The 288,358-nt window shown below is 39.3% G+C and overlaps 1 long non-coding RNA gene across 1 annotated transcript; it reads left to right on the top strand.

The window, feature by feature from the left end:
• Positions 1-54,763: 54,763 nt before the first annotated feature.
• On the top strand, positions 54,764-265,956 carry LOC145524784 (uncharacterized). Its single transcript, XR_014067837.1, has 3 exons — positions 54,764-55,027; positions 215,342-215,432; positions 264,198-265,956. It is a non-coding gene; the product is annotated as an uncharacterized LOC145524784 (long non-coding RNA).
• Positions 265,957-288,358: the final 22,402 nt, after the last annotated feature.

The following is a 288,358-nucleotide window of genomic DNA, read 5'->3' as shown; positions in this document are numbered from 1 at the left end:
GAATAAACACAAAGACAGTGCACGTCAGCATATCCTAGTAAAGCTGCTAAATACCAAAGACTAAGAGAAAATGTTAAGGGAAGCCAAAAGAAAAAAAAAATTACCCTTGCAGAAGAAACAGCAAGCTGGGTTCTCCTCAAAAATGGTAAAAACCAGGACTTCCCTGACGGTCCAGTAGTTGAGACTCCATGCTTTCACTGCAGGGAATGCAGTTTCCATCCCCTGTTGGGAAACTAAGAACCCATAAGCCATGTGGAATAGCCTAAAAATAAAGGAAAAAAAAAAAAAGAAATGGCAAAAGCCAGAAACAATGTAATAACACCTTCTAAGTCCTAAAAGAAGTAGATGCCAATCTAGACTAATATATTCAATGAAGGAGTCTTTCAAAAATGAAGCAAAATAAATATATTTGCATATAAAGAGAATTTTGCCATTAACACTAGACTCACACTAAAAGAAACATCTAAAGTGAGTTTTCAGAGAGAGGTGAGGATGGAACTGCAAAAGGAATCAAAGAGTAATGGAAAGGCTAAATCCATGGGTAAATCTAAATAGTTTGTTATAACACTTAAGAATAATGTTTTATGTGCTTAAAATTGGAAGAATGGAAATATGTGATAATTATAGCATGGAAGACAGGAACATGAATAATGGAATCATAGTGTTATAAGATTCTTGAACTATCTGGGAATGGGAACTGACAAAAGTGAGAAGTCAGTGATGCCTGTTATAATCTCTAATAACTAAAATAACGACTGAGCGACTTCACTTTCACTTTTCACTGTCATGCACTGGAGGAGGAAATGGCAACCCACTCCAGTATTCTTGCCTGGAGAATCCCAGGGACGGGGGAGCCTGCAGGGCTGCCGTGTATGGGGTCGCACAGAGTCGGACACGACTGACGCGACTAAGCAGCAGCAGCAGCAGCAGCAGCAGCAGCAAGCTAACACAGGGGGGATAATGATAAATGATAAAAATAGTTGAGTGATAGAAAGGAAAGCAAAAAAGGGAAGAAAAGGTAACATGAAACAAGTAAGCCAAATGGAAAGAAAAAGATAAGGTGTTAGATGCAAACCCAAATACACATATTATATAATACATTAAATATAAATGGAATTCAATGAAAAGTCAAGGATTATCAGACTAGATTAAAACATAAAACACTACATTCAAGAAATACACCTTATGTATGAAAAAAATGAATGAAAATAAGTGGATGAAAAGATATGCATGCGAATGTTAACCAAAAATAAAGAGGGGTTCAGTTCAGTCCAGTTCAGTCACTCAGTCATGTCCGACACTTTGCGACCCCATGAACTGCAGCACAACAGGCCTCCCTGCTGCTGCTGCTGCTGCTAAGTCACTTCACTCGTGTCCAACTCTGTGCGACCCTATAGAGGGCAGGCCACCAGGCTACCCCGTCCCTGGGATTCTCCAGGCAAGACCACCATCACCAACTCCCGGAGTCTACCCAAACCCATGTCCATCGAGTCGGTGATGCCATCCAGGCATCTCATCCTCTGTCGTCCCCTTCTCCTCCTGCCCCCAATCCTTCCCGGCATCAGGGTCTTTTCCAATGAGTCACCTCTTCGCATGAGGTGGCCAAAGTATTGGAGTTTCAGCTTCAACATCAGTCCTTCCAATGAACACCCACGACTGATCTCCTTTAGGATGGACTGGTTGGATCTCCTTGCAGTCCAAGGGACTCTCAACAGTCTTCTCCAATACCACAGTTCAAAAGCGTCAATTCTTCGGTGCTCAGTTTTCTTCACCATCCAACTCTCACATCCATACATGACTACTGGAAAAACCATAGCCTTGACTAGACGGACCTTTGTTGGCAAAGTAATGTCTCTGCTTTTTAATATGCTATCTAGGTTGGTCATAACTTTCCTTCCAAGGAGTAAGCGTCTTTTAATTTCATGGCTGCAATCACCATCTGCAGTGATTTTGGAGCCCCAAAAAATAAAGTCTGCCACTGTTTCCACTGTTTCCCCATCTATTTCCTATCAAGTGATGGGACCGGATGCCATGATCTTAGTTTTCTGAATGTTGACCTTTAAGCCAACTTTTTCACTCTCCTCTTTCACTTTTATCAAGAGACTCTTTAGTTCTTCTTTGCTTTCTGCCATAAGGGTGATGTCATCTGCATATCTGAGGTTATAGATATTTCTCCTGGCAATCTTGATTCCAGTTTGTGTTTCTTCCAGCTCAGCGTTTCTCATGATGTACTCTGCATATAAGTTAAATAAGCAGGGTGACAATATACAGCCTTGACGTATTCCTTTTCCTATTTGGAACCAGTCTGTTGTTCCATGTCCAGTTCTAACTGTTGCTTCCTGACCTGCATACAGGTTTCTCAAGAGGCAGGTCAGATGGTCTGGTATTCCCATCTCTTTCAGAATTTTCCACAGTTTACTGTGATCCACACAGTCAAAGGCTTTGGCATAGTCAATAAAGCAGAAATAGATGTTCTTCTGGAACTCTCTGGCTTTTTCGATGATCCAGCGGATGTTGGCAATTTGATCTCTGGTTCCTCTGCCTTTTCTAAAACCAGCTTGAACATCTGGAAGTTCACAGTTCACATATTGCTGAAGCCTGCCTTGGAGAATTTTGAGCATTACTTTACTAGAGTGTGAGATGAATGCAATTGTGTGGTAGTTTGAGCATTCTTTGGCATTGCCTTTCTTTGGGATTGGAACGAAAACTGACCTTTTCCAGTCCTATGGCCATTGCTCAGTTTTCCAAATTTGCTGGCATATTGAGAGCAGCACTTTCACAGCATCATCTTTGAGGATTTGAAATAGCTCAACTGGAATTCCATCACCTCCACTAGCTTTGTTCATAGTGATGGTTTCTAAGGCCCACTTGACTTCACATTCCAGGATGTCTGGCTCTAGGTGAGTGATCACACCATCGTGATTGTCTGGGTTGTGAAGATCTTCTTTGTACAGTTCTTCTGTGTATTCTTGCCATCTCTTCTTAATATCTTCTGCTTCTGTTAGGTCCATACCATTTCTGTCATTTATCGAGCCCATCATTGCATGAATTGTTCCCTTGGTATTTCTAATTTTCTTGAAGAGATCTCTAGTCTTTCCCAATCTGTTGTTTTCCTCTATTGCTTTGCATTGATCGCTGAGGAAGGCTTTCTTATCTCTCCTTGCAATTCTTTGGAACTCTGCATTCAGATGGGAATATCTTTCCTTTTCTTCTTTGCTTTTCACTTCTCGTCTTTTCTCAGCTATTTGTAAGGCCTCCTCAGACAGCCATTTTGCTTTTTTGCATTTCTTTTCCATGGGGATTGTCTTGATCCCTGTCTCCTGTACAATGTCACGAAACTTTGTCCATAGTTCATCAGGCACTCTATCAGATCTAGTCCCTTGAATCTATTTGTCACTTTCACTGTATAATCATAAGGGATCTGATTTAGGTCATACCTGAATGGTCTAGTGGTTTTCCCTACTTTCTTCAATTTCAGTCTGAATTTGGCAATAAGGAGTTCATGATCTGAGCCACAGTCCGCTCCCGATCTTGTTTTTGCTGACTGTATAGAGCTTCTCCATCTTTGGCTGCAAAGAATATAATCAGTCTGATTTCAGTGTTGACCATCTCCTGATGTCCATGTGTAGAGTCTTCTCCTGTGTTGTTGGAAGAGGGTGTTTGCTATGACCAGTGTGTTCTCTTGGCAAAACTCTATTAGCCTTTGCCCTGCTTCATTCTGTACTCCAAGGCCAAATTTTCCTGTTACTCCAGATGTTTCCTGACTTCCTACTTTTGCATTCCAGTCCCCCTAATGAAAAGGACATCTTTTTTGGGTGTTAGTTCTAAAAGAGGGGTTAGTGTAGCTATACTTGCATCAGATAAGCTTATCTCCCGAAGCGTCTTTACTTTTAGTAAAGAGATAGAGAGGGACACCTCCTAATGAGAAAGGATCAGTACATCAGGAAGTTGTATATTTTTTTGTTTGTATGAATCTACTAAGATAGTCTCAGCTTCAAAATATATAAAACCAACTTGACAGGATAAATGACAAAAGTAGACAAATCTATAGTTATGGTGGGGGAATGTAACATACCTCTCTCAGTAACTAATAGAACAAATGTGCAAAATAAACCCTTAGTCACAGGATATCTGAATAATGAAATTTTCAAATTTGACCAAATAATATATGGGCATAGTTTTAGATGTGATAATGGAATGTTGATTGTATTGTGTTTTTTAAAATGAGTTTATCAGTAAGAGAAACATACTGAAATATTTAAAAGTGAAAAAAGAAAGAAGTCTGAGGACCATAATCTTAGAAAAGTGAGGGGAACAGAAACTGGACTGGAAAAGTAAATGGAAGCACAAATAGAAAAGTTGTCTGGTCTGAACTCTATCCACAATATTGGAGTAACACTGGAAAAGAATAAGTCACACAAAGAAATAATTTCAAAATATAATTTTCACAACTTATATGGCTTATCATTATGCTCCAAAAAATAAAATTTATTGAAGTATATTTGATTTACAGTGTTGTGTTAGTTACTAGTGTACAGTAAAGTGACTCAGTTCCGTATATATATAAGCCTGCAGAATGCCAGCTTCCCTGTCCTTCACCATCTTTTTGAGTTTGCTCAAACTCATGTCTACTGAGTTGGTGATGTCATCCAACCAGCTGATCCTCTGTTGCCCCCTTCTCCTCCTGTCCTTAATTTTTCCCGGCATCAGGGTATATTTATGGGTATTTGGTGACTCAGGAGTAAAGACTGCACCTGTCAATGCAGAAGACTTGGGTTCGATCCCTGGGTTGAGAAAGATCACCTGGAGAAGGGCAATGGCAGCCCACTCTAGTATTCTTACCTGGGAGATCCCATGGACAGAGGAGCCTGGAGGGCTACAGTCCATGGTGTCACAAAGAGTCGGACACAACTTAGAGACTAAACAACAACAAAATCTATCTATCGATATACATTCTTTGTAATATTCTTTTCCATTATGGTTTATCACAGGATATTGAAAATAGTTCCATGTGTTATACAGTAGGACTTAGTTGTTTATGCTTTTTATACATACTAGTTTGCATCTGCTAATCCCAAACTCACAGTTTATCCCTCCCCCTTCCACACCCCATCCTGCTGGCAACCACAAGTCTGTTCTCTATGTCTGTGAGTCTGTTTCTGTTTCATAGGTAAGCTCATCTGTGTCATGTTTTATATTCCACATACAAGTGATATTGTTTGGTATTTGTTTTTCTCTTTCTGATTTACTTCACTTAGTATGATAATCTTTAGGTATATCTATGTTACTGCAAACAGCATTATTTCATTCTTTTTTATGGCTGAGTAATATTCCATATATATATACACATATATGTGTATATATATAAATATATACACAGCACATCTTCTTTATCCATTCATCTGTTTATGGACATAAGGTGTTTCCATGTCTTGAATATTATGAATAGTGCTGCTATGAAAACAGGGGTGCAAGTATCTTTTTAGAATTATAGTCTTCCCTATATATATGCCTAGGAGTGGGATTGCTGGATCATATGGTAGCTCTGCTTTAAGTTTTTTTTGAGGAACCTCCGTACTGTTCTCCATAGTGGCTGTACCAATTTACATTCCTGCCAACAGTGTAGAGGGTTCCCCTTTCTCCACACCCTGTTTGCCTCAAAAAATTTCTAAGTATGACAATGATGTGAAATATTTAAAAAGCATTCTTACCAATATAACTCAATGATTTAGCAGAATTTTATGTATATCTGCTAACTGAATAAAATTTTGTTTAAAATCTGTAAAAAGGAGTCTCCTATCTCTTCTGTCACAATGTGCTGTTTATTTGACATTTTGCAACAATTTCGCTTTTTCAGTGAAATTGTTTCAACAAAATGCATAAATGGAAACGCTACAGTAAATAATTGAGATTCTTCCAAAGAAATGAATATAGAAGTCCTAATGGATGCACTCATCTCACACACTAGTAAAGCTCAAAATTCTCCAAGCCAGGCTTCAACAGTATGTGAACTGTGAACTTCCAGATGGTCAAGCTGGTTTTAGAAAAGGCAGAGGAACTAGAGATCAAATTGCCAACATCCCTTGGGTTATTGAAAAAGCAAGAGAGTTTCAGAAAAACATCTATTTCTGCTTTCTTGACTATGCCAAAGCCTTTTAATGTGTGGATCACCACAAACTGTGAAAAATTCTTCAAGAGATGGGACTACCAGACCACCTGACCTGCCTCTTGAGAAATCTGTATGCAGGTCAGGAATCAACAGTTAGAACTGGACATGAAACAACACTGGTTCCAAATCAGGAAAGGAGTATATCAAGGCTGTATATCGTCACCCTGCTTATTTAACTTATATGCAGAGTACATCATGAGAAATGCTGGGCTGGAGGAAGCCCAAGCTGGAATCAAGATTGCCAGGAGAAATATCAATAACCTCAGATATGCAGATGACACCACCCTTATGGCACAAAGAGAAGAAGAACTAAAGAGCCTCTTGATGAAAGTGAAAGAGGAGAGTGAAAAAGTTGGCTTAAAGGTCAACATTCAGAAAACTAAGATCATGGCATCTGGTCCCATCACTTGATGGCAAATAGATGGGGAAACAGTGGAAACAGTGGCAGACTTTACTTTTGGGGGCTCCAAAATCACTGCAGATGGTGACTGCAGCCATGAAATTAAAAGACGCTTACTCCTTGGAAAGAAAGTTATGACCATCCTAGATAGCATATTAAAAAGTAGAGACATTACTTTGCCAACAAAGTCTGTCTAGTCAAAGCTATGGTTTTTCCAGTGGTCATGTATGGATGTGACAGTTGGACTATAAAGAAAGCTGAGTGCAGAAGAATTGATGCTTTTGAACTGTGGTGTTGGAGAAGACTCTTGAGAGTCCCTTGGCCTGCAAGGAGATCCAACCAGTCCATCCTAAAGGAAATCAGTCCTGAATATTCATTGGAAGGACTGATGCTGAAGCTGAAACTCCCTCCAATACTTTGGCCACCTGATGCAAAGAACTGACTGGAAAAGACCCTGATGCTGGGAAAGATTGAGGGCAGGAGGAGAAAGGGATGACAGAGGATGAGATGGCTGGATGGCATCACTGACTCAATAGGCATGAGTTTGAGTAAAGTCCAGAAGCTGGTGGTGGACAGGGAGGCCTGGCATGCTGCAGTCCATGGGGTCGCAAAGAGTTGGACACGACTGGAGCAACTGAACTGAACTGAACTGAATGTATCCACTTCTTTTTTACCATAGTTAAATTATGCATTACTCAAAAAGTCAATTTTTTGTTTAGTTAAATCTTCCTAGAAATACTAGCTAATATATTCTATTTCTTTTTAAAAATGGATAAATCACAGAAAATGGTATCACAAAGCACACATGGATCTTTAAATGTCATCATCAAATGCTTTAAAGAGATTTTAATTGGATTGTGTTTTCAAATTAACAGTTTAAGCCAATCATTTTCACATTACTGCCTAAACAGAAGATCTGGAAATTCTGTGGGCCAGCTTATTTTAAAATTATGTAAAACTGTCTAATAGCTCTCGTTAAGCTTTCTTTTACTTTAATAATCTCATTTCTTTCCAGCTTAAGAAGGATTTCACTTAAGCTTTAAAATACATTTTAGAGGAGGTCATGTAATTTAACAATATTTAAAATTTTTCCTTAATTTTTCATTTGATATATAAAAAATCAGCAATAGTATCAAGCATGAAAACAAGCTCAAGTAATTTCCTTTGTATGGTCGATTTATTTCTTTTTTGAAGGATAAGATATACAAGCTCTTCTCATATCTTTGTGCATTTTACAAAATCATCTATCATTTAAGAAATTACTCTTAATTTTATGAATAGGACTAATAGTACCTGTTGATTTATCGAGTTTCTCACCACAATTCTTAGCAATGAATTGTCAAGGAATAATTAGTTACTAAAGTGCTTGGTTCTACTTTTAAAAGCTGCTGTAAACTATGTGGATAAACAGTTGCAACTTTAACCTGTTCCTTAAATGGCAGCTTTGGCAAAGGTAATATTAATACTTTTCGTGTTAACTAATTATAAATGTTTCAGACATTGATAGCTCTTTTATATTTTAAGTCATTTCTTATATTACTTTTTCTTCCTAAAACTGTTATATGTCCTCATTTTTACACAGTAGACTTGTTCATTTCACTGCTATTAATTAGACAGCTGACGTTTGCTATCTTTCACCGTTTTATTGGTTATTCTTGTTGTTCACTTTCTCAGTTGTGTCTGACTCTTTGTGACCCCATGGACTGCAGCATGCTAGGCTTCTCTGTCCTTCACTATGTCCTGGAGTTTACACAAATTCATGTCCACTGAGTGAATGATGCCATCCAACCATCTCACCTTTCCTCCTGCCCTCAATATTTCATTAATGGAAGACGATATATTATTTCATTTAGGTTTGTTTTCCTTCATCACACTGAGAAGCCTGTCATACAGGCTGTAAGATCACCTTTTCTCCAACATTGGATGCCGTATTCCATCTCTGATCATTTGTACTATTCAATGATCCTTCTGGTTAGAAGACTTTTTAAAACTTTCAATAGCAGTATTTATAGTTTTAAAACTTTATATTCTTACAAAGATTGATAACTCCTTTTTGCCAACTTTATTAATATGTTTATTGTGAAATGTCCAGTTCACCTAGGCAGGTTCATTTCTTCAGTTAAAAAAAAAAACACTAGCACATTTGCAGGGCTGAGAACTGGTTTATTCCAATATGGACAGAAAGTGAAAGTCACTCCATCATGTATGATTCTTTGCGACCCCATGGACTAGAGTCCATGGAATTCTCCAGGCAAGAATACTGCAGTGGGTAGCCTTTCTCTTCTCCAGGGGATCTTCCCAACCCAGGGATCGGACCCAGGTCTCCCACACTGTAGGCAAATTCTTTACCAGCTGAGCCACCAGGGAGGCCCAGAGGAGTTGTTAAATAATGAAATATTTCCATTCCAGTCGGTAAATAACCTCCTTTCTGGGTCTCAGAGATTTTAAAGCAGTGTGTACAGATATACTTTGTGTTATATATAAAACAGCAATAGAGTGTAGGCTCAGATGTTTTTGGACAGGTATCATGTATTTTTTTCTTACCCAGATGACTGTCTGGGAAAATATATGAACATTCATAGGAATGTGGAATAGTTTTTTGTAGTGCTGGACTGTCTGGTCTCACATTAATATCAACAGTGTTTCTCAGACATTGGGACAGTCAAAAATGTGCCTGCTGCTGTTGCTGCTGCTGCTAAGTCGCTTCAATCGTGTCCAACTCTGTGCGGCCCCATAGACGGCAGCCCACCAGGTTCCCGCATCCCTGGGATTCTCCAGGCAAGAATACTGGAGTGGGTTGCCATTTCCTTCTCCAGTGCATGAAAGGGAAAAGTGAAAGCGAAGTCACTCAGTCGTGTCCGACTCCTAGCAACCCCATGGACTGCAGCCTACCAGGCTCCTCCATACATGGGATTTTCCAGGCAAGAGTACTGGAGTGGGTCACCGTTGTGAGAAGCAACTGTTCCTGTTGAGAAACCTTGGATTAACTTTTGTTGTATGTTGTTGTTCAATCACTCAGTTGTGTCCGAATTTTTGTGAACCTATGGACTGCAGCACACCAAGCTCCCTTGACCTCCACAATCTCCCGGAGTTTGTTCAAACTCATGTCCATTGAGTTGGTGATGCTCTCCAGTCATCTCTTCCTCTGCCCCTCATATACCTAGTAAGAGCCTCTTTTTGCCAACACTGGGTGCCTTATTCCGACTGTTATCATTTGTGCTACTTAATGATCCTTCTGATTAGAAGATTTTTAAAAACTTCAGTGGCAATATTTATTGTTTTCAATATTAGTATATCCCCCTTTTTGGTCCATAAAGAAACTTGAGTCAAAACATTGAGCTTTAGTTGTTCTCTTTGAAAAGCCAGAATAGAATGATCTGTTTCATTTCCATATCAACCTAGTTCAGTTCAGTTCAGTTCAGTTCAGTTCAGTTGCTCAGTCGTGTCCGACTCTTTGCGACCCCACGAATTGCAGCACGCCAGGCCTCCCCGTCCATCACCAACTCCTGGAGTTTACCCAAACTCATGTCCATCGAGTTGGTGATGCCATCCAGCCATCTCATCCTCTGTTGTCCTCTTCTCCCCCTGCCCTCAATCCTTCCCAGCATCAGGGTCTTTTCTAATGAGTCAACTCTTCGCATGAGGTGGCCAAAGTATTGGAGTTTCAGCTTCAACATCAATCCTTCCAACGAACACCCAGGACTGATCTCCTTTAGGATGCACTGGTTGGATCTCCTTGCAGTCCAAGGGACACTCAAGAGTCTTCTCCAACACCACAGTTCAAAAGCATCAATTCTTTGGCACTCAGCTTTCTTCACAGTCCAACTCTCACATCCATACATGACTACTGGAAAAACCATAGCCTTTACTAGATGGACATTTTTTGGCAAAATAATGTCTCTACTTTTTAATATACTATCTAGGTTGGTCATAACTTTCCTTCCAAGGAGTAAGTGTCTTTTAGTTTCATGGCTGCAGTCACCATCTGCAGTGATTTTGGAGCCCCCCAAAATAAAGTCTGCCACTGTTTCCACTGTTTCCCCATCTATTTCCTATCAAGTGATGAGACTAGATGCCATGATCTTAGTTTTCTGAATGTTGAGCTTTAAGCCAACTTTTTCACTCTCTTCTTTCACTTTCATCAAGAGGCTCTTTAGTTCTTCTTCACTTTCTGCCATAAGGGTGGTGTCATCTGCATATCTGAGGTTATTGATATTTCTCCTGGCAATCTTGGTTCCAGCTTGTGTTTCTTCCAGCTCAGCATTTCTCATGATGTACTCTGCATATAAGTCAAATAAGCAGGGTGACAATATACAGCCTTGACGTACTCCTTTTCCTATTTGGAACCAGTCTGTTGTTCCATGTCCAGTTCTAACTGTTGCTTCCTGACCTGCATACATATTTCTCAAGAGGCAGGTCAGGTGGTCAGGTAGTCCCATCTCTTGAAGAATTTTCCACAGTTTATTGTGATCCACACAGTCAAAGGCTTTGGCTTTATCAACTTAGATTATGAGTAAATGAGACCAAAACTGCAGGGAAGAGGATTTAGCAATAAGGACATCATTTGAAATAAACTTCCTGAGCACATGTGATTTTCCCATAAGCATAACAATAATAAAATAATTGCAATTTAGTGAAGAATTACTTTGTGCAAGGCTCTGTGATTATTGTTTTACATTTTAAAATTATATTTGAAACTCTCAACAGCCTAATCAGGAATGGGTATTGCTATCTATCCTGGATGGCTCAGACAGTAAAGAATCTGTGTGCAATGCAGGAGACCCGGTTCCAGCTCTGGGTCAGGAAGATCCCCTGGAGGAGGGCAAGGCAACCCACTCCAGTATTCTTGCCTGGAGAATTCCACGGACAGAGGAGCCTGGCGGGCCACAGTCCATGGGGTCGCAAAGAGTTGGACACGACTGAGTGGCTAACACTTTCACTTAGAGGAAAGGTATATTCTCAGGAAACCTGCCAACAGTATGCTCTTAGCCTTATGACTGGTTTCCAAGCAGGCAGGCTCTCTGAGGATGGGGTTTGGGACTGATTGTTCCTTCCCAGGGCATATAAAATGTGAATGGTTGAGGGTACAGCCGATGTTATCTATTGTGGTTTTCTGTGCCATTATATCCTAGGACCTTGATTTTTTTTTTTGAAGACGTTATCTGTAGTTTCTGTTTTATAAGAGTCTCTTCTCCTCCATTTCCAAAATTGAGCTATTAACTTGAGCCAACCATTCATTATCTTTTAGCGATTTGTCATGCCACTCCTTGAATTCTTGGACTGATTACCAGAGTTTTGTTTTTATACAGGAGTAATTAAGCTCTTTCAGTATCTGATTATTTCTGTAAATAGACACAAATTGCTATTTGGAGATAAATGATTTCTAGCAGAAACTTGGAGCATCAATGTATTGGATAGAAAGAAGCCATTTAGTCTAAACATTTGATCGAGAAAACAATGTCTTTGTTAATCTCTGTCATTTGGAAGTGAAATGTTGATTCTTCCCTGAGATTCTCATCTGTTGATACGTTATTGATGGTGATATTTGGATTCAGAAAGAAGTGAGATGAGGCAAAAAGAGAATGCTATTTGGACTTCAGGCAAATGTATTCTAATTGTGTAACAACACTAGAAAATAACTACAGAAGTACTGTTACTGCCTTAATAAAGGGAGTTCTGGTGAGGATAGCCAGGCCCACATTAAATGGTATAGAAATATTAAGCAGTTTTCACCTTACCTCTAACTTTACCTCTCCTATGACAGTAGAAGTGCATGCTCAGGTGTGTCCAACTCAGTGACCCCATGGATTGTAGCCTGCCAGGTTCCTCTGTTCATGGAATTTTCAGGCAAGAATACTGGAGTGGGTTGCCATTTACTTCTTCAGGGAATCTTCCCAACACAGGGATCAAACGCGCATCTCTTTCATCTTCTGCTCTGGCAGGTGGATTCTTTATCACTAGAGCCACCTGTGACAGGAGGTGTTTGTACAGACTTAGTCACTTTATTATTTCTTACCAGTATTCTCAGGAAAACAGAAGTTAATGAGAAGAGGAAGTGCAGGCGTTACATGTACTCACAGATTTGTTTTCTGGACTGTTGGAAAATATTAAGAGGCTGTGACATCCTAGTGTCTTCTGGTGATGAAATCTCTTACTCTAAACCCAGTTCAGACTAATATTTAATGAATAAAGACAAGATGGTCAGGATGTGGGTTTCAAAGGTAGTATAATTCCAGAGGTCAGAGTCTGCCTCTGAGGGGTAGGGAGCTGTCAGGAACCCTGAGAAGAATTAGTTGAAATACACATGTGTGCAAAACTGGAGAGTGTTCTGTATAGTAACGAATGTTCCAAGAACTGGGAACATGTATACAAAAGCTGTGTGTAGAGGGTGTGGCACAGCCTGACCATGGAGAGAAGCAACCCAAGACGGTAGACGGGTAGTGTTGGCACCATCTTGTGGCCTCTTTTGGGATCTAGTCTCAAAAAATACCACTTTGGTTCCCAGCATGCATGAATGCTTAGTCATGTCCAATTCTTTTGTGACCTCATGGATTGTAGCCCACCAGGCTCCTCTGTCCATGGAATTTTCCAGGCAAGAATACTAGAATGGGCTGCCATTTCCTTCTCCAGGGGATCCTCCCAACCCAAGGATCGAACCCATGCATCCTGCATTGGCAGGCAGATTCTTTACCAAATCTGCCACCTGGGAAGGTTCCCAGACTGTGTCCTAAATTATTTGACATTATTATTTGCTAATGACAATAAAGAATCTGCCTGCAATGCAGGAGAGTCAGATTCGGTCCCTGGGTTGGGATCCCCTGGGGGAGGAAATGTCAACCCGCTCCAGTATTCTTACCTGGGAAATCCCACGGAAAGAGGAGCCTGGCAGGCTTCAGTCCATGGGGTCACAAAGAGTCGGAGACGACTGAGTGACTAACACACATACGTCGTTTGATAGTGTAAGGCTGACAAATCCAACTTGATTGTATATTTTCAACTACAGGGGCAAATTAAGTGCCAAGGCTGAGATTTTATACCACAAGTGGAGATATGTGATCTATTTTTAAATATCTGGGGGGTATTTTGGGAGAAAACAGAGTAAGCATAAGCTTTTACGTTTAGATACAAGCTGTCCCTCACTCTTCACAGGGCACTGGCTCTAGGATCCCCGCGGATACCCAGCTCTGGGGATGCTCAAGTCTTTTCTATAAAATGGCCTTTCCCAGTCGGTCCTCTGCATCCCCCACGGGTCCTGCACCCACCAAACAATGGGCTAGTGGGCTAACTACTCTTCCTTAGACAGTGCAATTCCATGGAAGAAGGAGAGAGGGAAATAGAAAATGAAGCAGAGGAGTGGAGAGGGCGAGTGCCAGGAAGTGCTTTGCGAAGCTGGTCATGTTTGCCGGCAAGAGCAACTGACTACTTTACTTATCAGGGGCATTTTCTGAGAGGCTGCATGAACAGCTGTAGTTTAGAAAAGAGTTTATTTGATAAGCCCCATTTCCCACTGGTCAGAGATTTACCCCACAGGGTATTAACTCTTCACAGAGTATTAACTCCACACACACCTCCAGGGTGTACACACTTGTTTTTTTGTTTTGGAGTATAATTACTTCACAATGTTACATTAGTTTCTGCTGATACAATGAAGTGAATCAGCTACATGTATATATATATCCTCTCCCTCCTCCTTGCCCCCATCCCACCCATCAAAGTGCTCCTTGCATTGTACAGCAGCCTCCCACGAGCTATTTTGCACATGGTAGTGTATATATGTCAGTCTAATCTCTCAGTTTGTGCCCCCACTCCCATGTCTACATGTCCATTCTCTATGTCTCCATCTTTATTCCTGTTGTGCAGATAGTTTTATCTGTACTATTTTTCTAGATTCCACATATATGCATTACATACAATATTTGTTTTTCTCTTTCTGACCGATTTCACTCTGTAGGACAGATTCTGGGTCCATCCACTTCTCTACAAATGACCCAGTTTCACTCCCTTTAGTGGCTGAGTAATATTCCTTTGTATATATGTACCACATCTTCATCCATTCATCTGTTGATGGACATTTTGGTTACTTCCATGTCCTGACCATTGTACACACTTGATCTTTAAGAGAGTCCCTGGCTTCTCAGGCTTCAGCAGCAATGGAAAAGATGGAGAGGAGGGAAGAGGTGTGGGCTGTGGGCATAAGACAATGCATTTGGACCTGTGGCAGGGACGCTCAAGCAAAGCAAGTGGCTGTGAGCCTGGAGGTAGGTGTTTCCCAGAGAACCAGAGGTAGCAATGAATCCTTATGCTGGGGGTGACTTGTGCTGGGCAGTCCAGCCCTTGTATATCTGGCCCTCAACATGAGTCAAGATAAAATTCAGTTAACCCTCTGTATCCAGAGAGACCCATAACGAGAGAGGCTCTCTTTGGCCCCACTATAGGCAGCAGGATACACAGCAGCTGGTCCTCAATCTTCTGCTGAGGAGATGAGAACTCAATTTTTTTAGTACGCATGTAAGATAGATGATGGAAAATAGCTGAAAACATAAGCTGGTATAACTTTAAGGAAGAGTGTCAACTCAGGTAAGAGCAAGTCCAGAAGTTGGTGGATTCAGCAGTTGAATCATGTTCAAGCCCTCTGCTTTCAAATAGGTTACCATCTGCACAGATTCCTTCCTTCCTTCCTTTTAATTTTTTTTTGAGAAATAGTCATATGTTCCAACATCACAAAATTTTCCCACTTCTCTTTGTACAGCAGCCTCATCACTCCAAGAAACAAAATTCAACTCTTTTGTCAGCTGTGTCACAACTTCATAAGAAAAGTTGCCAGTTTCTCAGCTAGAAAAATTAGTTGGGTTCTCATTTCTTTCTTCCTTATATTTTCCACTCAAGTAAATTCACATCATGCATTCCTTTATTTGCCATACCTCCTCTTTCTATAGCGTATTTTGTACATGAAAGATTCTTTGTTTGCAAACAGTGGTAAAAATGTGGCTAACTTATGCAAAAATTGAATTTATCAAAACTTTATCTATGCTGGTAGAGTCTACAGGAATCAACTCGGGGAAAAAAAAACATGACAGGTAAATCACAGCCAAAATTCTGCCATAGAATGGTCTGCTGCTGCTACTGCTAAGTCGCTTCAGTCGTGTCCGACTCTGTGTGACCCCATAGATGGCAGCCCACCTGGCTCCGCTGTCCCTGGGATTCTCCAGGCAAGAATAATGGAGTGGGTTGCCATTTCCTTCTCCAGTGCATGAAAGGGAAAAGTGAAAGTGAAGTCACTCAGTCGTGTCCGACTCTTAGCGACCCCATGGACTGTAGCCTACCAGGCTCCTCTGTCCATGGGATTTTCCAGGCAAGAGTACTGGAGTGGGTCTACCTCGGTATTACTGCTGGTAGCTTTGTCACCTTATTAAACCTGTCCGCAGCCAGCTGGATCCACTGTCCCTGCCAAGCCCCTCCCCATGTCTAACTGCTTCACCCTTCTATTGGGGAATGATTTCTCATCATTATGCTTTGTTGAAAATCATGAAAGGTTAATAATACATGTATTTCAGGAGTGGAGACCTTTATAATTGAATTGATTTTTTTCAGTCCCTGTTTGTCTCTAAAGACCTGATCTTTCAAACAGTGAATCTTAAACATTATCCATTAGCAAACTTAATTATTATGTGAGCTGTTTTCTCATTGGGGTTTCACTGTAAATGACTGATGTTGTCTCCCCGTTGATTTTACTTCAGTTTTAATAAAATATAATCAGATGATTTGAATTTTCTGCCAGAGTATTTGGCAAGTTTTCTGGCAACTAAATGAATACATTTATTGAGAGTTCATAGCTTGAAATTTTTTTGTGATAGTGTTTATTGGTTTGCTCTTTTGTAATTAAATCAAATAAGCTAACATTCCTAGGTACTCAAGCAGAGAGAACATGACTTAAACTTTTATTAGACTGGATTTGTTATTTTGTGAAATTGTGCTGATGGACACGCTGAACCATGCAAGATGAGATATGAAATGTAATAAACCCCACATATTAGCCACAGAGCAAAGTCTACTTTTATCTAAGTTGTCCAGAGTTTTCAGCATCAGCTGAGGAGGAAAAGGCCTGGGTAATGCTGGCTTATATTACCCGTCCAAGTGTGATTATAGCTAGGAAAAAAAATGGATTTTTTTTCAACCAGAGGGGTTTTTCTCCAAGGAACCTCAAGGCTGTGACTACATTTTGCAGATGTTTTCAATGTATTTAGTTAAAGAAAATAGTAGAAGTCAATCAAAAAATTTAACTTTTAGAAATGGGATCTATGAGGCATACATGAATAAAATGTTGAACTGACTCTTTAATCCTTAAGATAGCGTTTAAGATGCTATGTTGAACTAGGCAAAATGTTTCATAAATACCTACATTGAGACTGAGTAAAGGGCTTTCAAAAGGAAGAAACCAGAACACAGAGGGCTATGAAGAATTCCTTCTATTTATAAAGCTAGTTAACAACAGCAACGACTAGATTATTTTGTTTTTCATATTCTACAAGGAGGCAGTCCCATTCAGGCCCTTTGCTGTAACCACAGACTGGCATAACATGGGCTGTTCTTGGGTTTGATTCTGCTAAAATTGCATACGGGAAATTCTATCTACATAAACCTAGAAACATAGTGTCTTTTTTTTTTTTCCCTGGCCAACAAAAAAGATCAGTGTTTAAAAGAGTAGTGTATTGACATCAGATGTCACTTATACAGGAAATATTTATAAGTGGCCTCACTGCACAATCAGTGACCTTGTTTTAGGGCAAACTGGCAGGAGGCTGTCCTCTTTCTACCTGGATGACAGCACTGGATGAACAAAATGGGGCCAACTGGGAGAGCATCCATCACTCTTTACGAGCACGGCCTTCTGGAAAGGCTGTTTAGCTCCTGGAGATACTTCAAAAGAGCCCTTGGAAGCCTGTGGAATGCAGGTTTCCTCCACGAACTTTAAAAGGCTTTGGGAACTACCTGATTTCTCAGGCCAGAATGGATCCTGTACTTGGCAGAAATGAAACGCGCTGAATCAGATCCATTACAGACTCAACCAGAGTCTGTGGCTCTTGACCTTGTAAAGATCGGGCACTCCCTTTCAAATTCCTGACACTGTAATCCTAGTTGAGAGGTACAGATTGGGGCTGACCTGTGATTTTCAGGTTTCCTTTTGATCTTCCAGCCCTCCTCATTTGCTGCCTGGCCACATGTGCGTTCCTGTGCATAACTGTCCCTGCACCCTCCCTAGAGAGCCGCCCACCTGCTCTCTGCCAGCCGCCCCTTTGAAGTGATGAGCTTCATTTCACAGGGCACCCCATCCTTCCCCTGCCCCTCCCCCAGCCCCTTCCTGTCCCCTTAAACACACACACATACCTCAAACTGGGCTCCTAGTTCAAACCAGAGGTGCTGATGTGGTCTTTTTACATCTTGACTTCCCAGGGAAATGTATACCACGATCTTCAATGATTTTATAACCAATGAGACTGATACCATTATGCAAACATTACTCAGTGTCATTATTAAATTGGACCTCTTTCTATGGGTAACTAACAATTTCCACGTTATAATCCAGCACAGAAATATCTTGGCACTCTCCTTTAAGTTTTATGCTGTAAGAATACAGCTGTGAAGTTCATATGGACCCACTCATAATTTTCAAGTTATTTTAATCATTTATCAAAACATTTAATCATTTATCAAATGGCAAGCAGTGCATCTATTATTCTGAGTCATTTTAGCACAATGATTAACAACAAACAGTTATTTGATCTATGTATTATTCGTTAGCAATTATTTAGAGGCAAAACAAACAAAATCTTGATTTTTCTACTTCTTAGAGGCAACTGGAAAATAAGATCAGCTTTTTCTTTTCTTTTCTTTTTTAACTGTGCCATGTGGCTTGTGGGATCTTAGTTCGTCAACCAGGGACTAAACCCAGGCCCACAGCAGTGAAAGCAACAAGTCCTAACCACTAGATGGCCAGGGAATTCCCAAGATCAAGTTCTTTAAAAAGAAACATCTTCTTAATTTAATCAGTATCATTACAGAATGCAGAGCCTAGAATAATGCTGATGATCTTCTCATCTTGGAGCTTTCAATATTACATTTTAAAGGATATTCTGATCCAGGGGCTAACGGTATAGAGTTCTGCTTCGTTTTGTTAGCTTAGGATGGGTTTCTTAAGTTCTAGGAGCCTTGAGTTCCTCATCTATAAAGTCAGGTAATAATTATTCCCTCACAGGGTTCAATGAGAATATGCATGTGTGTGCTCAGTCATGCCCAACTCTTTGAGGCCCCATGGACTGTAGTCCTCCAGGCTCCTCTGTCCATAGGATTCTCCAGGCAAGAATACTGGAGTGGGTTACCATGCTCTACTCCAGGGGATCTTCCTGACCCAGGGATCGAACCCATGTCTTTTGTGTCTCCTGCATTGCAGGTGGATTCTTTACCACTGCACCACCTGGGAACTGTGCTGTAAAAGTACTGCCACCTGCCTCACAAGCAGGCTGCCTGACACTGTGCATGTGGGAGAACTGATTGAACCCACTTCCTTCTCCTGGGGGACTAAGTGAGAGTCTATGACTCAGGTCTTTTTCTCTAGTTCCTTCAGGTGAGACACACTCTTGGTCCCCTCTGCCTTCTTCCAAATTGACTTCTTACTCATTACCAACCCCTAGTGGCCTCATCTAGCAATTCTGGTTCCTGAGGGACCGGTTTTTAAAAGCTAGTGTTTGCTACCTTCCCAGGACAAGTTTGGAGAAGGCAATGGCAACCCACTCCAGTACTCTTGCCTGGAAAATCCCATGGACAGAGAAGCCTGGTAGGCTGCAGTCCACGGGGTCGCTAAGAGTCGGATACGACTGAGCGACTTCACTTTCACTTTTCACTTTCATGCATTGGAGAAGGAAATGGCAACCCACTCCAGTATTCTTGCCTGGAGAATCCCAGGGACGGGGGAGCCTGATGGGCTGCCACCTATGGGGTTGCACAGAGTCAGACACGACTGAAGCGACTTAACAGGGCAAGTTTATAGGCTTCCCAGGTGGTGCTATGGTAAAGAAGCCACTTGCCAATGCACGAGACCTAAGAGCTGTGGGTTTGATCCCTGGGTTGGGAAGATGCCTTGGAGGAGGGCCTAGAAACCCACTCCAGCATTCTTGCCCGGAGAATCTCAACGACAGAAGAGCCAGGCGGGCTACAGTTCACAGGGTTGCAAAAAGTTGGATACCACTGAAGCGACTTAGCATGCAGCATGCCGGGCAAATTTATAATATTTTTTCCCACTGGCTATTTTAATCAAAGTCATACACACTCATGTTTGGAGCCCCTCAGTTTGACAATGAAAAAGTTTTAAGAAGTGGTTGATGAATTGTTTTAAATGGAAATGTACTGATATTGAAGACTTCATAAACTTCTTTAACTCAGTGTAATTACTTGGTCAAATTTTTATATAGCAAACTTAAACCCATTTCGATTTTTCTTACTGTTTTTTTTTTAAAAAATATTTTACAGAATCCTCTTCTATGGAAACTTTAAAACAAAAATTGATTTATTGATTTTTTTTACCCATTGCCATTATAGGACTTCTAGGGGGCATTATTTAATGTTTTAATTTATGAAAATGTTCTAACCCTCAGAAAAATTGAATGAAGAGTAAAACAAATGTTCCTATACTCCATTCATAAATTTATTAAATCTTACCACAAATGCTCCAGCTCTTCCACAAAATTCTCTTTCCCCAAATCATTGAGAATAGGATGCAGAATCATGGTACTTTACCCCTGAACACTTCAGCATGTCTATCCCAAGAACAAGTAAACTGTACTTCCACAATCAGCTTCTTCATTGTCTTGGGTTCATAGTCAAGAAGGGGAAAAGGATTTGAGGAACATTGGTAGAATCAATTAACACAAAGTCCATACTGAGTTGTTTCAGATTGTCCCCAAACTATCCTTGGTAGTTTATTGTTTGTTTTTCTTTTTTGATCTAAGATCCAATCAGCTTCATGCCTTACCTGTGTGCGTACTAAGTCGCTTCCGTTGTGTCTGACTCTTTGTGACCCTGTGGACTGTAGACTGCCAGGCTCCTCTGTCCATGGGATTCTCCCGGCAAGAATACTGGAGTGGGTTGCCATGCCCTCCTCCAGGGAATCTTCCTGACCTAGGGATTAAAACTGCGTCTCCTATATCTCCTGCATTGGCAGACATGTTCTTTACCACTAGTGCCACCTGGGAAGCCTTTCACACCTTACACAGGCTCTTAATTCTCTTTTGGGAGCCAAATTGATGCTTTCCCATTATTATGATTATATAGGTCATCACCATCAAGAGAAAAAGCACTTAACACTTTGAGATAGGAAAAAGTAACTAGGTCACTCTAAAAGTTTTGATCCTAAAACACACACACATACAAGGTAAATTTGAAAATTTACCATAAATCTGAAGTCCCTAGCAAAAGCAAACATATCCTGAAGTTTTACAGTACTAATATTGGAATATATTTCATGATCTTTGTTGGTATGTTAATCATAAGAGAAAGTTGCCATATTTCCACTATGAGCAGGCTAATATGAACTTGGTAACCTTGAGAAGTTTTGAATTTTTTCCTCTAAATGCATGTATGATTTTTTATGATAGAGGACCACATGGCTGGCTAAGCAAAGAATAGTGGCAAGATTAAAACTGGCTAAAGTTCCATGATTTAAAATGGCCAAGTTAAACAGTGGGAGCCAAGTTAAACTGATCTGACTTTCCTTCAGTTCAGCTGCAGGGAGAGTCTGTTTGGCTTCATGAAACAGATTATTCTTTTCTGATCTGTAGTGTAGAAGATGCACCCAAGGTGGCTTTTGACATTTTATTGAATGTAAGGGCCTCTATTTTCACTGCAAATTGGTATTTTCTAGTAAATTATCAGAAAGAGAAAGCTGTCAGAAGAATTTGGTGACATGGTAGCTCTGTTGCTCAAACCTAAACATGTCAAAACCAATCCCATTGACTGTGTTGTTTGCTTGTGTTTGTGCCAGTTACAATGTGGGCTTTTACCTGCCAGTTGGTTTAAGTCTAAAACAAGCTGTTCTTAGGCAATGAGGACTAACTGGCCAGATGCTAGTGGTTTCGTAAGGAAAACTCATACATTTGTTACAGTCTTTTTCTGTGATACTCATACCTTCAGTCTTGCCTCTATAAATAACAGTTGGTCCAAACTTAAGAATTGTTGAGAATGGGTGGGAAATGAATGGAGAGATTGATAAAATAATTTGGGGCCACTTTTCCTGTCTTTAAGTTTCACATCAAGGCATTACCATATGTTTTACAGAAGTTACTAGATTGTCATTCTTGTAGCTCAGCTGCTAATCAGCTATTTTATCTTTGATTCTTTTGCACAACACCTCTTCACCTGTAAAATGGAAGTAATGATATTTCCCCTCTCTAGTTGACAAGGGTGCTATAAACAGCTAAATTAAACTGTGTCTTTCCATAGACAAGCAATAGTGGTACTTTAAAGAGCTAAAAAAATAAATGTAAGGCATTTCTGTTATTTCTGCAGCTATAGAACAGTATGAAACGATTGTATATTTTCTGTATCTACTCCATCATACTATTTTTACTTTAGTGACTATGGGAATAACACTTAAGGAATGAGTGTGAGCTTCTGCCTTTGAGATGATATAATATGGTGACTCAAGTCATTGTTTATTTAAAAACTGGAAAATGTCCAAGGATTTACTTTCTTTCTTCCATTAGCAAATAAGTTATTATGAATATCAATCTGTGTTGACAATGGGCTTTTAATGTAAAAGGACTGCTAAAAGCACACATCTCTGGATAAGCGACCATTAGCCTGCAGGAGGTGAGCAGACTGGAGATCAGCTTGGAGCCTAGGTGGGCTCCCCTGGTTCCAAAATGTCCAGCAATGCTCAGGCTGTGGCAGCGGCTTCTGAAGTGAGGAGAGGTTACAGGAGAGGAAATGTGCTCATCCTGAGTTATAAGATTCTCAGAGGACACAGGCCTGTTCTAGTAAGAAGGTTCTGATTGGGGGGTGGAGGGTGGAACTGAGAATAACGTGACACCTGTCATTTTGGGTCTCTTCTGACCCAGCAGTGGCTCAGAAGGTAAAGAATCTGTTTGCAATGCAGGATACCTGGGTTCGATCCCTGAGTCAGGAAGATCCCCTGGAGAAGGGAATGGCAACCTACTCTAGTATTTTTGCCTGGAGAATCCCATGGAGAGAGGAGCCTGGTGGGCTACAGTCCATGGGATCACAAAGAGCTGGGCATGACTAATACACACACTGACCCAACCCATAAATTAGATCTCACAGGAAAAGACTGTGAGCAGAGCAGAAAGAGAGAGGTTCACAGAGAGCCTTGCTGAGCCATTAGAGGCCTGAGATGGCTGTGTTTGGGGTGCTGTGTTATCAGAAGAGATTTGCAGCCTTGCATTGGCAGATGGGGAACTCTGGTGCCAGTAGCTCTGAAAATGACAGAATCAGGACAAGTGGCATCCCCATCATCTGATACTCCCCTGGACTCTAGGAATCATTATGCAGTAGTGTGTGTGTGTGTGTGTGTGTGTGTGTGTGTGTGTGTGTGTGTGTGTGTGTTGGGAAGGGTCTCTGGAAGAAGTCACTTAAAATTGTCTGTGATCAGAGTGGAGACAGAGCCCGAGACACCATTTCGCACTATTATTGGTGGTGGTGATTTAGTTGCTATGTCATGTCCCACTCTTGTGACCCCATGGACTGTAGCCTGTCAGGCTCCTCTGACCATGGGGATTTTCCAGGCAAGAATACTGGAGTGGGTTGCCATTTCCTGCTCCAGGGGATCTTCCTGACCCAGGAATCGAACCTGGGTCTCCTGCATTGCAGGCAGATTCTTCACCAACTGAGCTACAAGGGAAGCCCTCCCACTATTTTTGGAACCCTCTATTTTGTCCTAGATCAGTACAGCAGTTGGCTTAATAATTTAAAAATAAATGGTGGAGGATGAGGTACAGTAATGTGACTGCACTCATTGCCTGTTAACTGCACACTTAACAGTGGTTAAGATGGTAAATTTTACATTATGTGTATTTCACCACAATTAAAAATAATTGGGGGGTGGTTACAGGTGACTTTTCCTTTTCAGGAAAAAAAGAAGAAACTTAATTTAATAAATGGACCAATGTGGAACAAAGGATAGGCTCACAGGGACTTCTGCCAGCCAAGCTGAATAATCACCCACTCTGGCTGGGTCATTAGCTCTCCTATCTGCTCATTAATCCCTGTACCTTGAACAGAGACGGGCGCCAACTGCAATCCTTCAATCTGCTTTCCAATAGGATATCCGAAGTACATTCCCTGCACTGAGCTTTTCCAGAGCAGATGTTTGAAGACTTCTCAGTCCTCTGGATAAAAATTGTCCTTTATCTTCTTGATTGATGGCAGCCTTTCATTTGATGATCAAACGAAGCCACTCATAATTCTGTTAGAGATGTCTTAGACGGTCCTTAGGAGAATATTTATACCCCTTGGGCTCTTGGCCTTCAGTCCTGCTTCACTCTGTCAGCAGAACGGGTGTTAGTGCACTGCGTATGCACTTTCTTCCACTATTTAAATTATCCTGCTTTTCCCTTAGCACTTTTATGATCAGGCCTCTGTTGGGTGATGGTTGAAATGGCAGTCACTTGAGGGAAAAGCCTCAAGTACTAGACAAGCCACTCGTGAAACCTGACCCTGTCAAGTTCTGGAGTTCTTCTATTGTCACACTCACTGTGCTATTAGGAAAAGTTTTGCCTTATCCACTCAACCCAGTAAGGGGGTTGGGGAAATGTAATTCTTGTGTGGTGAGAAAGAAAATAGCTCTATATTATTTTAAAATCTGTATTTTCTTTTAGAAAGTAGAAAATGAAAGGAACATCTTTTCTTTAGAATGAGGAAAACTGTTAGAGGACTCAATAACCAAATTGAAGTGGCTGAAACATACAGAGAAATACACATGTAACTTGCTCTGCCTACTGGATTTCCCTTCTGGCTGTAAGAACAGCACCTCACAAAGCAAGTGAGAGATTTATTTATTTTAGTTTTCTTAGACACTAAATCACATAACCAGCACAGAGATGGATTGGTGAACACTGACCAGTGACTGCTTATTCTTAGCTATAAGATAAAACAGTGGTAACAGTGCTGATAAGCATAAATAAAAGAATCTTCAGTTTTGAGGGCGTAAGGAAACCTATACTCTCTCCAGAAAAGTGCTCTTTCTTTTTTTAAAATCAGAATATAATTGCTTTACAATGTCGGGTTATTTTCCACTGCACAACAACATGAATCATCTGTGTGTGTGCTGTGCACAGTTGTATCCGACTCTTTGTGACCCCATGGACTGCAGCCTGCCAGGCTTCTCTGTCCATGGAATTTTCCAGGCAAGAATACTGGGGCAGGTTGCCATTTCCTTCTTCAGGGGATCTTCCCAACCCAGGGATCGAACCGGCATCTGTTGCATTGGCAGGCAGATTCTTTACCACTAGCGCCACCTGGAATGTGAATCAGCTATAAGTCTACATATATTCCTTGCCTCTCAGACCTCCCTCCCACCTCACCCCTCATCCCATCCTTCTAGGTCATCATAGAGCACTGACCTGAGCTTCCTGTGCAGAAAAACATGCTTATTCATTGTCAGGTACCTGAAATGATGTTATTACTTTTCTATAGTTTAAGGTCTTATGTATACATGTCCCTGGGAGGAGGTAAGCCACTTTATCAAAGTGAGGGACTAGCTATTTTAAAATCACCTGGGATATTTGTTAAAATAAAGATTTGGTACCAAAACCCTCTGAACAAGAAATTTGGAAATCTGCATTTTAACAAGGCCCCAGGTGAGTTTTTCCTTAGCAAGATCAATATCACTGTTTTAATCCTTTAGTAGTCATTTTGCCATAATTGAGCTACTGTAATGGGGTAAAAGTTGGGTGGAGATGAGATCTAGAGGGTGTTCAGGACAGAGAGGGGAGGATAGGGCAGCACCCAAAGAGAGGAAAAAAAGAGAGGGAAAAACTGACTGGTTATAGTCTGGTAGGAGAGAATTTGACATTGGAATTTGATATTTGTGGGGATCTTGAGGGTGTTTCAGAACATGCAGCATGTGGGAATCAAAGAAGAAGATAAAAATTCAAACCACAGACAAACTGGAAGGAATGGAGCAGAAATACTATTCTATGGTAGAGGAATGCTCGCTTGTAACTCTTAGAAACAACACAAATCACACAGTGAAAGATGACTTACAACTTCATAAAAACACGACATTTTAACATCCCTGAACAGAAGAACAGGAATGCATATGACAAAAGGATCAAAATATGAACACAAATTTACCAAAAATACAATTAAAAAATTATGGAAGTATTCTAATATATATTATACATGTATATATGAATATGACATGTATATACATATAATATATATATGCATGTGTACTATAGGCCAGGAATTTGCACATTTTTAGCTAATTGAGTCCTTAACAACTGCCCTGTGTGCATGCATGTATGCTAAGTCGCTTTAGTCGTGTCAGACTCTGCAATCCCATGGATTGCAGCCTGCCAGGCTCTTCTCCATGGGATTCTCCAGGCAAGAGTACTGGAATGGGGTGCCATGCCCTCCTCCAGGGGATTTTCCTGACTCAGGGTTTGAACCTGAGTCTCTTATGCCTCCTGCATTGTCAGACAGGTTCTTTACCACTAGTGCCACCTGAGAAGCCTTACAGTTGTCCTACGAGGTCCCTGTTTTTACGGCCCGGTTGGAAAAATAACTCAGGACCCCAAAGTTTAAGTTTTGGTTGATATGATAGTCAGATGGGTGTATCTGACTGTAGAGTTCACATTCTAACCACTGAGCGCAGAGGCTCCACACTGTGGTTCAGACCGTCAGCTGCTCACACGAGCCACGTTGTCCTCTCCTTTTAAGGATGCAGGTGGACTGCGTTGCCGCCCAGAACCTCCATATGACTGAGTGTATTGAATGGATTTACAGTGGAAAGAAATGTTCCATATGCAGGCCTGGCCTAATCCTATGAATGCTCATCTTTTTCCTTTCCCTTTTCTGGCTAACTGGAATAGAGATGTATTGCAAGGCAACTTTGGAGCTGAGAATTTAAGATGGTACACCCTCCATGGCCTGGGGTCCCAGTCATTATATAGAGGGTGACCTGCATAAGCAGAGAACAAATTCCTTGTGTACTTGAACCCCGACACATTTAGACCTATTGCTTACAAGGATTATTCTGTTGTAGCTAATATTCCTGTGAAGAAATCATAACACCTCTAAAACTCCAGGGACAAATGACCAAATGATAAGTAAACAAGTGTATATATAATAGGAAACATACCCGATAAGTACATGCACAGAGCCGTGTTCTACCCAGAGAACACTTAAAGAATTGTAAATTAAAATATGAAGTGTGCTGACAAGACTGTGGGGAACAACATACATTCATACAACAATGAGACATTATATGTTGGTGCAATCATTTTTGGAGGGAAATTAGGGAATATTTATTAAGAGGCATTGTAATATTTATCCTTTTAAAATTGAAACCTATTCCTAAATTATTACTTGAGATAAAATCACCAGTATAAAACTGTATTTATGTCAGCAAACCAACCAACCAACCAACCTAAAATATAAAAACTAGTGTATTAATCAGGGTTCTGCAGAGAAACAGAACCAACAAGATGTGTGTGTGTGTATATACACATACACATATATGAGGGAGAGATATTAATTGATTGATTGATTTTAGGAAATTGGCCCTTGTGATTATGGAAGCTTAGCAAGTCCAAAATTGCTAAGTCCTTGCTTAGCAAGTCCAAAAGTGCAGGGTAGTTCATCAAGCAAGAGACCCAGAGAAGATGTGCAATTTGAGTTCCATGAGAGTCTGCTGGCACAATTCCCTCCTTTTGTGAAGATGTTAGTTTTTTTCTATTAAGGCCTTCCACTGACTGGGGGAGGCCCACCCACACGTGGAGAATAATATCCTTTCCTCAGGGACTGGTGGTCCAGTGGTTGGGACTGCATACCTCCAATGCAGGAGGCATGGATTTTATCCCTGGTTGGGGAACTAAGATCCCTCATGTTGTGTGATGCAGTCAAAAAAGTCTTAAAAAAAAAGTAAATATACTTTCCTCAAAGTTTATTAAGTGCTAATCTTATATAAAAAATATCTTCACAGAAATATCTATAATAATATGTAACCAAATATCTGGGTACTGTGACCTAGCCATGTTAATACTTAATCATCACAGCTGCTACTGCTAAGTCTGCTAAGTCGCTTCAGTCGTGTCCGACTCTGTGCGACCCCATAGACGGCAGCCCACCAGGCTCCCCCATCCCAGGGATTCTCCAGGCAAGAACACTGGAGTGGGTTGCCATTGCCTTCTCCAGTGCATGAAAGGGAAAAGTGAAAGTGAAGTCGCACAGTCGTGTCCGACTCTTAGCCACCTCATGGACTAGCCTACCAGGCTCCTCCATCCATGGGATTTTTAGGCAAGAGTGCTGGAGTGGGGTGCCATTGCCTTCTCCAATCATCACAGCTAGTATAACTAAATATCCAAAAACTGGGAAATGATTGATCAAATTGTGGCCACAGATTTAGTGAAATATCATAGTTATTCAAAATTATGAATATGAAAATGAGATATTAATAGAAACAGGGAAAAGGATATTTTTTCTCATTTCATGGAAGCTTTCTGATGCCCTGACTGCCAAGCTGTGTGCGTGCTGACCCTCATCTCAAGAAGTCCATAGCCCAGGGAGACAGCAGTCGTGGAAGAGGCTGTGTGTGGTGGGGCAGGCAGGCTGCACTGTGGGAAGGTGGGGATTAGTGACTCATAAAGCTGAAGGAGTGCGCCAAGTTCAGCCCATGGGAGCCTGGAAGATGAATGTGACACGGAGGATTTGGGTTTTGCCCTATAGCCATGGGGAGACTCTGGAGTATTTTAAAGAGAACAGCTTTGTTCTTGTAGGACATGGTTTTGTGTTAAAATAGGGGTCGGTATATTGTGAGGCCTAAGGCCAAGAGACCAATTAACTAGGCCTGGTGAGAAATGACTTGTGCCTTAATTAAACTGATGACAACAGAAATGAACAGAGGGAAGAGATTCCAGGGAAACACATAAGAGGCAGGATCAATGGCATCTGATGACACTGGGTATTGAGACTGGAGGGGAGGAAAAACATGAGGAAAAACTCCCAGATTTTTGGCTTGGCTGCTTCCCAACAGAGATACATAACAGAGCAGGAGAAGTAATTTGGAGGGAGAGGAAAATGAGATTTTGAGTACACTTCTGAATACGCTTGACTTCGTTTCATGTACTTCGTAGACAACTGCAGTGAGGGCCCAGTTAGGAAACAGGAAGCAAAGCAATTATTGAAGAGAAAGAAATTAATAGAAGGGATTAGTCAAGGAGAAACTAATAGGGGACATTTACGTGATACGGAGGGCTTCCCTGGTGGCGCTAGTGGTAAAGAACCCGCCTGCCGACGCAGGAGATGTAAGAGATGTGGGTTAGATCCCTGAGTTAGGAAGATCCCTTGGAGGAGGGCATGGTGACCCACTCCAGTATTCCAGCCTGGAGAATCCCCATGGGCAGAAGAGCTTGGCAGGCTACAGTCCATAGCATCACAAAGAGTCGGACATGACTCAAGAGACTCAGCACGCATGCTGGTGACACAGAGTTAGCTATGGCAGGGAGCATCTCCCATCCCAGGGCTGAGGAAACAAAGGGAAGAAATCAGAGACTTTGGATCAAAGAAGAGATGCTGTCTTGAGTCAGGATAGATGACTGAGGAATGATCATGAGGCTGGACCAGGAGGACTGAAAATAAGCAGGTGACTAGAACCAATAGCTGCTGGGGGATGGGAGGTCATTATTGTCAGAGTGACTATCACAGGATAGGAAGGGGACTGACCGGAGGAGTGATATTCTATCTTCCTCCATCTCCTCTTGTATGCAAAGTGTAACCCACTGGGGGAAGGGAAATGTCATTTGCATAGTAAAAGTTCCAGTATCACAGAGAACCATTTGAAGATGAAAAAAAACAAAACAAAAAAATCCCCACAAATTTAATTTAGAAAACTTAATATTAGAAATAAGAAAGTCTGAGAAATCAGTGATCTCCATCATTCCTAACTTTTGAGTTTCCATCTCAAAAGTTAGGAAAGACACCAAATTAAAGAAAGAAGAAAACAATATTAAAGATAAGAGCATTAATTAAACACAATGGAAATCAATGTATCACAGAGAAAATCAACAGAACCAAAAGTTGTTTCCAAAAAAATAGTAGAATTGATAAACTATTAGTAAGACTGACCATGATAAATTAGAGAAGGCAAAATTCACCAATATCTTAGCCAAAGAGAGGATATTACTACATAGGCATTAAACAGAGAGAGGATATTAGGAACAACCTGACTCAATGCATTTGAAATGCTTTGAAACTAAGAAACGAAAGGAAATGTTTCTTTGATGTTCCAGCCCTGGAGGCCCTAACCTGCTAAATCAGGGCTGCTCTGTCATTGCAGAAGAAACCCTCTGATTTTAGAAAGTCTAGGGTGGCTGCACCTTTGGTTCTTCTGAGATGAGCAAATGCTCGTCGACAGGACTAGGAAGATATTCACTGTGGTTTATTCACACAATGACCAGACTTGCCACACACTCACATTACATCAAGAAAGAAGCCTGACACAGAAGACTGCCCTGTGTATTTGAAGTTCAAAGGAAGGTGAAACTGATTGATGACGGTGGAAACTAGAATCATGGTTGTCTTTGCAGGAGAATGAGTGACTGGGATGAGACATTAAAGAGGCATCCGAAGAGCTGGATTACAGATGATCATAGGGAATATTTGAGAAAATTCATTAAGTTGTCCTGGTATCATTTATGTAATTTTCTATACGCATGTTTTCTGTATGCATATTTCACTTAATGAAAATTATACTTTAAAAATTCCACTGGGTATGACTCAGGGAGCTCAAATGGGGCCTCTGTGACAACCTAGATGGGTGGGATTGAGAGATGGGAGGGAGGCTTGAGAGGGAGGGGACATATATATATCTATGGCTGAACCATGTTGATGTATGGCAGAAACCAACACAATATTGTAATTATCCTTAAATTAAAAATAAAGAAAAAAATCCCACCGGCCAGAGATTGAGACAGGGATTCTATCGCGTTAGTCTCATTTCTCTCCTCCTCTTCCTTGACCCTGTTGTCTTCTAATCTGCTTCCATCCTTCCCTTGCAACCAGGTCAGCAACCTCTTTAACCAGGAAGGCCTGGAAGTCTGGCTCATAATTGCTGGAGATGTTGAAATACCTTTTGGTTTTCATTAGGGAGACATCATCGGCCGGATTTCATCTGTACTGGCTGTTTGCGCCGATGGCAGTTACTCCGCAAAGCTGTCAACAAGAGCCCTGAGGGTAGATGGGCTCTTTCCTAATGCCACTCTCCTCAACTGAGGCCTTGGAGAAAAACGCTGGTTCAAAATGCTGGGCGGATGGAAATTTTATAAATCACTCAAGCATTACACAAGGAAAAGGATACCTCTGGGAGTTTTTTTCTGCAATGATTGTGTTGTCACTAACAAATATGCCCCTGACAGTCAAGGCTATTGGCTTGCTATTATCCTGGTATTTTCACTGTTAAACTTTTTCCTGGCTACTCACTTCTAGGTGTTACTTACATAGTAATAGCTGGAATGGATTGAATTTAAAAAGTATACATTACAGAATAGTCATACAGAAATAGTAAAAAAAGATACACATTAATATTCACAAGGGACACACACAGACACACATTAATACTTTCGTATACATCCCCAAGTACTTAAATTTGGTCAATTTGGAGAAAAAAAATCATGTGAGCAGTTAGGTAAATTGTCATAGAAGCTGAAATAGTAGATCCCTGGCTTTTTTTTCTTTTTTTCAATTTCGTGAACTGGTTTCATGTAGCCAGTTTGTGCACACATAGCTTTCATATACCTGCAAACACTTAGATTAACAACAACCTTTTCATCACTTGATCGAAGGTTTGAACGCTTTCTGGCTCAATCCTCTAAGTAGCTGCAGATGGGAGTGGGGCTGAGTGAGCTGCAGAAGTCAGACATGGCCCCAGGGGACTGGAGCAAATCCCGTCACAGGCAGGAGATCTGACTACGCCTTGATGATCTTGGGGTATCAGCTTTTTATTGATTGTCATAGCTAAGAAGTATTTTCAGCAGATGACAGTGGAAACAGAACCCTTGACAGCCTACCTCTTGGTTTCTTGCTTTCATTTTAAAAAATATTTTAAAGCTTTTCTACTTGCCCCTGGACAATTGCTAAGTATTCCTGAGATGCTCTTAGTGCTTCATCTGTAGTGCAATGGCTGTGATTTTAAGGCAAGCAATAAAGTCCTTATGATAACTATTTAAATTAAAAAAAATTCAAATGTTTATTCCACAAAGTTTCTGACAGACCCAAAACATAAGGAATTAAAGAATATACACTCAACAGATTAAGGAAAACAATATTATTGATGAGCTTGAAATGGTCCTGTGTGTGCCACTCCCTTTTCTCATAATCCTCCTCTACCCTCCAAGAGCATCCATTTCTTCAATCAGATGCTTATCACTGCACAAACTCCTTAATGCTTTTTATATATTTCTAATGTTTAACATTTGTTATGTATTATATACAATCCTTACTACACATGAACCGGCCATAGGCACACATGTGTCCCCTACCTCCTGAATCCCCCTTCCGCCTCCCTCCCCACACCATCCCTCCAGGTTGTCACAGAGCACTGGATTTGTGTACCCTGCATCATACATCAAGCTCTCACTGGCTATCTATTTTATGTATGGTAATGTATATGTTTCAATGCTATTTTCTCAAGTCATCCCACTCTCTCCTTCCCTCTCTGCATCCAAAAATCTGTTTTTTATGTCTGTGTATCCTTTGGTGCCCTGCACGTAGGGTCATTGGCACTCTTTCTAGATTCCATACATATGCATTAATATGTGATACTTGTCTTTCTCTTTCTGATTTACTTCACTCTGTATAATAGGCTCTAGGTTCATCTACCTCATTAGAACTGACTCAAATACTTTCCTTTTCATGGCTGAGTAATATTCCATTGTGTATAGGCACCACAACTTCCTTATCCATTCATTTGTTGATGGACATCTAGATTGCTGCCATGTCCTAGCTATTGTAAATAGTGCTGCAATGAACATTGGGGTACACGTGTCATTTTAAGTTCTGGCTTCCTCAGGACATATGCCCAGCAGTAGTTTTGCTGGATTGTACAATGGTTTTATTCCTGTTTTTCTAAGGAATCTCCATACATTTCTCCATTGTGGTTGTATCAGTTTGCATTCCCACTAACAGTATAAGGGGGATCCCCTTTTCTCCACACTCTCTCCGGCATTTATTATTTACAGGTTTTTTGATGATGGCCATTCTGACTGGTAAACACATTACTTTTTAATGGATGAATACTATTCCATTGTATGACTATACCATACTATATTTAGCTATTTTTTCCAGTTGATGGATTTTTGGGTTATTTTCACCCTTTGGCCATTATAAATAATGCTGCCATGAACATTTGCATACAAGTGTTAACATAGGTTTTCAATTATCTTGGGTATACACCTAGGAAATGGAATTGCTGGGTTCACATTTTGAGGACTTGTCAAACTATTAATATTTTTTAAAGTGTCAGTACCATTTTACATTCCCATCAGCAATATGTGGGTTCCAGTTCTCCCTCTCGTTGTCTACATTTGCTATTATCTTCTTAAAAATTATTATTATAGCCATTCTGGTGGGTGTGAAGTAGTATCTCATTGTGCTATTATTTTTAATTTCCCTCATAACAAGTAGTGATGTTGGGTATCTTATTGTGTACTTATGGGTCATTTGCATACCTTCTTTGGAGGAATCTCTATTCAAAATTTTTTCCTATTTTAAAATTGGGTTGTGTCTAGAAGTCCTTTAATATTCTGGACATTAGATCCTCATCAGATACATGATTTGCGATTATTTTCTCTCACACTCTGGGTTGTCTTCTCACTTTCTGGATAGTGTGCTTTTGAAGCACTAATCTTTTTAATTTCGATGAAGTCAATTTATGTACTTTTTTCTTTATGTGTCTTATACTTTGATGTCCTATCTTAGAAATCATTGTCAAATTCAAGGTCACAAAAATTTATATCTATGTTTTCTTCTAAGAATTTTACAGTTCTAGCTCTTACATTTTGATCAATTCTAAGTTAATTTTTGTATATGGTGTGAAATAGGGTCCAAATTTATCTTTGTGTGTGGATAACGGTTGTCTCAGCACGATTTGTTAGAAACACTTTTCTTCCCTCACTGAACTATCTTGGCACCCTTGTCAAAATCAGTTGACCATAGATGTATGAGTTTATTTCTGGATTCTCAATTCTATACCATTAATCTATGGGCTTCCCAGGTGGCACTAGTGATAAAAAGTCTGCCTGCCATTGCAGGAGACATAAGAGAAATTGGTTCGATCTCTGTGTTGGGAAGCTTCCCTGGAGGAGGGCATGGTAACCCACTCCAGTATTCTTGCTTGGAAAATCCCATGGACAGAGGAGCCTGGCAGGCTGTAGTTCATAGGGTAGCGAAGAGTTAGACACAACTGAAGTGACTTAGCATGCACTCACACAACTGTGTTTACACTTATATCAATAACACAGTCTTGACTATGACAGTTTTGTAGTAAGTTTTAAAATCAAGAAGAGGGACCTCCAGCTGTGTTCTTTTTCAAGATTGCTTTGGCTATTCTGGATCCCTTGAGTGTCTGTATGGATTTTAGGAACAGTTTGTCTTGAGAAAAATGCAGATAAATTTTTTTCTAGGAATTGTGTTGAATCTGTTTTGTGAAGTATTACCATCTGAAGAAGTTTGGAAGATCTTAACAATATCTTATAGTCCATGAACTTGGGGTATTTTCCTATTTAGTAAGGTCTTCAATGTTCCAATGATATTTTTTAGTTTTCAGTGTTCAAGTCTAGCAATTCTTTTGTTAAATTTATTTCTAAATTTCTGAACTTTATTTTTTTTAGATTCTATTATAAATGGACTAGTTTTCTTAATTTTGGGATTGTTCATTGCTAGTGAACACATTGTATTTTCTCCAAGAATGACCTTTACAAATAGCCCTTAGAAATAGCTTAACAGAAAACATGACTATTGTGACATGAAGAATTTAGAGGGAACATTAAGGCCACATAGGTAATTTTTAGTAACTGATCACAGTTTATACTTCTGAATTTGAGTTCAGTCTCCTAAGAGAAGATTGAGATTATATATTCATCCTTGTAACAAATAAGTTGTCAGTGAGTTATTCACGGCTATTCTTTCCTGGAGAATCCCAGGGACGGCGGAGCCTGGTGGGCTGCTGTCTATGGGGTCGCACAGAGTTGGACACAACTGAAGCGACTTAGCAGCAGCAGTGCACATTAAGAGAGGCACACAAAAAGCATTCACTTTTAAAACGAGTATTTGGGAAATTCTCTTATTTTTTTGACTTCAGGCACTGTAATTCTGAAGTTTGATTAGTAACTTTCCTTTTGTTCACATAGTCAGAATGTTACAAAGTTTATACTGTTCTATAAAATAGACTTCTGTAAGACGTATTTAGCTATCCCCTGAGGATAGATTCAAGTCTCAGAGATACTGTACGAAGCACTATTGTGTCTCTCCTGAATTTTTAAAGTCTCCAAAAGTGCCTATAAAGTGCATTAGATCATCAAAAAGGATTTGGGTAACCCAGTTTATGGAGAAGGCAATGGCATCCCACTCCAGTACTCTTGCCTGGAAAATCCCATGGACGGAGAAGCCTGGTAGGCTACAGTCCATGGGGTCGCTAAGAGTTGGATATGACTGAGTGACTTCACTTTCACTTTTCCCTTTCATGCACTGGAGAAGGAAATGGCAACCCACTCCAGTATTCTTGCCTGGAGAATCCCAGGGACGGCGGAGCCTGATGGGCTGCCGTCTATGGGGTCGCACAGAGTCGGACACGACTGAAGCGACTTAGCAGCAGCAGCAGCAGCAACCCAGTTTATCCTGTCACTAACCAAATGATACTCTTTCAATTCCCTTCATTTCCAGGGTTGAAGCAAGAGCATGTTTAGCTACTTATGAAGCCAGGATCACTCTGTCAATTTCTGAGAAGACAAAAGGTAACTTTTGTTAAGATTTTTCTTTTCAACATGACCTTGGACAAAAGTCTTCAGTTTTACCTAGTGTTATTGGCTCAGTCGAGTCGGACCGTTTGCAACTCCATAGATTATGTTGGCCTAAACAGCTGAGGGACCCTGGGGAGCCACCTCAACTGTTACGTAGCACTGCCCTCTTGTGGAGAAACTCAAAAAATGATCGACTTGAAAAAGTACCCTCAGTGCAACTGCTGCCCGTCTGTTTATAATAAAACTGTATAGTCTAACAGGAACCTAAATTTTGTAAACCACCTGTTTTTACCACAGACTTCTGTCACAGGTTCAAAAAAACCTCAAATATTAAATTTCTATCTTAAAAGAACATTTCCCAGTGTTTTAGTAATCATGACCTGCCTTGCCCCTGCCTCCCCATTCCCCAAGTTAATTTCAAGTTCCTCAGATTTCTAAAACCTCAAAGCATTTCAACAATTGAGTGTCGTGAAACGACATCAAGTGTGGTTGCTCCTCAGTAGTGAGTGCTTCATTCAGAACAGCAGGAAATGGGCTAGACGGAGGAAAGCTGGAAAATCACGGTAGGTTGTCAGTTTATTTTCAGAGCTGCTGCCCCTCCTTTTTTTGCTCAGGAGAAACCAGACCAGAGAAACGCGGGAATTTCCAAAACACAGGATTCAGAGGCTGCGTCTCCTGTGTTTTGGTTTAGCCCTGTTACTGCTACAGGACGAGATAGGATGTAATTCCTTCAAGGCAGGAGCCACTTATGTAGCATTTCTGTCAAAATGATAGACAGGCATCAGGGAGAACACGGAACAGGGACAGTGTCTCACCCATCAAAGTTCATTCTCATTTTCAATCTCTATTCCCCGATCCTTATCCTCCTTTCCCTTGAAAAACGTTGATTTTTGAAAGAATGAAGATGTGGAAAGGCAGGAAGAGTTCAGCCAGGAATCAGTCAGCGGGGCATTCTGTGGTGGTTTGTGCCTAGCTAAGTCACTTCAGTTGTGTCTGACTCTGTGGTCTTATGGAGGTAGCCCACCAGGCTCCTCTGTCCATTGGATTCTCCAGGCAGGAATACTGGAGTGTATTGTCGTGCCCTCCTCTAGGGGATCTTCCTGACCTAGGGATAGAACCTGCGTTTCTTACATCCCGAGCATTGGCAGGCAGGTTCTTTACCACTAGCGCCACCTGGTTTGTGCCTTACTCCAGTGGAAAAGGGGGATTAAAACCATGGAATAGAGAGAAGTGCTTTTCCTTCTTGCTTTCCTGCTCTGTCTTTTCCTGTCCCTCACACCTCACAGCTCACCTGTCTGTTTTAAGTAGCTGACTGAAGTGTGATTTAAAAATTACCAATTGACATAATTGCATTGCTTTTCCCCCAGACTGATTCTCTCTCTCTTTATATACACCACACACACACACACACACACACACTCACACACACACACACATATTTTTGCTTTATCCATTTTCCCACTCTATCACCCAATGCTCAGTTCTGGTCAAAAGACACACTTCACAAGCCCTTGTTGAAAATGTGTGTGTCTTGATCAGAAATTGGAGGTTGCTTCATTGATCTCCTACAAGTAGTTAAGGCTTTGACACTGAGTTCTCTCCTGAATTTCCTTCTACTTCTTTATTCACTCAGTGCTATGTATTAAGAATCATTTCTATGACTGCTGCTCAGGGTCATGTGGGTTTCACACTGTACAATGCTTTTTGGCAGCCCAATGTAGAGCCCCCAAGCTCTACGAGAGCCTCTTGTTCTTGTAGAGCTTGCAGTCTAGTGGGAAAAGACCATATCTGATGGTCAGTTTGGATGTCTCAGTCACCTTCAGTGTCACTCAGGTCTAGGAACGTTAGCCTTACTCACCCAGAAACCCAAGCTGTGCATTCAGTTGGCAGTCATTCCAGGCATCTCTGTTCTCCCTCCATCCTTCAGCTACTCCATCCTATTGTGTCTTTCTGTGAGCCCCACAACTGTGTGTAGATTGTGTGTGTACTGTGCAAGGGCACCTGGGTGACTAGTGAATGGGGCTGAAAGCCGTGACCCAGCCTTGCCCCTGGCAGCAGTCTGCCTCAGGGGGGATGGAGGGCAAAGGGGCTCTTTTTCTAGCTATATGCCAATGGCGTGCCAAGAAGATCCTTTCCCCTAATCCATCTGCCCACAGAGGGTGACTTGGTAACTTTTTCTAATTGGTACAAAGGTTTCTTCGAGAGTAGCAGGCAACTCTCTACTAGGTTAATTCAATCACATTCTACCAATCTACCTTCACATGCTTCTGGTCAGGATGATTTTTATAAAACTCAAAACCCACCATCGTATGCCATGGCTAAAATTCTTTTGTATCCAATTGTTGTCAGAAAAACCTGCTTTGAAAGCCTAAAAGATAATTCCTAATATGGTGCCAGCTCCATTGTCATCAGAGCTCCATTTCTATACCCTGCTGTTGAGTTCTATGGAGCTTGTCTCAGTCCCTCAATGTTCCATGTTGTCTTTGCCTCTGTCCCGGTATGGACTTATGTTTGTTTACCCTTTCCCTCCAATTCATATTTTGAAGTCCTCCCCACCCTCAATGTGATAGTTTTAGGAGGTGGAGCCTTTAGAAGGTAATTAGATTTAGCTGAGGTCATGAGGGTTGAACAGGTATAATGAGATTTTGTGTGTGTGTATGTGTTAAGTTGCTTCAGTTGTGTCCAACTCTTTGTGACGCTATAGACTATAGCCTGCCAGGCTTCTCTGTCCATGGGATTTTCTAGGCAAGTATACTAGAGTGGGTTGCCATGCCCTTCTCCAGGGGATCTTCCCAACCCAGGGATTGAACCTGCATCTCTTATGTCTCCTACATTGGCAGGCTGGTTCTTTTCCACTAGGTGGTCTTGGGAGCCCATGATGAGATTAGTGCCCTTAGAAAAGAGACATGAGATCTCTCTCTCTCCCGTTCCTCACCATGTGAGGATCCAACAAAGAGACAGCCATCCATAAGCCAGGACAGGACTTTCACCAGGAACTGTACTGGCCTGTATCTTCATCTTTGACTTACGGTCCTCGAGAAATGTGAGAAAAAATGTTTATTGTTTAAGTCACCCAGACTGTAGTATTTTGTTATAGCAGCTCAAGCAGACTTACACAATTCCTTTCAAGTGCTTTTCCCTACACTGGGGAGAGTCATATACTTTTTTCACTTACCTCACTTCTCATCTTTCAAAATCTTTGTTCACATGTGGCTTTGCCTCTGGCGTTAATTATCTTTGCAATGTAGTTGACTTCCTGTGTCCTCCTTGGAACATCACGGGTGCTCAAGAAGTATGTATTAAATAAATACATCAAGTCTATGTTTAAAATGTCAGAAAAATCTACTCCTACTTCTTTGGAGTTCCTTCTAGAAAGAGATGGTCATGTGAAGGATGAGTGTTCCAGTGGAGAAACTTGTGGTACAAATAATCAAACCAAACAAATGAAAGATCTTTGGGGACTTCCCTGGCAGTCCGGTGCTTAGGTCTTTGCCTTCCAATGCAGTGGACATGCATTCGATTCCTAGTCAGGTAGCTAAGATCTCACATGCCTTGCAACCAAAAAGCAAAACATAAAATGGAAGCAGTATTATAACAAATACAATAAAGACTTTAAAAAGGGTCCACATCAAAAAGAAGAGTTAAAAAAAAAAAAAGACATTTGGTAAGTGTGTGCAGGGCATAGAGGAAGGAATAGAATTCCCAGTAGATGGGCCAGGCACATCCTTAAGGGGCTTCACATGTGGTGATAGTGGCAAAGAACCCACCTGCCAATGCAGGAGACATAAAAGACGTGTGTTCAATCCCTGGGTTGCGAAGATCCCCTGGAGGAGGGCATGGCAACCCACTTCAGTATTCTTGCCTGGAGAATCCGTGGACAGAGGAGCCTGGTGGGTTACAGTTCATGGGGTCACATAGAGTTGGACATGACGGAACCAACTTAGTATGCACACACATGCTTAGATCACCAGTATAGGGACACAAAAACACATGGAAAAAGATTGAAAGAAAAATGGGTATTTTAGAGGAGGGATTGCATTAACTTAAGAGTCTGACCTTTGTTGAAATTCCTTTTACTTACTTCAGGGTTTAGATCTTTGAAAATACATGATATTAACTAAGGTAGGAAGTGGTGGAGTAGGTGGGGAGCCTCATCTCTCAGGCTTAGGACTTGAAGATCTCCATCCAGTCTTGGGAGGGGGTTGAATAAAAATCTTGGTCAGAGTTTAACTTTCTGGCTTCCAGTAAATCTTCTCTCAGCTTTTGAGCTCATGTGGCAGGGCACAATTTCATGAATCTAGAATGAAACTTGAGGGGGTTGGAGCTTGAAAGGACAGGCAATCCATATTTTTATATTAAGGCACAAGATTTGCTTCCAATACTAGGCTTTGCTGGAGATTGGTGAGCACTCAGGGACAAAGACCCAATGGAAAGATGGCCAAGGGGCTCCCCCACTGGTCACCTCCTTTCAGCTCCTATGCGGCACTCCCAGCCCCCCCTAACTCCCCCCCCACAACCCCCACCCCCCCATCCCCCCAAACCCCCCCATCCCTCACCAACACACACATACACCCCGAGGGCAGCAGACTGCCCTTCTTGACTTACAGTCTTCATTTCAGATGGCTCTGGAGACCCATTTGAACCTGACTTTACCTTTGAAGAGAAGTTAATGGGAAACTCTACTGTAAGATTTATTAAGGCCCAGAAATCTCTGAAGATGGCCTTCATCGAAAAGATTTCTATATCTTGAGGAGGGAAAAAAAGGCCAGAATTAAGACAAAGAGTGAGATGTGAGATCAGAAAAAAATAACAGGGAGAGTTAAGAGACTCAGTCATGACATAAATCAAAGATGGGAATGTTTAACTTTGAGAACAGAGGAAGAATTTAACCACCCGGACAGAAAGAAAACATGGACAGACAGCTTGTTAAACTGAATTTCTGCTGTTTATGAACTCGAGTATCTTCATCTCCCCTTTTATTGACAGAGATTTCTCTCTGGTGAAATCACTTCAGTGACTAAGAAAGGCTTCCTCCACTGGCCTCAGCCAGGATGAGGGCCCCCGGGACATGCATCATTGTTTGCAGGGCTTTGCTTTGAGTGACGCAAGACCCAGGCGGCAACCTGCAACTGCACTGGCCTCCCCAAACGCTTCAGGCCTTGTTCTAGACAATATTTCTTTTTAGGCTAAGGGGGTGGCAGGCTGCCCACACCACTTTCTTCCTAGGACCAAATGAAACCTTCTTTAAGTGTTACTACACGTTAATAAACATAGTCAGTGAAATCCACTTAGAAAGAATGACCTGTTTATGAAAGAAACCTTTTGAAAGACAGAATATTTTTCCCCGTGGGCCAGAGCTTAGGAAGAAAAACAAAGAGCTCTTTCAAAGGCTTAAAGCATGGTGGAGGATGGATTCTGACTTTCTAACTACAAAAATAATGATACTTTTAGCTCCAACCTGCCTTGCTCCAGGGAGCTGTAAATATTCTTTACAGGGACAGATTGAGTCTTTCCAACTTTGTACTCACAGGCTATTGGAGCTCGTTAAAGGAGACGGATGTTAGCCTGAACTTATATACCAAGAAACTGAGGCAGCAGGATTTGAAGTGATGCGTTCGGGCACCACCAAATAGCTTACAGGTCACGGCGAGGATAGAACAAGCAGAGACTGAATGTATCTATAACATGTTAATATCTCTTGACATCAAGATGAGCTGCCTTCTCTTTCTCTCTTATCTTCTTCTATTCTCTTTCCTCCCTGTCTTCAAACTTACATTTCATTGATTCTTTGTTTTATGTTAATGCCTGTATTTTATTTATTTTTAATTTAAAAAACCTGTCTTATTGATGTATAGTTGCTTTACTATTTTGTGTCAATTTCTGCTGTACAGCAAAGTGGATCAGTTATATGTATACATAAAATGAAAGTGAAAGTGTTAAGCATTCATTCATGTCCAACTCTTTACAGCTCCATGGACTGTAGCCTGCCAGGATCCTCTGTCCATAGCATTCTCCAGGCAAGAATACTGGAGTGGGTTGCCGTTCCCTTCTCCAGGGGATCTTCCTAGCCCAGGGATCAAATCTGGGTCTCCTGCATTGCAGGCAGATTCTTTACTGTCTGAGCCATAAATGAAGCCTGTATGTATATACATAGTCCCTCTTTTTTAGATTTTCTTCCCATTTAGGTCACCACAGAGCTTTGAGTAGAGTTCCTTGTGATATACTGCAGGTTCTGCATTAGCTATCTCTTTTATACATAATAATGTATATATGTTAATCCCAATCTCCCAGTTCATCCCACCTTCCCTTGGTATCCCTAAGTTTGTTCTCTACATCTGTGTCTCTATTTCTACTTTGTGGATAAGTTCATCTGTACCATTTTTCTGGAATCCACATCTAAGTGATATTATACAATATTTGTTTTTCTCTTTCTGACTTACTTCGCTCAGTATGACGATCTCTACGTCCATCCATTTTGCTGCAAATGGCATTATTTTGTTCTTTTTCATGGCTGAGTAATATTCCATTGTATTTGTGTACCACATCTTCTTTATCCCTTCCTCTGTGGATGGACATTTAGGTTGCTTCCGTGTCCTGGCTGTTGTAAATAGTGTTGCAATGAACATTGAAGTGCATGTGTCTTTTTGAATTACAATTTTCCCCAGGGATATGCCCAAGAATAGGACTGCTGTGTAGTTCTATTTTTAGTTTTTTGAGGAACCTCCATATTGTTCTCCACAGTGGCTGTATCAATTTTTAATCCCACCAATAATGTAGGAGGTTCCCCTTTATGCCACATCCTCTCCAACATTTATTGTTTGTAGATTTTTTGACGATGGCCATTCTGTTTCATTGGTTTCAAGAGACAGACATCAGGTAGAACTTTCTTCCTTAAGGTTTTTTATTTTATACTCAAAAACATTAATTAATATCAGACATTGACCATGCTGTTTTCTCATCCTTCTGTGGTGGATTTTCTCCACCTTGGTTCACATGGTGGAATAGTGAAAATCTTCCCCCACCTGCCAGTCTTTGGAGGCACACATGGACAGAATCATCCACATCCAGCTTCAGGTACCTATTCTGTTCGGTTCATCTTCCCAGGGTAAGGTGACTATGTCCTTCCTTTGTACTCAAGTCAATATACAATGATGTTATCCTGTTATAAACATGTTCCTTTCTCATTTGGGTCTCTGAGACATGAGCTTGGAAAAACTTTTATGACACAAGGCAAAACAAAGCCTGCAGTGGTTACATATTTTCCATTCATCCCTTTTTTATTTTATATAAATTATCTCTTGTAAATGGAATGGCCCAAGCCTTGGGGCATTAAGCATTCTGATGACATCAAGTTCATCCTTTTCCTTCTGAAAGGGGAGGATGGTCACATGGAAAATATATGCCTACAAGGATATATACATACAAAGATTTTATGACAGACAATTTTACAGATAGCAGTGTTATAGGGTTGTTGTCAGGATCACAATGTGGTTGTATGTATGTGAGGCACTTTGTACAATCAAGCCTTGTGTATATATGTTTTATTATTGTTGCTTTGGACAGAAGGTGACTGACAAAATATTTCTTCTTCTCTTGAGACATTCGACCGGTCTGGAATGAAAATGCTTGGAGAAGTGACTAGAGGTCAGGTAATGAAGGGAGATGGACCAGAGTTAGAGGGAGTGGCATGGGAGAGACAGGCCCTTCCCCTTGTGCACTGTAACTTTCCCCACTGAACCCAGGGGAGAGAGGTGGTTTTAGATCACAACAAGGAACTTGTTTTCTACCTAAAAATGGTTTCCTCTTTTGAGGACTGCTTGAGCAGGATGGCTGCCTTAATGCCAAGTAATGTTATCACAGTGCAGTGTCAGTGGCCTTCGATGACCCAGCTCAGATTTGCCTGGGTGCACAGCGTGAGGAAAACCAGATACATTCAGCCCTGAATGCCCATCACACCAGCGGTGCTTCATGCCAAGAATAATTCCAGGAACGACCGCATTGCCTATGCTATTCTTCTAGCCCTGAGTGCTTTCATCAACTGTAGAAACTTACAGTAGCCTCGAGGAGATGGAGGCTTCCCTGATGGCTCAGTGGTAAAGAACCTGCATGCCAATGAAGGAGATGCAGGAGATGCAAGTTTAATCCCTGGGTCAGGAAAATCTCTGGAGAAGGAAATGGCAACCCTCTCCAGTATTCTTGTCTGGGAAATGCCATGGACAGAAGAGCCTGGTGGGCTATAGTCCATGGGGTGGCAAAAGAGTCAGACAGGTTTTAGCAAATAAATAACAAAATAACAGGGAAGATAGCATTGGGAGCTGGGGAAAATGTCTTTCAATGGAGCCAAATGAAAGTTTGCCAAAATGTGGATATTTAAGGTTAAAGTCTTGGAATCAGGCACTGACAGGGATCACCTTAAAACATGCCAGTATGTCTTACTGCATAAAGGATTTATTCTAACTTACACATATTTCAGCAAAGGAGAGAATTCTTTTATGTGGCCTCCAGATTAGCCAGAAGGTAAGGCTGTGGTCATTATTTCATCGAGATCAAACTAACAGTGATAGTCCTAGCAACTCAGTAAAGACTTTTTTCATATCAAACATCTTTTCTGACAACAATTGTATGAAACTGGAAATTAATGAGAAGAAAAAGACTGGAAAACTTGCTGGAACATATACAGAGATTAAACAACAATCAATGAAGAAATAAAAACAACCAATGGGTCACTGGAGAGACCAGTGAAGCCCTCAACGCCTTCCTGATCTGGAGATAAAACCATCAAAACCTTATGCCACCTTCTCACATGCTCACATCTTCAAGTCCAAGCCCATTTTTCATCCCCTTTACCCCTCAGACTATCTGATTTGATTCTCCCAAATGAGTTAAGTTTTTCCATAAATTAAGATCCAAGGCCAGTAGGAGTGAGGTGGGATGGTGGTGGGTTGTGGAATTTGGGGCAACGGACAATGCCTTGCTCGTTCCTGTAACACAAAATCTCTGAAGTAAGGAAAGATAAGCCTTGCCTACTCTCATAGAATAAGAAAGAGAAGACTCCTGAAATGAGAACAAAATAAGTTAGCCTGTCAGTTCACCTGGCATAATCATAAATGTCACATTGCTCCACATTCACCCAGAGCAGAAACTAAACTTGATTGAGGGACATAAACTAGAGGAACATGTGAAGTCTCTGTTAACACGCCAGGAGCTGGAACACCCTAGTGCTTTGCATTTCGTTTAATCCTCATAGTAGTCCCACAAAGGTACTACGATTCTCCCCTTCAGAGAAGGGCAGAGAGGCCCAGAAAGATTAAGTATCTTGCTGTGATTGACATTGTGCTGCTCAGTCGCTTCAGTTGTGTCCAACTCTTTGTGACCCCGTGGACGGTAGCCTGCCAGAATGTTCTGTCCATGGGATTCTCCAGGTGAGAATACTGGAGTGGGTTGCCATTCCCTTCTCCAGGGAATCTTCCCAACCCAGGGATCGAACCCACATCTCCTGTCTCTCCTGCACTGGCAGGCAGGTGCTTTACGACTAGAGCCACCTACGAGGCCCAGTTAAGGTCAAATGAGGTCATATACGTGGGATCCTAATTCTATTGGATTGGTGACTTTATAAGAAGAGGGAGAGAGAAATCTTTCTTCACGTGCACACCAAGGAAGGGTCATCTGAGGACGCAATGAGGACGTGGCCTTCTGCAAGGGAGGAGCAGAGCCCTCACTAGAACCCAATTTTGGACTTAGAGCTTCCAAACTGTAAGAAAAAATTTCTGTTAATTCACCCAGTCTATGAAATTTTATTATGGCAGCCCAGGTCAGTTAACACATAGGGTTTTGTCATAAGAGGACCAATGAAGGATTTTAATTTTGAAGATTTCACAGGCGGGCACCATAGACTGTTGATATTATATAGCAGCATTTCCCTATGAAAAAATGACCATGTTAATTATTTTTTTTTATTGACTGATTCGTTTATTTGTTATCCTGGGAGTAACCTGGTCAAGAGAAAAAGCAGTTTCAACCTTAAGGGGCTTTAGGATGTATTTGCACACTCAGCTGTCTTTGCATTTTTTTTTCCCCTCCATCAAATCAGGCTCAAAAGACAATACTAAAAGAACTTTAAGGCCATTTCCCCTTCACAGCCCTTAAGTGGAAATTCTGTTTTCAGTGGTTTGTATATTGGCATGAGATAAAATGATCATTTCTAACTCTTGACTTTAGGGCCATTTGATATCCCCAGAGGTGTCAAAGACCTGATAAAACAGGTCTGCAACAGTAGGCATTTGATATGAATATACAATTATTATACACAATATTTTCTTTAGGTTGACTCATCTTTTAAAATTATATGTATTAAAAAATAATATCTATGAGCTAGTAGGCATGATGGGTTACCTATATTTTTCATATGCTAAAATAAATAAATAAATATTAAAATAAAAATATAGTTAATCCTTGCAACCTATACTGATTTTGTTGTTGTCCCTGTTTAGTCGCTAAGTCGTGTCTGACTCTTTTGTGACCCCATGGACTCCTGCCAGGCTCCTCTGTCCATGGGATTCTCCAGGCAAGAATACTGGAGTGGGTTACCATTCCCTTCTTCAGGGGATCTTCCCAACCCGGGGATCCAACCCAGGTCTCCTGCATTGGCAGATGAATTCTTTACCACCAGGGAAACCCAAACTGATTTCATTTTGCTACCAGAGATGCTCAGGGAAATACTCTGAAAGCTCTGAGGAGTTTTAGTTGTTAACTCAGAGATGTAGAGCTTCTGTTTACAGGATGACTGTGATGTCACCATGAGAAAGTCACAACCAGTTCGTTTGACTTAATGCTAAAAAAATTCATTACATACATGATTTTCTCTAAAATTCAAGGTGGTTTTAACTTCTGATATGTTGTCTTTTTACATTATAGTAGCCCTGAATAAGGGCTTCCCAGGTGTTGCTAGTGGTAAAGAACCCGCCTGCCAATGCAGCAGACCCAGATTTGATCCCTGGGTTGGGAAGATCCCCTGGAGAAGGAAATGGCTCTCCACTCCACTGTTCTTGCATGGAGAATCCCATGGACAGAGAGACCTGGGCAAGCTATAGTGTATGGGGTTGCAAAGAGTCGGACATGACTGAAGCAACTTAGCATGCACGCAGCCCTGAATAAATGCCTTTTTCCATAAGTGAAATTTTAGTTTATGGTTTGTTTGCATGTATGGGCCAGCTGTAAATACTTTTGCATTAATTTTTTCATCTAAAAATAGATATTGTGCATTGAATGACTTGCTAAGTATTTCAAGGGAATTCTCAGTTAAATTTTTAATTTATTCTTATATCTTAATTATTTTTTGAAAGTAGCTAGCTCTCAACTGATTCCAATTCCTTCCCACATACAGTGTATCTTTCCCTTACTGTTACTGGGTTAATATTCCTTAGTATTTCAATTCCTTGCTTTAAAACTTTCACTCGCTCTCTTGCCCTGATATTAAAAAGCCTTGCCACCACATTCCCTATTTAGTTTATCTTCAGGCATCTTCATCCCAGTAATGTTGAACTGTTTATTTTTCTTACATACTTAACACTTTCTTATGTTGATTCATGTTTACACTTTGGAGTGGCCTTTGTCCCATCTTCTGTGTCCCAATTCTACTCTTTCTTTAAAGATCCAGCTTAACTGTCACATCTTTTCTTGAAATCTTCTCTTATTCTCTTGAGTTTAATAACACTGCTACACCTTCCAAAATTTCATCTCACTTTGTATCTCCTTTATGACTTTCATTGCAAGCTTGCATTGTGGTTACCTGTGCAACTATATGTGTCAACATGCCTCGTCTTCTCTGATGCCATATAGACCTTTTAGGAAGGGCCTATATATGTAATAACTTCCTCTAGAAAAGCCTAACACAGGCATATAGTAGCATGTAGGACATATTTTCTTTAATTAATAAATAAGTGAATATTTGAGCATCAAAAGTCTGCTTGTTTGTGTGAGAGTTAGAAATGTGCCTAGTTTTAGGATCCCCCAGATATAATGTAATACCACTGAAATACATAAAAGTTAAATCAACTTTGTGTGAGTGAGCTAGGTCTATGGCAGCCTTTGGGATCTAGAAACTTTCAACTACATTAATGGTTACAGCCAAGGCTGGAGCAATTCTAGGCACTGAGGACAGTTTTGGAGTCTGTCAGACTTTCCTCGAGCTATGTGGAGCCCTCCAAGTGTGATCCCTGGACCAGTAGCACCGGCATCTCCTGGAGTTTGTGAAAAATGCAAATTCCTGGGTCCCTCCCAGTCCCAGTGCATAAGAAACTCTAGAGGTGCAGCCAAGCAGTCTGTATTTTAACCAGCCCTCTGGATGCTTCTGATGCATGTCCACCTGTAAGAACCACTGGCTTAGAGGAAGTTCTAGGAGGGCTTCTCCTCAGTCTTGACACTTGTTGGTTCAGCCATAAAATAGGGCTTTCAGAGTTACTGAATGATGGAGTATAAATCTTGTCAGTGAGCCTGTAGTAGTGCCTGCTCAATCTCGATGCAGCCTTCCCTGGTGCCTCAGTGGTAAAGAATCCGCCTGCCAAGCAGGAGATGTGGGTTCAATCCCTGGGTCAAGAAGATCCCCTGGAGAAGGAAATGGTGACCTACTCCAGTTTACCTGCCTGGGAAATCCCATGGATGGAAGAGTCTGGTCCATGGGGTCGTAAAGAGTTGGACACGACTTAGTGACTAAACAACAACAACAATATCAGTGGATGAACCAACAGATGATGCTTTAGGAGCCTGCCTTTGATATTCCACTCTCATCAGATTCATTGTGAGAAACTTCCACTCACAACACCCTAACAAATGAATAATGCTGCCCGTAACCGAGAAATTGATGTGAAATGTAGCAGGAATGGTTGGCTCCCTATCAACTGGCTAGTGAAGGTCATGCTGGGACTAGTGTCCCAGGTTCAGCATGCTCTTTGACTCTGAGTTGCCTAGATGTTCCTGTTTTCCCATGACTTCCATTTCTCAAGCACATCACCCTCCTCTTGCTTGGTTTCTCTGCCACAGTGCAGCAGTCAGCGCTGGTCGACTGACCCAAGATGCATTTTCTGTTTCCTGTATCCTGGCAGCACCAAAGAATGTTCTCCAGCATCTGCCCCTCCTCCATGTGAGTCAGATTCTGATTTGTCAGAGCCCATTAGGGTAGTTCCATCTCCACAGCTGAGACTCAGAGAGGACTGTGCAGGTGACCCAGTACTGGTTAATAGATTGAAGGCAAGGCTGCTAGTGGCATTCTACGAGTTGACTTCATTTTTAGTAAGGGAGAAAAAGGCCTAGGACTTTGGTGTGTGAAGATGCAGTGCTTGGAATCCAGACAGCTTTCTTGGACCACAAAGACATCTTAGGCAACATGCTGGGGACAGCAGAGTAGAGTATATGGAGGGAATCTGGCTTCTGATAACACTGCTGAGCCATTGAATTGACTCCCCTGGGAGCTGCCCGCCTTAGGACTTCTGTTCTAGGAGATAATAAATCCACTTCTGCTTGAAGTTTATTAAGTATTTATGATTGCTGTTCCTCTCTCCTTGATTTCTCTTGAAAAATAAAAGGAATCGATGTGATGACATCTTTAAATTACCTCCAGCTCTAACAATTGATGATTCTTTGTTCAAAGCATCATGTGTGCAGTTTCAAGGTGTGACAAGATTTGGCAGGAGTGGAGTCAGGAGAGGGAGCAAATATTGTCTGAGTTAGGGTCACATTTTTCTAAGGTCCTTGAGGCAGCATCAAGGTGAGGCTCTGGGGGGAGAAGCATGGATTCTGAGGGGAGGGCTGAAGTCCTAGGTCCTAGAACACAGCAAGGTCAGGAATCCATAGGCAAAGCCAGACATTGAAGATAACAGCTAGGAATCAGGTATACCAGCTAGGAACAAGGCAAGAGAATGTCTAACGAATGATTTGCTTGCCTGCAATCAGACTTCATAATATATGTTCCCCTTGGGCCCTCTTAAGGTACCGAGCAAAGGAGATATGTTAACATCAAGTCTGACAGGCCAGTGATCTCCTTGGGGATATCACCAGATCAGGAATCCTTTGGTTGTCCAGACTCTCTGAATTGCTTAGCAGGTCCACCCCATAAATTCCTGGGTAGGCCGGCTGTTTCAAGACAGTCTGTTACTTCCTGCAGCTCCCTTCTTCTCCAGTTGTCTTTTACTGGTGATTTTCCACATTCACATGTTTCAGTTCTTGGTCTTCCTGCAGAGTGGTGCAACTTCTAACCTTTTCAGATGTCTTGCACAGCAAATTTAAATAAACCACAAAATGTGGTTAACAAAAGAGGATGTTTACTTCAGTTTCCACCATTTTTTGGTCAACATTGCCACCTAGTGGTAGAATAATTTTTAAAACGGTGTGTGACTTACTGTGATGAGATATTTTGATTTCAAGGATCTTCAAGTGGTACAATTTTGAACAAGAGGAGACGATAATTATGATTCAACCTAAATGTATTATTCTGAGCCTGAGAAGGTGGTGACTTAGGGAAAATCCTTTAGACTCGCTCAAGTAATTTCATGATTTACAGAAATTCTTAATTTGTTAAGATTTTTGTTGCTCCCTCAGTTTTGTTCCCTTACGTTTAAAGAAATCTTAACCAAAGTTAGCCACTTCCTGGTGGTAATCATAAAGCAAAACAAAAAACAAATAACAACAAAAATGAGTTTTAAGTGAACCGAGGTTTATGTTCCTTTTCTCCTCTTTGAAATGCTTGTTTTGCCTCTTAGTTCCTCTCAAAGTCTGTCAGTTTATGAGAATTCCTCCCTCTCTTGTGTATGTTTCAATAAAGATATTTAATGTATTCTGCGCCATCTAGCAAGATTTATAGTTTGAGGCAGAGCCAGGGTGGGGCCTGAGATTCTGAATTTCTACCAAGCTCTCCCCAAACACCAAGACTGATACTAGGGGACCACACTTTAAACCATAAGGCTTTACAGAAAAATGACTACATGTTCAACAACCCCAAATCTTTCTTTAGGATGGATCAGAAAACTGTATGCTCTGTTTGGGTGAATGAGGAACATAAAATACTTTGCCTTAAGCAGCATCTCAGCTGAAGTGGTTAATTTCTTTTCGAGCTGACATGGGGGGATGGGGGGTCCTGCAGAAAGTGAAACCACAGCTGCTTGCAGGACTTAACGACAACGTCAGTGACTGTTCCCACACTTGGCCATGACCATGGCTCTTTCTGGGGAATCAGTAATAACTGGAGCCTGGCAAGTGTCCTCCCTGTGGCCATCCTAGGCTAGACAGTTGCATTAAAGTTCTAAATGGCTTTGCACATTGCAATCACCTGGGAAGTTTAAACACTGCTATTTGGGCCCCATAACTGGACAGCAGCATCTTCAGAACTCCTGGGTGATTCTTGCGTACAGTGAGGCTGAGCTCCACTATGAATGGAAAGGCAGTAACAAGCCTAAAGAATACCGGTTTCTCCTCCCTTTTCTTTGTACTCATCACCAGCTCAGCCTGAAACAAAGACTCAGGAAGCCCTCTGCTGGAGAGGAATTTAGCTCTGAGCTGCCTTGGCAATTATTCATTCTCTCAGGCTCAACCCCATCTGCAACCCAAAGGGATGAGCGTGCCTGAAAGCAAATCCAGTTCCTCCCCAACCTCCCTAGGGCTTGGTGGATTTCATATTACATTTTAATGTCACACCCACCTGCTCTCCTCCAGACCAGCTGAGGTCATGTGATAAGGCTGCTACATCCTGAAGAAAGGGTTTTGGCTTTTATAAGGACGAGCGCTGGATCGCTTTTTTCTTCTGGGAGTTCTGAATCAGACGGTCTGAAAGCTGTCCTTGTGAGGCTTGTGGAGTCAGAAATGTTTTCCAGATTTTTTTTCTTCAGAACTTTTCACATGGGATCCTGGGAGTTCTGACCTAGGGCTAAAATGCCTCTTGACTTTGAAAATGAATTAGGAATAATTGTTTTCGGCTGCTTCTGCCACGTGTGTATTATATATACATGTATGGATGGATGGATATGTGTAAAATAGAGTAACACATAGGCTGGAAACTTGAATGAGAAGAAGCAGTAAGAATTTCAAGATGAAGTAATGACCTGTTTCTTCAATCTTGTCATTTTTTTTTTAATTAGCTATTTACAGAGAGAGAGAGATTGATTGTGTTATATCATGTGTAACACACAGGGCATTACTCTATCCTTCTCCTCTGGGCTCTTCTGTATCTTTTGTGCCTGCTAAATCGTTTCAATCGTGTCCAACTCTCTGTGACCCCATAACTGTAGCCTGCCAGGCTCCTCTGTCCATGGGATTTCTCAGGCAAGAATGCTAGAGTGGGCTGCCATTTCCTCCTCCAGGGGATCTTCCTGACCCAAGGATCGAATCTGCATCTCTACGTCTCCTGCACTGGCAGGCGGGTTCTTTACTACTAGCACCACCTAGGAAGCCCCTTTTGTATTTTAGGCCCTGTTAATCAAATCTTCTTGAAACTGTTTCCTCTGTTGCTTTCATGACATCACTGCCTCCTGGTTCTCTTTCAACCATGCTGGTTTCTCTTTTATCTCCTATTCTTCTCCCTTAAATGCAGAAGGTCTGGGTAATCCATCCTTGACTTTTTTTTCCCCACTTAATCTCTCCCACCGAGGGGAGGGATACAACTCACTGCCCTTCCTCCCGGTTGTACTCATCACTATGCCAGTACACTATGCCACTTTACACAGCTGTGTAAAGTCCAGAGCATCAGACAGCTATTTCCTTTTCTCACTGACTCCCTCCGTAAGTCCAGCATAAACCTGACATTCAACACATCCCAAACTATGCCCCTCATCCCATCTCACAACTCATGTTTACTGAGAAACTCCCGTGTGCCAGACACACGGGTCCCTGGAGACTCAGGAGTGAGCAAGACACAAACTGTTCTCCCCTTCAGGAAACATATTCTAGTGGAGGAGATGGACAGAAATCAACAGTGTGTCATGTCAGGAAGGGGTGAGGCAGGGTAACGGGATGGACGATGGTGGGGCTCACAGTTCAGGTAAAGTCAAGGAAGGCTTCTCTGAGGAGGTGTCTTGGAGCCCAGACTTGTGTAAGGTACGTGGGCAAGTCATGGCTTCTCTGCAGGGACTATGTTCTAGGCAGAGGCTTTTCTCCAGATTTGCTCCTCCATCCACCATCCACTTAGTTGCTCAAGTTAGGAATTTGGGTGTGCTTATGTATCCTTTTGCTGACCCCTCACTCCCCAAATTCATTAGACCTATCATTTCTTGGACCTAAGCATGCAATTGCAAACAAAACTGCCAGGTGAGTGTGATCAGAACTTTGCAGGGATCCATGTGCTGCCTGCTCAGTCACTTCAGTTGGGTCTGATACTTTGAGACTCCCATGAACTGTAGCCCACCAGGCTCCACTGTCCATGGGATTTCCCAGAAGACTACTGGAGTGGGCTGCCATTTCCTTCTCCAAGGGATCTTCCTGACCCAGGGATAGAACCCTGGTCTCTTGCACTGCAGAAAGATTCTTTACCACTGGGGCTACCTGGGAAGCCCTGGGACCCAACATTGGTGGTGGTGGTTTAGTCGCTGTCATGTCCGACTCTTCCAAGTTCATGGACTGTAGTCTGCTGGGCTCCTCTGACCATGGAATTCTCCAGGCAAGAATACTGGAGTGGGTTGCCATTTCCTCCTCCAGGGGATCTTCCCGACCAAGGAATCGAACCTAGGTCTCCAGCATTGCATACAGATTCCTTACTGATTGAGCTACGAGGGATGCCCTGGGACCCAACATAGGGAAATTCAATTTGTCAGTTGATAACCTCTGAAGTCTGGAAACCGCAGGAGGTTTGGGTGAGTAGTGCATCCTATGTAACACCAAAACCCATGTTGTGATTGTGATTGTGATGGCCAGGAAAATTTTACTAGTGCTCATTTTATCTAGTGTAGCACCTCCCAGTGCGTCATATATTCTATGGCCACCATTAAAATAGCTGTTGTGTCCCTGAGTGGGACACCAAAAGCATATTTGAGTATGAGTATGAGTCAAAGAGCTGAGGGGTCTGTGATTGTGATTATGGAAGCTGAGCCAGAAGGTTCACATTGTCATTATTTACTTTCTTCAGCCTCATTCTGTTGCTCTCTACAACCGCTGTAGCATTCCTATTAATCTTATAGCCGAGGTGTTGGAAAACTTATCTAGGATTTCATTTTGTAAGCATATTTTTAGAATTCCAATAGTTATGTGTGCTGTTTTAATTTTTCAATAAACAAATAAATATTTCGAGTGTTCAGCAAACTGGTATTGAGTGCTACTCTCAGTGGTAAAAAATCTGCCTGGCAAACAGGAGGCCAGGTTCCATTCTGGTTCGATCCCTGGGTCCCGAAGATCCCCTGGAGAAGGAAATGGCAACCCACTCCAGTATTCTTGCCTGGAAAATCTCACGGACGAAGGAGCCTGGCAGGCTACAGTCCATGGGGTCACAAAGAGTCCGAGACGATTTAGCTACTAAACAGCAGCACGGGCCAGTTAGGAAAGGGAGACAGGATTCAGTCGAGTATGGAGGCAGACAGGCAGCTCCCCCAGGAACTCTGAGTTGGGTGTGGACCAGACATGGTTGGTTCTCTGCTCCCCAGCCACTCTCTCCATCTTCCTGGATAAAAGGGCCTTGATTTAAAAAAGAAAGAAAGAAAGAAATTAGGCAAGAGGCAGCAACAGGAGCAGAGCAGGTGGGTTCCATTCAAGGGATAAATCATCCTGGGTTTAAGCCAATCAGGTAATCCTAGTCCTCTCTGCTCTGATTGGTTGGACCAATCAACTGACCCTATTCTGGCCAATGAGATAAAAGGGCTGCTCTGGACCGGGTTTTCTCTTTTGTCATAAATGAGAGGAAAAGGGGTTGATGGTTTCGCCTTTTCTTCTCACCTCTGAATGTGTTTTTTGAGGTGATAGTGGTTAGAACCGGAGAAGGAATGGCACCCCACTCAAGTGTTCTTACCTGGAGAATCCCACGGATGGGGGAGCCTGGTGGGCTGCCGTCTCTGGGGTCGCACAGAGTCGGACATGACTGAAGCGACTTAGCAGCAGCAGCAGTGGTTAGAGCTTGAGGGACAGTATTTCTAACTCCGTGAGGATGAAATGGAGTGCACGAACGGAACAGGGGTAGGTTCTGAACGACACCTTGGAGCAACAGAACCAATTGCACTGCAGAGTTTTCTGGGCTCCTCGTTCTGTGAGGTAAGCATGCCTGTTTCAGGCACCTTTGGTTGGTCATTAATTACCAGCACCTGAAAAAAAAAGCCTTGTTCGATAGATCTCTCAATAAAGTCAGGTACAAATCCTTAAAGAAACAGCATAGGGAGGTTATCAGGCCAGGGGAAATCAGGAGGCTTTTTCCTACAGGAGGTAAACTTTGAGTTGATTTTGAAGAACAGGTGGAAATCCACGAGGTAGCAACGCAGGGAGATTCATCCACGTGGAGGAAGGGTGTGTGGAATGGATTGAGGCAGATAGCACCTGCACCCAATAGACTAATTCACGGTTTTGAGGTATGCACAGTATTCTAGAATTTCAGTGGAATGGATTCATGGCATTTGTAGTTTTAGCATTCATTTACAAGTGATCTTTCAGTTCAGTTCATTTGCTCAGTGGTGTCTGACTCTTTGCGACCCATGGACTGCAGCACACCAGGCCTCCCTGTCCATCACCAGCTCCCAGAGTTTACTCAAACTCATGTCCATTGAGTTGGTGATGCCATCCAGCCATCTCATCCTCTGTTTTCCCCTTCTCCTCCCACCTTCAATCTTTCCCAGCATCAGGGTCTTTTCAAATGAGTCAGTTCTTCGCATCAGGTGGCCAAAGGATTGGAATTTCAGCTTCAGCATCAGTCCTTCCGATGAATATTCAGGACTGATTTCCTTTAGGATGGGCTGGTTGGATCTCCTTGCTGTCCGAGGGACTTGCAAGAGTCTTTTCCAACACCACAGTTCAAAAGCATCCATTCTTCTGCTTTCTTTATAGTCCAACTCTCACATCCATACATGACCACTGGAGAAACCATAGCCTTGACTAGATGGACCTTTGTTGGCAAAGTAATGTCTCTGTTTTTTAATATGCTGTCTAGGTTGGTCATAACTTTTCTTTCAAGGAGTAAGCGTCTTTTAATTTCATGGCTTCAGTCACCATCTGCAGTGATTTTGGAGCCCCCCCCCCAAATAAAATGATCTTTAAAGGCCTTTAATTATGTGTATAATCTGTAATGTACAATAACCTGTGATTGGTTCATGACTTGAATCTAAACCTTGGTAGTTTTCAGTCTCGGAGCAGACTGTGTCCTGTGGGCAGTGAGTGAGTCTCAAGCAGACTAGGGAGCAGAGAGTGAAGCTTCCCAGTTTTTGGCCAATAACTCAGTAACTTTTACTAAACATTAGATATTGGTTTCCTTGGTTAGCCTTGCTCATTTGAGAAGAAGGTGTCAGGATGGGATTAAGCATGCAAGGAGTTTAATTAGGAAACTGCTTTGGGAGAGGGAGCTGGATGAGGCCATCAGGCTGAGGATGGGTGTTCATGCAGAGAGACAAGAACCCGAGGGAAGGTTGGATGGAAGTGCCCTAGACACTGTCCACCCTAAGAAGGTCCCCAGAGACCCTCTGAAAAGTTCCCCGTCTCCCAGGAACAGGCCTGCCTCAGTGTTCCTGACCCACACAAAGCAGCCAGTGGGAAGCATGATTCATGGCACACATGAAAATGGATTTCAGAGCAGCTGGGGTCATTGTCTGTTAAACTCCCTGCAGTTGGAGGTTGAGGGTAGTCTTTCTTTACCAATTTTTTTCTGGTTTTTTTTTGGGGTGAACCCTACTAAGACTGATGATGGAAGTAAAAAGAAAATAGCTAAAATATCTGTACCTTTTATAGGAAAAATTGGGTCATTTTTTGGGTCATGGAATTCTTTCAGAATTTGATTTCAAATACTGACTCTATCCCAAGAAAAATTTACATGAACAAAAGGGCCTCTGGTCTAGCATGACTCCTCCATCTCGAGTTTCTATATTCTCAGCTTCTCCGTGGCTCAGTTCCCCAAAATTGTGTCTGCGGCCCCACTGTAGCTTTCCACTTGCTGAGATCTCAACTTTTATCAATTGCTGGTGCGACTTTTGGTATGAACTCATGGGTTCAATAGCTACATATGTATTTTTCTCTTGTGAGGTATGTCACCTTAGAATACTTCTGGCTTGCTTTTCAGGCTCTCTTGGGTACACTTCCTGATCTCTGAACTCTCTGAATCCTTGCTGAGTGTTTATTTCTACAACATTCACAGGATGAGATGGCTTCTGTGTTTAGATCTTGACCATCACCTTGCCCACTTTGTTAGTTAGGACCTCTTCTTTCTTTCCTCTCTTGTATGGTCCTTTTTTCTGAAATATGAAGTTAGTACTCTGAACTGTGATTTTGATTCTATCCTTAATGCTCAAGGGTATATACCCTTTTATATGTTCCTGCCAATCCCTGTGCTCACATAATTGGGAAAATCAAATATACAATACATACATACACATCCTCTCACATGTAGTATTAAAAATACATATGTGGATGATTTTTGTTGTTTAGGATAGTTATGTTCTACAAAGTTGCTCTGAACACTGAACTAGAGAATATAGAACCACCGCATAGAGGGGATGTTTGTATATAGATGCACATATCATACATAGATTGTAATCTTAAATGCTGAGCACAATTAGTAATCTTTATTTTACAAAAGAGAAAATGAGGTTCAGAGTGTGAAGTTGACTTGCCTGAGTGAACAATATTTTGACACCCTACACGTGCCTACAAATGACCATTAAAGCATGCAAGTATTGATTTTAGTGGTATAGATAGATTTTAGCCAGTAGGCAAATTTGTAGGTATGGAATCTACAAACGATGAGGATTGACTGTACGAGGTAAAAAATAAATTGAAAAATTCAAAATGCAAAAGGGCAGACAATGAAAAGTCTGTCTCTTCTTTTCTACCCTCAGAGCCCTCTCTTCTCCCTGCTCCCCAGTCCTGAGGGAACTGCTATCATCAATCTCTTATTGATCCTTTCAGAGGATCCTCGTAATAGCACGTTGGGCAAAATGACTGGTTAAAAATAGGGGATTTGAATTCTAACAGATCTAGCCTCAAAAAAATGTGCACACATTCGGGCGAGTAAGTTATTCAAACTCTCTAGACCTCAGTTTCCTCAAGTCTAAAATGGAGGTAATAAAAAAAAAATAAAATAAAATGGAGGTAATAATCTCACTTGCTGGGCGGGCCTCAGTGAGAGGATTAAACTTTCACATATGCAAAGTACTTGTCACTGAAAACGGCTTGTGTGATCACCATGGTGTCTACCTGCAGAGCCCACAAGCCTCCCACGGCTTCCCACAGCCTCTGACCTCCACGCTGTGGTAGTGATTTTCCCTCTCCCACTGCCTGTGACCAGCCCACATGTCCTTAACTTTGAGTTCAAGTTCACAGTGAAGAATTTGGCTGGAGGGGGAGGATCATTGATTAACTAGCAGTTTTGTGCGAATCAGACTAGTGAGAGCATTTATGGAAAGGGTCATCCAGATTTTTTTTTAAAGGACTGGTATCAGTTGGGGTTTAACTTTAGCTACAGCCAAAACCAGAGAGGGGAGAAAGGAAGATACAATCTGAAGGAGGAGAGGCATTTCCTGATTCAGATTAATAGAAAAGTGTGGCCTCAGTACGATTATACTCAGTGTATGCACTCAGTGACACACAAGTATTCTTTCCTTTTCTCTAGTGGATGTCTTCCTTCTTAAGTGGAAAACCCAGTTTCCTCCCAGGAAAATGAAATACTCTGCCTTTCCAAATAAATTTCAGGCATCAATCCTGCTTTAAATGGTCTGTGTGGAAGTGGTTCTCTTGAGAGAATCAAAACACATTTTCCTCCTGCAAATTAAAATTATTTTTCAGTTACACATATATTTTCATGTATTAGATATGCCACTGTTGGCAGAGCCTTTAGGAAGGATTAACATAGGAACTGCTATCTACTTAAAAAAAAAAATGGAGGGCTTTATCTGACTCAAATTTTTCCTGCAGTCAATCAGGCAGCATATAAGTAAATGTAAAAATAAAATAGAAGACTGTGTCATGGGGAAATAGAGTCTGTACTTGAATTGTTTATCTGCTTTATGTTCCCAGGCAAAGCTGTCTGGAGCTTGGTTGTTTCCGTATGTGCTTGGAATACTGATATTTCCCTGCTTTGTAGTGTGTGTCTTGAAGATTTAATTCCTTTTGACTTCAAAGGGGAAAATGATAGCATATACATCAAGTTTCTGTTTTGAGGAGGGTTTCAGAAGCGTCTCTGCTTTTTTAGAGAAAATAAAAGCACTCTGTCTGCTTACTTGCTCAGGAGCAGCTACTCTCATAAATGTGAACTCAGATTTCTCACAGTTTTATGTTTCAAGTTCGGAACAGACTGTCTAAAACAGCCTTGTGCCTTTTCCGTATCCTTTAACATTTCATAAGTATGTAGCCTCAAAACACTTAAGTTGAAATTATGGTAAGTAAAATTTATTTTTGTCATCAAACAAGTTAATTCTTCTTTTCCATTTTCAAAGTCTTTGCTCTGGACCTATATACTTGGAAATGTGGGAGCCTTTTATGACTCTGCTCCCTAGAAATTCTGACTGCAAATATGAACATGGAGGTATTCACTGCCTGCCCCCAGCTCCATATCAAGGTGTGGGAAGAAGTGAGTCATTAGATACTGTGAAAACTTTTTCCTGACCCAGTTAGCCTCACTAAAGTTAATTCTTTCTTGGCAGTCTGTGTGTGCCTGTGTGCTTAGTTGCGTCCAACCCTTTGTGACCCCATGGACTGTAGCTCGCCAGGTTCCTCTGTCTGTGGGAGTTTCCAGGCAAGAATACTGGAGTGGGTTGCCCTTTCCTCCTCCAGGGGATCCTCCCCACCCAGGGATCAAACCTGTGTCTCCTGCATTGACAGGTGGATTCTTTACCTCTGCACCACCTGGGAAGCCCTTGGCAGTTTGAAAGTGAGAGGGTAACAAGTAGGAAGGCCAGAGGTCCCCAAGCAGCAGGAGGAGTAAACTGCAAGAGGCAGATGTTTTATTCATTTTCTACACAAAAATAAAACAGGCTTCTTTTAATTCTATGTTGAGGACACCTGGTTCTCCCTTGAGCTAACCAATGCGATTTTCTTATGGAAATGTTTTTCTTAAGCTATGTTAATGAAACTATATATTTGCTTTGGATTCTGCCTTTCTTCAAAATGGTTCCGCTAAGATTCAGTTCAGTTCAGTAGCTCAGTCCTGACCTTCTCTTTTCGACCCCATGGACTGCAGTATGCCAGACCTCCCTGTCCATCACCAACTCTCGGAGTTTACTCAAACTCATGTCCATTGAGTCGGTGATGCCATCCAACCATCTCATCCTCTGTCATCCCCTTTTCCTCTCACCTTCAATCTTTCCCAGCATCAGTGTCTTTTTAAATGAGTACATTCTTCCCATCAGGTGGCCAACAAATTGGGAGTTTCAGCTTCAGCATCAGTCCTTCCAATGAATATTCAGGACTGATTTCTTTTAGGATGGACTGGTTGGATCTCCTTGCTGTCTGAGGGACTCTCAAGAGTCTTTTCCAACACCATAGTTCAAAAGCATCAGTTCTTTAGTGCTCAGCTTTCTTTATAGTCCAACTCTCACATCCATGCATGACTACTGGAAAAACCAAAGCTTTGATGAGATGGACCTTTGTTGGCCAAGTAATGTTTCTGCTTTTCATTTTATTTTTTTTTAAGATTTTGAAACTTTTTATTAAAATATTATGAATTAAGGTTTTTATAAAATTCAAGCTTTTAAGTATCACATTGTATTTTTAGGTTTTTTTGGGGGGGTTGTTTGTTTTTTTGTATATTGTCTTTTCATTTTATTGATGGTTTCTTTTGTTGTGCAAAAGCTTTTTAGTTTGGTTGTTTGTTTTTTTTTTTATAAATTTATTTATTTTAGTTGGGGGCTAATTACTTTACAATATTGTAATAGTTTTTGCCATACATTGACATGAATCAGCCATGGGTTTACATGTGTTCCCCTTCCTGGACCCCCCACCCACCTCCCTCCCCATCCCATCCCTCTGGGTCATCCCGTTGCCCCGGCCCTGAGCCCTTGTCTCATGCATCGAACATGGAATGGTGTTCTGTTTCACATATGATAATATACATGTTTCAATGCTATTCTCCCAGAACGTCCCACCCTCACCTTCTCCCTCAGAGTCCATAAAATTGTTCTATGCATCTGTGTCTCTTATTCTGTCTCGCATATAGGGTTATCGTTACCATCTTTAAAATTCCATATATATGCATTAGTATACTGTTTATTGTTGTTTTTCTTTCTGGCTTACTTCACTCTGTATAATGGGCTCCAGTTTCATCCATCTCAATAGAACCGATTCAAATGTATTTTTTTTTAATGGCTGAGTAATATTCCATTGTGTATATGTACCACAGCTTCCTTATCCATTCGTCTGCTGATGGACATCTAGGTTGCTTCCATGTCCTGGCTATTGTAAACAGTGCTGCGATGAACATTGGGGTACACGCGTCTCTTTCAATTCTGGTTTCCTTGGTGTATATGCCCAGCAGTGGGATTGCTGGGCCATATGGCAGTTCTATTCCCAGTTTTTTAAGGAATCTCCACACTCTTCTCCATAGTGGCTGTACTAGTTTGCATTCCCACCAACAGTGTAAGAGGGTTCCCTTTTCTCCACACCCTCTCCAGCATTTATTGCTTGTAGACTTTTGGATAGCAGCCATTCTGACTGGTGTGAAATGATTGTTTCTGCTTTTTAATATGATGTCTAGGTTGGTCATAACTTTGCTTCCAAGAAGTAAGTGTCTTTTAATTTTATGGCAGCAATCACCATCTGCAGTGATTTTGGAGCCCCCCAAAATAAAGTCTGCCAATGTTTCCACTCTTTCCCCATCTATTTGCCATGAAGTGATGGGACTGGATGCCATGATCTTAGTTTTTTGAGTGTTAAGCTTTAAGTCAACTTTTGCACTCTCCTCTTTCAGTTTCATCAAGAGGCTCTTTAGTTCTTCTTTACTTTCTGCCATAAGGGTGGTGTCATCTGCATAACTGAGGTTATTGATATTTCTCCTGGTGATCTTAATTCCAGCTTGTGTTTCTTCCAGCCCAGTATTTCTCATGATGTACTCTGCAAATAAGTTAAATAAGCAGGGTGACAATATACAGCCTTGACGTACTCCTTTCCTGATTTGGAACCAGTTTTGTTGTTCCATGCCCGGTTCTAACTGTTGCTTCTTGACCTGCATACAGATTTCTCAAGACGCAGATCAGGTGGTCTGGTATTCCCATCTCTTGAAGAATTTTCCACAGTTTATTGTGATCCACATAGTCAAAGGCTTTGGCGTAGTCAATAAAGCAGAAATAGATGTTTTTTCTGGAACTCTCTCGCTTTTTCAATGATCCAACAGATGTTGGCAATTTGATCTCTGGTTCCTCTGCCTTTTCTAAATCCAGCTTAATCATCTGGAAGTTCATGGTTCATGTACTGTTGAAGCCTGGCTTGGAGAATTTTGAGCATTACTTTGCTAGTGTGTGAGATAAGTGCCATTGTGCAGTAGTTTGAGCATTCTTTGGCATTGCCTTTCTTTGGGATTTGAGTGAAAACTGACCTTTACCAGTCCGGTGGCCACTACTGAGTTTTCCAACTTTGCTGACATATTGAGTGCAGCACTTTCACAGCATCATCTTTTAGGATTTTAAATAGCTTGGCTGGAATTCCATCACCTCCACTAGCTTTGTTCATAGTGATGCTTCCTGAGGCCCACTTGACTTCACATTCCAGGATGTCTGGCTCTAGGTGAGTGATCACACCATCATGAATATCTGGGTTGTGAAGATCTTTTTTGTACAGTTCTGTGTGTTCTTGCCACCTCTTCTTAATCTCTTCTGCTTCTGTTATGTCCATACCATTTCTGTCCTTAATTGTGCCCATCTTTGCATGAAATGTTCCCTTATTATCTCTAATTTTCTTGAGATCTCTAGTCTTTCCCATTCTGTTGTTTTCCTCTATTTCTTTGCATTGATCGTTGTGGAAGGCTTTCTTATCTCTGTTTGCTATTCTTTGGAACTCTGCTTTCTTTCCTTTTCTCCTTTGCTTTTGGTTCTCTTCTTTTCACAGCTATTTGTAAGGCCTCCTCAGAAAACCATTTTGCCTTGTTGCATTTCTTTTTCTTGGGGATAGTCTTGAACACTGCCTCTTGTACAATGTTACGAACCTCCATCCATAATTCTTCAGGCACTCTATTAGATATAATCCCTTGAATCTATTTGTCACTTCCACTGTATAATTGTAAGGGATTTGATTTAGGTCATACCTGAATGGTCTAGTGGTTTTCCCTACTTTCTTCAATTTAAGTCTGAATTTGGCGTTAAGGAGTTCATGATCTGAGCCACAGTCAGCCCCCCGTCTTGTTTTTGCTGACTGTATAGAGCTTCTCCATCTTTGGCTGCAAAGAATGTAATCAGTCTGATTTTGGTATTGACCATCTGGTGATGTCCATGTGTAGAGTCTTCTCTTGTGTTGTTGGAAGAGGGTGTTTGTTATGACCAGTGCATTCTCTTGGCAAAACTCTATTAGGCTTTGCCCTGCTTCATTCTATACTCCAAGGCCAAATTTGCCTGTTACCCCAGGTATTTCTTGACTTCCTGCTTTTGCATTCCAGTCCCCTATAAAGAAAAGGACATCTTTTTTGGGGTGTTAGTTCTAGAAGGTCTTGTAAGTCTGCATAGAACCATTCAACTTCAACTTCCTCAGCATTACCGGTCAGGGCATAGACTTGGATTTCCGTGATATTGAATGGTTTGCCTTGGAAACAAACAGAGATCATTCTGTCATTTTTGAGATTGCATCCAAGTACTGCATTTCAGACTCCTTTGTTGACTATGATGGCTACTCCATTTCTTATAAGGGATTCTTGCCCACAGTAGTAGATATAATGGTTATCCGCTTAAGGTTAACTTTTTTCTTTTCTGAAACCTTGGACTGATAATGACTGAACAAACCAGTATTCATGTCAATTGTTTTATGGCCGGTGGGGGTGGGGGGTGTTGGGCGGGGGGAGTGGGGATGACACATCTAGGTGCCATCCTGTCTCAGAAATACATATTGTGGGAGAGGGGCCTGGTGAACCTCCCTTAGTCTTGAGGTGTCTCTCTTATCTGATTAATAGCTTTCTAACAGCCATAAAACACCTTGCTAAAAAGTAGGAAGGAGGCACTCTTTCTGTCCCCTTCTGATGTCTTGTCAGATGCTTTCCCTATCTGTTACACTTTAATAAAACTTTGCTACACAAAAAGCTCCAGGTAGTCAAGTCTTATCTCTGACCCTGAATCGAAATCCTCTCCTCTGGAGGTCGTGAATCCTGGCATAACACATGGCTTGCAGCAGCAACCTTTCATAAGCTCGACATAACCATTCACAAATACTTGGCAGATCTCAATGAGATGAACAAGAAATTCTCCCTCTTCATTTAGCTCTATTTTAAAACAGAAAATTAATAGATCATTAAAATAATAATTTTCTAATTTCTTCCTATCTCAATAAAATTTATTATTCTCTGCTCCATAACTGGAATTTTCCCTCACGTTAATCCCCTTAATAGGGGGAAAAAAAAGTTCCCCTACCCATGCCAAATGATGATTTCATGAGACCAAGTTGCAACCAATAGCTGAAAAGGGGGAAATATGGTTCTTGTTCTTGGGATGCTTACTATTTGGCTAGTGAGAACACACATGGAATTATTTGCAGTGATAGAGAAGTGATAAATGTGGTTGTGGTTTAGATAAGTGGTTCTCAACTTGTTTTTTCTGCTACCACACACATGTAACTCGAAGTTCATGGATGTATGCACACCCATGGGTATAATCATGGTCAAATGCAATTCTTTAGGAAGTAGCTGTAACCCCACTCCTCTCTCTCCTGTTCATGAAAACAGAATGCAAGTGAATAAGCAGGCTAGTATTTAAAGAATATCCTTAAACTTGCATTTCTTTAAAATGCCAGTTTTTAAAAACTTTGTTAGTTTGTCATAGTAATGAATTGCTTGCAGTTCATTTCCTAACTGACTGCCCATACAGTTCAGATGTTGAAAGGTGCTGATTTCTGTGATAACTGGTGCTTGGATTTATAATATTGCTGAGATCTGGCCCCACAAACACTCACACAAATGCAAAGTTATCAGTCTGTTAGTATGTCTGTCTCAGGCTGAGGACAACCTGCACACCTGAGCATAGTTTCTTGCGATTAACACTGTTGAGTTTCTAGAGAAACACTCCCCTGTGTCTGTTGCCCCATATGCTTCATGTCCCATATCTGAATGCTGTGGAAACTTAGAGCTGGTGTTCCTGCTGACATCAGAGAATGACACTCCTTCAGAGCTCAGAATTTCAGTGGCAGAAGTGCTTAGAGATGCCAGACCCATTCACTTGGGACATGAGTATCTCTTCCCAGTAGCCCCTGAACGGGAGCCTGACCATGTGACTAATTTTGTCCATTTAAATAATGAGAAGGGACATATGTCACTTCTAGGTGGAGCTCTGTGAGCTGTCACATGTTCCACTGTTGCTGTTCTCCTTTTGCTGTGAGAGCAGCGCTCGCTTCCCAGATGAAGGGCTACCCTGGAATGCAAAAGGTGTGGAGTTGAACTGAAATGCATCTGCAGTGAGCAGATGTGAGCAAGAATAGCACCTTCGTTATAAACCACAGAGGTTATGAGATCATATTTTGTTTGTGTGTTTTCAACCAGTCATAAGCTGCTGCTGACAAGTGCTCAGTCATATCCTGATTCTTTGCAATTCCATGGACTGTAGCCGGCCAGGCTCCTCTGTCCATGGGATTTTTCCAGGCAAGAATACTGGAGTGGGTTGCCATTTCTTTCTCCAAATCATAAATTAGCTGATTGATTATATATGGTGTCATGGGAATTTCATCAGTTTTCTATAGTCTTGGTTTCAAGTTTGATCTTTGCCATTTTATGGGCATGTTCCTTCAGTAAGAACTCAGTTTTCTCATCAACAAGTTGGGAATAAAAATAATTTTCTTTTTTTACCATAACAATAAGGATCAGTTAAAACTATTTTCTAACTGAAAATGCATATTTTGTGAACAAAATATATGAAAGCAAGGAGCAACTTCTCCCAGAAGGAAACGATTTTAAGCATGAGGAAGATCCTAAGTTCCTAATCCACTGACCTCTGTTCCTTACTCACTCTGAAGGTGTAAAAACTAACTATGCAGGTTTGGTGGGTACTAACTCTTAGAAAAGTATCTATCTGAGCAGCTTGCATGTAGCAGAAGCTCAATACATGGCAGCTACTATTACTGTAAGAACTTGGCTTCTCCTCTGTTGTAATTCATGGTATTTAAACAATAATGTTATTCAACATTTTAAGGGTTTACACATTTAAAGCATGTGACAGCTGTTGCTTACTTGGCTGTTTTTCTTCCTGAACATGGATCTTCTTTAGAAAAGGACCGATTCATCTTTCCATCCTTGGCTCTAGCATATAAAAGGTGTTTAAATAACACTTGGATGTAACAAAAATTTGAAGTTTAATTCTAGCTGTTTTAAAATAATAAAGGTAAGAATATTTAAAATGTTAGCATTTTTCAAGGTGTGATCTGAGATCTGCATCAGAAACTTGGGGGATGGGGTTGCGTGGGGGTATGGGGGGAAACTGCTTGTTAAAATGCCGGTTCCAGACCTACTCAGTCACAATCTCTGAGGTGAGGGGGTTGGTGGTCAAGGATTTTAATAGGGATTCCAGTTGACTCCTGGAAATGCTGAATTTTTGAGAATTGCTTTTCCAATGATAGAAAGCTCATAACAAGAAAGACCCACTGGCAGTGGTGTGAAAACCAACTAGAAAGCTTGTGCAAATGTAGATTCAGTGAACTCCCCTCAGACTTTAAGATCCAGTGGGTCTGTGGTGGAGGCCAGGAATCTGCTTTTTCACCAAACATCCGTTCTGTGCCCCTTCCCCCTGACCCCGGATACAGTGCTGCTGCAGGTGTCTGAACTTTAAGCTTTGAGAAACAGAAACAAAGGATCAGCTTTGATCCTGATTTGATCACTGCTACTCTCATGTTGATTTTGTGTTCTTGCATTTAACTGAAAAGTGATGAATATTTACAAGTCTCTCTGTCTGGATTTCACCAACACCAGGCTGTGATCATGGGGAAAGCATGGATAGCATGTGATTCTTTTGGCTGTGGTTTGTGGGGAGGGATCTGTGAAGTGCTTGAAGTTGACCCCAGAGTGACCCATGTTGCCCCTGTCTAGCATTAAGCATCAGTAAATATGTCCTTGAGATAGGTCAGTGTTACACCTGCCCGCAAAACTTGCTCAAGTGATGTAGATGGTGGTAACTATGCTCTTTAGTGCTTCCTGAGTCCTAGGCACTCTGCAGCTGAGCTGAGTTACCTAACTCCAGAGGAGATGGGAGCATGGGCATGATAACAATGGGGTTTTTGATTCGGGGGTTGGCAAAGAACACCGAAGTCCTGGAAGAGACTGACTCTTCGTTCCTTCTGTGGGGACATCTTCCACATCAGAAATGGGGACTGCCAATTGTTGTGTCAGGAAGCTCCCCTGGAGAAGGAAATGGCAACCCACTCCAGTATTCTTGCCAGGAAAACCTCATGGACAGAGGATCCTGGCAGGCTATAGTCCATGGGGTCACAAAGAGTCAGACATGACTGAAGCGACTGAACACACATATACACACAAGTATATTGTATAGCAGCCTCTACCCTGGGGTGCACACAGTAGCTGGATCCTGGTGGGCTGGAGGCTGACTCTCATGGTTACCTGCCCTATGCACAGTTGTACTGCCAGCTTGTGTGTGTGTGTGTGTGTTGGGGCTGGAGTGTACAGAGGAGTCAGGGTGGGTGGATGTGTCTGACTCTGACCTCTCAGCAACCAGGCACATCCCGGGAGGGGGAGGGGGCCAGAGAACAGTGGTGGAATGTGAGCCCCACTCTGTGGGCTTGACCCAGTGGCCCCCATCTGAGGGCCACAGTGGATGCAGAGTGTGAGGAGGAGGGAAAAAGGCTGGGTTCCAGGGTGTCAGGATTCAGGCAGAGGTCTGAGAACCCATCAGGGAGCCTTGGGGAAGCACAAGAGGCAGGACTCTGTGTGAGCTGAGGCTCCAAATCATCAGTGCAAAACAAAGCCCAATTTGTAAAGCAATTCAGTATGGTAAGTAAAAAGCATTAAATACCATTGCTGGGCCCTTTTGGGTGAGGGATCCTGTGCAGCCACCTGGTCACAGGTGCCTGAAGCCAGCTCTGAGTCTGGGGACCAAGCCTTTTTGCTCCTCTCCCATAGAAACAAAGGGGATTTTGGGGTTGTCAGTTTTTCACAGGTGTTGAGGAGTCTCCTCATTGTTCTTGCATGGATAAAGCAAAACAAACTTCTGGACCAAAATAATATTGCAAAATAAATTTGCAAATCAGTACGTGTTTTTGTTCTTTTGCTCTATAAGTTTTTGTTCTTTTGTTTGTGTTTTGGTGATGAGCAATGATTACAAAGCGCTATTAAAGGTCTAAGTAACTTTTCCCTCTTTGTGGATCATTTAAGGGATTTTTTTTCTTTTTTTCCTTGAGAACTCCCTGTAGACTTCAGTCTTAGATGCCCACAGGGAACATGGTCTAATTCTAGGGAGATGACATCGGTTTCTTCTAAAAGAGACCACATGCGCATTTGATGTGGATATATAATATTTTCCACATGTGACCACAAAGCAGCCCAAATCCTCCATCACAGGAGACATGATTATGACTTTAAATAAACCCAGGGCAAACAGCAGGTGATGAGGGTAAGTAAAACTATGACTAGTAAGTTCTCCTTGCCTCTGAGGCTTCCATTTAATAATTAATACAACTTTAGAGGCCACTTAAAGATATTCTCTGGGGATTATATTGATAAGAGCAATGAGATGTACTGTGTATCATGGTTTTTCTTGTCAACTTGAAGACAATTTGCATGCTTTTTCTTGCTAAGTTGGAGTAGCATTGTGGCCTCATGTCTTTTCAAGGGGTGTGTGGCTATTGGGTGGAAATGACATTGGTTGGCCTTCATGCTTTCAGATTTTTTCATGGGAATAGAGGAAAAAAATTTTTTTCTGACTCCTGTGTTCCATGTAGTACTTTTTAAACTGAAGTGTCTTGAAGTTGTGTGGATACCAAGTAGATTTACAGTTAGAGATGCTGAATGGCACAATAGTGGTCATCTTCTAAGAGAAAGTAGATAGATAGGACAATACTGTTAACTCTTTGAAGTCTCTAGGATTTCGCAGAGATGGCTTCCAAGGGGGTTGGTTTCTTTGAGGAAAAGAAGGCAGAGTAGGGTAATTCTCTTCTGATGTTTGAGGATGAATGTCTGGTGTGCTGGAGAAGAGGAAGTGCTTTGTACTAATGATGTTCCCCTTCTTTTTTTCCACTGTAGCTTCATTTCCTTATTTCTTATTTTCTTTATTCCTTTGTCCATATTACTTGCTGACCTACTGTATATTTCCTTGATTATTTATTTCTTGTCTGTCACCTCTAGTAGAGTATAAAGAGCGTAATGGCACAGACTGTGTACTTCGTTCTCTTCTGTACACCCAGCCCCTAGCCCAGTGACTACAGTGACAATAATAGGTGACAGTAGCTAACATTGATTGCAGTGCTTGACAGTGCTCTAACCTACCTGACGTTGGTATCACTTGATCCTCACAATAGCCCTTGGAGATAAGTAATATTTTAATCCCTATTTTATAACGGGGAAAACTAAAGCCTAGAAAACTTGAGCGAATTTCCCAGAATTCACACTGTTGGTAAGTGGGAGAACAATGATTTGAACTGAGGCTGAGTGGCTCTGTCGTTTGCATCTAGAGCTTCACGGAGGCAGAAACCTTGACTGCCTGCTTTCCTCCACCCCCCAATACATACTGAGCTCTCAGTAAATATTTTCTGAATATATGAATGTTCAGCCTGAAGCGTGACATCCCTGTCCAGAGGAGGGGCAGTGGCCGTGGAAGACTGATGGTGCTGAGGTGAGCTACTGGGACTGGCTTCTTCTCAAGCAGCTGGGTGTGACTTGTTTTCAAGGATGATATCCCTCACACTTGTGAGGGGAACTTCATCATCTTCTGCCCACTCTTCCCTGACCTACATATGGGTTTCTGGGGACCAGGGGCTGTTCTGGGAGAAGCAGATCTGTCCATCCATCCAGGTAACTGCATTCCTCTGATGTGCAGCTGAGTCAGTGACATCGGTAGCACCTTCATGTCCCCAGATCAGTGTCCGGGATCTCATCCCTCAGCCTTATAAGTTGCTTAGCCCAAGAAGTGTGTGGTCTCCATTCCCTCAGGTTGTATTCATTTGATGTCATTTCCCTGGTCACTCAGACAGTAAAGAATCAGCCTGCGATGTGGAAGACCCAGGTTCAATCCCTGAGTTGGGAAGATCTTCTGGAGAAGGAAATGACAACCCACTCCAGTACCCTTCCATGGACAGAGCCTGGCAAGCTATAGCCATGGGGTAGCAAAGAGTCAAACACGACTGAACAACACACACACACACACACACACACACACACACACACACACACACACACACACACACACACACACACACAACACACACAACACACAACACACACACACACACACACACACACACACACACACACACACACACACACACACACACACACACACACACACACACACACACACACCTCTTCCTGGGGACAAGCCTTCCTCTTCCCTCTCTTTTTAAAAAATTTCTGGGTTAAAAAATTTTTTATTTATTTTTAGTTTTTGCTGGGCTGGGTCTTCGTTGCTGCACAAGAGCTTTCTGTATGTGTGCATGGGCATTGTGGGTGCTTTTCTTGTTGCAAAGCACAGGCTCTAGGTTTGCGGGATTCAGTAGTTGTGGTGCATGGGCTTAGTTGCCCCATGGCATGTGAAATCTTCCCAGACCAGGGATCGAACACATGTTGCCTGCATCGGCAGGTGGATTCTTAACCACTGGACCACCAGGGAAGTCCCTCTTCTCTTTTCTTTTATCAAACTAAAAATCCTCTGAGGTGTGTGTGTGTGTGTGCGTGTAAGTGGAGGAGGAAAGGAACAGGCTGAGCTGACTCCATCTTGAAAAAGAAGGAAACTCCATCTTACATTCCCAGTCAACTTTGGACTATGTGCCTGGTAGCCATGGAGATCACATACCTATGACCGAACAGGCCTCCTGGACTGATAGACACCAGATTCCATACCAAGATTTTCCTTCTCCGGAAAGAATGTAATAATCCCCTATGTAGTCAATCATCTTTGTAATCTTTATGCCACCCACTGGTGTAGGTTACAGTGTATAACCAGCTGACTCTTCTGATTATGAATCATGGCTGTAACCTGATTGTATCTCCCTTTAACATTTTCCAGGCTAGGTCTAAGGAATTTGGGGATGTGGGCTTGAGCACGTACACTTAAGGTATGTAAGTTTTCACAAAAGTTTGTCGGGGTCCCTGGCTAAAGAGGAGACTCTGCCTTGGACCCGCCGGTGTAATAAACTGCACTCCACTATCCACGTCCTTCTGAGTGAGTTTGTTTCCCAGAACGTTTGACTATAACCTAAGTATGTGTGAGAGAGAGAGAGAAAGAGGTTACTGTGGCTGGGCCCAGAAAGCATTTTCATTAGCCTTAAAAACAATGATAAAACATTCTATTTCCCTTATTCTCTCTTATTGCCACACAGTGTTAAGATGTGAGTCCAACAGCAGCTTTGGAAAAGCATGTTACTTCTGTGTGTGTGTTTGGGGGACTGTGGTGTATATTTGCAGGCTTGTGTACCTAGTCGGGAGGGAAAAGACAGAAGGTGCCAAGGTACAGCTGCATGGAAGCTAGGTTTCAAGTAACAAAATACAAAGGTTTCCCTGCGGTTGGGACTGTTAAGCTTTGCAGCCTATTGACACACACAATGGGGGGTCGTTGCCTCACCTGGTTGGAAGTAACATACTGCACCCCTACTGGGACACAAAGGCTGCCTTGGGAATCAGGGTGCTCACCGCAGTTGAGGGAGGGCCTCTCAACTAAGAAGGAAGTAAGCAGAATAAAAGAGGCCTTCATTTGTGGGCACCTGACAAGCTGAGTCCTGCTTCTGTTACCAGGGAAGTTGGTTTTAGAATCAACATTTGAGATAAGCCCATAAAAACTGAACAAAGAAATTGAAGTGCTTTTTGACAAACAAGTTTCTGATAAACATAAAGGATGCCTTGGGACTATCCCATAAGTCCACCAACAAGGCATATATGTTAATAGTATAAAATTCATTTGGCAGCAAATATCCTTTTTTATCATATATTCTCATAGGTGAGCTTGTGAGCTTATATTTTGTCAAATACATCTGATAAGGAAATGTCATTCAAGCTTTTAGTTTATATCAGTGGTTTTAGTTTTTAAGCTATCTTCATCCTTTTATTAATAATTCTAAAGTTTGGTGTGGAGACAAAAAGCCCCTTGGAAAAGGAATTATAACAGATATATTTTACTTTTGCTTGTCTGATCATCATAGACTCTATAGACTTTGGCACTAGAAAATCACATCAGTGCTTCAAAAATCTTGAACTGTGATGTTAAAGAGTAATTATAAAGAGGAATGTATCTGATGTGAGTCCATGGTAACGATCTTTACATGCTCAAAGAAAACTGTGGTGATCTTTTTACAGGACTAAACTCTTTCTAGATCATTACTGAGCACAGGGTAGGTCATTAGTCTCTTGCTTAAAAAAAAAAAACAAAAACCAGGAGAAAAAAGGTGCCGATTCTCTCTTGGAGTCTGTATTTTTTGTGGAGGAAAAAGCCAGTAAGCAATAGACATAGTACATAATAAGTAAGATATGCACTAAGTTAGGTGGTGAGTTAAAAATAAAAAAAAGATATTATGGAGACAGAGAAATTAGGAGTGGATGAGAGATACATGGTAATTAACAGTAGGATGGTTAGTTTGGCTTTCCTGAGAGGGTGATATTTGATCAAATATTTACAGGAGGTGGGGGCTTCCCCTGTGGCTCAGCTGGTAAAGAATCCGGCTGCAATGGAGGAAACCTGGGTTTGATTCCTGGGTTGGGAAGATCCCCTGGAGAAGGGAAAGGCTACCCACTCCAGTATTTTGGCCTGGAGAATTTCATGGACTGTATAGTCCGTGGGGTCGCAAAGAGTCAGACATGACTGAATGACTTTCACTTTCACTTTACAGGAGGTGAGGGGGTTAGTCATGTAGATATCTGGTGGATGAACAGTTTAGGCAAAGGCAACAAGCCAGTGTGAATGCCCTGTGTGAGCACACTCAGCATGTGTGAGAATAGCCAGGAAGCCTATGAGGCTGGTGTGTAAATGAATGAGTAATAGTACTTGAGGTCAGAGCAGAGGGGAGTTTAGCATCTTTTAGGTCATGGAAGGACTTTGACTCTTACTGGAAAGGGAAGCCATTGCAGGATTTTGAGCTGAAGGATAACTTGATCAGGCTGACTTATAAGGATAAGTCTGACTGTACTCGGGATGATCAAGAGTAGAAGTACGGAGACCAGTTAGGCTATTGCAATCATCTAGGTGTCTTGTCTATTGTTGAATAGCAAGTTACCCCTAAACTTGCTAGTTTAAAACAATAAAGGTATTATTTCATAGTTTGTGAGTCAAGAATTTAGGCATGGCTTATCTGGATCCTCTGACTCAGGTTATCTCGTAAAGATGGGATCAAGGTGTCAGCTCAAGGCTTGATTAGGGGAGGATTCACGTCTAAATTCACTCACATGGAAGTTAGTTCCTTGTGGGTTATTGAACTGATCCCTTAATGTTGGTCACAGACCATCCTCAGATCCTTGTCTTAGTATCCTCTTCCTTGGAGAGCTTACAACAACATGGCAGCTTACCTCGGGAGAGCAAATGAGTAAGGAGGGGAAGCAGGGAGGGAGCGAGAGAGATTGGTTTGGAAGTCAGAGTATTTTAAAACTGGAAACTGGTCATTAATTTCTAATATCACATTTCCCCAACTATGTGAATAAAGACTCATCAAACAAACAAACAAACCACAACCCCTCAAATCACTAACATCCCATTAGTTCTGTCATATTTTTCTGTCAGAAATAAGACACTACTCAAGAGGAAGAGATTGTACAGGGGTGTGAATATCAGGAGCTGGCATCACGTCCAGCCATTTCAAAAGCTGCCTAGTGAGCTTTGCAAGAGATGATGCTAGAGTAGTAGCAATAGAGGTGATGAGAAGTGGTGTCAAAATACATATAAAATCTTGGAACTGTAATTCATGGCCTATTTTTATTATTGTGTAGATAACTTCAGGCACCCTGTATAATATTAATACCTCTGGGCTTTTAATTGAAAGTATAGAGGAACCAGAGATTAAATTGCCAACATACGACGGATCATCGAAAAAGCAAGAGAGTTCCAGAAAAACATCTATTTCTGCTTTATTGACTATGCCAAAGCCTTTGACTGTGTGGATCACAATAAACTGTGGAAAATTCTTCAAGAGATGGGCATACCAGACCACCTGACCTGTATGCAGGTCAAGAAGCAACAGTTAGAAACCTGTATGCAGGTCAGGAGCAACAGTTAGAAATGGACATGGAACAACAGACTGGTTGGAAAAGGAGTACATCAAGGCTGTATATTGTCACCCTGCTTATTTAACTTATATGCAGAGTACATCATGAGAAACGCTGGGCTGGATGAAGCACAAGCTGGAATCAAGATTGCTGGGAGAAATATCAATAACCTCAGATATGTAGATGACACCACCTTTATGGCAGAAAGTGAAGAAGAACAAAAGAGCCTCTTGATGAAAGTGAAAGAAGAGAGTGAAAAAGTTGGCTTAAAGCTCAGCATTCAGACAACTAAGATCATGGCATCTGGTCCCATCACTTCATGGCAGATAGATGGGGAAACAGTGGCTTACTTTATTTTTCTGGGCTCCAAAGTCACTGCAGATGGTGATTGCAGCAATGAAATTAAAAGACACTTACTCCTTGGAAGGAAAGTTATGACCAACCTAGATAGCATATTAAAAAGCAGAGACATTACTTTGCCAACAAAGGTCTGCCTAGTCAAGGCTATGGTTTTTCCAGTGGTCATGTATGGATGTGAGAGTTGGACTATAAGGAAAGCTGAGTGCCGAAGAATTGATGCTTTTGAACTGAGGTGTTGGAGAAGACTCTTGAGAGTCCCTTGGACTGCAAGGAGATCCAACCAGTCCATCCTAAAGGAGACCAGTCCTGGGTGTTCACTGGAAGGACTGATGTTGAAGCTGAAACTCCAATACTTTGGCTACCTGATGCGAAGAGCTGACTCATTTGAAAAGTCTTTGATGCTGGGAAAGATTGAGGGCAGGAGCAGAAGGGGACGACAGAGGATGAGATGGCTGGATGGCATCATCAACTCGGTGGACATGGGTTTGGGTAGACTCAGGGAGTTGGTGATGGACAGTGAAGCCTGGCGTGCTGCGGTTCATGGAGTCCCAAAGAGTTGGACATGACTGAGCGACTGAACTGAATACATGATAGACCCCATGTTAAACCCTGGCAATCTGTATTTACACTATTAGTCTGAGAAGGATGCTAGGAATAATGAAGTAGATAAACTATTTTGTAAAATGCAATGTGCTATACAGATACAAGTCAAGTATAGGCGCAAGAGTAGTAACTTAGAGTTTGAGCAGGGCTGGGCAAAGGATAGAGCCCTTCTGTCTTTCCATGTGTCTCTCATTTGTTTGTGGGGGTGGAAGCAGAACCAATTCCTTCTGTAGCGTGTTTCTACAGACTATGGCAGTGCTTAGATGCTACCTAGGATAAAGCCATATGGATTTTGACCTAGAACTCAATCACTGAGGCTAGAGAAGTAAGGATGTTTGGGAACAGATGGAGAATTTAATTTAATGTGGGGCTAGTTCTGTTTTTAACAAAGAAGTCATGTGACCCTGATGAGGCATGAGGTCTGGTTCAAAGTAAAATCGACCAGAGAGTAGGAAGTTCAGGGTAGACCTTTTAAGGCTGGGTCAGGCTGGCTACTATTTGTAGTGGGACTAGAAGGAGGTGAGTCTGCAAAGTTGAACTAGTAAAATAGTGTGAGGCAAAAGCCTTGATAATGTTGGGATAATGGAGCCACTGACAGCCATTCTAATATTTATATAGAAATTCCAGATTTCTCATGAGCAGTTTTTGGTGATACTTCTGTTTCCCTTCTTTTATTCATATTATCTGTATCTTTATATTTTAAAGGAATTTCTTGGCACCATATAGTTTTTATCTAGTGTGACAGTCTCTGCCTTTTATTTAGTGTTTAGATTATGTTTAATGCAAATAACAATATGAATTAGTTTTAAATATATAATTTTGCTTCTTGTTTTTCTTTGTACCATCTGTTCTTTCTGCCTCTTTTGTGCCTTCTTTTGGATTAATTGAGTATTTTTCTGAATTTAATTTTATCTTCACTATTGACTTATTAGCTATACCTCTTATATTTTTAGAAGTTACTATGAGTTACATTGAATAATATACAGTTTAGCTTACAGCCAACTTTCAAATAACGTTATATTAACATATAATTTATGAATCTCATAGCAGTTTACTTTCATTTCTCTCTCCCATTCTTGATGCTTTTGTTGCCACAAGTTTTATTTCTGTGTATGTCCTTATAACATATTGTTACTATTTTTGTTTTAATCAGTTATCTTTTGAAGAAATTAACAAATGAGAAATAGAGCTTTTATTTACCAGCACATTTATTATTTCTGGCATTCGTTATTCCTCTGTGAGGATCCAGATGTCCATCTAGTATCATTTTCTTTTTGCCTGAAGAATATCCTTTTATATTTCTTATGGTGCAGGTTATGCAGTGATTCAGCTTTTACTTTTCTAGAAAGGCTTTTATCTTTCCTTCATTTTAAAAGATATTTTCACAGGACATATTTCTAGGTTAACATTTGTTTGTTCTTTTTTTAGTGTGATTGAAAAAACACACATAAAATTCACTATCTGAACCATTTTAAGTGTATAGTTCAGTAGTGTTAAGTGTATTTACATGATTGTAAAATAGATCTCCATAACTTTTTCATCTTGCAAATTTGAAACTCTATACCCATTAAAAACAGTTCTCCCTTTCCCTTCCTCCAAGCCTAAACCCCTTCTACTTCGCATTTCTATGATTTTGACTTCTTGAGGTATCTCATCTAAATAGAACCATATAGTATTTGTCCTCTTTTTTTCCCCCCCAAACTTTAAAATTTTAATTTTGTATTGGGGTGTATAGCCAGTTAACAATGCTGTGGTAGTTTGAGGTGAACAGAAAAGGGACTCAGCCATACATGTGTTTGTCCTCTTGTAACTGGATTATTTCACTTAGCATAGTGCCCTCAAAGTTTATCCATGCTGCAATGTGTGACAGGCCTTCTTTCCTTTTTCAGGCTGCATAGTATTCCATTCTATGTATATGCCACACTTTATTTATGCATTTATCTTTTGATGGACATTTGGGTTGATTCCACTTCTTGGCTATTATAACTAACACTATTTTCAGTGTAGGGATGCAAATATCTCTTGGAGGCCCTGCTTTCAATTCTTTTGGCTATCTACTCAAAAGTGGGATTGCTGAGTCATATGGGAGTTTTTTTTTTGTTGTTTTTTGAGGTACTCTCATACTGTTTTCCATAGCAGTTGGGGGCAGGAGGAGAAGGGGATGACAGAGGATGAGATGGTTGGATGGGATCACTGACTCGATGGACATGGGTTTGGGTAGACTCCGGGAGTTGGTGATGGACAGAGAGGCCTGGCGTGCTGCAATTCATGGGGTCGCAAAGAGTTGGACACGACTGAGCGACTGAACTGAACTGAACTGTACCATTTTACAATCTCATCATCAGGGTTGGAGCAAAGGTTCCAGCTTCTCCACCTACCCGCCAATATTTGTTTCTTTTTTGTTTTATTTAACAGCATCTATCTTAATGGCTTTGAGGTGATATCTCATTGTGTTTTGGGTTTGTATCTCTCTGGCAGTTAGTGATTTTGAGTGATTATGAGTATTTTCATATGTTTGTTTGCCATTTGTATATCATATTTGGAAAAATGTCTTTTCAAGTCCTTTGCTGGTTTTTAAGTAGAGTTTTTTTTGTTGTTGTTGTTGAAATTGTAGTTCTTATAGCTCAGTTGGTAAAGAATCTACATGCAATGTGGGAGTCCTGGGTTTGATCCCTGGGTTGGGAAGATCCCTTGGAAAAGGGAAAGGCTACCCACTCCAGTATTCTGGCCTAGAGAATTCCATGGACTGTATAGTTCATGGGTTCGCAAAGAGTCGGACACAACTGAGCAACTTTCACGTTTCATATATTCTGGATACCCCTTATCAGATAAATGATTTGTAAATATTTTCTCCTATTTCATAGGTTGCCTTTTTATTCTGTTTGCTGTGTATTTTGGTGAACAGAAGTTTTTAAGTTTGATGCAGACCCATTTGTTCACTTTTTACTTCTGTTTCCTGTAAATATTCATTTATTCTTTTAGCACTTTAACATGCTCTTTCATTGTTTTCTAGTTTATATAGTTTCGGATGAGAAGTCTGTGATAGTCTTAGCTTTGTTCCTCTGAATTTAATGTGTCTTTATTCCTCTGTTTCTTTTAAAATATTTCTTCTTTATTAATGGTTTTAAGCAAGTTGATTGTTTTCCTTTAATGTGCTTTTCTTTGTTTTATTCCTTCTTGGATTTTATTGAGTCTCTTAAATTTGTGAATTTATACTTTTCATCAAATTTGGAATATTTTCAGTCATTATTTCTTCAAATATTCTTTTCAGTTTTCATCTTCTCCTTATGGAACTTCAATTACAGTTATGTTAAAGCAGTTAATATTGTTCCATAGATCACTAAAGCTTGTTTAGTTTTTAGTAATTTTTTCTCTTTATGCTTCATATAGGTAGTTTCTACTCCTGTCTTCACATTTGCTGATGTTTTCTTCTGCAGTGTCTAATCTGCTGTTGATCCCATTCAGTAAAATTTTTATTTCTGACACTGGATTTTTCTTTTGTTTGTTTGTTTCTACTGACTTTTTTCTTGGTTATAGTTTATTTTCCTTGCTTCTTTTCCTATCTAGTAATACTTTGGGATCAGGCTGAGGACCAAGTTTTTCTGGTTGAGTCTTTTTTTTTTAATAATTATTTTTAAAACTTTGTTTTTTGGCCACGCTGTGTGGCACGTGGTATCTGAGTTTCCCCACCAGGGATTGAACCTGCATCCCCTGCAGGGGAAGTGTGGAGTCTTAACTACCAGACTGCCAGGAAAGTCCTAGCATCAGGGTTTACTGTATAAGGCCAGATAGAGGATTATTATGGATTGAATTTTGACCAAAATTTATATACTGGAGTCTTATCCCTCAGGACCTCAGCATGTGTCCTTATTTGGAGATAGCATCTTTATAGAGGTAATCAAGTAAAAGTGAGGTCATTGAGATGGGTCATAGTCCAATATGACTGCTGTTCTGATAAAACGGGGAAATTTGGACAGCGAGATACATAACAGAGGGAATATGATGTGAAGAGACAAAGAGATGTCCATTTTAAGCCAGAGAGTGAGGCTTCAAACAGAGCCTTCTCTCAAAGCCCTCAAAAGGAACTGACCCTACTAACAGCTTGATCTCAGACTTCTAGCCTCAAAAACTGGGAGATAATAAATCTCTGTTTTAAGCCACTCATTTTGTGGTACATTGTCATGGCAGCCCTTGGAAACTAATACAAGCATTTATGCAGAACTACATATTATAGACTGACTTGGTGAGGAAGAGGCATGTAAGGAGCAGTGGGCCACCATGGAAGCTCATGCATGCTGTCTGTAAGATAGGTGGGCAGTCAGTGCTCTTTCTTATCCAGTTTATGGATGGAAACAAATACCACCCAGACTGAGCAGAACAGGGCAAGGCAGCAGGCCTTGCCTCAGGTTTACTAAGGGCTTACTATTTTTTGCTTATCTTATTGAGAAGGATTTAGAAGGAAAAGTAGAATAAGACTTGAATTTTCTGTGTGAGTTGTGAGGGGATTTGATGGCTTCAAAAGAGATTACTTGGAGTGCATAGATGGTTTGAAAGAAAAACACATAAATACTCTAAACTTTGCCATTGGCATTTAAGAAACTTAATATCTTACTGCAGCAGGGTTACTTTATACTCCACTGCTCTGAAGGATTATAAGATGTATGGAACATGTATAAATCTTATTTTAATTAAATGCTTAGGACTTCTAAAGTTCTGCTCTGTTTCTCTCTCTGCTCTTCTCTCTCTCTCTCTCTGAATTATGTGGGTGACAGTGCAGATTTTTTGATTCCTGACTCATCCTTTTACCTACCTACTCTTTTGTTTATAATGAAAAAAATTTTTTTAGGCAGTTGAAATGGGAACCGTCTTAATATACAAAACAAAGAAGGAGGTCCAAATATTACTTCCCAAACAGTTAGACCTCATTAAGAGAGGAAGTAAAAAGCCCCCAGACATTCACTTTAGGAGGGAGTGAGGCAGCTGGAGAGGCCCCCAGCCTGTCAGCAATCTATTACGATGGATGTCATGCCCACTACGCTGGCTGGGGTCGAATTTAAAACTAAGTTGGTCGAACCTTCTTGATTTCATTACAGCAGTTCCTAGGCTGAGAGGAGTTAAGCCAAAAAGGTTTTCATTAATGTGCCTTCTCCCTGAAGGATTTTTTAGACTTGCTGTTTGAAAGAAAGCTAGATACCACCATGAGCCAAACTATTTAGTGAGATGTTTCTCCTCTGGGAGAAAGCCATTTGCTCAGATTCCAGCCTTTCAAATGTCAAATGTTACTCATCCCCACTTTGGCTCTTGTGAGCGTGTGTAGTCCCTTCTTTTTGATTTTTCATTTGAGAATGTTTTCTTCTACTAGTAGCTCAGGGAACTTTTACTTGCCGTTTGAAATTTAACCCTGGTACACAAAAAGGATGACTAATCCTACTTACTGGAATTTCAATGTTTTCATCAAAGCTGCAGTTTCCATTTCCAATTTTATATAATAAGGGCAAAATACCAACTGGCAAACATACCCTTTTTCTTTGTGGATTGGTATACATCACAATATCTCCTGAGTTGTAATTAAAAGGGAAGTTTCATAATGGTGATTTTAGCAATTGAAAGAAAACTGTATCCAAGTGTATTTAAAGAGAGAATGGCTCATGATCTGTGTACACAGTTAAGATATTTGCTCTGAAGCACTTAGAGTAAACCTTGCAGCTGCTTTTTTTTTTTTTAAATTATCTGTACAGCAGGACATTAGGTTGTTTCTAGGCAAGAGGCATGGTATATACACTGGAGTTATGGCCAATGGAAAGATTTTAGACCAACATACAAATGCTCATGCCATTAAAATGGCTTAGTAAAGCAATCATTGTGATGGCCATTGGAAAGATGAAAGCAGCTAACCAAAACCAAATTTTTATCTTTGTCCACAGCAGTTGTTTATTACTTCCTTCCATCATTAGCACTCCAAATATGGATTTCTAAAATGTTGTTGGGAAGAACTCTTATCAGGAAGGTTCAGTGGAATTGACTTGAGACTTACTAGTGTGTGCTCAGTCACTCAGTCGTGTCCACCTCTTTGCGACCCAATGGACTGTAGCCCGCCAGGCTTCTCTGCCCATGGGATTCTCCAGACAGGAATACTGGAGTGGGTTGCTATGCCTTCCTCCAGGGGATCTTCCTGACCCAGGGATCAAACCTGTGTCTCTTATGTCTCCTGTATTGGCAGGCGGGTTACCACTCATGCCACCTGGGAAGCCCAAGATTTACTAGGCAGCTCTTTTAAGGCAAAATATGACTGAAGGGAATATAGATATTAACTTCTGATGGACTGAGATTTCCCAATCTTTCAACAGAATCACTTGGAGATTAATGAAAGCACAGATACCCAGATCCCATTCTCAGAGTTTCTGATTCAGTGGGTCAGTGTGTATGTACAGTTGTTTCGAGACGATTCAGGGCACAGTTATGCTAGGGAACCTTTGCCAGTTTGAATAACTGTGGCAACAAAGTAACTATTCTGAATTTTTTGATCTCCTACGTAGGGTCTGCTGAATTTGTTATGAAAAGGTAAACCTTTCTGTTTGTTTAATCAATAGATCAGCCCCAACCTCCAGTTCTTTGTATGGCTTCTTGACTCCTCAGGGGAGTTGTTTGTGTTCAACTGATAAGCAATCAGCTGGAATCTTCCTTAGAAAAACAATGTCCTGGATGGAACTGGGTGGATATCAGAAACACTGTAGAACTACTTGAAAATATATTTTGCCCAGACCTTCTGAATCATAACCTTAGGAGGGGTCCAGATCTCTATTTCCTATATAGGCTTTAGAGTTGATTTTGAAAAGCAGTTTATTTTGAGAATCTGAGTTATACCAGTGCTGCAAAGTGTTGATTACTGATATTGGGTGCTAACTGAAGCCGAATCACCTACTTGTTCTTGTTGTTCAGTCACTCAGTCGTGTCTGACTCTTTGTGTTCCCGTGGACTGCAGAATTCCAGGCTCCCCTGTCCTTCACTCTCTCCCGGAGTTTGCGTAAACTCATGTTCATTGAGTCAGTGATGCCATCCAACCATCTCATCCTCTGTTGCCCCCTTCGCCTCCTACCCTCAATCTTTCCCAGCATCAGGGTCTTTTCCAGTGAGTCAGCTCTTCCTATCAGGTGGCCAAGGTATTGGAGCTTCAGCTTCAGCATCAGTCCTTCCAATAAATATTCAGGGTTGATTCACTTTAGGGTTGACTGGTTTGAATTACCAATACAGAAATCATATTAGTTTGACTAAGATGACTGAAACTGTTCATTTCACTACTTTATGATTACCTTATGCATGTGATCATTAGATATTTGGTAATGGGCCTAAGCCCTCTAGAGAAGAGCAGGGGAGATCTTTAATACTTAAAGCTCTCGGATACAGCTTAAGGTGAATCTTGAAGTATGGGTAGGATCTGAATGGGTTGTGGAGTGGTGTGCAGGGAATTCTACGTGAGGGAAATGAATGAGTGAAGTGATTACTATGGGAACCAGAAGGCCAGGCTAGCAGGACAATGTATTAACAGAGTGTAAACTGTATAGTGTGAAATAGTGGAATATAAAATTGCATAGAGTGGACTAAGGCCTAGGGAGTGGCTTGAACTTGCAAAAAAATAATTAGGAACCATTACAACATTTTTGTGTGTGCCCAGGAATAAAGTGCTAGTATTTTATTTTGGTATGGTGTGTACAAGTTCAGGAGGCAAGGTTGTGGCAATAATGCAAAATAAGGAGACAGAATTTAGTAGTGGCTAGGAAATAACAGATGGAGAAGGCAATGGCACCCCACTCCAGTACTCTTGCCTGGAAAATCCCATAGACAGAGGAGCCTGGAAGGCTGCAGTCCATGGGGTCGCTAAGAGTTGGACACGACTGAGTGACTTCACTTTCACTTTTCACTTTCATGCATTGGAGAAGGAAATGGCAACCCACTCCAGTGTTCTTGCCTGGAGAATCCCAGGGATGGGGGAGCCTGGTAGGCTGCTGTCTATGGGGTCACACAGAATCAGACATGACTGAAGCGACTTAGCAGCAGGAAATAACAGAAGGGCAGATTTGGTAAATAATATGTATCTTGAGCATGTGCACAATATGTATAAAAGGAGCCTAAAAGAACACTATTTCCTTTGTAGATTATTTCAAAATTTTCTGCTTAAGCAGAGACCATCTCATGCAGAAAAAGGCAAACAATAGCTATCTCCACAATTGTGAAATAACTTCTTTGGTCAAATTGGCTGCTTTTAAAAATGATCAGCAAAACCCTTCAGACAACATTAACAAAAATTTTTTTATGTGCACAGGCAAAACTTTTTCAACTTAATCTCAGTATACAGTCACTCTAGTTTTTTGTTCATGTCTCAAGCAGACAGGCATTCAGATATTTGAGTATTGTGAATAAGCAGGTAAAAGGAATGAGTATACTTAATTGTAAAGCTGTTTGAATAGTTTTTTCTTCTATTTTGCATAATGTTTGCAATTTTTCAATGCTTTATACACACATAGTAATCTTTGGCACGGGTTCAACAGACATCCTAGAATTTTCCTGGCTTCCTACCATCCTGCCCCTATGTATCTTTGAAGAGCCATTTCAAAAATTCCCTCTTGGGTGGATCTTTCCTTGGGGGCTCCTTTGCACGGCTCGCCTCCAGTCTGATGGTTGCAGTTGCTGCTCATTCCTCTTCTCTCGCTCGCAGAGTCCTAATGCCACAGGACTTATTCAGCAGAGTTCAAGGCAGCAAATGACCTGTGTAAGAATCAGAGGACTCTTTCTATGACGTTAAGACGTAAGAGTCCCAGACTAGTGGGGGTTTGGGGAGGCGACCTCTGGAATCTGTAGGCCTTGGAGCAAGACAGGGAAGCAATAAGAGTCAGAAAGGACTTGGAAAAAAATCCACTTTGAGATACAGACATATCAGGACCCAGGTTAACAAAATAGCTGAAAAGTATGAATGTATTTACTTCACATGAACGAACTTCTGGTTCAGTTCCAGAGACATTCATGCACAGGCATTGGGGTCATGGCACTGAATAAAGCTGGCCATAGCCTTTGCTCTTATAGATCCTTCCCTCAAAATGAGCTCAATTTATGGGGGAAAAAAAAAGGATTTTAGAATGTATACCAATATATTATATTCTTTCACCCTATGGCAGTCACATGTGAATAACTTGAGTCTTGCTAGAAGCAAAGCCTTCAGATTTTATTAGATCCAATAGTGAGTGTTTCTTCATGTTATTAAATATGAAAATGAAAATGAATTATGAACATATTTGAACATCACGGATATTGAGTGCTAGTGCTTAAAGTGGAAACAAGGAACTATGGGATGAGGTTTTCTTATAACCCAGGGACATTTTCTCAGAAGACTTGTCCAATTTGTCTTATTTTTTGTTTTTTCCTTCTCTTTGGAAATCTCAAGATCGCAATGGTTTTAAGTTTAGGAATTTCTAAGTTTTAATTCATCTCCGGTCATATGTTAATGAATGGTCCCAATTATTACAGTGAACAAAACAGGAAAGAGAATTTGTCTAATAGTTTCAAATACATGACGCCAATTTGAATTTTCCTATCTAGTTATGTGAATCTTTTGACTAACTGAGAGCTGAAGATTGGACTTTGAGCTAATGCTTAGATTAATTTCATCTGATGTTAATCTGCCTTGTGCTCAGTTGCCAAGTTGTATCTGACACTTTGTGACCCCATGGACTGTAGCCCACCAGGCTCAGACTCTTCCGTGGGATTTCCCAGGCAAGAATACTGGAGTGGGTTGCCTTTTCCTTCTCCAGTTAATCTGCCTTAGTGAGTACAATTAAGTCAAATTATAACTTGTGCATGTTGGAATACACTTTGAGTTTCTGATTCGTCTGTGGACTCCTACAATTCCTCTTTTATTCCAGTGTCTGCTCTGCCATGGGAGAAAATGGTAGGAGACCCCACCCCAACAGTGTCCTCTGTTGTAGCTTAGGTTACTTCTGCAGGGAAACATTAGTATTCATCTTAGTTTAAGCATCATCTTAACTGAGCATCACTGGATGGACAGGCCAGCGGCTTGCTGTAAGATTAATTTTCCTGGTCTTTCCACTCTCTGCCTTGGTCACACCCTCAACTGAAATTCAAGCCTGAGATTAAAAGGAGGATGCTCTTAAATCAACCCTTGAAGATGTCTTACCTAAACTTATGACAGTTGTTCTTTAAATATGAAGAATAATCAAGCTCAGCAAATACTTTCATATTTCTGAAACAAAATGACAATTTTTCAGCATAAAGAAACTCTCTGAAGTAACAGCATTTCCAAGAAGAATGTCATGTCTTTCTTCCTTTGCTTTCTACATGGATGTTTCAGTTCAGTTCAGTTACTCAGTTGTGTCCGACTCTTTTCGACCCCATGGACTGCAGCACGCCAGGCCTCCCTGTCCATCACCAACTCCCGGAGTTTACTCAAATTCTGTCCATCGAGTTGGCGATGCTATCTAACCATCTCATCCTCTGTCATCCCCTTCTCCTCCCACCTTCAATCTTTCCCAGCATCAGGGTCTTTTCCAGTGAGTCAGTTCTTCGCATCAGGTGGCCAAAGTATTGGAGTTTCAGCTTTAACATCAATCCTTCCAATGAACATTCAGGATTGATGTCCTTTAGGATTGACTCATTGGATCTCCTTGCAGTCCAAGGGACTCTCAAGAGTCTTCTCCAATACCACAGTTCAAAAGCAGATGTTTAGAAGCTGGATAACACTGTTAGAATGTTAATTCATGTTTTGGGTTCAGTTTCATAGCTCAACATCTGGTATTCATTATGGGCTCACCTGTGGTTTATTTCATTTTATTATTTTTTAACACTATGGCTCACATTTTGAAAGATCATTTAAGACACTGACTCTTGACACTGTTAAGTTCTCTTCTCCCTGGGCAGTGCTGTGAATATCAGATATTTGGCCTTTTTTTCTTTCAGTGCCAGAAACTCCCAGCAGATGTCATTGTAAGGCAGATTTGTTTGGCAAGGCTTTTCTCAAATAGCAAATAGAATTGTTGCCTGTCACCTGTCATAGGGCTGTGTGTATTGGGTACTGGATTTAATTCATGTAGTCTCACCAGGGTGGGGATTGTTATAAAGATGTAAAGAGACTCCTGGGATTCTTGCTGCCTTTATGTGATTTGGGAAAATTGTTTTCCTTCAGTGTAAATTAGAGAACAAAGAACATCAGCCTTGCACTCAAACGTCTCCTGGGCTGTCGAGCTTAACACAAGGCACTGCTGTGCTCTCATGGTGCAGAAGGGCAACAGAGGAGGACAAAGTTGTGGAGACACAGATAGTGAGGGAGCTGGGATTTAAGATGAAGCAGGCTCATTGACTCTGGGGACTCTATGTCCTTAGTACCAAAGGGAAAGTACAAAAATGGGCATAAAAACTTATGTCCTTACTTTGCCCCAGGCTTCCTTGGTGGCTCAGATGATAAAGAATGCACCTGCGGTGCAGGAGACCTGGGTTCGATCCCTGCATCAGGGAGATCCCCTGGACAAAGGAAGGGCTACTCACTCTACTATTCTTACTTGGAGAATTCCATGGACAGAGGAGCCTGGTGGGCTACAGTCCATGGGGTTGCAAAGAGTCAGACACAACTGAAAGACTAACATTTTACCATGCCCAGTAGAGCACAATGACTGATACTTATGTTAAAAAAAAAATAAAGAGAGTTAGATTGGAATCACCCAACATTTCATGGCCGTCAAATTCAGTTAGAAAATACAGTTTCTTCCAGGGAAGGCCAGAGTACATTGACTTATTTGCTGTAAATGTAAATGAAAGTCAAATCTAAATTCTGATTAGGTTCCACCTAGACAGGTAATGATAAATGTTTTCCAGATTTATTAAGGCATAACTGACAAAACTAAATATATTTAAGGTATTCCACATGAAGATTTGATAAACATATACATTGTGAAATGATTACGCAGCTAATTAACATATTCATCACTGTACTTTTTTGTTTTTGTTTTGTTTGTTTATGGTGAGAATGATTAATTTACTCCTCTCAGCAAATTCAAGTATACAGTAGAGTATTATTAACTGTAGTCACCATGCTATACATTGTACCTCCAGAACTTATTCAGCTTCTAGCTGAAAGTTTGTAACCTTTGATCGACATCTCCCCATTCCTCCCACCCACTAGTCCCTGCCAATCATCATTCTACACTCTTGCTTCTGTGAGTATTACTTTTTTGATTTTTAGATTCCACATGTAAGTGACACTCTACAGTATTTGTCTTTCTCTGGTTTATTTCATTTAGCATAATGCCCTCTGGGTTCATCCATGTTGCTGAAAATGGTAGCATTTCCTTATTTTTCTATGGCTGAATAATATTCCATTATACGTGTGTGTATATACACACAGACACAGCAAATGTTCTTCATCCATTCATTTGTTGATGGTCACTTACATTGCTTCCATATGTTGCCTATTATAAATAATACTGCAATAAACATTTCATTTCCTTTGGATATATATACACACAGAGGAGTTGATTGCTCTATCAGATGGTAGTGCTAATTTTTTGAGAAACTTCCCTACTATTTTCCATAGTGGCTGTACCACTTTACATTTCCACCAGCACTGTACAAGGGTTTCCTTTTCTCCACATCCTGGTCAACATTTATCTCTTGTCTTTTTGGTAACAGCCATCACAGTAGGTGTGGGGTAGATCTCATTGTGGCTTTAATTTGTGTTTCCCTGATGATTAGTGATGTTCACTACTCTTTCATATACCTGTCAGCCATTTGTGTGTGTTTGGGGGAAATGTCTGCAGATCTTTGCCCATATTAAAATCAGATTATTGGGGTTTTTTTGCTATAGAGTTCTATAAGCTTCTTATATTTTTTTAACATTAACCTCTTAGCACATAAATGGCTTGCAAATATATATTTGCATTTTGTTAGTTGCTTGTGTTAAGAATTTATCCGTTTCTTCTAGGTTGTTCAGTGTATTGGCTAATAATTGTTTGTGGTTGTCTCTTATTGTATTTTGTGTTTCTGTGTTACCAGTTGTAACATCTCATTCTTTATTTCTTATTTATTTGAGTTTTCCCTTTTTCCTTTAGCCTGGCTAATAGTTTGTCAATTTTGTTTATTTTTTCGCAAAGCAATTCTCAGTTTCATTGATCTTTTATGTTGATTTTCTGGTCTCTATTTCATTTATTTCTGCTCTGATCTTTGTTGTTTCCTTCCTTTTATCAACGTTGAGCTTGCAAGTGAAAGTCACTCAGTTGTGTCTGACTCTTTGCGACCCCATGGACTGCAGTCCATGGAATTGTCCAGGCCAGAATACTGGAATGGGTAGCCTTTCCATTCTCCAGGGGATCTTCCCAACCCAGGGATCGAACCCAGGTTTCCTGCATTGTAGGTGGATTCTTTACCAGCTGAGCCACAAGGGTAGCCCAAGAATACTGGAGTGGGTAGCCTATCCCTTCTCCAGTGGATCATCCTGACCCATGAATCAAACTGGGGTTTCCTGCATTGCAGGTGGATTCTTTACCAATTGAGCTATCAGGAAAGCCCATAGGTTGTTCTGTTTCTAGTTCCTTAAGGTGTAAAGTTAGATGATTTATTTGAATATTTATTATTTTTCATTTTTCTTGAGTGTTTCTTGCTATAACCTTCTCTCTTAGAAATGCTTTTGTTGCATTCTGTAAGCTTTGATATGTTGTATTTCCATTTTCATTGTTTCAATATATTTTTGATTTCTCTTTTGATATCTTCATTGATTCATTGGTTGTTTAGAAATGTGTTTAATTTTCAAATATTTGTGAATTTTCCAGTTTTCTTGCTGTTATTGATTTCTAGTATCATACCATTATAGTATGGTAAAAAAAAAAGATACTTGATATGATTTCAGTCTTTACTTTGTTTAGGACTTGTTTCATGACCTAACATATGATCTGTCCTGGAGAATGTTCCATGAATGTTTGAAAAGAATATATCTAGTCTTCTGACTTGAAGTTGACAAACTGATTGATGGAGAATTTCCTGGACTGGGGCAGAGGGGCCCATTGTTTAGACTGTATCTTATTGTACTTAATTTAATCTGGCTTCTCAAATCATTGCCAGTGTTAAAAATAGGTACATGCTGTGCATAATTCTACCCTTTATCTTAGCAAAATTATGACATTAATGATAGTATTGATGACAAAACAATCTTTTTTATTTTAGTTTGCTTCCATTACATTTAATTCCAGAGCTGTTCACATTTAGAGCAATCCTAGGGTGGGAACAAGTTATATTTCAAATGGATAAACTGCTTTTGTTGTGATAAAAGTAGAGAAGGCAGTGGAATTGGAGAAAAGATGGAAGGAGGAAGAGAAGGGAAGGAAAGCAGGCATCTTACTTTGAAGATGAAAAAGCACTTCTTGGAATGCAGTTTATTGTATTTTGGTTTCTTTTGGTCTCTCCTGGGAGGACATTTGCTTACTTGCACTACTAGTTAAATTAAATAGAACAATAAATACTTATTATTTAAAGTTAGATCTATACAAACCCTTCCTAGGCATTTTAGCTAAAACTTTTTTTCCTCTCAAGCATTTGATCTTATAGAGGAAAATGGCATAATCAGCTTACGAATAATAGTTTGAAGAAGTATTTATCAGAGTGAGCATATCCTGTGGTAAACAGAGCAAGTGGAAAACCAAATTCCAATCGTCATTCATTCTCCATCAGATAAATTTAATTACAGTGGGTATATGTAATTCCTATTTCAAAGAAGGCAACATTTTTTGAAAGGATAAGAATAATTACTCCCATGTAACTTAAAGACTTTTTCCATTGCTGAATTTAAGCATCTGGGGAGAATTCCCTGAGCAACTTTAGGCGCGTCTGAAAATGGGATTGATCTTTGAGCTGTACGGCCTCAAGCCAGGATTCTGACTGCTGCCTTTTTCTGTCAGTGGGATATTGTTTTGGGGTGAGATCTTACATAACCTTGGCTGAGAGCCCCTCATTTTCTGCTTCTGGGTGAATTGCTGAAGCTGAATTGTTGGTGTTCCTGGACTTCATTCCAACCTCAAAACATAATGATCCCAGACAGCCCGGGGTGGGGAAAAAGTGTGCTAGCTTCTAACAACGGTATTTTGTGAGTCAGGCAGCTTGAGGTCCTGGAAAGGGTGCTGAGCTGGGTGTTAGGAGGTTTTGGTTCTTGTCCTAGTTCTGCCCCGATTGGGTGATTTTTGGCTCCATCACTTCAATATGAGGCCTCTTTCTTCAAGGCTTAAGAATGTGGTCAGAATTTTACAATTCCTTAGAGAAAAACTAAACCTTAATTGCATTTTTCTTTCTCAGGAATTCTTTCCAGCTTATTTTTTATTTTTTTTTGGGGGGGGCGTGTCACACTGACATCTGAAATCCAATTTATGTGTTATATTTTAGATACTCTGATTCTAATGTGTATACCCGTAATCGACTTTGTTGATGAAGAAAATGGGGCAAAGACAGCCTAAATTTTTAGATCACAATTTTTATCACTTGAGGTGATAACAGAGACCTAAATAGTTTAAGTTATGGTTCTGTTATTTTTTAAATCTCTTCCTAAGAGATTCCCTATTCAGATAGGATACAGTTTTTGCCATGTGATTTCAATGTGGTTGAAAAGGCCTCTGATAAAGAAGTAGGGGCTCCAGACACAAGCGTGTGGCTGCCCAGGCTGCTCTGCCTCCGAAGGAAGCCTTATGTAGATTTTTTGATTTAACTTAAAATACTGTTTCAAGAAAAGAACGCGCAGTAGGTTCTTAGGGCAAAATGTAATGAAGGTCTATGAATCTACATTTTTTTTTTTTTTTAATCTTCATAGTTATAGGTACTCAGTTACCATCTCCACAAATACAACTTGTCGTCCATTAAGCTAAAACGGATAAAGAGTTCTCCTCCATTTGCAAACACAGTAGCCACAATAACCTCCAACACACATGCGCACTTGTGGGTACTAGCTCACCCAGCCCCTACACATTTCCTTTTGTTCTCACAGGATCCCATGAGGTAGGTCTGATTATTATCCACAGTTTACAGATGAGGAAACTGAAGCTTGGAGAGATTAACTAATTTACTCAAAATCTCTTAAAACCACTAATCTTTCAGCTATATTTTGCCACTGTTCGAAATTCTATTTCTCTTGCCTACCCTGTTCTGTTCTCTGTTGTTGTTGTTGAGTATTCATCACTGACTGGCTCCAGCTTGGAAGCAAGATCAGGTATTTAATTTCCTGGTTTTCATGGAACTTGATGCAGATGAAGACAGCTTAGAAATAGTATATCCCACATAATTTCTCAAAATAGATAATTTATTATGACCCAGTGCATGAATTTAAGTATCGGGAGGGTCATTTTGTCCTATGGACTAGATTTTGGTAGTGTTTACCCTACTCTAAGGAGAGTCTTATATGCAAAACTCTGTATTTGCTCAGAAAATAGATGAAGTGGTTATTATTTACTTTACAAAAACATTTTTTGCTTGCAAAGATTAATAACAGGGCCTTTTAAGTGTGATTTTCCTCCAACACATTAGGTGCTACATGAATGTGTTTAGAATCTCAGAGTTATAGTAGAAAAAGAAAATGATTGTTTTTTGTGTGTGTTTGAAAAAAGGGTTGGTGGATGTTAATAGTGTGGGAGGTGTATACGTGGGGACTGGGGATAAACAGGAACTCGCTCTTATTTCCACTCAATTTTGCTGTGAAACAAAATTATTCTTAAAAAATATAAAGTTTACCAATAAAAAGTAAGGGGATAAGTCAGAATTACAGCTCTGTGACTTACTATTTATGTAATATTGAATAAGTCATCTGAGTTTAGGTTTTCAGTCTATAAAATGAAAATAATAATAAACCTCATACCAATGTTGAGAAGTTTCGCTGAACTTAACTATTTACTATCTCTATCTCTTGGCTCTTTTTAAGTACTAAAGAGAGGAAAATGCTGGTTCCTTTTCCCTCTCAATTCCCTTAGGTTGCATGTGAGGGACATGGTAATTTAAGGCAGAATAGGACTAAATCCAAATATTCTACCTCCTCTTATGTATTTTGTCACCATCCTGCACATTTACCAGAAACCCAGCTTGACGTGAAGTGAGACATGCCCACCTGTGCAGTTTGTAGCTTGTGTGACCCACGGCATGGAGGATGTTCACCAAGTCGGTTGGCAGAAGAACCTATTTGGTGGGTTTTATTTGTTAAGGTCATCCTTGGTAAGCTATACCGGGCACATTTTCCAGGCCCTGTTCAGTTGCCCCGTAATCATTTTCAACAGCCTGAAGCTGTAAGAGGTCGCGGAAGCAGTGTGATAAGGAACAACAGAGGCTTCTTCGTCAGAGCGCCTAACTGTGCTCTGGAGTCCGGAGGCAGACTTGAAGCCTAGTGGTTTTGACAGGTGAGAAGCTGTGCACTCTAGTCACGGATGAGCCACTCCCAGAAAAGGATAACTCAACTCTATCTCCTAGATGGTTTAATTGCCTAACTGCCAGATGGCTTCCTCTAGTTCCTTCTAACTTTATTATTTTGACTCTCCAAATCACAAGAACATCTATTCTACAAAGCAGAGGTTTTTAACCTTGACATCAAGAACTGCTTTGAGAAGCTGATGAAAACCACAGATCCACTCCTCAGAAGATACACACACACACACACCAACCTTTACAGAACTAAGACAGCCAAGAAGGGTCAGCAAGAACTGTCTCAACAAACAAAACACACCAACCTTGACAGAATGTTGAATTGAATTTGAGATAGCGAAACTCTGCTGTAAAATAACTCAGACATCAGAATCACACAAAGGAAACAAAACAAATTCTGGAAAATAAAACAAGGTAAAATGCTGAGCAGTTGCTGCTTCCTCTTTAAAATGAGTCCCTAAAATGAGTCAACTTCAAAAAAATGTTGAACCTAAAAGGTTATTTCTTACTGCGAATGAATGAAATGAGGTTTGGGCTGCCCGTAGATATGGTGGTCAAGAGCCAAGAAGGATCAGTAAGAACTATCTCAGCAACAGACAAAACAGAACAACAACAACAACAAAACTGCCTAATTCTAATGAAACAAAGGCAACCAGTATTTAAAGTATTTAGTTAAATAATAATTCTTAAGTATATTCTTCCTTTCCTTACATCACAAGCATATTATCTGGGCTTTAAGAAACATGTACAGAATAAACAATTACACATCGTAGCAAAAAGAGTGCTTCAGGGAGAAAGCCTCCAGATGGAAAAAATGGTATCAAAAGACTATCTGGTAAGGAACTTCTCTGATGGTCCTGTGGTTGGGACCCTAAGCTTTCAGTGCAGGGGACACTGGTTCAATCCTTGGTTGGGGAACTAAGATCCTGCATGTCACATGGCACAGCCAAAAAAATAAAATTAGAAACATCTTAAAAAAATATATATAAGAAGACTATCTGATACATTCGACCATGTGGAGGATTGTTTTGAGAGAGTATTTGGAAGTGAAGGAAGAATTAGCTATACTGACATAGAGAACTAAACTGAATAAAGAATAAAAATTGAAAGTGGTACTTTCTGGAAAATTAAAAGTTGTGCATGAACGAATTATAGCTCACCACTTGGTTTAGCTGCAGGCAGTTAATGTAGCCATAATAATTTAAACATAATTGGGGGTCAAGAAAGGGTACTGATTTTCATCTTTCATATTAAGAACTGACTAGATTATACTTAAAATGGATAAATCAAGAAATCCCAGCATAAGCACAATTTTTAGTAATGGGAGATAAATACTTGAAAAACAACAGGCACTAAAAGTGCTTAGTTGGGAGATTGAAATTAAAGTTAGTGTTAGGCAAGGGACTGCAATTTTTTTAATGGGACCTTTTAAGGTCATATAATAGATCTTTTCAGAAGTCATATAATGGGTCTTTAAAAGAAATTGTTTTACACAAACCCCATGTTTCTGGGTCAAGTGCTACACAGAAATCAGATCTGAGAATACTGGAGTCCAACTCAAGCCCGTTCTGGACCTGAGAACCACTGACCCCTTGCAAAGGGACACGCGTCCTCACTCTCTTCTCAGCCAGCCCCGTCCCTCCTTGTGCATCGTGTTTTCCAGGCCTCTTTTTTTGATGAATCTTTGTATTATGGCCTATTAAGAACATTTATTTAGAGTTCAATAATTCTATTCAGTTTTACTCCAATTTCTGTTTATTTCACGTATAATTAAAAAATATATTTAAAAAATCATGCATATAATATGTTGCTAACCATGTAGCTTTTTTTTGTATCTATCTCTAAGCCTGCCCAAAGGTGTCTGGAATTGTGTTCAACAAAGATAATATGGGTCAATATGGGAAGAGGGATATAGTGGATATGTTGCTTTCTTTCTGGGTGATTTTCTATGTCACTTGACTTTTTCAACAAAATAACATGATTTTTGTGAAAAATAATAAAGTGATAACTTAAAAGTGGTTTCATCTACTTACCAACTCGTTTTGAAACTCTTTTGATAAGTGAAATGGTAGTTTTGTCTTTACCACTCTGTATAACTAATAGCCAGGACTAATTCCTTTTCAAGCTAAACTTTTGTGTTTCTATCCATCTGTATTTGCAAATATTTAAGCTTTCTGAGGTCAGATATTTTATATTTTATTTTATTTTTGCTGTGTGTGTGTGTTTTGTTTTCATAGGTATATCCCTAGTGCTTGGAGCAGAGGCAAGCATGTGGTAGAAAACAATTTATGGAAGATTACATAGATAAAGAACCTGTTACACCTTTCACAATAACTAGTAGGTTAGCAAAAAGTGTTTCTAAGAGGCACATAAATGTTCCTAGATATTCACCATACCCTTTTGAAGGTTCTCAAAACACCTATTTTTTTATTCCCTCTAACGATGGCTTTACAAGGCAGCTATCAGGCCCATGGGACTGGAGATCTCAGTTGCATAACTGCCCTTGGTTGTTTCTTAATTCCAGAACTGACCAGTGTAAGATGGGTGTGACGGAGCAGTGCCTCTTCAAAGGAGCAGCAGGGGAAACAGTGACTCATACTGTAGAGAGAAGTGGAAACGACGGTCCACACAGAAATGTCTAAGCTTTTAGTGAAGCTGAGAGCTTCAGAGGGCGGAGGGCGGAGGAGCGGGGGTAAGGAGTCCTCATGTGCCCACTGCGCATGTCCAAGCTGCACGGAGTGGGCTGCATGACAGAGCGAGTCCCAGAGCCAGGGCTCTGCCTGGGTCAGCACCACGGCTCCTTGCTTCCCTGTATCCTTTAGGCCCTGGGGATTCCGTCCACTTTCCTCTTCTCTGTAAACCCATACCTGCTGTGGAGTAAGAACCTGCTTCCTCCCCAACCCAAGACGTTTTTCTTGTCTCTTTGCTCCTGTAGCATTTTGGATACAAGAAAATGTGCTAATTCAGAGCTCATGTTTCAGGTTAGACAGACTTGGGTTTGAACCCTTTGCCAGCTTATGGACTTGGACAAGGAACCCAGCATCTTTAGAGCGTCTGTTTGTTCATTTGTGATAGTACCTACCTACAGTATCATTGTGAGCTACTAAATAAAAACATTCAGGTAAAGCACTTAGCACAGTGCCTAGCAGTGTGTTAGCTAGTACAGCAGTTATTGTTACAAGTATTTGTTCATGTATTTGTCCCCTCTAGTAATGAACCCTTTCCAGGACAAAGATCATGTCTTAGTCTCCTTTGGAATCCCATTTGCCTAGCAACATAACTTGAGTATAGAAGTTGCTCGATAAATCTTTGACTAATGTATAATTGCATATAGATATTTTTAAATGTAATGTGTATCACACATATAGATATCTATACTATAGAATAAGATGAAATGGTCTTTTGAAGCTCTAATTTGCTTATGAATATGGATAGGGACGATCCCCTGGAGAAGGGAAGGGCAACCCACTCCAGTATTCTTACTGGAAGAATTCCATAGACAGAGGAGCCTAGCAGGCTACAATCCATGTAGTTGCAAAGAGTCGGACATGGCTGAGCGACTAACACTTAGTCTTAATACTTATGGATAGCATTATTAGAATAATTATACATAGCATTATGGAAATTCTGATTTATTTGTATTGGAGATTTTCTCCCACCATAATTGGAACTTTTCCAAGTTTCCCTTGGTCTCCAGAAATTGGACCCAGTTGCCAAGAAAAGAGTTGGCATTTCCTTGCATTAGAAATCTCTGGACTCAGCTGAAGAGAGGATGGAGGGCTTTGGGACAGGTTTATCCACTGGGGCCAGGAAGGTGCTGCAGGTCTCTCCGTGTAGGAATCTCTTTTCCATGAGGTCCAGCTCCTCCCCAGAGTCAGATTTTTCATGATATGCAACTTTATGGGTGATGCTGCTGCTGCTGCTAAGTCGCTTCAGTCGTGTCCGACTCTGTGCGACCCCATAGACGGCAGCCCACCAGGCTCCGCCGTCCCTGGGATTCTCCAGGCAAGAATACTGGAGTGGGTTGCCATTTCCTTCTCCAATGCATGAAAGGGAAAAGTGAAAGTGAAGTCGCTCAGTCGTGTCCGACTCTTAGCGACCCCATGGACTGCAGCCTACCAGGCTCCTCTGTCCATGGGATTTTCCAGGCAAGAGTACTGGAGTGGGGTGCCATTGCCTTGTCCGTTATGGGTGATGACACAGTCACAAATGGAAACTCAGAAACCAACTTTTGGGAGGAGAAAAGTTAGCTTCTGAAATTTTGAGTTTCCATTGATCTTGTATTTAAGTGGATGTTCTAAGAAGACATAGGAGATAATAATGTTATGGAGGTAAAAATGTGGTTGACAACACCAGATGCTCTAAGAGATCCCGAAGCCTGAGGATTGAGATAAGCTATTTGAAGTCATTTAAAGCTGTTTTAAGTGATTTCTTTTTGGCTATCTGTTCATCTCGAGTGTGCTCATCATGCTCTTTAGCTGGTAAAGAGAATCACATAGTCTAGTTACTATAGAGCTGGTTTTGATTCCACAAATAAACTGGGGAACTGAGAATACATTTTCAAGGAGATCTACAATACCTCATTTTATTGTGATATAATTTATTGCACTTTGCAGATACTTGATTTTTACAAACTGAACATTTGTGACAACCCCATGATGAGTAAATTCATTGGTGTCATTTTTCTAACTGCGTTTTCTCACTTTGTATCTCTGTCACCTTTTGGTAATTCTCATAATGTTTCAAATTTTTTCATTGTTATTATTTTTGTTATGGTGATCCATAGTCAGTGATCTTTGCTACTATCGTAACAGTTTGTGGTGGCACAGGTCATGCCCATATAAGATGCAAACAATTGTTGAAATGATAACAAAGCATTTGGAATATTATATAGACTTAGCTGATAAAGCAATAGCAAGATTTAAGAAGATTGACTCCAATTTTGAAAGAAATGCTAACAAACAGCATCTCGTGCTACAGATGAAAGTTTGCCGCATCGATGGGGCAAAGTTTATTGTTGTTTTATTTTAAGAAATTGCTAGAGTTACCCCAACCTTTAGCAGTCACCACCCTGATCAGTCAGCACTCATCCACATCAGGCAGGACCCGCTTCCAGCAAAAAGACTACGACTCATCGAAGGTTGAGATGATCATTAGCAATTTTTAGCAATAAAATATTATCAAATTAAGGTATGTACTTATTTTTTCAGACATGCTGTTGCACACTCAGTAGACTATATACAGTACAGTGTCAGCCTAACTTTGTGTGCACTGAGAAACCAAAATAATCATGTAACTCACTTTATTGTGATATTTGCTTAATTATGGTGGTCTGGAATAGACCTCACAGTATCTCCAAGGTATGCTTGTAGATGTCTGTCTCCACATACAGGACAATGCCCACTGAAACCTCATTACAGCTTTGACCACCCTTCTTCTGCAACCAGCAGTTTTGCAACATAAGTCAATTCTTGGGAATGGAACTGCTGACCTTTGTGAGTTTGATTTCATTCATGTGCAGAAACCATATTCAGCTATTTGAGAGTTAAGGCCTGGAAGCATTGGAGCAGACCAAATGTCAGAAAGAGAGAGAAAAAGGAAAAGAGGAGTAAAATTCTAGATAGGGGGTCAGGAGAAGATTTTATGAAAATGATAAACTAGTATGGAGAAAAGAAAACAGTGGAGGGAGAGAGATGGAATATGCTGGAGAAATCCAAGAAGAGAAAACAAGAAACAAGAGGTTGGGGGGTGGTTAGTGTGGAAAATGATGCTTCCTCTGAGCCTTGAGAGAAGGGCACAGTGGCACAGTGAGAATCAGGCCATTTTGCAATGAACAGGATATTTGTAAGACTGTCACATTACTGCTATGTAATTGTGTATCAATAAGATTACCATTTATTGAGTTATTACTTTGTGCCACATGTTCAGTTCAGTACAGTTCAGCCACTCAGTTGTGTCTGAGTCTTTGAGACCCCATAGACTGCAGCACACCAGGCCTTCCTTTCCATCACCAACTCCTGGAGTTTACCCAAACTCATGTCCATTGAGTCCATGACGTCAACCAACCACCTCATCCTCTGTTGTCCCCTTCTCCCTCCATCTTCAATCTTTCCCAGCATCAGGGTCTTTTCAAATGAGTCAGCTCTTCTTGTCAGGTGGCCAAAGTATTGGAGTTCCAGCTTCAACATCAGTCCTTCCAATGAACACTCAGGACTGATCTCCTTTAGGATGGACTGGTTGGATCTCCTTGTAGTCCAAGGGACTCTCAAGAGTCTTCTCCAACACCATAGTTTAAGAGTGTCAATTCTTCTGTGCTCAACTTTCTTTATAGTCCAACTCGCACATCCATACATGACCACTGGAAAAACCAAAGCTTTGACTAGATGGACCTTTGTTGGGAAAGTAATGTCTCTGTTTTTTAATATGCTGTCTAGGTTGGTCATAACTTTCCTTCCAAGGAGTAAGGGTTTTTTAATTTCATGGCTGCAGTCACCATCTGCAGTGATTTTGGAGCCCCCCAAAATAAAATATGCCACTGTTTCCACTGTTTTCCCATCTATTTGGCATGGAGTGATGGGACCAGATGCCATGATCTTAGTTTTCTGAATGTTGAGCTTTAAGCCAGCTTTTTCACTGTCCTCTTTCAGTTTCATCAAGAGGCTCTTTAGTTCTTCACTTTCTGCCGTAAGGGTGGTGTCATCTGCATATCTGAGGTTATTGATATTTCTCCAAGCAATCTTGATTCCAGCTTGTGCTTCATCCAGCCCAGCGTTTCTCATGATGTACTCTGCAAATAAGTTAAATAAGCAGGGTGACAATATACAGCCTTGATGTACTCCTTTTCCTATTTGGAACCAGTCTGTTCCATGTCCAGTTCTAACTGTTGCTTCCTGACCTGCATACAGATTTCTTAAGAGGCAGGTCAGGTGGTCTGGTATTTCCATCTCTTGAAGAATTTTCCAGTTTATTGTGATCCACACAAAGGCTTTGGCGTAGTCAATAAAGCAGAAATAGATGTTTTTCTGGAACTCTCTTGCTTTTTTTGATGATCCAGTGAATGTTGGCAATTTGATCTCTGGTTCCTCTGCCTTTTCTAAAACCAGCTTGAACATCTGGAATTTCACAGTTCATGTATTGTTGAAGCCTGGATTGGAGAATTTTGAGCGTTACTAGTGTGTGAGATGAGTGCGATTGTGCAATATTTTGAGCATTCTTTGGGATTGGATTGAAAACTGACCTTTTCCAGTCCTGTGGCCACTGCTGAGTTTTCCATATTTGCTGGCATATTGAGTGCAGCACTTTCACAGCATCATCTTTTAGGATTTGGAATAGCTCAACTGGATTCCATCACTTCCACTAGCTTTGTTTCTAGTGATGCTCCCTAAGGCCTACTTGGCTTCACATTCCAGGATGTCTGTCTCTAGGTGAGTGATCACACCATCGTGATTATCTGCCACACATTACATTCCTTTAATTCTCATGACAATCCTCAAGGTAGGTGTTATCACCATTTTACAAAGGAAGAAGCTGAGACTTAGAAAGTGTAACAACTCTAGACTACACTGCAAGTAGGCAGACAGCTTGAGCCCACATATTTGTATGACTTCTTGACCTGCCTTTCTGCCAGTTATGACAATCTTTGAAAATCTGATGAAAGCAGAAACTCTTTCCTCTGATTAAGAAAAAAAAGCCTAAAGGCACATACCCATCACATTTTACAACTGTAGGAATTTTGTGACCGCCCCCTCCAAAATCCATGTATGAACCCCTGCGGGTGTGTTGACACATTAAGAGCAATGAGCCAATTTTCAACAAAATAACCTTGAAATATATGTTAGCTTTTCAGGTTGTCACAATATGGTGCTATTTGTCAAACATGTCTGTAGCTCCAGCTTGAGAACACACTCAGAACCTATTTACTGGACACGAAATCAGTCCCAGTAATTTACTTTTGTTTTCTCCCAAGAGTATTTGTTGTCGTGCTTTGTTCATTATCTTTGGTTTGAATGACTTTGGGCTATTTTTGAAATTGCAAACCATTCTCAAAAGAGTCCATCATTAAGGAAATCCAGAGACTGTGCAGTAGGCTCTGAAAGAAACCCTAAGAGGGGTTTTAGAAGGGATTCTGTCCAAGGTTAAACCATGAGATGGGGAACTCTTCTCAAATACGACCATGTGTTGATTATATGTGCTTATTACTGTGGTTATTACTTTAAGAACAGTGATGCATATTTCAGTGTATATGCCATTAAAAAATATTACTTTGAAGATATACTAAATTTGATTATTTTAAGTTACCTAATAAAGTTACTTGCATCAAGATTATTGGAGATATCTAGACCTTTGTCACTTGTGTAGGTACACTTTAGTGTCGCTTTAGAGACACGGGACAATCCATGTGGCAGGAAGATCCCCTGGAGTAGGTAATAGGCACTCACTCCACTATTCTTGCCTGGAAAGTCCCATGGACAGAGGAGCCTGGAAGGCTACAGTCATGGGGTCACAAAGAGTTGAACACGATTGAGCGTGTATGTGCTAACTGTCTTTGAAAATCTAATCCTTCAGTGAACCTGTGTAGAAATAGTACATATCTTAGTCACTTGACTTGTTTGTTTCTATAATCTGGTTAATTTTCTTTTTTATTTTAAAATCTGGTTAATTTTCAACGCTCTGAGAAGTTACTGAATAATTATACCTAAATGAATGGTTTAAAACATTTTTTCTTACGGCAGTTTTCATGGTATTGTCTTTGCTTCTAAAACCAGACTGAAATGTTATTCATTCTAAAAATTACTTTTGTTTTGGGAATATGATGTTACTCCTTGGATCACTGGCTCTAGTTCTAGAACTGTTTGTCTGAACTCACTTTGGATGTTTAAGTTATCAATTGTATTGACTGGAAAATTGCTTCTTTCTGACCACATACCCATATGGTACTTAAAAGCCAGAAACTGTTTATTTTGTACATAGATGTCAGTTAGTAGAAGGGTACGATTAAGATTTCCACAGTCTCATTTTATCCCCCATCTCACTTTAATGGTGACTGACATTGTTGATGTGTGTCTGTACCAACATCATGGGCTCCCCTTTTGAATGGACTTTAGAGCCGCAGAAGTGGTTATAATTTTCACACTCCAGTTTGATTCACAATTCTCACCTTTTCAAAAAATTTCTTCCTTCCTTCCTCCCTTCTTTCCTTCTGTTCTGTCTCCCACACGGATACACCCATTCACAAGTTCTTATGGGCAATACAATCCCATCACAGCCTCATCCGTAACTAATTGTTGGGTCATTGATAATATAGGCTTTGGTGCACATGGTTGTTTCAAGTCCAGGTACTTGTTCTAAACTATTACTTTCTTTCTTGTAGAGTTAGTGATTCCAGTGTACTATGGCTGATGACCATTGACTTAAGACAGATGATGTCCTTCATATTTCCTCGGGACATTTAGTGTTGGTTCCTGCTACTCAAGATGTGATCCAGGAACCAGCAATATCAGCATGACCTGGGAGTTTGTTAGAAAAGCAGAATGCCAGGCCCCACCCTAGATCTGCTGAATTGGTATTTGCATTTTAACAAGACCCACTTGTGATTCACATATACATCAGAGTTTTAGTGGCACTGATTTAGATAGTTCTACATAAGCTCAAATACATAGAAATTGCAGAAAATGCTGAATTGATGTATTTTGGGTGATGAATAATAGGAAAAAAAAACAGACCAAAAAACTGCAAGCAGACCGAATAAACACAACTCTATTTAGCAAACAGTGGGTATAAATATGTGAAATGGTTAAATTCGAGATATTTGGCTTATTCTCTTTATCCTTTGAAATTGGTTATTTTTCCATTTCCATTGCCTTTCATGTTAAGTTTGGGCTCTGTTCTGACTCACTGACTAAAGCTCATTATCCAAATCAACATTTTAAATTTGCTTCTCTTGGGAGTAAGATTTTGTGGTTTCATCTCATACGAAACCACAGTTCTTGTGAAATAATCTAATTTCATCCCAAGTTAGTATCAAGGATTAAGGATGTGACCAACTGACCAAAAACATATTGTAAACACAATATGCAACCACAGGTCTGGATCAAAAACTAAACATTCAGCCTAGAAATTTACTTCCCAATCTGCAGAACTCTGTAGATCTAGCTGGAGCCCCTGCTAGCATTCTATTATCTCCTGAGCCATTGTTTGGTGGGATGCTGAAATGGGTCCCTCTTCTCTCTTACTCTCCTGGTGGAAGAGAAAGTGGTATAAGCCTTGTAGAAGGCAATTTTGGGAACATGTATCAAAAGTATTCAAAAATGCATATGCCATGATCTAGTAATTCCACTGCTAGAAATTTATTTTAAAATAATCATATATATGGATTTGTAAGTGAAATGGGATGTCAGTTCTATAACAACATGGCTAGAATATCTATAGGAGACTAAAGAATGCTTCTGCTTGTTACATCATGGGCAGCCCTCTGTTTCGGTCTGCTCTCCGCCCACCCCGCCCTCCCCTGCCCCACCTCGATCTTGCCCCTCAAGACTTCCTCAAAGCCGTGGAAATTCTTGTAGAAAATTATCCGCTATCGCTTAGGATTCAGTTTCCTCACTGGGCACAAAGTTTAGGATAAAGGCAGTGTTTCTTAGAATATTACCTATATAGATGACCTGAGTGAGAATCATTTTGCCTGCTTGTATGAAACAAAGATCTCTGGGCCTGCATTATTGCAACATCCTGTGAATAAAAAGTTATTTTCTTTTTATGCAGAAGAAACTAAGGTTCAGAGAGGCTTTCATTTTGCACTTGTTGAGAGGTAGAGCTGCAATTTGAATCCACTTCTGTGGATTTAAGGGATCAGACAGTAAACAGTCTGCCTGTAATTCAGGAGACCGAGGTTTGATCCCTGAGCTGGGAAGATCTCCTGGAGAAGGGAATGGCAATCCACTCCAGTATTGTTGCCTGGAGAATCCCATGGACAGAGGAGCCTGGCAGGCTACAGTCCATGGGGTTGCAAAGAATCGAACACGACTGAGTGACACACACACACACACACATACACACAATGGACTTAATTACAGTGCTTGCTCGAGGTGCTGGGCAGACAGACCCCTGTCCTTCTGAGCTCACGTCCTAGCAGGGAGGACTGTGAAGGCTGTCGTCACGTGCCCCATGTGGTTCCTCAGAGTGGCATTTTCAGTGAGAATATTTTGAGAATCTTTAATTTACTACCATGGAAATAGTAGAAGATCTGGTTTTGACTTTTTCTTGTCCCTTTTTTTGAGTTATAGAAAATGAAAGATACTGCTCTGCACATATTTAATATTCAGTAGCTACTGAAAAGTGCTACGTCTTGCTTTTAAGTTACAGACCTCTCTAGTACTATTGCTCTTCTTAGAAAGATGGTGCTGTTATGTGAACTGGAACGAGACTGACTTCTGTCCTGTGGGTTATGTTCGCTCTGATGTGTGAGCCTCGTTTCTTACTCCAGGGAAGTCTGGTTTCCTAGCTGGTAGTTGCAGATTCGATACTGCCTTCCACCTATGCTGCTTTTATCTCCTTTAAACTCTTTGAACTGATTCCTGTTAGGAAAAAATAAATCTCATTTAAAGCATTAATTAAAGAGGTACACTTATTGAGCACTTCTTAAATGCCCAGCACTGGACAAAGCCGTTGGACAAAGCAGGGGGAGCAGTGGTGGGGCTACTGAGTGAGCTAAGCACCCAAGAACCAGTGTCTTCATGGATTCAGATCAATTTCTCAGTATAGGCATGCCTCATTTTGTTGTGTTTCACACACACACACACACACACACACATATATATATTTTAATGAATTGAAGGTTTGTGGCAACTCTACACTGAGCAAAAACTATGTGCTATGTGCATGCTTAGTCGCTAGGTTGTGTCTGACTCTTTTGTGACTCCATGGACTGTAGCCTGCCAGGCTACTCTGTCCACGGGATTCTCTAGGCAAGAATACTGAAATGGGTTGCCATTTCCTTCTCCAGGGAATCTTCCCCACCCAGGAACTGAACCCTCATCTTCTGCACTGCAGGTGGATTCTTTACCACTGAGCCACCTGGGAAGCCCAGATGCTCATTTACCATTATGAAAAACCCAAGGGGCCTTAAGAAGTGTGCTAAATCTACTAAGTCTGTGCTTTATAAATGGAACAACAAAGCCAGGATGACAGCACATCTGTTTACAACATGGTTTACTGAATATTTTAAGCCCACTCTTGAGATCTACTGCTCAGAAAAAAAAGTGTCCTTTGAAAATATTGCTCTCATTAACAGTGCACCTGGTCACCCAAGGGCTCTGATGGTTAATGTTGTTTTTGTGCCTGCTAATGAAATAGCACCCATGGATCAAGGAGTGATTTCAGTTTTCAAATCTTATTCTTTAAGAAACAGATTTTGTAAGAATATAGGTGCCTCAGATAGTGATTCTTCTGGTGGATATGGGAGAAGTAAATTCAGAACCTCCTGGAAAGGATTTACATTCTAGATGCCGTAACATTCATGATTCGTGGGAAGGGGTCAGAATATCAACAATAACAAGAGTCTGGAAGAAGTTGATTCCAACCCTCATGGATGACTTTGAGGGTTTTGAGACTTCAGTGGAGGAAGTAATGGCAGATGTAGTAGAAACAGCAAGCGAACTAGAATTATAAATGGAGCCTGAAGATGTGATGGAATTGCTGCCACCTCATGATAAAACTTTCATGAATGAGGAGTTGCTTCCTTATGGATGAGCAAAGAATATTATTTCCTCAGATGAAATCTACTCCTGGTGAAGATGCTATAGACAGTGTTGAAATGACAGCAAAGAACTTAGAATATTGCATAATCTTAGTTGATGAAGCAGTGGCAAACTTTGAGAAGATTGATTCCAATTGTGAAAGAAGTTCTGTGGGTACAATGCTATCAAACTGCATTGCATGTTGCAGAAAAATCATGAGTCTTATCAATGTGGCAAATTTCATTGTTTTAAGAAATTGCCACACCCACCCCAGCTTTCAGCAACTACCACCCTGATCAGTCCGTTACCATCAACATCAAGGCAAGACCCTCCACCAGCAAAAAGATGACAACTCACTGAAGGCTCTGATGATGTTTAGTATTTTTTAGTAATAAAATATTTTAAATTAAGGTTTGTACATTTCTTCAGACATAATGCTTTGTACATTTAACAGGCTATGGTATTATATAAACATAACTTATGTGCAGTTGTTCAGTCACTCAGTCGGGTCCAACTCTTTGAGACCCCATGAACAGCAGCACAAAAACTTCATGTAACTGAGTTTACTGTGCTATTTGCTTTATTGTGGTGGTGTGGAACCAAACCTGTCATGTCTCCAAGGGGTGCCTATAGTCTGCTTTTAAATCCTTTCTCCATTTTGCTAAGGTTTGATCTAAAATTTAGTTGATTAAGAAAGTGAGCAATTAAGGTGCAATTTTGTATATAATCTATCTCATTGGAAATGCAGCAGTGTGACAGCCTGCATATTGAAAGCGTTCCTTCCAAGAAGACCCACAATAGGTTAACTCCCAGTGTTAAAACTGTGAACCCATTTTTTGGGGGTAAGTTTTGTTAAAGAATCTGATTGCTTTGAAAATCCTGCAGTACTATTTACTGCTCTTTCATTATATTTGATCTTCAATTTTATGGGCTGCTTTGGTTAGTGATGGTAACAACAGAGAATTATGTAGGCTTCAATAGGATGAAAGGAGGAATGGAACTGATTAAGAATAAGTTAGCTTTTTCATATACAGGAAGGAGGAATAGTGAAGAAGGAGCAACACATCCTTAAAATGAATCAGTAATTTACTAGAGCATTTTGAAGCCTCACTAAAAATTAACAAATTGATCTTAATGCATCTTGTCTCATTTTGTTGGCAGGTTGCCCAGTGCCTTGAGATGCTGGTTAATGGGCTCAAATGAGAATCTCTACCAAATGGCAGTCATCTAACATTGGAAAACCATCTCTCTTTGCTATTGATTATAGTGAAGCAAAGACAGAGCAAAGTGGGCCCTTCTCTAGGGTGATTTTCACAAAATTTACATTTTGATTTATTGACCACTCAAAGAAACAATCTGCCAAGTGTTGCTACTGCGTCTGAGATTTGTCTCACTTGAGATTATAAATGCCTTTGCTGAACACCAGCACTATCTACACCCTTTTAAGTAAATTAGATCAAATTTAAATTCTAGCTCTCTATGAACTGCTTAAATTCACCACCGTGAAATGGAAGTAACAAGACTAGAAAGCTGGCCTGACCCTGTGGTCTGTTAGCATTGTTAGGTCATGGCTCTGTCTTTGTCCTGTTTGTTCTTGCTGGAGGAGCTGATGTCCTTTGGCTGTTTGTTATATTCCTATTAACAAATCAAGGAGCCTCTTGTGAATATTCATTCCCTGGTCAGTGTTTCATCTGCTAGGACACCAATTATGCATCATTTTGCATGTATCATCACTTTATATGAAAACCTACGATATCAGGAACAATTGAGTTAGAAATGGCCCTCAAAATTCTCAAATCCATGCCTTTCCGTTTGGTTCTATAGCCCCACCTTAGGCTCTGCTGCTGCTACTGCTAAGTCACCTCAGTCGTGCCCGACTCTGTGCGACCCCATAGATGGCAGCCCAGCAGGCTCCACCGTCCCTGGGATTCTCCAGGCAAGAACACTGGAGTGGGTTGCCATTTCCTTCTCCAATGCATGAAAGGGAAAAGTGAAAGTGAAGTCGCTCAGTCGTGTCCAACTCATAGCGACCCCATAGACTGCAACCTACCAGGCTCCTCCGTCCATGGGATTTTCCAGGCAAGAGTACTGGAGTGGGGTGCCATTGCCTTCTCCAACCTTAGGCTCTATTCCTTACCTAAAGACTTCGAACTAGAATGTGGAAGAGTCACACCAAGTCTCTTCCCTTTGCTTATCACTCTCTACTCCCCAAGCATGGATCACACCCCTCCTGTTTTATTCATATCTTCAACATGCACACACTACACACACACACAATGCATCCTCTACTATTGCTAGTTTTTTATTTTTAAGTAGGATAATTTGCTAATACTTTTCAAGCAACCTTCTAGACATATCTTGAAAGTATCAAAAAAAATTTCTCAGTAGTCCTAGTCAACACATCCATGTATCATATATTAACAGTATTTTTTCCAGTAGCCTGTGTTTATGAATCTTTTTAAAGCTACCATTTTAGTTTTCAGAGAAATGGTATATACTGCTTTTTCAATTCATATTTCATGGATTTACATAAAATTTCATTGCTTGTACATGGTTAAAATAATGTCATCAGAATTTGCAGTTTTAAGAACTAAAAACAAGTGACAACACAGCAATTAGGAGTGAACGTGTGTAAGGATACCAGAGGTGAATGCAACAGCAGTAAGTGCTCAGTATTCCATGGACGTCAGCAGGTATCAGGTAATCTAGTGGCTTGATTAAGAGAAGATTGACTAAGAGAGCTGTAATAACTATGAGTAGCATTTATGCAAGGTTTATTCTGGGCCAAGCCCTGTGTTAATTACTTAATATACAGTCTCTCATCTAACCTTTAAGGTAACTATGAAAGTTAGGCATTAGTACCCCTATTTATGCAAGGGAAAACTATTTCTGCTAAGTAGCTTGTCCAAGATCATAATACTAGAAAGCAACAGAGTAAAAAATCCTCTAGCTCTCTCCAGAGACCTGATTTTTAACCATCTTGCTATATCATAGTAATTTTTTGACTAACAACTCAAAAATATTATAATTACAGAGAGAATGCAGATATCACTTAAAAGGCTCCATTTTACTAAAGAAATCATCATTTTCTCTAGTTGGTGTCCATTTGTTGTTCCTCCTGTTACAGGGATTCACAGGAAAAGTTTTGTTGAAGGAGCCTGGAAAAATACAGGCAGTGACTTTGGAGTTCTGTATAAATGAGGGCAAATAGACCAAATGTCTCCTCCTGCTCTGAGTTATTTATTAGAATGTTTCCAATTGCTTAGTGAGTGACGCCACGTTTAATATATCCTCAGGACTTCCATGAGGTCTATCAGCTTGCACTTTCCTAAGTTAGGAACACAAAGACTTTATGACAGACATTTGTTTTCTTGTGGTTCTTTGTACTGTTGCTCCGCTCTGTTAGTTCAAGTCCTTCAGTTTTGATGAAAGCTTTGATGTTTGATTAGAGAGGATAATTAGGATAATTAGGGAAGGTTTGTGGCTTTTATTGGTGATTTAGACAGTGACATGTTTATGGCTAAGCTATGGGATCAACCAGATTTCATGTTTTTATATATATATATATTTTTTCACATCTATTATGTTTAGGAAAGAGTATTCTGAAAATAAGTTGAAAGTAGAAAATTGACCTTGACTTTATGACATAAGTCTTGGAGTAAGCCAACCATTTGTTTTGGGAGGTTTCTAGAGCTGATGAAGAAAACAGTGTAAAAGTCCTCATACTTTGTGAATCAGCTGGTGCTGTTGCTCTACATTCTGTTTAATCAAGTCAAGATAATTCTGGGTTTAATAGATTTTTGGAATCTCCTGTACCTAAATGGAATGCTTTTGCCTGAAGTGAATTTGACACTCAACTCCCTAGAGTGCCTTTATCATCAGCATGTTTTCTTCACACCTTCTGCATGTTTTCATGCATTAGGAAGTCACTTCTCTTGTGACTTTGAGCGTTGACATAGATCATGTGGTTTATCCAGATCAGCCTCTCCTTCCCCTGGTGGTGTGCTGCTAAAGGTCTAACAACGGGCTCTCAGTGGGAAGAGACTTGGCCCTGATCAATAGCATTTGGTGATGTCCATGGTAAAAAAATCTTCCCTCCTGGCCTTTGTGAGGCACCACCGTGATTGGGTTGGGAAGAGATGTGAACAGTCAGCTCTCACAAGGTAATCTGAGCGGGCAATCTTCCCCTTATAAAATAGCACAATTGTGTGAGTTCACTTCTGATGTTCACCAATGGAAATGCAAAGAAAAGTTGCTCTGGGGGAATTCCCTGGGGGTCCAGTGATTAAGACTCCTGGCTTTCACTGCTGGGGCCTGGGGTCCGTCCCTGGTCAGGGAACTAAGATCCTGCAAATGTAGCATGGCTAAAAAAAAAAATTTCCTCTGGCAGTTGTGTCCTTACTGAGTTTTCAAGCTATTTCTTCTCAACTCTTTTACTTACATGTAAGTGAAAGATTTCATTTTAGAGCTTATCTGTGTGTAAGTGTGTATATGTTTTTTTTGTGTGTGTGTGTTTGTGTGTATATATACATACATATATTGGTGTTGTTGTTTAATCACTAAGTTGTGTCTGACTCTTTGCGACCCCATGGACTGTAACCCACCAGGCTCCTCTATCCATGGCATGTCCCAGGCAGGAATACTGGAGTTTGGTTGCCATTTCCTTCTCCAAAGGCAGGGATCGATTTTGCATCACCTGCTTTGGCAGGCAGATTCTTTACCACTGAGCCACCTGGGAAGCCCACACATATATATAAACATACATATGCTATTTATATGTATTAAAATTGATATTCTGTTTCAGGTTTTCATTTTGGGTTTTGTCATACCACATTTTCTTAATGTTTTCAAGAGTCGTGAGTCCCGTCTCTTTAACTTGTTTTGCTCAGCCTCCTGAGTAATAAAATCAGTAATCAATCAGTAATAAAATTGCCTTAGGCTTGAGCCCCTCACTTTCAACTCTTCCTTCCAGTTTATCCTCACAGATTTTCCTAGTGCAAACTTACTGTGGTGGGGATAGACTTTTCTTTTTCTTTTTTTCAAGAAAGGAAACAACTATGCAAATATGACACCAGCCAGTTTCATGCAAGCTCTTCCTAACTTTGAACAGGATTCCAAGCACAAGGAAGATGATTCCACTGATCTTTTAATGTTAAAATGAAAGGGGGTTAATTTCTCTTGAAACATCTGCGGCTTTTCATGGCTATCATGGTCTGAAGTTCCCTGTGTTACACTGGATACCATCAGCAGGATGAAACATGGAAAAATACTACCACCCACTGGTCCTTCCTCCTCAAGACAAGATTTCCAAACATTAGATATGTTGGCTCTTCTTGGATAAGGTTTTGGTCCTTTTACAGTTGGTACAAGTAGTGACCGCAGTAGTCAAAATGAAGCAGAGTCAAACTTGGAAAATCCCTTCTGCCTCAAACATATAGAAATGATAGATGAAATACCATCAAAGCTCAGAAAACAAACAAAAAAGGACAAGTGGCCCCAAAACAAAATAAATATTTTTGGGGCCTCGGAATGTTGTAGAAATGCCTGAGAGTGAGCAGTGTTGGCGCTGCTGTCTCTGAAGTCTTCCTCCTGTGTCACCTTCTCAACACCTGAACACCACACTAAAGCAACTTCTCTTTCTCTACCCAGACAAGCACTCGCCCTCTTCTCTGCTTCATTTTTATCCTTTGTTGCTGTGGTTCAGTTGCTCAGTCATGTCTGTCTCTTTGTGACCCCATGAACTGCAGCATGCCCGGCTTCCCTGTCCTTCACAATCTCCCAGAGTTTGTTCAAACTCCTGTCCATTGAGTCGGTGATGCCATCTAACCATCTCATTCTCTGTCGCCCCCTTCTCCTCCATTCCTCAATCTTTCCTAGGATCAGGGTCTTTTCCAGTGAGTTGGCTCTTCACATCAGGTGAATGAAGTATTGGAGCTTCAGCTTCAGCATTAGTCCTTCCAATGAATATTCAGGGTTGATTTCCTTCAAGATTGACTGGTTTGATCTCTTTGCTGTCCAAGGGACTCTCAAGAATCTTTTCCAGTACCACAGTTTGAAGTTCATTTTTATCCTTAGTACTGATTATCTCTTAACATACTGTGTGCCTTATTAATTTATCTTATTGTTGGACTAGGGTGTCAGCTTCAGGAGGACAGGGCTTTTTTCTTTCAAATATTTGTGAATGAATAACTGAATGATAACACATGTAATGCATTTATCGAAGTAGTAGCATGTGGTAAATGTCCAATGAATGTTATTATTGTTAATCTTATTATTAATATGCAGTTCTTAGTGTTAGAAAAATCTGATGTTTCCTGTTTTCTACCTCATTTCTGTCTGTCTCCTCTGTCCCTCAGCTGCCTTTATGTCTATTTACTACTCATTTTTCTCCACTGTTCTTTCTTTCTTCCTCTTTGTCCAGTATTGAAGCCAGTACCCTGTGTGTGTGGAGAATAGCACAGGCCACTGTAGACCCTCAGTTTCTGAGTTCAGGCTGTGTGTAGGTATCTGGTGGCCAATAGGAGAGGGCAGTGGGAGAATAAGGGGGCTCATGGCATAGGTAGGGCAGGAAGACCCCTCCTCATCCCTCCTCTATCTCGACTTCACTGCCGCGTCCACAGGGTTATTTAGCTTTCGTGAGATCAGAGTCTAAACTTCTTGCTGATTCATATCAAACGGCACAGATAAAATGCAATCACAGTGGATTGGCGATTTGGGGACACATTACTTCTGTATAATAAAATCTGGGCTTTTAAAAAATTTTATTTTTTTAATTGAAAAGTATGGTTAATTTATAATGTGCCAGTCTCTGCTGTACAGCAAAGTGACTCAGTTATACATATGTAAACATTCTTTTTTAAAATTTAATATGTTTTTTTCCATTATGACTTGTCACAGGATATTAAATATAGTTCCTTGTTCTATACACAGTAGGACCTTGGTGTTTATCCACCCTATGTATAATAGCTTACATATGCTGATCCAAACTCCCAGGCCTTCCCGCCCCAAGCTCTTGGAAACCACAAGTCTGTTCTCTATGTCTGTGAGTCTATTTCTGTTTTGTAGATACAGGTTCATTTGTGCCATATTTTAGATTCCATATTTTATGATTTATATCATATATCTTTCTCTTTCTGAGTGACTTCATTTAGTATGATCATCTCTTGTATCTGTGTTGCTGCACATGGCATTATTTCACTCTTTTTTATGGCTGAATAGTATTCCATTGTATATATGTACTATATCTTCTTTATCCATTCATCTGTAGATGGGCATTTAGGTTGTTTCCATGTTTTAGATATTGTGAATAGTACTCTATGAATATAGGGGTGCATCTATCTTTTTGAATTATAGTCTTATCTGGATATATGCCTAGGAGTGGGATTGCTGGATCATATGGTAGCTCTATTTTTAGATTTCTGAGGAATCTCCAAGCTATTTCCCATAATGGCTGTACCAACTTATATTTCCACCAAGAGTGTAGGAGCACTTCATTTTTTTCCACACCCTCTCCAGCATTTATTTGTAGACTTTTTAAAACAAATTTGTGGGAGGAAGAAGCAAGATACAACCTATAACCAAGATATTATAGGAGGGGTACAGGGCATCAAGAACTTTATTTTAGTACTGAAGCAATGTATTTTTTAAAATTAATTAATTAATTGTAATTAATTTATTTTAATTGGAAGCTAATTACTTTACAATATTGTAGTGGTTATTGCCATACACTGACATGAATTAGCCATGTGTGTACCTGTGGCACCCATCCTGAACTTCCCTCCCACCTCCCTCCCCATCCCTTCCCTCAGGGTTGTCTCAGTGCACCGGCTTTGAGTGCCCTTTTTCATGCATAGAACTTGGACTGGTGATCTATTTCACATATTCTAATATACATGTTTCAATGCTATTCTCTCAAATCATCCCCCCCTTGCCTTCTCCCACAGAGTCCAAAAGTCTGTTCTTTATATTTGTGTCTCTTTTTCTGTCTCACATATAGGGTCATTGTTACCATCTTTCTAAATTCCATATATATGTGTTAATATACTGTATTGGTGTTTTTCTTTCTGACTTACTTCACTCTGTATAGTAGGCTCGAGTTTCATCCACCTTATTAGAACTGATTCAAATGCATTCTTTTTAATAGCTGAGTAATATTCCATTGGGTATATGTACCACAACTTTCTTATCCATTTGTCTGCTGATGGACACCTAGGTTGCTTCCATGTCCTGGCTATTGTAAATGGTGCTGTGATGAACACTGAGGTACACGTGTCTCTTTCAATTCTAGTTTCCTCGGTGTGTATGCCTACCAGTGGGATTCCTGGGTCATATGGCGGTTCTATTTCCAGTTTTTTAAGGAATCTCCACACTGTTCTCCCTAGTGGCTGTACTAGTTTGCGTTCCCACCAATGGTGTAAGAGAGTTCCCTTTTCTCTGCATCCTCTCCAGCATTTATTGTTTGTAGACTTTTTGATAGCAGCCATTCTGATCGGTGTGAGATGGTACCTCATTGTGGTTTTGGTTTGCATTTCTCTGATAATGAGTGATGTTGAACATCTTTTCTTGTGTTTGTTAGCCATCTGTATTTCTTCTTTGGAGAAATGTCTGTTTAGTTCTTTGGCCCATTGTTTGATTGGGTCATTTGTTTTTCTGGTATTGAGCTGCATGAGCTGCTTGTATACTTTTGAGATTAATTCTTTGTCAGTTGCTTCATTTGAAGAAATGTATTTTCCCTGCTTAAGACAATAAACACAGCTTCTCCTCCCCAAAGAAATAAGGAATTGTGATATTGGCTTTACTATCTGAGGCCCTCCCTTCTTAGATCCCAGTCACAGGCAGGGGATAAGCTGTATTGATGGGAGGATGAAATGATGTATCCCCTGCATTTGATGAGAGGAAAGCTGTCAATTTTGCTTGGTGAGAAAAAAGTGAAACATGTGGCTTGTCCCTGTTAGCACTTTGTGAAATTTATTGTGTCCTTCATAATAGTCCTCAGCAAATGGGAAACATAGTTTTAAGAAGTGACTGAGGGATTTTATCCCTCATAAATAGTAGGATAGTTGGTTGAAGGAATGAGAAATTTGAGAGCACCGAGAAAGCATATTGTTTAAGCTGAATTGAACATGTCTTTCTGTTTTGAATTTTAATATAACAAAATGACCATAAACTAGGTCAAATGGTCATCCTCCACATACCTTACTACTGCCTTATCAATGTATGTTTACTATATTGATTTGTTTCAAGGTCCCATTCATCTTTGCTCAATCTCAGCAGAGAAGATGAAGTACTGAGATCCTCAGGTAGCAGCAGAAAGTGGGAGATATTTACCAGAGGCCTCTTAGACATGAGAAGAGCTCTCCAGGGTGACTTGCTCTGATGATTACTCTGCCTCATGAGAACTCCCCACCCTGGCTGACACCCAAAGCTGCTGGAGCCACAGCTCTGGGTGCTTGAGGTAGTGGTGAAGATTGTAGAGAAATTTCATGAAGCAGGAACTCTTTCCACAACAGGTAGCCCCATGCTTAGGGGTGTTGGCTGCCCATCAGGTGTGGGGAACCATTGCCTTTTGGTGCTGGGAGGAGCCTTGAAACATGTTCTGCTCTGTTTCCATTGCTACAGCCTCTGAGGCTAGACAGGCCACTGTATTTAACCAGCTGTGTGACTTTCTAAAAGTTGCTCAAACATTCTGAGCCTCAGTTTCTTCAGCAATAAGATAAGAATAATGCTTGCTTGCAGTGTTGTCCTCATAGAGGACATTTAATTAGTTAAAAAAATTTTTATTAAGCATCTACTATGTGCCAGATCTGTTGTTGTTGTTCAGGCACTCAGTCCTGTCCAACTCTTTGTGACCCCATGGAATGCAGCACACTGGGCTTCCCTGTCCTTCACTGTCTCCTGGAGTTTGTTTTAAACTCGTGTCCATCGAGTCGGTGATGCCATCCAACCATCTCATCCTCTGCTGCCCTCTTCTTTTGTTTTCAATCTTTCCCAGCATCAGGATCTTCTCCAATGAGTCGGCTCTTCACCACATCAGATGGCCAAAATATTGGAGCTTTAGCTTCAGCATCAGTCCTTCCAATGAATATTCAGGGTTGATTTCCTTTAGGATTGAGTGGTTTGATCTTCTTGCTGTCCAAGGGACTCTCAAGAGTCTCCTTCAGCAGTGCAATTCTAAAGACCTGTGTTAGATGATGGGAATACAAAAGTGAGCAAAAGAAATACTGAGCCTGCTGTCATGGAACTTATAATCCATATTAAGTGGCGACTGGCACACAGTAGGGTCTCAGAAAATGCTAGCTGTCTTATTATTCATTTAAAAATGAGGGTGTTGCAGCTAAGAGGTTAAGTGACCTGCTCCAAATTTCAGTTTCTCCTGACATAGGCAAGACTTGATATTTTGGCCTATTATCTAAAACCAATACTTGTCAGAGAGGCCAGTCATGGTGTCCAGAGCCTTTGTGATGAGATGGACATTTTGATTCATTTGAAGGCAATATTTCCTAACCACACCTCTGGGTAGCATGGTGCCCCTAGCATGGCCAGGTATTACCAGGTCAGACTTACTTTCCATAAAATTCTCCAGGCCAGAATGCTGGAGTGGGTAGCCTTTCCCTTCTCCAGGGGAATCTTCCCAACCCAGGGAATGAACCAAGGTCTCACCTGCACTGCAGGTGGATTCTTTACCAACTGAGCCACAAGGGAAGCCCAACAATACTGGAGTGGGTAGCCTGTCCCTTCTCTAGCGGATATTCCCAACCCAGGAATCAAACCAGGGTCTCCTGCATTGCAAGTGGATTCTTTACCAACTGAGCTATCAGGGAAGCCTTTTACTTCAATTAGAATAATTTAAAAAATTATTAGTTCATTTTATGTGAAATTTGTTATCCTCTTGTAGGTTCTTGGAAAATCTGCACAAAAAAATTAGTAATATAAATCATAGGCTTAGGGTTAAATGAGCTTTGATTTGCCTGGACCACAGAAGTAGTAATGAGAATGATGTCTGTAATGGAGCACAGTGACTCCCATTAGAAGACTCATATAAGAAATGTGAAGCTTTAGAGCCCACAAAAATTCTGCTTTCACCTTTCTAACAACTGAGAACCATGAAAATAATGGTTTGCCTCTTTTGCCAAATCTGCACAAAATTTTGGATTCAAAGTTCATGTCCAGTCACAAGGAATGTATATATCCTTGAGGTTAGGGTGTATGTTTTCTTTCGCTTCTTTGGTTCCAATGTGTTTCATGTGTATGATTTTATTGTCTGTGTGTCCTTTGACGTGAAATGAAAGTTGCTCAGTCGTGTCTGACTCTTTGCGACCCCATGGACTATACAGTCCATGGAATTCTCCAGGCCAGAATACTGGAGTGGGTAGCCTTTCCCTTCTCCAGGGATAGGCCAGAGATGTATGTCCTTTAATCTGAGTTAATTACCAGAAGAATATGTTAAACAAACAAACAAAAAAGACTGCTTTCCTTTGTAGGGCAGAGAGTGCTGGTACAGGAAAAATAGAAGCAGTGAGGAAGACAGTGGCGAAAAACATGAATGAGGATGATCCCTGGACAGTTATTTTGCTGTCAACCCTTTGAGGCTTTCCTGATGGCTCAGTGGTAAAGGACTCGCCTGCCAATGCAGGAGATGCCAAGAGACAGGGGTTAGATCCCTGAGTTGGGAAGATCCTCTGGAGGAGGGAATGGAAACCCTCTGCAGTATTCTTGTCTGGAGAATCCCATGGAGAGAGGAACCTGGCAGGCTACAGTCCATGGGGTTGCAAAGAGTTGGACACAACTGAGCGACTAAACAACAAACCCCTTTAGTCAGGTAATGATACACTTTCTGTCTGCTGCTAATGAATGTAGCCCAAGGACCTGTGACCTCTTGGTTGACCTGGATCCAGTCTCAAAACAGCCCTTTCCTTTGGTCGCTGTGTACATTTGCAGGCATATTGGATAAGGCAGAGCAGTTAGAAACTTTTTGGTCCCGTATTTCCCATTTGTCTAGATTTGCAAGCACAGTTGTGTCTCAGCTTCCAGCACGTTTGCTGTGATTATTAGGATTTTATTCTTCAGGACCAAAGCTATCTTTGCCCCTATTTTCTTTCCCTTTGTGCACTAAGTTCTCATCAGGTTTCTGCAGAAGAGCATGTTTTCTGTTCGCTGCTTTTCCCTTCTCTGCTTGTTGCTATCGAGAAGGGAAATACAAATAAAATATTTGGACCCAACTCTTAAGCAGGAATATGTTTTGAGCAAGTAGAGCTGTAAAAACATCATAAAACTCCCCAGATTTACCCCAGCTCTCCAGCCTGAGGACAGAGTGAGGCCACAGTAAGAGTCACAGAGCAGCCCGTTTCTGGCTCAGCTCAGGTGACGATATGCCTGCAATCCAAGGCTCTTGCTAGTGGAAGGGGTCGCTGGGTGCCCCACCCTACACGCACCAAAGGTCATGAATGATCTGCTTTCTTTTGGCTTCAGGGATCCTCTCCTGCCTGTAACTCTGAGGACTCCTTCTGAGGGCCCGCTTCCCGATGTTCCATCCTCCTGGCCACAGGCTGGGAGCTGTGGTTGGAGCAATTCCTCTGCTCCTATCCCATTATCTCCACGCTCCCTCTGATCAGGGCTGTACCCTGTTACCAGGTACAAAGCCCAAGTACCTATGTCCTCAACTGTCCACAGGCCCTCGGGCATGACTGTCCTTACACTTGGCCTGCTCATTAATTCACTGGACTAGTGTGGAGACTGTCACATGCCCAAATTTGTCGTCCCTCTTCCGTGTAATTGGGCTGCCTAGCTAGAGCCTACATTTCCCCTCTCCCCTGCAGCTAGGTTAAGGTCAGGGAGCTGAGAGCTCACTAATGGGATATTCGGGTTGACATTTTTGGTCACTTACTTGAAGAGAAAGTGTTGGCCTTATATTCATACATCATTGTTCCCCCTTTCCCCTGGGGACATCAGTCACACTGATGAGGACAGAAATTTGAATTTTGGAAAATATGTATCTGCCACTGTGAACCTGACAACATCTCACTGCTTAAAAACTTTTACTCTGAGGTCAGCAGTGATATGAATGAACATGATTTTCTGCTGTAGTACAATAAAATGTATCAACATTTGGCAGTTTGGCATAGCTCAATGAACCAGTAATCTCCAAAGGGATAGATGCATGATGTTATGAAATCACACAGGGGTAAAAGAGCCCATGCATGGAAAACATGTAGTGTAAAATAAGAAACTTTGCTTTTCTGTTTGATAATTTTTGACAAATGTAATCAGTGTGCAATCACCATTATATGGATCTTAATGTGACAGAGGATAAAAAGTTCATTGATAAGGTTTCAGATTTCATATTGCAACAACCTTTTTAGAAAATACCACTTGAGTTTTGGTACAGTATTAAAGAACAACATTCACAACCATCTGAAAAGGCTATTATACCTTTTCTCAGCTATATAGTTGTGTGAGGCTAGATTCTCGTCACATACTTGAACTAAGACAACTGCTGCACTAGATTGAGCATTCAATCATCACCACCACCACCACCGTCATCATATCTTCTATTATTAAGCCAGACACAAAAGAGATTTTAAAAAAATACTGAATAATGCCAGTCTTTACACTTTTTTAAGACATAATTTAAAAAAAAATAAGTTAAATTGTGTTAGCATACAATAGGTTTATCATTGCTGTAAAAAAGAAATTAATGAACAAATGTTAATAAGTACTTTTTCAAATGTTAATAAGTACTTCTTCTATTTTGGAATACAGTCAGTGTCAATAGATACTTCTCACATAAACGGATTTCTCTGGGGTCCTCAATAATTTTTGAGTGTAAAGATGTCCTGAGATCAAAACATTTGAGAACCCTTGGCTTCACTTATGGCAGAGCTACACATTAGACTCAACTGGGACCATTGAGTGAGCTCTTAGAACACAGCAGTCTCCTCCCAGATACGGTATATGGGAAAATACAATACCTCTATTTTGTTTGAGCTGCTTGCATATTGGGGCCACTTTGCTACAGCATCTTGGCCCATATTCTAAATAATATATTAATATTAGTCTAGAAGTTGATCTAATGTACACAATTAGAATGATTTTTTCCCCTTAAGCCTTCATCAATGTCCCCAAATTGAGCTTGTATATCTGGACTCTTTCTCAGGAAGAGCCTGGATAGTTGACTTTTCTCTTAATTTTTTAGGCAAAATCATTGTTGGGCTGCTTGTTTATCCTAACATATCAAGTCAATTGTCCTTTTCGTGAGGGACCTCTGGATTCTTAAATGGTGAAATTTTTAAGAAGTAAACTGCCAATGTCCATATTCTGGGATCTCTTTTTGCATAAGGTTTTAATCTTCATTCTGTCTTTGTTCTCTTAATGTCAATGTGTTTGGCCTCGTTATTATAGTAATAATATTTTTTTCTGAAACAACAGTGAAGACGTGTTTTTACAAGTCCAGAGTCTAATCCAGGACCATGTCAGAATACTTGAATGTGAAACTTTCTGGAAAATTCATCACTGTTCATGTTTATAATAAAAGTCCCTAGAATATGAAAATCACATTTTGCTAATTTCCCTTTACTAGACTTTCTGGAAACCTTTCCAAATTCCGTAGCATAGACTGACTTTTCTAGTCTCTGCATCTTCTACGGCAGTTATTGCTCAGTTAATTATGTTGGCACATCCCGTCATTGAATATCACCTTTGGTTGTCCTGTTTCCTGGCTCTACATGTGTGATCTGTCTCGCCAGTGTGGTGGTGATGTGCCCACAGATGTCAATCATTATTTATTCATCTTGTATCTGGGTATCCTATAGTGCATGTGTGTGTGCGTGTTCAGTCGTGTCTGACTCTTTGCAACTCTATGGACTGCAGCCCACCAAGCTCCTCTGTCCATGGGATTCTCCAGGCAAGAATACTGGAGTGGGTTGCTATTTCCTCCTCCAGCAGATCTTCCCAACCCAGGGATCGCGTTTCTTGTGTCTCCTGCATTGGCAGGTGGATGCTTTAACACTGTGCCGTGTATCCTATAGATCCCTAAGTTAATCATGAACTTCGGATGCCATTTCCTTTCCTCACTGAGTAGCAGAAGAGACACCTCCAGGTAAGGAACCCTGAGTGGAGTTGTCATGTGCCTGCTGTGTGCTTACTGGGACAGTAAGAAAATTCCTCTGCCTTGCCTACAGATTTCTGCCCCTATCTTCCCCTCCACATTTGCTCAGAGACGTCTAATAGCGACTTTCTGAGAAGCTGTTAGGCTGAAATTAGATCTAAGTGTTTTTCTTTTAAACTTCTTTATTGAGGTATGATTGACATACAAAAGGCTATAGATATGTAATGTGTGCAGCTTGTTACATTTGGAGATAAGTATGCACCTTAGGAAACCAAGGTCACTTTTAGGAACAAGGTATTTTAAATGCAGATATCTATCAGCAGGGGCAAGATAGTGACTTACACTCACAATTCCTGACTGGTTCTTTTCTAGAAAAAAATTAGTGGAAGGTGGAAAATGAATAGAATGTTTGAGATGAAAAAATATGCTAAAAAGCAAAGCGATGACCTGATTTATACTCTAACAGGTCAGCTCTGGTCTGGACTAGCAGACTGAACAGAGGATATTTCCTTGAGTTAGAATCAGATGTGGCTGAGACTCTGTTCTAGGAAATGCCTGGCCCAAATCTTAACTCTTACAAACCATGTGACCTTAGGAAAAATACTTAATTTCTCTGGGTCTGAGAACTCCTACTTAGCTAATAAGATTACTTCTTGGCTTATTGTGAAGATTAAATGAGTGTCTAATAAATATTAACTATCAGAGGGCCCTTTTCTTAGTTTAAACCATCGTCACTGTAAGTAAGAATAAACCTGTTCTCTCAGTGATGCGGGAGGTAAGGGGTGGGTCTGATGCCTGAGAGGTTGCTGTTCCTTCCCTAAATGCTTTCTTATTAGGGGCAGTGGTCCTCTGACTTTTGGAACAGAGGAGTTGCTTTTTGTTTTCCTGAAGGTTTGAAATTACCAGGATGTAAATATGAGGGGAGATGTGGATAATGAAAAATGTCTGAGCAGGTTGAAGTGGGTGTGTGGAGGATGGTACTGCTGTCTATGAGAGTGGTCTTGCCCCAGAAAGGAACCACCTAGAATGAACCACACTTGACCCTTGAAAAACATGGGTTTGAATTGCAAGGATCCATGCATATGTTGATTTTTTTTTGTCAATAGTAAATACTATAGTCCTATGTGATCCTGGTTGGTTAAATCCAAAGATGTAGAACTATGGATGTGGGAGGTCAACTGTAAGTTATACTTGAATGTATACTCTGGCTGCAGAGGGTCAGCACCCCTAAGACCTCTTTGTTGTTCAAGGGTCAACTGTAGTTCCTTGACTCCTGGGAATTCCACCAAGCTGTGGAAAGGAGGCTAACCTTGGAAGAAAGATAGGTATAAGCTTATTCCCATTTTAGGATAAAGCCCAGTGAACTGACTTGAAGGAAAGTCATGCAGATGAATTCCAAGGCAAGTGCTCTTTTGATAACTATGCTGCCTTTCCTGCACACTTCAGAAATGAACTGAACAGTAAAAGTGCCGAAATCCAAAGAATATTCTAGAAATCCATGTGAAACCTCTCAGAAGTAGTTTTGACTTCTAATGTAGGGTGGGGGTGACCTTTTAAATAGTTTATAAATCTAATGTTTATGTTACATCAAATTTTTCATACACCTCACCTCCTCTGAAGACACAGCACTTCCTGCCAGCTCCCGAAACAGCCTTGAAGTGGTGGGCATCATGACTCACGGTCAGGTAAACATTCCTTTTAGACACATATCAGCAGATTTGTTATTCCATTACTGTCCAAACAGCAGAAAACCTCAGGAGGTAAAATAGGATTAGTGTTGAAGAATTCAGTCTCATCTGTTCTCTTTTATTCAAATCAAACTTTTAAAACGTTCGCTGTGGGGAGTTCATTTTTGTTCCCAATAAGGGATAAGGGAAAGATGTGTGGCAGGTCTCAGTCTTTGGAGTCAAGCCTTATTCTGGAACTGTTTCATTTGGAAACCACACCTAACTCCCAGCAAGGAAATCATCTGACATAAACCACAACCTACTTGCAGGTGTGGAAAAGGAAGGAGTTGGCATCAAACAGCACAGTATATAAGGGTAATCAACAGAATTCTGTAAAATACCCATTAGCTACTCAAGGAGGAAAAATGGCTTGCTTACAGTGGAAACTGGTAATGTGGGTCAATAAAATGGTCAGATTCATATACCTTAGCCATAAATCTCATGTCATAAAATCATGGCCAATGACGAGACTCTTATACATGATTTCCTGAACTAATCTGTACATAGCATAAAGTACTATAATATCTGTAGTGTACACTGGATTAAGGGAACATATATTTTATATCAACCATAGAAACTAAAGGTACTAGTAAACAGTGAGAGTCAATTACATGTGTGTTGATTGATTTCATAGTTTGTTAAAATGCTGCAAATGTTTGAGTAGCCCCCAAATTTTAATTTTTTTAGTTTGCAGAGTAAAAGATATTCTTTCATGTATTCATTAATTTAATAAATACTTAAAGTATCTAAACCAAGCACTAACTCTGATCCTTACTGGTTGATTAAACTTTCAGTTCAGTTCAGTCCAGTCGCTCAGTTGTGTCCGACTCTTTGCGACCCCATGAATCGCAGCACGCCAGCCCTCCCTGTCCATCACCAACTTCTGGAGTCTATCCAAACCCATGTTCATCGAGTTGGTTATGCCATCCAGCCATCTCATCCTCTGTCGTCCCCTTCTCCTCTTGACCCTAATTCTTCCCAGCATTAGGGTCTTTTCCAATGAGTCAACTCTTCGCATGAGGTGGCCAAAGTATTGGAGTTTCAGCTTCAACATCAGTCCTTCCAATGAACACCCAGGACTGATCATCCAACCTTTCTGTCTCAGTTTCCTCATATGTAAAATCAGAGAAACTTTAGTACTTAACCTCCTAAGGTTGTTGCAGCTATTAAATGGATGAATACCTATGAAGTGCTTAGAATATTGTCTCAGTGGTAGGAGACACACCTGTTAAGTTGCTGCATACTAAATTACCCTAAAGTTTAGAGGCTTAAAACAACACATTTATTATCTCATAATTTTTGTGGATCAGGAATCTGAGCATGGTTTAAGATGAATCTTCTACTTTTCAGGCTGAAATCAGTGTCCCCTGGGTTGTCGCTGCAAGGCTCAGCTCTGGAAAAACTGCTTCCAAGCTCATATGTGTATTTGTTGGCAGGATTTAGTTCCTCCATAGCTGTTGGCCAGTGATTTCCCTCAGTTCTCTGCCATTTGGGTCTTTCCAGCATGGCAACTTGGTTTGTCAAAGCGTGTAACATGAGACGTCAAGAGATTAGAATCAGCAAGCAAGCTTCAATTCATAGCTTTTTACAACCTAATTATGGAAGTGGTCTTCCATCACTCTTGCCATATTTATTGATTAGATATGAGTCACTAGGCCCAGCCCACACTTAAGGAGATGGAAATACACAATTCCAGTGTGACTATCAGGAGTCAGCGATCATTGGAGTTCATGTTAGAAGCTGCCTACCACGATGGTGCACAATACAAATTAGTGTATTACATGCTTATTGCGGGAGACAGATGTTAAAAAGAATTCTAGAATAAAATAGCAATTAGACATTGTAGTAAACACTATGAATTGGAAACACAATATTTGATGACAAATTACAATCTTGATATCTGTTTTGAGTTGGTTTTTTTCAAATGAAGACATCTTTGAGGAAATAATTTTTAGTTTCATATGTGAAGGATGAGTGAAGTGAACCAAGAGTAGAGTCAGAGGAAAGGTGAGCCCTTCAGGAGAGTGAACAGATAGTGTGTAGGCCCTTGTGGGGGAGGAGCACCTAGAGTTGGCCCCTCCACGTGGCTTGGGATTATTTTCTCTGCACATGGCTGATTTCTGGAATAGAGTGCTCCAAGAGAAGAAAATAGAGGCAGCAGCTGCCAGGTCAAGTTAACAGGCATTCCTTCCACTGTATTATATTGATCAAAGCAGTTACAAACCTATATCAGAGTCAAGAGGTACCAAGCTCTGCTTTTTGATGAGGGAAGGAGCACGCTTATATCAGAACAGAAGAGTTGTTTGGGACTCTCCTGGACAAAGAACCACATGTGGTGATTTTAGCAGGTGTCATTTACTTTCAAGTTAAATATTGGAAAAGAAGAAAGAAACCAAAGAAATAGTGTGTGGGTCCCTCTTTAAGACCCTTGGGTAGGTTGGGAAATGAGACTTAGAGGGAGGCCTGGAAGAAGGTGAGGTTGAAGAGAAGACTTTAAAGTGATGTTGTGTGTTTTAGGGAATGGTCCTCTGGAGAGGGTCATGATAGAAGTGGGCTGGTGGATGAAACATATTTCTGAGAGATGGAAAAGGAAGGAATTTAGAATACATATTTGGGGGGATTGAGCTTTGATGGGAGAGATTTTTCCATTGTCACAGGAAGAAGGATACAAGTGGTGTTGAGGCTGACTTTTCATTAGTGTTGGGGATCCCAGGTAGTGTAGACAGCAACACACAGCAAAGTGGGAGAACTCTGAGTGCTGAGACATTTTAGGGAAGAGAGGAAGAGGGCTGTTGTCACAGATGTGGTTGAACCCAATCCAAGGAAAGATTTTTTTTTTTTTTAGCTTAATTAGTGTGTTGTTACCTTAACAGATTGTTTTATTTCAGGGTTTATTCTTGTTTTATCACCTGAACAGGGAACAGCACAAGAAATGTTTTATTCACTTGCATGTTTGCTTGTCTCTTCTATTAGCTTTCTTACTTAAGTTAAACTAAGTGAACTTAAGACAGGAAACATTCATATCAGAAGCAGAAGGACCCCTCACCCCAGTGAGAGGAAATACATCACTAGGTTGCAGATCAGCACTGTCTTGAGGTTTGATTGAACATTTGTATAAGAAACACTTATAAGAAAAACTGTCAGATATTGTTTACAGACCATTCTGATGCCCATTATTTCTTATATAGGACCATGCGTGGTTTACTCTTTCTGAATTTTGTTCTCAGTTGAAGAGGATGGCCTGTTTCATTTGTTGGATGATGAAAATGCTAAATCAATCACTTTTTCTTTAGCTACCCTCCTTTTTTGCACTGCATGTCAGGAGCTCAGACTTAAAATTTAGGGCTGCACCACAGTATTAATTGATAGTGATGGCATAACACAGATTTTGAAATTTTCTCTCTCTAAAGCACAGTTTATTCATCTTTCAAATGAAATAACTTTGGAGCCCACCTCTTAGGGTTATTTTAAGGATCAAATGAGTTAATACATGTGAAATACTTAAAATTACTGCTTGGCATTTGACTGTTAATTCTATTGGTCAACTGTATCCTTCAATTTACAGTGATTGATTTGTAAATATATAAATACCCAGTTTTCTGTGCTCATATGTTAAGTTTTTCTAGGTATCTCTCTAGCTTCTGCAGAGACTAAGGTGCTTTCTAAGAAATTATCCGGTTCTTTGATCTCATATATTTTATGACTCTTCTCTAAGAAGGTACAGAGATAAATAATATATACTCAAGGCAACATATAATCAGTATGAGTAGCTCTGACTTAACACCTAGGGACTCGACCTGGAGAGTGGATGTTAATACTTGTGACATACTTCTCACTGTAAACTTTTTTCCTACCTGATTTGAATGGATGGGCTGAACAAACAAAGGGTTTATTGGCTCATGTTATCTTGGAAAAGGCAAGATAAAAAGGCTTCAAAATTTTTGACCTGTAGGGACATAGGATCTACATATATAACAAACAGATCTACATATATAACAAACACTTTACATCAGCATGAGAAAAAATAGACTCAAGGGGATACACAACACTTGAGGTACCCAGTAATCTTCCTTAACCATGTACTTACCCAGTCACTTAAACCTGGTGTCGTGAGATAATCATTTTCTTATTCAAACAAAGTTGATGGGCATTTTTCTAGAATATTGTAGAGAGAATGGATATATTGAGTAGACGACTGGAATAGATAAACTCTAATATCCTTCCAACTCTTAATATTCCTGGTTTTATGATCTTGTCCTCAGAACGTTGGGTCTGGATTTTCTCCACTCAGTGCAATGGTCTCATTTGTGATTAGTTGAGTCATTTTGATTTCATCGTGGGGCTAGGTGTCAGAGCATTCCAAATAAAGGCAATCAGACTTTCCCCTGTGTATTCTAAATTAATCCCTCTGAGGCCAACTTAACTGTTGCTCTAAGATTTGGCTCTAAGTGTGCATTCTTTCAGATCACGGTGTGGGTTTTTTCCCCCTGTATTTGTAACTCTATTATAAAAAGGGCTATCAAACTCTGGTTAAGGGTTGGGTAGGTTCAGTGTACTTCTGCATGAAATCAGGGATTTTTTTCTTTTATTTTTCATCTGGCTTGGCCTGAAAGACAAATATACCAGAGGGATTTCTTCTATCTGAAGTTTCAGGAATTCACTGGCTACCACCCAAGGCTTTAAATCAGACTAAAGTCTCCTTACTAGATTTGATGCTTCATTTGTACTGTTATGATTATGTGGGTGTGTGCTTGAGGTTTAGGGCATGAGTATGAGAGGAGGAAGGCAGTTATCTAGAGTCTAAGGTGTGGGCAATGTGAGATGCTCTCCTTATACCCTGAATATGCCAGAATGAAACTCACTCTGTAAGAAAGAAATGGGATGCTGTAAATACACTTCCCTCTCATCAGTTCAGTTCAGTCGTGTCCAACTTGTGACCCCATGGACGCAGCATGCCATGCTTCCCTGTCCTTCACCGTCTCCTGGAGCTTGCTCAAACTCATGTCCATTGAGTTGGGGATGCCATCCAACCATCTCGTCCTCTGTTGTCCCCTTCTCCTCCTGCCTTCAATCTTTCCCAACATCAGGGTCTTTTCTAATGAGTTAGCTCCTCACATCAGGTGGCCAAAGTATTGGCGTTTCAGCTTCAGCATCAGTCCTTCCAATAGGATTGGGTGGTTTGATCTCCTTGCTTTCCAAGGGACTCTCAAGAGTCTTCTCTGACACCATAGTTCAAAAGCACAGTTCACTCTCATACTGATCCTGTATTTGAAATATGCAGATGTATAGTCATCCCAATGTCATTACTCAGAAAAAAGACCCCTGACTTAGCTGTGCCCAGCATCCTGAGAGATATTGAGTATTACATGAATGCTAGACTAGTAGATAATAACTGCCAAGCACTGCTTATAATCTGTCATTGATAATCAAAATCTGTCTGGGCTTTCCTTTTAGTCCTTGATAATGTCAAACTTGCTAGGAAAAATGGGCAAAAATGTATGAATTTTGGGTTGATTCTTTTTAATATGTATTTTACTAGGCTATCAGGTTTTTTTTTTTCATTGTAAACAATCTTACATTGATCTCTAATGGTTTAAACTATATGCTGGATGCATTTCAATGGCAGAAACTGGGCTTCATTAACTCCCTTTTATATTAATATCTTAGTTTCTTCCCAAGAGGAGTCAAAAGTAACTAATGTCTTGAGACTCTTTTATTGACTAAGAAACAGGATTTAGTTCCACCTGCTAAAAAGGATTAAAGAAGGCAATTTAAATTTTTATTTAACACTTCACAAAATAGACAGTCTCCATTGGGCCAACTTCAAAATGGGGTAAAGGGCAGGAAGATTTTAAGATAAAGAAAAAAGAACAAGGAAGAGAAAAACAGAAAATATCTGGTTAGTTGGAGCCACGTAGTCAATATGTTTGGATGTTTGCGGTGAGAAGGAACAAGGAAATAAGTATAGAGCCCAGAGTAGGCTTGGCATTTGGGAATTGGCTGACCAGATAATAGTGCCTTTCTGGTCAAGCAGAGCATTTAAATGGACATGAAAGCTAAAGGAAAAAAAAAAAAAAAGGAACTAAGTTTAGATTTGCTGATGTGGCAATCTGTGCAGCAGAAGCTCCATCTTGGGCCTAGAGAGTAATTTCAACACAGGTAATGATTAAAAATTGGACTTTCAGCTTCCATTTCTTCAGGTTATCCTAGGTGGTCTAACAAGTGTGGAATGCAGCTGCACACTTTTCTCCCAGGGCAGAGTTGGTATGTCAGAAAGAAGGGTCAGTGAGAGGGCAAGAGGCAGAGAAGAGGCCCAGGTGAGCAGGTAGGATCTGCTTTCCCTGGGCCTCGCACATCGTTTGCTTGGTGTATGTGGTGGTTAGTGGTGGCCACCTGGTAGATACTGGTTGATGAATGACTGTATGAAAGCTGAATTAATCTGGACAGACAAGTTGGGTTAGCTCTAAATCTCCCCTCTGTTTGCTTGGGAAAGCTAAATTCAATCCAGCTGTTCTTCAGACTGCCAAGCCACTCTCAAGCAAGTTCCTTTCTATTTCTTTCATTTCTATTTATTCCCCCTTTGGGTGCTGAAGAAGTAAATGCTTCACCAATTATTTATTCTTTATAAGAGTTGGCTCTTTGTACTTGACATTTTCTTAATTGTTCACATTCTGCATATTTGCTTATTTTCCCTGATGCTGTTCCATTCCCAGTAACATCTTATTATGCAACTCTAGTGATGAAAGTGCAGGGAGATTTCCTATCCAGGCCTTCTTATTTGTCCTTTCTGCATGTCTCTGTTACAAATTTCCCCTAATGCCAATTTTTATAACTAAGCTGAGCGCACCATTGACTTTGAAGTTTGAAGGTGTCGTAGCTTCTGCATTTAGAACAAATTGTCCCAAAAATTCATGTTCATGCGTGCTAAGTCACTTCAGTCACGTCCAGCTCTGTGCGACCTGTAGCCTGCCAGGCTCCTCTGTCTATGGGGATTCTCCAGGCAAGAATACGTGAGTGGGTTGCCATGTCCTCCTCCAGAGGATCTTCCCGACCCAGGGATCAAAGTCATGTCTCTTATGTTTCCTGCATCGGTAGGTGATTCTGCACCACAAGCACAACCTGGGAAACCCTGTAAAAATTCATACTGATGTACAATTCAGCTCTTTCTCAGAAACTGCTTTTAGAATAGATGTCTGTCAATCAGATTCACTGATCTAATGTGACATGTGACCAGCAGGTGAGAACATATCTGTCGGTGAATTCATATATGAGCTGCAGTAGGGTGACCCGCCTTCTGGTACCACTAGGTGATACAGGCTGTGATCATAGGAACAAAGAAGGAAGATCAGAAAAACTGAAAAACTGAATCAGAGCATCCCCTGCAACTCCAACCTTCAGTCAGCAAAACTTAGGAAGAAAATCCATTAGCATTAGAGTCAGTTTTAGGAAAAAGAAAAAAAAAATACAACAGTCTATTCTATAATGCTATTCATTTTGATGTCTTCCAATTCTTGTTCGCATACTACTACTGTTTTTAAAACACCATGATTATAAGATGTATGCAACTTTAAATTGTTTTTTTGACTTTATACCATTGCTCTCTTTGTCATAGCATATACAATTTACCTTGTTTCTGCCCTCATTTACCATGTATTTCCCTGTCTTCTTAAGTATTAGCTAATATTATTATTCCTACTTTAAACTTCTGAATTATTTTGCAACCCAATGTACAAAGGCAACCAAAGCACAGCCACACTCATACTTCCTCTTTCCCTTCTCTTGCCCTCTCCATTTTCCCCCCTCCCCCTTCTGTTCCACCTCTCCACCACCTCCCTTCTCTCTTCTTCCCCCACCTCTCCTCCATTTCCTGTCTCCTTCTCTTTTTCTGGTACAACTGAATTGATTTAATAAACCATCCTCTTAAGTTAGTAAGAAAAACATCATAATTTATCTAGACATGACCCTTATTTTATGACCTTTCCTTACCTCATCCTCAGACCTGGGTTCCACGACAAAATATCCTTATGTTCAGATGGTTCTTTGGAGGTATTCCTTGACTGGTCAGATGCTTCTGTGTTCTTAAGACAAGTCTTTCCTCCTTTTCTGAAAAGAGGAAATTTCCTCATATTTTCCACAATTATTTTGTTGTCCTGGGTTCGGTGATAAATGCAGAGCAGTGGTTCTCAAATTTTAGTGTGCTTGTTATCACTTGGAGGCTTGTTAAAACAGATTCCTGGACCCCGCCCTCAGAATCTATCATTTAGTAGATCTTGGGTGGGCCCAACAACTAGTATTTCCTGGTGATATTGGTCATGATGATCAACCACTCTTTGAGAACTGTCTCATTCCAGGAGTTGTATCTTTCTTTTTTTTTGGCCAAAGCACAAGTATTGGAGATTATTAAAGTGAGAGTGACTTGCCTCAGGCCAGAAACCCAAGGTTTTACTGTGTGTGTGTGTGTGTGTGTTTAGACATGTATAATTCTGAGTCTGAAAGGTACCTCTGCCATGAAAAACCGTCTAACTACTCATCAATTCTGGGAAGAGTTATGTGCTTTTATTTAGCAAAGAGGTCAGGTCTTTTTATTAGTAAGTTGTAAGTAAGACCCTTGGAGAAGGAAATGGCAACTCATTCCAGTATTCTTGCTTGGAGAACTTCCTGGACAGAGGAGCCTGGTGGGCTACAGTTCTTAGGGTTACAAGAGTTATACACTACTTAGTGACTAAACCACTAAATAACCAAGTGAGATCCTACCATGACTCGATAAGAAAGTCCAAAAAATTCATTGCATACAATGTGGAATGTCATTATTTTCATGTTAATAAAAGAGCTGTGGAAAGCCAACTGGTGGAATAGGAGCCTGTAGCAGTTGGCCTCATATTTAAACATATGTTAATTGCAGGCCAATTAACTGTAACATTTTAGTTACCTCTAATCCTTGGTCTCTTCAGACTGGAGTAATCAAAATAAAACTTTTTAGATGTGTAATGCAAAAAATCAGCTGATTTGGGGATTTGGGCTAGCAATGGAAAATAGAGGGGGGAGCAATATTAGACCTTCAGCAAGACAGAGAAAAATGTTTAGGGAAAGCCACAGACACCTCTCCTCTCCTCCTTCCTTTTTCTAGTTCTTTCTTTCTACAGACATTTGTTGCAATGATGAAAAAGTGAACATAAGCTTAACATAGGGCCAGGTACATAGTGAAAGTGAAAATTGCCCAGTCATGTCCAACTCTTTGCAACCCCATGGACCATACAGAACACGGAATTCTCCAAGACAGAATACTGGAGTGGGTAGCCGTTCCCTTCTCCAGGGGATCTTCCCAACCCAGGAATTGAACCCAAGTGTTCAATAAACCGGAGAAGGCAATGGCAACCCACTCCAGTACTCTTGCCTGGAAAATCCCGTGGACAGAGGAGCCTGGTAGGCTGCAGTGCATGGGGTCGCAAAGAGTTGGACACGACTGAGCGACTTCCCTTTCACTTTTCACTTTCATGCATTAGAGAAGGAAATGGCAACCCACTCCAGTGTTCTTGCCTGGAGAATCCCAGGGATGGCAGAGCCTGGTGGGCTGCCGTCTATGGGGTTGCAGAGTCAGACACAACTGAAGCGACTTAGCAGCAGCAGCAGCCGCAGTTCAATAAACACTTGCTACATAAAGAAGAGAAAGAATGAAAAGAGGATGTGAAGTTTTGTGGGAGTGAAGAATTAGGTGATGATATTGCTGCTGAGTGTCATTTTCAAGGCCCAATGAGATGGGGCCTGCCACTGATACTACTACAGAAATATTATCCCACATGTCGGGTTTAGATATAAGTGCATAGCGCAGGTCATCCTGAGAGCATGACATGGTAGGCTGTTAACCATCATCAACATCTCAGTGTGAATTTGTGTTTCCCACCAAATGTGATATGCCTGGGGTATTTTATGGAGAAAGGGAGCTCTGGATGATTAGGAAGGAGGGTGAAGTTTTGGCTCGGGGCATTTGCTGAGCAGGCTGCCCCTAGTGCACAGGCTCATAGAAAAAGGACTGAACAATCAGAGAGGGACAGAAGGTAGACTAGGCAGGGGAGAGGAGTGATAAAATCTGCCTACCTCTCAGGGATCAGCCCTGCTCTTAGGATTCTTTATGCCAAGAATCATCAAATCACCTAGAGGCCTTTCATTGAAATATGGACTGCTGGCTCCATCCTCAGGCATTCTGATTCAGTGCCTTCAGAGATATTAAATTTACTTTTCAAACAAGTTCCCAGATGATGCTGTCTGAGCACCACAATTTGAAACCCATCACTTTAGTCACTTCTGTGTGCGGTGCAAACTTCTCAGTTAATTTTTTATCTCTAGTAATAAAAGTAAGGAGGTTAGGAATGGCTGTAATATATTTTAAAGAAATATGTTTAAATTTGTTAAATTTATTTTTTATTGGGAAGTAATTGCTTCCCAGTTGGCCCATGGGTAAAGAATCTGCCTGCCAATGCAGGAGACATGGATTCGATCCCTGGGTCATGAAGATCCCCTGGAGAAGGAAATGGCAACCCATTCCAGTATTCTTGCCTGGGGAATCCTGTGGACAAAAGAGCCTGCTGGGATACAGTCCATGGGATTGCAAAATTGTCGGACAGGACTTAGTGACTAAACAACAATTGCTTTGCAAAGTTGAGTTAGTCTATGTTATACAATGAAGGGTATCAGCTATCTGTATATATATATCACCTCCCTCCTGGCCCTTCTTCCCTGCTTTCATCTCACTCCCCTAACTTCTCTAGGTCATCACAGAGCACCAATTTGAACTCCCTTTATAGAAGGCTCCCATTAGCCATCTGTTTTACACGTGGTAGTGAATAATCTTAAAAATTTTTGTATGATATGGTTTTTTTTTTTTTTTTTTTTTTTATAAATTTATTTATTTTACTTGGGGGCTAATTACTTTACAATATTGTAATAGTTTTTGCCATACATTGACAAGAATCAGCCATGGGTTTACATGTGTTCCCCTTCCCGAACCCCCCACCCACCTCCCTCCCCCTCCCATCCCTCTGGATCATCCCACTGCCCCGGCCCCGAGCCCTTGTCACATGCATCGAACATGGAATGGTGCTCTGTTTCACATATGACAATACACATGTCTCAATGCCATTCTCCCAGAACGTCCCACCCTCACCTTCTCCCTCAGAGTCCATAAAATTGTTCCATGCATCTGTGTCTCTCATTCTGTCCCGCATATAGGGTTATCGTTACCATCTTTCAGATTCCATATATATGCATTAGTATACTGTATTGTTGTTTTTCTTTCTGGCTTACTTCACTCTGTATAATGGGCTCCAGTTTCATCCATCTCAGTAGAACCGGTTCAAATGTATTTTTTTTAATGGCTGAGTAATATTCCATTGTGTATATGTACCACAGCTTCCTTATCCATTCATCTGCTGATGGACATCTAGGTTGCTTCCATGTCCTGGCTATTGTAAACAGTGCTGCGATGAACATTGGGGTACACGCGTCTCTTTCAATTCTGGTTTCCTCGGTGTATATGCCCAGCAGTGGGATTGCTGGGTCATATGGCAGTTCTATTCCCAGTTTTTTAAGGAATCTCCACACTGTTCTCCACAGTGGCTGTACCAGTCTGCATTCCCACCAACAGTGCAAGAGGGTTCCCCTTTCTCCACACCCTCTCCAGCATTTATTGCTTGTAGACTTTTGGATAGCAGCCATTCTGACTGGTGTGAAATGATACCTCATTGTGGTTTTGATTTGCATTTCTCTAATAATGAGTGATGTTGAGCATCTTTTCATGTGTTTGTTAGCCATCTGTATGTCTTCTTTGGAGAAATGTCTGTTTAGTTCTTTGGCCCATTTTTTGATTGGGTCATTTATTTTTCGGGAATTCAGCTGCAGAAGTTGCTTGTATATTTTTGAGATTAATTGTTTGTCTGTTGCTTCATTTGCTATTATTTTCTCCCATTCTGAAGGCTGTCTTTTCACCTTGTTTATAGTTTCCTTTGTTGTGCAAAAGCTTTTAATTTTAATTAGGTCCCATTTGTTTATTTTTGCTTTTATTTCCAATATTCTGGGAGGTGGGTCATGGAGGATCCTGCTGTGATTTATGTCGGAGAGTGTTTTGCCTATGTTTTCCTCTAGGAGTTTTATTGTTTCTGGTCTTACGTTTAGATCTTTAATCCATTTTGAGTTTATTTTTGTGTACGGTGTTAGGAAGTGTTCTAGTTTCATTCTTTTACAAGTGGTTGACCAGTTTTCCCAGCACCACTTGTTAAAGAGGTTGTCTTTTCTCCATTGTATATTCTTGCCTCCTTTGTCGAAGATAAGGTGTCCATATGTGCGTGGGCTTATCTCTGGGCTTTCTATTTTGTTCCATTGATCTATATTTCTATCTTTGTGCCAGTACCATACTGTCTTGATGACTGTGGCTTTGTAGTAGAGTCTGAAGTCAGGCAGGTTGATTCCTCCAGTTCCATTCTTCTTCCTCAAGATTGCTTTGGCTATTCGAGGTTTCTTATATTTCCATACAAATTGTGAGATGATTTGTTCTAGTTCTGTGAAAAATACCATTGGTAGCTTGATAGGGATTGCATTGAATCTGTAGATTGCTTTGGGTAGAATACTCATTTTCACTATATTAATTCTTCCAATCCATGAACACGGTATATTTCTCCATCTGTTTGTGTCCTCTTTGATTTCTTTCATCAGTGTTTTATAGTTTTCTATATATAAGTCTTTTGTTTCTTTAGGTAGATATATTCCTAAGTATTTTATTCTTTTTGATGCAATGGTGAATGGTATTGTTTCCTTAATTTCTCTTTCTGTTTTCTCATTATTGGAGTATAGGAATGCAAGGGATTTCTGTGTGTTAATTTTATATCCTGCAACTTTACTATATTCATTGATCAACTCTAGTAATTTTCTAGTAGAGTCTTTAGGGTTTTCTATGTAGAGGATCATGTCATCTGCAAACAGTGAGAGTTTTACTTCTTCTTTTCCTATCTGTATTCCTTTTATTTCTTTTTCAGCTCTGATTGCTGTGGCCAAAACTTCCAAAACTATGTTGAATAGTAGTGGTGAAAGTGGGCATCCTTGCCTTGTTCCTGACTTTAGGGGAAATGCTTTCAATTTTTCACCATTGAGGATAATGTTTGCTGTGGGTTTGTCATATATAGCTTTTATTATGTTGAGATATGTTCCTTCTATTCCTGCTTTCTGGAGGGTTTTTATCATAAATGGATGCTGAATTTTGTCAAAGGCTTTTTCTGCATCTATTGAGATAACCATATGGTTTTTTTCTTTCAATTTGTTAATGTGGTGTATTACATTGATTGATTTGCGGATGTTAAAAAAACCTTGCATTCCTGGGATAAAGCCCACTTGGTCATGATGTATGATCTTTTTAATATGATGTTGGATTCTGTTTGCTAGAATTTTATTAAGGATTTTTGCATCTATGTTCATCAGTGATATTGGCCTGTAGTTTTCCTTTTTTGTGACATCTTTGTCTAGTTTTGGAATTAGGGTGATGGTGGCCTCATAGAATGAGTTTGGAAGTTTACCATCTTCTGCAATTTTCTGGAAGAGTTTGAGCAGGATAGGTGTTAGCTCTTCTCTAAATTTTTGGTAGAATTCCGCTGTGAAGCCGTCTGGTCCTGGGCTTTTGTTTGCTGGAAGATTTCTGATTACACTTTCGATTTCCGTGCTTGTGATGGGTCTGTTAAGATCTTCTATTTCTTCCTGGTTCAGTTTTGGAAAGTTATACTTTTCTAAGAATTTGTCCATTTCTTCCAAGTTGTCCATTTTATTGGCATATAGCTGTTGGTAGTAGTCTCTTATGATCCTTTGTATTTCTGTGGAATCTGTTGTGATCTCTCCATTTTCATTTCTAATTTTGTTGATCTGATTCTTCTCCCTTTGTTTCTTGATGAGTCTGGCTAATGGCTTATCAATTTTGTTTATCTTCTCAAAAAACCAGCTTTTAGTTTTGTTGATTTTTGCTATGGTCTCTTTTGTTTCTTTTGCATTTATTTCTGCCCTAATTTTTAAGATTTCTTTCCTTCTACTGACCCTGGGGTTTTTCATTTCTTCCTTCTCTAGTTGCTTTAGGTGTAGAGTTAGTTGATTTATTTGATTTTTTTCTTGTTTCTTGAGGTACGCCTGTATTGCTATGAACCTTCCCCTTAGTATTGCTTTTACAGTGTCCCATAGGTTTTGGGTTGTTGTGTTTTCATTTTCATTCGTTTCTATGCATAATTTTATTTCTTTTTTGATTTCTTCTGTGATTTGTTGGTTATTCAGAAGCGTGTTGTTTAGCCTCCATATGTTGGAACTTTTAATAGTTTTTTTCCTGTAATTGAGGTCTAATCTTACTGCATTGTGGTCAGAGAAGATGGCTGGGATGATTTCAATTTTTTTGAATTTACCAAGGCTAGATTTATGGCCCAGGATGTGATCTATCCTGGAGAAAGTTCCATGTGCACTTGAGAAAAAGGTAAAATTGATTGTTTTGGGGTGGAAACTCCTGTAAATATCAATTAAATCTAATTTGTCTATTGTATCATTTAAAGTTTGTGTTTCCTTGTTAATTTTCTGTTTAGTTGATCTATCCATATGCGTGAGTGGAGTATTAAAGTCTCCCACTATTATTGTGTTATTGTTAATTTCCCCTTTCATACTTGTTAGTATTTGCCTTATATATTGTGGTGCTCCTATGTTGGGTGCATATATATTTATGATTGTTACGTCTTCTTCTTGAATTGATCCTTTGATCTTTATGTAGTGTCCTTCTTTGTCCCTTTTCACATCCTTTATTTTAAAGTCTATTTTATCTGAAATGAGTATTGCGACTCCTGCTTTCTTTTGGTCTCCGTTTGCATGGAATATGTTTTTCCATCCTTTCACTTTCAGCCTGTGTGTGTCCCTAGTTTTGAGGTGGGTCTCTTGTAGACAGCATATATAGGGGTCTTGTTTTTGTATCCATTCAGCAACCCTTTGCCTTTTGGTTGGGGCATTCAACCCATTTACATTTAAGGTAATTATTGATAAGTATGATCCCGTTGCCATTTACTTTGTTGTTTTGAGTTCGTGTTGAAACATCCTTTCTGTGTTTCCTGTTTAGAGAAGATCCTTTAGCATTTGCTGGAGAGCTGGTTTGGTGGTGCTGAATTCCCTCAGCTCTTGCTTGTTTGTAAAGCTTTTGAATTCTCCTTCATATCTGAATGAGATCCTTGCTGGGTACAGTAATCTGGGTTGTAGATTATTCTCTTTCATTACTTTAAGTATGTCCTGCCATTCCCTTCTAGCCTGAAGGGTTTCTATTGAAAGATCAGCTGTTATCCTTATGGGGATCCCCTTGTGTGTTATTTGTTGTTTTTCCCTTGCTGCTTTTAATATTTGTTCTTTGTGTTTGATCTTTGTTAATTTGATTAATATGTGTCTTGGGGTGTTTCGCCTTGGGTTTATCCTGTTTGGAACTCTCTGGGTTTCTTGGACTTCTGTGACTATTTCTTTCCTCAATTTAGGGAAATTCTCAACTATTATCTCCTCGAGTATTTTTTCATGGCCTTTCCTTTTATCTTCTTCTTCTGGGACTCCTATGATTCGAATGTTGGGGCGTTTCATATTGTCCCAGAGGTCCCGGAGGTTTTCCTCATTTCTTTTGATTCTTTTTTCTTTTTTCCTCTCTGCTTCGTTTATTTCCATCATTCTATCTTCTACCTCACTTATCCTATCTTCTGCCTCCGTTATTCTACTGTTGGTTCCCTCCAGAGTGTCTTTTATCTCCTTTATTTCATTATTCATTCTATATTGATTCCTTTTTATTTCTTCTAAGTCCTTGATAAACATTTCTTGCATCTTCTCAATCTTTGTCTCCAGGCTATTTATCTGTAACTCCATTTTGCTTTCAAGATTTTGGATCATTTTTATTATCCTTATTCTAAATTCTTTTTCGGATAAATTCCCTATCTCCTCCTCTTTTGTTTGGCTTTGTGGGCATTTCTCATTTTCCTTTACTTGCTGAGTATTTCTCTGCCTTTTCATCTTGTTTAGATTGCTGTGTTAGGCGTGGCCCTTCTGTATTCTGGTAGTATGAAGTTCCTCTTTGTTGTGGAGGTTCCTCACTGCGGTTGGCGTTGGACAGGTGGCTTGTCAAGGTTTCCTGGTTGGGGGAGCTTGTGTCGGTGTTCTGGTGGGTGGAGCTGGATTTCTGCTCTCTTGAGTGTAATGGAGTGACCAGTATTAATTTTTGAGATGTCTATGGATTTGGTGTGCCTCTGGGCAGCCTGTATATTGATGCTCAGGTCTATGTTCCTGCGTTGCTGGAGAATTTGCGTGGTATGTCTTGCTCTGGAACTTATTATCTCTTGGGTGGAGCTTGGTTTCAGTGAATTTATGGAGGCTATTGGATGGTCTCTTATTAATTAATGTTTCCCCTGGCTTTCAGTCTTATTCTTGCAGTAGCCTCAAGACTTCTCCTTCCATACAGCCTCAATAATAAAACTTTTAGGTTAATGGTGAAAAGATTCTCCACAGTGAGGGATACCCAGAAAGGTTCACTGAGTTACATGGAGAGATGAGGTGGAGGGGGTGGGTTGAAGTGACCAGGAGGGGAAGAGGGGAATTCAAATGTGGAGAGAGCAATCTAGCCAGTAAGCACTTCCCTCTGTGCTTTCCACAGTTTGGAACCCTCAGAGTGATTCACAGAGATACATAGAGAGGGGGGAGGAAGGTAACAGAGGTGAGCATGAGTAGAAAGGGAGGAATTAAGAGGGGAGAGAGAGATCTGGGCAGTATCCTGTTCCTGAAGTGTTCTCCGGTACCCAGAACACCCTCAGAGATTCACAGAATTGGGTTGAGAAGAGAAGGAGGAGGGTGGGAGATAGAGGTTCCCTGGGGGAGAAGAAAGAGCATCAATAGGGGGAGAGAGTGATCAGGCCAGTGATCACACTCCTGAGTAAAAATGGGTCCTAAAGATTGGGTTCTTAAATGTACAAAGTTGATATCAAATATGTAAAACACAGATTAAAAATCTAGAGTAGAGGTTAGACTCTTATAAAACTTACAATCTAAAAAAAAAAAAAAAAAAAAAAAAAGAAAAAAGGGAACAGTGTAAAAAGAAAAAAAAACAGTAAAACAGTAAAAAAGAAACAGTAAAAAAATGTAGAACAGGAAAAAAAACATTAAAAAAAAACAAAACACAAAAGGTATAAGATATATGTATGTAGTTTGCTTCAAAAATAGGTTTTTTTTTTTTTTTTTTGCAAGTTAATAGTGTGTTATGAAAATGAAAGTTAAAGGTGTAATAGAGGACTCTTTTGAAGATAATGCGCAGTTTTTGTGAAAGCCTGACGTCCTCAGCCAGCCTTCAGAAGTAGTTTTGTGAAGTTTGGTCAGCGTTCAGATGTTCTTTCGATAAATTTGTGGAGGAGAGAGTGGTCTCCCCGTCCTATTCCTCCGCCATCTTCTGCTCTCTCCGTATGATATGGTTTTAATTGATGCAGATTGACTAGAAATGTGTTATAGACCTCATGTTCTTTCCAGTAGGGCATAAAATTAAAAAAATTATCAGATCCAAATAAATTTAAGAAATGAATTGTTTTAATCAAGTAATAAGATTAACATGTTATATTTTGGAGGGAAATCCTGTGGCTATGTATTTTGGAGCTTTTTCTTTCAGATTTGTATATAATATTTTCCCTACATCATTGAACTTCATTAGAAAAGAAAACCATTGTCCCTAATTGTGGATGAAAATAAAGGTTAAAACAGAATGTGGTCTGTAGGTTTGTGTGGGAGTGTGGGAGAGTGTGTGTGTGTGTGTGTGTGTGTGTGTGTGTGTGTGCGCGCGCGCGCATGCACACATGATCACAGAGGAAAAGGAGGCCTGATGTAACAGTTCAGTATTACAGATGTTTTAAATAAGTGTAAGTCAAGGTAAATATTTAAAATTTCCATCTTAGCTTGGGAAACCCAGCATACAATAACCAGAAGTTTTCTGTAATAGTAAACATGTTTTATATCCCTTTTATGTTTTAACAACAGTTGCTTGAACCTACATTGACTTCATTATTTTAATCTTAGTAGAGTCAGTCTTATATTTATTTTCCTTGTGATAAACAGCTATGATGAGGGGAAGCTTTACATGAGTTTCATGACAGTGATAATAGCAATAATCATAATTTATATGAACTGTCTGGTTATTCAGGATATAGTTTCATACAAACTATTGTTTCTTCTGATTACCATAAATAAATCAAGATGCTAATATTAGTTCACTGATGTTATAAAGTCACTTTGAAGTGCTTAAAAAGCAAATATTATCATTTTCTGTGTTACATATTGGATCCAGGGATCTTCAACAATGAACTGTTTTGCCTATACTTACTCAGGGTGGGTTTAATATAAGAGAAATAAGAGTAAGTGATCTAGGAATTTCAGCCAGCTTCACACCCAGAGCATGTTGATTGCATGGTAATCAGTGTGCAGAAATAGGTGTGAGACAGGCCAAGAAGCCAAACCAATTGAAAAGTATCATTGAGCAATAAGAATCAATTCAATCCAAATTAACTGAGTGTTATTGTGAAGAAAGAAAATCAACTGAGAGTACTAAAAAGGCCTCCAAACTCTATTAGAGTACTCTTTACAAGTATTTAAATATGTGAAGGGCTACAGCTTCTTTGCATGCTTGCTAAATCACTTCGGTTATGTCCGACTTTTTGTGACCCTATGGACTGTAGCCCACCAGACTCCTCTGTCCATGGGATTCTCCGGGGAAGAATACTGAAATGGCTTGCTGAACCCTCCTCCAGGGGATCTTCTTGATCCAGGGGTTGAAGCTGCCTCTCTTGCCTCCTCCTGCATTGGCAGGCAGGTTCTTTACCACTAGCACCACCTGGGAAGCTTCCTTAGGATCATGCTTACTTTTATAAAAGGGAATTATGGAATTAGGTAACAGGGCAAATTTCCCTGATAACGTATGTTTAAACAAAGAATGTAATATTTATATATATGACTGATTTACTTTGCCATATAGCAGAAATGAACACAACATTGTAAATCAACTATTACTCCAATAAAAATTAAAAAGCAAAACAAAGAGTGTAATCACTCAATCAGTTGCTTCTGTTGTGGAAGGAACATAGAGTTGAAGAATTTATTGTAGATTTAAAAGATAAAATAATACCCATCATAAAGATGGAAATAAAATTCCAGATTTTGAAATTTATGTATTTTCAGACATCTAAAATAGAAAACCCTCTTCAGGCTAAATGACTTGAAACAGACTAGGAATTAAGAGGTGTTTAGAGGCGAGGAAGGGGGCTTCCTAGGTGGCTCAGTGGTAAAGAATCTGCCTGCCAGTGCTGGAGACACAGGTTCAATCCCTGGGTCAGGAAGATCCTCTAGAGAAAGAAATGGCAACCCACTCCAGTATTCTTGCCTGGGAAGTTTCACGGACAGAGGAGCCTGGTGAGCTACAGTCCATGGGGTTGCAAAGAGTTGGACACAACATATCGACTAAACAACAAAGGGAGAGGAAAGGAAGCGTGACTGAGTCAAGGGGAGAAGTGAGACATAAACTCACCTTTAGAAGCGGGGTACTTCTTAGATGGGTTTCCCTTGTGGCTCAGCTGGTAAAGAATCTATCTGCAATGCGGGAGACCTGGGTTTGATCCCTGGGTTGGGAAAATCCCCTGGAGAAGGGAAGGGCTACCCACTCCAGTATTTCAGTACTCCAACTATTCAGGGACTGCATAGTTCATGGGGTCGTAAAGAGTCAGACACGACTGAGTGACTTTCATTTTCCCCTCATAGCTCAGTTGGTAAAGAATCCTCCTGCAATGCAGGAGACCTGGATTCGATCCCCAGGTTGGGAAGATCCCCTGGAGAAGCGAAAGGCTACCTACTCCAGTATTCTGGCCTGGAGAATTCCATGGACCGTATAGTCCATGGGGTCACAAATAGTCAGACACAGCTGAGTGACTTTCACTTCTTAGATAGGTGATGAGGAGAGAAGAACTTTTCTACAACTGCCCCTCTAAAGTAGGCAAAAAACCTCTACAGTCTATCAGGCCAGTAGAGAAGACTGTGGAGGCTGTTATTGTTGTTGTTATTTTTGCCTAGCAAGGTGTCCCACTGTCCTTTCTCTGTCTAGAGTCCAGGAGACGGAGTTCTTGGTGAGCTGTCTTTCTTCAGTGTTTAGCCTATCCCAGTAAATAATAGCTTCCTTTTTGGCTTTGGTTACTTAGAATTGGGTCTCTGGCATTTCATGAAGATAGGTCTTCACACAGGTGTGCTTCCTAACTCATTATAGCTGGCGAACTGCTGTTGAAAATCTTTTTAAAATGTTACTTTCTGAATATTATTTCTCTTCACATAATCCTTCATGGCACTCTTTGTTCCTGTATCAAGTCTATATATTCCTGTGGCTTAATTACAAAGTCAAAAAGGGTGATATTGTTGAGCCTCCAGACTTTCAAAGCACTAAATGGTCTAGGGTGCAACTTCAGAATAACTAGACATTGAATGTGCTAATCCATTTTGGAGACTGTAATGAGTTAGTCTCTAAGAGTGACAAAATTCTTAAGGTTGTCTGGTGGGAGGTTATTACTATCATCGATGGCATCTGGGCCAAATCTAAATTTTGGCCTCATATAAGCTCAACCTGCAGGGCTTTTTGTGGGGTATTCAGGGATTTTCAGAGAAATGGGAACCTTTTGTGCTTCAAGATGCTACAGACCAGAAAATGGACTAATTTGATAAATGCCAGAGTACTCTGTCTTTCCAAGTACACTTCCCAGGTGATTCAGGTACCTTTTTCAAAGAACTTTGCTATTCCTTGGACTTCTTTACAGAAGTAATGGAGCACTAGGATATAATTTCCAAATCTTCAACTGGTGATCAGGGGCTTGGTTGGCTAGCATTCATGAAAATGCCTTCTTTAATGCACAGAGATAGCATGTGTTGTATTCGTAGACTGTCATGATTTATTACTTAACCATCTGGGAGTTGGCAGAATGTGTTCTGCTAAGCAGATTTTCCTTTATTTTTTAACCAATGAGTTTTTTTTGAATGTACTAGAATTCATATGTTTTTCATTAATTTGCAATTAACTCATATCAAGATGTTGTTTTGTATGAGCAATTTAACATCCATCAGACCCTCTGAATATTATTTTTATAATGCTCTATGTTCCTTTTCGACCTTAGAAAGCAGTAGGCATGGCATTAAAGACAGATGACACAAAGATAAAGCCTGGATTTGGCTCAAAGAGGAGAGCAGGTCCCAGTAAGCATTGAATGAGAGCCAATAAAGTTGTTTTAAAATTTATTACAGTATAGTTGCTTTACAATGTTGTGTTAGTTTCTACTGAACAGCAAAGTGAATCAGCTATATGTGTGTGTGTGTGTGTGTGTGTGTGTGTGTATACCCATTTTTTTTTGGACTTCCTTCCATTTAGGTCACCACAGAGCACTGAGTAGAGTTCCCTCTGCTATACAGTAGGTTCTTATTAGTTATCTCATAGTATCAATAGTGTGTGGGCTTCCCTGATGGCTCAGTGGTAAAGAATCTGCTTGTAATGTAGGAGACACAGGTCCAACCACTGGGTCAGGAAGAGCTCCTGGAGAAGGAATTGTTAACCCATTCCAGTATTCTTACCTGGGAAATCACATGGAGAGAGGAGCCTGGTGGGCTGTGGTCCTTGGGGTCACAGATGTATTGGACCTGACTTAGTGACTAAACAACAATGTGAATAGTGTATATATGCCAGTCTCCCCACAGATGTATAGAACAGTCTTTTGGACTTTGTGGGAGAGGGCGAGGATGGGATGATCTGAGAGAATAGCATTGAAACATGTATATTATCATATGTGAAACAGATCGCCAGTCCAGGTTCGATGCATGAGACAAGTGCTCAGGGCTGGTGAACTGGGATGACCCAAAAGGATGGGATGGGGAGGGGGGTTCAGGATGGGGAACACATGTGCACCCATGGCTGATTCATGTCAATGTATGGCAAAACCCACTACAAGATTGTAAAGTAATTAGCCTCCAACTAAAATAAAGAAATTAAAAAAATATATATGCCAGTCTCCCAATTCATCCTATCCCCCCTTTCCCTGCTTGGTATCCATACATTTATTCTCTACATCTGTGTCTCTATTTCTGCTTTGTAAATAAGATTGTCTATAATAATTTTTCCAGATTCCATATATATGCTTTAATATGTGGTATTTGCTTTTCTGTCTCTGCTTCATTGCATTCTCTATGACAGTCTCTGGGTCTCTCCATGTCTTGACAAATGACCCAGTTTCATTCTTTTTTATGGCTGAGTAACACTCCATTACATATATGTACCACATCTTCTTTATCCATTCTTCTGTTTCTGGACATTTAGGTTGTTTCCATGTCCTGATTATTGTAAACAGTGCTGTGGTGACCATTGGGGTGCGTATGTCTTTTTGAATTATGGTTTTCTCTGTGAATATGTCCAGTAGTGGGTTTGCTGGGTCTTGTGGTAATTCTATTTTTGGTGTTTTAAAGTGAAAAGCAAAGGAGAAAAGGGAAGATATACCCATCTGAATGCAGAGTTCCAAAGAATAGCAAGGAGAGATAACAAAGCCTTCCTTAGTGATCAATGCAAAGAAATAGAGGAAAACGATAGAATAGGAAAGACTAGAGAGAGATTGATTCAAGAAAATTAAGAGATACCAAGGGAACATTTCATGCAAAGATGAACACAATAAAGGACAGAAATGGTAGGGACCTAACAGAAGCAGAAGATACCAAGAAGAGATGGCGAGAATACACAGAAGAACTGTACAAAAAAGTTCTTCATGACCCAGATAATCACGATGGTGTGATCACTCACCTAGAGCCAGACATCCTGGAGTCTGAAGTCAAGTGGGCCTTAGGAAACATAACTATGAACAAAGCTAAGGGAGGTGATGGAATTCTAGCAGAGCTCTTTCAAATCCTAAAAGATGATACTGTTAAAATGTTGCAGTCAATATGCCAGCAAATTTGAAAAGCTCAGCAGTGGCCACAAGACTGGAAAAGGTCAGTTTTCATTCCAATCCCAAAGAAAGGCAATGCCAAAGAATGCTCAAACTACCGCACAATTGCACTCATCTCACACGCTGGTAAAGTAATGCTCAAAATTCTCCAAGCCAGGCTTCAGTAATACGTGAACCATGAAATTCCAGATGTTTAAGCTGGTTTCAGAAAAGGCAGAGGAACCAGAGATCAAATTGCCAACATCTGTTGGATCATAGAAAAAGCAACAGAGTTCCACAAAAGCATCTATTTCTTCTTTATTGACTATGCCAAAGCCTTTGACTGTGTTGATCACAACAAACTGGAAAATTCTTCAAGAGATGGGAATACCAGACCACTTGACCTGCCTCCTGAGAAACCTGTATGCAGGTCAAGAAGCAACAGTTAGAACTGGACATGAGACAATGGACTTGTTCCAAATTGGGAAAGTATGTCAAGGCTGTATATTGGTACCCTGCTTATTTAACGTATATGCAGAGTACATCATGTGGAATGCCCAGCTGGATGAAGCACAAGCTGGAGTCAAGACTGCCAGGAGAAATATCAATAACCTCATATATGCAGATGACACCACCCTCATGGCAGAAAGGGAAGAGGAACTAAAGAGCCTCTTGATGAAAGTGAAAGAGGAGAATGAAAAAGCTGGCTTAAAACTCAACATTCAAAAAAATGAAAATCATGGCATCTGGCCCTATCACTTCATGGCAAATAGATGGGGAAACAGTCGAAACAGTGACACTTTATTTTCTTTGGCTCCAAAATCACTGCAGGTGGTGAGTGCAGCCATGAAATTAAAAGGCGCCTGCTCCTTGCAAGTAAAGCTATGACAAACCTAGACAGCATATTAAAAAGCAGACATTACTTGGCCTATAAAGGTCCATCTAGTCAAAGCTATGGTTTTACCAGTAGTCATGTATGAATGTGAGAGTTGGACCATAAAGAAGACTGAGCACTGAAGAATTGATGCTTTTGAACTACGGTGTTGGAAAAGTCTCTTAAGAGTCCCTTGAACTGCAAGGAGATAAAGCCAGTCAATCCTAAAGAAATCTGTCCTGAATATTCATTGGAAGGACTGATGCTCAAGCTGAAGGTCCAATACATTGGCCACCTGATGTGAGGAGCTGATTCTTTAGAAAAGACCCTGATGCTGGGAAATATTGAAGGCAGGAGGAGAAGGGGACAACAAGGGATGAGATGGCTGGATGGCATCACCGACTCAATGGACATGAATTTGAGCAAACTCCGGGTGATGGTGAAGGACAGGGAAGCCTGGAATTCTTCAGTCCATGGGGTTGCAAAGAGTTGGACGTGACTGAGTAACTGAGCAACAACAACAAAGGAACCTCCATTCTGTTCCCCATAGTGGGTATATCAATTTATTCCCACCACAATGCAAGAGGGTTTCTTTTTCTCCACCCCCTCTCCAGCCTTTTTTGTTTGTAGATTTTGTGATGATGGCTGTTCTGGCAGATGTTAGGTGATACTTCATTGTCATTTTGATTAGCATTTCTCTAATAATCAGTGATGTTGAGCATCTTTTCATGTGACTACTGGCCATCTGTAAGTCTTATTTTGGAGAAAAGATAGATCTTCTGCCTATTTTTTTTTATTGGGTTGGGTTGTTGGTATTTCTTTGATATTGAGCTGTATGAGGTGCTTATATCTTTTGGAGATTAATCCTTTGCCATTTCCTTCTTTTGGAAATATTTTCTCCCATTCAGAGTGTTATCTTTTTGTCTTGTTTATGGTTTCCTTTGCTCTGCAAAAGCTTCAGTAAGTGGTGCTGGGAAAACTGGGCAGATAGTTTCAAAAGAATGAAATTAGAGCAGAAAACTGGACAGATAATTTCAAAAGAATGAAATTAGAACATTCCCTAAAACCATATACAAAAATAAACTCAAATGGATTAAAGATCTAAATGTTAAGGCCAGACACCATAAAACTCTTAGGGGAAAACACAGGCAGAGCACTTTTTGACATATATCACAGCAAGATCTTCTTTGACCCACCTCCTAGATTAACGAGAATAAAAACAAAAATAAACAAATGGAAAGGACTGATAAAATTTAACTGAAATTAATTAGAAAGGGAAGCCTGGGTATCAGTTTAACTAGTTGTTAGACGATAAGCATTCCTTGCTTTTATTTTCTTTTCTCTCTAATGGGAATAATGGGAGTTGTCTGAATATAAAAGGATATAAAATTATAAAAAAATTTTTGAAAGATGGGACCAAGTTCAAGGAAAGTAAATATGAAATTCTTGTCCTTCAAACCTTTCTCCCTCAATGTTATTGTCAGACTTAGTTGATACTAAGATGAATGTTGCCTCTGCCACATAGTCCCCAAATTATAAACTAACATGGGTGATGTTTTGGAAACATTTTCCAGTGTCATTATTTTATATTTCCATATTGTGTGCATACATGCTCAGTCACTCAGTTGTGTCCGACTCTTTGGGACCCCATGGACTGTAGCCCACCAGGCTCCTCTGTCCATGGGATTCTCCAGGCAAGAATACTGGAGTGTGTTGTCATGAAAATATTGCAGTTTGATTGGATAAGCATAGGATTTTGTGTCAGAATTGCCTATGTTTGTGACATGAAATTGAAGGCAAGTTAATTGTCTTGTTCATTCCATGCTTTTCTCCTTTGTTGGAGGAACATGGGGGCAAAGAGGGTGTGATGCAAACATGTGGGGAATTTCCCTATGAGGCATTGCTCATCTACCTGCCTGAATCATAAAAATGGGAATATTTTCCTTTACAGAGTTGTATATTCAGTATATAAACTAATGTATAAACATGTAATTTTAGCATATACATTAGTGATGTAATTTTCACTGGAATTTGCTACAGTAGTAATCATTTATTATACTTAACGTTATCCCCATTACTCTGTTGAAAGGAGATTATTCTTTTGCTTACTAAACTAGGAAGATTCTCTCAACCCTTTTACACCAGAATCTTCAGGATGGAGGGAGGGGCTTACAGCTGCAGGAGAGGCTCTGCTCAGGCCCCCCTCACTCCTCCCGATTTGAACTTCTGGACCAGCCTCTGGCTTGCCTGCCCATCCTCCCCTTGTTCCCAATTAGCCTACAGTCTGCTGCCAGAATTCTCCTTCTAAATTACAACTCCAATGATGTAATTCGACAGAGCATAAATTTTCTTGACTCCGCATTGACGCTTAAATTAGATAAATGTATCCAAGTAACATTCTGAGTTCTCTTGAATATCATTGAACATTTTTTAAACGTCTGATAAGACCTTTTAGTTTTTATTTTTAATGCTTTGTCAAACTCGATGACTTGCTCTTCCCCAGATACCAGCCTGCTTCCTTTCTTGGGAAAGCCATTTTTCTCAAAATCTTCCTGTTGAATTCCTTTGTATTACGTAGCTATACTTAGTTGCTCAGTCATGTCCAACTCTTTGCAACCCCATGGACTGTAGCCCGCCAGGCTCCTTTGTCCATGGGGATTCTCCAGGCAAGAATACTGGAGTGAGTAGCCTATCCCTTCTCCAGGGGATCTTCCTGACCCAGGAATCAGCGGTCTCCTGCATTGCAGGTGGATTCCTTACCAGCTGAGCTACCTTACGTAAGGCCTGTTAAAAAGCCACTGCCTCCATGAAGCCTGCCTGTTCTCCCAACTGCTCTTTGTGTCAGTGATGAAGACTTACCCTCTCATGTGAGTTATTGTGGTTGTTTAGTTGCTAAGTCCTGTCCTTGTGACCCCACTGACTGTAGCCCAACAGATTCCTGTGTCCATGGGATTTCCCGGGCAAGAATACCAGAGTGTGCTGCCATGTCCTTCTCCAGGGGATCTTCCCAACCCAGGGATCAAAACCATGTCTCCAAATTGCAGATGAATTCTTTACCACTGAGACACCAGGGAAGCCCTTAATGTGAGCTAGTGTGAACCTTTTAGAGACAGGCCTGCTGCGTGTCATCATTGTCTTCCACCACACAGATAATTCCTCCACCACACAGATAATCCCAACACTGATGCTGTAAACACACCTCTAGTGAATACTTCTTGGGCTGGAAATTGAGTTTGAGTGCTCTTTCCAGCTTTTCTTCACTCACCTTGTAGTTGCTATTACTTGAATGGAGCTTGGGCCACCTACACACATTCTACTTCAACAAGTTTTGGCAGTAGCTTCCCTACTTGACATGTTAGTACCTTTTTTAAAACTACTTGTCCTATTGTTAGACTTCAAGGTGTTAAATCCTTCTGTCCCTCTTGCTTATTTTCTCTTGTGTTTGCTCCCCAAACTGCATTTTAAATTTTTTAAAAATACAGTGTAAGGTTGAATGCACAGCACCTTTCTAGGTGCCTAGAAAGCACCCTGTTATACAGATGGCCAACTGCTAGTTATTGATTGACTGATCTTGATGAAAGTGACAGAGGAGAGTGAAAAAGTTGGCTTAAAGCTCAACATTCAGAAAACTAAGATCATGGCATCTGGTCCCATCACTTCATGGAAAATAGATGGGGACACAGTGGAAACAGTGGCTGACTTTATTTTTTGGGGCTCCAAAATCACTGCAGATGGTGACTGCAGCCATGAAATTAAAACATGCTTACTCCTTGGAAAGTTATGACCAACCTAGACAGCATATTGAAAAACAGAGACATTACTTTGCCAACAGAGGTCTGTCTAATCAAGGCTATGGTTTTTCCAGTAGTCATGTATGGATGTGAGAGTTGGACTATAAAGAAAGCTGAACGCTAAAGAATTGATGCTTTTGAACTGTGGTGTTGGAGAAGACTCTTGAGAGTCCCTTGGACTGCAAGGAGATCCAACCAGTCCATCCCAAAGGAAATCATTGCTGAGTGTTCATTGGAAGGACTGATATTGAAGCTGAAACTCCAATACTTTGGCCACCTGATAAGAAGAGCTGACTCATTTGAAAAGACCCTGATGCTGGGAAAGATTGGGGGCAGGAGGAGAAGGGGACGACAGAGGATGAGATGGTTGGATGGTGTCACTGACTCAATGGACATGAGTCTGGGTAAACTCTGGGAGTTGGTGATGGACAGGGAGGTCTGGCTTGCTGTGGTCTGTGGAGTTGCAAAGAATCAGACACAACTGAGCAACTGAACTGAACTGAATCCCAACAATGGGAGTAAATGGCTTACAAGGGAGAGGTCAACTTTGTCACCTGTTATGGTTGGGCCTCCCAGAAAGTCCAGTTTGCTATAGACCTTTGGGAAAAAAGCACTGATGAAATTTAGATCAGAATCTAGCCTTGATGAATTTACCATAAATCATTATTGAGCAAATCCTATTTCTTATTTTTGGAAATGTTCAGGATGCATTTTGATTACTCAACTTAAACTAATAGAGGTTAGAATTGTCCTGGTTAGTTTGCCAGAGATTGCTAAGTGAAACAGTGGAGGGCTCTCAGCTTTATTTAGAGTGAAGGGTTTTTCATTACTTCCTTGAGGGTTTATGTGTACAATTTGTGTAGCTGCCACTGGTTGAATGGTGATGGCTGGTAGTTACAATGGGAGGCACATGTCCGTATCTCTGGAGACTTAATATGTTATAATCTACATTCCTGAGCCCCACCCGCTCTTGCAGTTTCTGATTCATATGGTTTGAATTGGAAATCAAACGTGTTTTTTGTTTTCTTGTTTTGGAAAAGTGCTGAGCTGATTCTGATGTACATCTATACGCAAAGCTGTTGGTTTGGAATTTGGGATATCTTGGTGCCCAAGAATTAGTTATGTTTTGTTTTTTTCAGGTAAGGATAGCTGGAATCAAAGAGAAAGGAAGAAGCACTTGACTTTGCTCTGTGCGTGCTGTGGCGTAGACACTCAGTCGTGTCTGACTCTTTGCAACCCCGTGGACTGTAGCCCCCCAGGCTCCTCTGTCCATGGAATTCTCCAGGGAAGAATACTGAAGTGGGTTGCCATTTTCTATTCCAGGGGATCTTCCTGACCCAGGGATCAAACCTGGGTCTCCTGCATCACAGGCAGATTCTTTACCATCTGAGCCACCAGAGAAGCTTCTTTGGACCTATAGTTGTTACTAATTGCCCCATTTAGAGCCCTGTTCCATTTATTTATTTCCCTGTCTTCTTAAATGGGCTACACAGTTTTAAATCTGAACACTTCAAAATCATCAAACAAAACAAGAGTAGAGAGATGATATATGGCTATTATTAGTATGAACTGTGCTTAAAAATTTCTCAGGAAACCACAAGCATTAGTCTGAAGGGAGGTACAGCACAGAGCATCACCCACAGCTGTGCCATATGGATGCCTTTATTCATGAAACAGTCTTTCAGCAGAGCCCTTTTGGTACTTATGTCCCCTTCAGTGGGGATTGTGGAGTAGAATTTTATTCTAGAAAAGTGTTCTATCAAGAATGAAATCCTATGAACATTGGCTGAGTAGCTCATGGGCCAAAACTTATAGAGGGCACAATGGGATCCTCGAAACAGCCTTGCGAATCGATGTCATTCACATGTTTCATATGAGAACATTGAGAATGAGGGAATTACATAATTTGCCCAAGATCAGCCTAACTACTTAATGTGGATTTCCTCTGTCACTCACCACAGCTTATTCAGCGCCTGCCTGGCCCACTAGCCTAAGGCAACCGAGGCTTAAAACAGAGAAACTGTGAAGGAGTCAGACTCAGTGTCTGCCTTTAGAGTCCCTTCCTTCCACGTGAGGGATTCTATTGTAGCACATGAGTGTGGCATTTGGGGAGCATATGCTTTTAGTTTCGGCAGAAATGACCTACCTCTGGAAAAATGGACAGTCTTATAAATCTTATTTAGGAGTTTCAATTCAGTTAATGAGTTAATAGGACTTTACCCTCACCTCCAATTCTGCCTTTGACTTTGTTGGTTAGAAGACTGCTGACTTGAGGCAGCATCTTCAGTGAATTCCATACATTTCGGGTCAATTTTGATTACTGGGACTCAGACCAGCTGTCAGTTTTCAAGCTCACCTCTAATCTAAAGCCCTGAATAGTTCTTGCTCCATCTTTTAGTTCTGGGTGCCTCCAGAATGTTGTGGGCTTCCCTAGTGGCTCAGTTGGTAAAGAATCTGCCTACAATGCAGGAGACTACCTGCATTGCAGGAGACTTGGGCTTGATTCCTGGGCAGGGAAGATCCCCTGGAGAAGGAAATGGGAACCTGCTATCGTATTCTGGCCTGGAGAATTCCGTGGACAGAGCAGTCTGGAGGGCTACAGTCCATGGGGTCACAAGCATCGGACACGACTTAATGACAAAGTCGCCACCACCAGAGCCTTGGAATGGGAGGAGGAAGAGGGGAAAAGGCTGCATCTTTTTGTTTGTAGGCCCTGTTAGATTTCTCCTAGTTGCTTGTTGATGTGTCTGTACTGGCCTTTGGTGCCTCTGTGGGACAGCATCCGAGTTTGGACCTCCTCCTGGGGAGGCATGTGGTCTGCCCACTACCCAGCTCTCTGATGTTGGAATACCGTATTTTCCAGTTCCCCAAATCCCCACCATGATCAGTCTAGCCACAGCTTCAAGCTGCCACAGTTCAGCCTTTGGCCAGAACATGGTAAGCAGTTTTCCTGGGTCAGCTTCCAAGAAGGACAGCTGTGGCTCAGCTGGGTTCTGCATGGTCCACTTGGCCCTTCAGAATTGAAGTATGTTTTCTACATCAACAGGCTCCTCTTCCTACCACAATGTCCTTCTTGTTCTCCTTTCCCTTGCTCTGATAGACGGAGGCTAAACTTACCTACAAATAGCATCCTTTCTTGTAGGAAAGCCCTCTTGGGATGGTCCCTAATCACCTTCCTACTCTCCAGGTTATCCAGAGAAAGGAATGCCCCTGCTTGGGAGAGAGCAATCCCTTCTGTTCACAGCCAGTGTCTTCACCTCACCCTTTTCTTGTGCAAGTCGTGGCAATCTTGCCTGCAATTAGAATCACCTGGGGAATTTAGTTTCCAGTCACTCAGGGTGGCACCGAAGACCAATTCAATAGTTATTTCTGCAGGAGGCATGCAGATTTTGGATCTGCCAGCTCCCAGGTAATTCTAATGTGTAGCCAAGACTGAGAACCCCTGTGTGTAGATCGTAATCAGTAGGTCTGGTTTTGCCACGCCTTAATAAGTCCTGGCAGGTATCTGCTGACCACCTTTTTAAAATGTGGATACTTCTGCCCTGCAGAAGTGGAACCTAGCAAACCATGCTGGGAAAACTTTCCTTCAATGTCCTATTATCCAGGATGAAATGACATCTTGGAGAAGAGAAAGTGAAGTGAAACAAAGGGCTCACTGCTTTCTCCAACTGTGGCCCCTGAAAGGGAGGTGACCATAAAGCTCAACAAGTGTGTGTGCTGTGATTAACCTGTCTAGACGAGTGCAGGCATTTCTACTCCTTCATTTCCAGGACAAATAAAAGCAGGACCTTCATGTGGTTAGTTTTTGCTCTTTCTCCCTGGTTGTTTGTTTAAAACAATGCATGATGCCGAGGCTTTTTTGTTGTGGTTTACCCAGTCATGGTTTGGTTGTAGGGAGAGGTGAGATCAGTGTAGCTGAGGAGAGAGAAAAATTCCATCTGTGAAACTGAGAAACACAACCAACGCTGAAGTTTGTGGAGAAAAGGAAGCATTTTTGATATAGAGATAGCCAAGAGCCTCAGTGACTGGGATGAGGAAAACCTGTCTTGGCTGTGTGGAGACAGAAATTTTAGAGTAGAAAAAACATTTAGGGTCAGGACTCGCGTGTTTTGGCCTTGACTCTGCCACTAACTGGTTGAGTGAGGCAGTGGTTTATTACATGACATGTGGGGTCTACAAAAGGCAAGCCTGGGAGCTGATCCTGGCTTTGCCGTTGAACCGGTGAAGGCTTCTAACTTCTCTGTGCCCCAGTTTCCTCATCTGTAAAATGATGATCACAGTGGCTTTGACATCAGGATTGTTAAGAGGATTCAATGAGTTAATTTTCTAAAATGTACTACATAAGCAGATGTTGAATAAAAAATAAATTTGGGCAACTCATTGAATGTTTCTGCACTTCCATTTCCTTAGCTCTAAAACATAGAGCTTATTGTGATTTCCAGTGAAATAATCCAGGTTTGGTGCTTTTTGCTTTCCTGGTTATTATTATTTTTTTGGCTCTTGTTTATTTATATACAATTGCAGTAGATAAAATGTTCCTCCCCTATATTCATATGTTAAAATTCTGACTCTCAATGTGATGGCATTAGGACTTGGGGGCCTTTGGGATGTAATTATGTCAAAAGGGTGACATTACATTGGTTTTTGACTCTAATTTTTCTAGAACACCAAAGAGATGGCAGCTTGAATTATATGCAAAAAGTAATTTTTATGTTTTATTATGTACCAGGCTGAAACTTAAAAAAAAAAAACACAGTAGAGCTTTGTTGCAAAGGAAGGTAAACTTAAACAGCAAATAATTTTGGGGGATTCTGAAGAAAAACTTTTTTGCTGTAATTACTTGTGGAAGCAGGGAGAAAGTTCCATGCAAAGGTTATTTTTTAACACTGATTCTTCAAATATTAGTTCCGGACTCAGGCAAGAAGGATTTCTGGCTATAAAGAATCATTTACCTTTGTATTCTAACGAATATATATGTAATCTAGAAAAATGGTACTGAAGAATTTATTTACAGGGCAGCAATGGAGAAATAGATATAGAGAATAGACTTATGGACACGAGGAGAGGGGAGGAGAGGGTGAGATGTATGGAAAGAGTAACAGGGAAACTTACATTACCATACGTAAAATGCATAGCCAAAGGGAATTTGCTGTATGGCTCAGGAAACTCAAACAGGGGCTCTGTATCTACCTAGAGGTGTGGGATGGGGAGGGAGATGGGAGGGAGTTTCAAAAGGAAGGAGATATATGTATATCTATGGCTGATCCATGTTGAGGTTTGACAGAGAACAGCAGAGTTCTGTAGAGCAATTATCCTTCAATAAAAAAATAAATTAATTCAAAGAAGAATCATTTGCCTTCATATGAGCAAGAAATAGTTGGTTTAATTTTTTTCTCTGTGTTTCATCATTTGTTTTGAAAATGACTCTAGAATGCTGAGATTAAATAGTTTAGCATACCCCTTGGATTCTGATATATTTCACCAATTGCCTTTGTTTAACATATATCTTTAAATTTGCCTTTTTAAAGAAAATTTTATCCAGACACATGGTTAAATATTCAAGCACTCTAATAAAATACATGACAAAAGTCTGTTTTTTCTCTAGTCCTCTCTCACCTCAATCTCCCCGCCCCCCCCCCCCCCCCCCCCCGTCTCCCCTCGGCCCCTCTCCCAACCCCGCAAACAATTGCTGTTATTGATGTCTTGGGACTCAGTTAAATCAGAGAGTGTTTTCTGGCCATCTAACTGAAAGTACTTGCCCAAATCACTCTCTCTATTAGAACATATTGCTTTATTTTCATTAAGGCACTTAATCACTATCTCACATTTTCTTATTTATTTTGAGTATCTGTTTATAATTCACCATCTCCCACTCCTGGTCTAGAAAGTGAATTCCGGGAGAGCATGGACTTTCTCTGCTTTCTTAGTGTTGCATCTTCTTCTCCTAGAAAGGTGCCTGAAAAAGACTAGGTGCCTGTTCAGTGTTTGCTAAATGTTAAATCCTTTTGTAAGCTTTGTTGTTGTTTAGTCGCCCAGTCGTGTCTGACTCCTTGTTACTCCATGGACTATATGTAGCCCACCAGGCTCCTCTGTGCAGTGAGATTTCCCAAGTCAGAATACTGGATTGGGTTGCCATTTCCTTCTCCAGGATCTTCCCAACCCAGGGATTGAATCCATGTCTTCTGCATCAACAAGTGATTCTTTACCACTGAGCCACCAGGGAAGCCAGCTATTTTTATTGTACTATATAGAAAAACAAAACTGTCTTTTCCTTAGAGGGAGAACTGTATCTTTCAAGGCTCTTCACTCTATCCACATCCTTAAAAAGATAGTTGGAAACAAGTGGTCATTGCATCTATTTGCCAGATGTGTAGAAATTCAGGAGGCTCATGGAGAATTAATGCTTAACATCCCAGTTTGGGCTACTATGGATGAAGTTGCTGTAAACATTAACAGGTGCATTTTGTATGGACATATGTTTTCATTTATCTTGGGTAAATACCGAGGAGTGGAATTTCTGGTTTAAATGGTATGGGTGTGTTGAATTTTCAAAGGAAATTCCATATTGTTCTCCAAAGTGGCAATATCATTTTGCACTGGTCCCAACAATGTTTGAAATTTCTAGTTGCTACACACCATCACCAGGGTTTGGGATTTAAAAAGTGAAAGTGAAGTTGCTCAGTCGTGTCCGACTCTTTGCGACCCCATGGACTGTAGCCCACCAGGCTTCTCTGTCCATGGGATTTCCCAGGCAAGAATACTGGAGTGGGTTGCCATTTCCTCCAGGAGATCTTCCCAACCCAGGGATTGAACCCAGGTCTCCGGCATTGTAGGCAGATGCTTTACCGTCTGAGCCACCAGGGAAGTTCATGGGATTTAAAAACTGTAGCCAATTTAGAGGGTTGGTGGGCATTTCCCATTGTAGTTTTAACATACATTTCTTTAATGACTGATGATATTGAATATTTTTCTTAATTTTTTCCATCTACCTCTCTTTTGGGTAAAGTATTGTTTAACTATTTCATTAAAATTGTGGGTTATTTGTCTTATTATTGAGATTTCAGAGTTCTTTATATACTCTGGACACATTCTTTACTGGATATTGTGGGGAGAGAATTTATGGATTTTTCATGTTTCTGCAGATATAAGTGGAAACACTGACAGTTCTTGTTCCATACTATCTTTATAGAGGTGTTTCGTGTAGCAAAATAGCCTTAGACAATTGAGATAATGTCTCCCTTTGGGTAAAGAAAATTTATTTGCTGTCTAGGACAATAAAGATAGCATCACCTAGGCTTGCTTGCAGCTTAAGAGCTTTCCTAAGCTTGGAGTTAATGAGTTGTGATGGAAGCTACCACGTGTGCAGCATCCGCTAGGGCCTAGCTGCTTGTGGATAGCGCATAGGTGCTTGTTCTGCTGTGAGTAATGAAGTTCTTCATCTGTGACTCCGGAGTCTCAGGTCTTCTGCTAGAATCTGTGAAACTGGCAGGATGACATGCCAGTTTGCTAGGAGCATAAAATCTCTGACCTTTTATAGCTATAGATAGGTTTCCAAAATTTTTTTCTCAGTCCATGTCCTACTCTTTGATTTTCTTAACAGTAGCTTTTAAATACTTAAATTGTGATGAAATCTAATTCATGTTTTAAAAAATATAATCCCTGCTTCTTGTGCCTTATAGTCATAAAATTGCAGCTAACTCAAGGACAGAAGGATATTTTTCCTGTTTTCTTTTAGAGGCTTTATAACTTTAGGTTTTACGTTTAAACCTATGAGTCATTTTGAGTTAGTTTTTATATTTGGTATGAGGTTTATTATTATTTTAAAATAAAATTATTCAGTTTTTCAGCATCATTTATTGAAAAAATTGTCCCCGCTCTGTTGAATTTCCTAAGCATCTCAGTCAATTCAAATTGTCTAAAAATGGATGGTCTATTTATGTATTTTCTATTCTTTTTCATTCATCTGTATGTATATTTTTAAGTCACACTGTTTGGATTATTAAAGTTTTATAATAAAGTCTTAAGATTAGGTAGTGTAATTTACACAACTGTTCTTTTTGAAAACTGTTTTATATATTCAAGATCATTTGCATTTCCATGGCATTTGAGAATCACCTCGACAATTTCCACACCAAACAAGTTTCTAGAGTTTTTATTGTGGGTATGTTGAACTTTTGATCTATTTGAGGAGAGATGACATGTTCCTAATACTGAATCTTTTGTGAACACGGTATCATCTCTTAATTTCTGTAGGTCATCTTTAATTTCTCTCAGTAGTGTTTTGTTACCACTTACATATCTTGTAAATATTTTTGTTAAGTTTATCCTTCAATATTTAACATTTTCTGGTGTGATTATAAATGATACCACTTTGTTTTAAATTTCAAATTCCAACTGTTCTTTGCTAGCATATAGAAATACAATGAATTTTTATATATCTTACTGCCTTGCTTATTAACGCCTTAATTTTAATAGAGTTTCTTTGTGGGTAGACTCCACAGGTTTTTCTACATATTATCATATGTTCTTGGAGTCACACCCACCCTCACCCCTAATTTGTATACATTTGATTTCTTTTTCATGTCTTAATGTACTGGATAGGATGTCTACAACAGTGTTGAATGGAAATAGGTTGGAGATCCTTGACTTGCTCTTGAACTGACAGGGAAGTACTTAGTCTTTCACCATTTAATACAAAGTGTTAGCAGTAGATTTTTCCTAAATGCCCTTTCTTAGTATCAACTTCCCTTCTGGTTCTAGTTTGCTAAGAGTTTGCATTATGAATGGATGTTGAATTTGGTCAAGGGCCTTTTCTGTATCTGTTGAGCTTATGATATGATCTTTCCTTTTATAGACTCTAGGATTGATTAGTTACATTGATTTTTGAATGTTAAAGCAGCCTTATGTTTCTGAAGTAAAACCAATATGGCTATGTTGTTTTAGTATATTTTGAAACTGTAAATTTATTTTCTTTAATAAATATAGGGCAATTCAGGTTACCTTTTTCTTTCTGATGAGCCTTGGCAGATCATGTTTTTCAAGGAATTTAACCATTACATCAAATTTATCAAAAGTATTGACATACACTTGTTCATCATCTTTCCTAATTATCCTTTTAATATCTATATGGTGATGGCCCCACTCACTTCTGATATGATCATTTGTGTTTTCTTTCTCTCTCTTTTCTCCTTTCCTCTGTCTCTCTGTATTATGTCCAGTGTTTTCCATTCTTAAATGGATATAAAAAATTTACTCTGAAATCATTTTCCTTCTTTCTCAAAGAGTTTTTCTAATTTTTTTTTTTTGTTTATTTGTTTCTGTTCATGCCTGTTGGCAGTGAGTTACCTGTTTTAGTATATCTGAAAAAAAGAATTCATCTTTATCTTTTGAAGATTTTTCTTTTTCTGGATGTAGAATTCCAGATTATGTTGGTTTTTATTCTTTTCATTGTCTTCTGGCTTACAGTGTTTCTGACTAAAATTTCATGGTACTGTTATCTTTGTTTTTAATATATAATATGTCTTTTCTCCTCTGGTTAAAATGTTTAAAAAACTTATTTATTTTCATAATAATCTGATTATCATGTGACTTAGTGTAGTTTTCTTTTTCTCTAGTCTTTGACTGTTGAGATGATTGGATTTGTGGGTTTTTTTTTAAAGCCTTCATCAATAACTTTTAAATTTTTATCAGATCTTTTGTTTCATCTTAATCTCCTTTCACTTGCCTATTTATTTGCATAGAGAAGCTAAAAATGAGAACATACTGCTGTTGCAGTAACTATGTGCTTTTATAAGAAGGCTGATGTAAAGAAATTTTTTTTTTAATTTAAAAAGTGTCCTTTTTGCCTTTTTGTGCCAATTAATGGAAAAATAAGTTGAGTAATATTATTTCTACACTTATAGAAAATAAATCTCTCTATATATATGCACACACACACACACCTTCTTCAATATGGGACATGCTACACAGTTATAAATGATCTCTTTGGTTTATCTATTTTTACTATTAATTGGTTAATTGGACACTGATCCTTTACAGTATTTTATGCAAATACAACATATATGTAGCTTTGGGTAAATGAATAAACTGTTATATGCTGTAGTCTTTTTTTTTTTTGACATTTTTAATTAGTTTATTTTCTATTTTTTAACTTTACAATATTGTATTTGTTTTGCCATACATTGACGTGACTTATTGTGGTATTTTAAAGTTTAACAGCAGAGTGGACAGATTAGATTGAAACTCTGGCCACTCTCTTTTGAGTAGTTTTACACTATTTTAAACGTATTGAGATTATTTTTCTAGAACTTTATCTTAAGGAAATTGATAGTTTTACTGTTTGGCTCTTTCTGTATCCATCAGATTGCCACATGGTTGAATGATTGTTACAAAAAAGGATTTAAGCTAATAGCCCTGTGCTCAGGTCAAAAAGAAGTGTAAGGATCAGAGGTCTGTTATGTGCTCTCAAATAAACTAGTTCTGTGTCTGATATTGTCAGGTGTAGCACAAGGATTACCTGTTCTATTTAAATTGGTCACTGAGTTATCTCTGGGTGTTTTAAAGATCTTTTAATCCCATTAATATGTGCAGTACTTTAAAATGTCTTGGTAATCTCCTCAACATCTTATGAGATAAACAGAAAGAAATTAATATAATTATGTAAATTTAATAACTAGGGCATTAAGAACTGAGGTACTTTTCCAAGTCTATGCAGGGCATCAGTTATCAGAATAGCCTTTGGATTTCTTGGATAAATTCATTCTGATTGTGGTATCTGATGAGTCATATGTGTGACTATTCAAGAGATTTTATCCTCAGCTCTGCTATTTCTGTGGGTATCATTGTTTTGGTTATTTGAAACCAAGGTTACTCATAAGTCCTTAATTTGGACACAACTGGTAAAAATGGTCAGTTTATTCTTTTTAAAAAAATGCAATGACATTAGGATAGTCATGGGAATTAAAGTATGTTAGAAGCATCTGCTCTGCAGTCAAGAAACCCTGTCGCTCATGTTAATCTCTTCCTCAAACATTCAAAACTATGTTTGGAAGGGGAGTTATTCTGAAAAGTTGTGAATGTATTGTATGGCATGCATTCTCAGTCATATCCGACTCTTTGTGACCCCATGGACTAATAGACCGACAGACACCTCTGTTTATGAAATTTTCCAGGCACGAATACTAAAGTGGATTGCTGTTTCCTTCTCCAGTGTATTGTATGTGTGTATGTATGTATGTACAATACATACATATGTATGTATACATTTGAGGGAGAGGAGAAGGGAGAAAGTGTTTATAGGGCAGTGAGGATTGCAGTGGTTTGAGGTTGAATAAATAGTTTGTTTTTAATGTCAGGAATTTGGAAGGAAAATGATGGCAACAGTGAAGCTGGGTTTGAAATGTCTTTTCTAATGATTGATTTTATTATGAAAGATGTTTCTCATTCATAGATAAAATGTTACCATCTTAAGGAATTTTATAGGAAGAAGATATTCTTCCTAATCTCATATATAGAAACTAGCAATTTAAGTAGTTAATTTTAGTCATATAATCAAGTCTGCAGTTGTTGTTTGTTGGCATCAGTTCAGCTCCTTAATGCCGCCATCATAGATTGAGAATCCTTTTATCTTTTAACTCCATTGTCCTTATTTTATTTTCTTTTGTCTTGAGAATTGCTGCTTTATGGTCACAAGATTGCCTCCCAAGCTTCTGTTCTGTTTCCTTTCAGCAGGAGCACAAATATGCTAAAAACCTACCAGCTAAATTCCCTGCATATCTCATGGCTGGGACTGGATCATGGGACTATGTCTAGCTGTAAGGGAGGATGGGAAACCTGACTCAAGTTTCCATCATAATCCATCACCAGAGTCTGGGCACTTTGCTACCCTAAGGGATAAAGTATGGGGTTAAATCTTAGGTAGCGATAAACAGCGTCTGTCACAGAGGGTGTATTTTTATCCTTCGTTACTATAACCTAAGTAGTGCTCTTCCAGATAATAAAGTAGTCCGTGTATTCACTAAAAGAGACTTACCTTGCACTCTAAAATTCTTTATTCTTTAAATACCAACATGCCTCTGTGAAGTTTCTATATTTGTTAACTGTGTCTCTCTTAATTTTGTAGAGGAAAACTCAATTTGTCGAAGATTTGATTACAGATCCACAATAGGAAGGAAAAATGACCCCCCCTCAAAATGTGCAATTATAAATGATTAAAACTTTCACAAAAGCAAAAGATACTCCTAACTTTAAGCTGTATAGTAGCTGCACAGGAAATATTTATGTTCCCATTTGATGCTAGAATCTTTGACAGTAAGGAAATACCAAAGTTTGAGTTATGTCTGTTACATCACTTAATTATTAGGATATTGGAGTAAACCTTTGAAAATAAGTTTAAATATATAGTAAATACCCACTCAGTTTCAGGAACTGTGTTAGCACAACGGAGACAAAAGGTGCAAATTAAAATCTTCCTTTAACCTCACAACGAAATGATATAAATTTCTCAGTGACACAGGGAATTAAGTATTCAAAATCTAAGCAGTGAGTTGGGATTTTTGTCACCAAGATGACTCAAGAGTCTTGAAATATGAGGGTATAAGTATAGGGCTAGGTGGTCAGTTTTAAACAAAATAAATAATATTGAAGAATACTATTCCCAAAACACTGTTTTTCCAATTTGATGATATTGGAAAAAGTAAAAGTGTTAGTCACTCAGTCGTGTTGACATTTTTGTAATCCTGTGGACTGGAGCCTGCAAGGCTCCTCTGTCCATGAGATTTCCTAGGAAAGAATACTGGTGTGGGTTGCCATTCCCTTATCCAGGGGATCTTCCTGACCCAGGGATCGATCTGGTCTCCTGAGTTGCAGGTAGATTCTTTTCTGTCTGAGCCACCAGGGAAGCCGTGGTGAGGATACAGAGATAGAACAAATATTTGGTGATTGTTTCCACTTTCAAGCCAAGCATTTTGACATTCTGAAGGCACGGTTTGTTTCATAAGCAAAAGAGATAGTGCTGTTATATTGAGAAGATATTTTCACATGTTACACCCAGTGTTCATTCTAGGGACTCAGGAATCAGAAAATAATTGAAAACATTTATTTTGAAGTGATCCAGACATTCAGTTTGGAAATAGGATTACCTGGGCCCATGATGAAGAACATGCCAAAAGGGGTTCTGATTTCCATTTTAGAGATGAGGAAACTAATCTCAGAATCAGTAACTTGCCCAAGTTTTTGCAAACTATACTGCCATAATAGTAGTACTGGCAACCTTAAAATGTTGGAGTATAAAATTTCTTAATCCATTTCATATAGCTGACACAGTGGTGCTCAGCCTCACTCACACAGAATAACACAGGGAGCTTTAAAAAATACTAAAGCCTGGCCCCCACCCTATGCCCATTAATCCAGATCTCTGGTGCTTGGGACCCAGGCACTGGCATTGTATAAAAAACAAACACTTCCTCAGGTGATTCTCTTGTGTAGCCAAGGTTGAGAACCAGTGATTATGCTATAAACCTGAGAATATGATGAGCTGGATTGTGGAATCAGGATAATTCATAGCCAGTGGGTTCTCATATCTTATTTACTGACCTGAAAGCAAAGGCAGACAGACTCCTTGTGTTTTGTTTGGAATAGCGTTGTCATGTAACATCATCCTTTCTAGCCATTCTTCTTTCTTCTGTTTTCAAGTGACTCATGCTGAACAGTACACTTATTTCATGTTACAGCTTGGTTCTTCACATGGTTGTCCCAATGCCCCATTTATTATTATGGTGATGGGCACAATCCAGAAATTTAGAACAATGCAAGTCATTTAGAAATTCAAAACATGATTTCTGGTAATGCTGCAGGAAGTATTTTAAGGTTAATTTTTATTTCCATGGTATCCTGGACTCCTTCCTGAAATAGTTTAATAACTGGTTATTGGCAGAGAGGAGAAATATGTGGAAGGGATTTGGGTATACACTGAGATATGTGTGATTGGTCCTGATTTAAATGCTGGAAATGACAGTTGAGTCACTGATGGCTTTTTTAATTCTGAATCTTATCTTTACTGGAATACTTATCTTAACACTACCTGGGTAAAGATTTGTTAGAGAATTCAACTCATTCTTTTTAAAGGAACTGAGATCCTAGTTTTATCTCACACACACACACACGCAAAGGAATTTTCTTCCTTTTAAATAAAATGAGGGAAAGGAGAAATGAATTCTGTTAGATATATTCTGACTCAAGGCAAAGAGTCTAAATATGATGGTCATCTCAGAGTCATCCTTTGTCCAAACCTTAGATAGACAGATTGTTTTCCGTGGTCTTTGGTTCATCACCCCTGGTCCCCACACATCTTTGAGATTTTGGATGTGTGTGTGCTTTTAAAAAATTGTACATCACACTTTACTCCCCTGCCTAGAGCAGTCTGTGAAAATGACTTATTTGAATCACAAACTTACCGTTAACCAGGCAGGGGACTTTGAACGAGTTGCTTAACTCCTCTAAGACTAAGTTCAGTCGTCTCTAAAATGAAGATAACTCTATCTGTGGCTTACGATGGCTGTAGGAATTAAAGTGAGATAATTTATATAAAGCACCTAGTACAAATTCTGGGACATGGTAGTTATTCAATAAATGTAATCTGCCTTGTCTTTTCCTTCCCTTTCCCTCTATCAAAATATATTCTCAGGAAGAAACTGATGTCAGTTGTTTATACATAAGTGAGAACTTGTCCATTTTTTCATTTTTTAGAATGAAGAAGTAGATGTCTACTGACAGTGGTGGTGATAGTAATACAGTTATGCTTACTGTATCCTCTACCATGAAAGTTATTGATTAGCTGGCTTATCCTCTTTATAGAAATGTAATACTGAAGAAGTCATTCCATGCAGACAGCTTTCTACTCTGCATGCAGAAGAAGACCTACCGCAAGTCACATTCAGGGATGTGCTTGTGCAGGTAGCACTGAATGGCTATCTCAGGATGACCTGTCCTCAGAGCTGTATCCCAGCTGATTCAGGATAAGAGTAATCATGAAAGTGAGGAACTAAAGAGGGCAGGTGTGGGAAAGCAATTAGGCTAGACTTCTGCGAAAATTGTTACAAAGCAGTAACAGTAATTAGGAGAATGGAAAATATGATCTTCAGCCATTTGGTGCCCCACTGAATATACATACCTGGGCTTCCCAGTTGGCGCTAGTGATTAAGAACCTGCCTGCCAACGCAGGAGACATACTTTTCAATCACTGGGTTAAGAAGATTCCCTGGAAGAGGGCATGGCAACTCACTCCAGTATTCTTGCCTGGAGAATCCCATGGACAGAGGAGCCTGGTGGGCTACAGTCCAGGGGGTCACAAACAGTCAGACAAAACTGAGGCCACTTAGCATGCACACAAACAGGCATGCAACAGCCTAGCCCACTTCAGGCTGGAGGATGTGAGAAAATCTGTAAGGGAGGCTTGAACTGTCTTTAAAATATTTCTCAGACACTCCTTGCTGGGATACTTGTCAGAAGTGCCCTAAGTCTGTTTTTCTAGAGACATGAAACCCTTTATTTAAGGACTTGTGGAGAAAAGGCAGACGTGGCTTCAGACTCTGTTCTCTCATTTTTTACTGGAAGGCATACCTCATTTACTAAAGGAGATTTAGATTATGTGATTCTGTAAAACTTGACACAGAGAAACTGAAAGCAAATATTTACCCTACAAGGACGGGTTAGCTGTGTTAAGGTAGTGAGACTTACCTTGTATGATTTTAAGGAAGTTTATTGAGTTATTAATGCAATGATGTTATCTCTGATTAACAAATGTTAGGAAACTGCTGTCAGATTTCTGGTAAATATTTAACAATACTTATGAATCAGACAGCAGAAATGGAGTAAAATCCGCCCACCCCATCCCCCTCCCTTAAAAAAAAAAAAAAGCCACATTTTTCTTTTGGCTCAAATCAAAGTAAGATACTTTGTCCTGTGCAATTGGCCTCTCTGTCACTGTGCATCTTTTAAGTTTCTGGGTAAGCACTGTGGGGAAATTGATACAGTTTCCAAAGGACCCCCAGATAAGTTTGCTCCATTTGTTGATTCATATGAAGAAACACAATACCTAGTTTTTATTGAGAATATCCTAAAATGCCTTAATTCTGACTTTGACCAAGGAAAATCAGAGGTCTTCTTGCTTCTTCATTTCTGTCTGTCTGTGGTATGTACGTGTGTCTGTGTGTACACGTCTGTGGGTTCCTCTGTATGAATGTGTTCAGAAAGAGTATTTGCAACAGTATTGAGATCCTGAACACTGAGACAAAGTTTCCTTCAACAAATAACGATGTTGTGTGGGAACTTCTTTTTGGTATCAATTCTACCTAATACATTTCAGCTATTTCATAGCCTGGAGGTTGTGATAGTTGATGTCATGGGAGTCCAGAATATTGGCATGTGACTTCAAAGAAGAGATCAAAGAGAGAAATTCTAGAGGAGTTCCAAGTGTGTTCTGTAGCTGATGGTGAAGAGTAGCAAACAGTAATTCACTAGTAGTGTCTCAGTCAGTCAGTTCAGTCACTCAGTCGTGTCTGACTCTTTGTGACCCCATGAATCGCAGCACGCCAGGCCTCCCTGTCCATCACCAACTCCTGGAGTTTACCCAAACCCATGTCCATCAAGTCAGTGATGCCATCCAACCATCTCATCCTCTGTCGTCCCCTTCTCCTCCTGCCCCCAATCCTTCCCAGCATCAGGCTCTTTTCCAATCAGTCAACTCTTCGCATGAGGTGGCCAAAGTATTGGAGTTTCAGCTTCAACGTCAGACCTTCCAATGAACACCCAGGACTGATCTCCTTTAGGATGGACTGGTTGGATCTCCTTGCAGTCCAAGGGACTCTCAAGAGTCTTCTCCAACACCATAGTTCAAAAGCATCAATCCTGCGGCACTCAGCTTTCTTCACCGTCCAACTCTCACATCCATACATGACCACGGGAAAAACCATAGCCTTGACTAGACGGACTTTTGTTGGCAAAGTAATGTCTCTGCTTTTAATATGCTGTCTAGGTTGGTCATAACCTTCCTTCCAAAGAGTAAGCGTCTTTTAATTTCATGGCTGCAATCACCATCAGCAGTGATTTTGGAGCCCCCCAAAAATAAAGTCAGCCACTGTTTCCACTGTTTCCCCATCTATTTTCCATGAAGTGATGGGACTAGATGCCATGATCTTAGTTTTCTGAACATTGAGCTTTAAGCCAACTTTTTCACTCTCCTCTTTCACTTTCATCAAGAGGTTCTTTAGTTCTTCTTCACTTTCTGCCATAGGGTGGTGTCATCTGCATATCTGAGGTTATTGATATTTCTCCCGGCAATCTTGATTCCAGCTTGTGCTTCTTCCAGCCCAGCGTTTCTCATGATGTACTCTGCATATAAGTTAAATAAACAGGACATGGAACAACAGTAGTGTCTACACCACATTGAATGGAGTAGGGATTTGGTACTCCTTTAGTTATTCATCTGTTGTCTCCCTGCGTTGATAGCACACACCAATGAGAATAATTAGCTAATTGACTGAGCTCTACTTTGTCTTTTGTTTTATAGACAGTCCTAAACGATAGATGCCAAATGTGTGGTTCTGTCCTTGTGCACAATTCTTAAGATGACTTTGGGCCAGTCTAAACATTGCCTAGGGATTGTTTATCATGGCTGATTTAATACTCCTCCTGAAGCATGTACACTGTTAATTTGTGCTGAGGAATCTCCAACAAAGCAAACATTTACACAAAGAGGGTGATTCCCTTCGAGCTGCAGGGGTGGATCAAGCCAGTGGGACCAAAATAGAAATGACTATGTCGAGGTCCTCAAGACTTTAATCATGTTTAATGACTGTACAGATTGCGCCAGAAGGAAGGAAGATGTGATGTCTCTTTGTGGCTGTGCAGTGTATCCTGTGGTGTATTTATGTGGCTGCAATAGAGGGGCCTTACTGTGGCTTTCACCCCAACTCCATTTACCGGCTGTTAGTAGAAAGACAAAGTTGGCATATTTAAAAACACAGAGAAGAGGGAAAGGCAAAAGAAGAGGAAGGATGTGAGGATAAAAGGAGGTTTTCTAGAATTACCGAGAGTTCATTCCACAGAGCAAGTCCTCAACTGCTTCTTGTTCATGGAAATCTTTTTACCTGCCTTGCCAAGGCCTTGAAGATGATATCTGGGAGATATTAAGCAATCCAGAGAGTTTATTCATCAGCTTTGATTCATCTTTATTCATGAAAATTATTTTCCTCCTCTCCCTAGAGTTTAGGATGTATAATGCCTTAATGGCTTGCTCCCTATTTAGAGCAATTACATGAATCAAATTTGATATACTGACTCACAACTATGAGTCAGTATATCACATTGGGGCCAAACCTGTTCTGTTATGAGAATTGAAGACTCCCTCTTAGCACATATTTTGGCTCTGGATTGGAACTGAATAATCAACATCTTTGGTTTAATTGTTGAATTTGAAATGTAAACTGAAATACACAGGCAATCAGTGATCCCTCATCTCTCACAGATAGCACTGGTTTTAGGACGTGAAGCCTTGTGCATTTGGGGCTCCTATCTGAAATCAGTGCCCTTTCTGTGGGCTTCTCACTCAGTGAGTTTGAATTTAAGATCGAGTGGTTCTGGGTGTTGCAAGGAAACAAGAGAATAGAGTGAAGTCTACCTAACAGAGACTCCTGGTCCACTGCGAGGAGCATCCTTGCTGCGTGAGATTGAACTTGAACTCCAGAGACCCCAGAGACCACCACAATCTAACCATTGGAACCAAAGCACAAGAGCTAAGATGAAGGCACTCTGTATGATCTGTGATTGCATTATCGCTAACTATGAATCAGTAGTGCTAGAAATACATTTTTTTTTGAGTTGAAAATATTTGAGATCTGAAGAAAGACCAGACTAATAGCTAACTCATTCCACCAAAGGAAAGCTTTAAAGAAGTTACCCAATCAAGACAACGTATTGCTTGATTTTTTAGAAGAAAAAGAAAACATCTGGCACTTTTCAATGAATAATGAAATGAATATAAAAGCAGAATTTTCTCTCTCTGAAATCAAAAGAATCCCTTAAGTTGTGAAGATATTATATCAACCTTCTTAATTCTTTGTAGGAATTTTGGATTTTAGCTATCTTTACAGATTGTTTTGATATTGTCATAAAAGCTTTCTAAATGGGGGTATTTCTAAGCGGGGGTATTACCTCCAAATGGGGGTAAATGTCAAAGCCACACCCAGTCTTCTCCTGTGTCTTTAGGGGTGCTTATCCCTTGCCTTTTCCTAGAGGGTTGGGCTGCGATTTGAATGCTGAAGCCCAGGGAAATCAGACCCTGGTTAGGAGCAGCTAGACTAGGTGAGCAGAGTTACCTGGGGACACCAGGCTATGCTTGCAGGGATGTGAAACAAGGACTTACAGATTGCAGTGGTACGTCTGGTGAAGCCCACTGAGTCTGGAAATCAATAATATATCTATTGGATATTATTGTGGTTTTGTTTTCCAGCATGAGTATCTACTATGTGCCCAACACAATGCTAAAGGATCTCTTAGTGCCCTTGGCCCCACACACTATAATATACCCTGAGTTTTTCCCTTCACCACCTAGACTGACAACAATGTGGTCTGATAAAAAGTAGGAGGACTTTTGAATGAGAGTTCCAAGTTTATACCTGAGCACTGACCTTCACTTGTGTGACCTTTGGTTCTTCATATTTCCTGAATCTCACATTACTGACTTACAAGAATAAAAGCATCTCCTATATTTAAAATAGTTGGCGAGCTTAGTACATTTTTTTTCCTGAAGTTCTCATTTTATACTTGAGCAAAGTATTAAGGGAAATAGAGCAATAAAATAAATGAAAGATACTGAAGTATGTGTGGAAAAGAATATTTATGAGGGAAAATAGAAGACCAGTTGGGACACAGGCAGCTTATGAACCAAGAAGGGGACAGTTGCCTGGGCAAGGATTTGAAACGTCTGCTGCTAAATGAGTCAACTGTGTCCCAGAACTGGGTTCCAGACTTCCCCTCTAGCTTGTGTGGTCAGATTGATAGTAAGGAGGCCATCGTCATTCTGTTTGTCAGAAGCATCTGTCAGATGGCCAAGCCTTTGTGTATCAGGAGGAGTGGGCCTGTATCCTTAGTGAGGAGAGGTAATTTGTGTAGAATCACCATCCTGCTCTGAGTTGGGAGTTTTATATCCAGAGCCTGTGGCACCTGAGTCAAAGATGAACATTGCATTATGAGTTTCTCTTGGGCATGGCCTTTTTCTGTCTGGCAAGGCTGTGTGAGTTTACATAAAATCGAGAGAAACAGAGGGATCAATATGCAAGTTCCTGCAAGAGGAGGATATCATATTTAAATTTCTCCTTTTCTTTTGTTATATGTTTGCTTTTCCGATTTTTACCTTTTTTCATTACTGCAATGCTTTGGGGATTCTTTGGAAAATGAGCAGTGTGTACTTAGCTGTCACAGAGTTAGCGCTGACCTGGCCGGGAGTCCAGGGTGAATGACAGCAATGTGTTAAGTCAGGGCTGTAGTCTGGAGCAGAGTGAGAGTGAAAGTTCTTGGGGGTATCAGGAGGTGGGAGGGCACAGAATCTTGGGGGTCAGAGAATCATTTTGTGCCTACTTCATAAATGTGGTTCAGTTATAATCCCACTCCAGAGTCTCTTTCTGCTCCTCTGCTTCATACACCCATTTGGGGTGGGTATGTAGGTCCAACCTGCAGTTAGAAAGTTAGATATCTATAGGTACAATTTACCCCTGATCAAAACCCACTAAAACTGCTTCAGTTGGCAGTCCAGAGGGAAGTGGAGCCTCTGGGACGGGAGACAGACTGAATGGAGAGCAGGAATGCATGGAGTGTGTAATCCATGAAGAGGAAATTGAACGTTGATTATGTTCAGATGGCCCATGGAATTTTGATTAATTTCAACAGGGAGAGCAGCCAATTGTGAGAATGATGTCCTTTAGTGTGTGAGAGATGCTAAGAACCAGTTTACAGCTGCAGTGGCTGGACTTAGACAGAAGTAGGTATAGTTGAGCTGGAAGAACAGGAAGGAAGGCAGAGTGTATAGGCAAAGCTACAGTTAGGTAGGTAGGTCAGTGGATGGAGAATAAGAAAGTTCTTGTCTTCATGCTTCTAATTTCAGTGAAATAAGACACAAGGTTATCAGCTGGTGGTGAGAAAGGGAGGTGTGTTGGGAGGTATGACTGGGAAGTCAGTGGCAGAGGAAATGAGATCACTGGAGATGAGCTGGTCCAGAAACAGAAAAGCCAAGATAACAGATTTTCCACAGGAATATACCTGTGTATATAAAGAATGGTGATGGGGAGATAGAGAAAGCCATGAGCTGAACTCTTTAAGAAATGAGGGGCAGTCAGATGGATCTCTGTAGATTATTGTAGCAAGAAGAGAGATTGGGTGCTCTAGACACAGGCATGACTTTTGCTGAAAGTTGCTGTGTTTGTGTTATTGTCATGGGAAACAACAAAGATCTGGAAGCAGAGTTAAACAGGAAGGACAACAACTGACAGTATTTCCTGGTCTGGTAGCTCTAGCTCAAGGGTGAAAACAGCAAGACAGTGAGAAGTTTTTAGGGGAAGCAAGTCCTCAAGGGACTCCAGATTTCAGACGTGGCAAGAAGGTGTAGGGAACAGTCATATGGGAGGCTGAGGTTACCTGGGGATTGTACTGACAGGAGATTGGGAATGCCGAGAAGAGCAGAAAAGATGAATGTGGGCTCTGAAAGTGGGTCCAATGAGAGGACAAAAAATAGCCATATGGAAATGACGGTCTGGGTGATAAGGGATGACTTGGAAATTCTACAAGAATAAAAATATTCTTATGAGCATATTTGGGGAGTGGATATAGAGGATATGGGCTTCCCTGGTGGCTCAGTGGTGAAGAATCTGCCTCCAATGCTGGAGGCACAGGAAATGCATGTTTGAGCCCTGGGTGGGGAAAACCCCCTGGAGGAGGAAATGGCAACCCATTCCAGTATTCTTGCCTGGAGAATCCCATAGACAGAGGAGCATGGTGAGCTACATAGGGTCAAAAAGAGTCGGACACAGCTGAAGTGACTGAGCACACATGTATACATAGAAGCTATACAATTTAGCTTTATCATCATCATCGTCAGACTGGTTAAGTGCTTGTCACTTGGATACAGCCAGTTTCAGATTTGATTTGTTAGTGTAAGTTCTGTCTCCTGGAACATGTTTATTACTACTGATTCACGAGACTTGAAATAAACTTTAGAGACCTATAGTTGACTTGTATGTGTCCCTCTGTATGTGGTCAGTTTTATGGAGGTTTATTTTATATACAGTAAGAAGTGAGATTCTCACCTGATGCGGAGAGCTGACTCATTTGAAAAGACCCGGATGCTGGGAAAGATTGAAGGCGGGAAGAGAAGGGGACGACAGAGGATGAGATGGTTGGATGCCATCACTGACTCAACGGACATGGGTTTGGGTGGACTCAGGGAGTTGGTGATGGACAGGGAGGCCTGGCGTGCTGCGATTCATGCAAAGAGTCAGACACGACTGAGCGACTGAACTGAAGAAGTGATATTTATCCTTGATGTGTATCATTTTATGAGTTTTGATAAATGCATATACTATCAATTCAAGATCTAGACTCATTCTAACAACTCCCAACATTCACTTGTGTTTATAATCAGCACCTTATTCCTGCCCTCAGCACTTGACAACAATTGATCTGTGTTGGTTCCTATAATTTTGCCATTTTCAGAATAATAGCTAAGAGGACTCATGTAGTATGTGGACTTTTGAGTCTAGCTTTTGTCCTTTAAACATAATGCAGTTGAAATTCATTCTTGTTGTGTATATTAGTAGTTTGTTCCTTCTTTGTGCTGAGTGTTCTTCCATTTTATGGATGTAACACTTTTTATTTTTGAATTTACCAGTTGAAGAGCATGTGTTTTATTTTGGGTTTTTGTTGATTATGAGTAAAGCCACTGTAACATTTAAGTATGTATAAGTTTTTGTGGGAACATAAGTTTTCATTTTTCTTGGGTGAAAATCAAAGAGATTGTTGGATCATACGGTAAATGAATGTTTAACTCATAAGAAACTGCAAAGCTAATGTCCAGAGTGGTTGTAACATTTTGCATTCCTGCCAGCAATGCGTGAGAGCTTCAGTTGCTCCTTATCCTTACAGTGTTGATATTGTCAGTTGTGTAAGATTTTTTTTTTTTGACCAATCAAGTGGGTGTGTGATGTTATCACTTTGTGGTTTTAATTTGTACTTTCCTAGTGACTAAAGATGGTAAGCATCTTTTCATGTGCATATTTTCCATTTATTTGTATTTCTTCTTTGTTCAAATCTTTTGCCTATTTATTTTTCTTATTATTGAATTTGAAGTTTCTTTGCCTAACATGTCTTTCAAAAATATTTTATCCAAGGCAGCTTTTCTATCTTAATTTTCTTAACAGTATATTTGAAAGAACAGAAGTTTGTATTTTAATAAATTTCACTTTATCAATTTTATAAATAAAGGATTGTATTTTGTAGCTAACAAATCACTGTCTAACCTAATGTCACAAGTATTTTTTGCTATGTTTTCTTCTAGGTATGCTATACTTTAGAGTTTTACATTTAAATCTATAATCCATTTTAAGTTAATTTTGTGTATGTCCTTGACCTTAGTGTAAAGATCAAAGATTATTATTTTTTTGAATATTGAAGTCTGGTTTTTCCAGCAGCATTTGTTGTAAAGACTGTCCTTTATCATTTTAATTACCTTTGTACCTTTAGTGAAAAGTTTGTTGATCATATCTGTGTCAGTATAATTCTGGGCTTTCCATTTTATTCCATTGAATATAGTTAGCACCATATTTCCTTGATTAATGTTACTGTATAGAAAGCCTTGAAATCAGGTACTGAGAGTCCTCCATCAGTAATGAGTCTTCCATTACATGACCATGTAATGTATCTCCATTTACTTAGGTCTTCTTTCAATTTCCTCATTAGTTCTTGTAGTTTTCAATATATGGATGGTGATAATATTTTGTTAGATTTATACCTAATAATTTCATGCTTTTTATTGTGATGGCAAATATACTTGATAAAAATTTTACTATAGAAATTTAAATTTCTGATGGTTATTGTAAATATATCAAAATGAAATTGATTTTGTATATTGCCCTTTATCTGTGACACTTTACTAGAGTCTGTAGAATCTTTGGGATTTTCTTTGTTGTCTGAAAGTAGTAGTTTTTTCTCCTTTCCAATTCTTACACCTTTTTATTTATTTTTGTCTTCTTGTACTGGCTTCAAATTCTAGTGTGATCTTAAATAGAGGTGGTAAGAGTAGGTACTCTCGACTTTCTCGTGGTTTTAAGGGAAAAACATTGTGTTTCTACATTAAGTATAGTTTAGCTGAACTCTTTACATAGATAGACTTGGTCAGACTGAAGAAGTTCCCTTTTATTCCTAGCTGAGCATTTTTATCATAAATGGATGTTGAATTTTATCAAATGATTTTTCTGCACCAATGAGATAATCATATTTTTAAGTCTATTTATGTAGTGAATAGCATAGACTGATTTTCTAATGTTGAACCAGCTCTGTATCCTCAGGGTAACCTCATTTGGCCATGATGCATTATTTTGTTTTGTAAATATTGCTGAATTTACCTGCTAAGATTTTGTTGAGGATTTTAATGTTGATGTTAAGGGATACTGCTGGTTTGTAGTTTTCTATTCATTGTAATTTCTTCATTTCGTTTTGGTATTAGGGTGCTGCTGGCCTCATAAGTTGAGTTGGAAAGTTTCCCCTTCACCTCTAGTTTTTGGAAGCTTTTATGTATAATCTATGTTATATCTTCTTTAAGTTTTTGTAGAATTTTCCAGTCAATCCATGTGGTCCTGGAGACTTTTCTTGTTGGCAAGTTTTAGGTATAAATTAAATCTCTTTAAGAGATAAATACTCATTCAGATTTTTTTGTCTCATCCTAAGTATACTTTGGCAGTTGTTATAACATCTTGCAAAGAATTTGTCCAATCCTTTTGAGTTGTTGAATTACTGATACTTGTGTCTCCTCCCCACCTCCTGTCACTTTCCTTCTCCCTCTCTTTTTAATGTCAGTTTGCTTAGAGATTTATTAATTTTATACTCTTTAAAAAAACCTGGCCTTTGGTTTCATTATTATTAATTATTATTAATTTTATTGATTTATCTCTTCTCATTTTTATAGTTTTCCCCTACTGGCTTTAGGTTTAATTTGTATTCTTTTTCTAGCTTCTTAAGGTAGAAACTTAGCTAATTGCTTTGAACCCTGTCTTCTTTTCAAATATAGACTTTTAATGCCATAAATTTTCCTTTGATTTTTTTTTTGAACCATGAGTTACTTATAAGGCTGTTTAATTTCCAAATATTAGAAATTTTCAATATATTTTTATTGTTGAATTCTAGGCTAGTTATTTTAGTATCACAGAACATACTTTATATGATTTTAATGACTATAAATTGGTTGAGATTTGTTCCATGAGACAGAATGTGGTCTGTCTTCTTGAGTGTTCCTTGTACACTTGAAAAGAACAGATATAGTGGTGTTGTTGTTTTTTCTTTTATATATGTATATAAATACAGAGTTAGTACACATTGATTGCTACTTTTGTTCGATTTCCATATTACTGATTTTCTCCTATTTATTCAGACAGTAGACTATGTAAGTTTACAACTCTAATTGTGGATGTTTCCATTTATGTTTTTAGGTCTGTCAGCTTTCATATTTGCATTGTGAATCTTTATTGTTATCACACATTTAGGATTGTAATGCCTTTATTTGTCATGTAATTTATTTAATCCTTAAAGTATTCCTTGTTCTGAAATCCACTTTGTCAAAACAGTCACTACATCTTTCTTTTGGCTAATGTTAATATGGTAAATCTTTCTCATGCTTTTTCCTTTTTTTAAATTAGTTTATTTATCTATTTTTTAACTTTACAATATTGTATTTGTTTTGCCATACATTGACATGAATCCACCATGGGTGTACATGTTTTCCCCTTCCACAACCCTCCTCCCACCTCCCTCCCCATCCCATCCCTCCGGGTCATCCCGGTGCACCAGCCCTGAGCACCCTGTATCACGCATCCAACCTGGACTGGCAATTCATTTCACATATGATAATTTACATGCTTCCATGCCATTCTCCCATATCATCCCACCCTCGCCCTCTGGCATAGAGTCCATAATAAATTTCTCATGCTTTTTGTTGTTGTTCAGTCACTCAGTTGTGTTCGACTCTTTGTGACCCCATGAATTGCAGCATGCCACGCTTCCCTGTGTTTCATCATCTCCCAGAGTTTGCCCAAACTCATGTCCATTGAATTGGTGATGTCATCTCATGCTTTTGCTTTTAACCTGTTTGAGTCTTTCAATTCAAACTGGTTTTATTATAATCAGCATATATTTGCATGTTGCTTTTTCTCTTCTGATAATCTCTGGCTTTTATTTAATTTGCTTTGCCCATTTGCCTTTAAGATAATTATTGATATAGTTGAATTAAAATTTACCATTTTACTTGTTATTTTTATTCCATTCTTTGGTCCTTTTTTTCCTACATGCTTGTGGATTATTTTTTAATTCCCACTTTATTAAACTCCTTTACGATTTTTTTTTTTTTACCACATTTAAAAAATATTTTCCTACTGTCATACCATTGGCAATGTGTGTGTGTGCTCAGCTGTGTCCATCTCTTTGTGACCCCATGGACTGTGCCCACCAGGCTCCTCTGTCCATGGAATTTTCCTGGCAAGAATACTGAAGTGGGTTGCCGTTTCCTCTTCCAGGGAATCTTTCTTACCCTGGGATCAAACCTGCATCTCCTGTATCTCCTGCATTGACAGGCAGATTCTTTACCACTGAGCCACCTGGGAAGCTCCACCATTGGCAACATACATCTCTGACTGCCATCTTCCTACATGTAATATTATATCTCTTAATGTGTAGGTTTAAGAAACTTACAGCAGTATACTTCCAATTCTGCTCTCTCAGCCTTTGAGCTATTGTTGCTATAATATTACTTTATGTATTCTATAAACACAGAGTAAATTTGCACTACTTTTACTTTAGACAGTCAGTTTTCTTTTAATGCCATTAAAAATGAGAAGAATGTTTTGTGTTTGCCTTCATCTTAACCATTTCCAGAGATCTTTAATTCTTTCTATAAATCCAAGTTTCTGTCTTATATCATATTCTTTCTGCCTGAAGAACTTCCTTTTACATTTTTTAATGCATGTGTGCCAGTAATTCTCTTTTTTTTCCTAAAAAAAATCATTAATTTGGCATCATTTTTGAATGCTGTTTCATAAAGTATAGAATTCTCAGTGTCAAGATTTTTGTTATTCTTTTTTTCTCCCTTTCAACATAATGTCTGGTCCTCATAATTTCTGATTAAGAAATCTTTTTCAACTTTACTTCTGTTCCACTACGTGAAATGTGGTCTTTTTCTCTGGTTGTTTTTAAGATTTTGTTTTTGGTTTTTGACATGTTGTATACATGTCTATTTAAAAAATACATCCATCTCACTTGGAAATCTGAGCTTCTGGGATCTATGCATTTAATATCCATCATTTTTGGAAAAGTCTTGATTATCATCTCTTCAAATCTTTATCCTGTTCCATTTTCTTTTTTTTTTTCTGGATTTTCAATTGGTTTATATTAGACCATTTGATATCCTATTTATAGCCCTTGGAGAATCTCATCTGTTTCATTCTTTCTCTTGATGTTTCAGCTTAGATATTTTTTATTGATCTGTTTTCACATTAGCTGAATTTTTTTCTTCAGTTACGTCATGTCTGTTGAAGTCACAGTTGAGTTCATTCTTCATTTCTGTTTCTGTGTATTTGTTTCTAACATTTCCAGTTGACTCTTCTGATAATTTTCACATCTCCACTTAAACTCACTATCTGTTCACACATGTTGACCAACTTCCCTGCTAGATCCTTTAACATCTTTATTATAGTAATTTAAAATTCACGATATTATGACCTAACATATGGGTTATCTCTGGTTCTCTCTGATTCTGTCAGTTGCTTTTACTCTTATCAGTGGATTGCTTTGTCCTTACCTTTTTGAATGTCTTGCTAATTTCTCATTGAATAGTGAGTATCATGTGTAGAATAGTAGAAAGTGAGTTAACTAGAGGTAACTAGTATTTATGCTTGGAAATGGGTCCATCTGTTTTCTCTAGGCTGTTACTGTGGCGTGTTAGGTCAGTCTACTCAGAGCCCAGCTGGGCTTGGGTTTTGTTGTTGCTATGGGTTCACTCACCATATCCCTGACTTCACATTCCTCTAGTATTACCTTTTACTGTGAGATCTCATTCACCAGTGGATTTTTCTTAATGTATCTGTTCTACCTTTTTCAGTGATGGACCTTCTCTACCCATACTTCAGAGTGGTTTTGTCTCCATTCTTGCCGCTCTCGTCACAGTGGGCTGCTGTTGCTTGTTTTCTGGGTTTTGCTACCTGAGGCGGGAGAGGTATTCTTTGTTTTATTAGTGGAGAATCATGAAGTCATGGAGAATGACAGATATGGCACAAATTATCCTCCCTCCTACAGTTTCCAGGCATTCCTTTTTCAAGTCCCACCCTTGAACTTTAGGAATTTATTGAAAATTTTAACTGAATTTGTCTTATCTACTTAGGTAGCAACTTTGGCTTCCTTCTGTTCTCATTAGGAAGCCCAGGCTCAGATTCCCTCTCTCCTTAAAAATATCTGTATTTCATTAGGCTTTATGCTGGTTGTGATATCAATTCTGTAGGTTCAAGAAAAATCAAGATTTATAGTTTATCCAACTTTTCCTCTTTGATAAAATAGAAGCAATCCTCTCTCCATGTTTCTAGATCCCAGGCAGAAGCCAGAAGAAAGTACAAGCTTTTTAGTAAAAAGTTTCTAATATTTTTTCACTTGTATTCATATAAGAATGGGTGTTGGAACATTTTGATCTTGATTATTTCGATACTTACTTTGATCAGAAATAGAGCTTGGCTTATGAAACCCTGAACCCAGTTTGTACAGTTTCAAAAAAGAGACAATTGTACAGTCTACAGAAGGTGATTCCACATGAAAAAAATTGAATCTTGGGGCAGTGACTTGTCCTTATAGCCACTGGGGTGATCTGTCCCCTATTTCCTGCCAAATTATGGACATAATGAGTCACAGGCACATTGCTAAATATACCAACAGCCCTGCAAAGTGTTTCAAGGGCACATCCATCAATTATAGTCATGAGAAAGGTCATCATAGTACAGACTTTCATCATACTCCAGCTCTCCCTCCCTAGTTTGCCTTGGGTGTGTTGAAATGCTGTGATTGTTCGGTTAGAAGCAGTGTTCATTTTTGAAGATAGCTTACTGGAAATGAATAAATATCTGAGGGAGACCATCCCATTTAAAGGCCTGTTTCCTTATTCAAAAGCTTTTTGTGTAATAAAAGTATCTCAAAAACTCTTCTGTGAGATTAATCAACCTCATTCCTTCTAAACCATTGATTAGAGTCCATAACTTTAGCTGAGAAAAGATTAGCTGTAGACTTGGATGCCAGCCATTTTCACTGAATCCCCTTCTCATACTCTTCTGTTAATAACAAAAGCATTGTTAATAACGCGGCTGTGTGCCTTCTTTCAAGCTTGGTGGGCATTTCTGAAACTATAACCCTGGCAGCATTGGACAATCCATAAAGTCCTCTGACATTTTAATGTGGCTATAAAATATGGTGAAATCTTACAGAAAGCTACCCTCCAAATTAGCCTTGGATAAAAGAAAATTGTTCTGAATCCCATTACTTGAATAGTGTTCCCTTCCTACCAAAAACAGTGATCCTGGAAATTTTTCATAGCCTATATATAAATAAAATCAGATAACAGGGATCAGGAAACCAGAAAACATTTCAAAATTAAATATTAAAAGACCTTCTGAAGCCAACACTCATAATCTAGCATTTTTTAGTTTTATTATCCTCCTGGCAAACTGTAATTGAAAGCAGTTCATACCTTCCTTTTCTAACTTTCAGTCCAAAATCGTATGGATTTGTCAAACCTCAGGAGATTATTCATCAAAATGGTTAATTTCAGTAACATGTTTTGCCCATGGTTTGGCATATTAGTTTCCTCCTGCATATTAAAGGCCATATTTTGCACATGCTATTTAGATAAAGAATTCCAAAAAGAAGTCACATTTTTTTCTTGCTTCCTTATGATTTGAAATGTGTACATTTTCCCCTCCAATTAATTTGGAGGTTTGTTTTTGTTTTTTTAAAAAAAACAGTGCTTCATCACTTATTGTTATTCATTCTCTGTGTATTTGTACTAACCATGAGTGAGGAAGTTCTTAAACTGCTAAATTGATGATCACTCACAGCTCTGTGAAGATCTGGAACCACATCACAAGTCTTTTGACACAAAAGTAGAACATATTTATTTTGAATGAAAAGTAACATTAGTGAAGACCAAGCTGTTTGGATATGTTTTTATTTGTACTAAAACTAAATTAATCAAACCAGAAAAAATTGCCTAGCAACATCTGCCATTAAAAAGATTCCATAACAAAAACTGAACCACATGGAGGATAAGATAGAAGACAGCCCAAGCCTTGTCTAGATAAGAGTCTGTACATGGAGCTGTCTTTAGCCCTAAAGAGAGATGGTAGAAAGGAAATTAGATACAGAGGAAGAACTAAATTAATTTCAGCCAGCATGTATTGGGGCTTCCCTGGTGGCTCACTGGTTAAGAATCCACCTACCAGTTCAGGCGATGCAGGAGACCTGGGTTCATTCAGTTCCTAGGTCAGGAAGATCCCTTGGAGAAGGGAATGGCTACCCACTCCAGTATCCTTGCCTGGAAAATCCTATGGACAGAGAAGCCTGGGATTCCATGAGGTTTCTAAGAATTGGACATGGCTGAGCACACATGTGCACACACACAACATATACTGAGCACCTACTAGATTTCTTATCCTGCACTAGGAGCATTACCAACATTTTATTTAATCCTCATAAAACTAATGATCTCCATTTACAGAAAAACAGAGCCATGTAGGTAAAAACCAGTCAAGTCAAAGCCCAACACCCAACTTTTTAGAGTCTTACTAGATTCTTATCACCTATAGAGACCTGTGCTCACTTAGTTGTGTCTGACTCTTTGTGACCCCATGAACTGTAGCCCACCAGGATCCTCTGTTCATGAAATTCTTCAGGCAAGAATTCTGGAGTGGGTTGCTTTTCCTTCTACAATAGGGACCTAGGCAAATTAATTATCTTATAATTGTAGCTGAAAAGTAGTGTACTTGGAAATACAGATTTTTACAGCTTTGGAGTAGAGTTATTTAGAAAGTTAACTGGAATTTTCAATTTTTCAAACTTTCTATTATTATTAAAACAGACTTCTTTATATTAAAACAGACACATAAGTGGTAGGCTATATTTAGGTAGACTTTCAAAGAGGTGGCAGTGATGGGCAAAGCTGACCATGGCTGCAGTCACTTAGTGGGAGGGTGGTTATGGAAATGAGGTTCAAGAGTGAGGTTTAGTTTTGGGGTTGAAGAGTCTTGCCAAAAATAAACTTTAAATCAGTACATACCAAAATTCAAATTATTTTCTTTCTACTAAAAAAAAAAAACAAACATAGAGATTTGAGTTGTAGCAGAGGAAAGAAGATCACAGCTGAAAATAAAAGAATTTTTAAGAAGGATCATTCTGCCAGGGTGGGGGTTGGGGGGCACACTATGGATTAACATGAAGGCATGCTTCAGCGGTAGATGAAAATTCAGCAATGCTCAGAACTTGGTAGCATAGATGACTAGTTTCTGGGACATCTGATTTATAAGACGTTGGTTTCTTTTCCAGTATTTGTGAGGCCATGGGGAAAGCACACATCCAGTGAAAGGGGGGATTTTTGTTAGTGTTTTGCACTGCTGGGTAATCTGTATGGTCCATATTTGTCATTTTATTTGTTAATGAATCTTTTGTGGTTTTGCTTCAAGAATGATTTGACAAGCTGTGTGGTCTTTTCTATATTCCTGACAGTGCTAGTGGAAATGAGGAAAATATGCCAGGAAAGAAACTAATGACCTTTTGAGGGGTTTCTGAACCTTTGGTTATGATTGGTTTTCAACATATGATCGACCATCTTGTGATTCACCTGATTTAGATATTTACATGGTTTTCTGGGTCAGTTACATTTTTGGAGTATGGGTTTGTATGTGTGTGTCTCTCTGTGTTTGTAGTTTTTTTCTTTTCTCTGTGTTGCATAATCTAAGCCAGTCAGCATGCTATAGATTTTTACTTTGCCAGTTTCAAGGTTACAGGACTCAGAACAAATTAAGAAGGGGTAGGCAGCCTAATAAGTCACAGCCTTCCCAGTGGGGTTGGTTCCTCTCCACCTCCCTTAACCTCTCTCCTAACAGGCTATTGTGTTGTCTTTAAAGTGAGCAAAGCCAGGCTTTTCTTAAGTCTTTATCTATCTACATGAGCTGTGAAGAAGGTCATGTTATCCAGACCAGAAGGAAAATTAGAACAAGATAGAAGTGGGATCTTAGACGTGCTTAATGAGTTTAATTCTACTCTTCAAATTTGGCAGAGAAAAAATTTTGTCTCTCTTGGCAGAAGAGGAGAACATTGTCTCTGTTCAACTTCATACTGAATTCATCAAGAATGAACAAGCTAGTGAACTGAGTCCCCTGAGACTCACTTGGCCTCACTTCTAACAGTATTACCAAAAAAAAAAAAAAAAAGCTATCCTTTCTACTGAATCTGCTCAGCTTCAGTCTTTATTCCTTCGTCTCTCTTTGCACCTTTTTTCCCCTGAAACACATATACAAAGACATATTCCTTATGGATATAAAAATCCCAGCCTAGGTCAGTGGGCTCAGGGACACTATTCTCCCCTTTCTCACTCAGAGTTGTCTGTATGTACTCCTGATAAGTTTCCTACATGCTTGTTAGAAACTAACCCCAAGGGGTCTAGTTCTCACATCTACTCTAAGACCATTGTTAGGAATCTTCAAGATTGTCAAATCAATGGAAATATAGTAGATATGACCTTCTAGCATGTTTTCTAAAAATTCCATAGGATCTAAAAACATACATATAATGCTCTTGGGTAAAAAATACTTTTATGGTGAATTATAAGTAAAAGTAGTTTTCTGTAATTGGAGATCCAGTAGAATTTTGTCTTTAAGAAAGAAAAAACAAGATGGGAAAATGTTTAGTAAAGTAGTCTAGGAATATTGAGATTTATTTATCCCACTGTGTCTATCTAATTATTTTGTAATAATAACAGCTAATGTAAGATCTACCCTCTTATCAAATTTTTAAGTATAACACTGTATTGATAACTATAGGTACTGTGCTGTACCGATAGGCTCTCTAGGATTTATCTTATATAAACAAATCATTGTTCCCTTTTACTAATGCTTCCCCATTTCTCCCTCCTTCCAACCCCTGACAACCACCATTCTACTCTGCTTCTATGAGGTTGATTTTTTTAGATTGCTTGTATAAGTAGTATCATGTGGTATTTGCCCTTCTATGTCTGTCTTATTTCACTTAGCATAATGTCCCTCAGGTTTATCCATGTTGTCACAAATGGCAAAATTTCCTGAATAAACATATACATTCTATTTATATACCACATTTTGTTTTTCCATTCATCCATCAGTGGACTTGAGGTTGTTTCCATGTCTTGGCTATCAGGAGTAATCTACAAACATGGGACTACAGATCTCTCTTTGAGATCCTGATTTCAGTTCTTTTGGGTATATACCCAAAAGTGGAATTGCTGGATTATATAGTAGTCCTGTTTTTAACTTATTGTGGACCTGTCACACTGATCTCCCTAGTGACTATACCAATTTACATTCCCACCAAGAGTATACTAGGATTTTTTTTTTTTTTACTACATCCTGTGTTTTGAACGTTACTCAGAAGAAAATGTCATCACAGCTTAGTATATGGGTGATTTCAGCAGAAACTTGGATATTTTGGAATAAATACTTATTTGTGGAAAATATTTTTAAAGCTTTACATGTAGATAGAATCTCTGGATACAGTAGTTGGTTTCTAGTGAACCAGTCTGAGAAAGACTGACAGCAGGGCAGTTACATGTCAGTGTCTGGGCCAGGCAGGATAGAATTGGAAAAGTGGGTAAAGTTTGGTTATATCCTTGACTCCTTCTTTGTGCACACTTTTGCTTCCCTTCCTCAGTAGTACATCCTTCTCCTCCTTATTAATTTAACATCTTTACATGCTGAAGAAAAGGTGTAGGATAGCATGAGCCCATCCATATAACCGTGGGGGCCAAGGATCTTCTCCAAGTCAGGATCGGGACTATTCTCATTCAAATGGCCTTGTTACCAACTAAAGATTTGTCTGGAAATATGTGTGTTTGTACACGTATGTGTGTGCGAGCAAGCGAGCATGTGTGTATGTACACATGTATGCGCACAAAAGAGAAAACCGAGGCCCGGGAAACATGGGAAAATGGACTGATGCCTGCGATCTTCAGACCCAAATGTTTCATAAGCCACTGCTGCTTATTTTCTTTCCACGTTCTTCACACAAACACACACCCCTGCAAGGAGATTTGTTAAGCACGGTACCACAGGAATGTTGGTTTTCTGTTTACTTGTTCCAAATTGCCAAGAGGCTAAAATTCCACCTGGAACCCTAAATTTTCAAATAACACTGAGCAGCTAGGCCAATGGCTTGGCTTGGAGAGGAGGATGTGCCCCACAGGAAAGACCCATTCTCCCTGTCTGCAGACCTTGCTTAATCCCTGCAATTGAGGACTCAGTGTATGGCGGGGAAGAAAAGCCTCCTTTTGGAAAATGTTACAGTAATGACATTGCATTCCTTTGCCATTGACTATCCTTTGTTTTGGAAGCAGATGGACTGTCATATTGAGGCCGGAAACCTATTTTGTGATCCTCATAAAAGCCACTCATTTTGTTTCTTATAATAAAAGGAATAAAAAGTTCAATTTAGAAAAAATTAGATAACACCAAAGAATGAAAAAAAAAAAGAGAGACACCCTATCATCTCACCAACCAGACATAATTTTTATTCATATTTTGGTGACTACCCTTCTAGTTCTAAATTTTAAAATAGAAGGAAAGAAAGAAACAGGTCTCTGTGTGTGTGGTTGCAGGGGGGAGAGGGAGAGAGAAGCGTATTTGTCATAATGCTGTATAGCCCCCTCCTTTGATATTTTAGCTCATTGTGGACATTTTCCCATGACACCAAATAGTCCTGTTTAACAGTGATTCCCTACCAGGGGCAATGTTCATCCCCTGTGGACATTTGGTAACATCTGAGAACAATTTTTGCTTCTGACATCTTCTTGTTACAAGTTCAGGATGCTGTTGCACGTCCTTTGGCATGTAGGACAGCCCCCACAACAAAGATTATGTGGTCCAAGATGTCAATGATGCTGAAGTTTAGAAATCTTCTTTTAGAACATTAAATAGCTACCTATGATCCTATCCTAAGATAGAATTATTCATTGCTTCATTGTTGCAAATTTATATTGTTTCCACATTTTTTTTTTTGCTGTTATAAACAAACTGTTGAATATTCGTGGTCACACATTTTTGTGTATATTTGCATAGATCGAACTTGAAGAGACTCTTAGACATGAAAATTGGTAGATCAAAGGAAGCAGACTTTTTGAGCCTTTAATCACTGTTCTCAGATTTTTCTGTGGGAGGGTATCTTCAATTAATAGTTCCATGTGTATGCTAACTCTATCTTTATGCTTTTTTTTGTTTTTTGTTTAGTAAAGTCCACATTCTTAGAATGTCCCACAGTTGATTTGAAGGGACATTTTAGATTGTGTTCAGTTCGTGCAAAATTCATCAGAGAAACAGGAAGAGCAGCATCTGTGGGGTCCTGACTTCCCTCTTACCATTCACAGGTGGTTCTGGTGAACAAAGAAGTTAAGAGTGGAGGTTTGTGACACTCATTAATTTCTGATCTACATTTTGGTGGAAGGATTGAGTGTCTAAACCTTGCCATAGCCAATGAGCAGAAAGAAAAATGGTTTGACCAGAATTTATATCAGGTATTTGTTGTTCAGTTACTCAGTCATACCCAACTCCTTGCAACCCTACGGATTTCAGCACTCCAGGCTTCTCTGCCCTTCACCATCTCCGGGAGTTTGCTCAAATTCATGTCCATTGAGTCAGTGATGCCTTCCAACCATGTCATCCTCTGTTGCCCCCTTCAGTTCAGTTCAGTCACTCAGTCATGTCCAACTCTTTGCGACCCCATGAGCAGCAGCATGCCAGGCCTCCCTGTCCATCACCAACTCCTGGAGTCCACCCAAACCCATGTCCATTGAGTTGGTGATGCCATCCAACCATCTCAGCCTCTGTTGTCCCCTTCTCCTCCTGCCCTCAATCTTTCCCAGCATCAGGGGCTTTTCAAATGAGTCAACTCTTCACATCAGGTGGCCAAAGTATTGGAATTTCAGCTTCAACATCAGTCCTTCCAATGAATATTCAGGACTGATTTCCTTTAGGATGGACTAGTTGGGTCTCCTTGCAGTCCAAGGGACTCTCATGAGTCTTCTCCAACACCACAGTTCAAAAGCATCAGTTCTTCAGCATTCAGCTTTCTTTATAGTCCAACTCTCACATCCATACATGACCACTGGAAAAACTATAGCCTTGACTAGACGGACCTTTGTTGACAAAGTAATGTCTCTGCTTTTCAATATGCTGTATAGGTTGGTCATAACTTTCCTTCCAAGAGTGAGTGTTTTTTAATTTCATGGCTGCAGTCACCATCTGCAGTGATTTTGGAGCCCAGAAAAATAAAGTCAGCCACTGATTCCACTGTTTCCCCATCTATTTGCCATGACGTGATGGGACTGGATGCCATGACCTTAGTTGCCCCCTTCACCTCCTGCACTTAATCTTTTCCAGCATCAGTGTCTTTTCTATTGAGTCGGCTCTTCACATCAGGTGGCCAAAGTATTGGAGCTTTGGCATCAGTCCTTCCAATGAATATTCAGGACTGCTTTCCTTTAGGATTGACCGGTTTGATCTCCTTGCTGTCCAAAGGACTCTCAAGAGTCTTCTCCAGCACCACAATTTGAAAGCATTGGTTCTTTGGTGCTCAGCCTTCTTTATGGTCCAACTATCACATCCATACATGAATACTAGAAAAACCATAGCTTTGACTATATTTGATTTAGAATAGTCAAGTTCCCCAGCTTACAAAAATTTTCTCTGTTAGATCCTGCAGTGAGTCCAGTGTGGACATCCCTGCATTATTTCCTTGGTCATTGTCCTTCTCGGCATGATAGCATTCTTTGGTCAGAGCCTGTTCAAGCTGAAATCACCAGTATATGCAACTGACCCTTGAAAAATGTTGCTCCCAAGACAGAACATCCAGCTTTGAAAAATGGCTTTGTCCTATGTCAGAGCATTATATATGGATACGGATGTTTTCCAACTTCAAATTTGTCATTTTAAAATTCTTTCTTCAAAATATTTGTTTGTATTATAGTCTGATTGTTTTTCTTTAACATTTCTCTTCCTTGGTAACCTGGGATAGGTGTTGACTGAAAATACATTTTGATGTTAAACTTTCTGCATACTGTTTTTCAAAGTGTCTCTTGACATGTGTGCTTAGATGTCTGTAAGACATCTTTTTAGTTGCCTGGAGGAGGTACACTTATGCTTCCAATTTCCACTAAATTCAAAATGCCTTGAGATCATGATTCATGTCTTTTCATGTCTCTACCTAGAGCCCAGCACTGTACCTGATGTATCAGATTTCCACACGTTATCAAAACAACTGAGTGTGACACATTCCCCAGCATCTGTAACATCACACCCTATAAAGGGTTAAATAAAATGAAGAAAAATAGTTGCTGACCTTTCTTTAGCTCGTTGAATCTTTCAGTTTTCTTCTTTCCTCCCTCCTTTTATCTTTCTCCCTCTCTGTCTCTTTTTCCTTCTTTCCTTTCTGTCTTCCTTTCTTATTTCAAAAAATCATTGCTATATTTCTGGAGCTAGGCAGGCAGCGAAATGTAGTAAAAAATAAGACAACCTGAACCCTTGGCTCTTTGAGGTTTAACCAGTTGTGTCTAAGTTTGACCTCTGGTATCCTTTTCAAGGGGCTTCACTGGTGGCTCAGTGGCAAGTATCTGCCTGCCAATGCAGGAGACACAGGAGATGCAGATTCGATCCCTGGGTAAGTAAGATCCCCTGGAGGAGGAAATGGCAACCCAATCCGGTATTCTTGCTTGGAGAATCGCATGAACAGTGGATCCTGGTGGGATACAGTCCGTGGGGTCGCAGAATTGTTGGACACAGCTTAGAGACTCAACAACAATCCTTTTCAAGATTCTAATAAATAGGAAGTACAGTACTTCAGTGTTTATGCTGTTTTTCCTTAAAGAATGAGGAAGCACTGACCACACACAGGCAGTTTTTTCTCAGTGTTTGTTGTAAAGTCGATGGCTATCACCCTTTCCAGAAAATGAAGCCAGTCTAATTTCAAAGAATTCAAACTGTTATCTCATCAGAAATATTGCATTTCCTAAGTCTTTCACAATAAATGAGTTTCACTTTGCATTGCAGAGACTCTGGGAAGAGTGTTGTCATTTCCTTGAAGCAGCTCTTCTGGACATTTTAGTAGTAGTTGCCCATCACCAGAAAATTTGCCATTTGCTATTGACATCTCTGAGATAGAATATATTAACAGTGGGGTCTTGAACCTTACCAAATCCTCTATTGTCTAAACGCAAAGCATGTGATACCATGCTGGGCACAAGATAGCCACTGTGCAGTTGATAGCTCTGTAGGATAACAGTAGGCACATTTGTCTTGCTGTTATGAAAGGAATGCATTCAGATTTTGCCATCAAGCATCACATTGTCTTTAGTTTCTATAGACACACTTTATCAGATTCCTTAGATTCCTTTCTGTTCCTACCATGTGTATAATTTTTTAAAATCAGAAAAACTTCTAAATGGCATCTAGTGCTTTTTCTGTGCCTAATGGAATGATTATATGATTTCCAATCTGCTAATGTGTTGAATCATTGATATTCTTATATTATACTAACCTTCCATTTCAACCCAAATTGATCATGGTGACTTATGTTTATGGCTGGATTTGTTCTGCTAGTATTTTATTTAGATGCTTCCATGTTCAAGAGTGAGTTTGGACTCTAAGTTTTCTTTCACTTACAGACCTTCTCTGGTTTTGGTCACAAAATTTTACTAGTTTCAGAAAATGAATTGGATAGTGTTCTTTGTTTTTCTGTTTTCTGGATTAAGGTTTGTAAGATTCTTATTTATGGACCATAAAATGACTGGTAGGCTGTGCTTGCTATCATGACATTTAGTCCTAGTGTTTTCCTTTTGGGATGATTATAAACTATTGATTAATTTTATTAATTTTAGTGTTTCAGTGGATGCGTACTACGTTGCTTCAGTCGTGTCTGACTCTTTGCAACTCCATCTACTGTAGCCCTCCAGGCTTCTCTGTTCAAGGGATTCTCTAGGCAAGAAAACTGGAGTGGGTTACCATGACCTCCTCCAGGGGATCTTCCCAACCCAGGAATTGAACCCATGTCTCTTTACATCTTCTGCATTGGCAGGGAGGTACTTTACCACTAGCACCACCTGGGAAGACCAAGTTTTTCTTATTTTTAGTATTTCTCCTTGAATAAAGTTTGGTAAATCATTTTTAAAAATTTATTCACTTTAGCTAAGTTTTCAAATTTAGTGATATACATTTTTTAGAATATCTTAATAAGTTTTTCGGAGAAGGCAATGGCAACCCACTCCAGTACTCTTGCCTGGAAAATCCCGTGGACGAACGAGCCTGGTAGGCTGCAGTCCATGTGGTCGCTAGGAGTCGGACATGACTGAGCGACTTCACTTTCACTTTTCACTTTCATGCATTGGAGAAGGAAACGGCAACCCACTCCAGTGTTCTTGCCTGGAGAATCCCAGGGACGGGGGAGCCTGGTGGGCTGCCATCTATGGGATCACACAGAGTCGGACACAGCAGCAGCAGCAGCAATAAGATTTTATCTCTCTCATTATGCCCTCCCCTTTTCATTTCTAATATTTGTGAATTTTGTGTTGTTTTCTCGATCAATCATGCCAGTGTTTTTCTATTTATTAGTTGTTTAAAAAAGAAACATCCAACTTTTAGATTTTGGGTTATCTCTATTGTATCTTTTGTTTTCTATTTAATTTTTATTTATTTCTGTTCTTTTCATTAGTTCCTTTTTGCTACTTTCTTTGGGCTTTGTTATGTCAAGTTGTTGCTTATTTATTAACTTTCAGACTTTATGTTATTAAAATTTCTTAAGAGGATCAATGTTTAAGTATAGCTTTAGCTATATTCTATAAGTTTTGATATGCATAACTATTTCATTATCTTTCAGTTCTAGTATTTTCAGTTTCCATTATGATTTACATTTGTTTTTTTACTTATTGGAAGTATGTTTTTAATTTCCAAATATGTTACAGTTTTCTAATTATCTCTGAATATTGTGTTGAAATCAGGTCATGTGATCTGCATGATATAAGTCCTTAAAAGATTTTTGAGACCTGCTTTCTAGGAAATTTTATATTTTTTTTCTTTATGAATGAAAAATTTAGTAGGTATAATGAAATTTATATGTCTATTATATTAAAATAAGTAAATATACTCTTGAAATATTCTACAGCCTGACTGATATTTTTGTCTCCTTAATTAATTACTGAATTTTTTTTAAACCTCCCACTGTAGTGATAGACATAAATTATCATTTGTAGTTCTGTAGACTCTTGCTTTATGTATTTTGATGTGTATTATTAGTTATATACAAATTTAGAACTTTTGCATCTACCTGATGATTTAAATCTTTTATTTTTATGGCATGACCAGATCAATTTCTGGTAACATTTTATCCTAAATTATGTTTTAACTTACATCATCAGTTCAGCTAATCAACCTTTCTTTTGCTTATGTTTGCCTGATATGTCTTATTCTATTTTCTTACTTTCAGAGCTCATCTTATCTTTTTTCTTAATGGGCACAATTTGATGATGTTAGCAAATGTATAGGGTCATATATCTGTCCTACAATTTGGTTGTGGACTATTTCATCTCCCCAAAGAGTTTCTTCATGACCATTTGTAGTTAATTTCTTCCTCTATCTCTAGTCCACAATTGATCTGCCTTTCTCTCTATAAATTTGGTTTTGGACATTTCATAAATTCACTTTCCTGCTATGCAGTCTTTTGCATCTGGTTTCTTTGGCTCAGCATAATTTTTTGACATTCATCCATTGAGTATCATGTTCACTTCTTTTCATTGCTGAATATTAGTCCATCTCTGGCTATGTTTAAGATTTTTTTCTTTACTTCAGTGTTCCATGATGTTTATCCTACTTGTGATTCACTGGAATCCTAAACCTAAAAATCCAACAATTCTTCAAAATTTCCAGTCATCATCTTTTTGAGTAATAACTTCTACCTTATTCTTTCATTTTTATATTACTAAGACTCTGATATACATAAACATTAGGTCTTCTCATTTTATCCCTCATGTTTTTTAACTTGTAACCATACTTTCTATCTCATTCTAAATTCTGGACAATTTCTTCAGATTTCTCTATCAGTTTGATTGTGTGTGCTCATCTTTCATTTATGATTTGTTGTTTAACCTATGCAAATAGTTTTTATATCTAAATATATATTTTTTAATTTCTAGGAATTTTATATATTAGAACTGTCTGATTTATGCTTTTCTTATATTAATACACTATGTACATAGACATAAAAAACACACTTTATATTTGTTTTCAGTTAGTTCTGGTATCTAAAACTATTGCAAATCTGAATTTACTGTGTATTTTTTGATCACTCTGTCATGCTGTCCTATTTCCTTGCATGCATTGTGATTTCTGACTTTGAAGTCATGATCCTTGATTTAATAGATTATTGGAGATCTGATTGCAAGTATATTGCTTCATGTGTGCTTCTGTTTCTTCTTGACGTGTTTGGCTTCTAATTCACTGAAGAGGTGCAGCTCGGTAACTGTAATGATGTAACCCCTACTGGTTATGAACTTTGTTTCTTCTTCTTCTGTCATTTTTCTGTTACTAATAGGTAAACATTGTCTCAGAAAGCTCATTTTTCCCTTTTATAAACTTTGTTCACTTTTTTGCTTCTTACTTAATGTTTTTATTTACCAGAAAGACGAAATCAGAGATTTTAAGACAACTGAGGGTTTTGAGGTCAATCAAGAGTGTAATGGTAAATGACTTACATACCCAATTTCGACTCTCTTTAACTAAAGGCCAAAACTTGATGATGAGTTAATGAAGCAGACACTTGTCTCTCTATTTTATAGGGTATGGTTAGTGACTCTGCAGTGTCCTCTCTTTATAGCCTGCATGTTGTAATGAATGATGTCATTAGAAAATCATCTTTTTCTGCAAGGAGATGTATTAAACCCTTGGATGTTACTCAACCCACAAGTTAATTCAATCCTTATTTTTCTTGCTCTTTTCTTCTCTTTCCAAGATTGCATAAATAATTTAAAAATAGTATATACATATTTGTAGGCCTTATTGTCACAGAATCATATTGCCAAGTGGTATCTTCTACCCACTTGCCCATATATAGAAAAGGCAGCATTTTATACATGGATTGTAAATTACATTTTATGGTATAAAGAAGTAGGAGAACAGTATTAAATCTTAGTCAGATATACATTTCCTATTAATTGCTGCCACGAGACATGTATTTCAGTTCTTTCCCGATACATTTCTGGGTTTCCTCTAGAGAAAACCATCTCTGTTTAAAGTGCTATCATTACCTGTGGATTAGGGACTAGTAATTCAAATTAGTACATTCAAAGCCAGTGCTGTCATATACTGTAATAGTGATTTTAAAACAGCTAACATAAGTGAGTTTCTTCATTTAAAATCTTTCTTCTAAATAATGTGAGTCATTTTCATGAATATGCAAATTTTTCTTTCCTATGTGAAAAAGAAATGTCTGGCCCGTTGTGGGTGTTTAATAACTTACAGTGTGAATCAAATGAGTGTCCTATTTGTGATCTGGGAAATCATGTTTTGTATCTTATATGATGCCACACTTTAGGGGCATAACTTCAAACTCCGTGGTCTCAGGATAAGTACTTTTTAATTCGAAAGGTTACTCTTTACACTGAGCGACAAAGAATTAATGCTTCCTAATTGTGGTGCTGGAGAAGACTCTTGAGAGTCCTTTGGACAGCAAGGAGATCACAGTAGTCAATCTTAAAGGAAACCAACCCTGAAGATTCATTGGAAGGACTGATGCTGAAGCTGTAATACTTTGGCCACTTGATGTGAAGAGCCAACTCATTAGAAAAGACCTTGATGTTGGCAAAGACTGAGGGTAGGAAGGGAAGCAGGCAACAGAGGATAAGATGGTTGGATGGCATCACCTACTTGATGGACGTGAGTCTGAGCAAACTCTGGGAGATAGTGAAGAACAGGGAAGCCTGGCATGCTGCAGTCACAGAATCTGACAAGACTTGCAACTGAACAATAATGACAACTTTTCACAATATTTGTAGTAGTAGGTGGCAGGGTTGGGGTACCCTGCCTGTTTTGGTGTCTCAAACTAATATGAGGCATTTAAACTAATACCTCAAACTAATATGAGGTATTTAGAACTTGAATGCAGCCCCAGTCCAAAGTGTTTTCCTCCAGATCAAAAGAATGGGTAAATTTGAATATGCACTCAGATTCGTTCATTGGTTTGGTATAAAAAAGGAGCAAATATTTCAAATTCTTAAAGCAGTCTGTTTTATTTCATTTCTTGAGATGATCCTTGAACACCAGTGCAGATGTTTCCTTGTACAGACTGAGTCTAACTCTACATAACAGGGTACCTGGTAAAAAGGGATTTAATTTTTTATCCATTTATTAATGAATTTGTATCTTTTTTGGGGGGGTGGTGTGGGACAGGATAGAATGTATTGGTCACAGGCAATGTCAATTTCTGGAAGTGAAAATGTCAGGGGCCAAACCATCCTGGGTTGGAGACAGTCACCACGATTGACACTTTATTTATATCACTGTAGCCAGGCATCCACCACCAACCCAAGATCTAAAATAAAATTGTGAAGTAATCTTCTGTCTGAATGCAGATACTGGGTCCTGGCATGTTATGTTTACAGTTTAGTAAGGTGAATGGAGGTGAAGGCAGTTTGACTATGACTTACATAGGGAGAAGTGATGATTTTCTGAAAAGGAGTTATATTAGGTTTTAATGGACCCAAGGTTATCTAATGAGTTAAGCAATACTTTGGAGAACATAGCGTATGACTTTTGACTGGGAAAGTTCCTCCACTGAATCTTCTAATTCTGCAGCTGTATCTATCCATGATAATTAATTGATTTATTACATCATTTTTTCAAATCTTTGTCCATGTTAGCATATCTACTTTTTATCTCACTTTCCGCCACCCCTTCTTCCCCAAACACCTGTTTCTTGTTTTCAGTATCCTCTCTGTCTCTTTGAAGATATTTCATATGTTGATTTTCAAATCTTGTTTGGGGTTATTAATTCTGGTTTTGTAAAGATGGTACACAGTTTTTCCTTTAATGATGGTTCTCCTAAGATGCTCAATGTCACTCTTTCCATTAAATTACTATTTCCCATAGCGCTTTAGCAACCTTAGATAGTAATGTGGGAGGAGAATCTCTTGATGAGCTTAGCTGGTGGGGTGGCTCTTATTATTTTCCCCTGGGAGGCATTTTAAAGAAGCCTTGGGGTAAGGATGAAGAGGACAAAGTAGAAGGATGGGAGGAGGGAATGCTCAAGGGTGAACAGATTTGCTTAATGCATGTTGTTTTTCACCTCTTGGGCCAGTCAGAACTGTGCTTTAAATCACACTGGGCCATCTCCAGAGGGTGCTGGGCTGGCTCCTGCTTTCCTCCTTCATGGTGATAATGGACAGGGCAATGATCCGCCCAGGGAAATAGAGGGAAATGGTCATACAAAAACCCTTCTTCACCCCCCTTACTGTGTCCTTGAATCTCGAGGGTTGCCTAAGTTCTAGTGGAAGAAGCCGGGAAGGTGGAAGATGGCTGGAAATAAGAGAATGACAGCCCCTGGATAGACTCAACAGTGTGACTGGACCTCATATGTAGCAAGGGACAAGGAAGGGGATATTTGTGCAAGGCACATCACTACTTCCTGCTCTTTGCTATCAGTAAATTGGTTCTTGAAAGCACTTCCTCCCCTGTTCCTTGTTCATTACTCTTGAACAGCATAATTGATCCTGCATGGAGTGAAGAAACAATTCCAGAAGCCTTTCCTTGGACCCTCACCTTCCTTGTCCTGTGGTTCACCAGGGGTTATACAATTACTAGTGGGTCTTTTGTATTTCACCATTTATGCTCCTGTCTGATGAGTCATCTATTTTATTTTTTAGGCAGTCTGATGTGGTAGTTGTGTCAACAGGCAGTTATAAAAACCAAGTGTCTGTAAATCTTTCTGATAAATATTTGTGAAGTTTCAAAATCCTCATGTCTCATCAGTATAAGTCAGTCTGCAAGACAGTCTCCTAGGAAAGCCATGTGGAGACACACAGCATGTTCTGGCCATGGGAACTTCCTTCTAGGGATAAAGGGTAGGGAACTCAGAAGAGCCTTCCGCAAAGATAAATTTGGTTTCACAGAAGACAGACAGTTTCACATGCTGATACTAAACTTTACTGAGAACAGGTAATGAAAGCTTCACTTTGGGCAGTGGGAAAGTTTGGGGGATCAAAAGTCTCATTTAAGTATGGCTAAATAAAAGGCTATAAGAAGAGTTTGCTCTCATTCTCCTAGAACAGAGGCAAGATTCTATATAAAGTAGTATTATGAGGAAGATAAATTTAGATGAAGGTTATATAAATTAAAAACTATAAATATGCAAAATAAATATGCTTTAGAATAACTAACCTTTGAAATATTTTCCTGAACTTTTAACATGGACAAAAATGTCCCTCTTTTTCTTAAAAAAAAATTTTTTTGGCTATGCTGTGCAGCATGCAGGATCTTAGTTCCCTGATCAGGGATGGGACTTGCAGCCCTTGCATTGGGAGCATGGAGTCTTAACCACATAACTACCAGGGAAGTCCCAAAGATCCCACTTTTTTACTCAAGCCCTCCCTAAAACTAACTGATTAGCTGAAAGAAAAACATGGTAGAAAGTAAAATCTCCCCTGAGCCAACTACATGAGTTGGACTGCGTAGTACAAAATTAGAAATAGCTTTGTTTTCCTCCTACCATTTTAAAAAAACTTCTTTGTCAGATATTCATTCCTTTCTCGCATGTAGGAGATATTTTCTGGTCACTTTCAGTTTCTTTTTAAAACTATGAAAAGTACTTCCATATCCACTTTAAACCTCTTCCCTTTCTCGTGGGCCTGATCCAAAAGGTTGGGGAAGGATGCGGTGAGTCTTCTGTGTTCCTTAGTTGATACCTTCCTGAGTTGGCATCCTTCATCTCAGGGTTGGATAGAATAGAGGAGTAAGGCATAAAGAGGAAGAAAAGTCTTATTTACCTAACAGGTGCTGTCTGGAGATCTTACTTGGCTGGCAAGTGCTCTCTGGCATGGCCGACTTCTAATGCTGACTCTTCTATTAAAAATAGGGCAGCTTTTGAGTTTTCTGTTAATCTCATGGGCATCCTGCCTCCCTCTCATCTCAGACACTACATGGTCTCTTGCTGTGGAGATGTTCTCTTTGGCTGAACCATTTCATCTTGCTCTCTTTGGCTGATCTAGTGGTACCCGCCACTCTCTAGCTTTGTTTGAAATGAGGTAATTCAGATGGGGCAAATGAAAGACAGTCTTGGGTAAATCTCCTTTGAGGTTACTAAAACCTTGTGGACTTCTATACTCTTCCAGCTCTGGTAATTTAGGCCATTTTTTTAAGAAGTTGATCACCTTCTCACTTGTGTATCTTGGGACAGGATCACAAGCTTCTGTAGCTCATGAAGGCAGCTACATGAGTATGTGTTGTACATGAGTATGTGTATCAGACTTCAGCAGTCTTCCTTTATATACTCAAATGCCATAAAATGCATAATGTATGTGAGTTGAACACGACAGCATGCATGAAAATGATGCAAGTGAGTGAAACAAGGCACAGACAAACAAGTTGGAAACATTTAAATTGTGTCAGTACAATATGAATCCCAAATATTAATATTAAGTTTTCAGTGGACAAATATGGATGGAATAGGAGAGCAGGAAATTAAGATGACTAAGCATTTGATGAAGATGAGTTTTGGAGACAAATGGTTGGTTTTAAGACCCAGTTGAGTCTGGGGTAAGGTCGGCCTTCTGCATGATACTACACTGAAGACCACTAACCATCAATCTGAATGTACGCAGGTCTTCCTGATTGGGGGGATGAGAGTGTTTCAGTTTCGGAGAGTTGAGTATGTTTTTCTCTGAAACTGCCTGTAGATGTCACTACAGTAAATGACTCCTTTATCCTTGATTTGATGGTGGGGCAAAAAACCCCACAGAAAAGTAAAGTAAAACTTGATATTTTGTAAGGTCCATATATCTTATGATATGAACAGCATCATAAGCATGGCACCAACAACATTTCAACTCACAGTTTTGCAAATCGTCCTTTCTATTTTACTGCTGTGATTTATCCTGAACAATGAAAATATGTTTAGCAACAGTCTTCAGTTTAGAGCAGGGAGGGGAAATCCCTCCATTCTCTCTTCCCCCACGGACTCCTCTCTTTCAGGGCAGGAGGAGACACAATTCTCTCCTTTACCCTTAGAGACCTTGTCCTCAAGCTGAGAATATTATTGCCTCATGAAAGGAAAAGAATGATATAGACATTGACTGTTAAAAGAGAAGGAAGGTGGAGGAAACATTTAAAAAAATGCTTGGGGCAACATACAATTCTACAAGCATTTAAATGGGCTCTTCCTTCTGTATTGATTTTAAAAACCACCTGTAAATTTTGATCATCTCAGAAAGATAGCATTTCCCCTCTACTTCCAGGGAAGGGAAAGTGAAAACTGAAAAAGCATTAGTCACTCAGTCGTGTCCAACTCTTTGCAACCCCATGTACTGTAGCCCCCCAGGCTCCTCTGTCCTTAAAATTCTCCAAGCAATAATACTGGAGTGGGTTGCCATTCCCTTTTCCAGAGGATCATCCCGACCCAGGGGGAAGCTAGTGCAAAATGATCTAGGGGTCTAGGAGGGTATTCAGTGATGTTATCCAAGAAGCCTTTGTCACCTGTATCTTGATACAGTGGAGGGCATGTTTCTGGCTGGGGTCATATGCTGTGTGCTGTTCTTCTTACCTCAATGCTATGACATTTCATCATGGAATGGCCAAGACTAGACCCACTGAAAGACAAATGCCCAGTAAAGAGGAATTTACACAGCTTCAGAGCTATGTTAATAGAACATGAATGTATTTTCCTATGTTAACAAGAATTGTATAGACCTCCTTGGGAAAAGAATTTTCCTTCTCCTTGGGAAAAGAAATCTATGGTGATTAAAGTGAAGTCCAAGCAAATGAAAACACAGACCCTGAGAATAAGGGCTCTGAAAAAAAGTTATGTGTTAATGAAAGATAGCTCAGGGCCGAAAGACATGAAATACTGAGAATTACCAGTAGAATCTAGAAGAAAAAATTTGTAGATAGAACAGAGACTAATCTTGTAGTTTTTCTAGACTAAGTATTATTACCTGCTCCATGTGAAGAAGAATTGAAAGCTGGCCTTAAGACTCCATTATATATTTTTTATACTTTGTGATGAATAGGAATATGCAAATAGTAACAGATAATCTTACATATTCAAGATATTAATAATATATTCAAATTCTCATTCTAAGTAAGGTTTTAAGCCTCCTACTGATACAATTTTTGTCCTTATAAAGGCCTAGGCAAAGAACTCTTTCTGGTGTTATTACTTATACATATTTGAAGAGAATGGACCTTACTTGCATAGCTTGTTCATGATACTGGTGTCTAGATTGCAGAAAAATAAAGAGCACCGTTTGCAAAATTCTGCCTTAATGACACTTAATTATACTTGGAATTTTTTTTCTCTTTGATAATATTACCACAAAAGGAAAATGATCCCATTCAGTTGATACAGTAAAATTTTTTAAGTTACACGTTGAAGAGGTTTCTCAAAAAGTTAAACATAAGATTGTCATATGGCTCAGTAATTCCAGTCCTGGGCATATACTAATGAGAGCATATGTTTACGCAAAAAACATGACTATGAATGTTTAAAGCAACATTATTTATGGTAACCCAAAGGTAGAAGCAATTAGGACATGTAAGCAACCTAAATGTCCATAAGCAGAGGAATGGATAGAGAAGATGTGGTACATATATACAGTGGAATATTTCTCAGCTATAAATGGAATGAAATACTGCCATTTGCAGCAACATGGATGGACCTAGAAAGTGTCATACAGAGTGAAGTAAGTCAGAAAGAGAAAGGCAAATATTGTATAATAAAATTTTTATGTGGAATCTAGAAAAATGGTACAGATGAACTTATTTGCAAATAGAGTCACAGATGTAGAGAAAAAACTTATGCTTACCAGAGGGGAAGGAAGGATGAGATTAACTGGGAGATTGAGATTGACATGTAAACACTACTGTCTATAAAATGGATAACTAATGAGAACTTAATGTGTAGCAGAAAGAACTCTATCTACTTAGTGCTCTGTAGTGACATAGATGGGAAGGAAATCCAAAAAAGAGTAGATATATGTATATGTCTGATTCACTTTGCTGTGCAGCAGAAATGAATAAAACATTATATATCGATATACTCCAATAGCAGTTAGTTTTTAAAAAAAGTTCCACCTCTCTCCTTTTTCCTTGCCGGGATAGATAAAAACATCTGGGAGACATGTAATATACTGGGGTAGAAAGAAGGCTATGGTCTTTTATTAGTCACTCTGAAGAGGATCTTTTCCCTAGTGTAGCCTGATAAGTGAATACAAATGCGTCACTGTCCAAAGTAAATGAGTCACATTAGATTTTTGTGGGTGGAGGGTTCCTAAAATAGACAGTGGACTTAAACAAGTCTGCAGGGTTTTATGTGTATATGCATTGACATTATATGGGAAACCAATTTCAATATTTCTGTGTTTGTATTGAGAGTATAGTTATACCAAACTATAAGATCACTCAAAAAACTGCAAGTATAATTATTTTAAGGACAATAACTTTTTTAGCAGTGAGCAAGTTAAAATGGCTCCTGTGGTAACCTTCCACTTCCAAGCAATATGGATAGTTTACCTTCAGGTCAGGATGCTCCTGTCATTAGAGTTTACTCCCAGTGGCTTTGAGTATGAAGTGTGTTTATGAAAACCCAGTGGAGTTTTATAATTAGCAAAGCCCCAAATACGCTTCCAGCTATAACACGTGACACTCAGGCTGCAGACTGATGTTCTCAAGGATTTTCTCATGGATCTGGGGCAGTTTCTTTGTTTTGCCATGTGCTATTGCTCTTCTGGCTCAGGATGGATTTGTATGATTTGGCTATCTTTGGTGTTGGACATCAAACACCACTGAATCATGGCAACTACAATCTCACTTGATTGTTTATTTTACTTCATCCTTAGCATTTTTAAAAGTACACTTAAAAGATGTTTAAGCAATATTTTCCCTCCAGGAACAAAAAAATAAATCCAAGAACAAAACTTCTACATAGTTTTTTGCATCAAAACTTTTTCAAAAATATTTGCTGATTTATTAACATTCCTTTTTCCAAAGGACTTAAGGTAGCTGTAAAGTTATTTCACTGAAAATAGAAGTCATATAGTAAATAAAGGTATAAAGAATACATGACTGAACATATGTGCAAAAAGTGAAATAAATAAGAAATATTAAATTCTGAATTTAATAATGATTTTTGATAGATTTTAGCCAGCCCATGAAAGATTCATTTTTTTTTACCTGACATTAAACAGCACTTCCTTTTTTTATTGAACTATACTTGATTTACAATGTTGTGTTATTAATAATTTCAGCTGTAGAGCAAAATGATTCAGTTATACATATATCTACTCTTTTTCAGATTTTATTCCATTACAGATTATTACAAGATCCTAAACATGAATACGTTTCCCTATGCTATGCAGTATGTCTTACTGAACAGTATTTCTGGTTTCAGATGGTAGACTTAACATTAGTAGACTTAGCACATGCATTTCTGTCCCTTCCCTCTTGAAATCGCAATATATGGTAGTAAAGGAATCAACTCATAAAATGGAGAGAATGAGCGGAGAAATATTCTTGAAAAAGACACCAATAAATTTCTAGAAGATGCAAAGAAGATAGAACTGTTAACAGATTAAAAACAAATCATAGCAGTCTAGAACCATAGGAGGGAATGCAATGATAAAGAGATGCCTGAGCTGTAGAGCAGAACTCCAGAGATGATCTCAGCCCAGAGAAGATAAGCAGTTGAAACATGAGGAAGGGAATCCAAACCAGAAGATTAATTGAAAGGTTGACCACTGAATGAAGAGTAGGATTGCAGCATCCCTTCCTTGCTGCCCATCAACGTTTCAGGACAGGTGGAACACAGACATTTTTAAGCAGCCTAATATAGAACTTTCAGGCAAAAATAAAGAAGAACAAAACAGTAATAACAACACAGCCCTAAAACCACTTTTTAGAAGAAATCAAATGAATAAAATTAGGTCTTCCAGTATAAAGCCCTTCTTCTCCTGGCATTTGAAAGCTCTGTTTTCACCCTATTGTAAACACCTAATTTACCTTTAGTGCTAAGTCGCTTCAGTCATGTCCGACTCTGTGTGATGCTATACGCTGTAGCCTGCCAGGATCCTCTGACCATGAGATTCCCAGGCAAGAATACTGGAGTGGGAGGCAATGCCCTTCCACTGGTCGCCTTAATATGAAGCCTGCCGGTAGACCAGGCTGCCCATATGCTCTGAACTTTGAGTTGAACATCTTCTTTGTGTAAGACCTAGCTTTAAAATTAAAATAGTTAAACAGCAGCCTAGGACACTCATATTCATTATCTTAGAAAATCAATCCAATTTATTATTCTCATCTGTCAAAAGCCAGCCAAAGATCATAAAAAATAAGAATCCACCCAGCAACATTAAAAAGACAAAGAAAAACATTTGCTTCAGAGGAAACACAGATAATTTAGAGAAAAGATAACTTTAAAAGAAGTTAATTGTCACCCTCATGAAAATATGAAAGGATTAGTTCAGTTCAGTCGCTCAGTCGTGTCTGACTCTTTGCAACCCCATGGACTGCAGCATGCCAGGCCTCCCTGTCCATCAGCAACTCCCGGAGTTTACCCAAACCCATGTCCATTGGGTCAGTGATGCCATCCAGCCATCTCATCCTCTGTCATCCCCTTCTCCTCCTGCCTTCAGTCTTTCCCAGCATCAGGGTCTTTGCAGATAAGTCAGCTCTTCTTATCAGGTAGCCAAAGTACTGGAGTTTCTGCTTCAACATCAGTCCTTCAATGAATATTCAAGACTGATTTCCTTTAGGATGGACTGGTTGGATCTCCTCGCACTCCAAGGGACTCTGAAGAGTCTTCTCCAACACTACAGTTCAAAAGCATCAATTCTTCGGTGCTCAGCTTTCTTTATAGTCCAACTCTCACCTCCATACATGACTACTTGAAAAACCATAGCTTTGATAGGATTGACCTTTGTTGGCAAAGTCATGTCTCTGCTTTTCAATATGCTGTCTAGGTTGGTCATAATTTTCCTTCCAAGGAGTAAGCGTCTTTTAATTTCATGGCTGCAGTCACCATCTGCAGTGATTTTGGAGTCCCCCAAAATAAAGTCAGCCATTGTTTCCCCATCTATTTGCCATGAAGTGATGGGACTGAATGCCATGATCTTAGTTTTCTGAATGTTGAGCTTTAAGCCAACTTCTTCACTCTCCTCTTTCACTTTCATCAAGAGGCTCTTGAGTTCCTCTTCCATAGTTCCATTAGTTCCTTGCCATAAGGGTGGTGTCATCTGCATATCTGAGGTTATTGATATTTCTCCCAGCAATCTTGATTCCAGCTTGTGCTTCATCCAGCCCAGCATTTCTCATGATGTACTCTGCATATAAGTTAAATAAGCAGGGTGACAATATATAGCCTGGACGTGGTCCTTTCCTGATTTGGAACCGGTGTTGTTTCATGTCCAGTTCTAACGGTTGCTTCCTGACCTGCATACAGGTTTCTCAAGAGGCAGATCAGATGGTCTGGTATTCCCATCTCTTTCAGAATTTTCCACAGTTTATTGTGATCCACATAGTCAATGGCTTTGGCATAGTCAATAAAGCAGAAATAGATGTTTTTCTGGAACTCTTTTGCTTTTTTGATGATCCAGCAGATGCTGGCCAGATAAGGCAATGGCACCCCACTCCAGTATTCTTGTCTGGAAAATCTCATGGACAGAGGAGCCTGGTAGGCTGTAGTCCATGGGGTCGCTATGAGTCGGACACGACTGAGCACCTTCACTGTCACTTTTCACTTTCACGCATTGGAGAAGGAAATGGCAACCCACTCCAGTATTCTTGCCTGGAGAACCCCAGGGATGAGGGAGCCTGGTGGGCTGCTGTCTATGGGGTGGCACAGAGTTGGACACGACTGAAGTGACTTAGCAGCAGCAGCAGCAGATGTTGTCAATTTGATCTCTGGTTCCTCTGCCTTTTTTAAATCCAGCTTGAACATCTGGAAGTTCATGGTTCACATATTGCTGAAGCCCAACTTGGAGAATTTTGAGCATTACTTTGCTAGCGTGTGTGATGAGCCCAGTTGTGTGGTAGTTTGAGCATTCTTTGGCATTGTCTTTCATTGGGATTGGAATGAAAACTGACCTTTTCCTGTCTTGTGGCCACTGCTGAGTATTCCATATTTGTTGGCATTTTGAGTGCAGCACTTTCACAGCATCATCTTTTAGGATTTGAAATAGCTTAACTGGAATTCCATCTCCTCCATCACCTCCACTAGCTTTGTTCAGAGTGATGCTTCCTAGGGCCCACTTGACTTCACATTCCAGGATGTCTGGCTCTAGGTGAGTGATCACACCATCTTGATTATCTGGGTCATGAAGATCTTTTTTGTACAGTTCTTCTGTGTATTCTTGCCACCTCTTCTTAATATCTTCTGCTTCTGTTAGGTCCATACCATTTCTGTCCTTTATTGAGCCCATCTCTGCATGAAATGTTCCCTTGGTATCTTTAATTTTCTTGAGGAGATCTCTAGTCTTTCCCATTCTATTGTTTTCCTCTATTTCTTTGCATTGATCACTGAGGAAGACTTTGTTATCTCTCCTTGCTCTTCTTTGGAACTCTGCATTCAGATGGGAATATCTTTCCTTTTCTCCTTTGCTTTTTGCTTCTCGTCTTTTCTCAGCTATTTGTAAGGCCTCCTCAGACAGCCATTTTGCTTTTTTGCATTCCTTTTCCCGGGGATGGTCTTGATCACTGCCTCCTCTACAATGTCATGAACCTCCATTCGTAGTTCATGAGGCACTGTGTGTATTAGATCTCGTCCCTTAAATCTATTTGTCACTTCCACTGTATAATCGTATGGGATTTGATTTAGGTCATACTTGAATGGTCTAGTGGCTTTCCCTACTTTCTTCAATTTAAGTCTGAATTTGGCAATAAGTAGCTCATGATCTGAGCCACAGTCACCTCCCAGTCTTGTTTTTGCTGACTGTATAGAGCTTCTCCATCTTTGGCTGCAAAGAATATAATCGATCTGATCTTGGTGTTGGCCATTTGGTGATGTCCATGTGAAGTCTTCTCTTGTGTTGTTGGAAGAGGGTGTTTGCTATGACCAGTGCATTCTCTTGGCAAAATTCTATTAGCCTTTGCCCTGCTTCATTCTGTACTCCAAGGCCAAATTTGCCTGTTACTTCAGGTATTTCTTGACTTCCTACTTTTGCATTCCAGTCCCCTATAATGAAAAGGACATCTTTTTGGGAGTGTTAGTTCTAAAAGGTCTTGTAGGTCTTTACAGAACCGTTCAACTTTAGCTTCTTCAGCATTACTGGTCGGGGCATAGACTTGGATTACTGTGATATTTGAAAGGATATTGCATCAAAAATAAGAAAAGGAAACTACAAAAAAAAACCCACGAATGGAGGATAAAAATGAGTGCTTTTTCACTGAAGACTGCAAAAATTTAATAGATAGCTATAAAGGTGAAAATAAAATTGGAACAGAAAAAATACTAAGAAAAGAGAAAAAGTAAAAAATACGGAGGATTAATCAAGGGAGCTTGATGTTGATCTAATAGGATTTCTGGAGAAAAAGAACATAGGATAATGAAAGGGAGAAAGTTAGTGATGAAAAAATTGAAGAAAATTTGCCAACAACAAAGCATAAGAATTATTGAACATTGTAAAGGTCTATTAAATTCCCATAATGTTGAAACACATATTTATCCTGGAAATTTTAGAAAACAAGAAATTTTAAAAAGTAACGTTCACAGCTGGGTTAGAGAGGACATGTCATATTTATGATTCATGAAAATCTGTCAGTTTGACATCAGAGAGCTTATCAACAGCGTTGGATCCTAGAAGCAATGAAACAAAGACTTGGAAGCGATGAGGAAATATTCTAGGCTTAGTAACAGTGGCAATCAGGTATGATGGTAAAATACAGCTTTTTTTTCAAATTTCCAGAAACGTTTTTAAGAAGGTTACTTTTTAAACTTAAAGTCTAATTCATAAACTTTCATAAACTTTTTTCTACGAAGTTTACTTGAAGATTTGCTTGAGTGAAACAAAGGTGAAAACCAAGAAATTGAATGACATGGGGGAAAAATACTGAAGAATTAACCCAGGAGTAATTTGAAAATAAATCCCAGCACATGGATTAATATAGGAAACCTAGAAAGCTGTTGGTTCCCATTACGTTCAGGCATAGTTATGGCAGAGAGCAGCAGGCCTGAGTAGATGCCTGGGGATAGAGGAAACAGGCAGAAGGATCTAAGGACAAGGGCAAGAAATGAGGCTGCAGAGTTGCTGGAGATAAGTTACAATTCATTCAGACTGTGTGATTTTTTTCTAAGAGTAAATGTAAGCTAAATCTTACAGTTGAAAATTGTTGACAGGTAGAAACAGTGTTTAAAATAGAATTAGACTTGAATGTATGTGACAGCAGAAACCTCATAAAAATTAATAGTGGCTTTAAAAGAAGTTTTATTCCCTTCTACAAACCAAGTCCCATAGTCAAAGTCCTACTATAGAATTTCATAATTTCCTCAAAGCCCCAGACTCCATCTAGCTTTTTTCGGTGCTACCTAGAGGATATGGCTCTTGTCAGGACTGTCTTCATTCCACCCAGAAGGAGGGAGAAAAATGGAGATGAAGGACACCACCCTTCCTTGGTAGAAATGGCTCACACCATTTCTGTGTACATCTCACTGACTAAACGTTAGTCATATGACTAAGGGAAGTGGAGTGGGACTGTGTACCTGCTAATACTTTTGAGGTTGGATGAAGCTATTTGTGAAGGAAAAATGGACAGATAATTGGGGACTACGGGGAGCCTTTTCAACTGACTCCAAAAATAAGTCCTTTTGGTGGTAATTTTTATAGGCTTTAATAGCCATATTTTACTACCCATTGTATTGACTTTAAAACTTTCATTGTATGTGGTGAGACATGAAAATGCAAAGCTCTTTAGAAAATAGATTTGCTAAGTGAGGGCATTAGACTTTTCATAAGGGTCCATTAATTGATATGAATATAAAATATTTTTATTAGGTTAATATGTTATACATTTATATATTATTACTCTTTATGTGGATATACACTTTTGACTCATAAAATAGAATTTCACTTAACTGAATTCATTGTCGTTTATTTTTGTGTAATTCATCAGTGAACACTTGGACACTTAGAATTGTTGTCCTGGCTGTGGGCAGGGCAGATTGTAATTTGAGGGTAGGAAAATTTCTAATTTTAGAAAAGTCAACTTCATTCTAAAGAGAGCTGGAAACCATTCTTATCAGATTTTATTACAAAGGTTTATTTGTGTGTTATTTATTTTTTACTTTATTTTTTATGCTCTACCTATTTTTTCTTTTGGCCTGGATTCTTTCACTTGCTTCTACTACTTATTGTCATGTTACATTGTTGCTGTTTTATTTTTTGTAAGACACTTTATAGTGTTTTTGGAACAAGATAGTATAAACACAAAATCTGATAATAGATTCCCCTATCACTGTAGCCAGGCACTGGCTATTGGAGTCAAAACTTTTATATCTAGGAATTGCAAAAGTCTTCCCATCTGGGTATAAAAGAGATTAGTTCCAAGAGGCACTAGCAGTGGACTTTAGATGTTTAATTATCCTTTGAAGTTATATCCAATTTTTTTCCTCTGTTTCTTTGAAATGGCTTGAAATTTGTCATGAATTTCCAGCTGACTTCTGGTTTCAAATTTCCTAGAATTATGGTCTCCTTTTAAACCCCAAATCAGATTTTGGCAGTGCCTTCATTTCTTCAACACCTTACTGATCATGTCTTTTGATTATCTGTTGCCTTCCTTCATTTCTTCATTTTCATTCTTTGGATAGTTAATGTCATTGTCATCCATCATCAACTCTTTGACTCTTGGGTGGTTCTGTTTGCTTTGTCTTCCTTTTCTTCTCCTTCTCTGATGGCTGTGAGATATCAAGTGTTTTCCCTGGGGATTTTCATTTCTCTCTTACATTTATTTTTAGCTTGCTCTGGGGCTATTGAACCCAGACTTCTTCTCATTTAATCCTGCTTTTCTATGGATTATCTCATCGTCATATCCAAACATAACTGCCAAATGTACAATCTTCATCTCGGCTTGGGTCAATCCTCCTGATCTTTTATGAGCCACACTGAGACTTTTGAAGTACTAGTTCCTCTCTCTACTGATGGTTGCTGGCAGAGAGACAGGCTGCCTGAGATTGATGGGGACGGGGGATGGGCAGGCATAGCTGCCAAATAGTTATGGCATCATAAACAGTGCAGAGTGCCTTGCCAAAAACTACACATTGACCTTGTTTGGCTTCCAGAGCGATGAGGTAAGGCTTCATATTGAAATAAGTTGGAGATTGTGAAAGACTAAACTACCATCAAATACTTAAAAGGAATAGTTTTCAAATGCAAGACATTTTTAAAAGCAAAAATGATTGTCACTCTGCAAAAGTTATAGATTTCCTTTTTGCTCGAAGAATTTGACATTTGCAATGACTTACCGGAGTCAGTATTGATGGACCTAAGCTGAACATAACTTGAGCTATGCAGTAGTTCCACTCATCTCCAGAGATAGGAATACTGAAAGTATACAAAATACAATAATAAGAAGGATCATGTGAAAGGAGAGAAAATATACGTGGCATTAAATGTCTCTAATTCACATTATATAGAGTATGCAGGTTTTATTAAGTTAAGAAATAACCCAGGTGCAGGAGGAGAAGGGGTGACAGAGAATGAGATAGTTGGATGGCATCATTTACTCAATGGACATGGGTTTGAGCAAACTCCAGGAGATAGTGAAGGACAGGGAAGCCTGGCATGCTGCAGTCCATGAGTTGCAAAGAGTCAGACAAAGGCTGAGCAACTGGACAACAACAAACCCAGGTGCTAATCAACAGTGCACAAATCCATAGAAAGCTAGCTGGAGTTCTGGTCAGGAAGTCCATAGCCCATCAGTGGCTAATATAAGTGCTTCTGTTTTTTATGTCTCCGTTGACAACCAGTATGGCAATTAACATAATGATGATCAGAAATTAACTTTTATTGGTGGATCTGGCAGCTTACAAATTAGCATAATTTCACTGCTTAATGAAATTAGAAGTTTTCAGGAAAAAATGTTTTGGTTAAAAATGTTTGAGACACTCTGCACACTTGTATGAATGTAGAACAAGAAACCAGCAAGGCTTATACTCTTTTCTCTTAAAATAGGACCCAATGCTTGATCCATAAATAATACTGTAACGAGCTATTGGTTTAGAAGATTTCATGTTGTCTGGAGTTGACTACCAGGTACTAGATCCTGCTTCTGTAAGGTTGTCATATCTGGCTTCAGTTAATTTTTCATCCAGGTGAAAATCTGTCCAGTTAAAAGGACAGCGCTGGAATTTTGGTGAAATTACAGTACAGACTATTTTTGCCTGATTGTTAATGAATATTTATTTAATAACTGTCTATAAGTATAGGAGAATGTTGTATAAGACTTGCTTTTATTGTAACCTGGTAGATCATTTTATTGAATGGTTAACTTCCAAACCAACTTCAGAAGACATGAGACTGAAGTGTGTAATATTGGCTATTCTTATTACTTAAAATTTCTACTCTTTTGAAGAATTAAAAACTTGTTATTTTCTTTAAATTTATTTTTACTTCTTTGGTTATTGCTAAGGAAGATGTTAATATTTAAGTGTTAACTGTGTGTATCTCCAGTTTTGTCAAAGCTTAGTTCATGATCTTCATTGATTTAGCCTGCAAATATTTTACCCAGATATTTCTTACTGTTGAGGTTTATGGGTTTTTTTTTTAATTGACAGAATTTTGATAATTTTAGATCTTTAACTCTAACAATCTGTTCCTTTGTTTTTGGGTTTAGGCTTTTTTCCTCCACTCCCATGACTGGCAAATTTGCTTACTTAACTTTTATTATTTTTTAGATGTAATTTATTATTAGTTTAAAAAATTTTACATTTAATTTTCATCATTCTGGAGTTGTTTCAGAACTACTTATCAAGCGAATCTTCCACTTATTTATTTGCAATGCGTTATTTATTATATATTTGATTCTATATATTGCTGTTAGTACCATGTTCTTCACATTGTTAGAACTTTATAACATGTTTTAATATTTGTTAGGGTTAAATTCCTTTCACCCATTACTCTTCTTTTTAAAAATTTTCTGAACTCCTTTTGTCGTTTATTCTTGTATGAAATCTAAAAGTATTTTATCCAGCTTAAAAAGAAGTTCCTCTTGAAATTTTGGTATAATTTTTGCCTATTTATGAATTAATTAAAAGATAGTATCCTACTAATGTTCTATTTCCTCATCCATGAACATGAGATATTTCATCATATATCCAGGTTGTTATTTAGATGAATAACCCAGAAAAGATATTCATTATTCTTATACATGTGTTGAAAAGACTATTTCTACATATTTTATGTTAATGAGGATTATGAACATCCTTTGTCCGTTCTAGATTTTAAATGGGACTGTCTAATATAGTTTCTATTAAGAAAATGGTGACTGGTTCTAGATAGACTACTATTTTTGCATATAAATAAAATACTTTTTAATCCTAGTTTTTAAAATAGCTTTAAAACTAGGATGGGTCTGACTTTTACGAAAATGATTTTTAACAGCTGTGTTGTGATAATCAAACATTTTGTACGTTTGTTTTGGATATGACATTTTACATGAAAAGATTCCCAGTTATTAAACTCCGTATCCAGAGAGATGTTTTCTAAGTTAAAGCTTAATGAATCCCAGTATATATAATAATTTATTCCATCTCTTGCATAGAGATTATATTATTGTGTATCTAAAATTTTTACCTAAATGTTTCTTTTTGTTTTTATTAAACATCTCCTCAATCTATTTTAAATCTGGAAAGCAACAATTTTAAAAAAATATTAAGGCTGAGTTTTCCCCACCTTTTATTTATTTATTTATTTATTGCCTCAGGCTCAGGAACAGATATTTAGTTTGGAAAGATTTTTCTCTTTTCAATTATACTTGGGAAATTTAATGTTTCACAAAATGGCTTGCTAATGTTTTTCTTTCACATAACTTATTCCTTCTCCTACTGGTTTCAGGAAATTATCTGTGGCCAAGGCAGTTTTGTTATTTTTGTTAGCATGTGACTCACATCCTTCTGTCTTCCTTCATTTAGTCTTAAACAGACATAAAGGATATGATCAAGGGACTGAGGCTATGCAGCAATGACATAAAAGAATCATTATTTAATGAACACTTTTGTATTTTATACAAATGTACTATATATGACCCAAGTGTTAAACAATTGGGACTTAATGATTGTTATGTTTTAAAAATTGAAATTTTTGTATTGAAGTACTTAATGCCACCTTTCTAGGGGAGGCCCTCATTAATCACATTTTTCTTGGGGCTCAGGTTTTGTGACCCTTGAATAGCATTCTATACAAATTCCATTAAAGTATAGGAGATCAAGAGAGTGATAATATGTTTTAGAAATCTTTTCATTGGACAGTACCCCAGTACTTGAGGACACAGATTTATCTCTATAGACTACAAAATACAACTCTTCAATACAGACATTTGTACTATGTAGACATGGACCAAGTATCTAGAAGACATCCCAGAGTTAAACTATTATGATATATACCAGCAAATGGCATTGACCATGATATTGATTAAATCCATTTTAACTTCAGGGATATGAAGAATTGGAACAGTTACACAAAAATAGGAAGTAGGAAGTCAATCATATTATGAAGAAAAGAGAGTCAGCATTGTTATTTCTTTATCCGATTATAGACTGAAAATAACAAGAACAACTTCAGGGATGCTGTATCATCCACTGGAAAGAGTAGGGGAAGAAGACACAGGCGGTTGTGAATCCCCTCTACCACTTTCTTGTGTAGTTGGACAAGTTAACTTCATTCAGCCTCAGTTTTCTTATTGATAAAATAGAAATGATAGTAACCATATCATAGAATTGTTTTATCCCATGAATGAGTGTATGTTTGTGTGTGTGTGTGTTTCCTAGTCCTTTGCTGTTCAAAACATTCCAGACCAGTAATATGAGCATGACCTGTAAACTTGTTATAAATACAGAATCTTAGTCCCACCTATGGGGCTTTCCAGATGGCGCTAATGGTAAATAATTTGCCTGTTGGTGCAGGAGACTTAAGAGAGGTGGGTTTGATCCTTCAGTTGGAAAGATCCCCTGGAGTAGGAAATGGCAACCCACTCCAGTATTCTTGCCTGAAAAATCCCATTAACAGAGGAGCCTGATAGTTACTGAATTACAATCTGCATTTAACAAGATCTCTTAGGAGATTAATTTTTACATTTAAGGAGCACTGCCCAGCCTAGCACAGTGCTTAGCACAGGATTGTGCTCAGTTAAAATAGTTTTTCTTCTCTCAAATTAAATGAGTTTCAATACATGAAGTTGCCTCCTTACCACATAAAAAAAATTTCCCCAACAAAAACTCAAGCAACAAGTATTGTCACAAAATATGAGATAGGCACGTTCTCTCATTTTGACCTTACTCTAGGTGGTCCTTCTATACAGAATATACGTTTGGGATTCCCTCCTCTTTTTCATTATTTATGCTTACTTCCTGAAATAGGATGCTAAAATTGAGTTTTGAATAAGACAGCAATACAAAAAAGATGTGAATTTTCAAACACATTGTAAATGCAAAATTCATCATTTCCATAACTCCTGGAGAATATCGTGAGTCAGAGAGTGGATTGGAAGAGTGGATTTGGGGCAGAAGGTATCCTTGAAGAAATCTGTGCTGTGAGCCCACACCGCTTTGGAGACAGAGTGCCTGCTCTTCTCCATCAAAGCCACTGATGGAGAGACTTTCAAGAGCATGTAGGGAGCTTAACATGTGACTTCTACACTGAGCCTTTCTGACGTCTGGCTGCTACCAGGTGTATTCAGAGAACAAAACAATGCTAGTTGCTGTGTTGGTGATGGAGCCATTAGAAAAAGGAATGTTGTGCTTTACCTGTACATCTATAGATGGCAAGGTCAAGAAATGTTTAAGTGTTTTCCATGGGAAAATGTTTAAAAGTTTTTATGTGCTGAAGAATGAATTCTCAAAAAAAAATAACCCACCCCAAATGAAAACAGTGCTCCCCTGACACCCAAGTTAGTAGCATTTGTCTGTTTCTGTGGTGTAAATATCACCATTATGACCAGTTACAAGCTATCAATATGGCATCACTGAACATGGGGTTGGAAAGAAATGAGTACAGTCTGCTGTGTGTGAGCCTTTAAGAGCTAGCTCTAGAATATCACTGCAGAAAGAGACAGAGTGAAGGAGGGAGGGAGGAAGGGAGAGAGGGAGGGGGGCAGAAAGGAAAGACGGAGGGAGGAAGGGAGGGAGAAAGAAGAGAACAGAAACCAAATGCCAAGGGGCTTTATTGAATGCAGATTCCAGTCTCAGTAAGATGGAGGATTCACAACCATTTGGAATAAAGTTACATCCTCTCAGAGCAAAGAAATTGTCCTTGGAGTAGCTCATCAGAGACTCTTTGATGACTCCATCCAGATGCTCTTTGAGAGGGCCAGTTTTAAAAATCTGCAGGTTCGGAGAATGTGGAGCCTGATAACCAAAAGAAGGCCCATTATAATCTCACATGTTCTCTTTTCTTACCACTAATCCCTGGAAGAAGAAAAAGAGGCCAGAGAATTGGGGGAAGCAGGCCCAAACTAGGGTTAGAGCAAGGAAGACTTAATGTTAAATCCAGTTTGAAATTTTGATTACTATCCTGAACTAGACATTCTAATGACTAAATTGAGTTTCTGTTTGTCTAAAAGTGTCCATAGGAATGTTTATTATCTAAGAGTGAGCCTGTAAGTTTTCATTTGGAGCTAGAGGAAACCACCCCTACTGAACAAACTTGAGAGGATAATTGTGGGGGAAAAGAAATTCACATTCAACTAAGTTGTAAATTGCGATTGTTCAATATAGCAGTTAACATAGACCTCTAAGTCTTCTAGCTGAAGATTTAATCTATAGGTCAAACTTCAGCCCATCATGAATACTCCCTGACATTGCCTTAACAATTAAAATGTGTTTTGTAGCACTCTTTTTTTCCCCCCAGATTTCTGTATAAATTTTGTTCCCCTAAGATTAGATATTATTTCTTCTATTTTGTAACCTTTCCTCCTCTGCTAAAAATTTCTGATCCTCATTTCCTGGTAAAGGGTGTGGTTGGCAACTGCTTGATAAAAGAATGGAATTAAATTTTATTTTCAGTAATTTTTTGTTTGTTTCAAGAAATGATTAAAATGCTCATGAAAAGAGGAGTAATATAAATTTCTTTTTACTTAACTAATCCTTTATGGGAAATTTGGCCTTTCAGTTCAGTTCAGTCGCTCAGTCATGTCTGACTCTTTGCGACCCCATGAACTGCAGCACGCCAGGCCTCTCTGTCCGTCACCAACTCCCGGAGTCTACACAAACCCATGTCCATCGAGTCGGTGATGCCATCCAACCATCTCATCCTCTGTCGTCCCCTTCTCCTCCTGCCCCCAATCCTACCCAGCATTAGGGTCTTTTCCAATGAGTCAACCCTTCGCATGAGGTGGCCAAAGTATTGGAGTTTCAGCTTCAACATCAGACCTTTCTTTTCAATAAACACCCAGGATTGATCTCCTTTAGGATGGATTGACTGGATCTCCTTGCAGTCCAAGGGACTCTCAAGAGTCTTCTCCAACACCACAGTTCAAAAACATTGGCCTTTACCATGGTCATATTACTGGGGAAAATAGATTATTTTAAACTTCCTTGTTATGTTGTATTCTTGAAAATGGCATGTTTGCAATGGACATGTTACTGAAAATATAATTTAGAAATTAATGCTTTATAGGATTAGCAATTATAACTTTTCATTCAAATGTTATCTAGTTTTATCATACCTTCCAAATAAGCAGGGAAGTTTCAGGTCCACTATGGTGGAAAGTATGGCCTCTGGCAAAAAGACACTTGATAGAAATGCTATGTCCTCAACATATTTAAGGCTTCCCAGGAGGCTCAGTGGTAAAGAATCTGACTGCCTATGCAGGAGACGTGGGTTCAATCCCTGGGTCAGAAAGATCCCCTGGAGAAGGAAATGGCAGCCCACTCCAGTATTCTTGCCTGGAGAATCCCATGAACAGAGGAACCTGGAGGGTTACAATCCATGGGATTGCAAAGAGTTGGACAGGACTTAGTGATTAAACAGCAACAAATGTAAATTTATGTACACTTATATATATACACATAATATATATATTATCTCCTAGCATAATAGCTGTCTCTAGCATTCTTAGAGAACTGGAAATGTTACTTAGAGAGCTGTATGAGTAGGAGGCTAGACCCTGAGAACTTGGTATTGGCACCAAGGTTCAGGGAAAAAGGGAGATAATGACTGTACCTAAGACAGACCAGGAAACGTTTGTTACTTTTTCAGATGAGGAAGGAGGAGATGAGAGAACATGTGGAATGAAGGATGGAGAGGAGAACCAACAAGATGAAGAGAACTGATACTACATAAGTAAAAGGTCAGTGGCAATCCCTGGTGATGCTATAATAAAAGGGAATTTTCAGATGGTTGAAGTTTTCTATTTACTTTCAAGTTGATTTTGTGGCTGGAACATAAGTCTTTTTGTGCGCTCTATTCCAGGAATCATTTATGCCTTCACATTCTTAATGTGTTGAATATTTGTTTTGTAGAAACCAGGAAGATACATCCTGGTTTGTGATGTATTGGGTTGGGATATATTGGTTGGGGTGGAGGAGATATAAAGCAAGTGTGAAAAGAGAATTCTAGATCAAGAAGCCACAAAAAATGAAGAGCTTTATCTCGTTTCCTCATACTTGTTGAATTTGTTCAGAACACAGAAGAATTTTTTATTTCCAAAATACATGGACTCGCTTGGAGTGAAGTGGTTAGTCAAATTAATGGGTATTGTGCAGCTGACATTTGAGTTACAGAAAAATCTCCCATTGCCTACATTGATATCTTGACTTGTGTTTTAACCTTTGTTTTTGAAAAAGACATCTAACAGACTTATTGTAAATTTTATACATACATCACAGCAGCCTTTTTCTTAAACATTCATGAGGTCAAAGCATTAGGAATTAGGAAACAGTTTTCTTGTGAAAAGCTTAGCTGATCAATTCATCCATTTGAATGGAAAAAATATTTGAGCAGTGAATTAATGGCAAGGAATAACTATAAATTGGCTGCCCACATTAGCACCATGGCACAGTGCCTGACATCTGGATCTATGCCATACAGCATCAATAGCATCACTCATAAAATTAGGAATCAATGAGCCAGAATAAAACAGTGTTGTTGTGCAAGTGCCATAAAATTAAATTGTTCTAATATATTAAAATAAATTATGCATTATGAAGGAAAAGGATAAGTTTTTCCTTGTGAGCTAGTATTGTAAGGCTGTAAGTGAACTTCCTAGATTCAGTTCAGTTCAGTTCAGTCCCTCAGTCGTGTCCAACTCTTTATGACCCCATCAATTGCAGTATGCCAGTCCTCTCTGTCCATCACCAACTCCCGGAGTCTACCCAAACCCATGTCCATCGAGTCGGCATCCTAGATTAAGTCTGTTTATTTTTTGTCTTTCTCAAAGCTTTTTTTCTTTTACTCATGTCTGTATTTTCTCTTTGACATAGTCAATGTCATTTAATAGAAGTCAAAAGACATAGGTTTACTGGAAACAAAATATGAATAATTGGATCTCTCATGGTGTACGTTGACTATACTTGAAGAAGATAATTTGAGTAATTATGTAGTAAAGAAAAATCTCAACTTAAAAAACTATAAAAAAAAAAAGAATTCAACTGCACTCTACATAGGAAAAAAAGATAGTGTGCAAAAGAGAAACAGAGCAATAAGTTTGTTAATTAAAATCTGGATGGAATCAAACTATTTTAATTTGATTCTGAGGTTACCTAAATCAAGGAAACCACATATGTTGTATAAGGAAGTTTCATGTAAGCCGAAAGTTAACTAGTTCTATACAATTTCTTCCTTATTCTGTTTTGTTAGTTTTTATATGCAACTAAAATCAAACTTCTTCTTTTGAAGAATAATTAAATTTTAATCTTTAATCCTTTTGAATTTTTGACATAAAAAAATCAGGTAAATTTTCTATATTATCTTTTAATTTTTACTTTTTAAAATTTATTTTTATTGAAGTATAGTTGAATTACAGTGTTGCATTAATCACTGCTTATAACAGAGTGACTTAGTTATACATGTTCAGTTCAGTTCAGTTCAGTCGCTCAGTCGTGTCTGACTCTTTGCGACCCCATGAATTGCAGCACGCCAGGCCTCTCTGTCCATCACCAACTCCCGGAGTCTACACAAACCCATGTCCACTGAGTCGGTGATGCCATCCAACCATCTCATCCTCTGTCGTCCCCTTCTCCTCCTGCCCCCAATCCTACCCAGCATTAGGGTCTTTTCCAATGAGTCAACTCTTCCCATGAGGTGGCCAAAGTATTGGAGTTTCAGCTTCAACATCAGCCCTTCCAATGAATACCCAGGATTGATCTCCTTTAGGATGGATTGATTGGATCTCCTTGCAGTCCAAGGGACTCTCAAGAGTCTTCTCCAACACCACAGTTCAAAAGCATCAATTCTGCGGTGCTCAGCTTTCTTCACCATCCAACTCTCACATCCATACATGACCACTGGAAAAACCATAGCCTTGACTAGACGGACTTTTGTTGGCAAAGTAATGTCTCTGCTTTTAAATATGCTATCTAGGTTGGCCATAACCTTCCTTCCAAGGAGTAAGCGTCTTTTAATTTCATGGCTGCAATCACCATCAGCAGTGATTTTGGAGCCAAAAAAAATAAAGTCTGACACTGTTTCCACTGTTTCCCCATCTATTTCCCATGGAGTGATGGGACCAGATGCCATGATCTTAGTTTTCTGAATGTTGAGCTTTAAGCCAACTTTTTCACTCTCCTCTTTCACCTTCATCAAGAGGCTCTTTAGCTCTTTTTCACTTTCTGCCATAAGGGTGGTGTCATCTGCATATCTGAGGTTATTGATATTTCTCCTGGCAATCTTGATTCCAGCTTGTGTTTCTTCCAGCCCAGCGTTTCTCATGATGTACTCTGCATATAAGTTAAATAAGCAGGGTGACAATATACAGCTTTGACGTACTCCTTTTCCTATTTGGAACCAGTCTATTGTTCCATGTCCAGTTCTAACTGTTGCTTCCTGACCTGCATACACGTTTCTCAAGAGACAGGTCAGATGGTCTGGTATTCCCATCTCTTTCAGAATTGTCCACAGTTTATTGTGATCCACACAGTCAAAGGCTTTGGCATAGTCAATAAAGCAGAAATAGATGTTTTTCTGGAACTCTCTTGCTTTTTCGATGATCCAGCGGATATTGGCAATTTGCTGTTATATATGTATATACATTCTTTTGCATGTTTTTTCCATTATAGTTTATCACAGGATGTTGAATATACTTCCCTGTGTTATATAGTAAGGCCTTGTTTTCTATCCATTCTATACATACCAGTTTGCATATAGGTATTTATAATACAAAATTTGCTAATACAAAATCCCAATTTAACCCTCTTCCATCCCTCTTCCCTCTGACAGCCACAGTCTATTCTCTGTGTCCCTGATTCTGTTTCATGAATAGGTTCATTTATGTCACATTTTAGATTGTACATATAAGTAATATTATATGATATTTATCTTTATCTTTCTGACTTCACTTAATATGATCTCTAGTTGTATCCATGTTGCTGCAAATGGCATTGTTTCTTTTTGTGGCTAAGTAATATTCCATTGTATATATGTGCCACATCTTCTTTACCATTCCTCTTTTAATGGACCTTTAAGTTTTCCATATCTTGTCTATTGTGAATAGTGCAGCTATGAACATAGGGGTGCATATATCTTTTTGAATTATGGTTTTGGCCTGGATATATGTACAGGGGTGAGATTGCTGGATCATATGGTAATTCTATTTTTAGTTTTCTGAGGAACTCACACTGCTTTCCATCATGGCTGTACCAACTTACATTCCCACTAGCAGTGTAGGAGAGGGTTCTCGTTTCTCTATATGCTCTCTGGCGTTTGTTATTTGTAGACTTTTTAATCATGACTATTTTGACTAGTGTAAGGTGGTACCTCATTGCAGTTTTGCTTTGCATTTCTCTAGTAATTAGCGATGTTGAGCTAATTATTCATGTGCATATTGCCCATCTGCATTTCTTCTTTGGAGCAATATCTCTTTAGGTCTTCTGTCCTTTTTTTCTGTTGGATTTTCTGTTTTTCTGTTGTCAAGTTGTGTGAACTGTTTGTATATTTTGAAAATTAAGTCCTCGTCAGTTGCATTATTTGCAAATATTTTCTCCCATTCTGTAGGTTATCTTTTTGTTTTGTTTGTGGTTTGGCATAGTCAATAAAGCAGAAATAGATGTTTTTCTGGTACTCTCTTGCAGTGTCAGACTTTATTTATTTGGGCTCCAAAATCACTGCTGATGGTGATTGCAGCCATGAAATTAAAAGACACTTACTTACTCCTTGGAAGGGAGGTTATGGCCAACCTAGACAGCATATTTAAAAGCAGAGACATTACTTTGCCAACAAAAGTCCGTCTAGTCAAGGCTATGGTTTTTCCAGTGGTCATGCATGGATGTGAGAGTTGGACGGTGAAGAAAGCTGAGCGCCGCAGAATTGATGCTTTTGAACTGTGGTGTTGGAGAAGACTCTTGAGAGTCCCTTGGACTGCAAGGAGATCCAATCAATCCATCCTAAAGGAGATCAATCCTGGGTATTCATTGGAAGGGCTGATGTTGAAGCTGAAACTCCAATACTTTGGCCACCTCATGGGAAGAGTTGACTCATTGGAAAAGACCCTAATGCTGGGTAGGATTGTGGGCAGGAGGAGAAGGGGACGACAGAGGATGAGGTGGTTGGATGGCATCACCGACTCAATGGACATGGGTTTGTGTAGACTCCGGGAGTTGGTGATGGACAGAGAGGCCTGGCGTGCTGCAATTCATGGGGTCGCAAAGAGTCGAATACGACTGAGCGATTGAATGAACTGAACTGAACTTGCTTTTTTGATGATCCATCGGATGTTGGCAATTTGATCTCTGGTTTCTCTGCCTTTTCTAAAACCAGCTTGAACATCTGGAAGTTCATGGTTCACGTATTGCTGAAGACTGGCTTGGAGAATTTTGAGCATTACTTTACTAGCGTGTGAGATGAGTGCAATTGTGCGGTAGTTTGAGCATTCTTTGGCATTGCCTTTCTTTGGGATTGGAATGAAAACTGACCTCTTCCAGTCCTGTGGCCACTGCTGAGTTTTCCAGATTTGCTAACATATTGAGTGCAGCACTTTCACGGTGTCATCTTTCAGGATTTGAAATAGCTCAACTGGAATTCCATCACCTCCACTAGCTTTGTTAGGGACCTATAAGCTGCAGTGACAAACTTACGAGAACTGTAACTGCAAAATAGAAATAACAGAATCCAGTTTATTTGGAGGCTGGTTACCCAGACACTAGTTACCCCTCATTTGAGTATGTGTTGTTGATGATGCCATATCCCATATATACAGCACAAGTGACTTAATTTCATCTATATATATAAGCTAAACAACACGACTTCAGTCTTTGTGTAGATCATTAGCAGATATAAATGTTTGGTATCTGAGGTCATGTGATTGCAATTTGGGTTTGTTTATGAAATTTAATCCATGTAACACTTCCAATCCCAGAACTATTTGGTTATTCATATTTATATATTTGAAGGTGAATACAATGGAGACATTATTCATTGTAGGTAGACTATTTTATGATAGTGAAAGCTGTCATTTCTCTGTTATTAGAAATATTGCACAAGCATCATTTGTGGTATAAGAATCTACTCATGGGCATTATTTTTCACTAAGAGGCATTATTTACTATTATTTACTTACTATTTTGGCCAACATCAGATCTTGAAGTTAATAATACACTAAAAACACACAGCCTTGGGGGACACAGCATGATTTATCATAACCAACAGAAAAAATATCTTAATTGCTTAGTTACACTGATAGTTGTTTATTTCTGTCATAACTCAAATACAGCATTTTCAAAGAAACTTAACTCCAGACATCTGTGAACATTCCCTACATACATTTCAGAAAATGATCACTATAGTTTACAACTACTGGCAAAGAGTGTGATTCTCCCAGTATTTATATATTGTAAATCTGCCAGCTGTCTTAAAGTACATGAATCATCAGCATACGAAGGGATAAAAAGATAAAGATGAGAGTTAATGGTTAGGAATTGGTAGAGGGTTAAAAGCTTTCTTATTGGAATGAAATTAAGGATTTTAGAATCTATCACCAAAAAAAAAAAAATCAGTAGTCAAGTAGGTTGTTTGTCATTTACTAGTTCCTATTTATTGTAGAATATCCATGTACACATGAAAATATTAATCAAGTTTAAAGGCAAAGAATTGAGAGTATGGTAGCAGTTTATAAATATTCTAAGGGTGTAAGTGTCCTGTAAAGGCAGACTTTACCATTGAACATGAGAAAAAGAGTGAACGTGAAGCAGAGCCATAAATTTAAGGCAAATGAAAATGTAGATCAAGTATTTAGAAGAAAACTTATTTCATGAATAATCATCTCCATTAATTATTTTGGCTTAAAAATGCAACAGTTTATTAAAGAACATGTTTTTTTTCCTTGTGTACATCCCAAGTCTCTTTTTACTCTTTAAATTTTAAAAAGCTCTGGCCCATTTAGAGGTATAACAGCTAAGTGAAGTAGACATTTGAGCCCACAAAGCTAAACTACTGAAGATTGATTGGGCATCAAACCATAAAATATTCCATGTGAGAAGAAAAAGCTTTTTGGAGGTACAGTTCTGGTGCTCTTGTCTATAAGAGATTGGAATGTTTATGGGGGAGAAAGCAGCATTTAAAATGCTTCATAACTTGAGAAAGCTTGTTTTGTTATGTAAAACATAAACAAGGCATTATTTTTACACATTATCAGAATACCTGTGAACATGTGCCTTTATTAAGATGCTTTTTTGTATCTTCACTCTTTTTGAGTTGTTAATAATTTGCGTATGTGCTTCCCCCCCAATATCCTTGTAGCTCCCTCTGGTAAACTGTGACTCCCCTGAGATTGCTTTTCACTCTGTTTTAGAAAATCATGGAGCAAGTGAATGAGCCACCAGGAAAAAAAATACTACAAGCCCTTACATGTGTCTCCCTACAAGCTGTTTTCTCTTTACTGTAATTGTTATGCTGGAACTGATAGTAACAGCCAGTGCTAATTACAAGCTTTGTCACTAGCTTAAATATAAATATTCTACCCTGAGCAGTCAGATGAGAGACTAAGCCCCCACCATTCAGTGCCAGTTGAGCCATATCTGGGTTCTGTAACTGTATTCAGCTATTTTAATTTTTCCATGAAATTGAAGTTAAAATGAATTTGATACACACACAAAAGTAAAAGTTCTAGGGATTGCTTCAGATGAATGTGTATGTCCTTAAGTCACTAAACATGAAGGGTTAGGCTTCTAGTTTTTCAACATTATCTTATAATAATTTCTCTGCAATGAAATCATACGGTTTGTAGTGTTTGGGATGTCATTAAATGGTCAGCTTGCTAGTACACAGGGTCTGGAGTTTTTAGCCAGCATTTCAAACAGTTTAATGTTCTGGTGACAAATAAGTATCTGCCTGAAAAGTTTTGAATGGCGATACTATCTTATCATTAAGAACATACAGATCAATATTGTAATTGGAGGCTATAGACTCAGTTTTTCTAAGATTAGCATACACAAAATAGTGCTGGCAAGTCAAATCTAGTCTTCTGGGTTAGTAATTAAATTATATTGCAACACAGCTATGCCCATTCATTTAGATGTTGTCTATGATTGCTTTCATTATAATGGTAGAGTTGTATGGTTACAACAGAGATGATATTACCTGCAAAGCCTGAATTATCAGTTATGTGATCTTTTATAGAAAAAATTGCTAGCTTTTGCTCTAAAGCAACATGAGCATATTAATTTCTTAAGTTATAAGCTGAAGAAAAGGGTGGACTTAAAGCAATCTTTGGGGCTTCCCTGGTGGCTCAGTGAGAAAGAATCCGCTTGCAACGCAGGAGATGTGGGTTTGATCTCTGGGTCAGGAAGATCCCCTGGAGAAGGAAATGGGAACCCACTCCAGTATTCTTGCCTGGAAAATCCTATGGACAGAGAAGCCTGGCAGGCTGCAGTCCATGGGGTATCAAAAGAGTTGGACACGACTTAGTGACTAAACAACAGAAAACCATCTTTAAAATTTGATATTTGAGTTCCATTTCTGCCTGCTCATGATTGCATTAGTTTTTAAAATGCAACATTTTACAGCTGACTTATTAGTTGAATTTTACGTGAAGCTCTCGTAACTTTCTTAATAATCACATACTGTTCCTGTCATCAAGGCTAAGAGTAGTTAAAGGCAAAAGCAGTGTTACAAGTCCCTTGGAGGAGTTGTCACCATTGAACTGTAAAGTAGAAAGGTGGTGGCACCTGAAATATGCTTAATTCAAGTAATATGTTGATGAGAGAGCAAACCCTCCCTTAAGAAGTCAGACCTGAACATCCGTTATAAGTCCCTCGACCCACCATGGCTGTCCCAACCCTTATGGCCTACAATTCTAGTGATTTACTCAAAGTTGGAGGTAGCTTTAGTGAAGTTCAGCTTGCGTGAGAAGTAGTCACTCTTAACTGTGACCTAAGAAACGTTATCAAGGATGGTAGTGAGTAGAGAGACAAGGTCCCTGTTAAGCCCACTATAACCCATTTTTCTTGATTTAAAATATAATTGAGATTTCTATTAGTTACCGTTCAAATTGTTATATGTCTAAATCTCATAGGCTAAATGTTTTTATAATTAATTTATATAGTTATCCTTAGGAAGATGGCCCATAATAAAACAACCCTCTAAACTCAAATCAACCAGTGGAAAAACAAGTGTATTTGGTGAGGATAGATACAGGATAAATATAAGCAAAACCTAGGTTTTCTTTGTGTTAGCAGTGTAGAATGGGAAAATATTTCATTCATAATAATGATGAAAATTATTTAGCAGTAAGTTTAACCAAAAAGATTCAGAGCCAGTTGTGTAGAATTTTATTAAGGATCATAAAAAATTAATTTAGTAGAAGGCATACTAATTCTTGGATGGGAATACTTAATAACATAAAAATATCAGTGTTATAATTACATAAATACAATATAGTTCCTATTAGAATCCCAACAAAGTTTCTGTAACAAATTGCATAAAAGGCTTTTTAAAAATTATGTGGAAAAAATTAATACCCAACAATAGCCAATAATACTTTGGAAAAAAATTAATAATAAGAGGGGAGTTGCCTTCCTAGGTATTAGAATACAGAATAGACCTCCCTATGAAATCAACATGGTTTGGGCATAAACATAGAAAAATAGATTAGTGGAACAGAATAGAGGATCAAGAAGTGATCCTCAGCATATAAAAAAAATGTATTTTAATTCAGAGGAAAATATATGGTTTATTAAGTTATGCCTCACACTGATTATTCTTCTGAAATAAAGAAAATTGGGACCCCTAATTGCCATTTGTCCCATATCATGAGAGGCTTGAGCCCATTTCCCTGAATACCTCAACCCACATTTTCAAGTTTCATCCACATTCCCTCCATATGGGGGATGGCCATACACTTGGCCACTTTTTGAGCTTAAGGAATACCTGCTCCTACAGCCTTGTCTGCCCTCAGAGGGATGTGCTCAGGGTGGAGAGGGCCTCCCTCGCAGAGACCATTTGGGCAGGCGTTCTGGGATCCTGGTACCTACAGCAGACTCCAGATTGGTAGGGGTACGTGGACTCAGAAGGGGCATTAACTTTTGGCCTTTCAGACTACTTGCCCTTTAAGAGGTGTATGTTCAAAGGAGGGCAAGATAGGTGCCTTCTAAAAAGTGTAGACTAGGGCACGCTATCTTTTGACTGATACCAGTATTGTCATGTTATTTTTCTGTCTGCCACGACAATTGTAACAACATCTCCATCAGTCAGGATTTAAGAGTAAAGATAACTTTGAGCACAATTTCCTAAAAGTGGAAATATATCATGATTAAGAAATATTTGCAGTATTTTGGAGTCATTTGTCATAACAGCATAACTTTGTCTTTTCTTACTGATCAACATACATGTGTGTGCAAACATGTCTGTGTGTGCACGTGTGTGTTTATATATGTTCATAGTGAGTGAGTTAAAGTCGCTCAGTCGTGTCCAACTCTTTGCAACCCCATGGACTATACAGTCCGTGGAATTCTCTAGGCCAGAATACTGGAGTGGGTAGCCTTGGCCTTCTCCAGGGGATCTTCCCAACCCAGGTCTCCTGCACTGCAGGTGGATTCTTTACCAGCTGAGCCACAAGGGAAGCCCATATGTTTATAAGCATATATATAAACATGGATATTTATCAACTTGTTTGTCAAGATGGGTTACTAGTCAGGAAAGATGTAATCAGAGGTTAGAAGAACAGAAAGAAATGGAGAGTGTAAGATAAAAAAATTAAAAGGGAAAATAGTAAAATGATAGAGTGCATTCTTTAGAAGTATGTATTCCCTATGGCTCAGATGGTAAAGAATCTCTCTGCAACACAGGAGAGCCAGGTTCAATCCCTGGGTCAGGAAGATCCTCTGGAGAAGGGAATGGCAGCCCATTCCAGTATTCTTGCCTGGAGAATTCCATGGACTGACGAGCCTGGTGGGCTACAGTCCATGGGGTCACAAAGAGTTGGACACAGCTGAGTGACTAACACACATATAAGATATAATGCCACTTATCTAAAATGAAGGGCTTCCCTGATGGCTCAGTGGTAAAGAATCCACCCACCAATATAGGAGATGTGGGTTCAGTCCCTGGGTTGGGAAGATCCCCTGGAGAAGACATAGCAACCCACTCCAGTATTCTTGCCTGGGAAATCCCACAGACAGAGGAGCCTGGCATGCTACAGTCCATGGGATCATGAAAGAGTCAGACATGACTTAGTGACTAAACACAGCAACAACAATGTAAAATGAGATGTTTATGATATTCGTGCATAAGAAGATGCATGAAAAGATGGGCACTAAATGCTAATAGTGATAATTTCAGGGAAGGATACCAAGTGATATCTTACTTGGCACTTTATGTCATTTGAATTTTCTAAGTGATATTTAAGTAGCAAGAGAGTAACAATGAAACTATTTTCTATACAGAAGAAAAAAAAGATTAATTTGACGGAAAGTGAGCCAGGTTTTCTCCTTGAATTGAACTGCCTAAATTACTTCTGGTCCCTTGACTGCAACCTTCTGTGATTTGTTCCCAGAATTTATCCAGAATTCAACAGTTTTGTAGAACAGAAATCATGAAGTTTTATCACAGTTTCTTTAAATGGGTTGGCTAATTTGTGAGGGAAAAAGACATTGTCATTCAGGTATTCCTGTGCTGCCCATATAGGCACATTATATTTATGCTGAGAATATATTTTTGGCCTAGAGGTTGATTCAGTTATCTAACATCAAGGATTCATAATAAAAGTCAGACTCTCAGACTGGTTGTATAATCAAAAGATTTATCTAGTGAGGGAACTTAGGAGATCTGGAAAAGATGCTGTAAAACCCATAAGAGGAAAAATTATTCTTTCAACATTCCTTACTTAGGGCCTGGTCCAGTCTCCCAGATGCCTCCTTTTAGCCAATATTTCTGCTTGCCATTTATAAATGTTGGGTAACATTTAAAAGAAAACAATAATTATATCTTAAAGTAGATAAAAATAACCAAGATACCATAATAAAATGGCAAGATAAGGGGCGTAAAATAAAATACAAATAACCAAGATAACATAATAAAGCAGTAGGGTAAAGTGGCAAGAATAAAAGTCCAGAATTTACAGAATATCATTAAAATTAGAGATGAGACAATGAAAGCTAAAGAAACTAAAAGATTAAAGAAAAAAAATTGAGTTGAAAAGTAGATAATATCTCAAGGGCCAAAGTAAATGAAGTCATGAAAAAGAACATATCAATTAGAGAATATAATAAAATAAAATTATAAATAAGGACAGAATCCAGGGATTAGCTGGGACCCTTTGGGCTGAAACTGCTGTGAACAGTTCTTGGGCTTCATGTTCAATTCTTCTTCCTAAGCTGGAAGTGTGTTGGCAGGGATCTGGGGGCTTTGAGGCTCCCAGATGGATGATTTCAGGAGAGCAGAGCCCTGAGGTTTTGGCCCTGAAACTTCCTTCTTGTATTTTTCCTGTCATGACCCCACCCATCACTTCCAGTCAGGCTAAGTTGACCCTGATAGCTCCCCAAACATGTGACTGATGCAATCTTTACTTGGACACATACTCAAATATTTGCATTTCTTTGTACTAGTTTCTTTGGGCAAGGAGAAAGAATAATAATAATAAAAAAAAAACTTAACAAAAAACCCGTAAATTTTACATTTAGTCCTTACTCTCATTTTTAAAAGAGAAATCACTCTTATCCATTAGCTCCTCTCAATTTGAAAGCCAGTTTAAATTACATCTGTGTCAGTACCAATTCATATTACAAAATTATAATATTTACTTCATTTCGTGTAAAGGAAGTTCTTTAAAAATCTAATTTTCCTCTCATTATCTAGTGTATAATGCAATTGATACAGACTGATTTGGGTCTCAAAAATCTATCAATAATTCCACCAAGGCTTGAAACAAACTTAAATGGAATGGATAACACTGGGATATAAACAACATATTTTTCTTACTTGGAGTAACTTTAGATCATTTTATTTGATTAACCTGCAGTTATTATGTCATAAGAAAAATCATTTTAATTAAGCAAATGTCCTTGAATAAAATTTCACCCTGACCTGATTCTCACTTGACTGTTGTAGTAAACATACATGCCACATATAAACAGGGCCACATGCGTGTATTCCCTATACACAGGCAGCAGATGATAAACATTACATTGAAAGTGACATACAAGAACAATTGTGGTTTAGAAAAATCTTAAAATCTGGGGAAATCTGATAAAGACTCTTGCTCTGTAGGAGAAGGCCAGGAATGAGGTCATTTAGAGAATTATGCATTGACTATTGTCACCTAGTCATTCATTTCTGGATTAGTGACCACTGTCCTTGGGGAAAAATTTCAGCAGTATAATCTGCAAAACCTTTTCAGGAGCAGTTATTTATTCAAGAATAACAATAACAACCAAACTAGGATTGTCTTTTCTAACTCTGTGTGACTCTGTGGACTGTTGCCTGCCAGGCTCTTCTGTCCATGGGATTCTCCAGGCAAAAATACTGGAGTGGGTTGCTGTGCCCTCCTCTAGGGGATCTTCCTGACCCAGGGATCAAACCAGCAACTCATGGCTCCTGAACTGACAGGTGGGTTCTTTACCACTAGTGGCACCTGGGAAGCTCTTTTAAGGATTAGCTAAACTTAATATTTCAGTTCAGTGTTTCAAATCTAGGCTAAGCTTACTCAAAATAGTCCTAACTCATTTAAACTGGTTTTGAGGTCTCAGTTCGAAGGCAAGCCTAGGTATGGGTGGACATTTCGGCAGGGGGAAAGCAACAGTCATGGTGGTGCTACCATGCAGACTGTGTGACAACATTGCCTGATAGAGCTCCAAAGCAGCCCTAAAAGAGCCATGGAACTCAGCATGTGGCGAAGAGTCACCTACACTACCAGGGTAATCGGGACTCTTCCTGTATCATAACTCACTTTGTTGAACCAGGTTAACAAAGATTTCAGCTACTTTTGGATCAAACATCCTTGAAAAACCACACATCTTCCGGACTCTCAAGCACTTTGGGAAATGGTACTGTTACAATTTATTTTTTAACTCCCTTCCAACACAAGTTCTTAACACTGTCACAATCATGGTAGACTGACCAAGAAGGTCCAGTTTACCCCTTTTCTAGGGCTTACTGATCTCAGGCAAAACAGCACTCTTCCTGCAGAAGCATTTAGCTGAGCAGCATACTCAAAACTGTTGTTTAAAACCCTGGGCTCCTGATCATCTTTATTTCAGATGAAGCACTTGGAAAAGTTTGCAGAACTAGTGTTTGCCCTGGAATTACAGTCACTACCTGTAACTTCCTTGCTTTGCACAGTGAATCTAGATTGTGTCCAATGCTTAGAGAAGATTCACACAGTCTCTAATCTACCCAGTACTACTGTTGCTGGCACACGCCCACCCCGTTTCATAGAAGAACCCATCAGTTCCGAAGATTAGGTATATTCATTTCTTTTTGTCTCATTTGTGTAGATCAGCACTATTAAAATCCAGTTGAGCTATTTCAAATCCTAAAAGATGATGCTGTGAAAGTGCTGCACTAAATATGCCAGCAAATTTGGAAAACTCAGCAGTGGCCACAGGACTGGTAAAGGTCAGTTTTCATTCCAATCCCAAAGAAAGGCAATGCCAAAGAATGCTCAAATTACCGCACAATGGCACTCATCTCACATGCAAGCAAAGTAATGCTCAAAATCCTCTAAGTCAGGTTTCAACAGTACGTGAACTATGAACTTCCACATGTTCAAGCTGGATTTAGAAAAGGCAGAGGAACCAGAGATCAAATTACCAACATCCGTTGGATCATTGAAAAAGCCAGGCTGTTCCAAAAAACATCTACTACTGCTTTATTGACTATGCCAAAGACTTTGACTGTCTGGACCACAACAAACTCTAGAAAATTCTGAAAGAGATGGGAATACCAGACCACCTGACCTGCCTCCTGAGAAATCTGTACGCAGGTCAGGAAGCAACAGTTAGAACTGGACATGGAACAACAGACTGGTCCCAAATAAGGAAAGGAGTATGGCAAGGTTGTATATTGTCACCCTGCTTATTTAACTTATATGCAGAGTACATCATGAGAAATGCTGGGCTGTATGAAGAACACCCTGGAATCAAGGTTGCTGGGAGAAGTATCAATAACCTCAGATATGTAGATGACACCACCCTTATGGCAGAAAGTGTAGAAGAACTAAAGAGCCTCTTGATGAAAATGAAAGAGGAGAGTGAAAAAGTTGGCTTAAAGCTCAACATTCAGAAAACTAAGATCATGGTATCTGGTCCCATCACTTCATGGGAAATAGATGGGGAAACAATGGAAACAATGACAGACTTTATTTTGGGGGGCTCCAAAATCACTGCAGATGGTGATTGCAGTCATGAAATTAAAAGATGTTTACTCCTTGGAAGGAAAGTTATGACCAACCTAGACAGCATATTAAAAAGCAGAGACATTACTTTGCCAACAAAGGTCCATCTAGTTAAAGATATGGTTTTTCCAGTAGTCATGTATGGATGTGAGAGTTGGACTATAAAGAAAGCCGAGCACTGAAGAATTGATGCTTTTGAACTGTGGTGTTGGAGAAGACTCTTGCGAGTCCCTTGCAGTGCGAGGAGATCCAACCAGTCCATCCTAAAGATCAGTCCTGGGTGTTCATTGGAAGGACTGATGCTGAAGCTGAATCTCCAATACTTTGGCCACCTGATGCAAAGAGCTGACTCATTGGAAAAGACGCTGATGCTGGAAAAGATTGAGGGCAGGAGAAGAAGGGGACAACAAAGGATGAGATGGTTGGATGGCATCACTGACTCAATGGACATGAGTTTGAGTAAACTCCTGGAGATGGTGATGGACAGGGAGGCCTGGCGTGCTGCAGTCCATGGGGTCGCAAAGAGTCAGACACGACTGAGAGACTGAACTGATTGGATTGACTGGTAATGCAAGAACAGGTATCTGGGCTTGTTTCATGTTGCCTGACCTTACTGTTGTCCTGTGAAGTCTGCCACAGAGACTAAGAGGAAACCAGAAGGTTTAGACCAGGCTACTTGGGCTCCCAGGGTTGTAGAGATGTAGCACCTAGGGGAACAAGATGAGCACTGAACAAAAGAGTTCATTTGAGAAGCCCACTGTCCCCCACTTTCTGGCCTGGCAAGCCTCTGTTCGTTTCTGCCTACCCCAGGTTCAAGGATAATGTTTAGTTTAACTCACATCTTTAAAAGCCTGGCCATGCACCCCACATCCCCCATCTAGGCAGCCGATAAAACAGCATCCAATGATTACTCAATGTTTGCCAAGCAAACTTCCCTGTTTGAATTTTCTCCCGCCTCTTGGCTTCCCCATTTTTCACTGTTCCCTTTCCTGTCTCTGTGAGCACCTCTGCATGTTTCCTAACTAGACTTTTGGTCCTAGAATTCTGATAGTCTCTTGCATTTCACATAATATCTCTAAAAGCAATAATGGATATTGACCTTCTCCCTCTTTTTTGGTATCATCTGTAAATTTTCTTATCTGCCCAGCATTCTGGCAGACCAGGGAGATGTTGGACAAGACTAAGACCAAGAGAAAATTGTTGAAAATCGTTCACTCTAACAAAAATAAGTTCAACCCAGTTCTACCTTTAACAAATCTGGTTCAAAAGGACTCAGATTAGGTTAGTGTATTAAAATTTACCTTTTAACAAAAATCACATTTCAGATTGACATCTAGTTCCTCTCCATCTAGTTTCAGTTCCAATCAGTAGTCTGTTCAGTAGGCAACAGTAGTAAATTGAAAGAGGAATGCTTTTTCTCTTTTGGTACCTTGAAGTCTTTTGGCTGTGAAAGAATTATTTACTCCAAAGTGTATCATATTTATATATCATGAGTCTATTTTGAGTCTAAGATAGAAATTTCATTTTGAGAAACATCAGATAAAGTATTTTGATCAAATAGATTTTGAAATCTTAGAAAAACATAAATTAAAAAACATACCACTTCCAACCTTATTTCTTTGAATTTCTAAATTTAAAGATTAAATCTTCAGTGCTTGAAAATACGATGGCAGAAGGCAGCATAACTTTAAAATCCAATATTATTAAGGGAAATGGGGAAAGAAAAGTTAATGTTGGAACTATGCAAACTATTTCCACCTGAAATGCAGTTCTTAAACTTCCAGGCTTTGATCAATACTTTTCAAAATATCTCATCAACAGCAAAAAAGTATATATTTTTAGGTACCAAACTGTTTCAAATTCTAAAGAAAGGAGTCTTTTTCTATTAAAAGGATAAGTACAGTGGAAAAGTCATTTTCCTTTCAAGCAGTGTTTATATTCAGGTTTTTTTTTTAACCTACTTAAACATCTTTTTATGCACCATGTTTTTTCAATCAGTTTTTTGGCAACATATCTTAAATTTAAAATTAAAACCACTTCATTGAAGGCTTTCAGAAAAGAGAAAATGAAAAATTAAGTGCTGATTTCAGACTTATTGAAGTCTCTGCCTAAATCTGCTTTGGAGAATTAATAGTGCCAAAGTTATTTCATTTGTGACTTATTTACCATTTGGCTGAAATGAGAGAATAGAAATCATTATCTTATCACATCTTTGCCTCCAGGGCCAGCAATTTCCCTTCAGTGACTGCCTCCTGAGACAATTTTTTTTTTTTTTTATGAAAAAGTGGTATTTGTATTAAATGTAGATATTCTCTTGGTCTCTACTGAGATATCTCTTCACACTTCATGGATGATACTTTAACTTTGTGTTGTCCTTTGTGAAACATTTAGTACTTTTGGTACCTCTTGTATAATATGCAAAACAATAAGTTTTTGGGTGGCTCTTTGCAATTAACATGTGAAAATCAATGGTATCACCATATGAATCTAAGTGATTTGAGTGGAAATGCCTTGGGAAGGGGAATAAAACTATATATTGTTGAATCAGAAGGTTAAGAGATGGAAAAGATCTTTGAGATCATTTAGTCCAAACTTATTTTAGTTGGAGTCAACAAAATTAAAATCTAGATAGTTTGGGGTTTTGCTCTAAATCCCACAGATTATTTAAGGCAAGAATCAGGCCTGGCTTTCAAAGTCCTGTTGTGGAAATGAGTTAAATAAGTGTCCGCAGTGTACTTTTAAGCAAAAAGGAATCTCTGATGTTGTTCAGTTGCCCACAAGCACTTTCAGTCAAGCCATATATTGTGAATATCATGATTCAGTTATAAAAATAAAATCTTCTGTTTTCATTTGAAGTTGGGCCACAAATACTCAAACATACAGTTGGCAGAAAGCTAAATTTCCATCAAAGAATTTTGTTTTCTTTAGCTGATTTTTCCCATCTGATTCAATGGCCAATCCAGCCAGTTTTGTAGTTAATTTAAGAAGCAAATATTGGATAACTTTAGGTAATAATGATAATTACTGCATGTGACTTATGAAGCTTACTACAATCCTTTGAGTTTAGTTTCATTTCTGGGAAATGGTCTAAGACAATAGTTCTCAACTTTGGAAGAACATGGGAATCACCCAGACAGGCTTTGAAAATACAAATGTCTGAGTTCCAGCCAGAGACTTTTGATTGGTTGTGGCTACCACATGGACATCAGATTTTATTTTGAAAGCTCTCTGGGGAATCTAACATAGAACTCAGTTGAGAACCACTCAGTAAGGAAATGGGGCTACTGTCATTGTGGCTGATTAGTGGCCATTGGAAATTTCAGCTGATGGTCTAGTCATCTTAAAAATCTCTATTTCTGTTTTGTGTTCCAAAGCTAATGTGGTAGCTACTGCGTTAGGGGTCTCAAAATACAAAATGATTCCTTTTTTTTTTTTTTCGTTGGCCTTTAAGGACCTTGTTCTCTGAGGAGATCTGATTTGGATTCCTGTATTCTCTTGTCCTAAAGTGTGGGCATATAAGTGCGAACCAGGTGCTCTGCCATGTTGGGTCAGAGTTCCCCATGGCCTGCTGCTTGGCCTTTAGGGAGCACTCACCTCCATACTCTACAGGATGCACAAATCAGTAAATCAGTGCTAAGATGCATCTCTTCTTCATCTCATTTAGACCTTAAACACACTTTGATATTGTTTTGCATATTGTTGCTGTGTTGCATGATTAAGGTATTTAATCATATAGGTGAGGAAAAGAATCAGAAATGGATAAGGTAAGAATGTGAAAATATCTCCCCATTGCCAAGGTTAATAAAAGGAACTTGTTAAATTTTTCTCTATTTTGAAACCTACTGCAGAATAGTACTTCTGTTCTGTTTGCAAACTAGACGCTTCCAGAGTACTTTCCTGAAGGAAGGCATGGCAACCCACTCTAGTACTCTTGCTTAGAGAATCCCATGGATAGAGGAGCCTGGAGGGCTACAGTCTGTGGGGTCACACAGAGTCGGACATGACTGAAACGACTTTGCAGCAGCAGCAGCAGCAGAGTTCTTTCAGTGGATACTAGCTGCTGCTGCTGCTGCTAAGTCGCTTCAGTCGTGTCCGACTCTGTGCGGCCCCATAGACGGCAGCCCACCAGGCTCCGCCGTCCCTGGGATTCTCCAGGCAAGAACACTGGAGTGGGTTGCCATTTCCTTCTCCAGTGCATGAAAGGGAAAAGTGAAAGTGAAGTTGCTCAGTCGTGTCCGACTCTTAGCGACCCCATGGACTGCAGCCTACCAGGCTCCTCCGTCCGTGGGATTTTCCAGGCAAGAGTACTGGAGTGGGGTGCCATTGCCTTCTCCGGGATACTAGCTAACCTCCATATTAACCATTGACAGTAAATACGTCCTGGATGCTAACTTTAAAGCTCTATGGATAGTTATATGTGCGAGATGGAACTCAGCTGAACCTAAAAACCTTGGGACTTTCAAGTGGGGGTTTGTCTAAAATCATGTTTTCTTTGGCTCATAACATTTTATATTAACATTTCTTCTCTCCTGCTTGGTTGTCTCTGGTGTTTTGACTTTGGTTTCCATTGATCTGAATTTTACATGTTACATGGACTGGGTTTCAATAAGAGTATCCCAAACATGTCTTCAAAATTTGGTGAAAAACTGTTTTTTTTTTTTTTGCTCTTGAGGTAATAATAATCAAGTAGCCACACATGTTGTTATATTTATATTGATGATAAGATAATTGACAATTTCACAGGCTGTATCAGATGCAATGAACTGTTTCTCTGACACTCTTTTGTAATCTCCTTTTACTTGTCTGAAATTAAATTTGTAGAATAAACAACTCTACTTATACATATAATTTAAAATAATGTATATTACCATAACATAAATGAAGAAATATAAGAAAAGTGCTTTATCATAAAATCATATATATGCCAATATGTACATGCACAGCCACCATTTCACAAAAAAAAGTAAACAAAGCCTTGCACATTTGCTAAGGGGACTAGAGTACCCAGCTCTGCCTCTTTGAGAGGCACTGCATGTGACATATCCTTCCTACTACAAGGCAGATTCCTGACCCTCCTCCAATTTCTCCATGCTTTAGTTCTCAAACTATTCTGCTTCTCACTGCTGCATCCAGTTTTTCTTTTTGTGCAGAAACAACATGACTGGCTGTTCCAGCTCCTTCTCCCTGTCTTGATTGACAGCTCATCCAATTTCATTCCTTTTTTTTTTAAAAAAGAGAAAGTCTTTCTTTTTTTTTTTTTTAATTTTCACACCACTTAAAAAATCTTTTTTTTAATTTTATAACTAACAATGTTGTGTTAGTTTCAGGTGAACAGCAAAGTGATTCAGTTATACATATACGTATATCTATTCTTTTTAAAATTCTTTTACTTGGGCGTTCAATCTAAATGTATTCGTTCAGGTAAAGGCACTGTCTTCTTAGAGTTCAAGATCATGAAGATAGTAAGCAATGCCTGTTGAATACCTTAACAGTCTAAAGAGAGGACCGTTGAAAAACAGTTACAGTTCTTAGCTTTCGTGAGTCTGGCTTAGTACAAAGGAGCTGGAAAACTTGGTTCCTATGTAAAATTTCCAGTTTCTTTCTTTTGCTCAGCTTCTGATTTGACACCTCTGGCTAGAGCCATTCTAGGCAGCCAAGATAGTTAAAATTTTAACAGCCTGACCTCTGACAGAAAGCAAGTCCATCTGTTACACATTGAAAGAAAATTCGTTTGAGATCCATGTGAATTACTTGTTTTTCCCAAACTATTTACTCATTATATATTTAAAGGTCACGAGTATACATCCGTAACTTGCTGGGAATTTATTCACTGCTGGTGACTTAAAAGAGGCCGCCCTGTTTTTCATTACTGGTTGGTATTTCTGTCTGTGAGCTCCGACCTTCTAACTTAGAAGAATAGGATAGCTTGGTTTCAACATTCTGAATATTTCCAAGATGACCATCAGAACCAGATGCAGTGCTACCGCTTCAGAAACCAATGTTATCCTAAGCAGGAGACTCACACTGCTGCCACAGTGGCCAGATCTGATGGGTATAAATTTCAGCTAAAACATTGCCAAGTGTCTGTTGGATAAAGCAATCTCTTTCAGTTATTTATTTCTATTCTCTTTAGAAACACTGTTATTTGGATGGAAGAATGAACAGTTATCAATAGTTTTTTCCACATGGTGAGATTGTATGTGATTTTTCCATTTGCATGATTAGGCTTTTCCATATTTTAAAACTTGTCACTATAAACAAGAGGGCTTTTTTAATTAAAAAGAAAAATGCCATAGATTATCATAGTTATAATCAATATTGTTCATTTTTTGTTTCAAATAAGTGTCTCATCATCAGTTGCTTTGGGCAAGATACTTGAGGGTTTTCCTGGTGGCTCAGACAGTAACGGTCTGCCTGAAGTGCAGGAGACTTGGTTTTGATCCCTGGGTCTGGAAGACCCCCTGGAGAAGGGAATGGCTACCCACTCCAGTATTCTTGCCTGGAGAATTCCAGGGCCTGAGAAGTCTGGTGGGCTACAGTCCCTGGGATTGCAAAGAATTGGCCATGAACTGAGCAACTAACGCATACATAAGGTACTTGAGGAAGAACTTAACCAAGACTCTAGTGCTTCTTACACTTTAAAATCAACTGGGGTGTTATTTAAATAGAGTCTAATTCAGCAAATCTGGTGGCGGGGGTTGGGGGGAGTGTACCTAAAATCTTGCATCAACTTTACAAAGTCCTTGGTGATGCTGACACCACTGGTCTAATAACCAGACTTTGAATAGCAAGGTTCTGACCAGTGGTTTCAAACTTTGATCACGTCACGGTCATGTGGAGAGCTTGTTAAAGTGCACACTGCTCCTCATCACTGGGTCCCCCTTGTCCTCACTGGTTTCTGGTTTAGTAGATCAGGTTGGCCTGAGAATGTGTGTTCCCAGTTGATGGTGGTTGCTGTTTCAGAAGCTTTGTGATCACTGTGTCTGAGCCCTGTTAATCAAAGCCTGGTTCCCACACAGCATCAGCATCACTTGGGAGCTTGGTAGAAATGCAGAGTCTTAGGCCCAAGTTGATTTAGACCTACTAAATCAAAACCCACATTTCAAAAGTTCCTCGGGTGATTTCATACATTAAAATTTGAGAAGCACCACCTAGACAATACTTTGGCCACCTCATGCGAAGAGTTGACTCATTGGAAAAGACCCTAATGCTGGGAAGGATTAGGGGCAGGAGGAGAAGGGGATGACAGAGGATGAGATGGTTGGATGGCATCACCGACTCGATGGACATGGGTTTGGGTAGACTCTAGGAGTTGGTGATGGACAGGGAGGCCTGGCGTGCTGCGATTCATGGGGTCGCAGAGTCGAACACGACTAAGTGACTGAACTGAACTGAACCTAGACAATGTCTTAGTTACTCTTCATCGGTGACTCCTTAAGTTTAGCCGTCTATGATAATCAGCTTCAGAGCTTATAGAAGTCCTGATGCTCAGAGTGAACCTCAGAATATTCTGTATTTTGAGGGCTGGAGTCAAGGTAGAATTCATTTCTAAAACTCCCCAGGGGATTCCAGTGTACAGTCAAACTGGGGAACCACACTGTAGCTAAAACTGGAGAATGGAAAAGTTGTCATCTTACTTGCCGAAAGATGGAGCTTTGGAGGCACCCATTTTCCTGTTTCCACCTTGTTAGACAGTATGTCATCAGCCATTGGGCCAATAGGATCCACTCTGGGCCAGAGCATTAAACTGCTTTGATACAGTGGATTTTAGGAACCTGCCCACACATTTTGCCTCTATTGCCTGGCCTCTCACACACAAACAGGCGTAGCAGTTCTTGTACTCTGCCATCTCTGCGCCACGCCCTTGCAGCTCAAGGACGTGTAGGTTATTTCTCCCCTACTTTATTAAAAATTAGTGTATTCCAGCCTCTGTCAGATTTAATGGGAACAGAAAGATCTCCTGCATGGATATTATGTACCGGGGTGCTGATTAAGCTACTTTAGTGAGATAAACAGTTCATAATTGAACAGACACGAGAGATGATTTATGTGATAGATTAGGTTGAGTAAAATGCTCTCCTTAACCACACATTGGTCATTTTCCCTCAAAGCATGGATTGATCTTATATGAATATATGAGCAGGAACACTTGCCATTATAAGCCTGTCTGAATATTCTCAAGCCTTAGAATCTTTCCTAGGCCAGCCAAGAATTTGTGGTTGATTGTTGGTTTTGGGAAAAATCGCACATTACTCACCTATGAAGAAGTGTTAGATTGCTATCACTTCTGAGAGTGATCAAGACTGCTTTTGATCCTGGATAATGTTTCTTAGTTTTATGTTCTGGGAAAGGGTGACGTACATTTCTACGTACATAACATAGGAATTTCTGTACGCATCAGGGCCTTGATCTATTTAGTTTTGGCAACAGAATCATACTTAAGAGGATGGAATTTATTCTAAATCCCTTCTCACAGAGGAGGAATCTGTTTGAAATATTTTTAGTGCCTTTGTATCTCTGTCAACTTTTAAATTTATTTAAATTGTTGATTCAACTAGTACCACTTGTCAGGCTAGAGGTTCCCGTAAGTTTGCCACCTGCTGTCTGAATCAGTGCTCCTTTCCCTTTTCTGAGGAAGGTATGCGTGCACGCGTCGCTTAGTCGTGTCAACTCATTGTGACCCTATGGACCATAGCCCACCAGGCTCCTCTGTCCATGGGGGTTCTCCAGACAAGAATACTGGAGTGGGTTGTCATGTCCTTCCTCAGTGGATCTTTCCCATCCAGGGATTGAACCTGTGTCTCTTGTGTCTCCTGTATTGGCAGGCGAGTTCTTTACCACTAGCACCACCTGGGAAGCCCTTCTAGGAAGGGCTTGATTTTTTACTCCTCCCTGCCTTCCTTATTCTCCTCCACAGAGGACACCTCTCCTAGCACCTCAGGCTTCTCTTTCATGAAGTGGGTTTTCCTGCCATCATGCTGGGCCCCCTGAGGGCAGCAGTGCAATGGTACACCCAGTTCCACATGGGGTTTTGACTGAGCCAAGGACACAGCTTTCCAGTTGGTTCTTAACATCTTTCCCTAATGTGCCCATAAGTGTGTTGATTTTTATGTAAAGAGTTTTGTTTACCTGCGGTTTTTATTCTGGTGTATATTTTGGATGTGACAGAAAACAAAATTCTCCCAGCTGCCTTTCCCAGCTGTAGCTGAGAATTCTATGTCATTACTCTGTAAGGACCAGAGGGATTATTTTTTCTTCTAACTCTATTTACCTGAATTAGTCAAATTAACCAAATAATTGCCAAATGGTCCTTTTCCTCTGGCTGATGGGATACAGAAGAGGAATGACATTGAGTGGTTGTCTCAGAGATGGACACATACACGATGCTGTGCTGTGAACCACAGGCACTGTGTCAGCAAATCTCTGGAACTTACTCACCCAGCAGAACTGAAACTCAGTTCAGTTCAGTTCAGTTGCTCAGTCGTGTCCGACTCTTTGTGACCCCATGAATTGCAGCATGCCAGGCCTCTCTGTCCATCACCAACTCCTGGAGTCTACACAAACCCATGTCCATCGAGTCAGTGATGCCATCCAACCATCTCATCCTCTGTCATCCCCTTCTCCTCCCGCCCCCAAACCTACCCAGCATTAGGGTCTTTTCCAATGAGTCAACACTTTGCATGAGGTGGCCAAAGTATTGGAGTTTCAGCTTCAACATCAGACCTTCCAATGAACACCCAGGATTGATCTCCTTTAGGATGGATTGATTGGATCTCCTTGCAGTCCAAGGGACTCTCAAGAGTCTTCTCAAACACCACAGTTGAAAAGCATCAATTCTGTGGCACTCAGCTTTCTTCACCGTCCAACTCTCACATCCATACATGACCACTGGAAAAACCATAGCCTTGACTAGACGGACTTTTGTTGGCAAAGTAATGTCTCTGCTTTTAAATATGAGATGGATGAAACTGGAGCCCATTATTCAGAGTGAAGTAAGCCAGAAAGAAAAACAACAATACAGTATACTAATGCATATATATGGAATTTGAAAGATGGTAACGATAACCCTATATGTGAGACAGAATAAGAGACACAGATGCATAGAACAATTTTATGGACTCTGAGGGAGAAGGTGAGGGTGGGACGTTCTGGGAGAATAGCATTGAAACATGTATATTATCATATGTGAAACAGAACACCATTCCATCTTCGATGCATGAGACAAGGGCTCAGGGCCGGGGCAATGGGATGACCCAGAGGGATGGGATGGGGAGGGAGGTGGGTGGGGGGTCCAGGAAGGGGAACACATGTAAACCCATGGCTGATTCATGTCAATGTATGGCAAAAACTATTACAATATTGTAAAGTAATTAGCCCCCAACTAAAATAAATAAATTTATAAAAAAATAAAAAAAAAAAAAAGTAATTTTACCGATAAAAAAATAAAGAAATAAATAAATATGCTATCTAGGTTGGCCATAACCTTCCTTCCAAGGAGTAAGCGTCTTTTAATTTCATGGCTGCAATCACCATCAGCAGTGATTTTGGAGCCCCCAAAAATAAAGTCTGACACTGTTTCCACTGTTTCCCTATCTATTTCCCATCAAGTGATGGGACCAGATGCCATGATCTTAGTTTTCTGAACATTGAGCTTTAAGCCAACTTTTTCACTCTCCTCTATCACCTTCATCAAGAGGCTCTTTAGTTCTTCTTCACTTTCTGCCATAAGGGTGGTGTCATCCGCATATCTGAGGTTATTGATATTTCTCCCGGCAATCTTGATTCCAGCTTGTGTTTCTTCCAGCTGAGCATTTCTCATGATGTACTCTGCATATAAGTTAAATAAGCAGGGTGACAATATACAGCCTTGATGGACTCCTTTTCCTATTTGGAACTGGTCTGTTGTTCCATGTCCAGTTCTAACTGTTGCTTCCTGACCTGCATACACGTTTCTCAAGAGACAGGTCAGATGGTCTGGTATTCCCATCTCTTTCAGAATTGTCCACAGTTTATTGTGATCCACACAGTCAAAGGCTTTGGCATAGTCAATAAAGCAGAAATAGATGTTTTTCTGGAACTCTCTTGCTTTTTCGATGATCCAGCGGATATTGGCAATTTGATCTCTGGTTCCTCTGCCTTTTCTAAAACCAGCTTGAACATCTGGAAGTTCACGGTTCACGTATTGCTGAAGCCTGGCTTGGAGAATTTTGAGCATTACTTTACTGGCATGTGAGATGAGTGCAATTGTGCAGTAGTTTGAGCATTCTTTGGCATTGCCTTTCTTTGGGATTGGAATGAAGACTGACCTCTTCCAGTCCTGTGGCCACGGCTGAGTTTTCCAAATTTGCTGGCATATCGAGTGCAGCACTTTCACAGCATCACCTTTGAGGATTTGAAATAGCTCAACTGGAATTCCATCACCTCCACTAGCTTTGTTCGTAGTGATGCTTTCTAAGGCCCACTTGACTTCACATTCCAGGATTTCTGGCTCTAGGTGAGTGATCACACCATCGTGATTATCTGGGTCGTGAAGATCTTTTTGGTACAGTTCTTCTGTGTATTCTTGCCACCTCTTCTTAATATCTTCTGCTTCTGTTAGGTCCATACCATTTCTGTCCTTTATCAAGCCCATCTTTGCATGAAATGTTCCTTTGGTATCTCTAATATTCTTGAAGAGATATCTTGTCTTTCCCAATCTGTTGTTTTCCTCTATTTCTTTGCACTGATCGCTGAGGAAGGCTTTCTTATCTCTCCTTGCTATTCTTTGGAACTCTGCATTCAGATGGGAATATCTTTCCTTTTCTCCTTTGCTTTTCGCTTCTCTTCTCTTCCCAGCTATCTGTAAGGCCTCCTCAGACAGCCATTTTGCTTTTTTGCATTTCTTTTCCATGGGGATTGTCTTGATCCCTGTCTCCTGTACAATGTCACGAACCTCTGTCCATAGTTCATCAGGCATTCCGTCTATCAGGTCTAGTCCCTTAAATCTATTTGTCACTTCCACTGTATACTCATAAGGGATTTGATCTAGGTCATACCTGAATGGTCTAGTGGTTTTCCCTACTTTCTTCAATTTAAGTCTGAATTTGGCAATCAGCAGTTCATGATCCGAGCCACAGTCTGCTCCCGGTCTTGTTTTTGCTGACTGTATAGAGATTCTCCATCTTACAACTGAAACTATGTACCCATTAAGCAGGCACTCCTCATTGTTCTCATCCCCAGATCCTGGAAGCTACTATTGCAATCTCTGCTTCTAGGAGTTTGACTGCTTTAGATTTCTCCTAAAAGTGGAATCAACTTCCCAAGTAGCTTAGTAGTAAAGAATCAACTGCAATGCAGGAGATGTGTTTGATCCATGGGTCAAAAAGATCCTCTGGAGAAGGAAGTGTCAACTCATTCCAGTATTCTTGCCTGGAAATCCCATGGACAGGGGAGCCTGGTGGGCTACAGTCCTGGGTTTGCCAAAGAATTGGGCACGACTTAGCAACTCTATAGCAACAAAAAGTGGAATTATGTAGCATTTTTTTTTTCTATGACTGGCTTTTTTCATTTAGCATCTTCCTTCAGGTTCATCCATGCTGTTGCAAATGACAGTATTTTTTCTTTTTAAGTTGGAATAGTGTTCTATGGTGAATATATATATACACACCACATCTTAAAAAATTCATTCATCTATAGAGGGACAGGAGTTGTTTTTGTATCTTGGCTACTGTGAGTAATGATGCAGTGAACGTGGGAATAAAGATAATCTCCTTAAGAGCCTGATTTTAATTCTTTTAGATGTAAACACAGAAGAGGGATTGTTGGATCATGTAGTAGTTTTTACCTTTAACTTTTTTAGGAATCTCCATGCTATTTTTCATAATTGCTGCAAAGTAGATCTCATGTGAAGTATCCTTATCAAAAAACAAAAAAACATGGAAGTATAGTCAATATCTTGTAATAACCTATGCTGGAAAATAATCTGAAAAAAATATATACATATAACTGAATCACTTTGCTGTATACTTGAAACTAATCTAATATTATAAATCATACTTTAGATAAAAAAAAAAAACCCTAAAAAACAAAAGCTAAAAGGATTCAAGGAAATTTTGGGAGATGTTGAGTATATCTACTACCTTTTGTGGTGATGGTATCATAGGTGTTTTTTTATATATATATTGACTCATCAAACTGTACACATCAAATATGTGCATTTTTTTTGTGTATTAATTGCATCTCAGTACAGCTGTTAAAAAAATTTCTAGGTGACTCTGACTCATGACTCTGTGGCTAAGGATGAGTGAAGATATGCAACTAATCTTTTTTTATAATTTTTATTTTATATTGGAGTATAGTTGATTATCAGTGTTTGTTATTTTCGGGTTTATAGCAGAGTGACTCAGTTATACATACACATGTGTCTATTCTTTTTCAAATTCTTTCCCCATTTAGGTTATTACAGAATACCAAGCACAATTCCCTGCCACTATACAGTAGGTCCTTGCTTGCCTGTTTTAAATTAAGTAGTGTGTACAGGTCAATCCCAAACTCCCAGTCTATCCCTATTTCGATTTCCCCTAGTAATGGCAACCATAAGTTAGTTCTCTAAATCTGTGAGTCTGTTTTGGTTTTGTAAGTAAATTTATTTGTATCATTTTTTTTTTAAGTTCTGCATGTAAGCAGATACGATATTTGTCTTTTTCTCTCTGACTTACTTCACTTACTGTGATAATCTCCAGGTCCATCCATGTTGCTGTAAATGGCATTATTTCATTCCTTCATTCACCATACTGAGTAGTATTTCATTGTATAGATATACCACATCTTCTTTATTCATTCATCCATTAATAGAAATTTAAGTTGCTTCCATGTCTTGGTTATTGTACGCAGTGCTACAATGAACATTGGGGTGACTGCATCCTTTTGAACCCTTTTTTTCCTCCAAATATATTCACAGGAGTGGGATTGCTGTATCACATGGTGGCTCTACTTTCAGTTTTTTTAAGGAACCTCCATACTGTTCTCCATAGTGGCTATACAAATTTACATTCCCACCAACAGTGTAGGAGGGTTCTTTTTTCTCCATACCTTTTCCAACATTTATTGTTTGTAGATTTCTTGATGGCCATTCTGACTGGTGTGAGACAATATCTCATTGTAGTTTTGATTTGCATTTCTCTAATAATTAGCGATATTGAGCATCTTTTCATGTGCTTCTTGGCCATGTGCATATCTTCTTTGGAGAAATGTCTATTTAGGTCTTCCATCCATTTGCTGATTGGGTTGTTTGTTTCTTTGATGTTGAGCTGCATAAGTTATTTGTAGATTTTGGAGACTAATCCCTTGTTGGTTGCATCATTTGCAAATATTTTCTCCTATTCTGTGGGTTGTCTTTTCATTTTTTTTTTTCATTTTGTTTATGGTTTCCTTTGCTGTGCAAAACCTTTTGAGTTTAATTAGGTCCCATTGGTTTATTTTTGTTTTTATTTCCATCACTCTAGGAGATGGCTCAAAAAAGATACTGCTGCAATTTATGTCAAAGGGTGAAAGTCAAAAGGTTCAAGGAGAAGCTGTGGTACATATACACAATGGAATATTACTCAGCCATTAAAAAGAATACATTTGAATCAGTTCTAATGAGGTGGATGAAACTGGAGCATATTGTACAGAGTGAAGTAAGCTAGAAAGAAAAACACCAGTACAGTACACTAACACATATATATGGTATTTAGTCAATCGGTAAAGATAACCCTGTATACGAGACATCAAAAGATTATACATCTATTTATACAGATAAATAGAACAGTATTATGGACTCTGTGGGAGAGGGTGGTAGGTGTTGCAAGAGGGCATCAGAGGGCAGACACACTGAAACTAAAATTACAGAAAACCAGCTAATCTGATCACACGGACCACAGCCTTGTCTATCTCAATGAAACTAAGCCATGCCATGTGGGGCCACCCAAGACCGATGGGTCATGGTGGAGAGGTCTGACAGAATGTGGTCCACTGGAGAAGGGCATGACAAACCATTTCAGTATTTTTGCTTTGAGAACCCCATGAATGGTATGAAAAGGCAAAAAGATAGGACACTGAAAGATGAACTCCCCAGGTCAGTAAGTGCCCAATATGCTACTGGAGATCAGTGGAGAAATAACTCCAGAAAGAATGATGGGATGGAGCCAAAGCAAAAACGATACCCAGCTGTGGATGTGACTGGTGCTAGAAGCAAAGTCCGATGCTGTAAAGAGCAATATTGCATAGGAACCTGGAATTTTAGGTCCATGAATCAAGGCAAATTGGAAGTGGTCAAACAGGAGATGGCAAGAGTGAACGTCAACATTCTAGGAATCAGCGAACTAAGATGGACTGGAATGGGTGAATTTAACTCAGATGACCATTATATCTACTACTGTGGGCAAGAATCCCTTAGAAGAAATGGAGTAGCCATCATGGTCAACAAAAGAGTCCGAAAGGCAGTACTTGGATGCAATCTCAAAAACGATAGAATGAACTCTGTTCATTTCCAAGGCAAACCATTCAATATTACAGTAATCCAAGTCTATTCCCTGACCAGTAATGCTGAAGAAGCTGAAGTTGAACGGTTCTATGAAGACCTACAAGACCCTCTAGAACTAACACCGAAAAAAGATGTCCTTTTCATTATAGGGGACTGGAATGCAAAAGGAGAAAGTCAAGAAGCACCTGGCGTAACAGGCAAATTTGACCTTGGAGTACAGAATGAAGCAGGGCAAAGGCTAATAGAGTTTTGCCAAGGGAATGCACTGCTCATAGAAAACACCCTCTTCCAACAACACAAGAGAAGACTCTACACATGGATATCACCAGATGGTCAACAGCAAAATCAGATTGATTATATTCTTTGCAGCCAAAGATGGAGAAGCTCTATACAGTCAGAAACAACAAGACCAGGAGCAGACTGTGGCTCAGATCATGAACTACTGATTGCCAAATTCAGACTTAGATTGAAGAAAGTAGGGAAAACCACTAGTCCATTCAGGTATGACCTAGATCAAATCCCTTATGAGTATACAGTAGAAGTGACAAATAGATTTAAGGGACTAGATCTGATAGAGTCCCTGATGAACTATGGACAGAGGTTCGTGACATTGTACAGGAGACAGGGATCAAGACAATCCCCATGGAAAAGAAATGCAAAAAAGCAAAATGGCTGTCTGAGGAGGCCTTACAGATAGCTGGGAAGAGAAGAGAAGTGAAAAGCAAAGGAGAAAAGGAAAGATATTCCCATCTGAATGCAGAGTTCCAAAGAATAGCAAGGAGAGAGAAGAAAGCCTTCCTCAGCGATCAATGCAAAGAAATAGAGGAAAACAACAGAATGGGAAAGACTAGAGATCTCTTCAAGAAAATTAGAGATACCAAAGGAACATTTCATGCAAAGATGGGCTCGATAAAGGACAGAAATGGTATGGACCTAACAGAAGCAGAAGATATTAAGAAGAGGTGGCAAGAATACACAGAAGAACTGTACCAAAAAGATCTTCACGACCCAGATAATCACGATGGTGTGATCACCCACCTAGAGCCAGACATCCTGGAATGTGAAGTCAAGTGGGCCTTAGAAAGCATCACTACAAACAAAGCTAGTGGAGGTGATGGAATTCCAGTTGAGCTATTTCAAATCCTGAAAGATGATGCTGTGAAATGCTGCACTCAATATGCCAGCAAATTTGGAAAACTCAGCAGTGGCCACAGGACTGGAAGAGGTCAGTTTTCATTCCAATCCCAAAGAAAGGCAATGCCAAAGAATGCTCAAACTACCACACAATTGCGCTCATCTCACATGCTAGTAAAGTAATGCTCAAAACTCTCCAAGCCAGGCTTCAGCAATACGTGAACCGTGAACTTCCAGATGTTCAAGCTGGTTTTAGAAAAGGCAGAGGAACCAGAGGTCAAATTGCCAACATCCGATGGATCTTCAAAAAAGTGAGAGTGTTCCAGAAAAACATCTATTTCTGCTTTATTGACTATGCCAAAGCCTTTGGCTGTGTGGATCACAATAAACTGTGGACAATTCTGAAAGAGATGGGAATACCAGACCATCTGACCTGTCTCTTGAGAAACGTGTATGCAGGTCAGGAAGCAACAGTTAGAACTGGACATGGAACAATAGACTGGTTCCAAATAGGAAAAGGAGTACGTCAAGGCTGTATATTGTCACCCTGCTTATTTAACTTATATGCAGAGTACACCATGAGAAACTCTAGGCTGGAAGAAACACAGGCTATAATCAAGATTGCCGTGAGAAATATCAATAACCTCAGATATGCAGATGATACCACCCTTATGGCAGAAAGTGAAGAAGAACTAAAGAGCTTCTTGATGAAAGTGAAAGAGGAGAGTGAAAAAGTTGGCTTAAAGCTCAATGTTCAGAAAACAAAGATCATGGCATCTGGTCCCATCACTTCATGGGAAATAGATGGGGAAACAGTGGAAACAGTGTCAGACTTTATTTTTGGGGGCTCCAAAATCACTGCAGATGGTGAACGCAGTCATGAAATTTAAAGACGCTTACTCCTTGGAAGGAAGGTTATGGCCAACCTAGATAGCATATTTAAAAGCAGAGACATTACTTTGCCAACAAAAGTCCGTCTAGTCAAGGCTATGGTTTTTCCAGTGGTCATGTATGGATGTGAGAGTTGGACGGTGAAGAAAGCTGAGTGCCACAGAATTGATGCTTTTGAACTTTGGTGTTGGAGACTCTTGAGAGTCCCTTGGACTGCAAGGAGATCCAATCAATCCATCCTAAAGGAGATCAATCCTGGGTGTTCATTGGAAGGACTGATGTTGAAGCTGAAATTCCAATACTTTGGCCACCTCATGCAAAGTGTTGACTCATTGGAAAAGACCGTAATGCTGGGTAGGATTGGGGGCAGGAGGAGAAGGGGACGACAGAGGATGAGATGGTTGGATGGTATCACTGACTCGATGGACATGGGTTTGGGTAGACTTCGGGAGTTGGTGATGGACAGAGAGGCCTGGCGTGCTGCAATTCATGTGTCGCATAGAGTCGGACACGACTGAACGACTGAACTGAATTGAACTCTTGAGAGAGGGTGAGGGCGGGATGATATGTGAGAATGGCATGGAAGCATGTAAATTATCATATGTGAAACGAATCGCCAGTCCAGCTTCAATGCATCATACAGGGTGCTCGGGGCTGGTGCACCGGGATCACCTGGAGGGATGGGATGGGAAGGAGGTGGAAGGGTGGTTCTGGAAGGGGAAAACATGTACACCCATGGTGGATTCATGTCAAAGTATGGCAAAACAAATAAACTAAATAAATAAAGAAAGAAAGAAAAAAAAAGGTTCAAGGAGATTAGATACATGTCTGCTGCCATTAGATTTCAAATAATAATTCTGGAACCCTGCCAGTATTAAAAGCTGAGAGCATGGAACCAGCTGACAATGACCTGGTTAAACACTCTTATTTTATCTAAGATCTTTCTCCACCAGGCATACAAATATAAATTCAATGCAAATATTGAAGGGACACCATTTTACTCAGGTTGAAAAAGAAATTCCCATCATAAATCTTCTAGAGAAACTTACCAAGTAAAACAAATTCTTACTATATGAAAGACTCAAAATTAAGGGTTCTTAGACAGTCTTCCTCCTCATTGTTAGTATTAATGTTTAACAGTCATGTTTTGAAGTGCGGGAGTGTGGGCATTGATTTGTAGCATTTGATAGTTTCTGTGGTATAAAGAATCCATGACTGATTTTAAACTACGAGGTAGAGATTTTCACAGTGGCTCTTGCAAGGTGGTATGACGTTGCCCAGATCCAGCACACTAATTTATTGTTGTTCAGTCACTCAGTTGTGTCTGGCTCTTTGTGACCCCATAAACTGCAGCACACCAGGCCAGGCTTCTGTGTCCTTCCTTATCTCTCATAATTTGCTCAAACTCATGTCTATTGAGTCAGTGATGCCATCCAACCATCTCATCCTCTGTTGCCCTCTTCTTCTCTTGCCCTCAATCTTTCCAAGCATCAGGGTCTTTTCCAATGAGTCTTAATATATCTTTGAGATTCCCTCAGACTAGTAAATTTCTGTGTCACCTGAAAGTGCAAGGAAAATGAGATGTGAAAGTCCAAAAAATTGCAAATGTTTTGGTACCTCATATAAAGCAGTGTTCATTGAACTTGAGGTACCAAAACATTTGCATTTTTTTGGACTTCCAGATCTCAATTTCCTTGCACTTTCAAGTGACACAGAAATTTTAGTCTGAGGGAATCTCAAAGATGTATTTTCCCTGGCAGATGTTATCTTCAAAATCTGCTCCTGTACTGCTCTGTTTGATTCAGGAGGGCTTTAGAATCATCTCAGGAATCTTCAGTTAAGTGTATTTTCTTAACTGGCCAGAGTTGCCCGAGTTCCTGCAAAACTCTGTGTAAAAAGCCGTAAGTGTCAGTAAGCTACTGATAGTATATTCAGGATTCAAGGTGCAAAGCCTAAATCATAAATCACAGTACAGAGAATGTATAGGGCTGATTTAAAAGTCATCTAAAGCCATGTTTCTTAATTACTAAATCCTCCTTGCTAAATCCATATATGTCAATGGCTATTAAAAATTGTAAAAAATGTGATGGGCTCCTAGAAATGTTATGTCCTTTATCTCCTAGTTGAAACCCCCAAATCTATCTGTGAATAATGACATCAGTTGAGACTTTGCCACTTTTTGTTGTTCATTCATGTCTGACTCTTTGCAACCCCATGGATTGCAGCACGCCAGGCTTTCCTGTCCTTCACTATCTCCCGGAGTTTGCTCAAACTCATGTCCATTGAGTCAACGATACCATCCAAGCATCTCATCCTCTGTTGTCCCCTTCTCCTCCTGCCCTCAGTCTTTCCCAACATCAGAGTCTTTTCCAGTGAGTCAGCTCTGTGCATCAGGTGGCCAAAGTATTGGAGCTTCAGCATCAATCCTTCTAATGCGTATTCAGGGTAGATTTCCTTTAGGATTGACTGGTTTGATCTCCTTGCCAATTTTACAGTCTGTAATTTCATTATAAGAGTAATTTAAAAAATTATTATAATACTCAATGTGATTTTTAAAATATACACCTGCTCCCTTCAACGTCAAGAGCTCAACACGCTTGGGAAGAGATAAATAACAGTGTGACAGCTTCCCTATTTGTACCTCCATCTCTCATTGAGAAACTCTTACCTAAAGACTGACTAACCTGCCAGAGGTCACTTAGAACAGCTAGTGGAGCAGCCCTTTCCTAATTATAGAAACAAATGAAATACCACCCTTTGGCTAACTAGATTTTATGTTAAAAATTTGTTGTGTATGTTTCTGTTTTGTCCTTTATGGGAAAATTCTTTGGGAACTAATTCAAAAATTTGGGAAGTAAATCATTCAACTTAAAAAAAAAATTCCTGATGTTCTAATACAATGCTTATGGCTGGGAAAATCCTCTGTCAATAACTGAGGTAGACAGAGTTGCATAGACATTTAAACACAATAGGTATTGTATGAAATGTATTGTATGTTTCTTAGGCTAACATTGGATTTTGGGCCCCACAATAAATCCTGAGCAGAATGATATGGAAGTCCTGATTTGGTGATAAAATATCACATAACAAAATGCAGTTCTGGTCATTGTTACTAGTGTTGTTTGGTTATCTCAGGATTCTTGGGGGATACCAACCAAACGAGGTGAACAGAACGCAATTATCTGAAGTAATCTACTAATTTTGGCATTGTTTTGGTCATTATTTTGTGTATTAGCATTTGAACATGTGAAGTGTGAATTGATATTATTTTTACTAAAGAAATTGTAGGTTGAGAGAACCTTCATACTTGGAGATTGTGGTTAATGCTTTTCCAGAGTTAGTTTTCCAGATCACCATGGTTGTTTTGTTGGTTACGTCATTCTTGTTACTAAGGAGGACAATTATTAATTGTTGAGAAACATTATATTATATTTGGTTTTCTAGTGAATATATTTAAGTTCTGGTTAGTTTTACCTTAACAGAGATGCCTTCTCTACCAGCATAACTCTCGTAGAGTTTCAGTGCAGTATTTCAGGGTCGAATTTATACCTCCATGATTGGCACATTTTCTTACTAAAACAAACATGCAGTCATCTCTTAACAACTCAGTTTCCAAAAGTTTATAAGTTACATGACATTCTCTCTCTCTCTGTCTACACACACACACACACACATACACATACACACATACACATATAATGGTGTCCTTCCTTCATAGTTGGGTAAACTAGTGTTAATTCTAGCTCTGCCATTTTCTCATAGTGACTTTGGGGAAACTGTGTTCTTTCAAAGCTGTCTTGCTTTTTAAAAATATTTACCTTCTACGTATGTTGTGAGGATTTTATGAGAAAATGTATATAGAGCATTTAACACAGCTCTGGCTCTTAGCATATAATAAATTATATACACATATGCACATAAAGACATAAATATAGAGCTGTGCATAGAAATATACATATAGACATGTGTGTATGTTTTAAACAGACATAAATACAACCCCCACACATGTGGGATTTAATCCTTTTGCTCAGTCCCTGCACAAGTTGACATATTTTTCTGGGAATCTTTTGATAGCTTTTATAGCCTGAATGTCATCAGAGATGATATAAATTGCTAAGAACATGAAGAATGCATTAATTCTTTCATAGTCAGAAAAGGATTCCTATTGCCTGTGGGCAGACATGACAGTATGTGGTAGGATAGGGACCTTTTAAAAAAAGTTTGATTCCAGCATACTTATTTGATAGATTCTCATGTATAAGTGTCCAGTGACCAAACAAGTTACGTGAACAGATCTGTAGGATGAGAGATGAACGGGTGATCACTGGTCCTACCTCATTTACGTAGGAAACTGAAACCCAGAGAACTAGAAAAATGGCATTTGAGGATTCACACATTGAAACTAAGCAGAGAATGACTTGCCTTTTCATGTTGACAATGCTGAAGAACTCACTCTTGTTAGGACTTGTATGATCATAATGTCAAAACATTTTGAAGACAATGTGCATCAACCAATCTGCGGACAGGGGAATAAGTTTTCAAAGATGAAACATCTTGCAACCTACTCACTATTCAATGGGAAGCAAGGAAATAGCAGAAGCAGTAAATGATTTAACCACTTTGTTTCAAAGGTCATACATGATGGTTAATTAGTTAGCATGAACTTTGTGAGGGTAGGAAAAGTGCGTAATTCAGTTTTGAACCCTGGCCAATAAGAGGCACCAGAAAAGTTTGCATTGTGAAATACCTGGAATACTACAGGTTCCCAATTAATGTGTGAACACTTAGCACGTACTGCATAAATGTTTGTTGAATTAAATTTAGAGGTTGTAGTCATGCCATGCCACTTAGCACAATGGTAATGATTTTGGCATCATCCGTGCTCATACATTTTCTAACATGGAAGCAAAGAGGGGAAACAGTGAACAGGTTAAGGATAAAAATTCTCCTGCCTCTGTCTTATTCCACAAAGTACAATTTTACATACAAATACATCAACTAGAAAAACCACAAGCAAAGGAATCACATTTGGAATATCATTAAAGAAAAGTCTGTAATGTGTTTGTGTTCAAGAGTTTTACTCTTGGCAAATCTAAACTTCTTGTTTGAAAGACAAAAGGCTTATTTTCCAAATGACTTCAAATGCAATGAATCTCTATGGAGCTATTAGTTACTAATAACATTTTAATATGTTAATATAAGTGAATACAAAATATATAAACCCAAATCTCCTGAATTCCTATATGATTCAAAGTAAATGGAAAAGATACTTTAGTAAATAGTTTTTGGATTTCCTAATGAACTCAGGAAGTCTGTAAGTAGTCTTGTAGATGAATGATCAAAAATGTGTGTAAATTTGCCTATCTTTGGTCCAGCATTCATTCATTGCTTCTATATACATTCAGTGAGCACCTACAGTGTGCCAAGGCAGCAAGTAGTTATTATTTAGGCACTTGACAAAAGTTTCCCCGAAGGGCTCTGAATGTTCAAGATCCAAAGTGAAAAACATTCTCTAATTCTTTGTATCATCCTGTCCCTGGTACTTTGTGTATACATGGTTGGCTGTAGCATGCCAACGTGCAAAAGTGATAAATTAGCTCAATTAGGTGTCATCTTGCAAAAAAGCCAATGATGTACTTTACCTTCCATCAGCTATTTGAATCTCTTTGATATATTTCCTGCATCTGCAATTACAAATACTTTTTTCTTCTTCCTTGTCTTGATTGTTGTCTTAAGACTATATGTCATATTTCGTTTGGTTCATACATTATATGAACATACAGTAGATGTCTCCTATATCTTCATTGGTTTCTCAGGGGGAATAGACTGCATAAACTCTAATAAACCCTTGCAAAGTCTTTAGCACTAGTATAAACATTAGCAGAAACAAATGTCAGTGTTAGAATATGAGTTATTTTACGAATTGGAGATTTTTTTTGGTGTGTTTTCTAAGTGTGTTGAAAACTGAAAGTTTTATAAAAAGTTGAGGACTGGCTCTTTCAGAAATTGGATTTGGGAAAACTAGAATGATGTTCCCAAAAGTTCCTAATATACTAGGTCAAACTATCCCAATATAGTATTACAAAGTAATACAATAAAGTAGGTCAAAGTGGCCTTGACCTACTTTGTGATCTCAGAACCCTAGAATTGATAAAGTTGATTCTTTGAAAGTAGCATATGTAGGGATGTTGTCTTAAGAAGGTAAACCATCTTTATAAAATAAAGAATAAAGGCAAACTGTTAAGTACTCCTGAGAAGTTCTTCCATAACTCTGTGAAAGACTCCATCATTTTGAACATTTGAACTTCAGACTTTGGAAATCATCATACAGCACATACATAAGCTCTTTATAGCTAATATATGCTAAGTATCCTATGTGTATATGCTTAGTCATGTCAGGCTCTCTGTGACCTCTTGGACTCCAGACCGCCAGGCTCCTCTGTCTGTGGGATTTTTCAGGCAAGACTGCTAGACTGTGTTGCCATTTCCTTCTCCAGGGGATCTTCCTGACCCAGGGATCGAACCTGTGTTTCCTGTGTCTCCTGCATGATGGGCAGATTCTTTACCACTGAACCACTTGGGAAGCCCAAATATTCTATGAACATATATAAGCTGGCAGGTGAAATTTAGTAGACAGCTAGTGTGAAGGTGAGAAACCTAGATCAAGAGGGATAATAAACTGGCAACAAAGAACAGAACTTTTTTTTTTCACAATTTATGGAAAGTAACTCACAGTAAGTATTGCATTTTATCTCATGGCCCAGAGCTACACATACATACATACAAACAAAAGCAACAATACTTACCCTCACCACCACAAAGAATGTTTTCTATGCAATGGACACTTTCCACTATTTTCTGTTCTGTTGTATATAATCCTTTAAAATATCATATTCATTTTATATATATGTATCTTACTAAAAGATAGTGATTGTAAATTGCAGTTTAACAATTACTGAAATTAAAGGGCAGGTGCATCCCAGAAGCTGTAGTAGGGGCAAGCCTGGAGAAGTATTGGGGGAGCGCCTCTAGGATGAGGCTAGTGAGGCACTTTAGGGAGGTACTTACTCTAACACACTGACCCTTTACTTGCAGGGCCTGTGAGTGAGTGCTTCCTGAAATTTTGCCCTCTTGCATCTCACTCTACATCTTGGTCACAGCTCTGAGGACCAAAAGAGCTTCCTTAATGGGGATCCAACCATTTCATTCTGTTTAAAGAATAGTATCAGAATCAGGAAGGTAAATGACACCAGGAGAAAACTCAAAGAAAGAAAAGTGAAACATTTTAGGATAAATAGTAAGGTCAGAAGGTCACCCAACTGGCAACAACTTGGAAGAGAATGTTCCAGAGGGTCGATCCAAGTTAGAGAGTTCCAAGCAAAGAGGAGAGCTACAAAAACCAGAGGTTTAACCTAGGGAGACTGGATCATGCTAGTGTCAGTAGTTTGGCTGGGATGAAGCATTTGTGTTCCAGAGCAGTGCTTTGGGTAGGGATTATGCTTGTAGGACAAAACTGGAACAGTGGTTTAAACAAATAGGGGGAGTTATTTTTGTCACGTAGTGTTGAGTCTAGAGGTAGAAAGTCGAAGACTATTTTAAAGACCCCACGAAAGACCCAGCCTTCCTGTTCCATCATCCTTAGCATAGACTTTCATCTTCATGGATATAATGGTCTTAGGTCTTTTTGGCCAGTACTCTGTCACAGGGTCACTGTGTAGCTATGAGTAAGAGTAACCTATGTTGCTTTTTATTTGGGTTCATTGTTGCCTTCTGTCAAAATTATTGGCTTCTGTTAACAAGCAAGAATGGAAGAATGGATGGGTGACCTGTACTGTCTGCTACACACAGGATGACCCAATCCTAGTATGACCAAACGAGAGCACCTTCTGGTGAAGGAAGCATGTTTTCATTCCCCTTTTACTGCATGGGCTCAAGGGCAAGCAAAGGGCAGCATTAAGATGGAAACTCCAGTCTCTTTGACTTCAAAGGCAGATTTTTTTCCCATGACTCTGTGGTGCTCTCTGAGGCTGAGTTAGTATATGCCACTTCTCCTGTTTCTTAAGTTTTCATCTATGAGCTCATGTGGCCAAATGTTCTCTTTCTTTTATAAAATAAGAGACATTTACTAAGAGGCATCCGTGAGTTAGCTGATGGCTTTCAGAGAGGACAGCATAAGGTTGGAGAAAGTGAGACTCTTAAGTTGAATTATCCCAGAATTTAGATTCTAGAGAAAACAGAAAGCAAGCAGAAATGTCATCGTTTTGCCTTCTCTCTGGAGGTGTAATGAACCAGAGAGCATCTGGTTGAGAGTGTCTGTGGGGGATGTCCAGTGCCAACTCCTGGGCTGCAGAGATTCTCAACACATGGGCCACTGACTATGTTGGTCAGAATCACTGGGTCTCTTCTAAGAAAATCAAGATTCTAGATAAATACTCCTGCCATGTAGGCTGCAGTCCATGGGGTCGCTGAGACTCGGACAAGCCTAAGTGACTTCACTTTCACTTTTCACTTTCATGCATTGGAGAAGGAAATGGCAACCCACTCCAGTGTTCTTGCCTGGAGAATCCCAGGGATGGGGGAGCCTGGTGGGCTGCCGTCTATGGGGTCGCACAGAGTCGGCCATGACTGAAGTGACTTAGCATAGGAGATCAGAATCTCTGTGGTTAGGACCTAAGAATGTGAGTTTTAATAATTTCCCCAGGTTAATTATGATGTGTAATATAGTTTGGGATCCGTTGTTATAAAGTATCAATAAGAGCATTTATTATCTACTTGGGCAAACAGTGGGTCAGACACAGATATATTTTGTTTAATCTGAACAAGATCCATTCTCTTATTCTCGTTTTGTTACTGGGGGAGGTGGGGTTGGATTCAGGAAGGTAAGTATCTTTGCAAAATCAATTGGCCCTTAGGTAGTACATTTGGGATTCCTTCCTGGCCTGCCTTCCAGCCATCTTGCATCCTGAGCACCAGACTAGGTGTGGAGAATGTATATATTCCATTTGTTCCCTCATCCTCCTAGGTGGCCCACATAAATAGATCTCCTGGGTCCATTAGCCAGTTGAATGTGTAATTTGGGAAAGGATGCCTAGACAAATACTATGTGGTATGAATGAAGTGAAGAGAATTACAGATGGAAACAGTGCTCTGGAATTTTTCATATTCTAACTTTATGGTTATAGCAGGGCTTTTAAACCTTGGTGCTATTGACATTTGAGACTTAATTGTGATGAGGGACTGTCCTGTGCATTGCAGGATATTTAATAGCATTCTTGGGCTTTAACCAATAGATGCCAATAACAGCCCCCCCCCCCCAGTTGTGACAGTCACCAAAAGTGTGTGCAGACATTGCCAAATGACTCCTGGGGACAAAATCACCCCTTGTGGAGAACCGCTGGGTGGAGATATAAATCTTTGTAAAAGCCCATCCAACTGCTTCCCTGATAGAGAATTCTAATTCTGCCTGGAAACAAGGCCATGTGAGAGCCAGAGGGGACCCTCCAGGGTGTTTAGGCCTGCTTGACGCACATGAAAGTAGGCCCCTTCCTTTGTTAGGGGAGCTAATCCCAGGGAAGAGAGGAGAGAAGGAAAACAGCAGATGTACCAGAAACCTACCCTTGAATCAGGGCTGACACAGCAACAGAGTAGCAGGGATGCGCCAGGGGCGAGTTTTCACTTGGCTTTGAGACTGTCGTTTTTTGGAGGGGTCACTTTTCTTTTTTTTAACCAGAATCATTTCATCTGAGTTGGGAAAGCAGTAAATAATTAAGCTAATTTGTTTGCGTATGTGGTTCAAAGAAGCCTCCAGAAACTGTAGTCCCCTAATCCTAGATGGAGAAGCCAAGCAGGAAGGCGAAGTCTCATCAGTGTAATGTGCTGGATGCCGGGCTGGGGAAGGGCTGACTTGAATTATTCATCCTCGACATCTGGAAGGTCAATTGGCTTTTACAACTTGATTATATTTTGGATTAGCGTACATATTGTTGTCAAATGTTTCTAAGCTACGATTAACTATTTAAGTACTCTGCAAATTGCTTAAATCCGTAACTAACAAGTAATTCCACTTAGACTGGGGACAGTGGTGACAAGTGTATCCATATTTCTTACATATTCTCTCTGCCTGGACCAAGTTTCCACATCTTGCCTTTTTCCTTTTCTCATTTATTTATTTTATTTTGGTTGTTTTTCCCCCTTTGTTCCTTTACCTTGTAGTTCCTTGGTTCTTGTATCTATATGATACAGGTTGTGTTGTTTTCATAGTTAGTTGAGGATGTGAAGGCTTAGAAAAGCTTGTCAGTCACCAAGCTGATTCAGCTTTCAAAGTGGCTCAGTGATCAGAATTTAAATGGCTCTTTTTAAGATTGACTCTATCCAAGACCTGAATAACATTGGGCAACTGAATAATAATAATAATAATAATAATAATAATAATAATAATAATAATAATCAGGCTGAAGTAGAGAAGGGCGAGGAAATGGAGGGGGGACTCATATCCCCATGCTATACCCAAGGACAGTGATAAGTAGGACCCAAGTGGGTTGTGGTCAGTTTCCTGGAAAGAAAGATGATTAGAATGAGAACACTCTGCATTACCTTAATACAGAATTTTAGTGCCTTGCATTATTAATATTGTTTGTACCCTCTGAATGCTATGCTAACAAAAAGTGCAGTGCTTTTATGTAAAAGGCTAATTTCTGTGTGTTAAAAGAAATTCATAATTTAGTTTCAGATTTATAGAAAATTCAGCTTTTAACATGTAAAATTCATTACAGAATGAATTAGGCCAACTCTTAAAAATATTTCTTTAACATCAACAAACTGTCCACTACAAGTTAATGGCAGGTTTTAAAATGGTGCAACTTAAAACAGTTATTTCAGTAATAATTCCATTTGTGTTGCCTACTCCCATCTGTGTAAACTGAAAGTTTATTAGTAAGTGGTCACTCCTCATATTTAATTATTTTTGGAAAATAGATGACCACCACTACAGTTATTTTTGACAATTTTCTTTCGTCCTTTGTTTGTTCTCCTTAACTATTTAATATTAAGTGTCAAACATTTCATGTTTTTATATTTTCCATGTTTCTAGATAGTCATTTAATTGTTATGGCTACTTTATTAGCCAACATTACACTATGTTGACTTATAAAAATTTAACACTTCTTTATTAGAGGATATTTTATAGTTTTGAATTTGTTGATATTTGAAATGGTGTTGGGAAAAAACTCCTTGTGCACATAATATTTTTCTCTTACTGAATCATTTTATTCCAGGATAAGAAATTTGCAAATCTACTTTGAGTCATGAGTTTTTATCAGAGATTTTAGAAGTGTAGTCCTTTGAAATAACCATTACAAAATTTGGAATATTATATATGTTTTGACCCAGCAATTGCTCTTCTAAAATTCATCAAAGATTAATAATTTTACATGCATGTTGAGATCAAATAAGAATAATCATCCTCACACTTTTGTTTATTATGTGAATAAAATGGGCACAACTAGGCTTAATAACAATTAACCGGGCTTAATAACAACTAATAAAATTGAATAAAATAAAATCTAGAGGCTGTATAACAAAATATCAGTTTAAAAAAAAAAGAGGAGACTAATGAAATAAAACATTTATATTTTATATAAACTTATCTTGTAGACAAATAGTAGTAACAGTAGGCAGTAGTAGTAGAATAGCAACAACTAATGTTTATTAAGCAGCTGATATGTGTCAGGTGGGGCTTCCCAGGTGGCTCAGTAGTAAAGAATCCTCCTGCCAATGCAGAGAGAAGCAGGTTCAATCCCTGAGTCAGGAAGATCCCCTGGAGTAGGAAATGGCAACCCACTCCAGCACTCTTGTCTGGGAAATTCATGGACAGAAGAGCCTGGCAGGCTGTCATCTATAGGACCACAAAGATGAGGACATGATTGAATGACTAAACACACATGCACGTGTGTCACATATTGTGGGAAGCTTTCCATGTCCTGTGCATTGTCTTAACACTTAAAACTCTGAAATGATCATTCATTCAACAAATATTAAGTGTCGATTATGTGTCGATATTTTACAAAATGCTGGGCATGTTAGGTTGGTACAAAAGTAATTGAGGTTTCTTACTGTGAATTTTAAATCATTATAACTAGGTTCAAGCACATCTTCATTACTCAAAATATGAACCATTACAATCAGCACATTTTTGCCAACGAGAAATAAGTTCATTTATTCCTGTGGCATAAAAATCCATGCTTCAGGATTCAGTGAGCTCTTGGAAAGCATTTTCTGCCTCCTGGTGTTTGTGGAAGCATTTTCCCTGCAAAAAGTTGTCCAGATACTTGAAGAAGTGGTAGTCTTGGCAAGAGGTCAGGTGAAGGTGGCAGATGAGGCAAAACTTGGTCACCCAATTCGTTCAACTATTGAAGCGTTGGTTGTATGACGTGCAGCTGGGTGTTGTCCTGAAGAATTGGACCCTTTCTGTTGACCAGTGCTGGCTGCAGGCGTTGCAGTGTTCAGTGCATCTCATTGATTTACTGAGCATACCTCTCAGATGTAATGGTTTCACCAGGATTCAGAAAGCTATAGTGGGTCAGACAGGCAGCAGATCACGAAACAGTGATCATGACCTTTTTCTGGTGCAAGTTTGGCTTTGAGAAGTGCTTTGGAGCTTCTTCTCAGTCCAGCCACTAAGCTGGTCATTGCCAATTGTCTTATAAAATCCACTTTTCATTGCACATCACAATCTGATCAAGAAATGATTTTTTGTTGTGTGTAGAGTAAGAGAAGATGACACTTCAAGGCGATGACTTTTTTGATATTCAGTCAACTCATGAGGCACCCACATATCGAGCTTTCTCATCTTTCCAATTTGATTCAAATGCTGAATGACCATAGAATGGTTGACATTGAATTCTTTGGCAACTTCTCATGTAGATGTCAGGGGATCAGCTTCAATGATTGCTCTCAGCTGGTCATTGTCAACTTCCAATGGCTGGCCCATCTTCAAAATTCTCATCTCCTTTGCAAAACTTCTTGAACCACCACTGCACTGTATGTTAGTTAGCATTTCCTGGGCCAAATGTGTTGCTGATGTTGCAAAGTTGTCTCCGCTGCTTTAGGCCCCATTTTGAACTTAAATTAAAAAATCTCTTGAATTTACTTTTTGTCTAACATCACTTCCATAGTCTAAAATAAATATAAAATAAATAGCAAGTAATATGTCATTAACAAAAAACATAAAGTGAGAAATGAACATTAAAATGATATATAACGTAACGAAATTTATTTAAGAATATATCCCAATATCAAATGACAAATTTCAACAATGCAAAACCACAGTTACTTTTGCACCGGCCTAATACAATGCCGGACACCATACAGCCCTGCAATCATTCTTGGAAGAAGTTTGTGGACTGTGGATCAGATGCATAGTAATTGCATCACTGGGGAGGAGCAGATGGGTGAGAGAGAAGAATAGAACATAGGAGCCTCTGCTCTTTCTGACGTCTCCAGCATTCCTCAGGCCCAGGTATGCCCTCTGCTTGCAGGAGAGAGTGAGCAATTCTTGCAGCTATAAAGTGTTTGCTGGGAGTCATTAGACCTCACAAATAGAGATGGGGAATCCTAGTTAAGTTCCTGCGGAGAAGGCAATGGCACCCCACTCCAGTACTCTTGCCTGGAAAATCCCATGGACGGGGGAGCCTGGTAGGCTACAGTCCATGGGGTCGCTAAGAGTCGGACACGACTGAGCAACTTCACTTTCACTTTTCCCTTTCATGCACTGGAGAACGAAATGGCAACCCACTCCAGTGTTCTTGTCTGGAGAATCCCAGGGACGGCGGAGCCTGGTGGGCTGCCGTCTATGGGGTCGCACAGAGTCGGACACGACTGAAGTGACTTAGCAGCAGCAGCAGCAGTTAAGTTCCTGAGGCTCTAGAGATGGTTACCTGAGTTCAAAGTCTGGCTTCCACACTGGGTGGTAGCCTTAGATGAGTGACTCAGCTTCTCCTGGCCCCGGTTTCCTCTAGTGAAAAACGGGATAAATAGTAGCTCCTACTTTTGAAGTTATGATAATTAGATTATGATTCATTTCAGATATGTAATACAGGATGTCAACTTTAGCTCTTACTACTGCCAGCTTTCCTGGGGATATTGTGGTTGGAATCAGAAAGTTTTTCCTTTTCCTTTTCCTGATACTAGCCCATGTCATTGTTGACTTCAGTATACTTTACTGCCAATTGCAGTCTCCTGCATTGCAGGCAGATTCTTTACAGACTGAGCTCTGAGGGAAGCCTAAAGGTAGAGCCAGAGCAAAAACAATTGTTTGGGGAACTGTATATTATACATATATATATATATATATATATATGATATATATATATATATTTCATATATAATGTGACATCAAACAGTTGAGACTGTGAACACTATATTCTACATAAAAGCTTCAAGTTTCACCAGTATTAGGAGATAAATAATTGAAAGGTCTAAATTACCTCTGATAATTTCATCTAGTCCAGGCATTGATTTTTTTTTAGATGATTTACAGTGTTATGCCAACCTCTGCTGTATAACAAAGTGACTCAGTTATACACATATATACATTCTTTCTTATATGCTTTTTCATTATGTTTTTATTACAGGATATTGAATACAGTCCCCTGTGCTATACATTAAAGTGAAAATGAAAGTCTCTCAGTCATGTCTGATGCTTTGTGACCCCATGTTATACAGTCCATGGAATTCTCCAGGCCAGAATACTGGAGTGGGTAACTGTTCCCTTCTCCAGGGGATCTTCCTAACCCAGGGGTCGAACCCAGGTCTCCCACATTGCAGGCAGATTCTTTACCAACTGAGTCACAAGGGAAGCCCAAGAATACTGAAATGGGTAACCTATCCCTTCTCCACTGGATCTTCCCATCCCAGGAATCGAACTGCGTTCTCCTGCATTGCAGGCAGATTCTTTACCAACTGAGCTATCAGGGAAGCTGTGCTATACGTTAAGACCTTGGTATTTATCCATCCTATATATATTAGTTTGCATCTGCTAATCCCAAACTCCCAGTCCTCCCTCCGCATGCCCCCTTGGCAACTGCAAATCTGTTCTTTATGTCTATGACTGTTTCTGTTTTGCAGGTAAGTTCATTTGTACCATATTTTAGGTTCTACATATAAATGATATCATATGGTATTTCTCTTTCTCTTTCTGACTTACTTCACTTAGTATGATAATCTCTAGTTGTATCCATGTTGCTGCAGATGGCATTATTTTGTTCTTTTTATGACTGAGTAGTATTCCATCATATATATATACCATATCTTCTTCATCTGGACTGTTCAGTTGTTTCCGTGTTTTGGCTATTGAAAATGTGCTGCTATGAACACAGGGGTGCATGTAACTTTTTGAATTCTAGTTTTGTCCAGGTATATTCCCAAGAGTAGGATTACTGGATCATATGTAGTTCTATTTTTAGTTTTCAAGGGAACTTCCATAATGTTTTCCATAGTGGCTGCACCAACTTATTTTGCTTATAATATTGTGTTGGTTTCTGCCAATCATCAACATAAATCAGCCATAGGTATACGCATGTCCCCTCCTTCCTGAATCTACTTCCACCCTGTCCCACCCCTCTAGGTTGTTGCAGGGCACTAGGTTTGAGCTCCCTGCATCATACAGCAAATTCCCACTGGCTATCTGTTTTACAAATGGTGATGTATATATTTCAGTGCTACTCCCAATTCATCCCACCCTCTCCTTCCCCTACTGTGTCCACATGTCTGCCCTCTATGTCTGTTTCCCCATTGCTGCCCTGCAAATAGGTTCATTAGTATCATCTTTCTAGATTCCATATATATGCATTAATGTAAGACAATTTTCTCTTTCTGACTTACTTCACTCTGTATAATAGGCTCTAGATTCATCCATCTCATCAGAACTGATTCAAATGCATTCCTTTTTATGGCTGAGTAATATTGCATTATATATATGTACCACAACTTTTTTTAATCTATTCATCTGTTGAGGGACATCTAGATTGCTTCCATGTCCTAGCTCTTGTAAGCAGTGTTGCAATGAATATTGGGGTACATTCCACATCGATTCTTAATGATTTAGATACCTGAATATACTACGAATTTGTGAAATAGAGATTATGCCAGTAGGGAGAAATGCTGTTTGTGGAATTAGACACTAGAGTGAGAATTCTGTAAAATAAAAATATTCTGAATTTCAGTGCCACATGGCTGTGAGATGAAATTGCAGCTGCTTCTCTAGGAGCCAATAACGGCCTTTTCTTTTGAAAGAAAAGTGCTTTGATTAAAGTATTCTCTCTTCATCTGTAAAAAGGAGTATGTCCCAAGAGTCCTCTTAGCATTCTCCATTTCAGAATTATATGATTTTAGTGTTATAACTTGGGTATTTCTTTTAATGATGAGGATATAATTTTCTAAAAGAGCTGTTGAATACATTAAAATTCATCTGCATGTAGAAATTTGGAAGTGCTCATGTTCCATCAGTACTTTTGAAACATAACTGCTCTAGCTGTTTACTGTCTTTCTTTCAGGGACCAGTAATCTTCTATAAATATCAGCATCAGTCTCTGTGAAAGACGAAGCATTGACAAGGATACAGACCACACCTCCACACTAGACTACCAGCAGAAGCTTCCAGTTCACCCTTTTACACCTGTGCTCCAAAGGTAAGCACTTGTAAGCTGCTATAGCCCTCAATTTAGATAAGCATTCAGATGATAACAGCTTGATGATGATAAAGATAATGACTTTCCATTATCTGTACTCTTTCACCTGGCAGAATTTCAAAGAAGTTTTTCATCAGAAAAAAGAATCCATGCAGAAATTTAGTTAATTTCAGGAGAGGTTCTTTTTTTTTTTCTGTCACAAATAGATGTTGAGTTTTATCAAAAGCTTTTTCTGCATCTGTTGAGATGATCAACATGGTTTTTATTCTTAAGTTTGTCAATGTGGTGTATCATATTGATTGATTTGTGGATATTAAATCCTTGCATCCCTGGGATAAATCCCCCTTGATTATGGTGTATGATCCTTTTAATGTATTGCTAGATTCAATTTGATGAATTTTGAATCTGCGTTCATCAGTGATATTGGCTTGTAAAATTCTTTTTTGTTGTTGCTGTTATATCTTTGTCTGCATTTGGTGTCAGGGAAATGATACCCTCATAGAATGAGTTCAGAAACGCTCCTTTCTTTGTAATTTTTTGGATTAGTTTAGAAAGGCTTAGTGTTAACCCTTCTCTAAGTATTTGGTATTAATATAATTCACCTCTGAAGTCATCTTGTCCTGGACTTTTGTTTGTTGAGAATTTTTAAATTTCTGATTCAATTTCAGTACTAGTAATTAGTCTGTTTACATTGTATTTTTCTTCCTGGTGCAGTCTTGGGAGAGTGTACATTTCTAAGAATTTAGAAGGCCATTTCTTCTAGGTTGTCCATTTTATTGGCATATAGTTGTTTGTAGTGGTTTCTTATGATCTTTTGTATTTCTGTGGTGTCAATTGCAACTTTTCCTTTTCATTTCTGATTTTATTGATTTGGGCCCTCTCCCCTTTGGTTAAAGGTTATCCATTGTGTTCATCTTTTCAAAGAACACGTTTATAGTTTTGGTGATCTTTTCTCTTGTCTTTGTTTTATTTTGCTTTTTGTCTCTATTTCATGTATTTCTGTTCTGATCTTTATAATTTCTTTTCTTTTGCTAACTTTGGGTTTTGTTTTTTCTTCTTTCTCTAGATCCTTCAATTGTAAGGTTAGTTTGCTTATTTGAGATGTTTCTTATTTTCAGTAGTTCCTTCTTTATGTCTTTAGTTGTAGTTTCTGGTATTTATTTTTTTTTACTGCTGTTTGTTCTGAAAATAGTTGTAATTTTGGAGTGCTTGTGAGCAGAAGTGCGTTCAGTTCAATTCAGTCGCTCAGTCGTGTCCGACTGTTTGCGGCCCCATGAATTGCAGCACGCCAGGCCTCCCTGTCCATCACCAACTCCTGGAGTTTACCCCAAACCCATGTCCATCAAGTTGGTAATGCCATCCAACCATCAAGGCCTCTCAATTCTACTATCTTGGTTGATCTCCCCCATAACTTTGTATAATGAGATCATCATTTTAAATGGGTCTGGCTCACAGTAGCCATTTCATAAATATTAATTCCCTTTTCCTTTTCCTACACCAATACAGTTTGAACTTGACACAAGTGAAATGAAGACACAGCAGGCATTTGGGGTGATTCTCTTCTTCCTTGTGCCCATGGGGTCCTGGTGTGATAACTGGTTTTGCCCATCCATCTCTTCCCAATTCTGTGCTTACTGATGTGACATTGGTGACTTAAAATAAGCATAGTGGTAATATTCATACCATAAAAACTGACTAATTTCACAAATCAGAACTGTCTTGTTGTTTGAGAGATGACTGTTAAACTTTTATCAGTACATTCCTACTAATGTCTATCAGTTTCTTCAAGACTATATCTTGTTATTATTCAAGGCCACATTAAGTGTCTCATTTTGGCCACCCACTCCAGTATTCTTGCTTGGAGAACCCCTGGACAGAGGAGACTGGTGGGCTACAATGGGGTCACAGAGGTCTGTGGGGGTCACAAAGAGTTAGACATGACTGAGTGACTAACACTTTGACTTTTCACTTCTTTGTCATGACCAATAAATTTAACCAAGTTCAATTGGAAACAGAGAGCCTCAGCTGGATAAATACTACATTCTTAACACATTAATTTCTCTGTGGCTTTTTCTGGGAGGGGGAGGGTAAAAAACACAAAACATGAAATTGACTGTCTTCACCATGTTTAGGTGTTCTCTTCAGTAGTGTTACGTGTGGCTTGTTTTGTCTTCTCTAGCAAGGCTTATGAGGTGGAGGATGGGTGTGATTATAAAGTCTGAATGGTTTTACTTGTGAGAAAGTGGTTAAATTCTATTATGGGCATGCTTCAGTTCAGTTCAGTCGCTCAGTCGTTTCCAACTCTTTGCGACCCCATGAGCAGCAGCATGCCAGGCCTCCCTGTCCATCGCCATCTCCCAGAGTCCACCCAAACCCATGTCCATTGAGTCGGTGATGCCATCCAACCATCTCATCCTCTGTCATCCCCTTCTCCTCCTGCCCTCAATCTTTCCCAGCATCAGGGTCTTTTCAAATGGGTCAGCTCTTCGCATCAGGTAGCCAAAGTATTGGAGTTTCAGCTTCAATATCAGTCCTTCCAATGAACACCCAGGACTGATCTCCTACAGTTAGTTTTTGATTGATTGATTTCTGGCTGGCTCCATGGTGATCATTTTCAATGATGTGCTGGTAGAGCTGTTCCTTCATGTAGAGAGATTCTGAGCAGTTAAAGCACCTAGTCTACTACAATGCGCTTTATATATCAAGTGATGATAGATGATGGCATTAAAAATATTTAACAAGATAGTTGGTATTTTAGTTAAGAATGTCCAAAATAGTACAGTATATATAAAGTTAGCATGAAATTTGTATAATTGTAATGGGAGAGAAAGAAGAGAGTTAGTTAACATAATTCACTTGGTATTCCATCTGGTTAGAATTTTAGTTATATAATTATAAAACTAATTTCTTGGATTTAAAACAGAGACCATACTTTTCAACAGTTTCTGGTGTGATTTAATCATCAACACATGTCCACTCATATTGTTCAAATGAGACAGGGGATTTCAAATATTATTAACTCCACTTAAAGTGGACAAATTGTGATAGAAACAGTTGAGGTGAATAGTTTCTGGGCTCATTTGCAATGAAGTCTATAGTCTGAGTCCTCAGATGGCATTTCCTCAGAAGGTGATTGTGGTATATGATGCATCACAGAGTGTGGCACAGAGATTTGGACTGTGAGTCATTCCACCCTACCATTTTTACACCATTCACTACCTATGTGACCTTGGGCACATCATTGAAAACTTCCTAAGCCTTAATTTCCTATCTATAAAACAAAGACAATAATACCTATTGGACAGAAATGTTTTAAAAATTAAGTTAAATAATGTATATGAATATCTCTATACATTTTAATGTCATCTTCATAAATGTAAAGTATGAATGCTTCTACTCAGTTTTTAGTTACAGGTTATCTTCTTCATGTACAGCCAACCATTTACATGTATCTAATGTCTGCATACTACTTTTAAATAGTTTTTTTGGCACCAACCATCTGAAAGATACTGTGTGGGGCCTTTGGGATACCAAGATCTATCTAAAATGACCCCTGCCCTCAAGTAGCTAAACCCAAAGCTATTTGTTATTTAACCTGAGTATCTATCACCAGTTATTTCATATTACAAAGCCTTACCTAAAAAGTTGTAGAAACACCAAGTATCTGCTCATGATTTTTATATTATGCAGTCCTTCAGCAAAGTGTATAGCAAACAGCAAGCTTGGAGGACAGCCTTTCCTGGAAGGGTGTTTCTGGAGAAGGGTACTTTGCAACATTGAATTTCAGTTCAGTTCAGTTCCTCAGTCGTGTCTGATTCTTCGCAACCCCATGAACCGCAGCATGCCAGGCCTCCCTGTCCATCACCAACTCCCGGAGTTTACCCAAACTCATGTCCATTGAGTCGGTGACACCATCCAACCATCTCATACCCTGTCGTCCCCTTCTCCTCCTGCCTTCAATCTTTCCCAGCATCCGGGTCTTTTCAAATGAGTCAGCTCTTTGCATCAGGTGGCCAAAGTATTGGAGTCTCAGCTTCAACATCAGTCCTTCCAATGAACACCCAGGACTGATCTCCTTTAGGATGGACTGGTTGGATCTTCTTGAAGTCCAAGGGACTCTCAAGAGTCTTCTCCAACACCACAGTTCAAAAGTATCACTTCTTTGGCACTCAGCTTTCTTTATAGTCCAACTCTCACATCCATACATGACCACTGGAAAAACCATAGCCTTGACTAGACAGATCTTTGTTGACAAAGTAATGTCTCTGCTTTTTAATATGCTATCTAGATTGGTAATAACTTTCCTTCCAAGGAGTAAACATCTTTTAATTTCATGGCTGCAATCACCATCTGCAATGATTTTGGAGCCCCCCAAAATAATGTCTGACACTGTTTCTACTGTTTCCCCATCTATTTCCCATGAAGTGATGGGACCAGATGCCATGATCCTAGGTTTCTGAATGTTGAGCTTTAAGCCAACTTTTTCACTCTCCTCTTTCACTTTCATCAAGAGGCTCTTTAGTTCTTCTTAACTTTCTGCCATAAGAGTGGTGTTATCTGCATATCTGAGGTTATTGATATTTCTCCCGGCAATCTTGATTCCACATTGAGTTTGGGTAGTAATATTTTTATTTCTGATTGTACATTTTCTCTATAATGCAGTAGGAATTTAGCTCAGCAGAATACACATTCATTTCTTTTTAAAACATAGTCTTATTTACTTTTATGACTACAAATACAGTCACTGAAGTAGATACTGCTACTGTAATATGCCATCAGGGCTCTCCTACAAGTTTGAAAGACTTCTATCTCAAGCTACTTGGAGTATCTCAGAGTGCCACAACGTGGGTGGCTTAAAACAATAGAAATTTGTTCTCTCACAGTTTTACAGGCTAGAAGCTCAAAATCAAGGTGTTGGGATAAGCCATGTTCCTTCCAGAGCCTCCATAGAAATACTTCCTTGATTCTTCCGGTTGCAGTTAGCCGCAAGCATTTGATTTCTGTCTCTGTCCTCGTGTGGTAGTCTCCTTTTTGTGTTTCTAGGTTCATGTACAAATTTTCCTCCTCTTTTAAAGACACCAGTCATGTTGGATTAAGCCCCACTCAAACTCAGTGTGGCTTCCTTGGTGGCTCAGATGGTAAAGAAACTGCCTGCAATGTGGGAGACACACATTCCATCCCTGGCTTGGGAAGATCCCCTGGAGGAGGGCATGGTAACCCACTCCAGTGTTCTTGCTTGGAGAACTCCGTGGACGGAGGAGCCTGGTGGGCTGCAGTCCTTACGGTCACAAAGAGTCGGACAGGACTGAGCAACTAACACTTTTCATTTTCAAATTCAACTTGCTCCCATTTTAACTTGCACACATTCACAAAGACTATTTCTAAATAAGATTGCAGTCACAGGTACCAAGTATTAGGACTTGAATGTGTCTTTGGGGAAACATAATTCAGTTCATAACATCCTGATTATTTATATTATTTTTTATTAATAAGACATTACTATGGCACTTTAATAAACACTGAAATATGATTCAGGAAAATTCAGTTCTATGTTACCATAATCCTACTGAATAAATGGGCAAGGGAGCAGGAAGTATACTTACTTGTGACTTATGAAGCAGCTCAGAAAGTAATAATCTTAATTAAACTCACTAAGCTGTAGAGTACAAGCAGAATATGTTTTCTGTGTTCTGAGGACCAAGAATGTATCTTGAGCCCTCTGCAATACTGCATACCTTCAAGAGTATTAATGCACTGATATCTTAAGAATATTTGGGGACAACAAAAGGAAAAAATAAACAGAGTTAAATTTGAAAGCATTTGCACAGCAAAGTAAACCATTAGCACAATGAAAAGGCAACCTAGAAAATCAGGTTAATCCAAAATGTTCAATAAATGCATACAACCCAGTAGCAAAGAAAAAACAATTAAAAAATGAGCAAAGGACCCAAATAGACATTTTTTTCCAAAGAATATATTCAGATGCCCAAGGCTTGGAACATCACTAACCATCAAGAAATGTAAATCAGAAGTGCCATATATGGTTAGCCATTATTAAAAAGACCTGAGATAATAATATGGATGTGGGAAAAAAAGGGAACCCTGTACACTATGGCAAACAGTATGAACGTTTCTGAAGAAGTGAAAAATAGAACCACCATCTGATCCAGCAATTGCATTTCTGGACATATATAACCTGTCCCACCAAGTGAAATGACTATCTTCAAGATATATCTGTACTCCCATGTTCATAGCATTATTCATAATAACCCAGGAATAGAAACAACATGTCTTTTCATGAATGAATGGATCAAGAAAATGTGGCATATATACACAATGGAATGTTAATCAGCCTTGAAGAAGGAAATCCTGTCATCTGCAACAACAATGATGAACCTGGAGGGCCTTATGCTAAGTGAAATACCAATAAAACAGATAGAAAATGACAACTACCACATGATAGCACTTATATGTAGAATTCTAAAAGAAAAGTCAAACTCTTAGAACACAGAGTAGAAAAGTGATTGCCAGAGAATCAGGGAGATAGGAAGAGATTGGTAAAATTGTATAAACTTTGTTATAAGATGAATAAGAGTTGAGTATCTAATGTATAACATGGTGATTATAGTTGATAATATTGTATAACTGAAGTTTGTTGAGAGAGGTGAGGTCACTTCCCAGGTGGCACTAGTGTTAAGGAACCTGCCTGCAAATGCAGGAGACATAAGAGATGCGAGTTCAATCCCTGGGCTGGGAAGATCCTCTGGCGAAGGAAATGGCAATCCACTCCAGTATTCTTGCCTGGGAAATTCCATGGACAGCTGGCAGGCTACAGTCCACAGGGTCGCATAGTTGCATAGAGTCAGACACTACTGAAGTGTCTTAGCACATGAAAGAGGTGAACTTAAATAATGTTCTCACCAAAAAAAAAAAAAAAAAATAGGGATGTAAATGATCTTATTGTGACTAAGTGTTACAAGGCACATTCAGGAACGATTTCATAGTGTGATTCTTTAAACTATGGCATACAAAAACAAGTGTCAACACCAGTAGGCTACCATCATAAGCAGCATTTGGTGTCATGGAAGATGAATTAGAAGCTGTCACAGAACCTGCCATAGCAGCAGCTTCCCCTTCTAGGGTTATAGGAGCCCCTTAGATAGTCAGTCACTGTGACTCTGGGAGCTCTATCTGATGATAGCTGAGAGCAAAGGCCATGACATCTAGCTTCCAGTGGTACAGTGTGATCTTTCTTCTCTTTTTGCTTTTTCTCCACAAAAATTTGACAGTGAAGACCTTTATTGGTGGGTGGGGAGTGACATGAATCATTGCAAATAGAAATCATTTTAGTTAATAGACAAAAGAAGCTGATCTGGAAACCAAGGGATAATACTGTGTGTAAAGTAAGTTTGTACATTCATGAAAAATAAAACTGTGTTTTTTTATGTTCTGTTTTGTGTTTTGTTTGATATATTAGGGCATATGATAGTGTCTCCTGTATTTGGCGAAAATAAAATTATTTTGTAAACTTGAATAAGGGCATAAAGGAAGAACTTCTAAATCTAGAGTCTGCTAAGGTAGATATAGTGAAAAGTACTAAGTAGAAATGATTGTTATGTGATTATTTTATCCCATAACAGTGATCATTAATAATGACAGAAAAGGCAAGACCTTGATTTTAATTATGCCAGAGGTTGTTTGTAAAACTTCAAAAATCATCTCATGTCAAGAGAATACGTATATGTATATTCTAGTCTAGGAGTTGATGCTGTGAATTAACAACTTTGGATTCTAATTTAGTGTGAATTTTTTTTACTCAAGAAAAGAGACATTTTCAACAGAAAAAAATTGATTCATGGTACACGAATACATAATTTGAACTATATTTTAATGCTTTAAGTGTAAATGAATGAAAAGCATATGAATTACATCATTTTTAAAATATCCAAGTCAAAAGCATAAGGAGAATATGTGCTTGACAAATCACACACACACACACACACACACACACACACACACACACACACACAGACTTAGCTATTCCACATGGATTTCATTCTTTTATTTGCAGTTTGTTTCCTGTCCTTTATGTATTATAAAAATTGTCTTTATTTCAGAAACAATGCAAATAGCATTGCATGATATTTAAATAAACTCAAATGTCTTCTTGCATTCCATTTTTTCAATGCTATGCTAAAACTAAAAGGAATGGAAATAACCTATTCCAAATATAAGGAGGTTTGGAATGTTTTGGGGCTTCCCTGGTGGCTCAGAGAGTAAAGCGATAATAAGTCTACTCTTTTTCATTTTCTTCAGAGTCCACTTGTCTTGTTTTTGTTGTTGTCCAGTCACTAAGTCGTGTCTGACTCTTTCGTGACTCCATGGACTGTATTATAGATGAATTCATGGTCCTTATTTGATAGTTCCACTCCAGCTTCAGATGTTTTTCAAGTTATATCTGTGCTTAGAACTATTTTTTTCTTAATGTCTTTTTTTTCTTCCAGTTTTAAAAGCATTCTAATTCTAATACTCAAATATGTCCAAAAATATTACTTTTGCCAGTAAAGCTTTTTAAAGCTATTTGGAAAAAGATGATATTTTTATGGGTAGAATCAAAAATCATTCAACTATACAAGAGTTTGGTTTGCCATAGGGAAACTCCTGGTTCATTTCCTTGAGACAAAACTCTTCCATCCTTAGTCTTGGAAGCTGTTAATCAATCTAAGAAGTATTAACACCTTTGCAGTTGTTCAAGAATCATCTGAATGAACTCCTAGCCCTTGACAATGGCAGGTGTGGGTTGAGGGCAGCATTGTGCCCAAGCCACATTAGATATGTAGCTGTGGAACCTAAATGTGAGAACAGTGCCATCAGTATCAGTATATTTGAAATGCTTGATTATGAAGGAACAGAAGTTCCTTTTCTGAAAGTGGTTAAGGGTAGTTAATCATGTTTGTTATTAAGGCCAAAGGTACACAGAAATTTCTAACATAGCCATTGTAGGTCAACGTGCAATAGACGCACCACATTCTCTCTAAAACTTACAAACTCAGAAGCAAATGAGAAAAATAGACAAATGATGTATATATCCATTTGATGTAAATATTACATCCTAACAGAAGGCAAGTGTATCCCTATGATCAGGTGATAGAGAAGTCTGCAAAGCCATTATGTATGCTTAGTCACTAAGCTGTGTCTGATTCTTTGTGACCCCATGGACTGTAGCCCTCCAGGCTCCTCTGTCCGTGGGATTCTCCAGGCAAGAATACTGCAGTGGGTTGCCATTTCCTACTTCAGGGGATCTTCCCCAACCAGGGATCAAACCTGCATCTCTTACATCTCTCGCATTGGTAGGCAGATTCTTTACCACTGAGCTTCCTGGGAAGCCTCATTAGGATTCATTAATCAGGTATTTCAAATCTTATATTCTTGAACAACACAGGTTTGAAGTACATGGGTCTATTTACATGCAAGTGTTTTTTGTTTTGTTATTTTAATAGCAGATAATATGGTTCTACAGAAGCTTAGCTGGTTGAATATGCAGATACAGAACTGAAGATACAAGGAATTTAGGGACACAGAAGGCTGACTCTAAGTTATGTTTAGACTTTGAACTGAATGCAGGGTTGGTGCCCCTAATACCCAAATTGTTCAAGGGTTAGCTGTGAACATAAATGAGAAATAAAACTCTTTCTTGTCAGAAAGAACCTATGGGAAATGTTTTTCTACTTCTAAAATATATATTTAAATTACTTGAATCATTCCAACATAAAAAATACATATAAAGAATAAATATTATCCTGAAATAATTGGCTTAATTTAATTGCTCACAATATACCATTCTAATTCTTACTGTGCAGAATCCAAGGTGATATTTTTATGACTAAGAGTAATATCTGTTAGCTTTTTCGCTTAAAGAAGTCAAGGGAAAGTATTTTATTCAGCTGGTAAGAATGAAAGTAGAAGTTGAAATGCAAAAGGTAATGACACTTATTAGCTAATCAAGTTTATTACTGATCATTCTTCATGTTTTTGTGATTGAAAAATATTCTGATCTTGAAACTGAATAATAGTAAATTTTCAAGTCTGAAATTCAAGTACTGATTCTACCAATGACCTGATGAATGATCTAAGCCTAGGTACCCAGCCTAGGCATAAAAATTGTTTCCAAAGTCCTGACATTTGTGGAATAGTTTCCTGAAGTAGAAAATGTAGATAAAAATAAAATTATTTACCTTATGATGTTGTTATGAGAATCAGGTAAAGAATGTTTGTGAAATAGTTTTATATCTTTAAAAATACTAATGGTTGGTTTAAAAAATTCATCCGAGTACATTTAAAAGATCGTATTGGTTTTATTCAGGGATTCATGAAACAGGTAGCATGCAGTCTAGCAGATACAAAGGAGCTGCAAAGAATTTTACAAGGCAAGAGATTTTGTCAGCCGAAGAGAGCAGGAACAAGGAAGTTGTACAAGGCAGGAAAAATCAGATTGATTATTGAAGGTTACTTTCTTTATAAGGGATGGTGGGGGTCTACCAGACAGATTACCTAAGTGATGGTGATAAGAAGTGATGACTACTGGTTTTTCCAGTAGTCATGTATGGATGTGAGAGTTGGAGCATAAAGAAAACTGAGTGCTGAAGAATTGATGCTCTTGAATGGTGGTGTTGGAGAAGACTTTTGAGAGTCCCTGGGACTGCAAGGAGATCAAACCAGTCAATCCTAAAGGAAATCAACCATGAATATTCATTGGAAGGACTGATGCTGAAGCTGAAGCTCCAATATTTTGGCCAGCTGATGTGAAGAACTGACTCATTGGAAAAGACCCTGATGCTGGGCAAGATTGAAGGTAGGAGGAGGAGGGGATGACAGAGGATGAGATGGTTGGATGGCATCACCAACTCAATGGACATGAGCTTGAGTGAACTCCAAGAGATAGTGAAGGGCAGGGAAACCTGGCGTGCTGCAGTCCATGGGGTCGCAAAAGTCAGACATGCTGGAACAACTGAACTGAGCTGGTGATCAGAAGAGTCCTGATGAGTCTGAGATTCCACATCTGGGAGAGTCGAAACTGTGATTAAGCCTCAGTTTGGTGATGTAGGGCTTAGTGTAAGTGATTTCTTTGGGGGAACTAATGTTTGTTTTTAGTTGCCTAGTGACTACTGACAAAGGAATTGTGTTAATAATTATTTCAGTGTGATTAACATATTTCTGCACTATTTATCATTACCCATATGATATTTATACTATATTAGATGAGCTAAGAAATATTTTCTGTATCTAAATTTAGTAAGAACTATTTCAATATAACTTCTAACAAAAATAGTCATGGCTATTTGTCACATATAAAATGAGCATTAATTATCAGATAAATGTTTTTCTTTTTAATTCATTATATCCTGCTGCTGCTGCTAAGTCTCTTCAGTCGTGTCCGACTCTGTGAGACCCCATAGACAGGCTCCCCCATCCCTGGGATTCTCCAGGCAAGAATACTGGAATGGGTTGCCAGTTCCTTCTCCAATGCAGGAAAGTGAAAAGTGAAAGTGAAGTCGCCCAGTCGTGTCTGACCCCTAGCGACCCCATGGACTGTAACCTACCAGGCTCCTCCGTCCGTGGGATTTTCCAGGCAAGAGTACTGGAGTGGGGTGCCATTGCCTTCTCCCATTATATCCTATGTAAACTCAAAACCTTAAGGAATCCAAGTATTGGCTAAAAAGTTAGATTTGTTTCACCTTGGATATCAACTAGGAATTTGCCTCAGGGCAATGGGAAGACAAAGTTAAGAGCACTGACAAGAAGAGAGCAGAGGAAGTGAGAGCGTGGAGAAACGTGACGGTGGGCCTCTACAGAGTCACAGGAAGAGAGGCTCTACCTCCCACACAGTGTCTCAAGTGTTCTCAGCTCATGAGAGAGCTTTAAAGCAATCTCCAGTATCTCAGTGTTTGGGCTGTGCTCCCTTGTTTAGGAGGGAGTCCAGGCTTGCTTCTGAACCTCCTTCCCCAGAGGTAGAGGGGAAGAGGCTGACTCTAGGTCATTACTGTTGGTCGCTGCTGCCATCATCCCCTCTCTACCTGTGGTCCCCATTGCTCTCAGCTCTGGAGCTGGCCTCCTGTAAGTCAGCCTCACCTTCCTCCACACCCTGCCCAGTCTGCTGCTGCTGATTCCTCAGACCCACTGACCCCCAGGGCTTTTCTCCCTCTGTGGGGAAAGGAGAGAAACTTTATTCCTATCTCATGAACAACTTTCTCCAAGAGAGAATCCCACAGTAGGACTGGGGAACCTCAATTGCACAGTTTACTCCTAGCCAGGGTGAACTAGAAATCTGGACAAGAAAGGAAGGGAGGATTAGTATGGGGTGGCGGTGGTGGTAAGGGGCTTCCCAGGTGGCTCAGTGGTAAAGAATTTGCTGCCAATGTAGGAGATGCAGGAGATGCAGATTCGGTCCCTGAGTGAGGAAGTTCCCCTGGAGGAGGAAATGACAACCCACTCCACTGTTCTTGCCTGAAAAATCCTATGGACAGAGAGGGCAGCGGGCTACATTCCATGGGGTTGCAAAGAGACAGACATGACTGAGCAACTGAGCATCCACACACATTAACTTAGTGTGATAATCATTTTATAATATATACACACATCAAAGCATTATATTGTACACACTAATGCAGTGTTATATGTCAATTGTATCTCAGTAAAACTTGAAAAAATAAGACAATTATTTCTACCTATAAAGGCATTTATTCTTAAACATGTTCAAAATACAATTGACAGTAAAATGAACACATTAGATATAGTTTCTATGGACCACTGACATTTGTTGCAGAAGCATTTACTTTGGCTACGTAAACTTTTAAAAAAAATTTGTTGGAGTGTAATTGATTTACAGTGTTGTGTTACTTTCAGATGTACAGTAAAGTGAATCACTTATACAGACACATATACCTACTCTTTTTTTTTTTTTTAAGATTTTATAGTACTACATTTATTTATTTATTTTTTTTTTATAAATTTATTTATTTTAGTTGGGGGCTAATTACTTTACAATATTGTAATAGTTTTTGCCATACATTGGCATGAATCAGCCATGGGTTTACATGTGTTCCCCTTCCTGGACCCCCCACCCACCTCCCTCCCCATCCCATCCCTCTGGGTCATCCCATTGCCCCGGCCCTGAGCCCTTGTCTCATGCATCGAACATGGAATGGTGTTCTGTTTCACATACGATAATATACATGTTTCAATGCTATTCTCCCAGAACGTCCCACCCTCACCTTCTCCCTCAGAGTCCATAAAATTGTTCCATGCATCTGTGTCTCTTATTCTGTCTCGCATATAGGGTTATCGTTACCATCTTTCAAATTCCATATATATGCATTAGTATACTGTATTGTTGTTTTTCTTTCTGGCTTACTTCACTCTGTATAATGGGCTCCAGTTTCATCCATCTCAGTAGAACCGATTCAAATGTATTTTTTTAATGGCTGAGTAATATTCCATTGTGTATATGTACCACAGCTTCCTTATCCATTCGTCTGCTGATGGACATCTAGGTTGCTTCCATGTCCTGGCTATTGTAAACAGTGCTGCGATGAACATTGGGGTACACGCGCCTCTTTCAATTCTGGTTTCCTCGGTGTATATGCCCAGCAGTGGGATTGCTGGGTCATATGGCAGTTCTATTCCCAGTTTTTTGAGGAATCTCCACACTGTTCTCCATAGTGGCTGTACTAGTTTGCATTCCCACCAACAGTGTAAGAGGGTTCCCTTTTCTCCACACCCTCTCCAGCATTTATTGCTTGTAGACTTTTGGATAGCAGCCATTCTGACTGGTGTGAAATGATACCTCATTGTGGTTTTGATTTGCATTTCTCTAATAATGAGTGATGTTGAGCATCTTTTCATGTGTTTGTTAGCCATCTGTATGTCTTCTTTGGAGAAATGTCTGTTTAGTTCTTTGGCCCATTTTTTGATTGGGTCGTTTATTTTTCTGGAATTCAGCTGCAGAAGTTGCTTGTATATTTTTGAGATTAATTGTTTGTCTGTTGCTTCATTTGCTATTATTTTCTCCCATTCTGAAGGCTGTCTTTTCACCTTGCTTATAGTTTCCTTTGTTGTGCAAAAGCTTTTAATTTTAATTAGGTCCCATTTGTTTATTTTTGCTTTTATTTCCAATATTCTGGGAGGTGGGTCATGGAGGATCCTGCTGTGATTTATGTCGGAGAGTGTTTTGCCTATGTTTTCCTCTAGGAGTTTTATAGTTTCTGGTCTTACGTTTAGATCTTTAATCCATTTTGAGTTTATTTTTGTGTACGGTGTTAAGAAGTGTTCTAGTTTCATTCTTTTACAAGTGGTTGACCAGTTTTCCCAGCACCACTTGTTAAAGAGATTGTCTTTTCTCCATTGTATATTCTTGCCTCCTTTGTCAAAGATAAGGTGTCCATATGTGCGTGGGTTTATCTCTGGGCTTTCTATTTTGTTCCATTGATCTATATTTCTATCTTTGTGCCAGTACCATACTGTCTTGATGACTGTGGCTTTGTAGTAGAGCCTGAAGTCAGGCAGGTTGATTCCTCCAGTTCCATTCTTCTTCCTCAAGATTGCTTTGGCTATTCGAGGTTTCTTATATTTCCATACAAATTGTGAGATGATTTGTTCCAGTTCTGTGAAAAATACCATTGGTAGCTTGATAGGGATTGCATTGAATCTATAGATTGCTTTGGGTAGTATACTCATTTTCACTATATTAATTCTTCCAATCCATGAACACGGTATATTTCTCCATCTGTTTGTGTCCTCTTTGATTTCTTTCATCAGTGTTTTATAGTTTTCTATATATAAGTCTTTTGTTTCTTTAGGTAGATATATTCCTAAGTATTTTATTCTTTTTGTTGCAATGGTGAATGGTATTGTTTCCTTAATTTCTCTTTCTGTTTTCTCATTATTGGAGTATAGGAATGCAAGGGATTTCTGTGTGTTAATTTTATATCCTGCAACTTTACTATATTCATTGATCAACTCTAGTAATTTTCTAGTAGAGTCTTTAGGGTTTTCTATGTAGAGGATCATGTCATCTGCAAACAGTGAGAGTTTTACTTCTTCTTTTCCTATCTGTATTCCTTTTATTTCTTTTTCAGCTATGATTGCTGTGGCCAAAACTTCCAAAACTATGTTGAATAGTAGTGGTGAGAGTGGGCATCCTTGCCTTGTTCCTGACTTTAGGGGAAATGCTTTCAATTTTTCACCATTGAGGATAATGTTTGCTGTGGGTTTGTCATATATAGCTTTTATTATGTTGAGATATGTTCCTTCTATTCCTGCTTTCTGGAGGGTTTTTATCATAAATGGATGCTGAATTTTGTCAAAGGCTTTTTCTGCATCTATTGAGATAACCATATGGTTTTTTTCTTTCAATTTGTTAATGTGGTGTATTACATTGATTGATTTGCGGATGTTAAAAAAACCTTGCATTCCTGGGATAAAACCCACTTGGTCATGATGTATGATCTTTTTAATATGATGTTGGATTCTGTTTGCTAGAATTTTATTAAGGATTTTTGCATCTATGTTCATCAGTGATATTGGCCTGTAGTTTTCCTTTTTTGTGACATCTTTGTCTGGTTTTGGAATTAGGGTGATGGTGGCCTCATAGAATGAGTTTGGAAGTTTCCCATCTTCTGCAATTTTCTGGAAGAGTTTGAGTAGGATAGGTGTTAGCTCTTCTCTAAATTTTTGGTAGAATTCCGCTGTGAAGCCTTCTGGTCCTGGGCTTTTGTTTGCTGGAAGATTGCTGATTACAGTTTCGATTTCCGTGCTTGTGATGGGTCTGTTAAGATCTTCTATTTCTTCCTGGTTCAGTTTTGGAAAGTTATACTTTTCTAAGAATTTGTCCATTTCTTCCAAGTTGTCCATTTTATTGGCATATAGCTGTTGGTAGTAGTCTCTTATGATCCTTTGTATTTCTGTGGAGTCTGTTGTGATCTCACCATTTTCATTTCTAATTTTGTTGATCTGATTCTTCTCCCGTTGTTTCTTGATGAGTCTGGCTAATGGCTTGTCAATTTTGTTTATCTTTTCGAAAAACCAGCTTTTAGTTTTGTTGATTTTTGCTATGGTCTCTTTTGTTTCTTTTGCATTTATTTCTGCCCTAATTTTTAAGATTTCTTTCCTTCTACTGACCCTGGGGTTTTTCATTTCTTCCTTCTCTAGTTGCTTTAGGTGTAGAGTTAGTTGATTTATTTGATTTTTTTCTTGTTTCTTGAGGTACGCCTGTATTGCTATGGACCTTCCCCTTAGTATTGCTTTTACAGTGTCCCATAGGTTTTGGGTTGTTGTGTTTTCATTTTCATTCGTTTCTATGCATAATTTGATTTCTTTTTTGATTTCTTCTGTGATTTGTTGGTTATTCAGAAGCGTGTTGTTTAGCCTCCATATGTTGGAATTTTTAATAGTTTTTTTCCTGTAATTGAGGTCTAATCTTACTGCATTGTGGTCAGAGAAGATGGCTGGGATGATTTCAATTTTTTTGAATTTACCAAGGCTAGATTTATGGCCCAGGATGTGATCTATCCTGGAGAAAGTTCCATGTGCACTTGAGAAAAAGGTAAAATTGATTGTTTTGGGGTGCAAAGTCCTGTAAATATCAATTAAATCTAATTTGTCTAATGTATCATTTAAAGTTTGTGTTTCCTTGTTAATTTTCTGTTTAGTTGATCTATCCATATGCGTGAGTGGAGTATTAAAGTCTCCCACTATTATTGTGTTATTGTTAATTTCCCCTTTCATACTTGTTAGTATTTGCCTTATATATTGTGGTGCTCCTATGTTGGGTGCATATATATTTACGATTGTTACGTCTTCTTCTTGGATTGAACCTTTGATCTTTATGTAGTGTCCTTCTTTGTCCCTTTTCGCATCCTTTATTTTAAAGTCTATTTTATCTGAAATGAGTATTCCTGCTTTCTTTTGGTCTCCGTTTGCATGAAATATGTTTTTCCATCCCTTCACTTTCAGCCTGTGTGTGTCCCTAGTTTTGAGGTGGGTCTCTTGTAGACAGCATATATAGGGGTCTTGTTTTTGTATCCATTCAGCCAGCCTTTGTCTTTTGGTTGGGGCATTCAACCCATTTACATTTAAGGTAATTATTGATAAGTATGATCCCGTTGCCATTTACTTTGTTGTTTTGAGTTCGTGTTGAAACATCCTTTCTGTGTTTCCTGTTTAGAGAAGATCCTTTAGCATTTGTTGGAGAGCTGGTTTGGTGGTGCTGAATTCCCTCAGCTCTTGCTTGTCTATAAAGCTTTTGAATTCTCCTTCATATCTGAATGAGATCCTTGCTGGGTACAGTAATCTGGGTTGTAGATTATTCTCTTTCATTACTTTAAGTATGTCCTGCCATTCCCTTCTAGCCTGAAGGGTTTCTATTGAAAGATCAGCTGTTATCCTTATGGGGATCCCCTTGTGTGTTATTTGTTGTTTTTCCCTTGCTGCTTTTAATATTTGTTCTTTGTGTTTGATCTTTGTTAATTTGATTAATATGTGTCTTGGGGTGTTTCGCCTTGGGTTTATCCTGTTTGGAACTCTCTGGGTTTCTTGGACTTCTGTGACTATTTCTTTCCTCATTTTAGGGAAATTTTCAACTATTATCTCCTCGAGTATTTTTTCATGGCCTTTCCTTTTATCTTCTTCTTCTGGGACTCCTATGATTCGAATGTTGGGGCGTTTCATATTGTCCCAGAGGTCCCAGAGGTCCCGGAGGTTTTCCTCATTTCTTTTGATTCTTTTTTCTTTTTTCCTCTCTGCTTCGTTTATTTCCATCATTCTATCTTCTACCTCACTTATCCTATCTTCTGCCTCCGTTATTCTACTGTTGGTTCCCTCCAGAGTGTCTTTTATCTCCTTTATTTCATTATTCATTCTATATTGACTCCTTTTTATTTCTTCTAAGTCCTTGATAAACATTTCTTGCATCTTCTCAATCTTTGTCTCCAGGCTATTTATCTGTAACTCCATTTTGCTTTCAAGATTTTGGATCATTTTTATTATCATTATTCTAAATTCTTTTTCAGATAGATTCCCTATCTCCTCCTCTTTTGTTTGGCTTTGTGGGCATTTCTCATTTTCCTTTACTTGCTGAGTATATCTCTGCCTTTTCATCTTGTTTAGATTGGTGTGTTAGGCGTGGCCCTTCTGTATTCTGGTAGTATGAAGTTCCTCTTTATTATGGAGGTTTCTCACTGCGGTTGGGGTTGGACAGGTGGCTTGTCAAGGCTTCCTGGTTGGGGGAGCTTGTGTCGGTGTTCTGGTGGGTGGAGCTGGATTTCTGCTCTCTAGAGTGCAATGGAGTGACCAGTATTAATTTTTGAGATGTCTATGGATTTGGTGTGCCTCTGGGCAGCCTGTATATTGATGCTCAGGTCTATGTTCCTGCGTTGCTGGAGAATTTGCGTGGTATGTCTTGCTCTGGAACTTATTGGCTCTTGGGTGGAGCTTGGTTTCAGTGTATATATGGAGGCTATTGGATGGTCTCTTATTAATTAATGTTGCCCCTGGTTTTCAGTCTTATTCTTGCAGTAGCCTCAAGACTTCTCCTTCCATACAGCCTCAATAATAAAACTTTTAGGTTAATGGTGAAAAGATTCTCCACAGTGAGGGATACCCAGAAAGGTTCTCTGAGTTACATGGAGAGATGAGGTGGGGGGGGTTGGGGTGACCAGGAGGGGAAGAGGGGAATTCAAATGTGGAGAGAGCAATCTAGCCAGTAAGCACTTCCCTCTGTGCTTTCCACGTTTGGAACCCTCAGAGTGGTTCACAGAGATACCTAGAGAGGGGGGAGGAAGGTAATAGAGGTGAGCATGAGTAGAAAGGGAGGAATCAAGAGGGGAGAGAGAGATCTGGGCAGTATCCTGTTCCTGAAGTGTTCTCCGGTACCCAGAACACCCTCAGAGATTCACAGAATTGGGTTGAGGAGAGAAGGAGGAGGGTGGGAGATAGAGGTTCCCTGGGGGAGAAGAAAGAGCATCAATAGGGGGAGAGAGTGATCAGGCCAGTGATCACACTCCTGAGTAAAAATGGGTCCTAAAGATTGGGTTCTTAAATGTACAAAATTGATATCAAATATGTAAAACAAAGATTAAAAATCTAGAGTAGAGGTTAGACTCTTATAAAACTTACAATATAAAAAAAAAAAGAAAAAAGGAAACAGTGTAAAAAGAAAAAAAAAACAGTAAAACAGTAAAAAAAGAAACAGTAAAAAAAAGTAAAACAGGAAAAAAAACATTAAAAAAAGAAAACACAAAAGGTATAAGATATATGTATGTAGTTTGCTTCAAAAATAGGGTGTTTTTTTTTTGCAAGTTGATAGTGGGTTATGAAAATGAAATTTAAAGGTGTAATAGAGGACTTGAAGAAAAAGGAAAGAAGAGAAAAAAATTTTTTTAATTAAAAAAAAAATTAAAAAAAAAAATAATAATAATAGTAAAAAAATATATATATCCCGGACTTTCTCTGGAGCTGTTGTGAGCAGTGTGGGATCTGCTCAGTTTCAGATGGATCCTTATTCCTGCTTATACTTTTCAAGATCTATAGGTCCTTTTCAATGCAGTCGGTATTAACTACAGGGATTTTAATCTGTTTGCCTGTCCCTTCCAAAGCGCTTCCCTCTGTTTATTTGGCTTCTGTTTGGAGATCTCTTCAGTATCTAATTTCCGCCCTGCAACAAAGCGGTGGATGTGATCTCTTTAGGTTCGCTTGTTCAATGGTGCTGTGGGGAGGAAGGAACACTGCAAATCTGGCGTGTGTGTGTCCCCGTCCTATTCCTCCGCCATCTTAGCCCCGCCTCATACCTACTCTTTTTAAAGTTCTTTTCCCACATACATCATTACAGAGTATTGAGTAGAGTCCCCTGTGTTATGTAGTAGGTATTTATTAGTTGTCTGTTTAATATATAGTAGTAGTGTGTATATGTCAGTCCTCATTTCCCAATTTATCCCTCCCTCCCTTTCCCCCATGTAACCGTAAATTTGTTTTATATACCTGTGACTCTATTTCTGTTTTGCAAATAAGTTCTTTGTAACAATTAGATTCCACATATAAGCAATATTGTATGATATTTGTCTTTCTGATTTCACTTAGTATGACAATATCTGGGTTCATCCATATTGCTGCAAATGGCATTATTTCATATTTTATGACTGAGTAATATATATACAATATATATATTGTATATATGTATATTACACATATACATATATGCATCTTCTTTATCCATTTCTCTGTCAATGGAAATTTAGTTTGGTCTACGTCCTGGCTATTGTAAATAGTGCTACAATTAATTTTGGGGGTACATGTGTCCTTGTGAATTGTGATTTTCTTCAGGTATATACTCAGAAGTGAGATTGCTAGATTATATGGTAGCTCTATTTTTAGTATTTTTAGTTTTACTGTTCTACATAGTGGCTATAGCAGGGTACATTCCCATCAACAGCATAGGAGGGTTCCCTTTTCTCTACACTCTCTCCAGCATTTATTGTTTGTAGATTTTTGATGATGGCCATTCTAATCAGTGTGAGGTGATATCTCATTGTATTTTTGATTTGCATTTCTCTAATAATTCCTGACATTGAACATTTTTTAATGTGATTTTTTTAGCCATTTGTATGTCTTCTTTGGAGAAATGTCTATTTAGATCTTCCACCCGTTTTTTGATAGGGTTGTTTGTTATTGGTATTGAGCTGCATGAGCTGTTTGTATATTTTGAAGATTAATCCCTTGTCAGTTGCTTCATTAGCAAATATTTTCTTCCATTTGGAAGGTTGTCTTTTTGATTTATTTATAGCTTTCCTTGCTGTGCAAAAGCTTGTAAGTTTAATCAGGTCCCTTTTGTTTATTTTTGTTTTTATTTTCATTAAATGAATCATAGAAGATCTTGCTATAATTTATAGGCAGAGTGTTCTGTGTTTTCCTCTAAGGGTTTTATAGTATCTGATCTTAAACTTAGCTCTTTAATCCATTTTGAGTTTATTTTTGTGTATAGTATTAGGGAGTGTTCTAATTTCATTATTTTACATGTAGCTGTCTGATTTTCACAGCACCCCTTATTAAAGACACTGTCTTTTCTCCATTATATATTCCTGCCTCCTTTGTCAAGGATTAGGTGACAATAGGTGCATGGATTTATTGCTAGACTTTCTATCCTGTGGCCATTCATCTATATTTTGTTTTTGTCACACTACCATACTGTTTTGATTACTATAGCTTTGTAGTATATTCTGAAATCAGGAATACTGACCTTCTAGCTCCATTTTTCCTTCTTAAGATTGTTTTGACTATTCTTTTGTGTTTCCATACCATAAAACAGTATTTTTAAAAAGTTAAAAGGAACTTTAGAGATCATCTAACCCAACTCTTTCATTTTACAGTTGGCTGATATGAGATCTTGGGAATTTAACTAGTTGAAGAGCCATAGCCTAATGCCTAACTTACAGTTTGCAGTTCTTTTTACTATCCTGCATGTCTGCTAATAATAACTAGTATTTCTTGAATGCTTACTGGGTGCTAAGTACTATTTCAAGAACTTTACACTTATTCACTAATTAAATAATTATTAAGTTATTAATACTCATAGTAAACCTTTGAAGAAAGTTTTATTAAAATATCATTTTATAGCTAAGAAAACTAAGACACATAGTATTGAAGAGTCTTGCCCAAGGCATACATCTAATACGTTCTGCAGAGCCAGGATTCAAAACCCAATGCAGGAGGCCACATTCTTAACAATTATGCTATTCTATTTATTATTCCATTTAGTCCAGTCCTTATGACTCTATTAAAATGAATACTTTACTGTTAAAATTTCTGAGGTCTCATAACACATCTCAGCTCATTTAACCTCAGTCCATTCCATCATTACTCTCTGTAGAAAATACTGTTTATGCTTAAAGTTCTGCTTGACTATTCGTTTTAAATTATTTAAAAATTTTTTTATTTTATATTGGAGTATATTTGATTTACAATGTTGTGTTAGTTTCAGGTATGTAGCAAAGTGATTCAATTATTGCTTGAGTATTCTTAATTTTTCTTTTTTTGTGGTAGTAAATGTTGATACCATATTTGCGTGTAATCATTGCTCACTGAAATGAGCTTTCTATGAAATTGATTGGTCATTGACTGATCGGTGTAAGAAATCCATTTGCAAAGATAGTAAAGTAAGAAATTATTACTCATGGGTATGCTTGCCTATCTCTGATCTTGACCTTTGTCATTATTCATTAAATTACCTCTTTCAAACATGTAAATTTTAAAAAGAAAAAGATCATCCCTTTCTTTAGAGTTTCTGCCACATGGTTCTAGGCAATAGGGATTCAACATTTTTTCTTTTTCCTAAGAATAAATAAATAGGGTTTTCTCTTTTTCAATCTCTTAAATAAAAGCAGTGAAATTTCAGGAAACAATATTACTTCTCTCATGTCACTTGCTATTATAAAATCTGAACTTCATAATTCAACTGGATTTTCATTGAAATTCACCATGCTCCCCTCCACAGCTGTGGTCTCAAAATACCATTTCTGCATTTATTTTAGCCCATGGAAATATTGCTCAGAGAAACCACAGAGTCAATCAGACTCAAAATGGCCCAAATCCTTCCTGCTTTGGAGTTTTCCATCTTCAGATCAAAGCATTTCATGCCCGTCAGCAACTTTTTAAAATGCATTTGCTCCTCGTATGCACAACTTCCATTTAAAGACTCTCCTTGGCTGACTTCTCTGATGAAGTTGTCTACTTGCCAGGAGAACAACACTAATGCAGAAATAACACAGGACCCTTCAGGTCCTGTTTGTCAATGACCTGACATTGCAGATAATGGCCAACTTCCGATGTGGACAAACCACCATTCTTTGTACCAGCAACAGAGAAAACTGGCTTTCAGTGTGTTCAAACAGTGAAGACAATGAAGACAGATATAACCTGTTTACATGTGAAGACCATTTAAGAGGGGAATTAAAGACACAATAGAAGCAATTATTGGAATCTATCAAATAGTGCCATTTCATTAGTACTGAATTTACAAGTTTTGTTTATTTTAGCTTCTGCTTGCATTTGTGAAGAGGGGTTGAAAAAACTTAGGAATGGCTTTCTTCAGTTCAGTCTCTCAGTCGTGTCCGACTCTTTGTGACCCCATGAGCTGTAGCATGCCCGGCCTCCCTGTCCATCACCAATTCCTGGAGCCTACCCAAACTCATGTCCATTGAGTTGGTGATGCCATCCAACCATCTCATCCTCTGTCGTCCCCTTCTCCTCCTGCCCTCAATCTTTCCCAGCATCAGGGTCTTTTCAAATGAGTCAGCCCTTCGCATGAGGTGGCCAAAGTATTGGAGTTTCAGCTTCAACATCAGACCTTCCAATGAACACCCAGGACTGATCTCCTTTAGGATGGACTGGTTGGATCTCCTTGCAGCCTTACCTTTTTTTTTTAATCTGATTTTATTTGAATAGTCTCAGTTGCCTTCTTTTAATGAGAAAAAAACAACACATGCAAAATAATAGATTTGGAAAAGAATAACTCAAATTCCCAAGGGTAGTGATCTTTTGGAAAAAGTTAATATTCATGAGTTATGGGAAAGTGATGAAAGCCAGCACATCACTTTTCTATGATCCAAGTCTTCAGTTTTTTTTGCTCACAGCCAAACCAGACTTTATAATAAAATTATATTACTTTAAGGCAAGGGAAGCAGCAAACACATGTTATTGAGCCTTTATAACCTCAACAATAATAAATCTAGGGTTTATATTTATGAATACCTTAAACTCATGCTCAGTCTTCATATAAAACTTCCATCTATTTCTGAAAGCAGTGTTTTTCCTTTGTTTCATCAAATTATAGTATTGCTATACTACTAAAACAGATTTGGATGAAATTCGGCCTCAGTAGCCTTCTTTCATTTCTGTAATTGTCCTAAATCAATGCATCAAGGTTCCAGTTTAACTTGCTGATTTACTTATAGAATGTTCATTCTATACACATTGTGATT

This window comes from Giraffa tippelskirchi, chromosome 10 (assembly GCF_054371585.1).
Source record: "Giraffa tippelskirchi isolate mGirTip1 chromosome 10, T2T-mGirTip1v1.2.pri, whole genome shotgun sequence".
NCBI classification, from domain to species: Eukaryota; Metazoa; Chordata; class Mammalia; order Artiodactyla; family Giraffidae; genus Giraffa; species Giraffa tippelskirchi.
The sequence above is the reverse complement of the archived record's forward strand: the minus strand, read 5'-3'. Positions and strand labels throughout refer to the sequence as shown.